Source organism: Corvus hawaiiensis, chromosome 19, assembly GCF_020740725.1.
Source record: "Corvus hawaiiensis isolate bCorHaw1 chromosome 19, bCorHaw1.pri.cur, whole genome shotgun sequence".
NCBI lineage: Eukaryota > Metazoa > Chordata > Aves > Passeriformes > Corvidae > Corvus > Corvus hawaiiensis.
Window position 1 is genome coordinate 6329449 of NC_063231.1, and position 234012 is coordinate 6563460.

At 43.7% G+C, this 234012-nt stretch overlaps 7 protein-coding genes and 3 long non-coding RNA genes across 32 annotated transcripts; 4 read left to right on the forward strand and 6 right to left on the reverse strand.

The window, feature by feature from the left end:
- Positions 1-4339: 4339 nt before the first annotated feature.
- On the reverse strand, positions 4340-13052 carry UTP18 (UTP18 small subunit processome component). Its single transcript, XM_048323793.1, has 14 exons — positions 12738-13052; positions 12467-12594; positions 12268-12363; positions 11468-11547; positions 11151-11236; positions 10452-10577; positions 9444-9618; positions 9022-9122; positions 8170-8260; positions 7729-7852; positions 6658-6832; positions 5782-5924; positions 5119-5178; positions 4340-4502 (listed from the first exon to the last, which is right to left on the reverse strand). Exons 1-13 carry the CDS (start codon positions 12981-12983, stop codon positions 5154-5156), a joined length of 1596 nt encoding a protein of 531 aa, XP_048179750.1. The 5' UTR covers positions 12984-13052; the 3' UTR covers positions 4340-4502; positions 5119-5153.
- A 469-nt stretch (positions 13053-13521) lies between these two features.
- Positions 13522-48730, forward strand: MBTD1 (mbt domain containing 1). Of its 13 annotated transcripts, XM_048324186.1 has the most exons (18): positions 13523-13706; positions 15104-15174; positions 15460-15648; positions 21191-21392; positions 22526-22665; positions 23240-23354; positions 23444-23529; positions 28772-28889; positions 29518-29652; positions 30126-30214; positions 31491-31725; positions 32901-32956; positions 33215-33319; positions 34129-34282; positions 36727-36809; positions 37122-37356; positions 37962-38039; positions 44815-48730. In XM_048324186.1, exons 4-18 carry the CDS (start codon positions 21239-21241, stop codon positions 44931-44933), a joined length of 1902 nt encoding a protein of 633 aa, XP_048180143.1. In that variant the 5' UTR covers positions 13523-13706; positions 15104-15174; positions 15460-15648; positions 21191-21238; the 3' UTR covers positions 44934-48730. The 13 variants fall into 13 exon arrangements, with proteins under 13 accessions (XP_048180130.1, XP_048180132.1, XP_048180134.1 ...); XM_048324184.1 differs by having other exon boundaries at positions 15104-15648; XM_048324182.1 differs by lacking the exon at positions 15104-15174.
- A 466-nt stretch (positions 48731-49196) lies between these two features.
- On the reverse strand, positions 49197-52357 carry LOC125336044 (nucleoside diphosphate kinase). The gene is made up of 6 exons (XM_048324151.1): positions 52345-52357; positions 51660-51936; positions 51328-51460; positions 50693-50794; positions 49876-49988; positions 49197-49433 (listed from the first exon to the last, which is right to left on the reverse strand). Exons 1-6 carry the CDS (start codon positions 52355-52357, stop codon positions 49316-49318), a joined length of 756 nt encoding a protein of 251 aa, XP_048180108.1. The 3' UTR covers positions 49197-49315.
- Positions 52358-52821: 464 nt separating this feature from the next.
- Positions 52822-56712, reverse strand: LOC125336066 (nucleoside diphosphate kinase-like). Its single transcript, XM_048324187.1, has 5 exons — positions 56550-56712; positions 55895-56027; positions 55264-55365; positions 54500-54612; positions 52822-54166 (listed from the first exon to the last, which is right to left on the reverse strand). Exons 2-5 carry the CDS (start codon positions 56021-56023, stop codon positions 54049-54051), a joined length of 462 nt encoding a protein of 153 aa, XP_048180144.1. The 5' UTR covers positions 56024-56027; positions 56550-56712; the 3' UTR covers positions 52822-54048.
- Positions 56713-63672: 6960 nt separating this feature from the next.
- On the forward strand, positions 63673-125501 carry SPAG9 (sperm associated antigen 9). 11 transcript variants are annotated; one of them, XM_048323383.1, is made up of 32 exons: positions 63673-64047; positions 70197-70317; positions 81214-81284; positions 82606-82638; positions 89397-89491; positions 94061-94214; positions 98352-98562; positions 99056-99155; positions 99726-99847; positions 101322-101333; positions 102895-102952; positions 103492-103644; positions 103734-103785; positions 104208-104338; positions 105472-105528; positions 106397-106570; positions 107247-107376; positions 107633-107725; positions 108009-108176; positions 108867-109038; positions 110144-110371; positions 111069-111264; positions 111689-111811; positions 112356-112436; positions 112898-112965; positions 114180-114328; positions 115447-115618; positions 116603-116716; positions 118430-118468; positions 119336-119512; positions 119887-120024; positions 121845-125501. In XM_048323383.1, exons 1-32 carry the CDS (start codon positions 63742-63744, stop codon positions 121958-121960), a joined length of 4014 nt encoding a protein of 1337 aa, XP_048179340.1. In that variant the 5' UTR covers positions 63673-63741; the 3' UTR covers positions 121961-125501. The 11 variants fall into 11 exon arrangements, with proteins under 11 accessions (XP_048179340.1, XP_048179344.1, XP_048179342.1 ...); XM_048323387.1 differs by lacking the exon at positions 118430-118468; XM_048323385.1 differs by lacking the exon at positions 101322-101333.
- An 11878-nt stretch (positions 125502-137379) lies between these two features.
- Positions 137380-165284, reverse strand: LOC125335888. Its single transcript, XR_007207581.1, has 4 exons — positions 164833-165284; positions 148589-148750; positions 139725-147688; positions 137380-138692 (listed from the first exon to the last, which is right to left on the reverse strand). It is a non-coding gene; the product is annotated as an uncharacterized LOC125335888 (long non-coding RNA).
- Positions 165285-165392: 108 nt separating this feature from the next.
- LOC125335886 lies at positions 165393-182815 on the forward strand. The gene is made up of 3 exons (XR_007207579.1): positions 165393-165580; positions 171712-172016; positions 181965-182815. It is a non-coding gene; the product is annotated as an uncharacterized LOC125335886 (long non-coding RNA).
- Positions 182816-186106: 3291 nt separating this feature from the next.
- LOC125335887 lies at positions 186107-190455 on the reverse strand. The gene is made up of 2 exons (XR_007207580.1): positions 189024-190455; positions 186107-186303 (listed from the first exon to the last, which is right to left on the reverse strand). It is a non-coding gene; the product is annotated as an uncharacterized LOC125335887 (long non-coding RNA).
- A 224-nt stretch (positions 190456-190679) lies between these two features.
- On the forward strand, positions 190680-195122 carry TOB1 (transducer of ERBB2, 1). The gene is made up of 2 exons (XM_048323937.1): positions 190680-190931; positions 193180-195122. Exon 2 carries the CDS (start codon positions 193320-193322, stop codon positions 194295-194297), a length of 978 nt encoding a protein of 325 aa, XP_048179894.1. The 5' UTR covers positions 190680-190931; positions 193180-193319; the 3' UTR covers positions 194298-195122.
- A 19064-nt stretch (positions 195123-214186) lies between these two features.
- WFIKKN2 (WAP, follistatin/kazal, immunoglobulin, kunitz and netrin domain containing 2) lies at positions 214187-220488 on the reverse strand. Its single transcript, XM_048324011.1, has 2 exons — positions 219848-220488; positions 214187-217697 (listed from the first exon to the last, which is right to left on the reverse strand). The coding sequence occupies exons 1-2, from the start codon at positions 220046-220048 to the stop codon at positions 216186-216188; spliced, it is 1713 nt and encodes a 570-aa protein (XP_048179968.1). The 5' UTR covers positions 220049-220488; the 3' UTR covers positions 214187-216185.
- Between the last annotated feature and the right edge of the window lie 13524 nt (positions 220489-234012).

The following is a 234012-nucleotide window of genomic DNA, read 5'->3' on the forward strand; positions in this document are numbered from 1 at the left end:
GCTGGGTTTCTCCAGAATTTGATCCCTGTGTGCAGAAAAAGGCAGTTTGTGTGGTATCCCAGCCTGCTGGAGCACACATAGGCATGGCTGTGACTGCTGTCATGTGGAACACGTTTGTATAAATGAAGGACAACATTCTCCAAGGAAGGAAAATGTAGCCACAGAGTACAGTTAGAGTCAGAACAAGCTCTTGCTGCTGCAATGTATTCATTAGAGAAGCTACAGGGGAAAAAACTCCAAAGCATGGCATAATTAATTAATTCTTAATGCAATTCCTCCCAGTATAGCAGGGATAATAGTTTTTCAGCAAGTAACTGAAACAATCTCATGAACAGCAGGTTTCCAAGTTTTGAGTGACTACACAAGTTTTTGAAAAATTTTTTTGAATTGTAAATACTCAAAACACCTTATCTCTTCCATAACTTTGAAATATGCATTAAAAACTTAAAACAAAGATTATAAAGGAATAAAAAGCCTTTGTGTTTAAACATGGGGTACAGACCCTTAAACACTACACTGCATCAGGATTTGCAGACAAGTAACTCAGCCTTCATAAAATGGATGTATCTTCAAAGATCCTCAGCTGAAGTTCCACTCCCCCCCAGTCTCCAGCCATGTACATCTGTAAAAAACATCTCACTGCGCTGAATTCTTAAGTCAGTCCCAATTCGGTGAAAACTGACTGAAAACACAACAGAATTCCAACAAAATCCATTACAAATACAGATCCCTGACCTTCTGGCAAGGCAGGAGGAGATCAACAGAGAGGAACTAAAGCCAAGGCTCCTGCATCACCTTTCCCACCTCCCCTCTGCTTCAACTCTTCCTCCAAGCTGTTTAAGCATTAGAAGACATTCAATACTGCACAGACAAAATGAGGTCTCCCATGGCAGGAAATCTTACGTGCAAAATACAACACTCTGAAGACTCAGATCTCCGGCACAATTTCAATCTCTGTTATGAAAACCATATTGCAGCCACTTCCAAGTGCCTGATCAGCTTATAAGATTTCATTCAGGTTAAGGGGTCTCAAAGCAATTTAATCAGATGTATAACTTGCATGGTTTTAATAACAGGAAGAAAATACACAGGAGCAGCTGCCTCGGTTAGTGCTCTAGAATAGGTATTGCCATCTCACTGTGACACAACAGGGGACAAAAATGTCCAAGTACCCAAGAGATGCTTTATTCCAGAAAAAAACAATTTTAGTTCCATAGTTTCAACAGAAGAAATCGAAGCAAACACAGCAATGTGTCAGTAAGTGCTGCTGCTGTTTGTCCAAAGGAAATGCAGCACAAACACACCAGGATTCAGTGGGAGAATCAGTGCAGGTGTTTGGGCATCTGAGAGACCCCCAGAGGGATTGGACAGACTGATTTCAGACACCCTCCAGAAGAATTCTGCATCCTCCCAGTAGATATAACAAATTAGAGCACAAAAGGGAATTTAGAGGGTCACCAAAGGCCTTGCAATACTTTGAGAAGATCTCTTGGCAGGAAACTAACTCCTTTCCAAGGTGTGCCATGACTGTCACAGCCCATGGATAGGTTCAGCATATCCACAGAGAGAACCTAATTTGCTGTCTGATCAGCAAGCAGTTGGAAAAATCATGTAGCAGTTGAAACAGTTCCACATGGAAGAGATTTACAGAACCACAACTTCCCCAATAATTTTGAGAGCAGCAATCTTGGATATTGAATGAGACATGAGAGAAAAAAAAAGCATTCAGTCCTTCAAGAATTTGCTAAACCTGCACCACAAACACAGCTCGTGGACAGGTGCAGGGTCAAATAGCAAATTCAAGGCAGACAGAGCTGCAAACCCAATAATTTTCTAAATACCCAGTGTTACTCTAACATCTAGACAGGTTTTTTTTCTTGGAGGTTTCCTTTTCTAAGCACCAACCAGCCTAATTCTCTTTAGCTTGCAAAATCAGACAAGATCACAGCCTGGAGGGGAAAGGCTGCCGTGATAAATATTTCATGGGCTACATCAATAAAATTTATTTTGGCAAGGAGAATGGAAGGAGAGGAAAAGCAGAGAAATAATTCATTAAAAGAACTTGAGCTTAGCAGTGCTGGGGGAAAAAGCCATGCTAGGAAAAAAGGAATTAAACACAGAGGTTTTAAATAGGTCAGAAGCTTAAGTACTCTTAACACATGGCAAACTGACAAAGAGCTGATCTTTTCAGAATGAGAGTACTGCAAAGCGTATGCTTAACAGTAATTCGCCCCTTTCCAAATAAATATCCCCAGACACACAAGTAGCAGTTTCAGCTTGTTCCTATCATCCAACTTTTAAGACCTGCTCAGTACATGAAAGTGTCATTGCTCAAAACCTATTACAGAATGCAACTGGTACCTTGAGGTCTCCTTTATTTCTCAGAGCAAAAGTCTTCCCTGTTTGATATTGGATGGGGCAATAAGCTGTGTTTTCCAGAAGACAAAAATGCAGCAGCAAGAATTAAGTTCTTTTGTTCAAAGCTTAAACTTTCCTGCAGTGCAGTAACTCAGCAGCCTAAAATTTGCAACTTGCATCATATATTTTGCAAAAAATGTTTAACTTTTTCTTTCTTTCTGCCACTATTTGAAGCCATTTCCAGTGATACAAAAGTAAACAGAACCTCAGTTTTATGACACCTTTTCCATTTACTCCCCTGCTCCATCCAATCTGGACCTCTTACAAACAGAGGTCAGCAAGATGAGCAAGGAAAACCAGCAGAAATTCGTTGTGTTTAGGCAAAGTAAACAAGTCCAGGACCTAGTAATTCCCAAATTCTAACCCCAAACCTGCCAGTGACTTGCTGTATAGCTTTGACTCACTGGATTTGGGCATTTTGTTTTCAAATGGGTAAATTGGAGAAGCACATACTGTGCAAATAGTGGAACAGTCTCAGGACATGTAGATTAAATAGCATTAAAACCCTTCACAGCCACTTCAGTGAGATTTGGTAACAGGCAAAATTTACCTCTTTAGAAATCTTTCATTTGAAATTATTAAACAATTTTATGGGATGATGAAAAAAGAGAATTGCTTGCTAACCACAAGCAAACCATCTCCCATCAGCAGAGCTGTCTCAGGACAATCTGGTCAATACCATCCAACAGCCAAATGTTCTGTAAGTGATGCTGAGCTGCCCTCTAGTGAAGTCAGAAACCACTTCCAGCAGCTGGATTTCTGAAATTCAGGACTCAGTCCCAAATAGATTTTAGCCAGATTTGTTTATAACACAAGAAACCTACAGCAAGCATCTTAATACAGTGTGCTTATGATTTAATTTTACTCTTCCATCCTAGGGTCTTTAGTTTAGGTTTAGATTAAAGAGTGTACTCAATTTAACCCCTCCAGAGCATACCCTGCTTTTTCCAAGATTTGTGAATTTAAATTCTCATTTTACAATGAATCACTGGCAAAACCATTTCAAAGACTTATTATATCTAAACATATGATAGTTTATTTTTTAAACAGCATGACAAGAATTCATCAATATGCTCCTATAGTCAAAATTTTTGACATGGTTATAGAATTACATTTTTCTCATGCTCAGAGTACATTTTCTGGGATGCCACTTTCACTGAAAGTGAAATGACCTCAGTGCTGGTTACTGGAGCACCTTGACTGGTGCTGTTACTGCCCAAAAAGCTCCATTGTGGGAAGGGGTCAGACATGACTCACAATTTATTCTCAAAGCAGGGTTTCACTGTAGCAGGTTCCTAATCAACCTTTTTTCTCATGAATTTAAGCAGAATGAGGTAGCCACATCAGGAAGAGAGAAGAGGTGCAGGATTTGGCAGCAGATGAAGCAGCAGCAGCAGCTGTACCCCAGTCCCTGCTGGGGGACCCTGATGGCATTACAGTTTCACCACTGATTTAAAAATCATGTGAGACTCAAGATTCTTTGCTTTCACAGAAAGATAAGACTGGGGTCTTCCTTAAGAATTAAACCCATGTTAGATGCAGTTGTTTGGGTGACACAGGAGGCAGGAAAGCGTAAATGGGGGTGGGGTTTTTTCACTTCTTGCTTTAGGGCACCTTGAAGCTCCAGCTGGGAAGTTGGGCTGAGCTGCAACACCAACATCAACAGGGTCTCAGGGGAATGGGCTCCTCCAGGCAGCAAAATGCTGTTTCCAACCCAGCCTCAAGTGAAGCAGGCTGATGGAAAAGCTCCTGCTAATAAATGCATGGAGCAGAGGTCAGTTTACACAAAATTTCTGTTTCAGCACTGGAATATTTCTCATGCTTATAATAATTAAGACATTTAAGCACTTCTGGAAGACACCAGCTTGAGTGCCAAGCAATAAAATCTTACTTGTGAGCTTACACAAAGCATTGGAATAAATTGAAACAAGTTTCCTGGAAACTTACCAGGTATATTTATTTTAAAAAACAAACAAAATTTTAAAATACATACGTTCTATTACTATTTTGTAGCTTCCATTTACAATAAAAATAAAAAAAAGTTTTGATTTTGTCAGCATCCTTGTATCTGCAGGTTACAACACCTGGGGAAAGACCAGTAGAGAGAATTTTGTTAGTATTTTCCAAACACTGAGCCATTACAAAATTCTATGCAAGCTTAACATGCAGCAGTCAGAGCTGCTTCCAGTCTGAACAAGTTCAGCCTCCCCTCATTAACACAGCTTTTGTCAATCTACTGTATTACTATCAAGGCTACAGGTTTTTCCAGTTTCCCAAGAAGACATTTAAGTGCACAATAAAATCCTATCTACACACAAACTATGCTTCAAACTTCAGTAATTCATGTAATGGTAATTTGAAATGATGCAGACTTGTGTAGGCTCACAAGACACCAGAACAGGATCAAGCCAAGGACCTGCCAGCCTGCAGCTGCTTATCAACATTGCTGAGTTTGATTTAAATATAATCAGCTCAGTCATGCTGACAGCAGTTTTTAGTTGAACTATCAACTTGCTGCATTATCAGAAAAGCTGAGAATGACAAGGCCAGTCCTACTCCAGCCCACAAGTGACCCAGGCAGGACAGATCACACAGGGCTAAGAAATTCTTCCTGCCATCTGTAAAGAAGTGGAGGCAGCAACATGAAAATTTTGAGGCTCCTCAAGCCAATATTGTGAACAGCTCTAGTGCTATTTTCACCTCAGTTACTGGTTCATTTTCTCCTGTATCTTCTTTTAGAAGGATGAATAATGTTTCAGCCTAAAGAAAAAAGAAATTGAGAGATTTAAAACTTCTCAGTAACCTGTTGAGAGGGCAACACAAAAAAACAACAGCTCTTCAGCAGTGTCACTGAGTATCCTTAGCTAATCTGAAACATGGAGCTTTGAAACAAAGATAGCAAACATCCACCTGCTAGAATTACTTAAGTGCCATTATAATATGCAGTTCAAGTTCACATAAAGGACAAATCACAAGATTTATTCACATTTAGGAATATTTCTAGAAATTTTCCCTGTCAGTCTTGGTAAATCATTAAAATCTCATCTTAAAAATAAGCAGTTTTTCAAGCATCATGAAGTTATGAGTTGAAATAAAATAAATATTCCTGCTTAGATTAGCACTACTCCTCACCCCTGACCACACCAGCAGGGGAGGAAAATAAAAAAGTATGGAAACAGGGTGTATTTCATAATCAGACAATAAACAAGGGTTGTTCTCCAGCAGGGAAAGCCAACTCCACACTCCAATAACTCATCAGGTGAAATTCAGATCAGGAAGTTAAACCTTATCACTTACAGTCAGGGCCCCATCTTACAGAACACAGATGTTATCTGGGATTAATGGACCTAATTTAGTACGTACCTAAATAACAAAGCTTTGCCTTTGTTATTTGCTACAGAGAAATATCCACTTCTGGGAGAGAAGTCCATAGATTGAGTAAGATAAATCTGTTTTCTCCTGAACACTGGGAAGTTTGAGAATACAGTGTATGAAGGAAGGTGCACCTATTGAGAAATAGGTCAGAATTTAAAATTAGAAAAAAAACACTAAAAATGAAATTAAATTACGAATCTGTAATTGAAGGTCAATGTTAAGTTCAAATGTTCAGTTATATTCCTACCCTACATGACTCCATATATAGAATTCTACTGGAGAAAAGGAGCAGGGAACACACCATGGAACCAATTATTGCAATTCTTGGGCCTACAAATCCTCAGAATAATTCAACAGTTCCACTGTTGGCAAGAATTCTGATAAGGCTGGCAAGAAAAAAAAAACCCTAGTAAGATGGTTACAGTTACCAGCTGCTGAAAACTCACATTTGTTGCTGAGTTATATTTACAGCACTGAAATAGAACCACAGACTGGTTGGGTTAGAAGGAACCTTAAAGTTTTCATCCAGTTCCAAACCCCTGCCATGGTCAGGGACACCTTCCACTAGACCAGGTTGCTCCAAGCTCTGTCCAATCTGGCCTTGAACACTTCCAGACATTTTAGAAGGCACTTTAAAAAGGTAAAAAGGTTAACTAAACTACAAAATGTTATTTTCAGAGCAACTTTACTAAAGAAAATACAATTATATTCTTGTAAATGCAGAGTGTCTTGGCCATGTCCAGATCTGGTTGGTCCAGCACCTTATACAGTACCTGTATCTGCTTCATATCAGCTTTATTACATCACCAGCAGTATTTTTATCAAGATATAAAAGAAATATTGCAATAAAGAAGCTGAACCTACCAATTTGACAGCCTCATCAGTGTCACGGGAAGCCACTGCCAAAATCTCAGTGGTGGGATTGAAGGTCACACAGGTGGCAGAAGTAACAAGGTTCATTATGGCTTTAACTGGTTTAGGACGGTTTTCTTTGAGGCAAGTATCAGTAGTGTATAAATTTACAACTCCAGAAGATGAACTAAAGAATAAAATGAACAAAGATTATACCAAAAAGTGACATTTCAGTACATATTGCCTTGTTATCTATAGCCACTACTCACCAGAAGATGCCATTTCCAATTAGTTAATGGAGTTTGTAATAATATTTTGTTTGGAGCTTGATTTTCCTTTGGAATTTATAACAGTATTTAGTGGAGGGGTTTAGGTTTTTGCTGATTTGGGTTTTCTTTTTACTTATATATTAAGAGACTCAACTCTGATGAGCCCATCTCTTACCACATGAATTCAAAGCAAGGAGAGTTTGGTATCAAAATGTTCTGAAATAACTTCAAGTTTTTTATTGTGGGGGGTTTTTTATAACTGTAGCATAAGCTCACTTAAAAATCCTCTTCTGCAGTGAGCTAGGAAAATACTCCTGTATTTATTTGCGATTCTCATTTAAAAGAATCCAGACACTGGCTGAAACTGCATCTCAATAAATGTATTTGGAGAAACAGTTTCAGCCTGTGGCTTTGAGTTGAAGCCCCTTCTGAAAGGCTAACATGTTGCCTTTCAGGAAACAAATTCAGAGTACAGGGAAGAGAATTAGAAAATGGAGAAGACCCTGAATCAACATTCCTATTACAGAATTTGTAATTTCTGTCAGTGTGATTTCAAAATTAACTGCTGGACCCATACATGGCAATACCAACACCAGTATGACTCCTATTGTTTTAAGTGTACTATGGTATTTTATATTTACACAGAAAAAAAAGTAAATTATTATCATAAAATAGGGAATATTCATCTATTTATGTCTATTCTAAGCTTATTAGAACCAAACCATGTTCCTACACTCTCACCAGACACCCATGAGTTCACTGAAGAGCTTCAAAATGAGAGCACGAGAAGCTGCCAAAGCTGTCAGTCACTTACCCACATGCCACATACTGGTTATTTTTTGAAACAGCAATGCACTTTCCTTCCAAAGAACCTTCATCTTCAAATTTGTGTAGACATTTTCTGCTTCTCACATCCCAAATGAAAACTTCACCTTCCTCTGATTACAGAATGAAGGATATTAGAGAAACCACATATACACATCACTTCGCTGGTCTATTTTGCTAAAATAAATATAATTAGATGACAACTAGAAGCTCATTTACAACTATCAAATATAGGATATTTTTAAAAAACCCCAACAATTAAAGGCATACTAAAATAGTTAACTCCATTCTTTAATGATTGATCACTTAGTTGTGTTTTTAGGTGAGATACTGGCATAATTTTTTAAATTATTTTTCTAAAACGGTAAGTGACTTCTAAGAACTCATGCAATTTAAATGGAATTATGATTGGAGCTGTTGGAATACTCACTTGAATAGCTGTATATTTTACTGCTGTCTGGGGTGAAAGCAGAGGCAGTGCACCTTCCATTCACCTTCATAGTGCTGATCAGTTCTTTTGTCTGTAGGATGGAGAACAATGGTGACAGAGATTCTACCAAAAATCTATAGGAAAGTTGTTTCCTGTCCCACAAAAATCTTAAGTTAGCTGGCATTCAGAGAACAGCACCAACGTTTTCAGTGCCTGCAGAGCAGAGCACAAGCTCCTGAGTCCAGCTACAGCTGGATCAACAAACACTTGTTTGCTCCCTCACTGAAGGGCCTGAGTTATACAACAGAACTGAACTTTCTCCTTTAAAAGCATTTTTCCCTGTGAAAGTTTAAAACAAATCCAGCTGCCATCATATGGCATTTTAAAATTCAGCTGAAAGATTGCTCTATGCATTATGAATCAGTATTTGGCATGATTCATGAACAGGGTACAACAGCATGCACTAGCATGACTCCCAAAAAAGCAGTCCTATATTCTATCCCCAGGTGCCTGTTCCCATGCTGTTTCCATTCCTTTTGCCAGCACAGTGCTCATGCAAGCAGCTGAAATACAACACTGACATATGACATCTTACAGCTGAAAACCCCATGGAACTGCCCTGAGCTCCACCAGCCCCACGGAGCTGCAGAACAAAGTCTCAGAGAGCCCAAAATAATTCCCTAAAGCTGCAGTGGGTTGATTCAGCAGCACATTTTTGAGGGCTGTCACAGTATGTGTCATACCTTGGCTTCAGCTGAAAGTTAGATTGCCTTGCAGATGAGACAAAAGCAGATTCAAAAGGGAAAAGGTGCCAAGGAAAATGAAGCTACATGAACCACGCAGAGAAAGTACCTTCATGGACAGCAAGTGAAGGTAACCTGAAGTTCCAATTAGCAGCATAAATGATCCATCTGGAGAGAGCTCGAAGTTTCTGAGAAATTTTTCCTCCACACCTTTAAAAAGAGATTTGAAAATTGAAATTGGTGTAATTTATTCTCTGACCTCAACATTTAGAGGTAGGATGACTAAGACCTGACTTCACTTCAGCTTTTCATTTCTGCAATATGCTGTCACAGTGAAGCTGAATTCAACCCTGCTCCTGTGTGATAATTAATATCCCAGACAAATTAACCCTCAAGGTACTTTAGTTCTTTGAAGACAGGTTAAAAATACAACCTCCAACTCCCTGCACTTCCTTTTAAAGCAAATTCATGTGCCATCTTTATTTGGGACAGCTTGAACTGTGCCCGGACACTCAGAGCTGCAAAACATACCTCGTACTTTTGGGATAGGGATGATACTCCCAGCCATCATGTCATACACAAAGAACATACTGTGGTGAGTGCCAGTGGCTATAACTTGTTCTCCATCCATACTGAAACGAGCCTTATAAATTGGAAAACTCTCTAAATAGATGCTCTGTATTTTTGGGTTCCTTATACCGTCCACCTTCAAAAAAGAAAGTAACAAACCAGGTTGTCATATTGAGGAATATATCAAATACTTTTACAGAGAAAAATCGTATCAACTACCCAGCTGAGACTTAAGTAGTAAGACCACTGTGAAGCAGTGAACTCTTCCTCTCTCCTACAAATGACGTGGTTCTTAGCTCCTCACCTCATGTAAGAGGCACTCCCTGCCTTTCTGATACACCTCACACCTCGTGCCCTTCCTCATCTTGCCCATGCTTTGTTCAAATCATCACTTCTGTTGTGCTTTTTCTAAACAGAAACATCTGCTTTGATTTGGGGTTTCTTGCAGCCCTGTGGGAATATCACGTTCCACTTGTGTCTGACCATTTCACTGATACTGGGCCATGCTAAAAGTTCCTAAATAACATTAGGATCTTTAATTTTCAGAGGAGCAGGGCAGTGTCTCAGGATGAGCACCTTCCTGCTGCAGCACAGCAATTTTACAGTCTTAAAGCAAAGTGGGCAGCTTGCCCCACTACAGGTTCTCCAAACAACTTAGGAACAAAAAACCTCCTTAGTCCTCATCACTGCAAACCTTCAAACCAAATGTTTTTAAACACAAATCTTCAGCTAAAAGCTCTGGTACAACTATGTTTGCCAGTACTCTGCATGTGCTCGGTGTGAAGTCACAGATGATAGAAATTCCTTCTGAGATGCCTTTAACCAAGGAATTTCAATTGTAACCACAGACATTACACCCAGTGTGCAGAGGAAGAGAAAAAACAAGGTCTACCACTCCAGGCTATTTCATGTACACTCAAAAAAAAGGTTCTGTGTAACATTTGCAGAGTACAGACTGAAGTTCTTCACCTGGAAGAGGGACACAGAGCGATCATGCCCAGCTGTCATCACCACTTGAGCTGAAGGATGAAACTGCACTGTCACCAGTTTTCCATTGGCAAAACGTTCCTGGTTTGCAGGAAGGCAGGTGCTCATCTACAACACAGATCAGACAGTTAAAACAATCCCAACAATCACTTGTGCTGAATAAAAAACCAATTACTCTTTATGCTACAAGACCTCAAGCCTGGTGATGAACTTTTGTGCAGCATGAGGTGAGCAGAGCACACACAGCCAGTTCAGGGAGCTGCTCCAATGCAAACACAGGCTGAACTCACCAGCCTTTCTACTGGCTTTAAAACTGGGTGTAAAACCAGCTGCATTCTGATTCATCTGAGATAGCTGTAGGAGATAGTGTGAGAAATACTCGTTTAAGGCTGTCTTCTTAAAGACCATTTCACTAGCTTCAAAGTTGTGGGAGAATTCCATCCTTCTCTGCAGAAATTAAAATCCTATTACAAGATGCTGTTTAGAGTGCAGAAAATTCTTATGTCAAACAATCCACCTCAGTTTATTGTTTCATGCTTTCACATGAACTATTCAATTTTTATATCCTCTAGAGCTTCTACTTGCAGAAACAAATTCACAGAATCACTAATTTTATACACAACCAGAGTCAAAGTGTGCACCTAAGTCCAACTGAAGTGGAAAAATAAGGTTTGTCTTTACCTTTAAAATCCCTCTTGGCAGAGACTCCGAGCTCGTGATGTAATTGCCAGTCCTGCATAGCAGATCATCATCTTCATCACTGTCACCTCATTAAACCAAAGCACATGGAAACAGCTAATTGCACAAACATCCACAGCAAAATCAACACATTCCTCACTGAAACAAATTAAATTAAAGCACACTGAAGGAGTAAAGCTGACTTATCCAGCATATTGTCACACTACTGAAACTAAGAAGACATCAAAAGTAATTCTTTTCTAGCAAGCTGAACAAGGAATCACAGAAACACTTATCAGAATAGTATTGGACATATTTACTATCACTCAAAGTCCTTTTGGATTTCTTCCTGTTTTCTAGATCAGCCCAGGCAGGAACTCCTCCCATGGCTTGCTGAAACCTTGCAAGAAAAAGGGGAAAGAGAAAAAACACATAACTGTTGTGAAACAGTAATTTCCTTCTATAAGTTAAGTACTTAGAAGAAGCAGTCAGAATTTTGCAGGATTACTTGCACTTAGAACACAATGCAAGCATTTAATTAAAAAAAAAAAATTAAGATGTCACTGTTTCTTGTATAACTCCCTAGAAGACAGATTAGTTTGTGCACTTTGACTAATACAAGTATTAAACAAACTAGTCTAGACAATGCTAATGCACATTTTATTTAAAAACACTGCAAATACTGCAGGAAGCACTGGCTTTAAAGAAGCCACATGAGCACAGTGGCTAGAGAAAAGTGACTTTGAATAGCACATAAATGTTATTTTAGCTCACAAAATCGTTGGGTTGGAAGGGAGATCAACCCTCTGGAGTCTGGAGATCACCCAGGCCAACCCCCCCACCACAAAGCAGGGTCATCTGGAGCAGGTGACACAGGAACATGTCCAGGTGTGTTTGGAATGTCTCCAGAGAGAGACTCCACACCCTCCCTGGGCAGCTGTTCCAGTGCTGTGTCACCCTCCATGGAAAGAAACATTTTGTGTTTTAGTTTATGGTCACAGCCCCTCATCCTGTGCTGGGCACCACTGAAAAGAGTCTGACACCATCCTCCTGGCACCCACCAGGAGGTCAATGATCCCACCTCAATAAAGTCAGCCACAAAAACATTAATGAAACTCACTGTTCCTCAAGTCTTTTCTTTAGCTTTTTCTTAGTAAGTGTTGTCTCGGCATCACTTTTCATGAAATCTTTCCTGTACTTATGGGTCATATCAACACTAGAGGAGAAGAACACACAGAACACAAAGATCGTTCAAACCAAGGCCACTTCAGTCACTCCCAAGCGTAAGATGTCATTCCCACCACCCAGTCTGAACTTACTTTTCCTCGGCTTCATCATCCTCATCCACCCAGGCTGGCTTTTTGGGCAGTAAGTCACCTTTCGCTTCATTTTCCACCTCCGAATCGCTGGACTCTTCCTGGAGGCCTTTACCCTCTGCAGCAGTAACCTGAAAACAACCGAACGGGCCGTGTGAGCGGGGACACGGCCCGGAGCCGGGGGGGCAGCGGGGGAGCCGCAGCGAGCACCGAGCCCCGCCCGGGGCCGCCGCCGCTGCTGGGTGGGGCAGGGCCGGAGGGTGATGTGCCGTACCCGCCGGGGCCCGGCCAGGCGCCGCAGCAGCTCGTCCTCCTCCACGTTGAGGCTGTCACCGAATACCAGCTCCTCCAGCTCCCGCTCGGCGCCCGACACGCAGCTCAGCGCCTTCAGGTGGCGGGCGCGCCGCGCCGCCTCGGCCGCTGCCTGATCCGCCACAGCCGGGCGCCGCTTCACCATCCGCTTCGGTTTCGTCATTTTGGCCGCTTTGGGCAATTTCGCCGCTTTCTTCGCCGCCTTCATTCCGGGCGCTTTCGCCGCGCCCGGAGCCCGCACCAGACCCGGAACCGGAACACGTGTGCCCGGTCACGTGACCCCCGCCCGGCCCCGGCCCCGCCCGCGATAGGCTCGCGCCTCCGCCCCGCCCCCGCCCCTGTGACCAAGCCCCGCCCCCGGCGGCGAGGCGCGGTCACGTGACTCCTTTCTTTGCCTCCCTTTGCCCCCACCCCCCGCCCACCCGGAGTTCCACGTGACGCGGCCACGTCTGGGCCACTCCATTGCGAGCCCGCGGGGGGGGATGCCCCCGTGAGGAAACACGCGTCTCTCACCGGCTGCTCATCGGCCCCTCACCGGGACATCCCGCGCGCACCGGCACTCGCTGGCGGACATGGCTGTTCTTATCCCCGCAGTCCCCGCCTGGGCGCGGGGCGCTCCCCCCCGGTAACGAGTGTTTTCGCCCGGAGTGGGGGGGACATGGCGGAGGGGCCGCCCCGCGCAGCCTGGGCCCGGCGGGGGCGTGTCCGCGCCTGCGCAGCCGCGCGCTCGTGTTGTTGATGTCCCGGCGGCCGCGGTCGGTCCCGGTCGGTCTCCGGCGCTCGGAGCGGCTGAACCGCCCGGGCCGCCCCTGCCCCGCCGGGTCCGGCCCCGACCGCGGGCACCTGCAGCGCCTGAGCCCCCGGGGCGAGCGCGCAGAGGCAGCGGGCGTCTCCTGCCCATGAGGGCCTGATGGAAAACACAAAGGAGCTGGTGAGTACCGGAGCCCGCGGGAGGCGCGGCCGCGGCGGCCCCGCGAGACCCCCAGCGCCTGAGGCGGGGAGCGGCGCGGGCTCAGCCGGGGCCGGGAGCTGAGCGAGCCCCGGTGCCCGTGCGGGGGGAGGCGGCCCCGCAGCGCGTGGGAGGGAGCCGGGGACACCCCCGGGTGTTGCGGGGGCGGCCCCGCGGGGTGCGGGGGTTTGTGCCCGCCCGGGGCGGGGGCTCCCGGGGCCGGGCCGGCGCTCCCTGGGGCGCTGCTGCTCGCGGAGGGTCCCGGGGAGCGGCGGGGGAATCTGGCCGAGGCACGTGGGGGCGGCACGGCGGGACCCCTTTGTTGCGGCCCGGCTGTGCAGGGGCGGGTTTTGTCCTTCCCCCTCCTTTCTCCTGCCTCGGAAAAAAGTTTCAGCTTCTCCAGGGTGCGCTTGGATCCGCTTCTCCCCCTGCTCCGCTGTAGTGCCGGTTTTCAGCAACTTCCTCCTGTAGTTCCAGCCTTTAAAGTTCAGTTGTCCAGCGTGCTCATGTTAAGCGCTGGGGAGTTTTCTTTAATAACAGCACCTCAAAAGTTTTGGATTCTTTGCGGCCACTTCCCCCCTTCCCGTGCAATTTTTATGACTTCTGGTATTGTTACTTTGTTCTCTTTGTAAGGAACAGTAAACTCGTGAAACCAGTTTCACTTTCAGGTTGTTGCTGGAAATATTTGAAAGTGTAGCAATTTCTGCCCGGCGTGGCTTTAAAAATTAAAAGTCCTACTTCAAAGCGTATGATGACTACGGTAAAAACTTTTGTGTGCGAAAAAGCAATTTATTTTAAAATGTGGCTGGCAACTGCTGTGATTTTTCACATCTAGACCAAGTCAAAACTGAAAGCTGCAGGGCAATCTCCTGCATTTTAAATCAAAATTATTTGGCAGGTTTGAGGAGCCACATTTACCTATTTATTGTATTCAACATCTTGATTTTGACTTAAAAGGAGTGGACTAAGGCTATGAGAGTCTAATCTGGAGCATTTAATGAGAACTAAAACAATATGTTCCCTTAAAAAGGCAGTAAAACTTGGCAGGTCAATTGTCTTTACTCATTCCTTCATCGTTTTGTGGAAGTGTGTAACGTAGGCTGTAGGGAACTATGCAGAGGGATCTTGTCTCCCAGGAATAGTTTAGGTGTTGTTCTTGAGAGCATGTGGGCTTGTGCATGTGCAGAAGGATTGCAAACTGGAAGTAAGAATTCTCTTAATTGTTCCCCAAAGAGCGAGGTGCCTCTGGCAGCAGTGATAACATGCACAAAAGTTCCCTCTCATTGGCTTTGATTTCTCTTACCTTCTAAAATTTGATTTAATTTTGCAAGGCTTTTGATATCTTCTGCAAACTACTACTGCATTCCTTCCTTTCTCAGGTAAGTTGGTACACTCTGGGCATGTGGGATCATTTGCTGAACCTGGCTCTGAGCATGTGGAATGAATTCAGGTGCTGAAGACTTTGATTTTGGGTTGGTGGTGGTTTTGGGGTGTTTTACATTTAAATTTATTATTTTATTTGGGTTTGGGTGTTTTTTTGTTAGTTTTCTTAATGGTAACACAGTGTTTAAAGTGAAATATTTGCCTCTTCGAGATACTCCTGTAAGGGCTTTGTAGAAACATAATGGAGTTTGTAACGGATTTTTAGTTTTCTCAAAATTCAGATATTTCACATATTAATCATCACACCCTCCTCCAAAATTTCCTGCTAATGTGATATATTTTTTTATGAAAGAGTCTTCCCTCTTGTGTGAAACCCCCTGGGGAAGAGGCTATGGACAAAACCATTGGCAAACAGCAGAAACTGGCTTCAGACAAAATGCTGTCATACATAGCAAATGAAGAGACAGGAAAAAACATTTCTGTAATTTTCCAGCAGAGATTTTACTTATAATAAGAGTGGAAGGCACATTTCCAGATAGAGGTGAGTTGTTTATATAAAAAAAGTAAGTTTGGTTGGTTCTGATTTCCAGGAATCCCAAGATGTTTAGCTTTGGGGGATTTTGTTTGTTTGTTTTGAATTAAAGCTGAAAGTATGTTTTCTTTAAATTGGTACCATGTTTGAATTTTCTTTTTTGATCATGTTCTGAGGCACAATTAGGCTTCAGTTCCACAGGGACAAGCTACTGTTCTAGTGTAAATTCAGAAGAATTGTAATAAATTAGTTCTATTGTAGTGTTTCCTAAACATCCAGAGATGAAACTAAGTTTGTAGCAGAAAGCATCAATGAACTTTTGAAAACAAAACCTCTGCGTCAAATTTAAGTCTAACTTGGAAATACCCTTAGATGCATTAAGGATATGTGATTAAAGTAAATCTGTCTTACAACAGCCCCTTGGCTTGAAGGTTGTGGTGACCTCATTGTTGACGTTGGCCTCAGATCCCATCTCTCCATGGTTCTGTCCTGTTTGGGGGGTTGGAGCTGAATATAGGAAGCAATGCCTCTGTTCAGGTGCTGCTGGGCCTTTGCTGAGCTACAGCTCTTGTACTCCAAGCTCCAAATTGCTGCCATCCTGAAATCAAGCCCCAGATTGAATTCAGTAGTAACAACAACAATTTGGAGTGGTTTGAAACCTTTCTGTGGCTGTTTTGGATCCTCCTCCTGTGGCTAGATGCACTTACCTGGGTGCAAGAGGTTTGGTTACGTAATAATAGGGTGTCTTTCTTTCAAGTTTTTACCTTCAAAACCTTTTGCATAAATTTTGCCATTGCTTGAGCGTGGTTTTCATCAAGCCACTAAAGCCATTTCCTGAGTAAGTGTTTGATGTCTAATTAACATGAAATGGTTTTTGTTTTGGCCTTGGATTGCTCACCCTTTGTGCCCAATTTTTTGTTGTAAGAATAGTTATTACACTCAAAGAATGTATGCTATAATGTGTTGATCAACTTCAATGTGTGTGTATATATATATATATATAAAAATGTATGTTAAGAGTGAGAAACTGGTTATTTTCTTATTTGTTTAGAGTTGCCTTCCTGCTCTCAGGGAAACCTATTTCCTTAACTATATTCTTTTATCATACCATTTGCCTTATGTAATGCTTAATTAAAAGTATTTCTTAAAAATACTCTGTTGCCAAGTACTCACAGGGAGGAGGGGAAGAACAGGAAAATGGGAAGTTGGGCAGAATAAGAACGCAGTTCTTAAGAGTTCCTTTCTCCACCCATCCCTCCTATAAAGAAAAGTATGCAAGAAACCCCCCGAGCAAATAGTATGGGGTAATTTGCCAATGCTGCTCACCCTACCCTTCACAGTGCTCTGACTAAAAGCCTCTGTTGAGGAACCAGTAATCTTATTAGGAAAATAAGCCTTAGCCAGAATGCCCAAAAGTTTGTCTTGTTCTTTTGTTTGTGCATTGCTTCTGCTTAATGTACAGATAGACTCTATTAGTGGAGTAGTTACTCAAGCTGCTCTTTTGGCATTAACCAGCTGCAAGGTTCTGTTTTATAGCAAGCCAGGCTCCTGCTCCAAGCAGTTTCTGTGGATAGGCAGGAGGTTGTTCCCTGGTTTGTTAGAAGGTGAACACTGGTTGTGTTTTGAGGAAAAGACAACCTCCTCAGCATGATTTTTAGTGCTAAGTCCAGCTTTGAAGAGTAGGAAACTGGCTTGATGTTGATTTGAGGGTTTGTTGTTGTTGGTTTTTTGCACACCTGTTTTTGAACCCAAGGCCCTGCAGCTGCTTGGGGAGGTGCTGCTTCAAGAGAGACGAAGTGTTGCTGTTGGCTGTGGAGCCTAAAAGGACTCGGCAAGAATTGCGTGTCCTTCACATGCCTAGAAATTACTTCCAACATTGCTTGTTCCATCACCTCACAAGGAGTAAGATGAGGTGCTTTGACCTGTCATTTCCTGGGTCCTCCTTTTGCCTTTTTCGAAGATGGGAAGCATAACAACAAAGGGACAGAGAATGTGTGCATAAGGTAGATGGTTCCAAGTTCCTGGCATCTCTGATGAAGCTCACTGTAGTGTATTAGAGGCCACCAACACTTCAGGAAGTGTTGGTGAAATGGTTGAGAGCTTCTGGAAAAAGGTTGAGGCCCTAGAAAATCAGGAATGGGCAAATTTTGTACTTAATTTTCAAAAGAAAAAAATGCAACCAGTCAGCAAGAACTCAGCAGGAATTGCAGGCTGCTGCTGTACCAGAGCAGCTGCTTTATCTTGTTTATAGTTCTGTTTGAGACATACATTGTCCTTTTTGTAAGGATGTCTTTAACCTTTGAATTCAGAGCAATGCCCTAACTTTTTTCACTTTCAGATGTTAGAGCTCCTATTCTTTTGTGTATCCAAATTCTGCAGGAAGCGTTATCAAAGCTTCCTTATATTCACTTATTTCTATAAATGCTGTGTTTCAATATGGGTTAAAAAGAATCTTTGTGGTGTTTATTATCAAAATAGAAGTGTTTTGATCTGCTCTAAGAAAATTCCATCATAGTTATTTGTATATCATCTTCCCTAACTTTCACCTACTTTTGTGTACAAAGTATTTTGGTTTGTTTTTTTTTTCCTGCAGTCTCTGCCTTTTTGAAATCTCACAAAAAATTTTGAGTAGTTTCCCCAGTTGCAATCCAGGTAATAACTGTAAATTAACATTAAGCATGTCCTGCATAAATTATCTGGCAAATATGGTTGTCTTCTGGCAAAAGCTGGGATACAAATGTTTTATGAAAACTACAGTGTTATTTTAAAATGGTAAGCAAAGATGCTGATTTGAATTGCAAATTTGATGTTCAAAAATTCTGAATTGGAACCATTTGGCTGAATATTAAGTAAATGGAAAGGTGATACATGAGATTTGTTTTGACAGTGTAGTTAAGCTCAAAAACTTGATGATTGCTACTTTTGAAATTGTATAATGCTGAAGAATGATTTTTCCTAATTGAGCATCCAACTTTCCATTTACAAAGAGAAACTATTTTCCTTCTCATCTGTGGATATTTTGGCAAAGAAAACTTACCAGTAATATTGAGGTTCTAAATGGAAGTTATGCAAAAGAACAACAAAAAGAGCCAGGTGCACTCCTGTGGTGGTCACCTTACCCCATGCTCCAGCCTCTGGTCCTTCACCTTACCCCCAGCTGCCTGGTTCTTCTTCCACCTTCCCTGGCAGTGGGAGCAGAGCTGGCATGGGGAGCTGGAGGGACTGGGAATGGGCTGCTCTTCAATTCTTTCTGAGCTGTGACAGCATTTCAGACTTCTGCCAGCAGAGCACTGAGCAGAGCTGCTGCCCTGTAGGTCCAGGGATCTCCAGTCTGGAGTGGGAAGGGGGTACCCTGAGAATGGCTTGTACTGCAGCTTCCATAAGAGGGCTGAAGCCATAGAATCACACCTTGGTGTGGGATGAGGGCCTAATTTAGTGAAATCAGACCGGCTGACTTAGGGAGGATGAGGGCATGAAGCGGGAGATCCTTCCCTGGGCGCTGAAACACCACGAGTGTCTGTCCTTAAAACCTTCTAAGCATCACAGTGCTCTGGTAGTACTGCTGGGAATGGTTCCTATGGAATCACACTTCATATCTTAGCAGAGACTGTGGTCAAGAGAACTTAAACGGTGGGAGATGTTAAGGAGCTCCTGAAATCTTGAGGAAGATTACTAGTTTTCATCTTCTGCTCTGAAAATTCCTGGCAGTGTTGGCAGGATACTGTATCCATGGCAACGTTGTGCTCAACTTCTGCCTTAAGCTGCACACACGTGCATGCACAAACAAGTCACTGGTGGTGCGTGGTGGTGGCAGATGGGACAGGTGACACTGCTGCCAGCATGGGTCAGGGCTGGGCTTTGTCTGCTCAGTGTTTCCTCTGACAATCCCACAGGCACCCTGATTGCCGGTGTCAGCGCCTTCAGGAAGTTGTCAGGTTATGCCCTATCCTAAATTTGATTTGGTTTAATGCAACTCTAATTTTTTTTTTTTTTTCTGAGAATATTCGTAATTAACATTACACTGACTTTTTTTGTTGTTTTGTTTCAGAGCTACTGTAAGTGTGTTAAATGTGTTTGCATTATTGCATAACCTTTTGTGCTTACTGGGTTTTTTGAGGATTTTTTTTTTTAATAATTACACGCTAGGATTGGGTCAGTGTGGAAATCAGTTTTTCCTTGTAGCTATTAGGAAATTCTTTCATAATAGGATTTATTCAGATTGAAAAGGAGAATATAATAAAGGGATAGCATGGCAGAAAAAGGCTTGAATGAGATCTAACAATAAAGATGTTCAGGCATGCACTCTAGGAAAGAGATTTGGGGAATTGTGATGAGATCTTGAGGCTATGAATCCAAATGCAATTTAAGAAGGAAAAGCCCAATCACATTATTTTTCTGTCTACTCTGACTTTTAAATAAAATTAGCTCTTGGAAAAGGAAGTTGAGGGAAAGGCTTTCTTAATTTTTCTTCTGTTTCCTTGTCTGTACTTCATTCCCCTAACTTGTGCTTCTATTGTAGAATGTCTTTGTTTTCTCTTTAGTTATTTCCTCTCAAACTTAGTAAATACTGTTTAAGATTTTGGAAATAATTTGAAACTTTTTTCCCCTTAATGAGGGCAGCTCACATAGGAGTAGCCTTGTTTCAATAGAGCTGTGTAAGATACCAATAAAGTAAAAACTGTCACTGTATCAAAATGCATGTGGTGGATGTGCCTCAGAAAAAGTACATCAGTTAATCTCTTGCTTCTTTAATGTCGATGCTGGAAATTGCTTAGCTGTCATGCCTTCTTCAAAATTGTGTGGTTTTATCCTACTTCAGATTTTTTGATTATAGCAAAACTATTATGTAACAAGTTTTTTGTATATGACAGTGTCAAATTAGTCACCTTTCTATCTTTCAGCATTTGTACAGACCCTATTGCCATAGTAACTGAGCTCTTCGTAATGGTTAATGTATTAATCCTCAGAACAGCCCTGTGAGCTGAAGAGGTATTCCTGCTTCACACGGGAGTCATGGACTCATAGGGGAGCTGAGTGATTTATGGATAACCCCACAAGCCAATGAGAGCAGAGAGCCTCTCATTCCTGTTCCTGTGGTATAAGTGACCTCTTGGTTGAACTGTCTTTTCTCTGCCCAGCTTTCTCAAATGAATGAATTTTAGTAGAATTGGCTGCAGCCATCTGGAATGTGCTGATTTGCATATAAGATCCCTGTGGCTGTCAGTGTTCAGCGCATCAGGCTTCATGCACTCTGAAGATACCAAGGAAATTAAATGTGTGGACGGCTCCTGTGTATTCTCAGTGGATCATGAGATAGATGTTTTTTTCTTCCTGTATATCACAATACCAAAAATTGGCCAGTTTTGATTATACCAATGCTCATGTAATTGGCAATACATGGCTCATGTCTGTGCTGATACATCAGTGCCTTAGAATATCTGCTATTGAAGACTGACCTGTGAAACTTTGTAAGCTTGACTTTGAAATCTTTGCATTCGGAACATTCTGATATTCTTTGGTTTTTTTGTTTTTGGTTATTTTTAATTTTTAGACAGAACATAGTTCCCAAGTGGAAAGGAAACGCCGAGACTCGTTCGGGATGTTTGACGGTTATGATAGTTGTAGTGAGGACACCAGCAGCAGCTCCAGTTCAGATGAGAGTGAGGAGGAGGTTGCTCCTTTGCCATCCAGTCTCCCAATTATCAAGAACAATGGGCAAGTTTATACTTATCCAGATGGCAAATCTGGCATGGGTAAGTATGTGCTGTGTGAGTGCAAGGAGTTGGATATTGATGGGATTTAGCCTGTGCTGGGTTGTGAGGGTCCAATCCTGAATGTTGGTCCCAACTGAAAAGGGACCAGAGCAGCTGAAGGGTTTGGGTTGGTTGGTTTTGGGAGGGGGAACTGCTAAACTGAAGTAAGAGAGGGTTTGAATCCTGCTGACAGGGAAGAAATAGTATGGGAACATCTGCCCTCCTCTCAAATGTGTTGTGTGTATCTGCACATGCATGTGTGTGTTCTCATGTGCATTGGTTTTATTCTTGGAGCTTTGAGGACAACGTCAGCGTGTTCTCTGTGCCAGGCATGCCTTCTCTCTGCCCTTTATTACATACACAGTATGTTTAAATATATTTCTTCCTATTCTAGGAAAACTTAATTACTGCTACTGTGTAAAACCTGTTAGTGTATACCTGTTCACTCCTCACTAGCTGTGAGCTGGAGGATACTAGGAAAATAAATCTAAATTTCTTTTGTTATCAGGGAAAAACATTCTTTGTGAAATCCTAGTGGTTAGTGTAGAGCTCTCTCTGGGCAGAATTTTGGTATTGTCTCACTGGCATTAGTTGGTCTCTAAGTCTTACTCATCATGGAAAACACCGTGGGTGATGCTGTCCACCTCTGAAACATGATTCCAGCCAGAAGAAAACTTTGGTGGGCTGGGATACTTGGGATATACTAATTTATGAATCAAACAAGAGATCTGGTTTTATTTCAGGTTGGAAGTGTTAAATATTTAGAGGAAATCAGGATTGGCAGGCCCAGATTCAAAGCAGATGTTTCCTTGAGAACAGTGAAAAACCAGAAATCGGCTTGAGCTGCTTTAGCTGGATCATTCATTTGCACCAGGGGTGAAATTAATAGGGAGCAGAAAGAGGCACTGTTTCACCGGTGAACTTGAGGTTCCTGGCATTTCACTGACATCAGTGGTGGTGTTCTAAATTTTAAATTATTCTCCTGTGCAATTCTCTTTGGGGTCAAACCCTCAGATACCATTTGATGGTGCCACATCCAGTACCTTAATTCTGTCTTCATCATTCTGAATTCTTACTGTGATTTTTAACTACGCTCTTAACATTTTGGGGATTTTTTTCTCTCCTCTGATTAGCTACATGTGAGATGTGTGGGATGGTTGGCGTCCGGGACGCTTTTTACTCTAAAACCAAGCGCTTCTGCAGCGTGTCGTGCTCCAGAAGCTACTCCTCCAACTCCAAGAAGGCCAGCATTCTGGCCAGGCTTCAGGTAGCGGTACAGACACCGTTTTTTTTACATCCTTTCTGTCGTCTGCGTGCTGAAATTGGGCTTTTGTACAGATGGCTGCATGTTTTAAGATAAGTTTCTTGGGTTTGAGGGTTTTCTTTATAGAGCTGCAAAATAGTGGTATGTCCGTTCACTTAAAATATTAATTGAATGATCACTCAGGCATTTTTGCAGTGTTCAAGAAAAGATAGAGAATTGTCAAGAAATATCATTATACCCTGTCTCAAATTCATTGCAATAAATGCCAAGAGATTGCATTGCTATAAGTTAGATTAAAAGTTCTTCCTTTTGACTTGCTTTTAAGAGATATCTTTTTTTCAGGTAAACAACAGTGAACCTATAATGCTGTTCAAGTTGGAATAGTAGTACAAACCCCATCTTTTGGACATTCCTTACTACTGGTTTTTAAATTTATTTTGTAACACATGTAGTTGTGTGATACTTAGTCTCTGTGTACTTCTAATTTTAGTTTAAATCTGCCAAAGATAGCTACAGACCTGTGGAAATTTCCTGATGAGAGTTTGAAAATATGTTATTTACTTGGGTTGTTGGGTTTTTTTAGGGTAAACCTCCGACAAAGAAGGCTAAAGTTCTACAAAAACAGCCCTTAGTGGCTAAATTAGCAGCATATGCCCAGTACCAAGCAACTTTACAAAACCAGGCAAAGACAAAAGCAGGTAACAACATATAACCAGAGCTGAGAAAAAAAATAGTGAAAGATTTGTGCCTCATTAGCAGCTTCCTAACTAAAATAACTTTTCCTTAGCAGCTGTCCCTGTGGAAGGTTTCAGCTGGGGTAACTACATCAATAGTAATAGCTTTACAGCAGCTCCTGTTACCTGCTTTAAACATGTGAGTATTTCTCAGTTTGTGCTTTCTGTCTATGTGTGTATGAGTGACTCCATGGGAGTTCTTGAATTCATTTTTCCAAAACATTCATATCCAAGTATCTTTCATGATCTATGAAATATAACTGTTAGTATGTATCTGTCCTTTAAAACCATTCTGGATGCCATCAGTTACTTTCATCATATATATACTCTCATAAACAAAAATCTGAAATTTAAAAAGTTAGTTTTCTTTGTATTAGTTTAAAAAGTTTCAAACAAAAAGACATTCTTTAATGACTGAGGAAATTGGAGGATGGGGAAAATATTTAGGACCATCTGTCTTTAATGTGTTTGTAAAATTCCAATAATTAGGCATTGTTTAAAATATTGTCAGTACTTTCTGTCTCTTAAGAAAAAGCTTGGACAGAAGGTGTTTTCTCATCATATTTTTTAATTTGAGCAACTGAAGTGTTCTGTGTTACAAAATTTTTGTTTTGCTCAAAATTATGTGCTGAAAGTTACAATCAAAACAAACATTTTGCTTCATGGAAGTTGTCCATGAGGGAGAAGAGACATATTTTCTCTCCAGCTCAGGAATTCCTGCTGAGCCCTGTCAGCTCATAAACCAGTGGGAGTTGAGGGCTCCTGGCAGTTGGCACTTTGTGAATAGTACCCTTTATGCTCAGAGGCCTCAGCTACTTCCCAGAACAGAGCCTTGCGTTAGGAGAACTTGGGGAATTTGTATCAAATTCCGCGTGCTCGAGTCAGCATGTTTGCACTTTGCTTTCACAGCTACGTACATGTAATAAGTGATTCCGTAAGTCCATATCAAAAAGTGGCATTTGATAACAGGGGCTGTGCTATTGTACCAACAAATGCCTCAGGATGGGTGGCATCCTCAATTAGAGACAGCTGCAATTGTCAGGTCACTTGTAAATTATGCTCCAACATTCCATTTTATTAAAAGGCGTTGTATGGTCCCTTCTCACTGCTTCATTTGTTCAGCTGCACAGTGCCCCAGTAATGTGAACCAAGACCACACTCATGGGTACGTTGTACCTTGAAAATTTTCACAAGATAATGGCAACAGTGCTACCAAGTAGCCTGAAAGTTGTTGCTTTTCTGTCCTCATTTTCCTTTTTCGTACAAGTGAAATGCAAATCCTACAGTTTTCTTTGGAGATTTCTACTTCTTTGGTGGATATGAGTTAGTGTCATAAGGGTATGATTTGCTTTTAACTTTACAGTAATTATTTCTTTGAAAAGTACATTATTTAAACCAGTCAGAGTCTGAAAAACACATCAGTGCTCTCGTTAGATCCTTCTTTGTCCCACTCTCCACTGATAATTAAACAATATTCTTTTTTTCTTTCTGGAAAGATTATTGCTGTTTTCTGTGTACTGTATTGCTTTGATTTGTAAAAGTTTTTATTAGTTGATGTTTGTTTATCATCTAGATTATGGATTTCGTACACCTGTACGTATGTGATGGAAGATATAAAGCTTATTCTGGTCAAGACCAAAGTTTTGAATTGACAGTAAAATCATGGCCTATCTACCCTTGAGTTCATTATTCAATAAAATACATCGAATTTACTGGTTATACTGGGTGTACCTGTATGGATATTTGATAGGGAACATTGGCATCAATATTAAAGAAAATTTAAGGGAATTATGACATGTGAGATTTGGCTTATTAATTATTTTTTTAATAACCTGGCATACTTTAGTATCTCAGGTCTGATGTAGATTTCCCACATCAGGTTTTCTGTTGTTTTGGTTTTTTTTTTTTTTCCCCTGGGGATTTATTTCTTCTTCAGTTTAAAATAGTTACATTTTAGAATTAAAGTATCTAAATCTTGAAAGTTCTCTCTCTTTATGAATAATTAATTTCATAGTATTTTGATGTGCTTTTTGTGCTTCCGTGTTACCTTTATTCCAGACTTGAGTAACACTAATGAAATTCAGTATCAATAATATGGCCATGCCCATGACTTCAGAGTTCAGTAAACAGAAGTAGGGAACTGCTTTGTTTTATGCTTTCCTACAGGAAGCCCATGACAATGCCAGAATTCCCATTTGTGCACCTTGCAGCCTCTTTTTTTTTTTTCCTTTTTTTTTTTTTTTGGTCAAATTGCATTAATCAGGCACACAGCAGTAGCTGCTGCAAGGAGGAAAAACTCAGTTTAATGTTTTTAATATTGAGTTACAGCTTAGTCACATACGGTGAGCTCATTGCTGACCTGAATTCTGCTTTTTCTCATCTAAACACTTTTTATTCTTTTCTACAGTTGCTCTTATTAGTTCAAACTGTTCCTACAACTGAAAGCAAGTTACAGTGGTTTGAGTTGTTTTTCAATACTACTTATTGGACAATTTCATGCACAATTAAGAGTAATTATTTATGTTCACTCTGTTGCTAGTGAGAGGCACATTTCCTGAAGTTCTTTATTCCAGCTGAATTTTATTCTGAGCCAAAATATTTTCATTCTCTTGGTTTCTTGTGTTTTTGAACTATATCCAGTGTGATTTAAGGGAGCATTTCCAGGATGCTACACTGGGTGGCAGTGCTCTGCTTTGAAGGTTTTTGTTTAAACCCTTTTGCACATTGACTCCTCTGGCATTACCTGTTCTTGGGGCACTGCTCACACACGAAGTTTCAGCATTCCATACAATCCAGGATTTGGTAGCATCACCATCAGGATTTGCCATTAAAATCCTGATTTAATTTAAAGTCTGGAATCATGGCAGTGTTGATGCCATCCAAAACTTTTAGAAGCCACTTATTTAAGCCATGTGAGCTCTTTGTCCAGCTGTGTATGTGGGGATACTTGGCCTTTAGGTGCTCCTGTCAAACAGGCCCTTCCTGACTGCACCTTACCTTGCAGAGAAGGCCCTTGGTGCTCAGAGATAGACCCTCCCAGGTCATGTCCTGAAGCAGGAAGCCAGGAACCAGCTCTTCCTTGTTTGAGAGTGATGTGAAGTGGATCTCTTCGTCATGAGTCTGAAAGGTAAATTTGTTCTTACCTGTAAATGATGGTTCTGCTAGTTCACACTATGCCAATCCAGACTGCAGTCACCTTCCAGCCAGCAGATAAATAAGACTTAACACTTCTCTAGTGCTTTCTGAGTTTTTAAAAGCACTCTTCAAACATTGATTGATTAAACAGATGAGACAGAGGAGAGATGAAGAGAGATGGCTGTCACAGCCCTGGTTTATCCAGGTCTTTCTGCCTTAACAATATCCCTAATGAGTGAAGGAGACCAAGATGGTGCAGTGTAGGTGGTGTGCTGTAAACCATCCCTCAGGACAGTACCATTGTCTGGCATTTCAGCAGTGATGCTGCACAGGATGGCTTCCTTCTTGAAGGGGTGAGCCATATGGATTGGTGTAGGAGAACTAGCAGAACCAATGTTTTCACAGACAAGGACAAATTTAACTTTCTGCTATTTCCCTCTATACCAATCCACATTCTAGAAATGAAAGTTCCATTGTAGGTTGATGTCAGAAGAAGTGTTTTGATATACTTTTCTCTCTGAATCAACTGAATAGATGAGCAGGCAGTAAAACTTATTTCAGTTGAGTGCAGCTGGATTATGAAATTATTCAGCACTGCTATTTTTGATTGTTTGGCCTCATCTGTATCTCTGTACAAGGCAACAAGATTTGCTAAAATAAGCAGATTGAAAAGTTTATTTCCCCAGTTCAATTCAAAAACCTACACATGTCAATTTAGAGAGGGTAGTGAATATGGGATGGGACTTAAGTTGTATCTACATATTTTGTGTGTGAAAATAAGCCATCATCTTTTCAGTTGGATTTTTCTCTGGCTGCCAGTTGGCAGAAGAGAGCTCTGTGGTCTAGACTGGTGTAGATGGGTATAGCAGAACATGAAGAGACCAGGCTTCAAGAATAAAAGCTGGCATACCTACATTTCCTTTAGGAGTTAAAACTGGTTTTAAGTTTTGTATAGTCTCAAATACTTCAACTAGTGAAGGGTTTCCCTTTGTAAAATAAGTTCAGCTTTTAGTGCTGCTAGTGGCAATTGCTGATTGCCAGCAAAATTCCAATATTGTCATTTCCAATCATTCAAGATTTATCCAGATTTCTTCACTTGTAGCTCTCAGCAAAAATTCTGTGCAGTTGGAGGCTATTCCCACTGAGTGGTTCAGTTCTCTGGGTTTGCAAAGAGCTTTGTAAATGAGACATGGTGCAGAGCCAGAGATCCCTCCTTCAGTTCTCCCTGTGATAGCTGGGTAATCTCTGAACTGATAAGAATTTATTTTTCCCAAATTAATGTGACTGTTTTTCTAAAACCCAAAATACGAATCTCTCTCTTCTGGGTAGTCTCAAGTTTAGTGCAGACTGAATAATTTGCTAGCTTGTTACCAATATAACTTCATTTGAGTTACTGTTAAAAATTTAGGTTCTTCAGCACTGTGCATTTCTGGTATCTACAATACCATCTTGGACTGACATTTCATGATGCTCTGTTCCACAAAATGTTCTTCTGAAGATAGCAAACTTAATGTAATTTCTATCACCATCTTCTGCAAACCCTTACGAGTTCATCAGGCATGTATTCCTTCTTGTTCCTAACATATTCCTCATACAGGGCAGTGTGAGGGATCTTGCTGTGCCTTTCCTTCTGGTGTTCATTAAAAAGGTGCCACTCAGAGCCTTCTGTTCTTTTTGCCTGCTCCATGGAGGGATCACTTGCAGGTGATGTGAAAGCCTGTTCCTTTGAGAGGATGCGAACCAGTGGATGATAAACCCCACCATAATAAATCATCAGAATAGATTCAAGAAATAATTTTTAGGCATTCTTCCAGCAGCATGCCTGACTTGCAGAATTTAAAGGTTTTGATGTCTGTGCTACAGGTACCATAGTTTTCTTGCAAGTAGAATTGCATAGGAATTCCACCATTCTCACTAACATCTGTAGTTTGTTCCTAATTGAAACATCATAGATAAAACTGACCTGTGAGAATGTACAATTTGTGCTTAACTGATATTCAAACTTGGAATGCTATAGGTTTTTTCAGTAAATACACAGGAATAATTGGATACAATTACAGTGTTATGCATAAGCATCAAATCAAAACCAAAGTAGGTCCTCATAGAAACAGTGGTTTCTAACCATATGTTTGTTATGTGTATATTGAATATTTTATCTTTTTAAGTTGCTTGTAGAACACTGAGATAACAAAAAATGAATATTTTCACATGGTGAACTGGTGACTTTTTAACCCCAACCTTGACAGGCACCCATGGGGACTTGCTGGGGTGATATTGCAGAAGGAGTGCGAGTGGAGGTTCCAAACACTGACTGCAGCCTACCTACCAAAGTCTTCTGGATAGCTGGAATTGTAAAATTAGCAGGTAAATGTGTTTTAGTTGAAATTAAAATAATCAAAGAACTGTGTGAAGGGATCTAATAATTTAGTCAGTGATCACCTGGTGAGTGTAATGCTGGCACTGGTCAGGTTGGCAGAGCTGTGTCTGTAGGTTACAGACACACACTGTAGTGTTGTCACTGTTCTACACAGCTGTAGTGTTGTCACTGTTCTACAGTGGCTTCAGTGATGCTTGAGAATGTCTATCCTTGGTTTTTTTTTTTTAATATTGCCTCAGAGTGCAGTAAGAGCAGTGCAGAGCAGATGGACTGTATAAGAGCTGGCAAGAAGCCTCATTATACAAATCACTTGTCTTGCTAAAAAGTTAGAAATTCAAGGTGGCAGATCTAAGATATGAAAAAGCAGATACTGTACGTAATTAATTTTGTCCTCTTACATACAACTCCTAAAGGTTTATAGTTCAAGAATTTTAATTAAATTGACTTACATGATAATACATGCACATTTATCAAAGTAATCTATTCTGTGCATTAATAGCATCCTGAAATGTGCCATAAAAACAACTTGCTATAAAAAAATTGGACAAGAAATATTAATACATATTTTATAGTCTTGTTTAATTCTTGTGGGTTTTTTTAAATGCTTTCTTTCAGGCTACAATGCTCTGCTGAGATATGAAGGCTTTGAAAATGATTCAAGTCTTGACTTCTGGTGCAACGTTTGTGGGTCTGACATCCACCCAGTTGGCTGGTGTGCAACCAGTGGGAAGCCCTTAGTTCCTCCTCGAAGTATGTAAATAGTCGCCTTACTGACTCATGTCAGAGTCTCTTTATTAGACTGAATTTGCTCATGGTCCAGATATCAAGTATTCTTTTGCCATAACAACTCTTTCAACAGTTATGAATTAATAATTTTGACTTTTGGAAAAATAAGGGCTTGACTGATGCTGAAGTGTTTCTTGGAATAGCCCATCTGATGCGACTCAAAGCTTTTAAGATCAGGGTGGCAGCAGTTAGCTAATCAGTGATGGGAACATACACTGATTTAATTTATACTTTGTTATTAAATTCTTTACCCTGACCCATAAACCTAATTTTGGGTAGCATTCATTCTCTAAAGAGGCTTTTTGTCATTACTGTCATGTAGGTGTTTTAATAAGTCATCTGGGATTTCTTCTTCACATATTCCAGACTCTAATATTGTCTCTAATGGACAAAATTAAATATCAGTGGCTTATTTTTTTCCCCTTCGTTTGCAACAGCTATCCAACACAAATACACAAACTGGAAAGCTTTTCTAGTGAAACGACTTACTGGTGCCAAAACACTTCCTCCTGACTTTTCTCAGAAGGTAAGGCTGATGCAGTATCAATGATGTTCTGTAAAGAAAATTGCACCAGTGTGAAGAACTGAAATATTTTACAGTGGCACATTACCTTCTCTTGAAGGTGATACAGTAGTTTCTTCCCTTAGATACAGTTTTCCTTGGAATCCCTTCTCCAGTTATGTCCCCACTTGTCAGTATGTATTTGGAAAACTGCTCCAGAAAAAATAGCTTTCTTTAAAAACTAGTTAGTCTATTTTAATTTTAAAATACCCCATTTAAAAAATCCACAGAAAACCCAGAAGTGCTCATGAGTTACCCTATGATATGTAAGAAAAATGAAAAGTGATTTTTCTAATTCAGGAATGATTTTTATCATGCACTATTTCAAGAAACTGAACAGAATATGTTAATATAGCATGGATCTAGAAGGAATGAAGATCATACTTTTACATCTTAGTATTTTTCACCTGCTCTGGACTATTTTTTTTCTCTTAGTCATGTCTTCAGGTGTGGCAGCTGCTGTATAGTGTGCTGTAAGTTTACTTACCAATATTGTGAGATGATGTTGCATATAGTTCTTAGTAGAAATATGAGACTTGACTTGTTGTTTTACACTGTATCTAATGTTTAAAAAACAACCAAAAAGCCTTTCTGCAGTTGTTAATTTTTATTTAAAAATTGGCTCAGTTAGAAGCCAAATTAAGTTGTCAAGATCTCAGTCCTTTGGGGGAGGTGGTAATGAAAAGGGCAAATGACAGATACTGATTTTTAAACACAATCAATTTTCACAAAGCAGATTAACATCTATTTCCATTCTCTTCCTTTCTTTTGGAAATACTTTTGTCAATGGCCAGCTTTAATTATGTTGAAGGTTTGTTTTCCATGCCTTATAATGAAGTATTTTAATCCTGTTTTTAAAATGCTGTATTTTGAGTGGATGACAAAACAAGAACAAAAAGTCTTGAGATTTTTCTTGTTAAAATTGTTTCTCAAGGTAACTTCACCCATTGTTAACAACTGAACAAACTTTCATTATGTCAGTGGAAAATTCCTTGAACTTGTGAGGGAATTGTATCTCATCTTAAGGGATGACCTTGAAACAATTGAAGTACTGTAGGATCTATTCTTAGTTTTCTGAAACATTTTGTTACAATGAAGTAGAAGAGGAATAATTTGTGTCATTTCTTCAGGTTGATTCAAGTACTTGAATTAAATTACAAGTGCATCAATACTGTGCTTTAACAGACAGGAGGATATAAAGCAGAGGATATTCTTACAGAATGTGTTGTGTTGCTTCAAGGTGTCTGAGAGTATGCAGTACCCTTTCAAAACTTCCATGAGGGTGGAAGTGGTGGACAAGACGCATCTCTGCCGGACAAGGGTGGCGGTGGTGGAAAGTGTCATTGGGGGCCGCCTGAGGTTGGTGTATGAAGAGAGTGAGGACAAAACTGATGACTTCTGGTGCCATATGTACAGCCCACTCATTCATCATATTGGCTGGTCTCGAAGTATAGGACACAGGTTCAAAAGATCTGGTAAGTTTGGTTTGGGTTAGAGGTGTTTTGTGGGCACTGTTGGCTGGGAGGAGTCTGGCTTAAGCAGTTCTGTTGCTTTGTACAATTAATCAAACTATTTTGAATAATGACATTTTAAAACATGTAATGCGGCCCAGGGGTTTTATCCATTATATTACACTCAGGAATTTCAGTTAAAATTATAATTAACTGTATTATACACCAGTGGAAAAGCCACAATAACCTTGAGGTTGATTTGTAGTATGTTGATATTTAGAAGATTCAATGATAAACAAAGGTCAACAAAATGTAGGCAGAAAAACCTCAAGCATGGTAAACGTCACTTTTCATGCTGATACCTGGAATTACAGCCCTGCTCCACAAACTCCTAGTTTCTTCACATCTAACTCCTTTTTTTGTACAACGTGACATGGACAAGTATCCTAGTAGATACAGAATTTCTATTTACTTGCAAGTTTAAGGACTGTCTAATATTTTATATTGCAGTATTTACATGATTTAGAGGGCGTTAGGAGATGGGCAGGGAAAGTGAAGTGACAGCCTAATAGAAGGGACACAATTAAGGCCCATGCTACCTAAAATACAAAAGTAATTGTAATTTGAAATAGTTAAGGTTTCTAAACAAAAAAAAGTCTGGGTTTTTTATTATTTGTTTCTTGTCAGAAACAGAATTTCTGTAAGGCATTTCACAAGGCTTCCCTTCAGGGAAAGGCCTTCAGTTTTCCTAATGATTCAACTTTCACTGAAAACATTTATAAACAGATAGATATAGATAGATATATTTCAAGTGATTGTGTAATTATATAAAAATATATAGAGAAATGTAATTTTCTGTCATAGCATAGTGCAAAGTAGTTTACCTGCCAATTTTTTGCAAAAGCTTTTATGTAATACTTTCATCAATTTTGCAACATAATCAAACGGTCTTGTAAATACTGGATATTGGGTTTTTTTCCAAAAATTATGTTTGTGTTATAGAGGTAGCTCAGATTGAAGTCAGCAAGGAAAATGGATGGATTATGTCCTCCTGATTTTTGTGGGAGTGTTGCTAGAAACTGTGGGCCTTCCACACCACTGATTGTATGGTACTGGTTAATATATTCAGAAAAACATATTGTTTGCTCTGTGAACAGAACTTCTGAACAATATTATGATACTATTATTATTCCCTGTAGATATTACAAAGAAACAGGATGGACATTTTGATGCACCCCCACACTTATTTATGAAGGTGAGTTCAGTAGCTAGAACACTCTTTGCAGAGTTGATTGAGGACTTTTAGTTCCTGTTGTGTGTAAACCAGACCTGAAACTATTTACATCCTGGCCCAGTACAAGCATTTCTGCTTTTATTACCCAATCTGACCTCCTTGATATAAGCAGAGGTGGTAGAACAGGTATTTCAGTCTGTTGTTTTGGCAGTGTGGGGGTGTGTTTTGTTCCAGGCTCATTAAATTCTTTGTTTCTGCTGCTGTTCTGTGATTCTTCAGGTAAAAGAGGTTGATGCAGCTGGAGAGTGGTTTAAAGAAGGAATGAAGCTGGAAGCTATAGACCCCCTAAACCTTTCAGCAATATGTGTGGCAACTATCAGAAAGGTAAAAAAGCAAATGTGCATTTTTGGGAGGCAGAGAGGAATCCTTTTTCACTAACCTTTATTCGGGCTTGAAACAAAAAGCATGAAACCAAAACCAGTGCAGTTCATTCACACAGTGAATGGGGTATGTCTGTTAATTGTTTATATACAACTGCTATGAAAACATGCTCATGTAAATTTGACTTTAGTCTCTGGAAATTCAGCCTTACCTTTACTTAGAATGTATGTGTGAGATGAATTTGCAGGAAAATCTTCTGCTAATTATACCAGTTTTGCAACTGTTCAAAACCAAACCTCATCTTGCTGACTTGCAGAAGTCTATGAAGATATTTTAAGGCTGTCCTTCTTTCTTAGCTTGATTGAAAGGGAGCCAATCCATGTGAAATCTGCTTTAAAAGAGAAAATGTAAAAAGCAGCTTAGCTGAATTGTTTAACCTTTCCAGTGAGGAGGAGTATGGTTATGGTTTTGAGTAATGGTATACCGAATATCCTTGCAAGATGAAGAATAGACTGAGTTATAAAGCTTTAGAAATAGAGCTGATGTTCGCAAGAAAAACAAACTGGAGATCAGAAAAAGGAAATGTTGATCTCATAACTTTGCAGTTATCAGAGGTACATGTGACAGTGGTATTCACAATCCTGGAGACAGGTATGATTTGGAGGGATTTTTGTTATAATTGAATGTCCTTCTAAGTGTGCTTCCATTATTATTGAGTTACTTTCACTCTTTTGAAACATGGCATGCTTTCTTTCTAGCCTTCTCACCCAGCTGAAGGTATTTAATGTGGAATTTTGTTTCTCTTTACCAAGGTGTTAGCAGATGGCTATCTTATGATTGGGATTGATGGCTCAGAAGCAGCAGATGGGTCTGATTGGTTTTGTTACCATGCCACTTCCCCTTCTATTTTCCCTGTTGGTTTCTGTGAAATTAACATGATTGAACTAACTCCACCCAGAGGTACAGGTAGCATTCTGACACCTTTTATTGTGAATATTGCTCAGTGATATTGTATGTGCCATATGCTTTGTTTCTTAACTCAGCCTACAAAATTCAGGTCACTTTTTAGAACTTCCTTAAGTCTGAAACAAATACAACAGCTTTACTTTGAAGTGATCTGAACCAGAGGTAGCCAACTCTTCATTTAGAAAAAGTTTGATTATTGGCTGAAATAATTTGCATTTGCTGTCAGAAATTCAGGATTCCACTAAGTCAGTGGGAAGTGTAGGAATCACTAAAAAGGCTATTCCAAAAGTGTAACTGGTTGAGAAGTCCTAGCCACCAAAACAATTAATGAACATTGTAAAGAATCTTATGCTAATTCACAATACCAGTCAATTTTTGGAAGGCTATACATAAACTTGAGTTTTAGGGATGTACACTGAATAAACCCCTCTGTGAGGAAAAGCTCTCTGTCCACAAGCACATGTGCCTACAGAAGACTTTGCCTCCCTTTTCCCATTTTTTGCCTTGGTCTGGCACTTTTTAAGAGGATTATAGCTGTATAACAGCAGATGACGATAATTTTCTATGGCTTTTTCCCTCCATTCTCATTCTTGCAGGCTTCTACTTGTATTTAATGAATTATTTCTCTAGGTAATAACTACAGTGTAATGCAGCATGCAGAAAGTAATTTCATATCATTTTTGTTGTACAGTAACAACTCTGTCTCCTTAGAGTGTGTGGAAAGTGCAGTTATACAGATACAGTTTTATTTTTCAGTCAGCTCATTTAGTGAATTTATTGCCTAGAAATTCATGGGCACAAGCATCCCTCAAAAATCTGAGGTGCAGAGACTCTTGCAATAGAGATACTTTCATAAGAGGAAATGCTTGTATATCAATACATATCAATCATTTTAGAAACACATATATGAAACTGATGAGACAGAATAGGAGAAAAACCTGCCTTTGGTGATGAGACTTTACCTCTTCACTCTTCAAACACTGCTTTCAGAATGTGGGTTTTGTTGTTAGCACATTTATGATAATCAGTGTTTTTCTTGTATCACGGCAACCTAATTCTTTACCTCCATGTACATTTTCCCTTTTACTGCAGTTTTTCCTAAGTCCTGTGTCATCAGTGAGAGGTGATTAGAAGTCACACGTGCAATAGTCTAATAGTCATTTGGAAGAGGAATTACCAGCAGTAAAATACAGAGCATCATGCACATTAGCATTTTTAATAGGATCAAAGTGATCAAAGCTCCTTAACTCTAATGAGGAGGGTATTCTGCTTTCCAAATTACAGGCTGGAAAATGGACAGTTTCTTAATTCTGCCTGGTCTGACAAGGCCCACGTGCACATTTCTTGTGTGTGATGAACTTGAGTACAAGTATCTTGGTGTAGCAGAGGAATGTTACATTGAGAAGAAAAGCATTAATATGCAGAACTGATATAGTATTGCCCTTACTAATTAACTCTCCAGCTGCATCTGTTCATGGAGATATTCCATAGCCAGTATGAGCACTCTTATCCACATTGCATTTAGCACTGTGGAAACCTCAGTTGCTGTGAAATCACTGGACTTTGCAAAGCTCATTCCTCCCAAACATCTTCATCCCAAGCTGAAATCAGTAGAAGATGAAGGCTTAGGCACTTTGAGGGATGGGATTGAATTTTGGGCTGTGAGTACTGAGTGTGGCAGCCCTGAGCTGCAGCCCTCTGCCCCCACAGAGGTGAGATCCAGCCCTGTGCTGTAGTTCCCATGCCATGCCCACTGCACTGCAGATTTTCAGCATGTCCATCACTGCACACTGCTGCAGAGAAACCCTCCAAGCTGTTGTTGCCCCAGCTAGAATTAAAAAATTATTAGTTTAAGCAGTTGTTGAAGTTGCCCAATGGAAAAGATATTCCTATGTTTTATGCATATTCAGTAGCAGATACATATATTTTTGAGAGATTATTTTCTTCCCTTTATAATAGCTTTTAGAAAATCCTCTTATTTTCCATATTACTGCTATTTCTACCCTTATTAAACTTTTAAAATGTCCATGTTTATCCTTACCATTCTGTTCCTGACAATTCAAGTGTTTCAATAGTGAAGCTATTTCCCCACAGGGAAGAAACTGGATGTGCTTAATTCCATTATCTGTTCTGGGTCATTTGTGTAGGGCATTTGTAGAGATCAAGAATCTGCATGGACAAAAAACTTTCAGTTTAAATGATTAATCTTAAATGATCCCTTTTATGCTACCCAGTGCTTCATTCTTCCTGTTTGTTGCAAATGGGCAATGTCCAGGTGACTGTCCCTTAGACCAAAGCTCACAGAGTGGAAGTTTCCGTTATTAATGTTTGACTTCTTTGTTGTCTTTTTAGCTGTAACACACTCCCAATGTGCAATTTTTTGCTGTTTTTCTTACACCTGAAGTTTGCAGTTGGTGTATGAAAATGTTGTTTAAAATTCACAGGTTATGCAAAACTCCCTTTTAAGTGGTTTGACTACCTCAGGGAAACTGACTCAATAGCAGCACCAGTGAAGCTCTTCAATAAGGTAATAAAAATTGTACATGCTTGTACCGGAGTTAGTATTTTCTTTCTATTTTTGCATAGTGCATGGGATGGACCCATTTCATTAAATACAGTTTTGAAAAACTGAGACTAGAGATAAGAACCATTTGAGTAAACAAAAGTTGGTATCTCTGAAATGTTAGACAGATGCAGAGGTGCAGGAAACTTCATCAGTGATACTTAGTTTTTTTCTATATTAAGTTGATTGAAGCTCCTGTTTCAGCACTGTGCTTAAGCTATCTTAACATGTCTTAATGAACATCTTTACTGATGTTTGCCTTGTTTGCTTCCCCAGGAAGTTCCAAATCATGGGTTTCATGTTGGCATGAAACTGGAGGCTGTAGATCTGATGGAGCCCCGTCTGGTGTGTGTGGCCACAGTGACACGCATTATCCACCGGCTTCTGAGGATACACTTTGATGGGTGGGAAGATGAATATGATCAGTGGGTGGATTGTGAGTCCCCAGACCTGTATCCTGTGGGATGGTGTCAGCTGACTGGGTACCAGCTGCAGCCTCCAGCACCGCAGTGTGAGTCCTGCTTTGTCAATAGTAGAGATGAATTTCGTGGGGGCTCAGTCTCCTAACCTTTTCCAGTTAGCTCCCCAGGCATAACAAAAATAGAACAAATCCTTGCTAATGCCTGAAAGTGCTAATTCACAGTTCTAATCTCTCCCACTTTGATTTTTAAAGTACTTCTGAGGTTTTTTTTACTATTTTTCAATGCCAGAAGATGCTGGTTTGATGCAGGGAAAAAGCCTCTTACTTGTCAGTTCTGGAGGAGATCGCTGAGAATTTATATTGCTTTAAGACTGCCAGTGTATCTGTTTCACCTCCTGAATTTTGTAGAACTCAGCCTGTGCAGAAGCTGTATCTAATTTATTACATCACAACTTGTCCTGTCAGATCAAGTGATAATAACTGCTAACTGGGTCTCAAGAGCTGTTGTTTAATGAGAGGGTAATGAGAGAGTTCATGTTAAGTAGTTTAGTGCAAGTTCGTTTTCCACAATAAATTTCTGTCTTTGTTCTGTCACTAAGGAGAAATTCTGTAACTGTGTAGCAGTTTTGATGCATTCTGAAGTGTTTATTTTTTTAAATAATAAGCAGAAATTTTGAATTCTTCTTTTTTTGCAGCATCAAGAGATAGCCAGTCAAGTTCATCCAAACAGAAGAAAAAAGCTAAATCGCAACAGTACAAAGGACATAAGAAAAGTGGGTGACAAAGCAGTGTTTGCACCTTTCCTGTTGTTTTAAAGTTTGTGGTCTCTGCCTAAGTCCCTGCTCTATTTGGAAATGTTTGTGTCTAAACAGGTGTTATGCTTAAAGGTGCAGTATGCCATAAAAGGAGCTTTTTCATTGAGAATAACCATTTTTTATAACTTGTGATAGGGCAGATGTTGCTCATAATAATAATCTATGAATTGTAGATGGACAATGGTTAAAATATTTTTGTATTCTGACATAATTTCAGTTAAATAATATATTGCCTGTGTAGTTGTACTGCCTTGTACAAAATACTCAGGTATCAACACAGTTTTCCCTCTGCTCTCTGTAACACAGGTGGAGGAATAAGAACCAAGTTACTGGGATCAGAAAGAATGAGGTGTAGAAAATTTGAATCATCATCTAACTGGCTCCTCTTTAAGACAAAAAAGCCACTTATTTGCCAAAATTTTTGCCTTAGGCATCTGCGTAAATTAGGCTTTTATATTATTACTTTCAGAAACAAGCAGCCCTGCTGTATGTGGCTGTTCTTGTCACAGTAAAACACACTAAGGACATTATTAAGAATCTGAAGTGTTCAGGTTCTTTGCACAGTAGTTGATTCCCTTGGAATCAAATTGTCAAAATATCAAATTAGCTTGATTAATTTAGACTTGTTTCCAGAGTGTTTTGTTGTTGTGTAGAACTACTGTGAGGAATTAAAGCCTTGCCTTCCTGGTAAATTTGTGAATGGATCTATTAAAGCCAATTGGAACCTTCTTCCCCAGTCATTGAGAATACAACCTTTGCTGTGTTGATCTTTGGGCATGAAAAAAGTTAGCTGGTGAGTTTCACAGATAAACCAGGTGTCTGGGAAGTTCTTAGAACCTCTTGCTAAGTGCCTCAAACATTGCACTGGTTTTTCTTTTTGCTATTGGAGGAAATAAACAGTAAAACAAACAGTAAAATCCAGATCCTTTTCAGAAACTTGCAGCAGTATTTTTTAAAATAGAATTCAGGTACTAGAAAACTCCTCATTTGAGAATATCCAGGGAATGTGAGTGCTGTTGCCTTAAGCTAGGGAAATATGGCCCTATGGTTAATTACCTTTGTGTAGGACCTGTTTTTGGATAATTCTGCACTGTCTGAGCAGATTTTGTTTATAAAGCTGTGCTAGACCATTGTACTCCTTGCCTTATCCCTTTCCTAATACCTCTGCTAGTTTCTTGCTACCCCTCTTACAGTTAGTGTGACCCGAAGCTGGAAGATTAATTCCTCTTACTTAGTGCCATAGGAAGCTTTAGTCTAGCTTTAGAAAACTTAGTCTAGGGAAATTACTCACTAACCTGAGGTAAATGTTGGCTGTGGAAGCAAGGAAAACTTCTGACTGTGTTCTGGGCTGTTTGCTCAATACTAAGAAATCCTCTTGATCACCAGAAGATGAGAGAACAAGGTCATGAAGAGTTAGAGCTGGTTGCCTCCTACATGGGTTTTTTCTAAATAGGTTATGGCAGTGGAAGTGCTGAGTCACAGGAACACAGGAAATAGCACTAAAAATGTCTTCTGAAGCTTTTTCTTGTTCAGCACTTGTAAATGAAATAGAAGGTTATTTTGTAAAGGATTTCAGTCACAAAACCATATAATGCAGCAGTGATGTTTTTATGGTACCATGTAAAGTCACCACAGATGATTGATGAGAAATTCTGTGTATGTTGTAAATTAGATTAGTTTTAGCAGGGCAGGGTTATTTCCACACATTTTTCTCAAGTGTTCACAACACAGCCCAGGATGTCGTTGAGTCATTCTGCTGTGTGTAATGATGCAGATTTCTGCTGCAGTGTCCCCTCCTTCCTGGGAGCACTGGGAGTGCACATATTCTTTGGGAAGCAGAACTGATGGCATCGTAAACACTTTGGGAATGCTGCTGGGGATATGTGAGAATCTCCCCCAATTCCCTTTCCAGTAGTGTTTGTTTCAGTGAGTGGGGTTTTGTACTGTGTGCCTGCTGCTCAGATGGCTGTGCAGGTGAATTCTTGAAGGGTAACTTGCCAGCATGCCTGGACAATTAATTAATCATGAAGGACGCAATATCTGCTGGTATTGTCTGCTTCCTCTTGGGTATATGTATCAGAATAAGGTTACTGAAATCATAATCTGACCTCCATATTTTCAAGGCTGGGATTCTGTAGACACCATTCTGCCTCATTAATCTCTCTAAAAGGCTCATCCTGAAGTTGTCTTATAAGAAGAATATTTGAGCATATACCTTTAGCATATGCATAATCAGTTACCTTTTCAGGACTGAGCTTTTGTTTGTCTATCCGACAGTGCTGATAGGACTGAAGCATCAGCAGCCACAGTTTTGATGTAGCTGAAGACACTGATTTGTGTTACAGATCTTGTACCCTCAATACCACAGAGAACATGCCTTGGGCACAGAATGGGAGCATCTTAGTGGTAAAGGAGAAACATGGTAATTTGTATGGGAAATGTTTTAATAACATTTTTTCATGAATGCAGTGTTTAATAATTTGAGGGCATTTTAGAAGTTTTTTTCTACACACTGAAATGGTTATTTCTGTTACAGTAAGGCACTGTAAAAATGGGGAATACCATTCTAAGGGAATTAAGAGTATATATTTTTAGAGGTGCTAAACTTTGTCTGGAGAGAATTATTTCCCCAGAAGCATCCTTCTGTCTCTTAGGCACACACACTGAAACAACTGCAGCCTCACAGAGCCAAGATGTCTTGGGTGTCCAGGCAGAGGAATGTGTGTGACTGTGCAGTGTAGCTGCAGCAGAAGTAATTCACAGCACTTGTATTTCATTGATAGAGCATGAAATAAGTAGGTCATGGTATTAAGCAAGGGCCTTGAAACCCTACCAGCACCCTCTAGAATTCAGGGACTACAATGTGGTTGTTGAGAACAATTTTCCCAGTAATAACTGAATAGTGCCATTGTATGTGCCCTGGTTTTCCAGAATGGGTGAATATCAACCAGAGCCATTTCTCAGTGAACAGAGTTGCCTGATGCACTTTAACTCGAGCGTTTATTTTAGTTTGACTTGATGTTTAGAGAGGAAGATACCAGTTGGGAAGAAACCTGTCAGTTTGTCCAGCCCACCCATGGCAGGTGAGGTGCGGAGGAGCTTCTCTGGGGATGACGAGTTGGTTCCTCCTCCATACCGAGCCCTTCCAGCACAGACAGCCCCCGAGGCCTTCCAGCCTCCCAGGAATAGCCAGGAGTTCAGTCCCAGCCTCCAAACAGGTAACTGGTCACAGCAGTGTGTCACTGCAGAGTGGGGAGCTATGGTCCAGGGTGTCATGTGCTGACTCATCCAATCTTTCTTTTTTCCTTTTTTTTTTTTTTTTTTTTTTGCTTTGAATTTTAGTTGTTTTGGTTTTTTTTCTGTTAGAGAGCTTTTCATTCTCGCTGATGCACCACGTCACTGAATTAATCATAGCAGAGGGTTGCAGCTGCTTTAGAACTTCAGAGGAGGGAGGCTTTGGTGTGGGTTACTGAGAATCCCAGAGGGGCTCTGCAGAGTGTTAAAATACAAAAATGCACTCTGGTAATGTGGATCTGGGAATATTGGATGTAAGTAGGTCATTAGTGTGGATTATCCTTTGCAGAGAAAATAACGATACGCGATAAATAAACATTTTTGTCTTTGTATTGGAAAAAAGCAGTTATCTGGGAAAAATATCTTTGGAATGTGTTATTTGAAATTTTGTGGATTACTAAGAAAATATATTTGAAACAGTGTAGTTGTGCATCTGTATGACTGAGCAGAGAGAAACTCTTAAAAATTAATCAGTAGTATTAAGGAAGGCGATTAAAATTTTGAACTTATTTAAGTATAGTTTGCATAATGTAAGCAATCTTCAATTATACAAGTTCACTTCAAGGATCTGGTAGTTTTTTCTATTCCTTTCTCCTAATATCTGTGGCAACATAATGCAGCAAATTATTGCTAACAAATATGTTGTGGCAATAAGCTGTCAGACGGGCTGGATGATGCTCTCCCTGCAGGACAGTTGCCAGGTTGATAGATTTAGCTTCAGATTTGCTTGATTACTCCCTTAAGCTTGCCTTAGTCTGCACTTAAGCTTGCCCTGTCAGCACTCTCTGCTGACTCTGGAATACATCCAGAACAGTTTCTCTTGTCCATGTGTTATCCATTAACAGACTGGGGGAGAAAGAACCCACATGCCACCTTTAGACCCTGAGGAAAACCTTTACTCTCTTCTGCACACCTCTTAACACTTCTCAAGGACCCCTTTAGTGTCACTTCATGTTGCTACTGGTGTGTACATGCTGTGTTTAACAGAGCCTTTGATGCCAAAGGGAAGGCTTGCTTAGGGGAGAGTGTTCTGGAGCATCTATTTCTGCCCAGTTGTTCTTTTATTCCAAATCTACACCTGCATTGCATTTCTATAGTGCAAAGACATACACAGTCTGAATTTCTGTGTCATTAGATCTCACAGTTCCTATGAAACACCTGTGTTCCTTGGTTTCTGATACTCAATGCTTTCTGTGATCAGTTGAGGGGAACTTTTCAACCCTGAGTTTTGGTAAGGCTGGACAAAATTCATTTTGTTTGTGGTGTAGCCATGTCATTGTCCAAAGGTGTTTGTGTTTATATTGAAACCAGCAAGACCACACCTTTTCAGTCTCTAGGAAGGAGGCATAACCTTGATACCATCTAATCAGTTTAGAACACGCTTGAGATTGGCCAGAACTCATTAATTACATACATATTCCTCAGCATCATTCATTGCCTGATGTTGCAGTAGCTGTAGGACAGATGCAGGGGATGTTTGCAGGGCTTTGAATGGAGTTAGTGTAAGGTTAGTAACAAAGCAGCATCTGCTCTGAAATGTCCTGTCCGTGGGAGATCTCAGTAAGGTTCAAACCCAATTCTTTCCCTGTTTGTATTGTCATGAGGACAGGAGAAAGGTTCAGCACTTCTTCACCTTGTTTGTATGGAGTGGTTTTGCTCTCTAGCAAGTTCCTGATGCTGCTTTAGGGTGCATGAGTACTTCACATCTTTCAGTCATCTGAAATGATCTCTTTAAGCACTGAAATTCACCTGTTGGACTGTTTCACTTTTAAAAAGAACCTACAGCCAACCTGGCAGAGGAGGAGATTGTTCCCAGAGATTCTCCCAACTCTGGAGCATATTGCTCCATTCATATTGGTTTTGAGAGGTTTGAATGTCATAGCACCAGACACAGTCTGTGTCCTGGCAAATCACTGAGACAACGTAGAAAGGGAGTACCTGGCTCATCTGCATCCCTTTTCCTTTAGTTGGATGACTTCCACTAGCTTTCCTTTTTCTTCTTTCAAGTAATTCAGTGTGTAGCTGTAACTAAGCTTTTCTGATGGAGGATTGTAGTTAAAAGCTGTATAATAGAAACAAACTGAATGTCAGGACTTTGGTTTAAATGAGCCAAAGACAATCCAAATCATGGCAACTGCTGTTACTCCTGTACCTGCAGGAGCTTCCTGCTGGGGGGAGAGAAGGGAAACAATGTGCATGGTGGGTTGGTTTGTATCCCTGACCTCTGTGTAGCCTTTGCTTAAGGTATTGCAGCATAGCCAAGTAGCCAATTGTGTGTCTTAGCATTTAGACAGCACTTTGTTGTACCCCAAAGATCAGGAATCTTGGTCAGAGATGGGCATGATGCAGGGAAAAGTACTTGAGAGAAAAAAATAAGGAAGGGATTGTGGGCTGTGTAGATGGGAGGAAGAATCTACTAAAGATGAGGAGAGCTTGCATTATGCTGCAACTTTTGACATCTTCTACTATCTTAATTTTCAAATTTTATTTTTATTTAGCTCAAGAACTTGTTTCAACATAGAAGATGACATAGAATATTTGTAAAAGAATAATCAAACAGCTTGTAAGTTACTGAAGGGCTATCAGTAGCAGCAGGTTATGGGGTTGGGTTTTTTTTCTTTCACTGCATATTCCTGCATTTCAAGACACATTGACAATGTATATAAACTTTATACTCAATAATTATAAACTTTGATACTTTTCTCATTCATTTGGTCATAGAGAATCATTTATTTTTGTATAATCAACCCTTTAATGTGGGTACTGCACCTTTAATGAATGCTTACATGTTTTGTTTTCAGTGTTCTTTTCATTGTGCTCATATTTTGATAATCATCTCTATTCATTAATGAAACAGGAAGAGTAAGTGTGACATTATTGCTATTCATAACATCTTTGTCTTAGATCTCATTTCTATTTAATTTTGACAAAAGAAGAGAGAAGATTGAAACTACAAAAAATGTTTTGCTTGAATGAAACTGTCTGGGAACTTAAAATTTTAATGATGTATTGAGAAATCTTTGTCAATAATTTTGTTGTCTCACATAGACTGCGGTAACTGGGCTAAGTAATTTGAATTATAGGTTAACTGTTGGCCATTTCCAATCTCATTTTTACTTGCATAAAGACTAAATAGGAAGCAAAGTGGTTTAAAAGTTTAAGTGGTTTAAAATACTCAGATCTTGAAAAAACCTTGTAGAGAATATATTATTGTAAGTAATTTGAAGTCTGTTAATATTGGAGCATAACTGGAGGTTCCATCTGCACTCACAAAGTGTCTGCTCTCTGTGGGATCCTGAGTGTTAAAGCATTGCTAAAATGCAGACTATAAGAAAATGGGGAATCTGGGGTGCTCCCAATAGCAATATTATTAAGTAAATTGAAGGAAAAGTTGCACTTTAAATTGTATAGATGTTTAACATGAATTTTTGATTTGTAGTGACTTCATTGCAGCTGAAGGAGGAGTTGCTGGATGGAGAGGAGTACAGCTTCCTGCAGGGAGCATCTGACCAGGAGAGCAACGGCTCCGCCAGCTACTACATCAAACAGGAGCCCTGAGGCAGCTCCCAGGAGTGTGGGGCACAGCATTGGTGATAGGAAAAGAACCTTTCTCCAAGACTGACTGATTCTGTTCCCACTTGGATGGTGCAGTTCGGGTGACTGTGCCTGGGGCACTTTGCTAACTGTAGGTGAATTAGACTCAGTTCAGAATTTTTTGGAAGGGCGGGGAAACTATTTTAGTGAAAAAGATTTTTCAATTTATTAAAAACAAAAAAAATGGACACTTTTGTGTTGTATTTGAAGCTTTTGAAAGAATTTTGTAATATTTTCAAGTTCAGATTTATTGTGCATTGTTAACAAGAACTGAAATTCTAATTTTTTGGTAAGATTAAAGTTTAATTAGCATGGTTGTGGGAAGCAGTTGGAGGAAGATATAGTTGCAAATACAAATGAACTGTCATAACAAATGAACCTTTTTGGTACAAGTTGGGAGACTTTTAGACTCTTGTGAACTGCACTGGTCACGCCTCTGTTTTTTTAATTGTGAAAATAAGGCTTTTAAGCCCTGATTTAGAGGCATAAATTGTATGTGGAAGATAGTGCTGTAAAGCTCTACTCAGTGAGTAGGCCCAAGTGCAACGGAGCGGAGCCATGGCCTGAGGAAGATTTTAACTTTTCAAGGTGTTTTTATTTAGTTTAAAATACCTTTTTCTATATAAAATTTTGGTTTTTAATGTTCCTTAGGGTCTGATTCAGTGCCCATTAGTATCAGTAGCCTTGTCTCCATCGACTGCAGTGGGCATTGGATTGGATCTAGAAAGCCCTTGTCTGTACATGAATGTCTGTAGTCTTGGAATGCTTCAGCAGATGTTTACAGAGCCCTATGCCAAACTGGAACTTCAGAAAATTCCCTCATTGGAAGATTAGTTTTAGCTCTGAATTTTGACTGAAGAAGCAGCTTAGATGGACAGTCACTAAGGACTCCCTTGGTTATTGGGAAGGAACTTGTGAGTATTCTTGTGATTTTTTTTTTTCTTTCTTTTTAAATTTTTTTCCATTCAGGAAGCCCTAAATGTTTCCTTACCATCTTAAATATTTATCTGTGACCATTCAGAACTGATGTGCCACGTGGTTTCAGGTGAGCTGAAAGGAGCCCTACACTGTGGATTAAAAATTAGTTCAGTCCTGCATAGCCTGCAATATTCATGTCTTGCTGCAATAGTGTAACATAGGAGTTGTGACTTGAGAACAGTATAAAAATTACATGGTTTTAGTCTATAATTCATAAACTGGATTTGCCTATTGCCTGGAATTCTTGTCTCATGTCAAGTATCCCATTAGCCCCACCTGGTCAACTTCTAGAATTTTACAAGGCAAAAGTCACATAAAAGGGTGAAAATGACAACCACTTAAACACAAAATTTTTGCAGGAGCTCTTAGTAATTTGGATTTTATCTTTCCATATTTTTAACCTTTGTACATTTTTGTAAATGGAGTTGATGAGTGAGGTGGTTGATCAGCCCTGCAGAGCTGTGACTGGAAAAATGTGCATCAAGAGCTTTAGCTTTTACCAGTAAGGTTCATTAACTAAACTCTCAGGAATTATCTCATAAGTTCTGCAAGTGCTTCTGGGTCTTCACAGGTCCCCTTCGGAGCAGTACAATGACTCTTGACCATAAATTAGGGCTTAAAAAAAAAATCGATCAAAAATTATTAACATCTGTATTCCTACAGCCTAAGAAATGCTTTAAGGATATCAACCCACACAGCCCCAGGAGACCATTTTTGTATATTGTTGTTTGAGCTTAAAAAAAAAAAGTGCATAGAAAGTTGAAAACCAGCAATTTGATTATTTTCTAAAAAATTGCTCTAACTTTGGGTACATAGTATTGGTGATATGCACAGGTTTACCTCATTCTATGCAAGAGGGGTTAATTACGTAAAGTTTTGTATTTACTACTGGAAGTAAAACATGTCCTGTATAGTGTAGGAATGTCTGGAATCCTTTTCTCCCTTACTGGTAACATTTCTTAAATAACGACCCATTTTTAACAACAGCTTCTTCTATTGACAGAATCTGTTAATCAGATTACAGGAATCTGTAACTTCAGGTGGTAAAGACATTTTAGCTCTCTATAACAGCCATGAAAAGGACTTTGTTGGACCTGGTAGACTTCAAATACCTTATCTCAGATTCTGACCCACCCATGAAGTTTATTTTGAACAGCCTAGATTGGAGAAGTAGGATTAGAGACCATTGTAGTGACACTTTGAGCCTTGAGTGTTTGTTTTCCTATGTTCTCAATTTAACCTGCTGTAAAATCCAGCTCTGCAAGCATTGATTTGGTTTGGTAAGTATAGTACTGTTGATTTATTTATTTTTTTTTTAATGCAACAACTTGCAGGTTGTCCCAGTCAGCTGGAACAAGGTTCTCACAATCTTGCTTTCTTCTCTCATCAGCAGCTTCTGACTTGAGTAGAAAAACTGTTGCATTAATTAGTGTTTCCTAAGGTAGAAGGTCGGGCTAGTTAATGAGTGAGGTGCATTGCCAGGTCACTAAACTTGGGCTCCTGAGTATTGCCCAGGCTCATCCCTGATTTCAGAGTTGGTCTTCAAATGTCAAGAGGGAAAATTAGTCCTTAACACACTTCCTGTGCTGGAAAATGTAAGAATCTGTTCTGTCAGTCGTTATAGTATTCTTTTATTCATCAAACACTAAAGTCTTGTGAGGTGATGTATGTTCTCGGGTACCTGTGTGACTTCAGCAGTTGGTGAAATGTCTTTTGTGTCTCTGAGTTCATAATATGCCTCAGTTGTGTAATTGTCGAGTACAGTGACATCTGTGCTAAGCAAACCATGGAAGGAGCTGCTGGAAGTCACTTGCTGAGGAGAAGCTCAGGAAAACCTGAGCAAGGTGCTACCAGGGATGTGATCTCCAGAGAGCCTGTGGCGTGTCCCTGTGGCAGCTCCCTGGCTTTGCAAAGCATTCCCGTGGCTCTGGGATGTTTCTCTTGGCTTCAAGCTGTGGTACCTGGCTGAGAGAGCAGCAGATGTTGGACACCTGAAACCTTCAATGGGGTCAGACTAATTCTGGCATTTGGCACAGCAGGTTTTTCTGACCATGAGGCAGCCCAAGCCCTGTTCCTGCCCTGGCTGCTGCCCCTTTCCTTGCTCCAAATCTCTGCTGATCTTTGATTGTTATGTTATTTTCAGTAGAACTCTAACCTGTTCCTTGCTATGTCTAAGGAAAGCTACAGCAGTTATTGATTCCTTGTTCTACGGATACTAACACGGGTTTCAGTGTTTGTTTTGGTTTTTTATTGTTGTTTTCTGTGATGTGAATACCCTCCCTCAATCTTTGTACGATGGTGCTAATATATTTGGTAACAATCCTTTATTGGGAAGGGATTTTAAAAAACTGTGATTTCAGCTGAATTTTTCTTCCTTTTGATTTTTTTTCATATTTAAAATGAAAAGTCACAGCCATTTATACAAAAAAAGGCATCAGCTTTGGCCCCCGGGAAAATGTTGGGGCGGGAATCAAGATTAAACAAATGGGGTTTTTACATAATTTCTGTATGTATTTGATATATAGATCAATATCTGTACAAATTTATCTTTTATTTTCTTGGTAATTTGTGTGGTCAGTGAGAAAGTATTTAAAGCTTTCTCATGCAATGTACATAACTCAGTGAAAAAATGCTTTTGGAGAAATTAATGTTACTTTCATTTTTACGAGACTGCAGATTTTCAGCATGGATGTGAAAAGCATTAAAATTATAACTTTGTGTACAAGATGAAAATAATTCACTAAATTTGCCTTTTTTACACAAAATAAAAATTATAAAAAGTCTTTTTCTGAGTAGGGATTGTTTTGTTTAAAAGACACTCTTAGCCCTAAATGCATTTCAGCTTATTTCTCTCAAGATAATGCACATTAATACCCACAATCTGTAAAACCATGAGTATTTTAAGTAACTGGGTATATTGGTCTGACAGCAAATCCTGTGAGGCCCTGAGCACAAGGTAATGGGTTTGATAGGAGAAGGTGAATTAGATAATCATTTCAGAGAGCAAGCTTTGCACTTGGCTCTCATTTCATTTAGTATTAGTATTAATATTTGTATAAGGAGGGAAATTTTGTGGTATCCCGTTTTTCTTCTAGCTCCTGCCTCCCTTCAGCTCTCCCTCTGCAAATTTGCCACTTCTTGAGTTCAGCAGCTGTGCCAGGACCACGTGTCAGTGGCTCCTGAATGACTAAAATGACTTCCATGAGTATTTGAACAGGGGTCTGTTGTAAGTGAACGCACCACAAGGAATTAGTTCACACCCATTTATTTGACAGTCACTTTCAGCACTAAGATAACGGTGGTTGCTCCCAGGGCAGCAGCTGGAATGAGATGAGGTGTTGGAAGGCACAAATCACTGTGGGAACCCATCACTCATAGATCCAGTCATGTGCACAGGGCTTGAAGTCGATGAGCTCTGCCGGTTTGAACCACAGGTTGATCTCCTTCTGTGCACTCTCCACGGAGTCACTGCCATGGATGATGTTCCTGTGGAAGGAGACAAACATTGTTCCCTATAAAAATACACTTTCAGCAACCTTGTTCTCAATTTGCAAAAAACTTGCATGAGGCATCTAGAGCAGGGAGACCATTGCTGTTATTTCTGGTAGTGTTCCAACACCCCCACCCCCCCAAGAGCTAATTATTTTTCTCAGGGTTGCTCTAGAGCTACTGTTCTACACCAGACCCTGCCTGAGCTTACGTGCTGCTCTGGGGAGGAGCTGGACTGCAAACAAAGTCAGCTTTGTACCACTTTCCTAAGCAGCAGCTATGCACTGTGACCTGCAAATGAAATACCATCAGACTAAGGTATCTACCACCAATTCTGGCTTTGTAGAATAGGAGACTACCAACAGTTTTTGTGTTGGCAGTGAAACAGTGAGTAGGAGTTGTTGAGTTTTGAGTATCAATTAAGAGACTGAGCACAAACCTTCCCACTTGAATGCAGAAGTCACCACGGATGGTGCCAGGCTTGGAGTCTGCAGGGTTGGTTTCCCCCAGCATTACTCTCCCAGTTTTAACCACGTTGAGTCCTTCCCATACCTTAAAGTAAAAAAACAAAAAATTCTGTTACGCCATGCTTATACAAAATATTGACAACTCATCTTTGCTCTACCATACTTTGCAAAGAAACAAAGGCTCTACCACTAAAGAAATTAACCCTGCCTAGATTCTCTCTTAGGCCTGTAAAGGTGACAAGGGAAAAAGCATATGAGCTGGAAGTACTTGTAAAAAGGACCATCACCATTGTTACTGCAGTGAAGGAGATCCTTCACCAAGCCTCAGAGTTAATGTACAAGGCCAACTCCCAGCCCTTTGTGTTGTGGTGGGATAGGGACACCCTGCTGAGTGTTCTCTCCTAGCTCATAACCACAGCAGGAGATGCTATTAGAGCAAGTGCCTTGTTTTGCGAGGAATGTAAGAATGAATGACACAGAAGATGGGTTTCTGTGTCTGAAAGTCTGACCTTGCCCAAAGCAGATTTTTGGTGCAGAAGACTCGCTTTCGGGAATTTTGCTTTATGCATTTATATATTACGCGTTTTAATACCCATTTTATATGTGCACTTTTCTTCTTATTATAGCAACTTCACTGTCTTAATTTTAACTTTTTCTTTTGCCACTATCAGAACTAGGTAGTTTGAAAAAAATGTATCTGCAACAATATCTCTGAATATTCTTAATAATTTATAGAGCAAGACAAATATACTCAAGAAAGTAATCTTAAACTAAAATCAAGCCACTTACCATGGCCACAATAGGTCCAGAGTTCATGTATTTAACCAAACCAGGGAAGAAGGGGCGGTCTTTCAGGTCAATGTAATGTTGTTTGAGAAGGTCTTCAGAGGCCTTTAAAAGGGCAGATGTAACTTTAAATATCATTTTCTGAGTATCACTGAACAGAAGGTGTTACAGGTGTAAGACTATGAGTGATTAGATTCACTAATAATTAATGTTACCAACAATGCTGCAGTGCTATTGTGGGTATCAACGTGAGCTCCTGCTGTAACATTAAGGGAGTTCTTTGTGGCAGTGCTGGGAATTGGCAATATGATTTCTTTGCACTGCAGTGACCCTCAGCGATAAGGAGAGTACGGGATTCCTGGGTGATGTTACCCAACACAGCCTTTCAGCCAAGGCCATTCCAGCTCTCAATCGGGCTGCATTAAACCACTGGAGCAAAATTCGCTTTTTCTGGAAAGGGGAGAAGCCGCGTGCTGGGCAGGAAGCCGGGCCCGAGGCGTGCCCCAGCACAGCCGCATCAGATCCCCGCTCTGCCGTAGAAGCAGCCGCAAGGGGAGACTCTCTGTGCGTGGGTGTGGTGAGCCCCTCTCGGGCACGGCAGGCACGGGGATGGGGGGTATAAAGACGCGGGCACTCACGTGCACGAACTTCATGGCCACGAGCCGGAACCCTTTCTGCTCGAACCGCTTGATGATCTCCCCGACCAGCCCGCGCTGGACGCCGTCGGGCTTGATGGCGATGAAGGTGCGCTCGCCGTTCCCCGCCATGGCGCTGCGGGCGGGAGCGCGGCGTGAGGGGACGCGCGGCCTCAAGGTCGGCGGCGGCCATGGCGGCACCGCCCCGCCACGCGGCACCGCCACCGAACGTCCCCCCGGCCCCGCCGAGCCCGGCCCGGCCCCGCCGAACCCCGCGGGGCCCCTCCGCCCGCACCCCCCGTGCCCCTGGAGCGCGGGGCCCGGCCCGGCCTCACCTTTCCGGAGCTGCTGCCGCCGCCGCTGCCGCCCGCGCCGCTGCCGCCGGAGGAAGAGGCGGAGGAGAAGGCGGGCGGGCCGCGGATCCCCCGCCCCGCGCAGAGGAGGAGCCGCCGGGCCGGCGGCGCTTCGGGGGCGGGATCGCCAGCACCGAGCGGGACCGGGCCGGGCCGGGATGAGACGGGACCGGACCGAACCAGGCAGCGGGCGCTGCCGGGCCCCGCGGCCGGGGGGCGGCTCTTGGCCAGGCCCGGCCGCACCTGTCGCCTCCGCCGCCTCGAGGGTTATTGATTTACAGGCGCAGCAACTGTGGCTTAAGCCTTTAAGGCACTGAAGCGACGGCGGATGTTTAACACAACTAAATTATTTTTTACTCATTGGTGCTGGCTTGGCTGTTTTCAGGTATCCCCGCGGTCTGAGGGTTGGTCCTGCCAACCCGGCTGCACCGCACAGCACGGCTACAGCTCCTCGAAAGCGTATTTATCCCAGAAAAGTGATGTGGGATCCGTAACCCAGGAACGTTATTGGTAACTTTATTGAGAAGATGAAGCTGCCAGCTGTCAAAACCTCACAGTCCCTGAACCCATGTCACAACATGAAGCAGGGAGTGTGTTGTTACTTTTTATGATGTTCACTACTTGGCCCTTTACTAGTTGATGAAACACCCTTTCCTGAGCAAGTTACAATCGCACACCATCACTGCAAGTGGGATATCGATGAAATAGCCTCTGTAGTCCTTGCGTTGTCTCTTACTGAGGGGCCAGTGAGTGGCTTCACAGGGTCAATTAGTGGTTTCACACTGGACCTGCCCAGGCACCTCAGCCGTGCAGGAGTGCTGGCCTCCACGTTTTCCCAATCTCATCACATTAGAAACACTAATCAGCAGCCTCCTGACAACCCCCACATCTCCGGATAACCCATATTTCTCTGTTTTGTGGAATCAGGAAATCTTAAGTGACCTTTCAAGCAAAGATTAAACTGGAGACCATTCATCCCGTACCCAGGTTTGTCACATATTCCCTTTCTTCCAACTACTTTTAATTTAATTGTTTTTCTTGTATAACACTGAATATTTTCAGAAGAGAATCTCACAGCCTCACCTACAGCTTCATAGTTAGAGATCTTGTTCCCTCTCCTTATACTCATTAATTAAAGACAAAATATTTAAAATTTCTTTTTATTTCACTTAAGAAATACTTCACTTAAGCAAATATTGTTTTATTTTGTACCATCTCTTTTTAGGAGTTTGATATCACCATAAGGTATCCTAAGTTTTCAATATTTGCTGCATAGTTCAGTATTCAGACACAAGAACTCACTGTGGGGGGAAAAAATCATGGAGTTTGAACAACTGATTCCATGGAATTCTTGCTCTTAGTGAATAAAATATTGCAGGGACATAAATACATAGTATCAATCCCAACTACCTCATCCAGTACAACTTTTGCTCTTGAAACTGAAACACCTTCTGCATTATGATGACTGTACTTCTTTACATCATTAAATAAATACAAAATGATAGCGCTGAAGTCACTTCTGAAACAACTTATCCAAGGATTGTTTGCTTTGTAGTTCCAACTACTAAGGAAAGGACACAAATGATAACAAAGCTAAACTATCAGCTGTTCAGCTGGCAAAGCAAGCACCACTTATTGCTCTGTGCAATATCAGACAGCTGCTGCACTGAAGTGGCTGAAGGTAGAATCTCCCTCATCCATCCTCACATTAATCTTCTTTTCACATAAAAGGACATTTCATGAAGCCTGGCCGGTTAATCTTTCCTCAAAATGCTAAATAAATCCCACGTGGAAGGGAAAAAAAGCAAGCTGAAATAGTGTCATTGTGGAGGCCAGTTGTCATTTTAGCCAGAGCTGAGCTCTCTTTGGGCACATCATGTTCTGGGGAGAGAAATGGGCTTTTTCTGCAGCTGTTTTAGGAATGGGGACACATTTGATATTAAGTAAATCCTCAACATCTGGGCATATTAGCAATGCATTTACACCACTATCAGTTGTCCTCTAATGTTTTAGCAAAGTTAACCTCTGACTCCAAGTCATTTGCACATTTATTTACCAAATAAATTGTTTACCCATTTTTTTCTGTTTACCAAAATACCCTCTATAAGTACTTCAGAAAAATATATGTTATCTGCTCCGTGTTTTCACCTCATATCTCTCAACCCCAGAAGCAGCTTTTAAAAAGTGCAATCCCATTTGTAACCTGACAGCTTTTAAATCAAAGGAGCAGCAAGCACTGACTCTATTTTAAACATCCACAACAGAGCAATCTCAGTGTTTTCTGAGGTTTCTACCAGGGAATTCTTTGGAATAGCTAGAGACTGGCAGCTGCTCACAGACAGTGGGGATATCAGAAGATCCAGGCTGGGTGTTAATCATAGATCCACTCATGAGCACAGCTTCTGTAATCAACCAGTTCTTCAGGAGTGAACCATAAATTGATCTCTGTCTCAGCACTTTCCACAGAATCACTGCCATGAATGATGTTCCTAGGAAAAGAAAAGGTGAATATAAGAGTAAGAGAATTCTTAAAGTAAAGCAAGCTTCTTGTTTTGAAGTGGTTCCCATTATGGACAGGAGCTTTAAGTAACAGTAAAGTAGGAAAAGATACAGCATAGGCAGTGCCAGCTTTGCTCCTCATTGTTGTCTCTGGGGACAACCACAACTTGATTTCCATCCTTAGATCCTAACATGACATGGGCACAGGGAATGGCAGCTCCATGTGTAAGACAGAGAAGGATGGAGCACAGTTCCTGCAGATATCATGACATAACACTTGGCATTTAGTGCCTTTGGATGATACCAGAAGTTTTAAAATTTACCTTCCAACTTGGACACAGAAGTCCCCACGAATAGTGCCAGGCTTGGAATCAAATGGATTGGTTTCTCCCAGCATCACCCTTCCAGTCTTAATCACATTAAGACCTTCCCACACCTTAAAGAAAAAAAATTTCCACTGAGATTATTAAATTTTAGCAGCAGTTAAATTATACCATCCACAAGAACACCGGGCTGTCCATCATGGCACAAATCACCATCTGAATATTTGTCATAGTGAGACATATTTTATCTCCAATTCTTCTGTCAGATTCTTGAAGCATCTGCTCACATGGTCCTTTCTGTACAACCCTCCTCCTCACCCAGTGTGGGGAGAGAATGATTTTCCATCTCAGTATGTCAAACAGCCTCACAGAGCTGTCTGCTCATGGGAGAGCTGGACCTCAACTATTTTAGAAATACATTATCAAGGAGAAAAAGGGAAATAGAGTAAAAATATTCCACCATCCTTTTTCAGTTTGCTTACTACATGGCATGTCAGTGGGGCTTTTGTGCAGGTTTACTGTTTCTCAAGGTCCTGGTTTTGATTCCCTTTTGTCCTGTCCTCTTCCTCAACAAAATGACTCAAAGGAGAAAAAGATTATGAGAAAAGATTAAAGAAAAAGGAGTTAACAGCACATCTTCCTAATTATAGTATTTGAATCCAGATTTTTAAATCCTTTTTGAAATAAACTAGAATCCAACAGGTGACACAATCTCATTGCAGGGAAGACCATCAAGCAGTGTGGTTTTCTTGCTAGGAACTCACCATGGCTACGACAGGTCCTGAGTGCATGTATTGCACCAGGCCATCGTAGAACGGCCGGTCCTTGAGGTCGATGTAGTGTTCCCTCAGAAGGTCCTCAGAGGCCTGGGTTAAAAACCATCCAGACAGAGAAAAAAGCTTACAGTAAGAACTTAAGACCGTAGTGAAATCACAGAGATTAACCACAGAGCACTGGTAATCCTGAAACTTGCACGCACTTCAAAATTCTGCATTTCTAGCATCTTTCTAGGAGCACTTTTGGTCGATATAAATTTGAACTGTTTGCTTTAACCCCAGCTCAATTTAGAAAAGTTTCTGCTGCCAATACAGGCAATTTATGTGACCTGTGATTTGTGAAAGATACTCAAAGATATTTATTAGGCATAGGATGCACCTGAAAGAATATTCTCTTCAGACTAAGGACATCAGGATACTAAAATTAGCGTGCTTAGCGCGTCTAAAGCATTTAGCCAGAGCTGGGAATTGGAACTTTTCCAAAAACATCCCAAGTACGACTTCTCAAAATTTCAGTTTTAAATGTTACAGAGGCCACATTTGTTGTTATAGCATGCTGCTCTATTTGAAGGCTGCAGCTGATATATAAAAGCAGACACAGCAATTAAGGAGAGCTTACATGTACTAATTTCATGGCCACCAGTTTGAACCCTTTCAGCTCAAAGCGTTTGATGATCTCCCCCACCAGCCCCCTCTGGACCCCATCAGGCTTGATGGCGATGAAGGTGCGCTCATCGATGGCAGCCATGGTCCTGAGGAGGGAGAGAATAAAAGTTGTTATTCCAGGATTGTGCAAAATTGTGTAAAATCCCATCCTTTCTGCTATCAGTGTAATTAGATTGGCTGCATCTGAGGGTCAGTAATCCACTGTCTGCAACGTTTGGACAAACCAGTGACCGCACACGGGTTTCCCCAAGTGCTGCAGGAGTGAGTTTGAAGCAGTGGAAGGGTGCCAAGTGTAGGAACAATCAGCGAATACTGAAATCAGAAACGCTCTGAACGGAAAGGATCACACGGATCCATCTTCCAGCGCCGTGCAATAAATTAATAGATTAACGCACAATTTCACCTGGAAACCAGCAGGACCGGAGGGGCTCCGAGCCCCGCGCCGCTGCAGGGGCGTGTCCGCGCACACCTGAGCGGGCAGGGGAGGGACGCGAGGGGCTGCGGGGAGGCTCCGCGGGAATGCGGTGACGCTGTCCGGGGACAGAAGGTCCCTTCCCGCTGCACCGCAACCCGGTTTACCCGCTGGTGGCCCGGTGGCTCTAGCAAACCTTGAAACCTCGTCCCCCGCTGGTGGGCCGGTGGCCGTGGCAAACGGTGTCCCCCGCTGGTGGCCTCTGTGAGTCTCGCAGCCCGTGTCCCCCGCTGTTTCCCGGTGGCCCTGGCAGCCCGTGTCCCGCCCTGGTGGCTCTCTCCAGCCGTGTCAGCGCGGGTCCCCGCCCGGCTTAGCCGTGCCCCGCCGCACCGCGGTTGCCGTGGCGACAGCGCAGCCTCCCGCCCGCACAGAGCGCCGTTCCCGCGGGGGCGATTGGGGATCGATCCCTGTCCCCGATCCCCCGCCCGGGTCACACCAGCACCCACCCAGGGCCTCATCCCCTTAGAGCGGGGGTGCTGGGCTCACCCCTTCCAGCATTTCAGTCTTGCCTGCTGGATCCCGGTTTTTATTTAACAAAAGCCACGTAACGTTATTTTAATAAAAATCTCATTATCGTGCTGTTCTGCTTGTGTTTCCTCTTTAAAGAAGGTAATTAATTTTGTTTGGTTTTTTTCCGGTTATACTGTATTAGCTCTTTGAGTCAAAAGACCCCTCAACCATTTACCACTGAGCTGCTTTGCCTTGAGCATTTTATTGCCTTTGAGAGAATTGAGGATAAAGCAACCGGATGGAAATCCGTGCTTGTCCTGGTTTTGTTTCCCCAACTGGGATGAACTTCCTGGGCTCCACTCCCTGGCTGTTCTTGAAAGCAAAACAATGAAGATTTCACTTCCCTCAGGGCAGGACTTTACTGCTTGACAGGGATAAGGTCAGCTTTTTGATAACATGGATTTCCTTTCTTGGGATCCCTTCTCTTCCCCACAATTCATCACACATCCATGTGGTCCTTTGTGTTCTGGTGGGAGACTCCAGATCTGACCTAAGCATCTATTCAACCAACCTGTTTCGTTATATTCAGGGTCTTTTGTCATCATACTTTCCAAGATCTCTGATTTAATAAATGGTATTTAAAAAAAAAAAAGCATCATACATTCTAGCAAGACCTCCTTGAGGTTATTTAGGAATTAGAGTTTCTGAGTATTCTCCTGACAGTGCCAATCCAATTTACTCTCTTGCTTCAATACACATTTATTTAAGATGTTTCATACTACTTAAACAAACTCTGATGCTGTAATCTTCACTATGGAAAAATAATATATAAAAATAGAAGAAAGGTCTCTAGAAACAGGATGTTTAGAAAAATACTAAGTTTAAAGCAGCAATAAGGCATTTATTTACAGCCCTGTTAAATCTACATAATTTAATGATTAAAGCTTAGGACTTGCCCTAAGGTGGGCAAGCACAACTTCCAGTTTTACCATAGGTCTGCTCTGTGATCTTCACCAAGTCTTTTAACCTCATTAAATAAGGGTCAACTCTGTCACTTTTGAGATTAATCCATGATTAGCAGAGCAAGTTGGACATCACATGGTGCATGAAACACCACAGAAGAAGGCTTCATGTTATTGTTACTGTACAAAGGAACTTTTGCTGATTGCAAATTTTACCAAGATCACTTATTGGAAATGACATGTTTATCTAAAATGTGAAGAAGTAGAGAGTCTAGACAAATAATTTCCAAAAAATGGGCTGATCATGGGAGAGAAGTAAACACCTTCAAAGTTCTCCGTGAGTGAACTAAGTGTAATTGCTGAGCTCAAACCATTTCCACATTACTTAAAACCAGTAGAGATTTTTAAAACTGGCCTGAGGCAAAGGACTGACTGTGAATGTCTCCAGACTTCAGGAGAACTTAGCACAGCTCCAGCTTTGCTGCTTTGGCCCCAGCTTTACACTGGTCTCAGCTCACAGCCTCTGTCTGTACCACCCAGAATATTTGGGGTTCCCATAAAAAATCATATTTTGTGCTGTGGCCCTCTTGCTCCTTGTAACCAGAGTCCTCACTCTGACATTTTTTGTTGCTCCAGGATATCCTACTCTTCATTTAGCTGAGTGAGTTATCATTCATCAGTCTTTACCTTGATTTCTGTTGTGCTTTAAGGTACAAAGCACTATAAAACTAAGCTTTTACAAAAATTCCTTCCCCTGGGTAAAGTCCCAACTAAACTCTTCTAACCCCAGAGTGATCTGAGGGCTGATTTTCTTCCCTGGTAATTTGCAAATCAATTCACTTTCTAATTAATTGTTATTTCTATGGATAGATTTTTCTTATTACCCAGAAAACTGATTTTTTTTGTCAATCAGTTCTTTCCGCAAGAATGTGCTGGCATTGTACTCCACTAATTACTAAAAAGAGCCACTACTTTCAAGTTACAAAGTCAGTACTATCAGGTTTGTTTGTGCTGTTTCATATGCTTGACTAGTGTGCTAAATTGACAGCTCATCCTTAAGGTCCCTTAATCTCCTGGCAAGAAAGTGGAATATCATTCCATACCTCCTTCTGTTTTTAATCCACCCCTGAGTTTCTGACCTCACACTGACTGCAAGGTGCATATAAAATGTGATCACTCTGGTAAGACTGTCAATAAGACACATTTTTACACCACTTAGACTTGTCTCCCAGGTAATTTTTTAGTTTGGCATCTTTTAAAATACTTCATTTATCCAGGTGAAAGAACCCCCAGATGGCCGGAAATAAAACACAAGCACAAATAATGGCCCTTTTACCTGTACTTGTCAGTTTGACTGCAAGTCTAGTGGCAGCAGCCAGCCTGTTCAGGGATGCTCCTGCTCTGTCTGGGAAGGAAAGCCACATCTCCCCATTTTGCTGACAGAAACAGGATAAAAATAGCATATCCTCAGAGCCACCTTTGCCACAGGCTGCCAGCAGACACCTTGACCCATTTCTGCCATCTCACATCTTTGAGCTGATGTGTTTGTGCCTTTTGCCAAGTAGGGTGGCAGTGACTGCAAATCCTGCACAGAGAACAGGATCTCTGGAAGATTCAAGGGGATTGGCACTTTTATCCTCACAACAATCTGGGATCTTCAGAGCTGTCGTCACATCATAGAGAGTTATGCATGAACGTGGTGAGGTCCAGGTTAAAAATCCATGGCAAGGAGATAGGTCCTGCCAGCCTTGTCCCAGGAGCAGCACGGAGGTACCTTCCCACTGGAGCTGTTCCCAGCCTTCCTGCAAGGTCTGTTCAGGCTCAGAAAAGAAAAAAACATCCACGAATAACCCCCTACCCCAAAGGCTCTCAGTGCCTTCCACAACACAAAACACTGAGGTGAATGGGGAGCTATGTACGACCTAAAGGGAGAGAGAAGTCCAGACACACAGATTCCCTCAGCACTCCTGCTTCAGGGAAAGGCTCTAATCTGTGGCAGACAGCAGGCAAAACATGGAGGAGTTGCAGTTTTTCTCAGTGTATGTCTTGGGGATGGTTTTTTATCCCATATCCATTTTTGGTTTTATTTTTGTTATGTGTCCGGGGTGGTCGCTGCCCCCCCCTTCCCCAGCTCCGAGTGTATCGCAAAGGGTGAGAGCCAGCCTGGGATGTGCTGCAAGAGCTCGGGGCGAGGAATGGTTCCCTCCCTCCAGTGGGGCGATTCCGTCACAGCGGCCACGCCGCGCGGCGCCTTTGAATAGAGGTACTGTTGCCATGTGGATTTTGCCCATTTCTTTTTTTTCCTTTCCCTTCGGCCCTGTGACTGGGCCTTGCTGGCTCGCTCCTCTGCTCCTTTGCTTGCCTGGGAGCCCAGAGCCAGTGCGTGCTGCGCCGGGAGCACGCTGTCCCCTGCCAGGGCCGCCCCCTCTGCACAGCCTGACCCCAAGACCAGACATCGCTGGTGAGCTTCCCAGGGGAGCGATTCCCTGCCCAGCCCCGCTTGCTCTGCCGCTGCCTCAGGGATTCCTGCTACCTTTTAACCCGATGCCCGGACACCCCGTGGCTTTCTGCTAGGGCTGCGGAGTTTCTGCTGTATTTGTTTGCTACCCCTGGTGTGCCCACCTCCGCCATTTCAACCACTTCTCCGAGGTTTCCTGCTACAGCTCATTCCGCCATCCGGAGGGGCACGGGGACCGGCTGCCCCGGGGGTTTGCAAAGGAAGCTCCTTTTCTCTCTCTCCGGCCGTCCAGCCGCCATCGCCGTGTGGAGAGGCGGCCGAGCTGGCGGCACAGCGCCCCCTGCAGGCGCGGGGAATCGCCGCACCCGCCCTGCCCGGCCGGGAGCCAGCAGCGCCCCTGGCGGCCGCGAGCGGAGCTGCAGCGAGGGGAAGGTGCTGCGGCCGGGAGAGGCTGCTGCCGGGTTTCTGCTTCTGGTGGTTGGTGCTGGCGTTGCTGCTGTTTGTTTGCCTTGTTATACACACATACACATAGATATACATGTAAAGAACTGCTATTCCTTTTCCCAGGTCTTTGCCTGAAAGCCCGCTAATTTCAGTTCTATTAATTTAGAGGGAAGGGGGTCCCATTTTCCATTCCAAGGCAGGTTTCCGCCTTCTTTGGCACCCGTCTTTCAAACCAGGATAGTGTACAACTGCTAAAGAGAAACAGGGAAAGAATAATCCCTTCATAGCAATCATTTCCAATAATTTAAATGAAAATTTCATTTGAAGAGATGTATAAGGGTACACGCCATGTCTTTTAAAAATTAGTTTTTAGCTGGAATTATGTCATTTTTGGGTCATAATTAAAAGGCAAACAGCTTTTCTTTTGCAATGTTTATAAATAAATTTGTACTTCAACAGCCTGTGCCCTGGCCACACCATGTTAAATATTAGTTTGGGAGGATAATGATGTGTAAACAGGACTCACAATAAATCAAATATACAGGGCTGGAGTATTTTCTTCTTTGTCATTCCCACGCAGACTCACTGGCTCAGTACATGAAGAGACAAGGCAGCACATGCATTTAAAGCACAGTTCCTGCCTTAGAACCAGTCCAAATGAGAGAAAATTAAGTGCAAGGCTCTGCTGCTCTCCAGTGGAGCTGAATGCAATCACTACAGTTAAAATTCCACCCCTTCTGAAGCTTTCTGCTTTTTCTTAAGCACTCATTTCTTTGTTCCTGGACTGCTGCTGGGCCACCGAGTTACTCAGCTGTACATGTGATATTACATAATGAAAAATACTGATTTCCCCAAGTTCGAGTTGAATGATAGAAATTGCACCAGAGGAGGTTTAGAGAGGATATTAGGAAAAATTGCTTCACTGAAAGCACTGTCAAGCCCTGGCAGAGGCTGCCCAGGGCAATGATGAAGTTACCATCCCTGGAGGCATCTGAAAAATCTGCACATGTGGCACCTGGGGACACGGTTTAGTGGCGGCCTTAGCAGTGCTGGGTTAATGGATGGACTTGATGGTCTTCAAGGGCTTTTCCAACCTAAATAACTCCATTATAAAAATGAGGGATATGAAGCAACTCAGAAAATTTTCAGTCTCAGTAGGTATTTTCAAGTTTACCCTAAATGTCTGTAACAGCTCCCATTATTCCCATGACAGAACACATGATCCAGAATGGAACTCCCTGTTCCAAATCCTAGGAAAATCAGTCTCTCTCGGCAAGTGCAAGATGCCTTCTAAGCTGTATTAGTGCTTAAGAAAACAGGATTTCTGGTATTATCTGGAGACCTTATTAGAAAGGAAAGGCCTTTTTGCTGCCAGACACAAGTCAACACAGAGTCCCAGGCACAGTTTGGGAGCTGCGGAGTCCCAGAATCCAGGAGCTAAAATCCTAACTCCTCCAGTCATCCCTCAGTGAATCACTGGGTCTATTTGTGCCTCCGTGGGTGTGATAAACAGATACCCTGGGAGCTGTCAGACTGCATTGCCTCACATCTGCCATGCACAGAGGGAGCTGCCCAAGGGGCACCCCCACCCCACAACCCAACTGGAGCTCCCTGTCCTGCTCCCACACTAAGGGACTAAAGGGACTAAACTTACTCCTGCTGTCAGGAGCCCCCAGAGCCTCCACCCACAGTGCCAGGGCTTCAGTGTTCACTCTGGTGACCTGGAATATCTTGGCCTGTATCAGGAATAGTGTGGGCAACAGCACCAGGGAAGTGATCATCCTGCCATTCCTGACACTGCTGCGTTCAGTTTTGGGCCCCTCACTTTAAAAAGGACATTGAGGGGCCGGAGCGTGTCCAGAGAAGGGGAACAAGGCTTGTAAAGGGACTAGAAAACATGTCTTACGAGGCTGGGTTTGTTTAGTCTCAAAAAGAGGAGGCTCAGGGGTGACCTCACAGCTCTCTAGAACTACTGACAGGAGCGTGTTGTGAGGTGGGGATGTGACTCTTCTGCCTTGCCTGCAGAAAGAAAATGGCCTTAGGTTGAGATAGGGGAGATTCAGATTCAATATTAGAAAAATTTATTTTTACTGTTGGTGTGGTCAGGGGTTGGAAGGGGTTGCCCAGAGGGTTGGTGGAATCACACACTGGGTGATGTGGTTTAGCGGTTTAGGGGCTGCAGTGGCAGTGCCAGGTGCATGGTCAGACTGGCTGACAGAACCACAGGATGAACTAGGTTGGAAAAGACCTTTGAGATCATCCAGTCCAACCTATGACCCAACACCACCTCATCAACCAGAGCATAGCACTGACTGCCACATCCAGTCTTTTCTTAAACACCTCCAGGGACAATGACACCTCCCTGGGCAGATGATTCCAATGTTCAATCACTCATTCTGTGAAGAATTTCTTCCTAATGTCCAACCTAAACCTCCCCTGGCGCACGAGGGCTGTGTACTCGTGTCCTGTCCCTTGTTCCCTGGGAGCAGAGACTGATCCTCACCTGGCTGCACCCTCCTGTCAGGGAGTTGGAGAGAGGGATAAGGTCTCCCCTGAGCCTTCTGTTCTCCAGGCTGAGCCCCCCCAGCTCCCTCAGCCGCTCCTCACAGGAATTGTGCTCCAGAGCCTTCCCCAGCCTTGCTGCCCTTTTAAAGGTCTCTTCCACCCGTGACGATTCGGTGATTCTGTGACTCCTGGCACGCCTCCCACAGCCCAGCCCAGCCCTCCCCGTCCCCCCGGCGCCGCCTGCGCCCGCAGCCACCCCGTGACGTCACAGCCCGCCTCCCGATGACATCACCGCGCAGACCCCGCCCCCGCGCTGACCTCACGGCCGTGGCCCCGCCCAGCGCCCCGTCCCGGCAGGCCCCGCCCGGCGCGGCGGGTGAGGTCAGAGGCGCGCGCCGCTCCCCGCCCGGCCCCGTCGAGGCTCCGCCGCCGCCGCCGCCGCCGCAGGAGCCGCTCCGAGCAGGACCCGCCGGGCCCCGCCAGGCCCCGCACACCCCCCCGCCGCCGCCATGGAGCTGGCGGACGGCGTGGTGTACCAGGAGGACCCCGGCGGGCCCGGCCCCGCCATGATGTCGGAGCGGGTGTCGGGGCTGGCGGGCTCCATCTACCGCGAGTTCGAGCGGCTCATCGGGCGCTACGACGAGGAGGTGGTGGCCGAGCTGATGCCGCTGGTGGTGGCCGTGCTGGAGAACCTGGACTCGGTGTGCGCGCACAGCCAGGAGACCAGCGTGGAGCTGGAGCTGCTGCGGGACGACAACGAGCAGCTGCTCACGCAGTACGAGCGGGAGAAGGCGCTGCGCAAACAGGCCGAGGAGGTGAGCGCGGCGCCGGGCCGGGGCCGGGGCGGCTCCGCGGGGGCGGCCGCACCTTCCGCGCTGGGCCCGCCCGGGGCAGTGCGGGCGGCGCCGGGAGCCCCTGCCGGGGAGCGAGAACCGGGGCTGCCCCGTCCGGGCGCGGGGCCGGAGCCGCCGGTGACGAGTTGGGGTCGCGATGCGGCTCGGGAGGAGGATGAGGAGGACGGGGAGTCCCTCCCGGTCCGTGCGGCTCGGCCGCAGCGGGACCCGTCCGTGCGGCTCCGTGTGCCCGCGGTGCGCTGAGCCGCTCGTCCCGGAGGGATCCCCGGTAGCCGCTGCGGAGCGCTGCGCTGCCGGTAGGGCCGCGGGAGGGGAGCGGAGCAAACATGGAACCGTGCGCCGGCTGCGCTGTCGCGGCCCCGCGGGATGCTCCCCGCGGAAGGAGGCGGGCTGTCCATTTTTGCAAAAATAGTGACAACGCATTGCAAAAACCGTCAAATACACAGTGTCTAGGCTGAAGCTCTTCAGAGTTGGCACGTAAAGCTGCAGGCAGCAACAGGTGGTGTGGACTCTCCAGTGACATCGACTGTGACTTGGGATGTTAGGTGGTTTTATTTCAGTTTTTGTACCAAGAATAACTTCAACATAAATAAGCTTGCGTTATCTTCTGTGACATTATAAAGCAATACAATAGGAAGCAGCTGTGTAGGATAACTTCCTCTAGCTCATTGTCTTGTCAAACTCCTGAAGGAAATTGGATTGGCAGCATTATCTGTAATAGAACAAACCATCTTACAAGTCTATTTCCAGACTCCTTGTCCTGCGCTTATCTCTCTGGTTGTGCTTGCCTTCTAAATTTTCCAAAAATCAGAAGAACAACTGCACTGAGGGTAAACACAATATTGACAGTGAAAGCTTAATTTAAAAACCATTAGCCCTGTACAAATATTTGTTTGTTTCTGTTATAAGTGAGTGCAAAATGTTGTCTGCAGGTTATTCCAGGACTCAGTTTCTTATGAAGTGCTGTGATATGAATGGTGTCCCCCCAACTCTTGGACTGATAGATTGTTCATCCTCCTTGTCAAACATGTGGTTTTATGATGCCTTATGGACTCCAGTCAGGGGACTGGAGTTGCCACACTATTTCTGACACAAGCTGATGTAAAAGGCTCTTCTAGAAAATATGTTTTTATTGAGAATAATAGGAAGAGACTGACAAATACTTTCTGAACTAATTAATGAGAAAATCTATCAGGCTTGAAGCACAAGCAGCATTTGCCAGATTGAAAAAAGCAGGCCTTGGGCAGCAGGACAGAAACCATACCAATACGATGAAACAGAACATGGGGTTAATTGTGTTGTTGTGGCTCTTCAGGAGCTGTATGTGCCTGTATTGGTAGTGTCCTTCTCTGCCATCTCCATTTCTGTGTGTCATGATAAATTAACGTGAGAGGACAGGCTTTATGCAGTCAAAGAACCAGTGCTCATGCTGCAAGACAGCTGACTGATGCTTTCCAAAGTACAGTTAGACCAAAGACCTTATTTTCATGGTAAGCATAAAGGTCATTTTTGTGATGTGCTGAGGTCATTGTGCTGTACAGGTGTGGAAGTGTCAGGTACAGCCTGGTGTGTTCAGGAGAGGCATGTGTGTTAGTCAGGCATGGTTGTTGAATTATGTTTTTTGATGCTGAGATGACCTGATGGGTGCAGTATGGTTGAAATAAAAGGAGGGAACAGAAATGTAACGCTATTTTCCTTGGGCAAAAAGTTGCTGGCTTAGCACATTTCTTTCATTGTGGAGTTTGGTTGTATCATCTGGTGGCAAAAAGGAGAATTTTGAGCTGCTAAGTTCAATATTTATCATCTGTTCATAGAAATCACACAATGATTTGGGTTGGAAGGGACCTTAAAGTTCATGTCACTCCAATCCCTGCCATGGGCAGGGACACCTTCCACTAGACTAGGTTGCTCCAAGCCCTGTCCAACCTGCCCTTGAGCAGGGATGGGGCAGCCACAGCTTCTCTGGGCAATTAACACAGCCTCTTTTGCTTTCTGTTATAGGAAATCTTATTTGCAGCAGTATCTTAATGAATGTTAAATAGTTTACTCTTGGAGTAGGGGTCTCCTTACCCCATTTTTGTAATTTGCCTTCTTTATTTCCTGTGCTTAAAAAGTGTTACTAAAGAAACATCTTGGAAGTTGTTGCCTGTGGATTTCTGAAATAATGTTTTTTAAAAATCACCTTGACAGAAGTTCTGGGCCTACTTCTCACCCCTCTGGGTAACAGTCTTGATCTTTGCAGTTCTGCAAAGTCACGTGTCTGAGTTCTAATGTTTTAGGTTTTTTGATTCCTTTGCTGAAGGAACGGAGGAACCAGCTGCTCTGCTGTTCTGCTTCCAGTTCTTACCTTCCCACTTGGTGACTGTGAGGCAACAATTCATGCCCCAAAGAAGTGGGAGAGGAACCAGCATTTGTACTTCTCCTATTTTATACCCTGATAAGAGTTACTTCTGCAGCAATGTTCTGTTCCAGACCTGCACTTGTGGCTGGCAGGTGTTTTGTGTGCACTTGAAAACACGATAAAATCTACTCCTTTTAGCCATGCCAAATTAGGATATCTTTTAGCTTTTCTGCTGTTGGTGGGATTAAGCTGTTTTTGAAATCTTTTGCAACCATGAAAAAGGATTTACCACCAGTAAAATTGGTTTAAGTCATAGCATGAACTTGATGTCTGTTTTTTCTTCCCAGAGGTAACTTTCTTCCTTAGGATTGTATGTTGAGTAAACACTGCGCAGTAAGAGTTCAAGTTTAATTTTTCATTTGAGAGAACAAAGCTGAGATGCATTTTACAGAGGACTTTCATTCCATTTTACAGCTCTCAGGTTGTTTTCATTGTCATGTGTTCTGCTGTGCCCAAGTCCATCTGAGCTGGCTTTTTAGGTGATTTTTTTTTCTCCCTGCTCCAGGAAGAACTTGCCATTGGCTGGGAATCTGGCATTGTTGCAATACACATTGCTGAAGGACATGTCATGGAGTAATAAAGATTGCCAAGTGGGTGGGATCCTGACATCAGATATGCTCAGCATTGCACCTGGCTCCTGTGACAGGAAAACAAGTCCAGATATAAAGAGACAGAAGACGACATAAATATAGGAAGAAATATTTCATTTGGCTAATAATGTGCTACTGAGTGCTTCAATGGTTGTGTGCAGGACACAGGGTTCCAAGCGTGCTGGGCTGTTGTGTAGTCTGAGTTCACATTTATTGCAAAGATCTCTGCAAACTTTCAAGTAGGTTTAAAATTGATTGCATAAAGATTTTTGAGTTTAGTTTGTCAGGGACTTTTTCACACTTTTTATATGAGGTCTTTAAGAACAGGTTGGACAAAGGTCTGAAATGACACACTTGATCCTGCTGGGAGAAAAAGGGAAGGATTAAATGGGAGTTGCCAAACATGGCTGATGAAGGTATCACAGGTTGGGTTTCAGTAGCAGACACATGCAGGAGGAGCTATGCATCACATCCTGTGTTACACCTCATCATAGCCTACTCAAAATTAGGATCCACGCATCCAACACTGAGCATCAGAACCTGGAAACAAGATGACCTTTTAAGGATCATTCCAGCTGTATTTTCTGTAATCTTATATAATTTGGTCTGGTTGTTTTAAAAGATAGGTTGGTGTCCTTCAGCTTGCTCTTAAGAAAAAAAAAAAAAAAAGTAGCAAAAATCTCACTTCTCTTTAGAGTTGTAAGATACATCTTTGTTGCCCAAACAGGACATCACTTAAAATGAGGAAAACTAGATTTTTGTCTGAGTGTTTTGTATAACCAGTAGCTGGAGTTGAAATGACAGGATGGCTATTGAGTGCCTAACATGTTCCTACATATCCTGCTTTATTTACATTAAACAGTACAGGAGATATGCAGTATTTGAGTGTATTGTCAATGTAGATGAAAAAAAAATCTTTTAATAAGGGTGCTCAGCCTGTCCTTGGCTGCTGTGGTGGTTTATCTGACTAGTTCTTCTGTCATACTTGTGCAGGCTTAGTCAAGATGTGGTGATCAATCTGCTGGGTCTGTGTCTATGATTATACTATCACCAGAAGGAAAAATGAAACCAAATAAAAATATTAAAAGTCCAAAGTTCTCAATCCCAAGATTTGATCAGGTATAGTTTACAGCAGGGGAGGGAAGAATACTCAGCTGTAATTACAGAAATGCTTTAAAGCATAGTAATGTAGATTTGAACTTCAACAAAATGAAGGTAAACTAGTGGAAGGTAACAAAACTGTTCAAGGCAAAACCAGTTTTACCACTTGCAGTTGAAGAACTTGAGAGGAAATACAAAATTATATCTATCTTTAGTTTCATGAGTAATGATGACATTAGTGGCTCTGAATGGCTGTTAGTTATTCATGAGTGTAATTGTCCCTGGCCTTTTGCAAGCTATGAGACATTTTTGGGAAATCATCAGAGAAACAACTAAACAAAGATGTTACAGTTTTATATTTATTCTTTCATGTTTTCCCATGTTTAATGTAACAAACTGTGTTGGTCTTTAGCCCCAGTGCCAAATTTGCATCAAACTTTGAAGCCCTTTTTGAAAAGGGAGTTCGCCAAGAATAGGCCAGACATGACTTGAATGTAAAGAGGGCAAAAGTCTTGAATCAGTTACTACAAAGAAGCCATGAAACAAGCTTAAACATTGAGGTTTTCAGCATTACATTGAGTAACTAATATTCCCAAACTTTGTGTGGAGGGGGTGGAAAGATTTCTGCACATCTGTGTTTGAAGAGGGATTTTTGATGGCAGCACCCAAAGCAGAGCTACCAGGGCTGTTTCTCAATTTTGTCATGGTTTAACTTCAAGCACAGTCATATGAACGCCGTGCCCAGTCCTGTGATAGCTGTGCAGAGCTTGTCTGAAAGGAACTCTTGTTACACTTCATAGATTTTGCTGCATTTCTACATCTGAAGTACTTTTTAGTCAGAACTTCTTCTGATGACCCTGCTAAACTGAAGCGCTTTTCATAAGGTTATGAATTTCTGCTTTTGTAAAAGCTCTAAAACGCACTGGCTAAAATGTAGTAGTAGTTTATTAACAGTTGATATGTGATCATTTGAAATATTTTTCCCACTAAATTCTCCTGACAATACATAGGAAAAAAATACTCCAGTCAGATGACTGTTTTCAAGTTGCTGCCTTCACTGTCTCTTTTCTTCCGTGTGGTCCTCAGGTGCCTTTGCCTCTTTAACTGTCTTGGGTGTTTGGGGTTTTTTCCTGCAGAGGTTTCTGGTCTGCTTTTTCTCCCTGTTCTGTGAGCCTTCTGCATAACTTTTGTTGGTGGCCTTGTCTTCTTGCAATGCAGAGCACAGAATACTGCATGACCTAAAACATCTCTGGCTATTAGAAGCATTCTTTGTGCCAGTAATACATGCTGAATTTCTTAAATTTTGGTAAGATAAATAGCAAAAAAAATGTGCTATTAAAGCTGCTATAATGGTGTGTTGGTAATTTTATGTTAGGGGATGTAAACACTGATACATTCATCAGTGGACTCCATAATATGGGGAGTCACAAAGTTTGTAAACCAAGGTAACAGAAAGTGACAGTGATCAGCACAGAGCTTTCTGTGCAGTTGACAGATAGTAGATGGTTATTAAGGATTTGATGAAGACTATGAGAATTTATGGCAGAATTGGGTGGGAATGGAAAAGATATCATATAATTTTGGTTGGCACTACTGCTGGTGTGTCCCTGTTGCAGTGTCTGTACCTTTGTGACTTACGGGTGAAAATAACTTCACTGATGATCGTTCAAACTACGGATACCAAGACTCCCTGTGTTCATGTGCACTGATGGCAGTTGTTGTACATTAAGTTAGACAATAATGAAATAATTCATATTTATGTTAATCCCAGCAGGTTCTCTGGAGTAGCTGGCACTCAGTTGATAGTTATTACACAGTATAACCTAGGCTGGGTGCTTGACTGATGGACCAGGACTGAAATAGTTCTTTGTGTTTAAATCTATTTGTGGATCTATTCAGTTGTGTTGGAAACCACCTTGCACCTTCTTGGCTGTGAAGGGCTGCTGTGTTGGTTCCTACCTACTATAAAACCTGTAATTAGTTGTTTAGTCTAACTTGACTATTTTGTCGTTGTTTAGAAATTCATTGAATTTGAAGATTCTCAAGAACAAGAGAAAAAGGACTTACAGACCAGAGTGGAAGCATTAGAGTCACAAACTCGGCAACTTGAACTAAAAGCAAAAAACTATGCTGATCAAAGTAAGTAAGATATGGTGCACTCCCTGTAAGTGATATTAGTGCATTTTAAGTTTTGTTCTGTAAAGTGGTAATACATACACTAAATATCTGTGCCCTCTGATTCCTGTACTTGGACAGATAACTGGGTTTAACTCTTGTGCAAGTCTGTTTTCTTTAGAATTAAGGCAAACAAATCAGATACGAGCTTGTGACTTGTAATCTGATTCTTCTGGTATCCTGCTTGTATTGTTTGCCTTTTAGACTGTGCTGTTTTCACATTTAGCAACTTCTTCAGGAGATGCTTAGATTACTTCCTTGTTAGTGATGATAAAATAAACTATTTTCTTTCTACTGAACAGTTGTCTGTGCTAAAATAAAGGTAATCTTTGGGTTTAGAAGCACAGCTGGGATGAGAAGAGCATTGATGGTGATTTTCATTAACTTTTATATAATTTTTGCTGAATTATTTATTTCTATGAGGCATTTAGTTTTTATAGAAAAAGAGTTTAGGAGGAACACTTCCCTTTTTAGAGATGTTCTATGTAATTTAAAAAAAAAACAACTTACGGAAGCTTTGGAAAAAGACGAGAGTGATCAGTTGTCTTGAAACACTTGAAGTTACATATATTGTAGTGTAGACATTCTGCTGGGCTGCTTCTTATCCAGCCACAGAGTCATTGAATGAAACTCCATCATCAGTTTTTCTGCTTTTCTACTTGGAGCTTCTAAGCCACCTTCTGTTGATGTGAGACTGGTGTGTTTATCAGTTAATGTATAGCTTTTATTGCTGGGCCCTGCAGGAATGTAAAGTGAGACTGTGACAAGGCTGAGATAAGATCAGTTTCTAAAAGCAGTGCCAGTCGTCAAGATAGCCCCTTTCCACTATTCTTTCTTCCTTTATTTCTGCTCAGCCACATTTCCTGCCCCTAACACAGCATGTTACAGCTCTTTTCCAGCTGCAGCTCTAACACTGTTGGTGTAAAGTTTAATTTTCAGTGGCATGACTGAGTCTATAGCAGGGTAGGAGTGTCTGAGAGTGTTAAGATGAATGTAGGTGGCATCTACGGCAGAATTTTACTTAAATTTGGACAGTTTAGAATGGTGTTGGCAAGTCTTAGAGGCATCACCTGCTTCATATCCACTGTTCAAATATTCCCAGATTCTGTACAGGCAGGGATGAAGGAACACTTCAAGCAATCTTTCCTAGCAAAGACCAGGGTGATTATTTCCTAGGATTGTCTCTTTGTAGATGAAGTCAGGCTAAAATGGATAATTGTGAAGCAGGTAGTAGAGACTTGTACCAGAAACGCTGTGATTCTTGGGAATGGGGGTGGGTGTGTGTTTAAGGGCGGCACAAGAAGGGAAAAGAAAACATTGTAGCAGGAGTTAAGTGGTCTGTTTTGGTAACAAAGACACTGTTTCCAGAAGGCCTGTGCTCTAAACCCGCAGCCCAAACAACTCGTTCATGGGAGACCCTGGTCTCTGACAACAAGATTATGGATCAAGATTGCATTGTATCCTATAGGCCATGGCTTTATTCTGTTAATGCAATCCAAAGGACAAAGTGGTTGCACAAAAAGGAAAAATTCAGTTGGATTTCTGGCAATATATGTGGCAGCATACCTGGAGTTTCTCTAATAGAAGTTACATTTACCGTGTGTTGATAGCAACATTTTCTATTCCTCTCTGAGTCTGTTGGTGTGAAATTCTCTTTTTGCTTTGAAGCCTTCAAATATATGTATGATTTTAAAGTTTTAATTATATATTGTGTGTATGTGTATATATGATAATAATGAAAGTATTTGCCCAAGAAACTCAATTGTTCCAGTAGAAGCACTGAGGGGTGCTAGAACTACTTTTTTTGTAAGAAGTAATGTTGCTAAAAACAGTTATCATAACTACGTAAAGCTCTGGTGATAGAACAATGGCTTTTAGACATTTCCAAAATCTATTTGTTGGAGAAAAAAGTCTTTTTATTGGAGAAAAATTTTCTGTGTTGGCAAAATTGTATCTTTGGAGAAACAATTGGGCTGGGTTGAACACAGAGTTTGCTTATGCTTGGCATTGATAAGCTGTCTGGGACAACATGAAAGGCTGCTGGGAAGATTTGACATGCTGCTGATGCAGAGCAAGATCAAAGGGGACATAACCACATTTGCTGAACATCTAATGAATATTATGCAAGTGAACTGGTTTTTTTAGTGCTCTGTATTTCTAAGGTATGAAAACCATACAAGTGTCTATATTCTTGAAGCAGCTTAACCTTACTGCATTACCAGGCACCTGGCATGTTGTATGATCCCAATCACCGATGTGTCACTTTAATTCAGCTCCAAGTCTTTTAGCTATATTTCTTTTTCTCTTCTACTTCCTATAGTACTGCCCGTGCATCTAAATTAGGCTCTGGTATTGCCAACTGTGTTACCGCGTCGACACTGAAAACAGTGGCAGTGTTATCACTGGTAATGGGAGTTGCAAATGCCTGGCACAGAGCAAGTAAGCAAATAAAACCTGGCTTTGGAGTGCAGAGTCTGAGATCACAGCATCAGTTCATGACACGATTAATAGATTAGAATGAAAAACAGGTAAAACGTGGTTCCGTGTCGTACTTCAGCTGCAAGACTTCTTGCTTCTTGTGGCTGCCTGTGCTCTGTGGTTTTCCTCAAATAAGCAAAGCCTGTGAGAACAAGTTTTGTCCGATAAAAAGTTTTGAATCATTCTCTTGAACACTGTCAGTGCTGAGCATTTAGTGAAGACTTGTCAGCTGGGGCATCTCTTAAGTTACATGGTTGAGTTCAGCTTGATTATATGTGCTTAAACCTGTGTGCCAGTAAAAATTGCTCAAGAAGTTATGGTTGTTATGCCCTGAATTGTAAGGGCTTGTTTGTGCAGTCTAAGTGATTGTCACACTAAATCAAAAGAAAAAAAGAGTATTTCTTAGCACTTAAATTGACCCTGTGGTATTGCATCCATAGCCATGTATTCAACCAGTTAGGTTGGAATAAAGCTGCCGTTTGAAATTACAGAAGTGAAATCAGGAGGTTATTTTCTGTCAACCGGTTGCTAAGTTCCTGTGGTTCACTGACTTCTTTTCTCTGCATCAGAAGTGGAGACAGTTGCTGCCAGATGAGTGAACTACCTTGAAGTGCTCTGTTCTTTTTTAGGAGGAAGTGGAAAGAGGGGGAGATGACAGCATGACGCTGCTGGGAGGACTGTGAGCCTAGCTGATGATGAAATCCCAAGTGGTGGGAGCAGATGCACTGGAGTCACCACTCCTGCCTGATGTGTAGCATGCAGTCCTGGTAGTTGACGGGCTAAGTTGGGTAGTTGATGGGTGGTTGCCTAAGTCAAGTTTGCTGCCAAAAAATGGTGCAATATGTGGCGTCCGGGGGTAATTTCTTAAACTTTACAACTGCTTAAAGGAGAGCAGAGGTGTAAGGATCTGTGCCTTCTATTTGAGCACAGGAATGTGCAGCACTGGTGAAGCTCCTTGGCTTGTGATCCAGCTTTTCATCTTGTTTTGCATTGCTGCTCTTGGCTGTAACTTTTTTGGGTTGCCCCTGTCCCTCATGTGCTCTGGCTCTCAGCTGTATATGGACAGAGAAGGGGGGAAAGGCAGTGCCTGTGCTCTTGAGGTCTGTGCCATGTGGAAGGTCAAGCAAGTTAAATAACACAAAGGTCCTGGGGATTTGTTTAGGAATGACGTTGATACAGGCAGAGTTTTTAGAAGTTCTTGCTGTGGGTCTATAGTAAAGCTTTTACTGAGTGTCGGCAAACGTCTGTTTTTGGGTTTATGACTTATCTAGAATTCGTGTAATTTTTTTCTTCTTCTCAGCAGCAGAGGGCACCTGTGAACATGACAATGCCAGGTGTTCAATAAATAACATGCTTCTGTTCTGCAGGGGTGTGTATCTGAGGCCAATGCTAGTCTTTGATATAGCCTTAAACATTTCTTACAAGAGCTTGAAAATACCTGACTTCCACATTATTTAAAGTCTTTGCTGTTGTGACACCCCCTAGTTCTACTTGTAATTTGTTTGCAGCATTAAAATGTTTGAAATGTCAACCTTGGACCTGGAAAATAGAGGGCTGTTAAAAACTTGTAACAGCAATACGCAGCTCGTTTGTCCAGCAGTGCTCTGTGAAGGCACATGATACTGGTGGGATAGTGCTCAGTCTCCAGTTACAGGAAGGGATAAGATCTTCTCAGAGCTCACGTGATGTTCCACTGAGTTTGGGGTGGGGGGGCCTACAGAGGTTTATTTTAGTTTGCTTACTTGCCTCTTTTTCTGGGAATGTCAGTTTTCTTTATGTATTTCAAGCTATAAGTTAATTAAATTTTTGGGAGTAAAAGATGACTGTAGTGTATTTTGACTTACTACAGGAATGGAACAGCTTTGGCATAAGCTTTCTGGAGGAATCATTCTTGGAGTAACTTATTTATTAGAGAATCTGAAAAACACAGTGTCTGCATGACTGAAGTGCTTTCTGATGGAGGTGGTAGGCTGTGGGAGTTGAAAGATTTGGCTCCTTTTCTGGATCTGCCTAGTGCTAAAGTACAACCAAGATAACAAACTGCATTTGACAAGGCAACAGATATATCCACATACCTCAGTTTATCAAACCTGAGTTTTGTGCTCAAGATAGATTATATTTGGGGAAAATGACATTTTTAAAAGAAACCCAACAAAACAAACAACCAAACCCCAAACAAGTATAATCCCAAGAAACAACTCTTGGGTTTTGGAGCTGTAAATGTTGTGACACAGCTGTTGGGAGGGATGATGGTATTTCCCCTGTCAGGTGACACTGAGCAGCTATTGCTCGCTGAAGGTTTTATTTGGGATATGAGACAAACGCTTTGGCAGCTGACCTAAAAACATTTGTTATCCTCAGAAGCTAAACAGAATTATTGCTTCCATTGGCTTCAAGAGAAAATGCAAGACCAGGTTTTGTTGTGAATGTTCTGCAGATGTTATCTGATATTTGATTTTCCTCTGAGCTCTCAGGACACCAGCATTGCTGTAATGTACACCCAGGCAGTCAGCCTCTCATGGATAATCTGAAGGCATCCAATATCTGAGATATCCCTGTACATGGGATATCATGCAGTTCATGTGGATCTGTAGTTTAACAGGGAGACTCTGATGTGAAATTTCAGCTGTGAAGTTTAATAGAAACAGAAACTTCCCAGAAAATTGTTTTGAGATTTGATTTGTGTATCTGCACAGATGGTGATGTGAATAACTAAACACCTCTGTCAGTAAATGCTGTTTCTAGGGATGGCTCAACTGGTGTTTGTCTCAAGGAATACAAGGAATCTTTTCAATAGATCCTGGAAAGAAGTTGAAAAGTTCAGGTTTGTTCAGTTTGGGGGTTTGGATTGTTCCTACTTCATTTTCACAGACTGACAACAGGAGAACTAATCTGATTTCCAGCAAAGGAGGAACAGAATGGCTTAAGTTCTTGTGTTTCTTGATTAGCAGATGTGGAACTGAACTGTTTGCCAGTGTGTTCTCAGTGTGGACGTTCCTCGTCTCTGATGATGTCCACCATCATCACAGGTTTGTTTAGCAGGCAGATTCCCCCTGCCCTTTGCTACACTGTGCCCCAGGTATCAGTCACTACACCTGGAAAATCCTTCTGTAAGGAGAATTGTGAGTATCAGGGTATGCTGGAAAGGGAGGTTTTCCTCCTGACTGTGCATTTCCCAGTGCCTTTCCTGGCTGCCTGATGCTGTTCCCAAACACCTGCTGTCTGTGTGGTTTTGGGAGCCAGCAGCCCACTAGATGGAGCAGGGGGTACAGCTGGCTCCAGAGCCCTGCACCAAGCTGAGCTACAGGACTCAAGGCTAAAATAAAATGGAGCAGGAAATTAGAGCAGTGATTGGTCTGCTTTAAACTTGGCTATTAATATACCTGTGCAAAAGTGGTGAGAGTAGCTTGAAATCCACTGGTGTATAATTAAGTGCTCATGTGTGTTTTTAAATTAAGGGAGTATTGTAGTTTATGTGCTGGAGTTTGGTCGTTATACTGATTCTGTTGCTAAAAATATTGCAGTAAGTAAGAAAATGACTTTAAATGTCTCTTAGAATCTTACATTCCTGAGTTTTCACTGGCTTTAAAAACAAATCCAGTCTGCTAAAGCTTCTGTGTCCACACTGACTTCATGTGGATTTTCTCAGACAGGGACTTGCTTCAATAGCCAAACATAAATGGAGCATCCCACTGTTTGCAAAGCAGTCAATCAAAAGTTTTCTTAGTGAAACGCTTCTTTGTGCAGAGACTGGGCAAGGAGTTGGGTTTTTGACTTGATTTTGTATAGAAGTTTCTTGTATATATTCTTGATTGAGTTTCAACCTATGTGAAGAATGTCCTGGCATGTGGTTGTCTTCATATTAAATGTTGTAGCAGAATGTTTAAAGAGGTTTTTTTTTTTTTTTTTGAGTTTTTTGTTGGGTTTTTGGTAACAAATTGCAGGGATTTTGTGTGCCTGAGACATAGTGCAAACTTGAACAGTCCAGAAGTGTCAGGGATAAGACCATTGCTGCTGCATATGTTGATATTTCCTATCAACAGAGCATTCTTGACAGCTAAATTATCTTCATAATTTCGAGTGCCCTACTTATTAAACTGAGATCTAGACCTGTAGTTCACAGTGTAAGAGCGACTTGAAGATGTTGGTCTTGCCAAGGGGTTGAATTTTTCACTTGTTTTACAAATCAGTTTTCTGTGCTGGTTTGATTTGCAGGTCTTACCACTTCCAGGTTAAATACTTGTTTGATAGCTCAGTCCTCTTTTCAGTCCATGAGTGATGTGTGTGCTCTTTGGCAACTACTTAGGAGGTCATAAGGTCCTTCTGGATCTGCATCTTAACTTTGGTGTGGGACCTGCATTAAAGAATGGAGCTGGATGAAAGCTGTCCAAGGAGAGTCTTCAAACAGTCCTGGTGCCAGGAAAGGCTCCTTAACGAGCTGGATCTTTGTCCTGGCTTGTGTAGGAGGAACTTTTAATTCCTCTTGAAGGCATCACACTGGTTGGATTTGCCATTCTAGCAGGTCTGTTTCTCTTTCTCCCCCTCAGGCTTATCAGGAGTTTGAGGCAGAGGACAACATACAGATGAAGGGTGTTCCAAACTTGGTAAAAGCCATCAGACTTGGGAGGTAAGCTCTGACTTTCAAACAGGCAGGGTGGGCAGCTTAGCTGCCTAATTCCTCATAATGCTGTCAGGAGACAGAAACTCCAGTTTCTCTAGTTTACTATTATATTAAATCTCCCATTTTTAGGCTTAATTGGTTTTCTTTGAGAGAACTTTGATCGAGATTGGTACCTCATGTCATTAAAGGTGTTACAACATTGACAGTGCTGGAGAAGTTTGCAAGGAGGCCTTGGGTTTGAGTTGGTGGTGATGTTCCAGGGGGATACTTCCTCATCTGCCTAAAAGCACTAGAATATTTGCATTTTATGCTCATACTTATGATGCTTGAAGACCTTTATATTTTTTTCCACATAAGCTTCTAAGAGCGAGTAGTGCAACTTTTTTGTTGCATGTTATATTTAGCACATGTATTATCTTAAACAGTGTAATCTTGGAATGTGAGATCTTCCTTGATGTAACAAGGCTTTGTAATGGCTTTGTGAAGACACATTGCAACAGAGACAATGGATACTTTTGCTTTTAGGATGTATATTATCAAACTAATTTTATCATCCACCCATAAGAATTTGACATCTTAGTGGAAAAAAGTCTGAGACTGAAATATCAGAGGAACTTTTTGTATTGTTACCTAAGTCAAGCTGATAGGAACTATGTCTGGTTGGCACTTGGCAGGCCCAGCATGTGGCAGGCACTGCCAGCACACAGCTCCATTCCTCTTGGGGTGTTATCAGTGCCAGACATCCACTCCTTTGTATGTTGGTGTATTAAAATGGAACTGGCAACAATTCAGTTTAAAATATGCTTCTGGGTGCCAGTGAAAGGCATTTTTTCCCTCCTATATAGTTTCCTGTTACTGCTGATAGGAATGTTCCTTTAATAGTGACTTAAGTTTCTCCACATTTTTGGGGCAAGAATCTGGTGGTCTTCCTCAAAATTCTTCTGACTCTGTGTTCAAGTCAGTGGTGATTTCTGATCCTCAGGGAATATCTGATCTCTTGCAGTGTTTAATTGGAAAAACAAAGTGTATTCTGTTGGTTATTTTGGCAAGATCTTATCTTGATGGGAGGCATATTTTGGGTAGAATAGATTTCCAGTGCTGTGTCTCATTCTGCTGGTATTGGAAAAACCAGTTCTGAGGACTGTTACTGTGGTGTCTGTTGAGGGTATGTGACTTAGTGTACATCCTCTTCTGGCTGAAACTTCCAGCTCTAGGAAGGTAATGTGTTGCACAGCTGGAAATGACTTCCAGAAGAAAGTGCTTAATGTCAGTTATATCATCTTCTGGGCCCTTAATGGTTTTAACCTTTGTACCTAATGAAAACAGTGGTCAGATCTAATGGAGATATCCCCCTTGACTGTACAGCATCACTAGCTGTGTACATTTGTCTTCAATGACTTGATTCAAGGAGCTATTTATTATAACTGGGACATTAAAATTTTAAAACATTTTAAAGCATTTCTTTCTTCACAGAGGGAGGAAGTGGTGTGCTCCTTTACGGCACCTCAAGGCCTGTGCAAGCGTGTGCTCTATCTGTAACAGTGGGAAATGCTTCTGTGGATTTCCTGGAGGCTGGTTATGGGCAGCTGCAAAGAAGGGTGTTGGTAACACCTGATGTGGTGTTAATCTTCATTAAATGCACTGTTGAGTACTTTCCCAGAATCCACTTGCAGAATTCATCCCTGGAGTTGGCTGCGCTGTCTAGACACGAGCTCACTGAATAGTATTGGGTCCATCACCCTGGTTTGTGTGGGAGCTCCTGGCAAGGCCAAATTGAGCCGTGACTTCACCACCCAGCGTGAAGCAGCAGGGAGGCTCCTTGGACACTGTTGGTAGGAGAGGGAGATGGTTTCAGCAAACATGAGGCCCATCAGTTGTGCAGTTTGCACTTTCTGATTTCCTATTTTCCCAAAGCAAGTTTAGCACAGTGGAAAGGTTGCCAGAGTGATCCTCTGGGAGCTGTGGCACACAGCCTGGGCACAGTGTGCTCATGTGGCAGCTGCTGAGTATCTCTGCTGGGCAGCTGTTTAACATCTCACAACTCATGACTAGGATGTCAGGCAAAGATAGTGGATAAAAGATGGTCTGTCACATCATAACTTTGATAACTGTAAGTTCTGACTCTTGTTTCTGTAGTCTCTTACCAAAGGCTTCCATAAAACTGCACTTCAAGTGTACAAGGAGACTTAAAACAACTTGTGTCTCAAAACAACGAACTGAACTCTTCCATTCAGTAGTGTTCTACATCACATAAATATGTATTTTTTAGATGCACGCATTGTGCTGTAAAATACATTTTTCTATATGTTGTGTTACAGATACTTGTGCCTCACTTGCTGCTATTTGATCCAAAGACCTTTTGTTCCGTTCTATATGAGGGCAGAAATGGAAGCATTCGATCTGGCAATGTTATAAATAATATTTGATGTAATATTTTGGTCAGATATTTATAGGTGGACTGCAAAAGGTTGTGTGAAGGAACTTAATATTCTTGTAAGAGCAAGATTAGATTGGGAGTTCAGAATGTTTACACAGATTTGAGTGAGTAGACAGTTATGTATTTTGGTTCCAGCATTTGACTCGGGCAAAGACTTTTTTCCATTGAAACATACTTATGATAAAATACTGGGCCAAAATATAGATATATGGATGAAAAAGAAATGGTATATCAAGAACTAATTTTCAGAAGACCCAGTTGGCAACATGAAAATACACAAGTGGCAGAGAAGATCTTGGCATTTGTCTTCAGATAATGTGCGTCTGGCAATGACTCTCTGGAAACATGGAACTATAGATTTGAACTTTCCCAGGGGTATTTAAACATGGCAAGTAGAATAAGCTCAGTTACACAATTTGATACACATGCTTATGTCACATAAATATTGTGTTAAAAAATACCTGAATAAAAAGATGGAATTCACATCTAAGCAGCAAAAATGCTTTGTGTTTGAGTGACAGGATAAGTTGTGTGTAGATGGTTCAGAATGCTGTTAATTTTTCTGCAAATTAATTGCTTTGGGATATCACAGTTTGTTTCAGCTCAGTTTCATCTGAGCTGAAGCACAGCACAGATGAGCTGGGCTGCTTGGTTTGTTCCGTCTCTTTCTAATAAGAACTTGCTGTCTAAAGTTCTCCTAAATCTGCTAGGTGTATTTTTAATTTCTTAGAATACCTACAGAAGTATTTAGATGTTTTCTTCCTTTAAATCTATTGCCTTAATGCTCAGTGAAGTGTGAGTGAATGCCAGTGGAAACCCTAATTTCTGTACTGCATAGGGCTTGAACCTGTTTTAACAAATACCTTGGCTATGTTTGTCCTGGTTAAACACAGTCTGGAAACTGTGTGGATGTGTTTTAGGGAACTGATGCAGGACCTTAGCTGGAGCCCATAGCTTCATCTGGGATTGAGTGATGTGGTCTCTGCCTCTTGCTGTGGTTTCCATGTGAAACCATCTGGATTGGGGTGAGCAGTAAGCTGGCCTTGAACAGAAAAATCCCCTCTCACTGGCCTAGCAATCAGCAGGGGAAAATAGAACTTGGCTTTTTAGGGGAATGCAAATTGCAAGATTGTGCTGCTATTGATGGACTTAGGAAACTCAGTGATAAGAGCTTAAAAAACAAAACCACTGACATACTTTTTATCCTGCTTTGTGTTATTTACTACTAGGAATACTCTAATCTGCTTGCTTAGTCCCAGGCAAGTCAATCTCACTAGAACTCTGAATTTAGTTTTAATTCTTCTATTTTTTTTTCTTTTTCCAGTTAGCAGACTTGAGGAGCGTGAAGCAGAACTCAAGAAGGAATACAATGCACTTCATTCAAGACATACAGAGGTAGGTTGTTACACCAAGATGATTTTGGGGTATCTGTAAAAATGTGGATCTGTGGAAAACCTTGCATTGTGAGCAATTGGGAAAATTGTTGAATGTTTTGGTTTGTACACTGAATTGTAACCGGGCTTCATTTGGTGATGTAGTTTTCCTCATTCACATCTAAGTGTCTATTTCTCAATGCTTGATGACACATTTGTCATTTTTATAGCTTTGTCAGATATTGAGAAGTTTTAAAAAGGAATCTGTTCTTCCATATTTCAAAGGCAGTTCGTCAAAGCACACTAATAAGCTTCAAAGAAATAGAAATGAAATTACATTTTCATACTCTTTCCATCAATTTTCTGTGTTGGTTTTATTTGTACCATTGAAGGAACAAATACTTTCAAAACCTGGCCTACTGGGATTTGTGATTAAAAGAGTTCCCTGCCATACTTTATTGAATGCTATTGAAAATGGGATTTGCTGATGAAGATGGAACAAGTTTGAATTTGTTATTTTAAATAAATAAGAGCCACACTGTTTAGGTTAGGTCCAAAGCATAAAAACAGGACTTGCAGTGCTTTTTCAGTAGCAGGTTGTCTTTCCCATGCAGGGATGTTTTACTGCCTAAGTCATATACATGTTTTAGTGAGGAAGTCACTAGGTGCTTTGAAGTATTCTGATTAATCTGGAGTCCCACTAGTGAGCACAGTTCTTCTCCTTACTCTCCTTGCTTTGCCTGTGGAAGGTCAGAGAGCTGTTTTTAGATCCTTGCTACCTACCAAAGAGGGCAGTGCCATACTGACTGCTCCCAGTCCAAAAGACCCATGTGAGGAAAGGGGAAGCAGATGCAGATGTCACATTTGGTTATCCTAAATACTTTCAGTGATCTCAGGTGCTCTATACTGACAGCAGCTGAAAAGTGACTTGGAACCACAACCAGTCTGTAGCGCTCAAGTATTGTGTGACCAGACTTCTAAAGCTTATAAAAATATCCATATATTTACTGAAATCATAGCATTTTTAAAATCACATTTGTTACTAGATGATTGCTTTAGAAGGGAACATCTGTTGAAAACTGGAAATCTAAGTAAAATGAGAAGTGACAAATCTTAATGCTGCCAGCTGAGGTTTGGCATCCTTTTGAACTGGAAGTACTTCCGTGTATTGGGTGCTTGCAGAGTTTTGGTTATTGTAATTAGAGCCTGTGGGATCTGTCACAATAGAACTGGCAGGTTTTTATTGAATCCTGTTTCACAGAGTTCAAGCTTAAACTAAATGTATTGGGCACCATTAATTCAATGAAATGCTAATGACATGTTCTGAATATCTTTTTACATAGGTTTTGCTCCAAAGTGGACAACAGCCTCTGCTGGTTTGATTCCAATTTATTAAATGCTTTTACATCTTAAATTCACTCTCTTTGGTGTAGGGAGAGGTGTTTCCTTGGGCTTTACTATTACTGGGGTGACTGTCCTTTCTTCATAAAGATATAATTTGTAGTGCATCATGGTATATCCATACCTCTGTTCTCCTAAAATCGGATCTCCTGTTTTCTGTACTCCTCCCTTTCAGTATGACTGCTTCCTTCTTTCTTTGTTTTCCAGACCATTTTGAGTCGTGCAAAGATGCACCTCCTTTAAGGATAGAGCATCTCAGCATTTTAATGCTGTATCTGGTGCATGTTTGAGGCTCAGGGACTGAAATAGCTGGGAACTGGAAAGGACTGGCTGATAATAATGCCCATCTCCCCATTCCCTTTGTGATTCCCTGCTTCCCTTTCTCCCAGCTAATTCTAACACTTTAGGTCTGTGTAGTAACTTTTTTCTTTTAATGCAAGGTATTTTGGCAGGTATCCAACTTCCTTTCAGCATTTAGGTTTATCAGGTTTATTGGATCAAATATTTCTATCAAATACTTGTTTCTGAAACTTTTTTCTTCCCTGTTTTACTAGGAAGGGATACTTCTTTCCTTCTGAGTCTGCTTCACTGTTGTTTTTACAAGTGATCCACTTGGTACTTACTGAAATGGCAATTGATTGTCTTTCAATTGACCAAATAATGAACAGAGCATTAGAAAGATCATTTTTTTTAAATTTAGCTCTAAGGTGTTGGCAGTGCTTACTTTGACAGATGTCATGTTAAAGATGCAATGTGACTGCATTTTGTGCAATCTTAATTTCTAGCAATTTTTCTCTCTTCAGTCTTCAGTATTTGTTTCCTTCCACCTCCCACTCCCCCTTATTCTTTATTTCACAGATGAGTATTTCAGAGTTGGATGTCTTTCTCTTGCAGCTCCTGACCTGAGTAAGGTTCTGTATCCATGTCCTTCATGATACCCACCTTTCAGCCCTCCCTACCTGCCTTTGCTGGAGTTCACTGCCCAGAGGTGCTGGCTCAGCAGCCCAGGGAATGTCACCTATTTTCAGTCCCAATGGACCAAGACATACTGAAACTAAGTCACCTTGGGGAGTTCCACTAGGGTTGTGAAGCAGAGAGCTGAATCAATCCCTCTCCACAGTGTGTGTGTTGTGGTGAGAGCTGGGAGTTCTCCTTGGAGCTCAGCCTGCCAGAGACAGGGCTCTGCATTGCAGCTCCAGCACCAGCCTGCCCAGCAATGAGGTGTCTGCAGCTGCAGAGACAGCAGGGCTGCCCTGGCTGGGGAGGGCTCTGGGGACAGGCTTTATCCTCCATCACCCTTCTGTTAAATCAGCCCCTGTCTTGCTGCTCTCTGGAGAGGGAGGTGGGCTGGCTGGTGTGAGTACAGGACATCCCATTAAGCCTCCTTCCCACTAAGACTGTACTTGGGCTAACTGGCTTGATTTTAAATGGATTAGGGTGTGAGAACCTGGACAGTTGAGATGGCAGCTTGGAAGGTGGGGTGTAGCAGGTAGTGAAGAGGATAAAATGTTCAGTCAGAGCAGAATGGATGGAACAGCCTGAGCATGTTCTGACATCTGTGCTCTGATTCATTGTCTTTCCTGTGCTTGCAGTGGGTTTTGATCTTGTGCTGATCATACTCTGCTCTAACAACCTGGATGAGTGACAAAGCGGTGTGCTGGAGTTCCTGAGGTGGAACTTCTGGAACCTAACTATGCAAAGTCTTGTTTCCATTTTTCTGTGACTGTAAAGGACCAGATGCAGGAAGCAATCATACAGCCAAGGGCAGTGCGCTGGAAAGCAGAATGGTTGACAGTGGTCTAACACAAAAATCTTCAGATCTTTGCTCTCTAGACTTAGAAAGGAATTCTGTCAGTTGCCTCTTGTATCTCAAATACTGTTCTGTTTAATAGGATCTGGCTTGTTTTAGTGCCTGGATAAAAGCAGGCCTGTCTGCTCTGTGTACCTGTGGGGGCTTTTTTGCCTTTGCTGCTGAGATGATGCGCTGCTGCTGGTACGTCTTTCAGAGCAAACCATTCAGGGTGGTTTTGCCTGCTGAGTAGGAGGTAAAGGATCTTTCTTTTTTCTGCAGAGTTAAAGGGCATAACTTCATAACTATGGCACTGGCTTTTTAAAGGCTTGGCTAAGGCTTTTATGTTTATTACTCATTTGGGAAACTGAGGCAAAGCAATACTTGAGCATCTTCTGGAGAATTGAGTAATACCTGTGGCCTCTCTCTGCACAGGTTTCCAAAATAAACCTCTTCTTTCTCTATTTAAGGAAGTTATTATTTTTCTCCCTTTGGAAACACCAGGCTGAGGTAGTTCGGTATCTTTCCCTGACACACAGAATATGGGCTTAGTTTAATGAAGCATAATTGGGCCATGGAAGTTTCTCATTGTTCTGCACTGATACAGCATGACAGAACAGTGAGCCTGACTCTGGCAGTGGGAATGGACTTGGTCAGGTTCATTAGGATAAACATATCCCCAGCAAGTCCCTAGGCAGGGGACAGTAAGAGAAGGCTAGTGGAGGTGTCTGCTTACAGTTACAGCTAAGCATGGACAGCTGTCACATTGTCTGTGAGATTAGACTTTGGATATCTGTTCAAGTAAATACTTTTTCTAAAGCCTTATGCTGAGTGTTAACAGCTTGATCTATAAAACTTGGGTTTAACATATTCACATATTACTGTATCTGCCAGCAACACCATCTTGTGTGTGGATAAAGATGCATCAAGCTCTCCAGTGGAAATTGTGCTTTTACTTAGGTGAGAAACAAACCACAAACCCTGCAAGGAAAAAAGGTACATGGAAGTATGTTTAGGACTTTGATACTGAATCAAGGAGATTCTAGAAATATCTGTTACATCAGTAAATCTAGATTATATGGGACAGAGAAAGATCTATATACACGCAGTTGGGTGCACATTCCCAAAGGGAGGAGCTGCTTGTGCCCAGCCTGATTGGATGTGCAGGATAAGCAGTGAGGGCTGTAGCACTGAGCCTGGTGTGACAGCCAAAGAATTACTAAAACCTGCCTGGGGGGAGCTAAAGCAGTGACACAAAAAGGAAGGAGGAGCGAAAGAGCAAGGAAGGTATAAAGGAGATGCTCTCAACCTGGTTAAGGCAAAGGTACAGGTAACAATATCCCCAACATGGCATATCCACATTTGTTTGTGACAAGGAAAGTGCTAGGCTTGTGTACACTGGGAGTGGTTATATTTGTAAGAGTAGAAATTGAAATGAGTGCCAGGATGTTCATTGTCTGTTACTGAGTGCTTAAGATGTAGAAAAACCTTATAATATTTCTGCAGTTGTAAAACTTGTCACGTGCCATGTGAGGAAACCAATCTGAGTATTTTTTTGAGATGGAAAGACATTGCATTCAAAGGGAATGGATTTCATGTTCATGCTGTAATGTGTTTAAAAGCTTGTTGTAGTCAGTTTGCACATGTGCCCTAAAATCATTAACACCTGAACTGTGAAATGCTGTTAATTAAGGTAATTCTTCCAAGTTCTGAGTTTATCTTTAATCCCCTCAGCTAATGGTAATTGAGCAATGTGTTTAATTACAACAATGCTGAAGTGCTCTGTGTTTGTGATGTGTGTTTCTTGGAACAACTGGTTGTATTCAAAATACTTGTGGACTTCATGGGCAGCAGAGCGAGCTGTCAGTAGTGAAAGGATGATTAAATATTGACTGCAGTTTGTATTGAAGAGAAAGGGGGTAGACATAGTCAATTATTTATCATCTGTTCTCTAGCATAACTTCAGTAAAATCTTGTACTGAGAGGAGAGCAATTCAATCCATTTAAGTCTATTTTTAAAATGTCAGTAGTATTAAAACCTTTTTATTTCGACAGCTGAATAATCTCAAAACAGCAGAACTTCTAATCAGATTTTGAGCACTCAGAATTCTAGTGCATTAATTCATTACACGTTTTTGGATCAGAATGGCACTTCATGGATATGCCAAGGCTTGAGGGTCATTTAGATTGAAAAGATTTTTGGATGTCATCTGGTTCAAATCCCAGTGGTTTTGGAGCGAGTCTTCAAAATTTTATTGCAGATAAGCAGTCAGTGGGCTTACTTCCCAAGCTGCAGTATTTAATTTATTACTTTAACCTTCAAATTAAGTTTATGAAAGTTGGGAATTCACACACCATATCTTATGACTACAGCACCAGCTGTGAAGCTCCCCATCCCATGGGGAGGGAGGGAGGGTGAGGAACTCTTTTCCTTGTGGACACTATTCCAGTATTGTCAACTTTTATCCTTGGGACCCTGGGTTGAGGCAGAGAGTGGGCTTTACATGGTGGTACCACTGTTCTGTTTTTTTGGACACCACAGGCACATACAGCCTGGATCTGTGGAGAAATTGCCATGGAGTGCTGCATGTGCACATAGAGTCTTATGATTCTATGAATCTTAAGTTACCATGCAGCACTGCACATTTTGTTTATAATTTTATTTTTGGGTTCCTATAGCTTACGTGCATTGTGCTGAAGTATGTGATCTACAGATTTGCTTATTTTATTATCAGCATCATTTTCAGCTGCAGAACAATATAAACTGAACAGTCCTTTCAATTGACCTACCCTCCAGTCTCTGTGGGTAGTAAATGTGATGAGACATTTCAGAAAACAAAAGAACATACTGAGAGGGGGGAAGAGAGTAGGTTAAAACCATGTCCTTTGCAAAACATGAAAGTTCTATGGGTTTTACTGACCCTATTCTTTTTTCCCATGTGTTAGTAGTTCCCTGGAGAGGTACTGGTCACTCATCTTCTGTTCACTGGCTGAAAACACAATTGTTCTGTTTAAAATTTTACTTTGAGAAACCAATCAGTGTGCTGCAAATGGGAGTGTTTGCAGGCAGGTCAGCAATATCTTCCTCCTGTGATGAGGGAGTACATGAACAAGATACAGAATGGTCTAATGTGCATTTCAAAGTTATGCATTCTTGGGGCTTATCCCCCCTGGAATTTCTAAATTAATTTGCTTTATAATAAATCTGTGTAAAACTATGCAAAGGAACAATTGGAACACCTAGTTTTGCCTGCTTGGTTAAAATGGAAAAAACCAAATGTGGGTAGTTGAAGGTGGAGCTTTCAATCCTTTTGTTTGCCTTTGTGTGTGAGCAAGCATTAAAAATCAGAAAACAAATGGGATGGTCTGGTGAAACGCTGCATTTTGTTGGAGGATAAATATTGTAAGCTTTTGACAGCAGTTCAAGCATATTATATAATGTTTCTCTAAAAATAGCATGGGTTTTTTTCTGAATTATTTTTATTAGTTCAGGTGAATGCTGGGAAACCAACATCTGTATGTAACCAGTAGTTAACATAAGTTACTGATTTGTAGAATATCTGTCAGTCAGGATATCTTAACCCAGTTTGTTTGATCAAAGAAATCTGAAACTAAGAATATATGTTCCTATGTAGCTAATGGTGGCAAGCAGGATTTGAGGAGAAGCTGGCGCTGAGGTTGGTGGCATCTGAAGGTCAAACTTGGATACATCAAATCTGATTTGAGAGTAATATGTAGATGTAGGTTTCCAGGTCCTGCTGAGTTCAGTCCTCATGTGTGCAGCTGCCCCCAAAACAAAAGGTTATATAACACTGGTTGTACAAATGCCTGGTAATATCACTATTCTGAAGTGTTTGTATACCCTTTGTAGAATAGCAGAAGAAATTGCAGTTCTAAAGAATAGGTTTTTTTATTTCTAGAGGAAGCTGTTAAGATGTGACCTGAATATGTCTCAGGAAAAAAAACTACACTAAATTCCTCTGCAGTACACCTGTGATTTCTTTCTTCCTTTATTGTTCCTAGAGCCCTATTCATTTGTGAATGTGAGTGTTGAAAGTGCTAAAAATACCAAATTGCATGTAGGCTTTCCTCAGGCTTTCCCAGTTTTAAACTCAGAGATGTGTGTCCAGATGAAGTCCTTGGAGTGATGCAGTAATACCTGCTCCCCATGCATGTCCTGGATCAGTTACATGCTGAGAGCAGCATCCTTTGGCCACGGGAGTCAGAGCTCATTAAATAAGTTATGTCTGCAGGAGTCACCGTGTTGGCCTGCGCTTGTCTCTTGTGAGAAAGAGAGCAAGCAGAGCTCATCTTGAGTGCTAAAAATCCACAGCCACTGTCCTTCTAATGAGATGTCAGCCTAGTTAATTTAAAACCAAACTTCCCTTGTAGAAAATACAGAAAGCTTAAGTTTATTTGTATTTTAGAAGAAAAAAGGAGAAGAAATGGGTACTTAATATTTCTGCCTACAGAAATAATCTGATTATTAGCCCGTGGATCCAGAGTGTTTAGTATGTGAGGGGCATATTGTCTGACCTTCACAGTACTTTGCAATTAGGCCTATAGTGCCTACTATGTATCATGTAAAAACTGCTAATATCTGCTGGACATAGAGGTCTCAGACTCAAAAATGTATTTGAGCATGGTACTTCTTTTCCAAACTCATGTTTGAAATATTGCATGCACTTTATTTACCCTTAGGATGTTTCCTGTGCATGAATGCACAAGGAAGTTCTCTAATATTTTTAATTTAGTATGGACTTCTCTTCTGGTTTGTGGGTTTACACACTGTATAATTTTGCTGCTTCCTTTATTTCTTTAATGTCTCTAAATACTTTTACTATTTAGCACTACAGGGGGAGAATATATTGGTCAAGAACTTAGCAGTTGTAGTACAAGTAAATGTTACTAAATATTTCTTGCTGTTTTTGTCCTTGTAAACAGATGATTCACAATTATATGGAGCACTTGGAAAGAACCAAACTTCATCAGCTAACAGGGGGTGATCAGCTAGAATCCACAACACACAGTAGAATTAGGTAAGCTATTTATTGCTCTCTCACCCTGAAATGAGAGAAAAAAAATCCATTCATTTGTGTTTGCAAGACTTTGTTCTTTAATCCTACAACAACGGTTCGGCTGAATCGGAAAGATTCGTTGTATGATTGGAATGCGGTAAGAGAACAGCGTAGAAATCCGTAGAAAGAGGCTTTTGCTGTTGTGCTGCTAAGCGTTGAGATATACTTTGTACATTAATTAGCCTTAAACAATTTCAGCTTTTTGGCGTGTTTGCGTTGGGGCAGGCAGGGAAAATGTCAGCGGCTGTCCCGGCACGGCCGCGTCTGGCCGCGGCTTTGTGTGCAGGGCGGTGGGGGTGCGTGCGTGGTACCCGCTCGTCCTCAGGGCTCGCTGGGAATAGATTATGCAGATTTGGGAGCTTTGGAGCCGATGAACCTTGCGTGGAAGGAGGGAGAAGCGCTCCCGGGCTGGCCGTGCCTCTGCGCTGCTGCATCGATGCTGCGAGGAGCGGCGAGGGGGAGGAGGGCGGTGATGTCATTGCTCTGGAGCTGCTGCAGGAGAGCGGAACGCCGCTGCTGCTGCTGATGGCATTGTTTTTGTGGCGGCGGCTGAATGACAGACTTTGCCTACAAAGATCCCCCCTCGGCCCCTGCGTAGCCTTCTCGGAGCCGGCGTTCCACCATGCCAGCGCAGCGCCATGAATCCGGGCTGCATGCTGCTGTTTGTGTTTGGCTTCGTTGGCGGGGCGGTGGTCATTAACTCGGCCATCCTGGTGTCGCTCTCTGTTCTGCTGCTCGTGCACTTTTCCATTTCCACGGGGGTGCCGGCTCTGACGCAGAACCTCCCGAGGATCCTCAGGTACTCTGACCCACTGAACCCCGGCTTCGTGTGTCTCGCTGCTCCCCTGCTTTCTGTTCTCCTCCCTTTTCAAACAGGGACAAATCAGAGATGTAAATTACATGTAAATGTCAGGTTTTGTTGTAAATGTGTCTACGTACAGAGATACCGTCTGGTTTTTTCATTGCCTTTTATTTGAGGTCAGTTTGTTTCTTTTCTCTGTGCAAAGCTCTTAACATCAGTTTATTGTAACCTGCTGCAAAAGCTGCAATGTTAATGTCAGGGATAACACGTTCAGTGTATTGTCAGGTACTTGGCTGATCTTGTATAGCATAAATGTATGCAGTCCAAGGCTTTGTACTATTAAACTGCACCTGTTTTAATCAAAAGGCTTATGTAAGATAAGTTAATTGATGTTAACACCACAGTAATTAGTTGATCACGTTACTTTCAAAAAATCTGATTATTGGTTGGTGGAGGGAAAAAAATCTTTGATTATTTAAGCATTGGAGTTCTTAAAGCCTATTCACTATTGTTCAGCCAAATGTTACCCTCTCCTCTGTTTCTGTACTTGTATGGCAAGTTGCCAGCTGTCTGTCCCCCCCCCCCCCCCCCCCTCAGGTTATGTTCTGTTTGTCCTACGTGCCTGGAGCAGTAGCAGACAGAGATGCATTAGAATATTGTGGCCAGAAGTAGTCTTGACATGTTTTAATGCTATAATTACGGATGGAAAACAGCTGGAAAAGTTTTAAAATGCAGCTTTCTGGCCTGAAAACTTGACATATTTTACCTGTGGTTGTAAATTCAATAGCAAATTTTATTTTAAATGGAAAAAAATGCTGGAGATTATTGATCTCTGGAACAGCTATGTGACTTTTTCCTCCTTAATACTAGGTGCATGTAGACTTTGTATGGTAGTATGCTTTTAACTTGGGTCTCTGAGCACAGACGGGTTGTTCCAAAGGTTTAAAGGCTCTCAGTAGATGAAAGAGATACCAATCTATACCAGTAGCTGATAAAAAACTTGAATGAATATTTAAATATGAAGAAATAAAATAAATTTCAAATGAAACTCTATAGATTGATCTAGTTAGTAAGTCTATGTTTGTTTAAAAGGGGGGAAACCAAAACCCAGAACAAATATTTCCCAATTCTAAAACCAAACAAAACCAAAACAGACCTTCATATCCATTAACTTATAAGATGTTTTTTTAATTTTAAATAGTCAGATGGTTTAAGAAATAGATTTTTTTTTTTTTTTGTAATGTGCTTTTGCTCCCCTGGAGTATTTAATAGGTTTGAGGGGTTTGGGGAAGCTATGCTTTTTCCTGCCCCTAGTAATTTGCATTAGGAATTACAGGAATTAGAATTCACTTCCCTAGTCTTTATTCATTTTAAAAAAGAGATAAAAATATAGGATGAAGGAATCTAATTGTAGAAGAATTGTTTCTATTTTTTAACACTAGTCAGATTTTAGAACTGAGCATCTGGTTGCTTATCCTAAAGGTTCCTGTAAATGCTTCAGTGCATCACTTCAAAATACTAGTTTAGGCTTTTAAAATACATGTTTCCATTCTGCTCGCTGTGGCATTTTCAGGTATTTTTTGGGCCCTGGGGAAGCAAAAGAGGTTCTTTGCTTTCTGCTCAACAAGCAGTGAAATAAATTTAAATTGCTTCAGTCTAATCAGTTCATTTCTTTTAATGCAGCTACATGATAACCTTCATTTCCAAAATTAGCCTCTTCTGCAAACTTCATTTACTGTACAGCCTTGTGATTCACCTGACCTCTGTTCTAACACATCAAAATATGTTTATTATAAAATTTCTTTCAAACTAATCTGGACAAAAAAGCAATGTCAGGTGTGAACCATTTTGGTACCCATTTAATATCCTCTCTTTTGAGGATTGCAAAGCAGATCAGTTTTGTGGCATGTCCTGCAATGAGGAAATGCCTAAGGGCAGGCCCCTCCAATGCAGCTCTATCAGCCCCTGAAGGGCAGCTTTTCTTCTTCCTTTTTGTTCCTGCACTTCTTATCCAATGAAATGGTCTCAGCCCCTCTTTTGACATAATCTCAGCTTCAGTGGCATGTCTTTTGTTCCCCACATGCCTGAGAGTTGTGGGAAATCTAAAGCAAAGCAGGACCTGTTACAATAGTGGGAATCTTTGGAATCCACTGTGGGGTTTCTCATTCCAGCAGTTGCAGATGCTGGAGCATTATCTGGTGTTTTGAATTTTGTAACCCAGACTGATTTTGCTTTACTCACTTTGCTGCCTGCTTTGTTGTGCTAAACTACTTCACAATTAATGACTTAATTTGGAATAATATTTCTGAAAAGCCAAGATAGCTCCAATGTGAGAACTAGGTGCAAAGGTTTTTCTGACAAGAAGCATCTTTGTACACCTGGACTGGAAAGGTTCATGCCAATTAGAATTGTTTGCTGTTTGAACATTGTGGTTTTGACAATGTAAAATTTACCAAAGGGAGTTTACTGATTAATGGGTAAATAAAATCCCTTCTTCACTAACTTTTCTTCAAAGCAAGTAAACAAAAACATGTCCAAAAATGCTTAGCTTTTGCTTTTTAGCACTCCCTGCCATATTTTTGCATGTATTTTATATGCAGATACTAATTCTGCCTAGGTTATGTTTAATTTGTGAAGGACCTTGTGAAAGAAAACACATGTGGTTGTGACTTTTTACAATGCTGAAATGTGAAAACTATGCCATCACTTGTGCACACTTTTATCTTCTGCCTCTACTATACTTAGAGCTGTGCTAGTTGATTACAGTCTTTTTTTTCTGCATTACATTGTTCTGCCTGAACAAACACTTTGCTTATCTCAGTTCTAGGCCTGGCTGATATTTTTCCTTTTCAGGGCTGGCTACAGCATCCTATGAATGGCATTGCACAGAATGGTTTTGTCTCTTGCTAGCAGGAAGAACGACTCCTTTTGTTCACTGAGCACACTACTGACCTAGGGATTTTTTGTTTCTTTTGAGGGTTAATACATAAACCTTTGGAGTTTCCAAATGCTATTTTCCATAGGGAAGTGAAAAGAGTGAAGAAGTGAAAAGTTGGGATGAAGTAATTTGCTTTGCTGGCACAAGCTTTTGTGCAGCTTTAGGGTGAAGCAGAGGGTTGAACTGATCTTGGGTAAAACTACACAGTTTTTGGCTGAGCCAGTGTAGCACTGGTAATTCCCTGACCCAGTTCTTTTCTCTTACACAAATCCATGTAATTTCTGTGATCTTCAGGAATAAAATACCCAATGATTTGAGAGTAGTTACTTGAAGCTTACTGTTTACAGTTTGGCAAATGCTTCCGTTGATGATTTAGCTGTTTGCTGTTGTAGAATTTATGTGGTTATATCTTGGAGAACATGGTGCAAAATGGTATTTTTAATAGTGGCTGCTGAAAACTGTAATTCAATCTGAAATAAGGAAGCACTTTTGTCTTATACTTCTGTTGGTGTTTCATTTCTGTAAAACTTTTGTTTGCTACAGAGTAGCTGCAGTGTAAATCAATAAGTGCTATTTAAAGCCATGGAATTGACCGTTGGCAATCATGTGAAATGAGGAATTATTGGGTGCTGTGGCACAGTCTGGGTGTGCTGCACTGTGTTTAATGGAGCAGTGTCTGCATGTTTGAACCTGGAATTTCACCACTTCCCTGCTCATTTCTGAGGCCTACAAGAAAATAAACTGTGTGACATCTGAGATGGCTGATGAACCCTGCCTGTCTTTCCAACAGGAAGGAGCGTCCCGTATCCCTGGGCATCTTCCCCTTACCTGCAGGAGATGCTCTCCTCACACCCGAGGCTCAGAGGGATGCGGCGGAAACGCCCGCGGCGGAGCACTGGAAATTCCACGAGCTGAGCCAGCCACGGTCCCACACCAGCCTCAAGGTGAGCACAGCCTGGCTGCCTCGTGTGGCAGGAGAAACTCCCATAACAGATCCTTGGGAGAAGGAAAAAAAAAAAAAAAAAAAAGAAAACAAAACCAAATTGAAAGAGAGGAGGGAAAGCTCTAAAACATCTCTGTATAAGCCAAGTGCATTGCTTACTCCAGTGAGCTTGAGGGAACTTTCTTACTGCAAGAAACAAAGTTTTGGGGGCATTTTCCAAATGAGTGATAATACAGGTTAGTTCTCTTATTCTCAGCAGTGGGTCTTTTCTTTCTGACTAAGGACCCTTTCCAAATGTTCCAACTTGTTTTTCCACACTAGATATGTATCTAGGTAGTGGGAACAGTCTAATTAGCTTTATTAATGCTGCTTTAGAAGGAAAGCTTAGGTTACTCCATGGGCAGTGCTCTTCATGCAGCCTCTGCCTACTACCAGGTGTATAGTGTAGGTAGACCACAGAGCTGAGAATTACCTAACTTTCCTGAATTAGCCTGTGATCATGATTTCCCTTACTTGTAGCTTGGCTATAATTCCTGAAATTGTTCCATGTTCCAACAGTGAGAGGGTGGAATAGAACAATCTGCAGGAGTGCAGGAATGGGGGAGTGGTGTTGGAGTGTGATGAGTCTGGCAGTCTAGGATGCACTCGCAGCACAGCAGGAGGAGGATCTGCAAGGTGAAGAACTCCAGAATGTGTAAATCCTCCCAGTATATACTTCTTGATGAGGTTTTTTTTGAAGACTATGGATGTGCTGTTATTTCTGGAAAGGTATACAGCTGAGAGGAGTTTCCTCTTAAGCAAACTTAATACCTGCCTAGTAGTGAAATATTAACTGATCAGAACTACAAAAACTCTTTGGAGGTAATAGGAATCCATTTATTTATCCTGGAGGTCATAAGGAGATAATGGAAAGAGTAAGTAGTGGTTAATTATAGGCATATCAAAGTGACAATGTGAGTTTGCTTCTAAAAATTTGTCACTTAAAAATGGTGCTAGTCAGGAGGTTGGATCTTGAATTCATCCAATTCCCTTTGTATTATGCTAATTAACATCAGTAAATTGGCAGATTTTAGAAAAGCTGATTGACGTATAACTTATGTACAGTAAATACAAGTTATGATGAAGAGTAGGTGGAGATGAGGTGGAAAGGGAAGCTTCTGATTCCATCCTTTCCCCTCAGAAAATTGGCTAATCCATATTGTGAAAATAGGCTTCTTGGTATAATTCTTCCAAAAATAATGCAGTGCTAAAATGAGAATTCACAAAATAGCATGAACTGTAGTTATTCAAATCTACAAGTTATTCAGAATAAGTTCCTTGAGTCCAAAGCAACATCTCTACTTTGTAGCTGTGAGTGTAAAGTACTTCTTAAGTTAACTTGTTGAATAACATGATATATTGAAGTCAAAACCAGCATATGAAACTTTTTTCTCTAATACTTTTCTTCTAAATACTTTTAACATCCAGTACAAGGCACAAACAAGATTCTGTTGCTTTCTAGCATCTATTTTCCATTCATGCCTGCACATTTCATTAATGGTCAGTGTTTCCTCCAAAAGTGTCACAAAGAGGAGGTGGCAGAGATGAAAAATCTGGGTATTCTGTAGCTTGTGCAGTAGTGACATTGCTGGATATCATTTGAAGATGACACAATTATATACCACTCATTCTTTTCTACTTGTTTCTGCACAGCATTGCAGCAGATGAGTTACTCCTTCAGATTTATTTATTGAATTTTTAAACTGTTTTTTCTTTTTTTTTGGGAAAAATCTTTTGGCAGCATGACCAAAGAAATATATTTTGCTAAGTCAACACAGCACTGACTTTCAAATGTTTAAGCTTTGAGATATTCCCATTAATTGAGTGTCACTTAGTGAAATTGCTTTTCATTTTCTTTAGTTCTGGAACAAACATTGGTAATAGTTTAATCTGTGTAGTTTCCAAGAGTAAGGTAGAACAATACCGTAGATAATAAAGTCAGAAATATAAAATAGATGGGGTGATTTGAAATTCCCTTAGGGAAAGGACCATTCTATTCACTGGTTCTTGTTGTGCTATCAAGCTATTTTTCCTTGAGCTTTGTGTGTGAAAGTCAGTGATCAGTTTGTGCTGCATCAGTTAGTGGATGCTCTTGGAATACAAAGATGTAGAAATGTTTGAACAGAGCCAACAGCTCTGCTGAGGTTTTATTCCTCGTTTGTGTGAGCTCTGGATGCCCTTGGTAAGGGGCACCACTTCCTCCCTTCTGTATGTGCTCACTCAAGTATGAACCATTAGCCAGTGCCTCAACTTCACCCCTTTAAAAGGCAATTGGGTAAATTGCAGAGAGGTTTTTTCTTTTCTTTTATTCCTCTAGAGGTGTCTGTATTTCTGAATAGTTTTGACAGAAAATTAAATATTAATAATTGGCTATTCTGCAATTTACTGCAAAACAATGAGAACTGTCAGTAATTGATAGGCAATTAGTGCTGGATTTTTGTTTCTAGGGCTTGCAGATTCAATGTGGGGATGTTACTATAGGATGCAAGCTTTACATTTATGCTGATATACATAAATGTGTGTTTTACTCCCTGTCCCTACACAAATAAAAATCTTACTGTAGTAAGTTCCAAAAGGAGAAATCTGTAAGTTACAATTCATAGTAATCTTATGCTAAGTACAAATGAGAGAGTGTGTATCTACATGCAGGTGTCTTCTGTGGTTTTTTTTTTTAAATAACCTTAAAATTCAGTTTCATTTCCTCCACAAAAAGGCATGCTGGCAATACAGTGAATTTGTGCTTTGCAAAATCTAAACCTGGTTCGTTCCTGACAAGTTCCAGGTTTCCTGAGATAAGTCACATTCTCTTTAAATGTCACAGACTTGTCCAGGAGCTTTGCTTTCACCTCTGATTCCCAAACAAACCCTGCAGGAACTTTTTATCAAAAGTTACTGTCCTGCCTTCATTTTGCACACAGCAGCTTCAAGTTTCATCTTTATTTTCTCCATCAAGATTCCTCTAATGGTGTGTGCTAGAAACTATTGGCCCAAACAGGCAGACTTGTTTTCCTCTCTGCAGTGAGCTGTTGTTCACTGTCATGTGCTGCTTAAGTCATAGATCAGACATCTGGTGTGGGTCTGGGCATGAATGAGGGGTAAAATGTGAATGAAGAAGATGAGAGGAAGGCCAAAAAAGGGCTGTTGGTATATTCAGGTAGTGGCCTCTGGTTGTGTCACAGGCAGTCCACTCTGCCCTCCCACCCAGTACCTAATGCAGCTCTGTCTGAGTAATGGTCCTAATCTGGAGTCCAGCAGCTGGATTAATTCCATAATTAATGCCATACTTGTGGGTCTTGACACAGTGTCACTGTAAATTGTTGCCAGGAGGCAGCGTCTGAGGAGGAGCTGTTTACTGATGTTCCATGGTTGATCTGAAATCTAACTGGACAAGTAATGACTGTAGTTCCATGTCTCATTCCCAGGGTCAGCCAGCACTCACAGTTCATGCTGGAAAGCACATAAAACCTGCAGTTTTTGCAAATATGCCTGGAAATGTTCAAGGCCAGGTTGGACTGGGCTTGGAGCAACCTGGCCTAGTGGAAAGCGTCCCTGCCCACAGCAGGGGGTTGGAACAAAATGATCTTTAAGGTTCCTCCCAACCCAAACCATTCTGTGATTATGATTCTAGGAATTACTACACTTTAATATCAGTTAAATCCATGTTTGCATCAGTGCTTCGGTGTCTGCTTTTTAAGGTACCATGTACATTCTGAACCATTACTTTTATAACAGCTTTGGGAAGATTAAGCAGATCATTGTGCAGCTAGAAGGACTCTTAGAATGAGAAGGCTGCTTGTTGTCTGGAAGACTTCACAGAAAAGCACCCTGAAGTTGTAACTAAAATTATCAGCTAAGATCAAACATTACTATTAAAAATAAAGGCATTTTAATGTAGCTATAACTGCCTTAACAAGAGTGAAACATCCATAGGCTAAAGATGACTGTACTGGCTTAAAATATTCTTTTTATTCCTCTTTCTTTGCATTTGCATAATTTTCAGTAAAATACAGTGATTTTGGTGTCTATTCCTTAGTTTATATGCCCAACACTTCTAATAACACTTTGTGTTCATTTTTTACTGGTAATTGTGCAATTCTAGGATGAGCTCTCTGATGTTAGCCAAGCAGGCTCCAAATGTACTACTCCAGCATCCACAGCTGCTTCAGATGTTCCTGTGCTGCCTGCTGAAACACCTCAAAAGGATAATGTTGAAGGGCTTGCCAAGGACACAGAGATGTCAAATGAGAAGCTGGATTTAAGCAAGAATATTGAAGTACAGGTAGCTCAAGAGACAAGAAATGTGTGCACAGGTGAGCTGCTTTAACTTCTTAATGTAGGGTTACTATGGACCTCATATTGGGTCACTTATTAATTGTCTTTTGTTATGCCACAACTGGGAATGGGGTTTTTTACTCAATATTTTAAGGAGTACAGAATATTGGTCAGAGATAAGTCTGTTGTTTATTGGTAACTCTAGTCCTTTTTTCTCCAGAATTAGAATTATTTATGACATTTCATTGACAGTAGAAAAGGCACAAAGAGTCATGAAGTGTTGGACGTCTTGGTTTCAGTTGCAGAAATAGTAGGAAGTAACATAAGATGACTTGTATTAAATTCAGGAGAGACCTAGAAATTCCAGTGTCTGCACTAGAGTATCAAAATCTGTGGGTCTTTTCATTTAATTACCCTGATAAGTCTTTGAACAGAAGTATCCTAAGTTGGTAATTGCTTAAGAACTACTACATGTAGTTAATATGTCATGATGATTTTGTTTATGGACATGTACCACTTGCTTTGCCCTAGGGGGAAATGAAAATGAAGAAAAATCTGAAGTTCAGGCAATCATTGAGTCAACTCCAGAGTTGGATATGGACAAAGATCTCAGTGGATATAAGGGTTCCAGGTAAGTTGTGTGTTGTGATTTGAGGAAGAAGACAAATTTTAGAAGGTTATTTAAAGATGCTGTGTACAGGAATTTTCCTTTGTCCTGTCTTTGTTTCATTCTCGGGATGAGATGGATAAAATTACCCTGTATGATGAATCTTAAGGGTGTAAGAGCTTTGTGAGAAAGGAGCTCCTTCTCTGAGCACAGGAATATTTTGACCTTTTACTATTCAGTTCTCTTGCATTCTTGCTATATTAAATGACTTCCAGTTTAGCTGAGCTGTCTGTTCTTCAGGCATTTGGGCTGACTAAGTCCTGACACAACTGAATTTCTATAGGCCAAAACTTGATATGCTTTAATTTATTAAAATACTGTCCAGCTCAATATCAGCAACTGCTTTAAGTTTGGGATCTTGGTGGCAAAGCAGTATTTGAAAATAGAATCTAGAACTTGTAAGCCAGCTGAAAGCTTGTGGGGTTTGTTTGGGAGAACAAATGAACTACTGGTAAAAAATATAGAGAAAACTTTTCTTCATTGTGGGAATGTTTTCTCCCTGCTTTTTCATGTCTTGTTTAATTCTCTGCCCAGCACTCCCACCAAAGGCATCGAGAACAAAGCGTTTGACCGTAACACAGAGTCACTCTTTGAAGAGCTGTCATCTGCTGGTTCTGGCCTAATTGGAGATGTGGATGAAGGTGCAGATTTACTGGGTAAGAAAGGTTATTTAAAGATGCTGTATACAGCAACTTTCCTTTTTAGGAAGTGCTTAATTATTCTTGCTGGATTTAGTGTTAGGCTTCATTTGCATTAAAATTGTTTGAGTAGCATCCTAAGGTAGTCATTGGAATGCAAAATCAGAAGTGTTTGTTCTTTCTCTCTGTATAACGATGTCTTAATCTTCTGGGGCACTTCCTACACTATTCTCTATTTCATTTCTCCCTGTATGTTCTCTTACATAAGGATTTTTATCTCAAGGGAGGATTCTTGTCTTGAACTAGTTTTAGATAGTTTTATTCAGGTCGTGCCTGATCTGTAGTGGCCTGGCTTTATCACCTCTTTAGGGATTTTAACTTAAAAGAGAATTGCAGCAAATGAAATGGTGGTAATTTGAGAATCAAACTGTTAATTGATAGGGGAGGGGAAACCCACATTTCTCCTTCCCCTAAGCAGCTTTCTGTTACTTCTATGCTGACTGAAAAAGTGTGAGTTTTGAGTTTGAGTTGACCAAGATCAAAAAGGTCATCAGAAGAATAATCTTTCTATAAACAATATAGCAAGATATTTTTGGCTATATAATTGTTCAGGCCTCATTTTGAAATAATGAAAGCTGATAGTATGGAATGTGTGAAATGCCACTCTCAGGTGCTTTAGAAATGGATTGTGTGCAGTCAGTCAACAGCTTGTTTGCTTCTGTCCTCTGACCCAGCAAAAATACAGATTGTTAGGACTCTTAAAACTCCTGTGTGCAATCTGGATTTCTGGTTGTTCATAGTTCCCCCAGAAACTTACTTTACATCAAGCAGGTGACATTTCTGCAGGTATTACTCTCTAGGAGTAATGGGCCTATCTCCAGTCTGAGATGGTTTTTCTTTTTTTGTCACTTTGAGCAGTGAGGCTCTCCACATCCTTACTGCAACATACTTCATCCAAAACTCTTGGATGTCACTTCATTGTTACAGGGACAACTAATCACACATTCTGCATGCAAAACTACAGATACTGGAGAAGTACTAACATGGAGCAACATCCATCCCTTAGCTGTGATAAATTGATTAAAGAAATCAAATTATTGTCAGGATGTCCTGATTCTAATGCTTTCTTTTCCATGGGCAAAAAATAATATACTTTTTAGTATAATTTATTAAAATTTTTTTTCAGTGAGTTTATTACCATTTTCTGTAAATCTATTGCTGGAAACACCAGTGTGTGCAGACTAAGCCTAGGGTTATTACCTGCGTTTGTGATGCAGAATGTGTTGTTCTGAAAGTTTTATTTTAGAATTGTCATTTCACTTTGAGGACAACCATAGTACAAAACCTGAAAAGCCACACCTGCATCCAGGATAGTCTGTGTGTTTCAAGCATTTGGATTTGTACTAAGTGAACATTAAACTTCAGTATGGAGTTGTGTAAATATAGTTAATTGGGATTCTCTAATCTGTTTTCTCTTGGGCTGCATACCCAGGGGAATATTCTGGTGTGTATGCTTCTTTTTTCAAAAAATCTTTGAAATCTGTTGCTTCTCCAGTTAGGCATTCTTGGCTGCTGCTCTCATGAAATACATTCTCTGCATTTTTTTTCCCTGCTTGGTAACTTTTTTTTTGCCGTTGCACTCTGGCTTTCTAGTTTTTGTTCTTGCATTATAAAAGATCCTGAAACCTGTTGGATGTGATCCTATGTACTTTTATCTGTGAATACTGAAAATGTTTAAAAAGCAATAGCAACTTGAATAAAATCTCTTGATGGCAGTAGTATAGGGGATTTCTCCAGATATTGATAAACTAACCATGGCTGATCTAAGTTACTTCATTTACTTTTAATCCAAAACCCAGAGAGGGAAATGTCAAAAGCGGGAACTTTGACTTGCATGTCTATTTATAGATACCTTTTTTCTTTGTTACCCAAATATCTTTTAAGTCTTCTGCTGCCAAAGTTGCTTAGAAGATTGTGATCCTAAAGTATTTTAAAAGGCCTCCACCATTAAGATACCTTTTTCATTCATTATGTTAATCTTGAATTAACATAATTTCTACTGTTATCTGTGTGGTAATTATTTTGCTGTGCCAGATGCAAAATAATTATTCTCTCCTGAAATTATCTTTTTTTAAATTCTGGAAATTATATTAGGTATGCAAAAAATAGGGCGAGAAATTAATTTACAGAAATTGGTAACATTAGTTACATGAAAAGTTATGTTCACTTTTTTCCATAATAGCATATTAATTGGAAACTTCTGAATGGCTTAGCATTTTTTCCAAGGACTGTGCTTCTAAATTGTTTCACAGAGAGACTTTTATTAAGTTAGTGATTTTTATAAGAGGTTTAACCAATGGAAATGGTTGTGACAAACTTAAATTCTTCAACATCTGTCTTCTGTGTAAATCCTGCTTCTAATCACATCACATCCCATCCCACTTCAGATTTTTGGTGGTGGCTTTGTTTTAATTCACTCTTACTTTCCTAAGTCTAAACCTTTTATCGCTCCTCGCTCATACTACACCTCACATGAAATGTTTCTTGTTCTTGTTTTTGCTCTACATGGAATGCATGGGCTTTAAAGACCCTAATTTCTTTGGTAAGGTATCATTTGCTCTGGGGAAATCTGCAGGGCTTTCACAATCTGAGTTTTATTCAGCATGTTTTGTGTCTATAACTGATATGCTTTGGTATCTAACATGGTGTAAAAGACAGTTGAGCATTTTAAACTTAACTTTTTGTGGTCTAATACTTCTGCAGCATATGCTGTGTTTGGTTTCTGTCTTAGTACAGTAGCATCTTCTAAATATACAGAGTAGCAACACTGGCCTGTGCTTAGCCAGGGATGTCTTTGGGCCTTAATTGAAGTCAGATTGGGAGAAGGTGGAGGGGAAAGCTAATTGTAGAAGGTAGGTTGGACCTGAAACTTCAGATAGCTCACAGTTCTTCTGACAAGTTTGTCATACTTTAAATTCAGTTGACTTTAGACAATGGCAAAACCTAAGTTTTGTAAAAACATCAGTTGTATTTGCTAATTTCATGTGTTTGTTTCCTTTGGAAAGGAATGGGGCGTGAGGTTGAAAACCTTATTTTGGAAAACACTCAGCTACTGGAGACAAAGTGAGTGAGAATGTTTATGTAAAAAATACTGACTTTGTTATTTCATTATATCATCAATATCCTGATACAGAATTGAAACTGTACAAATGTGCTTTGAGTTCTAAGAGTAGTGGGGGTGTGAGTATTTTGAATTTGTAGGTATATTTGGCTGAGTTGGTCTTCTTCTAGAAATTAAGGACCTAAGAAGCAAAATCTGTTTTGATCCTTGTAAGGCTCCAAGAAATGGAGTGCTATGTCCTGATGAGATCAACTCCCTCTCAGAAACACAGCTGTAAGTGCAGAGGCAAATCCGCTGGAGCACTGTTGAGGAAGTTATTCTAAGCAAACTGATTTACTAGTACTTTTTTCTAATAGAGAGAATGTGAATGTCTTTAAATGTAGGAGATTTGGTGAAGAGATTATTTGACCTCTAAGAAAGCTGTATCTTTTTACAGCATCTCAGTAAGAAATGTGTAGGTCTTCAAAAATAAAACCAGGCTGAAACTGAACTGTGAGACCATGGTCATCCTTGTAACCATGTGTTTTCAATGTTTGTGTAGAAATGCACTGAATGTAGTGAAGAATGATTTAATAGCAAAGGTGGATGAATTGACCTGTGAGAAGGATGTACTACAAGGTGAATTAGAGGCTGTAAAACAAGCGAAACAAAAGCTTGAAGAGAAAAATAAAGAACTGGAAGAAGAGCTGAGAAAGTAAGTTTAATCCTGTGGTTGTAAAAAAGAAAAAGAAGAAAAAACCCTACTGTGGTATTTAATGCAGCTGGTTTTTATGTTGTATTTAGGGCTCGGGCAGAAGCAGAGGAAGCAAGACAGAAGGCTAAAGAGGATGATGATGTAGGTGTATATGTGTGTGTGGTTTTGTGTGTGTAATTCAATGGGACATTAGAAGTCCACGTGTTTAGTGAGTGCCACTAAAATTTACTGCCTAATAAGTAGTGGTAAAGTTCCTCCCTGTATGGGAAAGACAGAAGATCTAAAGAGCACAAGGGAAATTAAGCTGACAGTGATTAGTTTGCTTTCTTTCCTCTCTGACCACTATTATCACACTCCTTTTTTGAAGAGCTGTTTTCATTCAAATTATGTTGCATACAAAAGCTGGGAGGAGAGGAAGGTAGAACTCCAATTTCCAAAGCCCCAAATTATTTGAAATCTGGAATTGTGCCCTAGCCTGGCCGTTACCAGGAGGCTGAGGGTGGCTCTGCAGGGCCCTGTGGTGCTCCTTTGTCCCTGCCATGGTTGTTTCCCTGTGTGCCCAGAGCGACGTCCCCACGGCGCAGCGGAAACGCTTCACACGTGTGGAGATGGCCCGAGTGCTGATGGAGAGGAACCAGTACAAGGAGAGGCTGATGGAGCTGCAGGAGGCTGTCCGATGGACTGAGATGATCAGGTGAAAAGGCTCTTTTAGAATCTTGCACAGAGCTTCTTGTGATTTTTAGCTGCAGAGTGATCAGGTCAGCAGGTTCATTGCCTTCTGCTTGTTTTCCTCATTTCCATGAGGAGCTTTGTTTTTAAATTATGGGCAGATAATCTGTCAGAATTGTTCTTGGTGAGACCTCAGTGAAGATGTGTTACTTTGTATGATGTGAAATACACGCATTTTTTCAAGGGATGCTTATTTTGGAACAGTTACAAAAGTTGATAATTGTAAATAATATTAATCTGTTGGGCAGTAAAAATTACTCTGTGTACACATACCTTGTGATGTCAAAATAGGGATAGTGTAGTCTTCAGACTGAGCATAATTCCTTTGGAAGAACTTGGGTTGTTCAGGATAAAACAGTTTAAAGCTGTGCAAAGTGTGTTAAATATAAGCAATAAAGGTGGTGATCTGGTCTCATTTGCATCCTGAATATTCAGTTGTTTGGAAGGTATGGTTTAAAAATGTAAGTCTCCTGCCTCAGACCTCAGCCCAGCTCATCCTTGTCCCTGACCACAGGTACCAGAGGCTGTGGTGCTGCCTGCTGGCCATGGACAGCCGTGACATGTAATTGTTCCCATTGTCCTCATGCCTGTGAGCCTTTGGGAGGAAAAATGCACATTCCCACAGCCATGGCTTGTTTTTCTGTAGCTATTGTCTGCTGTAGAAATTCTCTCCTATCCCTTATCTGTGGCTATGGGAACACTCACTTTATCAATTATTTACTGATGTGTTGAAGATTAATAGGCTTTAAAACAAAAAGCAATGGTTAAAATATTAAATAAGGGGCAGAATAATTTAAAATGGCTTGCTGCTTTCTTTGAGCTGTTTTCATTACAAAATTATGCAGACTTGTCTCTACTGTCTGAAAAAGACTTGCCAGTTGTTTGGGATGCAAAGAAATGTGGATGAAGTTTATTATTCCCTCTAGTGGGAATTTCAGTATTGTGCTCTGATCAGTAAAGAAGTAGCATGTGAAAAAACAGGCTTTGTTATTTTCAAGATTTAATCCTTTTTTTAAAAATAAGAGTTACACACTGTTCCATTCCTTTTCCTTTTTAAATTATTGCTTACCCAGTAAACTTGGAATTCATTTCTTGTAGAGCATCAAGAGAAAATCCAGCCATGCAAGAGAAGAAGAGATCAAGCATTTGGCAGTTGTAAGTATAGAAACACAAATCACTGGCAGAAGTAAATAAAGACCCTAAGCAATTAGCTGGCACATTTGTGTATGTTAGCTAATTATTTTTTGGCAGATGAAGTTGTCTTAACCTTTCTCCTCTTGTTGCCCAGCATGCCAACTCGGTAAGACTGGTCTGGAAGACTAAATGTATTGTAAGCTGCAGCATGTAGTGAGTGGCTGTGCACTTTATGAAGTTAAATGCCAAAGTGCTGGAATTTTTTTTCTAGCTGAATATGCACCAGGATTCTTGTTTTGAACATTTTTTCTGGATTCATTTTTATGATGAAAAGTAGGAACCTGAATAGCACGCGTGGATTGCATTTATTTCAACTTCCTTTCCCTCTGTGAAGTACAGCTTACTGATTGTTACATTGTCCTTGCTGACTTCAAGCTCTTTAAATCTAAACCAGTGTTTTTCACAACAAGATATTTGTCAAATAATCCTTTGGATGTTGTGATTTGCTGATAATTGTTCTACCTTTTTGCCTAGAAAATAGTGGGGTTTTTAAAATGCTCTCTGCATGAACTAATGTCCTTCATGGAACTGTCTTCCAGGTGTGATGTTCACATCCTAATTTTGTTGGGTCCCTGTGGATGTTAATTTGAGATGAAGTTCCCATTGAATTTGATAAACAAATAGGATAATAATCCTTTAAGAATTTTTCTTACTGACATGACTTTTTGTGCTTTGAGAGTGTTACTGAGTGTGTGGTGGCTGCTACTATGTTGGGCTCCAGTTTCTTATTTTAACTGTCTTGAGCAGGCTGGCATATGCTGTGTTTTGCCTGCATAATCAAATTTGGATATATCTGACAAATCTTGACTCTTGTCTTTTTCTCTTCTAGTTTTAGCAGGCTCTTCAGTTCATCCAGCAATACAGCAAAGAAACCAGAACCTCCTGTCAATGTTAAATATAATGCTCCAACCTCGCACATTACTCCGTCAGTCAAGAAAAGAAGCAGCACCTTATCTCAATTACCCAGTGACAAATCTAAAGCCTTTGAATTCCTCAGTGAAGAGTAAGACATTTTGGTTTTATACCACTAGATATGCTCTATGAAGTGTTTACTCTTTTAGTCCTCTGAGATTATTAGCATGCTGCTAAGTGAAGTATAATGTTCTCCTGAAGTGTATGTTGATTCATAAGGACTCAAGATAGTGCAGAGTGAAATGTGCAGCAGTGGGTGAATACTCTGAGCACCTGGCTGAAATATTCTGCTTGCTAAATACCATTGTCTTTCAAAAAAAGTGCATTTAGGCATAGGAGGCAGCACTTGGTACACTTTTATATGCAAATGCTGTAGCTGGGCAGCAACTGTACAGGTACTTAAGGTACACGTAAGAGTCAGGCTAACAAGTATCTGAAATTATTTTTTTTTTCTCCTGTGCTTTGTTTTGGCAATATATCCTTTTGATTTACAACTTTTTGACCTCTGAGTAGAAGTACACAACCCAAGTTAATTTCCATTGAGGATGCTGGCAATAGACTTTCTGGTTTTGCCTGGTTTTCATCAGTCCCTTAAAAATAGCCAACAGGAAACCTGATGTTTTGATAGGTGAAAAAAACTAGGGATACCCTTGGTAACCCAGTGCTTCCACAGAAGTCTTGATTATTGAGTTTAACAGCAATTCCCATTGCACAAGAGATTCTAAAGAGCATAAATAAGAGGTTCCTCAATCCTGATTCTTGCCCAGAACTGAAGCCAGTTTAGCCTCGCGCCGGGAGCAGAAGAGGGAGCAGTACCGCCAGGTGAAGGCTCATGTCCAGAAGGAGGATGGCAGAGTGCAGGCTTTTGGCTGGAGTCTACCTCAGAAGTACAAACAGGTATGATGTTTTCAGATGTAATGGTAACAGCTTCATGTTTTGTCACATTTGAGTAGGGTATGATTTCACAGCTTGTGTTTGAGTGATTCCAGCTTTTTTTTGTTGAACTTTGCGGTAAAGAATCTTTCTAAGAGAAACAACAATTAAAAACTCTTAACTGTGTTTAATAAAGTCTGAGAAACTGATTCCAAAGATTGTAAACCTCTTTTAAAGGGAAAGCTTTTCCATTTTGTTTGTTTGTTTGTTTTTTACCTAGGTGGCAAATGGTGGACAGGGTGAAAATAAGATGAAGAACTTGCCTGTACCTGTTTACCTGAGACCTTTGGATGAGAAGGATACTTCTATGAAGGTAGGATATTTCCAGTGATGATAGAGAGACTTGGGCAAACTGTAGCTCGAATATTTTTATTTTGGACTCAATTACATTCTTTTTCAAATTAAGGTGTTTCTTTTTAAAACATAGTAAAGAAGAATTTGTGTCTCAGTAAAATGTACATTACTTTAATTGCAATTAATAATTTAAAATGGACTAGGGATGTATAATAATGTTGATATCACTTAGTGTATTTAACAATGCTTGTGTCTCTCTTTTTAGTTTGAGATTCAAGGGAAACATTTCTTTTTCTCCCAAGCTGTGGTGTGCTGTAGGGGTGAACCTGTCAGGAGGGAAGACACGAGATGGAGGGTCTGTGGTTGGTGCCAGTGTGTTCTATAATGATGTGACTGGTGTGGATGCAGATGGCAATAAGCAGCAGACAGGATCCCAGAGTAGCTTAGATAAACTAGACCAGGAGCTCAAGGTAAGGTCACTGCAAGGCACATTTAATAAATTACGTAGTTATATGTCTTTACTGTGTAACTGTAGAGTAATAAAGTATTTTCTAATCAGGTTCATTGGTAACAAATAGATTTTTCTTGGGTAGTCATTAGCTCAGGATATTTGGGTTATTGAATCCGACTACAAAAATTCTTTGATTCTTCCCTTGCTGGCGAATCTCAGGAGCAAATCAATTTTACATCAAAATGACATACTGCTTATACCAGTGCTGCCTCCTTTAAAAACCATTTGTGACAGAACTGTTTATGTTCTAACTGCCATAAATGGAATTCATATTAAGGGCATAAAAACAAAGGCTTAATTCTGAAGTGCTCTGGGGATATCACATTGACCTGTGGTGATACTGAGTATGGCAGTTGGCATGACAATAATGTTCTTATTTTATACTGCTCTAACTGTATAATTATGCAGTACAATTATAATATTTTCTATATTTTTAAGAGAAGTATGAAATACGAGGGAGCTTTATACTTCAGATACATAGAGATCAAGTAACTACATGTAATTTTACAGTGGCATTGAAGATATCTAACTTCCCATATATTTATGTATATTTCTGTAGGTGAAAATGTAAGACCATAAAAGATCAAAGGTAGTAATTCTATTCTTATCCCCCTTTCTGTTGTTCGTTTCTGCCTTTATGCTCCTTCAGGATCAGCAGAAGGAACTGAAACATCAGGAAGAATTATCCAGTCTAGTTTGGATCTGTACTAGCACACATTCTGCTACAAAAGTTATCATTATTGATGCAAATCAACCAGGAAATATTCTGGACAGTTTCATTGTTTGTAATTCTCATGTGCTTTGTATTGCCAGTGTGCCAGGTAAACACTTGGGCTGGTTCAGCTCCTGCTTTTTTAACTGTTTCTTATTCAGCTTTTCTTATGCAATGAAAACCCACACATTTGTTACTTAGTGTGATAAAATGTTACTGTAACACAGCAATAAGAAAGTGTTTAGTTGTACAGAAAACTATTGCATTTCTACCCTACTGTTCCGCTCTTGGCTGGCTCTTGACCTAAATTAACCAAAACTCTGAGAGATGTCAGCAGCCAAGGGGAACTATTTTGTTTGATGTACTATAAACTGTGCAATAATGTCAATATTTCATGGAATTGTGAACATCACAAAAAAGAACAGTATGTTGGCTGCTTTTTTGACCTCTTCAGCTTCTTGAAGATAAGCAGCAAGTCTTGGAGCTTCCTGCAGAGGGAATCCTTGTTGCATTTGAGTGTATTTTAAGTCTTGAAAGTATAAGAGGGTTGAACATGAGAAAAACAGTTTTTCTTCCAGAACAAAGGACCTATTGCACCTAAATTCTTCATAAAGATGTAGATAGGTGTCCTTGCATATGTGCACTGTTATGTAATCTAATTTTAGAGGAAGATATAATTAAAATAGCAGTAAGCTATTTGGAAAACTGCAGATTGAAATACAGTGAATGACATTTTAGTGCAGCATATGTTGATCTTGCTTTTGTTTTGTGAGCTTTGTGACAGCATCTTCCATGTTTGCTGATAATGTTAAAATAACCTTGTAGATAGGGGTTGTCTGCATGTTTAATCTCAGTTGCTGGAGAGCTCACTCAGTTTGAAGCTTAATTATTAGATGGAGAAGTGATTCAGTTTCATCCCCATGAAAAACACCCAGTGACAGGACCTAAGGAAATGGCCTGAAGTTGTGTCAGGGGAGGTTTAGGCTGGATATCAGGAAAAGATTCTTCCCCAGAGGGTGGTGGGGCACTGAAAAGGCTCCCCAGGCCAGTGGTCATGGCAGCAAGGCTGCCAGAGCTCCAGGAGCATTTGGACAATGCTCTGAGACAAAGGGTGGGATTGTTGGGTGTCTGTGCAGGGCCAGGAGTTGGACTGGATCCTTGTGGGTCCCTTCCAGCTCAGGATATTCTGTGATTCAGAGTTTAATCTCTTTCAGGGGCAAGGGAAACAGACTACCCTGCAGGAGAAGAAGGGTCCCAGGAAGCAGATTCCAGCCAAGTGGACAAATCCTCCCTGTGTGGCAGCATGACCAGCAACAGCTCTGCTGAGACCGACAGCCTGCTGGGGGGCATCACTGTGGTGGGCTGCACTGCTGAGGGCCTCACGGGGGCTCCGGGCACCCATGACACCAATGGGGCCTCACCTGTGGCAGAGAAACAGTCAGGTATGTGATAAACATTGCAGGTGTGTCAGGGCTGCCCAAACACCTTGAGGTGCAGCTGGAAATGAGTGGTGCAGCTACTGGGGTTAACAGCGTGTAAGCCGCGATGACATGAGCTCTCTGTAAGTCTGTAGATTGTAGCTGAAAACTTGGTGGAGGTGACATGAAATGGGAATTGGCAGCTGCTTCTTGCAGGTACTTTTGAGGGAATTCTTGTGCCTGCTCTAGAGAGAGATTTTAATGTAATATTTGAAATGCAGATCTTGCCAAAGAGTGACTAAAATAAATGCCTTGGATTTTGTAAAGTCTTAATAGAGATTTAAGTGAAACTCTCTATAAAATAATCATTTTTACTATTTTCTGTCATGTGCCCTGCAGAACTGTGGGGTTCTATGATTGTCAGTGGATATTTGGTGGTTGGCCTTGTTCACTGCTGTCCTAGTTAATAATTTAATGGCCAATCTGAGCCATCAGTCACTGGGTTGATACTTAAAGTGCATTTGACATTTGTTTATACAGTGCAACCTGCTAAAATTTGGGCATTTCTGATGTGACTTTTTTTGATTCTGATGTGGAAATTGTAATTGTCTGGCTATAACAGCTATTCACTTCAGTTTTAAATATCAAGTTCTGGCTGTTTTAAACAATAGCAAATTCTATCGCAGTTGTTCAAAGTTTTTCAAATTTGTTTGTTTTATAGATATTGCAACTGAAAATAATTCAGTAGATGAAAACATTCCAACAGCAGAGGAGGCAACAGAAGCAACAGAAGTCAATGCAGGGACAGGAGAAGACACAGCTGATATTGCACAAACTGGAGTCTACACAGAGCATGTCTTTACAGATCCCTTGGGAGTGCAACATACAACAGAGGCATCTCCAGTGTATCAGCCTAAGTACATAGCCTCAGTCTTCATCCTCTTACAATGTGTTTAAAAAGAGAAAATGTTTGTAGGAACACAGCATGGAGACAAAATGACTACTTTTTTATTCTTGTTAAGTGTGTTGAGGTTTATATAAGTAGTCTTGGTACAAGACTAATTTGTGACTCTCTTCTGCCATTCCCCAGAGATAACAATACTGACAGGCTTGAATGGAACCTAGTTTTCCTTGTAAAAGTAAATGTCCACTTGAAGAAATTCATTGTTATTGAGGTTTCATCTGTATTGTACTTTCATGTGTGGTTACTGTGTTTTTAAACACCTCATGTACTTCAAAAGCCAGTGTAGGAGCTCTCAGTAGTGAAGTAAACCACCTGGATTATAGCCTGAGTAATCTGTGCACTCCATTAAATGTATTTTAACTGGTGTTTTTTTCTAGTACTGAGTCAGAGTTATATAAGGATGTTGCAGTTCTGCCCAGTGAGCAAGATCTAGTGAGAGAAGAAGCACAGAAAATGAGTAGCCTTTTACCAACCATGTGGCTTGGAGCACAGAATGGATGGTAAGGAAGTGCTAATCGTGTTACATTTATTTATAATAATTACTTTAAGCTTGCTTCTTGTGCCGACAGACCTGATAACTGTCTCGAGTCAAGATTAAGTGCAGGAAGATCTCAAGAGAGCCAAAACCTTGAATGCTTTGCTGCATTTTTAGACATTATAGAATTCAAAGGAAGCATTGTAGGTGATTAGCAAGCCCTTTTTTGTTAGATAATGCTTCATCTGCAGAAAAGTTCCGGGGTTTTTTTTGTAGTCAAAGAAATTGTTATGGTCTGTTAATTCCATAACTTTCAGTATATTAGTATGCTAGAAAAATATATTGTACTTTTTACTGCAGATGGGTCTGCAAGGGAGTTTGTAATGCTTTAGGCCTCTGAAAAAGCCATTCTGCTGCTCATGTAGTTCTTGCTTTCAGTCTATACATAGTTTCCAGTGGAAGATGAAAGCTTATTTTCCCTTTGATTGTGGATTTCAGTTTATAAGGGTTTTGCTTGTGGTTGTTTTTGTCTGGTAGTGCTTTTAATCCCTCCTGATTTGTCTTTGCAGCCTGTATGTTCATTCGTCAGTGGCCCAGTGGAGGAAATGTGTTCATGCCATTAAACTTAAAGATTCTATTCTCAGTATTGTGTAAGTCCTGAAAGAATGTCATGTAAATCATAAAGAATTTATGTTAAAATACTTTCCAAGGTAGTTTTATATTTCCTTCTCAGATACTGGGAATGTCAGTTGCCATGACTGCCTGCATGTTCTTTGAGGGACAGTGGAAAAAAATTTGGGAAGTTAGGAAAATAAAAGGAGTCTTGTACCTCTTGGAAATACATAGCCCAAGTGATGAGCTGTAGCTATGCAAAACAGTTACAGGTTGCTATCTTTGCTGTTTTCTTCAGGCATTGTAGCCAGCTATTCATTAATTTCAAGCTCTCTGAACTGAATTTTGACCCCTTGTTACATCCCTTCTCTTGAGCTATATTGTAGAAATCAAAACACCAGGGCTAATGTGACTGTAACAAATATGCTGTAACATTTAAACCTGCCTTCTGAGCAGAGCAGTCTGACAGAGAGTGGTGTTGTGCCTCCTTTTTCCCCAGACACGTCAAAGGAATAGTCTTGGTTGCACTGGCAGATGGGACGCTCGCCATCTTTCACCGGGGAGTTGGTAAGGATTCTGTTACACCTGGAAACCAGGGAATTTTTAACAGTAGTCAGGGAAGAAATGTGCCATCTACAAGTAATGTTTTGATAATGTATTCCCATTTGGCCTTTTTTTGGGTTGTCACAAGAAATATTTGTTGTTATTTCAATTGCAGATTCAAGTACCATTTTTGCACTGTTCTGGTGCATTCATGGAATATTTTCTTACTCTGAAATGGAGAATGGGATAGATCTGAGCTAAATAGGAAAAAGCTATGTGAAAGTCCACTCTGATCATCATCTCTCTTGCTTTTTCATCATACTCAATAGTCATGCCTTCTGTTTTGTTAGTGTTAAAAATTATCTCTGGGCAAGTCCTTCAGTGAGAATTTTGTAAGCATCCCTTCAGAATTTCTGCCCAAACTGCTCCTGAACCAGCTCCATTCTTCAGCCTCCAGAAATAGGACCTGGAGGGGAAGGTCTTACTATGAGCAACTGGAACTTATCTGTTAGCTTGTTTTTCCACAGCCTCTCTATTAATTTCATCTTTCCCTTGTGATGTTTAAATCCCTGTGCTCAGCATTTAAAAGGATTAAAAAGGTTTCACAACACTAATGCCGATACTGGAAAAGATGCATCTGGGATGAATTTGTTTTTAGTGGTTTTGTTTTGTTGGTTTTTCTTAAAACTCACTGTAGCGGCTTACAATCCCTAAGCCTCTCTAGTGAATGTCGTTGATGATCTGTGGCCTTAGCTCAGTCTAGAGAAGAATTTTACTTGGTGTTGAATAACCAAATTTAGTATGCTTTTAGTAGATTTTGGGTGCCTTTTTTAAGATCTTGCAGCATATTTTAAAAAAATCTGCGCTGGCCAACACTTGATGTTCAGCCAAGCAGCAGGTGCCTGGTGCTCTGTGGGAAGCTGTTTGTTTTCACAGGTACTGGTCCTAGTCAAGCAGACATGTAGCACTGGGTAACCTGCTGATTTAAAGATATTTTGCTGGGTATTTAACCTGAATCATCATACAACTTTATTTTTTTTAAAAAGTAGCATTTGGGATGTCAGTTGCTGGTTTTTTAATGAGGAGCCTAGCCATAAACTTGTATTGACTTACCCAGATTATTTCAATGCTTTAAAAAAATTAGACATTTAAGATAGTTACTTGTACTTGTAAATTTTCCTTAAACTAAATACAGGTTCCTATGAGTTTTGCTTTTTGTTTTCCTCCTGTTTTTGCAGATGGTCAGTGGGATTTGACAAACTATCACCTCTTGGACCTGGGCCGGCCGCACCACTCGATCCGGTGCATGACAGTGGTACATGACAAGGTCTGGTGTGGCTACAGGAACAAAATCTATGTTGTTCAACCAAAAGCCATGAAAATAGAGGTAAGTTCAAATGGTGATTAAAATAGTTAAATGTTATGTTTTAATGCTGCAGCTCAGACTCCAGAGTAACTCCAGAAACATCTGTTTTCATCAGTACGGAAACAGGCAACCAAGAAAATTTGTTTTAAGAAATAGTATTACATTTTTTTAAGGTGTTTTCATTGTTTTGGAAGACTTAAAAGCCATGAGACAGTTCTCACTTATTGAAACCAGTTTTTGGGAGGTTTAGTTCTCCACTTTTAGCTGGCCAGAAACTGGAAAGTGTTCTTGTGCAAAGCTTGTAAGGCCAGCTCCCAGCTTATTGTGTGTGTGCCTCATTTTGTTCTCCACCCGCCTGTAAACTTCTCTGTAATCTGTCTTTGCACACTTCAGCGGTTTGTAAGTGTTAATTTGGAATGTACTCTCCCTCCAGTTAGAGAAGAGTTTATGCAAGGTGTGTGAGCTGGTGTTTCATCTGCAGTGTTTAATCTGTCATCTCAAGGGCAGAAAGTGGCTGAGGTTTCTGCAAGCCTTGAGCAATATTAGTGTTTCAGCTCCTGCTAATTGGCCTGAGACATGGGCCAGGCCTTTGAGGGTGACTGCTCAGCTCTTCTGAAAATATCACCCAATAATAACCTGTTTTTGTGAAGAAGTCTATAAATATATGGGAAAACTGAAATGAAGTTCGTATAAAAGTGAAATGGATTGTTTTGCTGATGGATAATGTGTATTTTGCACAGGTGGGTTTGTTTGTGAGAGTTGGTCATGACAGAACAAGGAAGAAAGACACCTTTTGGGCACAGGTACCTTGTGCTGTGGCAGCAGGATCTCAGACCAAAAAGGCTCCAGCTTCTCCCTTCTGTCAAGGGAGACAGAAGCTGGAGCAGGCTGGGATGAGATGTGTAAATGAAGACAGAGTAAGAAGTTACAGTGTTGAGATCACACTTAGGGAAGGGAATCAGCAATTTTAGAGCATCACGTGGTATTTGAAACGGAGCTAAACGCTGTCTGTGATCTTGCAGATCAGAGGGTTGTGCTTGACCTAAAATTGCCAGTCCCAACTGTGTGAGAGTAACAGAGAAACCTTTCTTTCTTTTCCCTTTGTTTCACCTTCTGATTTGAACCCCAATGTTTCATAGAAGTCCTTTGATGCCCACCCAAGGAGGGAGAGCCAAGTGAGGCAGCTGGCGTGGGTGGGGGACGGGGTGTGGGTGTCCATCCGCCTGGACTCCACCCTGCGCCTCTACCACGCGCACACCTACCAGCACCTGCAGGACGTGGACATTGAGCCCTATGTAAGCAAAATGCTCGGTAAGTTCCCAGGGAGAGCTGGTGTGTTCTTGCTGTCTGCAGCTTCCTTTTCCTGCTGGGGATCAGGCAGTTCTCACTGCACGTTTGGGGCAAGGGTGGGTGGAAAGGCCGGTTAAAATCAGTTTGTGCAGACTGGAATCTGGAAGTAGAAGCCTAAGTCAGTCTGTCAAGCATGATGAGGATGATGGGTCATCTGTTACAGTCATCTGTTACAGTCTGCTGACCTTACCTGATGTGTAAAGTGTCCTTAAAAACTCAGAACTAATGAGGAAAATGATGGTTGGTTTGGGCAGGCACCAATAGAGACACTACAATCTTTCTCGTTTTCTATACTGATACATTTTTTTATAGCTAAAAATGGGAGGAATCCATTACCTGCCTGGAAAAATTGCCTCTTTTTTCAACCTCCCTTCTCCCCCCCCCCACAAATTTTTATTGCTATTGAATCTAATAAGCTTTCTGATTTTTTTCATTAGTATCTGTATAAGAGCAGTTTGACTACCTACATTGCACAACAAATACAGGCAATTAGGCCCTGGGAAATCCTTCACAAGTCACTGCTGTGCATTGCACATGGCTTGTCAGCCTTCTGCTCCCCTCATCATGCTAATGGATGAGAAATTAATTTTAATGGATGTCAGACCAAACCACTGTCTTAGATCTGTAAACTCACTTTTTTTGTTTGTTTTAAAAGCTGATAAGCCCCGAAAGATTTTACTGTGCTGCATTGAGGAGCTGTTACGCCTTTTTTGCTTTCTCATAGCTAATGTTAGATGCTTGCAGTAAGGTTCTCAATTTGCTTACAGTGTTGTAGCCTTCTAGGTTATCTTTACAACTTAAATGTGCTCCTCTACTTTGTTTCTGCCTGAAGTGGGAGGGAATTACTTGTCTGTGTGATTTGGGAGTTGTATTTAAGAGTCTCTGTTGTAGAACTAAAATTGTTCTTGCTCATAATTTTTGATGAAAAGCATCTTTTGTTTTTAGGTACTGGTAAACTGGGATTCTCATTTGTGAGAATCACAGCACTTATGGTGTCTTGTAATCGTTTATGGGTAGGAACAGGAAATGGTGTCATCATCTCCATTCCATTAACAGAAAGTAAGTAAAATATCAATGAATAGCACTGTGCAATATGCTGTAGACACACAAAAAAAAGTGTTAAACACCATTTAGATGCTTGCTAATGGATGGAAAGCTTCACTGCCAGGTCTGACTCTTTCAGGTTTGTAACAGATCAGGCCTGTGTGATGTTTAGCACCTAAATCTGTGCATGTGGTTACAATTCCTCTGAGAAAATAACACGTCTCCAGAATCTCCTGTACTGCAGTTTGAGTAGAGTTGGCTTGAATCAAAGGGACGCTTTGAAGCCTTAGAGGTGTTCTGAGCATTAGCAGCATTGACAGATGTTTATTGCTTAGAAGAGACATCATTACTTTTCTAATTAATGTTATTTTTGATTGCCATATGATCACAAAGTAGATTTTTCTTTGATTTGAGCAAGTTGGTGTTGTTGCTAATACAATTTGATTGGCTTTAGTTCTTGAGAATTCATACAGTGTGGGTATAAAGGACTGGATCAGGAGTAGCACGGACTGCTTTAAAGGACACATTCAGAGTTACAGAAGCTGTAAACACATTCTTCAAACAGGGCACTAACATCTAGGTCAAATTCCAGTCATGTAAATCCAGGTATTTGCTTAATAACAGATCCCAGACTCTTGTCATAGGCTGAAACTACTTAAGGGCAGTTGAATCTCAGGAGAAAAGAACAGCTCAAGGGCAAACCAAATCTTAAATAGGTAAAGCTTGGGAAGAATCTCTGTGTAAATTGATTGCATTTAAAGAACAAAAAGAAGCCTCAACACTTGTGCCTGAGACTAATGTTATAACAGGTGGCCAGAAATTTCAGAAAATAAAATGCTGACCTTTGATAGTCCTAGTTGTACTGTTGCTACCTAGAAAATAGTGCAGTCTGATAGGTGAAGTTTTAGGGTGATGTAATAGTGAAAACTCTTCACGTATTACCTGCTTTGTTGAACAGCACACACATGCGTTGTTTCTCATATTGTTCCATTGCATTGTCCATCCATTCAGTAAATGTCTTTTTTTTTTTACCTTGCATGAATGTACTAAGGAAGGACAGACTTCCTGTCATGGATTTTGAAACACTTTAAATCATGCTTTCAAAAATTATAGCTCTTAATTTGTGTCAAGCTTAATTTAATGTTTCCAGAGGAGTTTGTTTTAAACCAGGAGTGAACATGAAGAAATCCCTATTAAAGCTGTTTGGTTTCATTTCAGTTCTGTTGACTGGTTGTGGGTCAGAGCAGCCTTTTGGGGGTAGCCTGATAGCAGGGTTGAGAATCCTGGTGGGGAATATTAATGAATTTAAAAGCAGTCACATCCTTGCATGAGCAGTGGCATCTCTCAGTCCCCTGGGTCTCAGTAGCAGGGCAGCAGATGATGTTCCAAAAGGGTACTTTAAAACATGAGTTGTTCTATATTTTTCTGGAGCCTCCTGCCAAGGAAAGAGAGAAAGGGGAAACGTTGCTAATCAATATTAAACTTTAAAAACACGTGACAGTGGCAGTGCTTTTGTGGTCCAGTTTGTTCTGAAACTTCTATAACAAGATGCTGTTCTTTGTGACTTTTGATTGAATCTTCTGTAATTAAATATCTATTGGGTTTTTTTAGGAGCTAAAATTTTAAGCTCTACCTTATCAAAAACCAAAATATGAGTGGTGGGTTCTCATTAATCCTTCTCCTCTACTGTCATACCTATCCATTTCCCCTTTCCTCCTTTCTCACTAGCTGTAATCCTCCACCAGGGACGTTTACTGGGGCTGCGGGGTAAGTGCAGATCCTGAACCAAAACCTATTTTCAGGCTTCTAATAGCCACTTTGAGGCTGTTTCCCACTCCTTATAGATTTACCCTTTGTATGTTCCTAAATGTTTTTCCACTTGCAGTTACTGCATTGCAGCAGTTTTATGTTTGCTAAATGGCCACCAATCTGCTCAGCAGTTTAGCATATCATCCTGTGTTGCAGCTGAACTCTCATACAGACTTTGTTTTTCTTCCAGCCAATGTGATACCACATCTTGTAACTTTGTCATTAATCCACATCATTTGCTGTCTTGTTACAAATCACTGTTTCTTTCACTACTTTGATAGTCTTTGGAATGGAGATGGCTTGTATGTCTAGCATGAGTACTTCTCTGGTTTAATGTATTTTAAAACTTCTCAGTAAAATCTAGATGTAGAATGATAATAGGGTAGCTCCTTCATGCCCACAGGTGGCTATTTCTAGAGAATTTTTGCTGGCAAGGGGATACCTTATGATTAGTTGGAATGAAACTGTCTTTAATTACATGTTTAAGTACATGGAATTTGCTCATACTGAAACACATTAGAGGTACTTATTTTCTATGAAAGATACAGTCCTGTCACAAATTATTTTTTCCCAAAAGTAGGATATTGAAATCTGGTGTTTATGCTAGACTAATAAGAATCCTGCTCCATTTTCTGATGTACTTAAAATAACGAAGCATGCAATCTTTTTCTTTCCAGCTCTGTCTTGAATTGGCATTGCTGCCTTCCTGTTTCATTTTTATCTAAGTTGGCTTTAGCTTTTAGATGGTACCATAAGGTTTCTTAACAAATAACCACTTCAGCAATTTGTATTTTGAAGCAGAAAACAACTCCTCTTCTTTTACAGCCAATAAAGCAGCAGCAGGCTCTGGAAACCGTCCGGGGAGTGTGATCCGTGTCTATGGAGATGAGAACAGTGACAAAGTGACTCCAGGGACATTCATTCCCTACTGTTCCATGGCACACGCACAGCTCTGCTTCCACGGCCACCGGGATGCTGTGAAATTCTTTGTTGCAGTACCAGGTGAGGTTTTGTTACCATCTTCAAAAGGGGTTATTTGGTTTGGTTTGGTTGTGGTGTGTTTTTTCCTGCACTCGCTTAGTTAAACACAGTGTTTTTAGGCAAAGATAGCAAGGGTATGAATTCATACTTTCAGAAACAATGTATTGTATTTTAATTACAAGACTTGTCTGATTGCTAAGTGCAGCCCTGTTTAATGGGAGGAAAAGGGCTTGGTCACAAACAAGGACTTTGCTTCCTTCTGTGAAAAAGGTGCTGTGCTAAGTGAGCACTTGCCTGTTAAGAAGGCACTCAACTGCTTTAGGCAATGCAGGGACCAAGCGCAGGTGGTTTTACTCTGAGATAAGGCATAAAAATGTGTTCTGTTTTTCACCCAGGTCAGGTTGTTTGCCCTCAGAGTAGTGGTGGAACAGAGCTAACAGCTGATAAACAAGCCCAAGAGTCCTTCAACCAGAGTCCCTTAAAATCAATGTTGGTGATAAGCGGTGGAGAAGGATACATTGACTTCAGAATGGGTAAGAAATCTGAGCTTTAAATGAGTCATACTTCATACTGAAAGGTTATTAACCACATCATAACTGCTGCTGTAATTGCAATGAGTGCATTTGTGTGGTCAGTATATACAGTCTTTACTATACACTGCAGGGATAGAAGTATTTTTATTCTGACACACACCTTCAGCTTCTCCTCCTCCTCCCAATAAACCGTGACCTTTAGGGTGACTGTAAGGAGGTTTATTTGAAACTCTGCTTTGGAGTCATGTGCCACCTTCCTGTTTATGCTTTCAGTCTTTCTTTGGCAGGTTAATCTTCTGTCTCAAACTGCTGGAAAACATGTCCTTAGTTACTTAAATATGCAGACTGACTGGAAAACAAGTCGTGTTAAGTGAAGAATGCTCAGTGTAAAATTTACTCAAGGAAGGGATAAAGTAGATCTCTTATCTCTGCATGCCCATCTTATTTATTCATTGCTTTTCTTGGATAGCACTTTTGCATGATCTAGCCCACAAAAGAGTTCTTGTATAAACATTCTTTTTTTTTAAATTGAACTCTTTGGGGAAATAAAGTGAAAGCTGTTGTGATTCTGTGCTTAGAATCTGCAGCTGGAGGCCTTGACAAAAAGTGCATAAAAAGGTGTCTGCACTTGACAAAAAGCACATAAAAAGGTGTCACAACTCTTAGGCCTGCTTTTGACCTTTTGCCTGAATCTGTCTGCAGTCTTTCAACACCAACCAAACAGCAAAACAACCCACAAAAACCACTACAAAGGAAAACCCAGGAGGGCCATCCCAAATCCTGTCATCCCACTAATCGGTGCCAAGCAGGTTCCTGGGGTGCCCCTGTTGGATTTCTGTGGGAGGCAGGGCTTGAGGCAGTTCTGTGCCACCCTGCAGTGAGGGCTCAAGTGCTGAGCTCCAGGGCAGCTGGAGCAGCCACATTGCAAATGCTCATTTTGCTGTCCCTGTGGCATGATGCAAAGCTAGGAGCTGAGTGTCAGTGCTGCATTAGCCCAGCCAATGCCACATGAGCCCAGCAAACTGGTCAAGAGCAGTTTGGGGCTACTCTGTTTAGACTGCTCAGCCCTCCAAAGGAGTCTAACCAGAACACCAGCCAAAATTTGATTTGGCGCCTTCCTGAAGGTGTAGGTCAGTTCCTGTTTCCTCTGATTAAAGTGACCTTCTCCTTGGATTGATGGTTCTGGCTGTCCATGTGCAGTTCAGTGTCACCTTTGGTCCCAGTCAGCTCCTGTCATCCAGAGTTCAGGTGCAGCTACAAAACTGCTCTTCTTTTTGAAGAGCAGTAATGGAGAATATGTTCAAGGTTGTCTTTGCCACTGTGGGCAGAGTTGTGGGAAGCTGGAATAACTGGAACAGGAGGAAAGAGTGGGAAAGGTTGATCATAGACATGAATGTTGTGTTGTCTCACTTGTGCTTAATTACAGCTCTTGCTCCAGAGCATTTATATGTTTGTGTTTGTCCCAGAACACTTTCTAGTGGCAAAACCATCTCTGTGTCTGCCTGGTAGTTTGCAGATTTAGGAGGTCTCTCTACCTTAAAGAGTTAAAAGTAATGAAACATGTAGAACATGGATACTTATGAAACTACCATTATTTTTCGGTCTAGAACTGAAGAACATGGCCAGCAGAACGCTGGGCTCTGAGATAATTATGCAACACACTCTGTTTACATTCACAGACTTTAATATGTTTTTATATCAGCATATGGCAACTTCTGCCTTTTTAGTGTTTTGCTTGTCTTGCTGCATGTGGTGTTGACGCTGTGGTGTTGACGCTCTTCTGATTATTGGCTGCCTCATTCAAAGCTGGTTTTTTCCAGGTGATGAAGGAGGAGAATCTGAACTCCTGGGAGAAGCTCTACCACTTGAACCTTCTGTAGCCAAAGCTGAGAGGAGTCACTTGATAGTGTGGCAAGTCATGTGTGGCAGTGAGTGAGCCTGCAGGATGCAGTTGGAGACCTTAAAAACAGGGAAAAAAAAAAAAGCTTCTGCATGTTTTTTTATTTTGTGAACCTGTTTCACTACATGATGTTGAAGCATTTCTTTGCTGTTTAACTTTATATTGCAAACCTGTCATACCTTTACCTATACAGGAATTAGCTTGTGCTGTTTTACTGCACCCGTGTTACATGGAACAGTGTGAGGAAATCAGATGTTTCTCCAGCTGGTGTGCGCACCACAGTGAGCAGCTGAGACAGTTTTACTGTACCACAGCAATCTAATGTGTTCACTTCTTTGGTAGTCTCACTTGAGTTCAGCTTTGTTCCAACTGAGCTTCATTTCACCGTATAATGCATTGGGTAAAACAGCAAAGTTATTCCCAGAGTATGAAAAAAATGGACAAATTAGGAGATGGATTATTAAGACTCATCCAAATACTCAGTGAGGGCTAAAGCAAACTGTATTTCAGCTTTTGTTTTCAAACCTAGAAGATCTTGCTCATATAGTGTACACAGTTTAATTTGTTACATTCATCAGAATTTGGGGGGGGGGGAAAGGAGGCTGTATAGGAATTAAAATGAAAATATTTAAATAAAATCGTATTTTCACTGTTGAACCTTAAAGTTTGAGAACTGCTGCCCTCAGTAATGAGCAGTTTTGAGCATAATGTTTTTCCATCTCCCTGATACAGAACAACTGTTTCCAAAGGGTATTCTTAGGTTGATTTAAATTGGAAAATAACTGTAAAATTCTCAAACAGGGGATATGTTTTGTTCTTTTCTTGTCTTAACTCCTTATGTCCTAAGCACTAGAATGATCTTCTCTGCCTAGTTGGTCAAACTCATGAGGCACTACATGTGTGAAGGTTGGAGACCTGAGTTAGAGCATGAGAAAAGACTGAGGGTGTACAGAAAAAACCCCACATTCTGCCCAAGTGCGATCGTAAGGAGCTGTAGTGCCAGATCATTAGGTACCAAATGTATTGTTTTGTAGCTCCATACCCCAATTTAGTAAAAAAAGTAAATAATTTAGCAGCAATATTATCAGGTAACACAAAGATTGAGAAAATTACTGAAAGTCAGGAGACTCTAATATTAGGCTGACATTCTGTCTACTCACCATCTATTTTTTTAACCATAAATGTGAGTTCAAGACTGTCTTCCTTTTAAATTGAAATTTCTGCATTAGTATCAGACCTAAGTTAAACATTTCATGATTTCTGTACTTCAGAAGGTTTAAAAACCCAGATTTGTTTTTTCATTTAGTCTCTGGAAAGTAAAAGTTTTGAGGGGTTTTAATAAACATCCAGCATTTACCCCCAAAAGGCTGGAGCTGTTCAGATTAGTAGAGAAATATAGTAACTTGATTATGTGAGAGAACTGAACAGTTTCAGAGGAATAAATATAGAAACACTTTTTTAAAACTGCCTAAACATTTTTATGCAATAGGAGCAGTTCTGGTCTATCAGGCAAACATGTGTTTATATATTTTCTTAATTTTTTAAATGAACACATTTAGCTGAGGTCTATTGTGTAAATATATATTTAGGCAGCTTTTTCAAATGCATATCATAGCTGATAAACCAGAAAATCTCCATTCAGGTCTACTGGTTAGATTTATATGTATAAATACTTTTTAAGCGACATATTTTGTACACAGCTGTTCCTCTCGTAAATATGTATTTAGGACATGAACTATGTAGTAAAAATCCTTATTAAAGATGTCTAATATCTTGGTAGTATTTTTCTCTTCAGAATGCCAAAAGCGATGAGAGCATGTTCATAATTTGCTTTCCAAATTCATCTTGAATGTCACTCTTAAAGTACTTTGGCTTAAATACAAAGTCTGGAAGCTTATTAAAAATTATACAAATACCAATTATACAAAAGTAACCTGAGTCAACACTCTTAGACCTATTTTAAACTTACAGGCATGTATGCTGAACATGAAGCACATCTGAATTAACTTATGGGATTGGATGTCTTAAGAAAAATGCTGTCTAAACTTTTACTGTTGTGCAGAATCTTCACTGTGAGTGGTGCAGTTTCATTGCTTTTCCTGCCATTTTCTTGATTTTTTTTTTTATTTTTCTCTTTGAAAAACACAATCTCCGAAGTTTTTGACTTGCTGGTTGATTGTCACATTCTCATGTCCTCAGAAAAAAAAGCGCACAATTCTGTTCCTTGGTTCTTGTAGGATTTTGTTTTTAGAGACGAGCTGTTTTCTCTGAGCAGCGTTACTGCTCCAGCTGGAGCACTGCAACCTGGCAAGTGTGTACCTGGTCTTTTGCCAAATGGAGCTGGCCCACTGTGCCATTTTAGTCACCTCAGTGGGCCACCCTTGCAAATCCTTCAGAGAATGATTGATTGTTTCTGTCCAAAAGTGGAAGGGTTTTAAAGCAGACAGTAGTTGAACTGTGTTACCACTATGGGTGTAGATAAAGGCATGTGCACTTCTCTGTATTTCTCATTTAAAAACTGTATCCCCTGTCCTAAGGTACAGTAGATTAACTGGGTCCCTGTTGTCATCACAGTGTGCTGGGCTGTATAAACTCCCCTTAAGGTCACTTGGAAGGGTGAATAAAGCACGCAAACCCCAGGCACTGGGATGACAATACATCCTCAACTCCGTCTCAAGAATGTGTTTATGCATTACACTCGTGATTAAAGCATCATATAAATAGGAGCTAATCTCTTGATAGCTACAGCTTGTTAATAGTTTGGAAACATTTCGAGCACAAAATATGCAGCACATGACTTGCCTGGGTAGGGGTGCTTGCATGGTGAGGGTGAGGCTGCATTGTCCATTCCTTGGGAAGGTCTTCCTGCGCCGGATGGGATCGAGCTGATGGAGCGTAGACACTTTATCATAGGCTGCCTTAGTAACAAACAAATGTTAAATCTGTTTTATTATACTAACTGTTCTAAAGAACGTGTGTCTTTAAAAAATGCTGTGTAACTGAATATTTATTTCCATGTGAGTATTATAAAAGTTACCAAAGGATTAAACCTGACTTAGCACTCAGTAAGTGGCCCTGTTGAGCTGGGGTGTTGTGAAGGCCCTGCTCTGTAAAATGAGACACGGTAAACTCAAATACAGTTCTTCTTTAGGGAAATTAAATGTTCTTTTCTAACAGGGTTATGCCATATTGTAACAACCTATGTTGCACCTCAAAGCATTTTTCTATACACTAAATGTCTCTCCCACCCTCTAACAAGATTAAGTTTCCTTTATTAATTTTGTTGATGCACATTTCTCAATCTTTTAAACATATATTTTAAACATTTTATGGTCTGTAATTTTTGAAAGTTTTGTCTGTTGGACACTTTACGCTGAATTTTACTTGCCTCTGTAATCTGAGATGGATTCTACAGCGTTAAACTTGCTGTCTGTTAAAACTTGAGGCTTCTTTTCTGTGAGCGGAAGAGCTCATATAGCAGTGTAGTTATTTCAGTATTTATTTCTATTATTGAATCCATGGGGTTCAGAATGTAACTTTGTACATGAAATATATATAAATATGTATATGAAACATGCATATGTTGCAGTGTGTTCTTTGTAGTCTCATTAATTTTGCAGAGTTTTGGTGCTATCAGAAGGCACAATATTGGGGATTTTACACTAACACCAAATATTGCCATTATCAATGATGTATTTGAGTCTGTCCAGGACTAGTGTTATCCTGCTCTCTCATACTGGGCCCAAACAAAAGCTGTGAAGAAAAGCTGTGATGTCTGTGCCTCTCTTATGATACAGATCTGGAGGAGATCTGCTTAAAGTAGCTTGGATGAAATAGATGCTGACACTGAGATTTATTTTTGAAATTGTTTTAGCACAGATTCATCAAATGCTCGCTGGTTACTCCTGCTCAGCAAAGGAGATGATGTGTTTTTAAGGCAGAAGAATGAGGATGTGGCGACTGCAGAAACAGAACACTTGGCCAGGGCCAGGGTTTCGTGTTTTCCCAGCTCACCTGCCCCTTCCTAAGCACATTTGTCCCAGCGAGTGTCCTGATCAGTGTTTCAGGAGTGCCCTAAGAACCCCTGGCTATTCCCAGGGGTTGGGGGAGCCCCTCTTGGTGCACAGAGACCCTTCCCAGCTGTGCTGGGGATGCAAAGCCCCCCTGCCCTCCCTGTGAGTGTCACTGCAGGTGTTACTGCTGCACTTGGGCACTGGTGAAGGGCCCACATGAAGTTGTTTAAAACCTCCAGAACAAAAAAATTCTTTAGACTTGCATGTGCAAACACTGGAATCATCCATGGATGAGAACCACCAAATGTCCTGTTACCACTGTTGTACCAACTTGAAACTTTATTAACCTGGTGCTTAACAAACGCACCATAATTTTTGCTTGGTCAGTGGAGTTTTCCTGCAAGATTTTTGCCTGTCCAAAGCAGATGTCCTGATGCATTTCCCTCTCCTCACAGTGATGGTTCTGGGGCTGTGTCCATTCCCAGGCATGTCACACACTGCACTGTGCTAAAGCAGAGTGTGTCTGTATTAAAAGGGAAGAAACATAAATCTTCACTCTGGAAGTTTCAGCTCTTCCAGCAGCCCTGGAGCCCCTCAGGTCTGTGCATAAGTAATTGAACTTTTCAGATCTGGTGTTGAGAGAGATGTGAGAATAGAGCTGTGAACTGAGCTAAGGTGTTCCAAACGGTGTTTGAAGCCATTGGAAATAACAAACTTGTCTGCACTGGGCGTGGGATCATGGGAAAAGCACTCACTGTGAGGCAGATTTTTCAGAAGTTCTCTCAGTTGTATAAGTGTCCTACACAAATAGGTTCAGGGCAGAATACACACATAGTTAATAAACTTGTTCAATGCGAATGCTTTTATTGAAAAATACTTTTTTTTGCTTGAAATAAACCTCACACTTACTGATGGAGACTATTCCCCTTTTTCAACTATGGAATAAATAGTAACCCAAAATCTGGAATTCTTTTTGCCTTCAACTCCCATTTTCAGCATCGTGTCTGAGCAATAAGGTCTGGAGCTGGTACTGAACATCCTGGTGACCTCTGATGCACAAATGCCCCTTAATTCTACTGTAGAACAAGCTGTGAGGGGCCTCTGGCCAGGGACCACACCAGCTCCTGGCAGGGCCTGCAGGACTCACTGTGATTTTGTGTAGTTACACTTTTTTAAAAACACCTATTTTGAGTGCAAATTGTTTCCTACTTTTTAAAGCACTTTAGGATGACGGTGGGAGGGGAGCTGGTGGGAAGAGATGTGGATTGGTGCTTGGTACACTCTGCTTGAGCTTCTGGCCAGGAGCAGGAGCAGTCCGAGTTGTGACACAAGATGGTGCTCTTACCCTTCAAACGCAGCGTGGAACCCGAGAGAAAACTCATTCTGCTGGAGCACTCCCTTCTGCCGGCCTTCCTGCAGCAGCCAAGGCTCACGTTCCCTGGAACAGCTCTCCCAGGTGAAGCTGTTGTGTCCCAGGAAGGACGGAGGAACCCAAGCACTTGGCCACTCAGGGGTTCAGGAGATGCTCCCCTGCCCTCACCCCTGTGGATGCTCCAGTTGGGATTTGCCTCTGTCTGCTCCAGAGCTGGGACCTTCAGCACAATTCACCTAACACTTGGGAAAGGGAAAGCTTTTCCTTCATTACATAAAGGTCCTGCTGGGCACTGGGATGGAGCCAGGCAGGGTGGGGGAGATGGGGCTTCTTGGCACTGCAAGGGCTGAGCAGCTGCTCCCCAGCACTCCCCTTCCTGCTTCTTCTCCATCCTTAGGAAGTTCTGTTGCAGTTTGCAGGTGGGATGTTAAGGGCCCCCTTCACTCCTTCCCTGCCTGACAACAGCAGTTCTGAATCCATGAGCCAGCAGCAGGTGTGGCTGCCAGGGCTGATGCTCCTTACATCTACCCCGGACCTTGCCCTGCCCACCTCCAATGCCCAGGGATTTGGGATATGTTGGGGAGTGCTGCCATCTCCTGCTCCTGAATGTTGCTGTGTCCAGGGACCTTTTAGGCTGTCACAGATTTGGAGCTTAAATGAGGAGGAAAAGGGAAAAAAAAAACCAAAAAACCGTGTTGGAAACCTTCCCAGACATCATATCTGCTTTTCACTTCCACCTTTCAGTGCATGGGGCTGAGATGGAATCAGCATCCTGGTGTCCCTGAGGCCCTGCCCTGGCTCAGGGCTGGCAGGGATGGAGCTGCCACCATCCAGGCCCTTTATGGTAGTGACAGCAGAGCTTCCTCCCAGTGTCATCCTTAGACTTTCCCAAAGCTAGGTCTGCAGACACAGATCTCAGGGTCTCCTTTAAAAATTAAATTAGGCTGATGTTTGCTTTGAGTTCAAGGAAAAAAGAGAGCTGATGGTACTGCCCTGGGTCAGAGCACACACCCTGCTGTCCTGGCTGGTGGTGGCTGAAAGCAACACCTGAAGGAGGGAGCAGGAGTGTGGGGAGGTGTCCCACAGGTCACCCTCGATCCTGCTGTGTCTCCAGGCTGGAAGAATCAGTTTCTACCTTCTGGAAGAAACTGGACTGATGGAAAATGCTGCAGCTGTCTGTACCCCAGCAGGAATAAATTCAGGACATCAGACAGCTCACTGGTTTGCAAAGGCAGCTGGAATACCTCTGGAATACTCTGGATGAGAATGATAGGAAATTTTACACTTCTTCTGCCACTGCACGGGTGCTCCTGGCAGGTGCTGTTGCAGGGATGCAGGTGCAACACATGGGTCTGTCCCTGCTTGGGGCATTTGGATTCTGTTCCTGGGATGGCACAGAGATATCTGTGAGATGAGCAGCACATGGATCAGGTGTGAAGAGTTTCAGTCTTTCAGGCCGGACCTGGTTTGCGGTGGGTAACGGCACAAGGAAATGTTGTCAAAGGCTGATGGGGGAGGCTGAATCTGGGGGGAGGAAAGGTGCTGAGGACTTTTTTGGCTGCTAATTGATGTGTTCAATGAGAGAACAGCAGGATGTGTGTGTAGGTGGGGAAAATTGAATCCTTGTCAAAATTGCCCAAAAGGTAATGAAAATTCCCAAGATAAGAGAGAGGTGAATTGTGCAGCATCCACAAACCCATTAGAGTCTGGTTGAGTCACTTGCAAATAAACACAGTGTGGGTGCTTGGGAGCTAAAAAAGCTCTTCTGCCCTTTGCAGATGTGCCTGTGTCTCATTCCCCCTGAGAAGGAAGGAAGGGAGAGAGGAAGGATGGATTCTCAGCCAGGCCCAAGCTCAGAGGTTTGGGGGTAGCAGGACCAGCCCCCCACCTTGGCATTGCAAACTCAGCACTAGACACAAGGTACCCATCCTTGCCTTGCTCAGGGCTGTGCAGATTTCCACATGTGGAAAGAGAAAATGAGGAAGGACATTTCCAGAGGGAAGGAAGGCACCAGAAACGTCCCAGCACAGTCTGACTGGCAGTACCAGCACTAGAGAACACCAGGAGAGAATAAAGGTTTCATGCAAAGGGGATGAGGACACAGCTTTGCTGCTTTCTGGGTGATGACCTGCCATCAGCTGGGCACAGCAAGTCAATGACTTTGCAAGTATTCTAAATCGTTCTCTGAACTTTCCAGGGTGCTCGGGAGGTCATTTCACCATAGCAACCTGCATCTGCAATAAAGCCCCAAATGTCACCTCTGGGCCAAAGCTGTGGCTGAACTGCAGCAAGCTGGGAGCAGAGAGGAGGGTGTGCAGCTCTGGGCACAGGGCGAGGCGGAGTTTACACCATGATCCCTGTGGGGCTGCTCATCCTGGGAAGTTACAGCTCTTCACACCCTTCCCATCCAGGCTCTGCTGCTGTCCTGGCTTGCAGGAAGCTCAGGGCTCTGCTGGTCAGAATCTCTTTGAAATGCCTGCAAAATGGCCTGGTCTGTCAGAAGGGCTAGAGGCACAGGAGCCCGTCTCAGCTGACAGCAGATGAAGGGGAAGGAAAGGGGGTTCATCACTTCACTCAGCCTGGAAATCACACAAATGGGTCAGAAACCTTCAAAAAGAAGCATGGAGGAAACTTTTTGGAGGAACGAAGAGACTTTAACAAAGCTCTGCTGAGCCACCAGAGTGTTCTGGGCTGACAGCAGCAGCACTTGGGTGTTGAAGTGTTCTTGTTTTGTGAGCTGGGCTTTGCAAGCAGTGTGACATGTGATCTGAAATCAGACATAGGAAGGTGAAGGAAATGTGAATAGGTCCTCAGGAGAGTTTTCAGAAGGAGGCAGCACTGGCAGAGCTTTATCTGCTGATGAAGTGGCAGTTTCCATGCTCCTCTTATGGTTCAAGCAGGCTTTTCTGGGCTCTCAAAGCTCAAGCAGCTGGGTTGCATGATCCCAAGCTGGACTGTGCTTCTTACTGCTCAGCGTTGCTTTGGGCTGGTGTCTAAACATGATAAAATGTAGGTCTGTTCTCAGGCTGATCCCCAAAAGACAAAATCAGAGCAAAAAAGCCAGCTGAGATAGTCATGGTCAGACTGCAGATCAGACTGGCACAAGTCTGGAGGTTCTTCAGGGCTGGTTGTGTTTGGTCCTCCAGCTACTCTAGACCCAAATACTGGCCTCAGGGCACAGTGTCCAACACACCTTCCTCCAGGGAAGCTTTGGTGTTTGGACAAGAGACATGGGAGCTTTGCTCCACAGCTGCTGTAATTTCCTTTCTTGTTTGTATAGATTCAGTTTTTTAGGTATATCTCACACCCTGCTCGGGCAGCTCTCATCACTTCTCACCACAAACTAAATAAATCACTGATGCTGCAGATCTTTCCTTCCCCTCCAGACATGGATCACCCAGAGATGTTCTCAAGGGTATGAAGCTACTCCAGGGCAGTGGTCACAGCCCCAAGGCTGCCAGAGCTCCAGAAGCATTTGGACAACTCTCTCAGGCACAAGAGTGGGATTGCTGGGGTGTCCTGTGCACGACCAGGAGCTGATCTTTGATGATCCTTGTGGGTACCTTCCAACTCAGCATATTCCATGATTCTAAATTGCTCCTTCTTGGAAGAATGTGTTGGATGATGAGTGAATCTTCAGGGAAGCCTCCAAGGTTGTGATGGCATCAGAGTGGGTTGTGGTGGAGAGATGCTCCAGAGCTCTGGCATCGCAGCAGAAACACTGCCAAGCCCTGGGGCAGATCCTTCTTCAAGTCAAGACTTGGATATGACCCCTCTATTCAATTTATCTCTTCAAAGATTTTGACTTGCTGTCACCTAAAGAGATTGAGAGGGCTGAGAAAGGAGCAGTCTCACCAGCAAACACCTTCTGTCCAGGGCAAACACCAAGGGCCAAGATTGGGGTGGGGTTTTCCCACTTGACACAGCCACAGTCCTCATGAGAAACTGAAGGCTGGCACTTCCTGGCTCTCCTGTGCCATGGGGCAAGTGCCCAGGCGCCCTCCAAGCTCCCATATCTGACTATCTGACTGCCCAACTGTGCTTTAAAAGAGCCCAAATCAGGAAATGCTCCAAAAAGAGCTCACTGGGGTGCTGGAATTGGAGCCCTCTTTAGTAGTAAATTACATAAGTCTGTAGGTCATAGCTCAAGCTAAACCTTTTATAGGCCATAAATCCACATTTCCTGGATTTTTATAGCTTCTGGTTAAAAAGATAAAAATTTTTTGTGATTGGAATAAGCCAGTTGATCACCTCTTGACATAAATTCTGTGCTGGGGAGAGCTCCCATCGCATCAGCAGGGGGATGTACCCTGCAGGAAGCCAGGGGATGTCCCCAGGGGAAAGATGGGCATAAACAAAAAACAAGGCATTGCCAGGTGTGTGAGTACTGTAATCAAGGGTCTTGGCCAGTGCCACGTCACCATATGGTGACACAACATCGTGCCCTCCCTTTAAACCGTGTCAATATCCAGCATCTTTATTCTTGCAGGTTTTATGGCTGTGGATGGTGCAAGATCTTAAGCAAGGCCTTTAAGCTTGGAGTTTGTTTATTTGCTGGCTATCTCCCTCTCTCTCCTCACAGCCTGTGGTTTGGGATCATTCCCATTCTGCTCTGGATTTTGCCTCCTTGGTTCAGCCTGGGCAGTGCTGAGCAGGTGTGTCTGAGGTGTGACTGTCCCCATGAAGTTTCCTTAACCATGTGGCACCAGGGACCCCTCTGAGCCTGCAGTACTCCCTTGCTACCCAGTCTTTTCCTGAGGATCTTCTGCCTACCTGACTGTTATTTTTCACTGAGGGGTTTTTTTCCTGCATTTGTGCTAACTTTCAGCTCAAACTGCGCTTTGACTCATTTTAATATTGTTACTATCTCAAACCTACTCCTTGTCACATATCTGGGGAGTAGGCAGGAGACATCCAAGAATCTGAAGCCAAAAATAGGGAGAATGAGAGAAAATAAAATGATGACTTTCCAGCTCTTCTGACTCAAACCCAGTCTAGCTGTGCGGCCGCAGGTGCCTGGGGCACCCTCAGGGGAGGCACCCTCAGCCATGGCCACACAGTGGACATCAGTCTCCTCTTCTCAGTCCCAGTGCTGTGCTCCTGCTGGTCAAGACTGTGCCATGAAGTTCTCCTAAGTCTCAGCCCATTCACACACCCCATACACACCGAGCAGGAGCACCACCAGGGTTGTAGCTGCTTTAACTTCTTTTAAAATAATGTTTGATTAACTCATGTGTTTGTTTTCAAAATCCTCACCCTCTTCATGCTGGTTTTAACTACGACTCATTCTTAGAGCTGAACTGGTTTTAAATTTCCTTATTCCAGTCTGAGCTTTCCTGGTCCCAGAAGAGAAAACGGATTAGCCAAGGGCTGTTGTGGTATTGAATTTCTCCTGTATCGCAATGTTGTAACGCTTGAGTCAAAGGTTTCCAGGGAATAGCAGCTCAGTTAAATAATCCTGCTCCTGGAGGAGTCAAAGAAGAAATTTTCCACTCGATCTCATGCGCAATATTCTATGCAGAAAGTGAAAAGCAGTATAAATTGACTTGAGACGCACCTTTTAGCTGACCATGGTATCACTGGCGTGGGCACTCGACCAGACACCAGGCCCACGGGTGTTGGGGTGGGCACAGCAGCAGGGCTGGGAACCAAACCTGACGGGGCCCTCTTGCTCATCCCCTGGTGAAGTTCACTGGCCTACAAACACCTTTTCCTGGGGAAATGGGGCACCACAGTCCCTGCTGGCTAGGGGGACTCTGCCATGCTCTGCAGGCGTGGGTGTATTGGGAGCGGTGAAGCTGGGGCTTCATCGGTGAGGAAAGAGCACATCCAGGTGTCTTGCCTAGATAATTTCAGTCACTTGAGCACCAACTAGGGTTTGGATAAAAGCTTGGATTGCAACCAAACCAACCTCTTGGGGGCTGGGAACTCCCCACGGAAGATGCAGCTGCTGGGGATGGAGCAGCCCAGCAAGCATCGATCGTCTCCAGACTGGAAGATGGCTCAGAACTGTGGCTTCTCCTTTCCAAACCACCATGAAGGAGATGCTGGTATGTCTGAGCCTCACACAGGCTCCCTGCAAGCTGCTCCTGCATCTTGTCAGTGTATCCATGTGCCAGGAACTCCTGAGAGCCACTGGGGATACAGCAGTGGGCTTGTGCCCCACGGGCTGACTGTGCCTTCCCGCTCCTTCCTGCGCTTTACTCTCCCTGCAGGAGCGGGTGTTTCATCCCCTGGAAAACTGCACAGCTCCATGGCTGGGGGTGAAAGGAGTGTGGTGGAGCCCAACGAAGAGCAGAGGGGCAGTGCCCCAGCTGTGCTGGGGATCAGCCCCCTCAGAGCACTGGCTACACAGCCTCTATTTTCGGCAGTGTCCGGCCGGGAGCCCAGGACACGCCGTCTCTCCTGTTAAACCCCTGTGTGTTTCCCGTTGCTGGAGAGGCACTTGCTTGATGCCCAAAGACACTCAAGTGCTTAATTATGACCTATAGCTCTGATGGATTGTATCACCACTATTTTTAGCACTCTCACTTCTGGTATGAGCCCTGTATCTCTCTCTTTTCAGCCTTTTATTTTCAGTTTCTTGTTGCTGTTTCCTAAGCTCGTCTCCAGCACCAGGTGGGCAGCAGCTGGGGAAGTATTTTTGTCTGCAGGCAGCACAATGAGATGCCCCGAGGGGACAGGACCTGCCGGTGTGGGGGGACAGGCACAGTTTTGCTTGTCCAGCAGCTGACACCCGGCCAGGGATGCAGCCAGCATGTGGCAGCTGAGCCCCAAATCAGAGCCCCATCCCAGGGCAGCACCTGCACTCTAGGCATGGCTACTCCTGCTGGAAACCCAGCCCACGGTGGGTCTGTCTCAGCTGTTTCCAAACACGGCTGAGGATACAGAAATGGGGGTGTTGTGCTGCTTTGGGGGCCTTGTTTTGTGGTTTGCAGCACTGAGGTGTGAGCTGGTGAGGTCCCAGCAAGGGAAGACACATCCCTGCTGCACATCCCACACCAACGTGGTCCTCCCAGCATGGTGGGATCATCCAGAGGGGGGGAGAAGCAGGGTGACAAGGGCACAAGTCAGATAACTCTGAGTCCATCCCCTGTCCCTCTCAGCTCCATAAGGGAGATGGGAGTTGTGTCACCCCTGCCTTGGCACCAGGGCCTCTGGCAGGGACCCAGCGAGCTGGATGGGACAGAGGGAGGAAACCTGGCCCTGGGGGCAACAGCAGGGCTGGGAGAGGAACATCCCGGGGCTCCTGGCTGCTGACAGGGGGACAGAAATAGCCCTGCCCAGTTCCCTGGAGAGCGGGCACACAGCACGGGCATCCATAGGGAAATCCTCCCCTGGGGCAACGACCCTGACAGTGTCTGGCTTCCTCCCATCAGTGCTGCTTCTCCCAGCTGCTTCCCGCTGGTTTACCAGCATCACTCCATCCCCTCTGTGCAATCCCTTCCCTCTCTGCAGGCCAGGAGTTCACCTGAAGGCCATCAGAGGGATTTAAGCTTTTAGCAGAGAAGCAAAGGGGTTTTGAAGAGAACTAAACCAGCCCTGCTCCTCTGTGTGAACTGCTGGGCCGTGAGTCTGGTCCCTGACTGACAGGCTGGGGTGTTCTGTCCTGTTATTTTATGGAATAACAAGGCATGTCCTGTAAAGCAACAGTCTGGAAATGCCATTGTCATGGGGTCTTGGTGGATGTCTGTGTTGTAGGCACTCAGCTAATCCTGACTTAGTGTGTGCAGCTCCTGTGCCTGCATTGCCCCAGTACAGGTGTCACTGCCACCACCACGTCTCCCAGCCAGCATCCAGAAGTGACAGCACTGGCTCACAACCTGGATTTGGTGTAGGAACATGTAAACACACTCATCTGACCATACTAAACCAAGCCTGCAGCCCTGAAGCGTAACAAAGGGAAGTCACATCTTAGTCCTGTGTACAGGCAATCAGGATGTGAGCAGGTGAAGAGCACCAGGAACTGAGTCCTCTCCCAATCCATTGCAGCGTTCCAAGAGCCTTTGCAGGATGTGTTCCTGGAGAGGATGCTTTCCTATGTCAGCCTGAGTCCTGTCTGGTCTGCAGTCAAGCAGGGGCTTCCAGACCTCTGCCATCAGTGCTGCCACTTTCCCTCTGCTAATTGAGGTGTGGGAAACACATCCAAGGTGGTGCAAGACAGCTGGTTACCTCAAAGTGAATCGTCTGAACTTAATTATATTTCTCCTCCAGCAACATATGCTGAGGTGGAGCTGGGGATGGGGTGATGATGGATGGAACAGGCAGATGCAACAACAACAGGGGTGGGCAGGGGCAGGGGGAAGCAGCATCTCGGATCTTGCTGGCATTTGTGGAGTGTACAACTGACAGGAACATTTTAGGGCTATGAATACAAGCTGACGTGTGCTGGTGTGTGCAAGCCATAATCCTGCTAGGACAGGACATGTGACAGCCTTCAGGAAAGGGAATTTTAGGCAGTCTCTTCCAGACCAATCCCCTTCATGTCAGTGTCTGGAATTTGGTTTTGCCATGCATTTTTTCTTTTTTATTGTCGCAGGTTTTTATGGCTTCTTGTATCAACCTTGGTGCTAAGATTGGGGTTATTTAGTGCTGTTTTTCTGCTGTAGCTCCCCTGCTGCTGGTTTCTGCTGCAGCCAGGGCTGAGCCCAAGCCCAGGGCTTTGGTGTGAGGTGTTACCAACTGGATGCTTCCACAGGCATTTATGGACTCAGATTTTAGTAGCAGTCAGCGGGTGGCTGCAGTCCTGGGATGAATATCAGGCAGGACCATGGAATTCTCCCTGACTGACAGGCTGATCAAATGTAATAGCAGGGTATTTCTGCTAATTAGCTGGAACTCGTGGGCTGGTGGTGTGTAGCGCACACGCACGTATCTGCCTGTGGATAGTGGGGGCTCTGAGCACACAGGGTGCCCGTGTGAGAGATTCACTTCACACCAGACAGTGTGGGAGGCCCAGCTGCTCAGCAAAGGGATGGGCCCCAAATTTAAGCTTTTAGAAAGCTCCTTCTTCTCCACCTTTCCTTTTTTCTTTCCCTTACATGAACAGGACAATTAATTAATGGGGCAATCAATCCCTTGGACTGCTAAGTATTCTTTAATACACACACTGCCTTCCCCCCTCACTAATTTGGGTGGCAGTAGCAAGGTCTTCCTGTGTGCATTCAGCCAGTATGAGGAGGTTCACCAGGCCCTCTGGGCAGGGTGCTTTGAGGATTGCCAGTAACAATGTCCCTGTGCTTCTGAACGTGCAACCTCTGTAAGAAAACCTGGCTCAAACGGGTGGGTGAGATGATCTGGAGCTCTGCTGCAGAGAGCACTGTCTCCACGTTGCTCCTCTAGGCTGGAAACACAGCTTCAACTTGGGCTCATGGGCTGGGAAAAAAATGAGGAGGAAAGGGTTATGTTCATGATGGGCCTTGCCTGAGCTGTGGCTGGAAGCAGCAGCAAGTTTCTCCTGGATTATTCCCTCCATAACACTTCTTTCCCTAAAACTTCTCAGACTTGGGCTGGTCTCCAGCCCTTTGAGACAGAACCAAAGCCCACCTGACCCCGCGCTGATGAAGCAGATGTGAAAATAAAGCAGGTTGGCTATTTTTGAGCCATGAGTAAGATCAAGATGCTCATGTCCTGACAGACAGCAGGCACTGCTGCACAAGCCTGTCACCCGGGATGGGGTGAGTGACTGAGGGCACCCACTGCGTGCCCCAACTCCAGAAAAACAGCAGCCAAACCCCAAACAGCCAGCAGAGCACACGGCACGCTTGGTGCCTCACTAGGCACAGGGTATTTGGATAAGGACATTGCTTTTACTCCCTTTTTCATGTGCCACCTCTTTTTTTTAATGTGTGGCTAAAACAGACCATGGAGTAAAATTCCTAAATACTGAAGAAGAGGGATAAGAGCCTGGACTTCCTGATTCTCCAGCCCAGTAAGCCTAGTGATCATTCTGGTCCTAAGAAAGAACGCAGCAAATTCGGAAACTGAGGGTGATGTTTTGGCAAGGGCAGGTAAAACCAACACCAGCAGGAACTGGCTTGCTTATATTTTTATTTTCAAAGGTGTTATGAAGGATCTGTTCCATAAGGATCCCCAGTGCTGTCAGCTCCAGTAGCTGCCAGGTATTTAGCTGAGGGGTACTTAGGGAGGCAGAGGTTCAGAAGAGCATTCATGCATGTGACCACTGGAATGGCATCCAAAACCATGGCTCTGAAACTTGCTTTCATTTGGGAAATACCCCAGCTCAGGAGGTACATTTTACTGGAGAAGAGACTTTCAGAGCTGAAGAGTAGGATGGAGTTTTCTGCTCTGTAATTTTACCTGTGCGAGGGCTTGCAGTCACTTTTCTATATCTGCCTCCTTCCATTTGTGAGTAAAAATCTGGGGGTTGGCTTTTATTTTTTCTTTCATAGTTTCTTACCATTACTGCAACGAAAACAGTCCTCAACCATTACCATTAAAAGGCAAAGGCAGGGAAGCACTTGTACTTCAGCAGCCTTCAGGCTTCAAAAAATACCGGGGATCTTGAATTCCCAGCGCTGGAACGGTCAGGATGAGGTCGACAGAGACAAGAAATCTGGTTGCCCTTTTCCTTCAGCTGCAAAGGGCAGTTTGTGTTTGTGTCGAGCCGCGAGATGAGGGATCAGGGAGAGGATTTGGTTTGGGAGGGGGATCAGCTGTGCTGTCACTGCGGGAGCATCCCGCCGAGGCGCCGGGTCACCTCCTGCATCCGAGCGCCTTTCCCTGCCCTTTACAGCCCGCCGAGCGATCCTGCCGGGGCTTGCCGGTGCCTCGGCTGGGATTCCTGGGATCAAATGGCACGAACGAGCCGCCCGCATCCCTCCCGCCTCTCTGGGCGCCCCGGGCAGCTGCGCTGTTTGTCCCCTCGAGCAGGGGCCCGAGCCCTCCGGGCCGTGTCACAGCTCGGGAAACGCTCGCAGCTTTCCAAGGAGCCAGGAATGGTGCTGGCTGCCTCCCCGTGGGAACAGCCCCTCGGCAAACCCAGGGCGCAAATCCAGAGGGTGCAGCGCAGCAATTCAGATGTCACCACTCAGGTGAAGCTTTCTTCACCACAGCAGGTCTTACATCGTGTATTTATTGAGTGTGAGTAACAGCAATGTATTTTTACCCAAGCCCTTCTGGTGCTCCAGAATTGATTTTGCAGCTCAGGCCATGGGCTTCGGTGAAGATAAGCTGGAAGCAGCCCAGTTCCTGGCCACGGACACTGCGAGTGGTTCAGATCTGGGTTTACTCAGCTTTGCTTGGTTTTCTTTATCATCAGCCAAACCAAAACCTTGGATCCAGCTCCCCATGAATGGTGGTAAACTTTGGATCTGAGCTCCTGTAATAAGCAGTTGTTTGCCCTGGCTGGAGGGTTATGACTCTGCAGGAAAAGATATTTCTAGGTATTATTCCTAAACAGAGAACGACAGTTGAAAGAAGAACCTTGTCCAGCCATCTCATGTGTCCAACTCTTTGGGTTTCTAGGGGAAATGAGTAACTAGAATGAGATGATGAATGAGATAAATAACATTTAACTGGTGCTATAATGAACCTCAGCAACCTGCCTCTGTGGACAACCTGCAAATTCATCTCCATTGCTGTTCTGTGAGAGAGCCTTAAAAAAGGCTGCGAGTTACTTGCCAAATCCTCTGAAACACAATTGGAATTGAGCAACCAATTCCCAGTGGTGTCATTTGAAAAATCCCAGCCCTATCCCTACAGGGAGACAGAGCTGCTGGTTAAATACGTCCTGGAGAGGCCTGGGTTTCTCTGTGTGGGATGGCAGTGGGGAGAGGGAGGATGGTTGTGTCCCGTGTCATTGAGCCCCTGGAGACACCAGATTTGGTTACCAGTTCCTGGATAGCTGGAAGGTTAATTCAGCCATGAGGGCAGAGGGGGATTTTGAAATGAGCTCTGTGTTCTCTGGCTGCTGCTACAAGTGTTGACAACAGGCCAGAATGGGTGGAAAAAAGAAGGTAGAGTAAGACCTGGCAAAGGATTCTAGTGGTCCTTGGGAGGGAAACTGGGGATATGCACACCACTGGGCCCCAAGTTTGTGCCCAAACTCCCAAATAGCTTCAAACCAGTGGATTCAGGCTTTTGTCCTGGCGTGGCCAACCCCAGCACCTGGACAGGGTCTGTGGCCAGGTCTGAGCTTGGCCTCCTTGTTGGAGCCCTCTTGGCAAGAGGGAGCTGCCTGCCTTGCAAAAGGCTCAGCCTTGTTCCTGGGGTTGAAACACAAACCACAGCAAAGAGCCAAGAGCTTTTCCAAAATGACTTTTGGGTTCACTGTTGGGGAATTTGGCTTAGGTAAAGCTTATGAAGAAATTCCCTTTGTCTTGGTCTCTGGGAAACTTTCTGATTGCTCAAAACTTTAGAAGAAGAAATGGGGGAGGCATCTGGAGCCACCTACCTTAATTTGGGTATAAAATACCAGGGAGGTCAATCTTCTGGCTGTACATGTTCTCAGAGTGTAGCCAAGAGTGCAGCAAAGGAGTGAAAGTGGGGATCACCCTTCTCTGGGCAGCAGCACCTCTGCACACACTCGCTCTTGAGTCTGTTCAGCTTCCAGGCAGTAAAAAAAGCAGAAGAAGCTCCATCTCTTCTCCAGATGTGCATGCCCAGATGTGCACAGGCAACTGAAACAGAAACTAGGCCACAGCAAAGGATGAGCAGAAGGCACATGACACTGATTCTGTGTTTGTTTTTAAGATCATCTCTTTATCCTTTTTTCATTAAAAACCAAATGGCATTTTACATCTCATAAGCTCTCCCTTTGCAGTTCTCTAGCAACTCTCTGTGTGTTAATTGGATCATCCTCACGGTGTCTTTATGGAGAGGGGAAGCTCTACAATCCCCATTTTTTAGGCAGATCAACTCTATCAAAGAAAACCACCTCACGCACATGTCCCACTTGCCAGGAGCACATGAGGGTGAGCCCCATCATCCTACAGGGACAGGGCTCCAGAGGGATGGCTCACCTGGAAAGGCAGCACACACCCAGCCCCCGCATCTGCTCTGATAATTTACACCTCAGTGGATGAGCCCGGGTGGGATCAGCTGGGGGGCAAATCAGACGATTTCCTTACAGGTGAGGTTTCTCCTTTTTCAGAGGAAAGTGGGAAGGGAGGGGCTGATTGACAGCATCCCTCTACTGACATCCTAATCCCATCCCAGCCCAGATTCCTTCATCTGTTTTGAGGTGGGCTGGAAGGAGGAGGGAGAATGAAAGCATCGATGCAGAGTGGAGGGAACATTTCCATGACTTGTAAATCTACCTTCAAGCTTGGAAAGGACAGACTGAAACATGTTTGCAAATATTTGGCATTTGTCAGCAAACTGTGATTGCTTACTCATTCAGAAGGGGCGAAAAAAGAGCCATAAAAGTAATAGACACAGCCAAAACCCGAGCAGGTCTACAAAGAGGATTCCCTAGATTTAAGCTCTGTCAGTGGGGCCACTTTCCCTGTATGAAGAATAACAAAATTTCCCCCTGCTATGTCACATTCAGATGTTGCATGCCCGGGGTTTTGTGAAGATTAATTATGTTTATGCTATACAGTAGAGTTTAACAGTTATCTGTGAATTTCCAGGAAGAGAGGTTATTTGCTAAGGCATCGTGTAGGGCTCAGCTCAGTCCAGTAAACAAGCTGATGACTCCCTTGGCTCTGCTCCTTGGGCATTTCTTTAAGTGCAACCTTGGAGCACACTGTTCTTAAATCAAAGCATAAAAATAACCAAACCAGTATCAAGCGAATTGTAGCAGCTGGAGGAATGGAGGTAATAAACAAAGATAAAACAGCCTGATAACAATATCCTCTTACCAAAGAAGAATAAGCACTACTCTGTAATGGTGAAATACAAAACCTTTCTTGTGTGAAGGCATTGATGTTCCCAAAAAGGAAGGGGAGAACAACCCAGAGACGTAATACAGCATGTGTGGGAACTGAGAGGGTTTAACGATGACAGCACTGAGCAAGTATCTCATCTCCAAAAGTTTGGGCTGCCTGACCTTTAGCAGTGCTCAGGATTGTGTGTCTGTTTAGGATGTCATTAAACAAGGCAGGCTTCCTCCAGCAGAGCAGTGCGTGGAAGTCATTGGAGCAGGTTTGGAGAGCGAGATTCCAGAGCAGCTACTCAACGGACTCGGAAAAGCCGCATGCCAGAAATAAACCCAACACAAGAAACTGGTTTTGGATAATAGCTCTTTACCCCTTGGTAAAGTTGGTAACCTGGTTTCCATGGCATGCCCAGTGCAAATCCCAGTGCTTGGTGTGCTGGAGAGCCGAGGGTGGGATTGGAACATCTTAAAGGCAAATTTAGATTGACTGGAGTAGTCCTTGGGATCACGGTAGTCGGGAGAGTGGATTCTGTGTGATCACTGACAGCTTTGTGTGAGAGGGAGGGCAGGATGGGAGGGAACTGCTGGTGCTCAGCCCGAAGTTTAGTGCTCTAAAGCCAGGGGTGGTGCTAGGAGCACATCTCTCACAGCTGGGTAAGCTCTGGGTGGCATTTGAAAGCCATTCTATAGAATAGAATAATGAGTGTGAAGAATTGTAAGGTAGCTTGAAGACTGACATTAATTACCCACTAATTTTCTAGCTGTGATCCATGAAACACTTGTTGCTGATCCCCAGACAGATGGCTAGTCACATAGGACGGGCTTCTCCTCTTTATTTCCATCTGCTATATTTCATTAAGACAGCTAAAAATAAAAATATCCCTAATTGTTATTTTTCCATGCAAGTTACTGCTACAGTGATTTGATGCGACTGTGAATAGAAGAGTTTCCAAGAGACAAGATTTTCTTAATTAATTTGTGATCTGTGTCATGAAAAGTGACTGCAAATCCCTACATGAGATTCATCATGAGCACTACACTTACTTCTAAGTGCTATTTATCTAGAAGAGTCAGTTCAAAACATTTTTTTTTTCTGATATAAGAAGAGAAAAGAGGCTGCTGTCTCTTCTGAGCAGAAGAAATTTCCATTTTTAGGTTCTAACTAGTTGTAGATGGTGCCTACGAAATGGAGATGTAATCAAGGAGATCCTTCAGGCGTGAAATCTTCTTTCCCTTGGTGTAGTAGGAATATCTCCAGAAACAGCTTTTCTGCACAGCTCCGAGCCTCTTGTCAGCCAGCATGGTGCCCAAAACCCCCCTTAGCGGGGAATGCATTTTTGGGAGGTTGGTTGGTTCTGTCTTTCACAGATTTTTTGGCCTTAGCTGAAGTGTCTTTGTGAGTGGGGAAGATAGGTTCTTGCACTAGCAGTTTCAGAGCGTAGTTCCTGATGTATTGAAGTGTTTTCCTCGGAAGTTGTGGTCCCCTCTACTCAGATTGCAATTTACTTATTTTCCAAAAGAGACAAAAGCTGGTATAATTTCTTTCTAATCCTTCCATGCCTTTTCCACAAATTCTTTCAGAAGGACAGAAGCTCTCCCCTATTTCATGGTGAAAAAGTTTCAGTACTTTTTTAAAACGAGGAACTGTGAGGTGGCCCAAAAGCCCCAAAGGAAGCACAAAGAGAGAGAACAGGCAGTCCAGCAGCAGCAGCTTGGTGTGATGAGGAGCTCCAGGGACTCAGCTAACACTTGGTCTCCAGAACTTTGGATAAAATCTGGGGCTGGTATCTTAGACCTGGGTTATTTTTATCCTCGACTACACAAGCCATTGCTCTAGACCTCCTGAATGGTTACCACAGATATTTATGGGAGAAGAGGTCTATAACTTTAACCTTTCAGAGTTTTCAAGGTCTGAAGCCAGTGTGCTATTTTGGAGCCCACAACCCAAATCACCACTCCTGCTGTGTCTCAGTAACACCACCCACAGCACAGAACCTTTGTTCTCACCCCTCCTTCATTAGTTGCTTCAGCTCAGAAAAGCAAGCGATTTCCTCACCCTCCTGGCAACATTCCCACAAGGAAATTCCTCCTCCCAAGCCATAGCCACACAGCCAGTCACACAGTCCTTCCTCCTCTTGCATCAGGCCATTTCCCCATTTGCTCGGGCTCTTGCTGCTCACCCCAGCCCATCACCCCAGGAGAACCTTTGGCTCCGTTCATGTGCCTGTTCTTCCTCCTCCAAGAGCAGCTATTTGAGTTCCACCCTAAGAGCACACTGACTTAGGCCCCAGTTTAGCAAAGAATTTTATCACATGCTCAAGTGTAGTCGACTTAGACCTTCAATCTGTTTTTAGCTTATCAGAGCAGGGGTGGGTAGAGCCCTTGTCCTCTTACGCACGCCCGGGCCCCGGGGAGCTCAGCCGTGGATGAGCAAAGAGCAACATGCCTGAAACTGAGCAGGAGCTCAGATAAGCAGGACTGCTGAGCTGGCCTCCATCCAGCCATGGTGCCATGTCTTTTAGGGCCTAATTATCTCCACACCACACTGCCGAGGTGTCGGCCCCATGGCGGTGACACCCCACGGGTTATTGGGCGCTTCCCCCCCAACTCACCACCTCTGCCTGGTAATTAAACTCTGGGTAAATTAAATTTGAGCCTGTGCCTGGCTCAAACTTTGCCTTGGATATTGGGAATCCTGAATAAGGACTTCAGGGTTAATACTTAGTAGCTTCAGAGCAGAGACTGTGGCTAAAGTAGGCAAAACCTCAGTAGTACTCAGACTACAGTCTGTATTTTATTCTGCTTAAACCACAGTGAAGCTGTACACAGCAGCACCTCGTTTTCCTGTAGGGCCTCATCAGAACAGAATGAGGCTTAATGACAATAGCTAAAGAAACAGACACCATGGATATCACTGAGCCACTTAGGACATTTACCTTCAAAGTCTGGCATATTTAATTCAGCTCATATAAAAATTCCAGTGGTGAAGGGTGGAGAAAATTGAATGCTGAATGAAGACTTTTGTTTTCCTGAACAGAGCTGAAATGAAGAAGAAGCTGGGTGGTGACGATCGGATTTCTCCTATAGGTCAGAAGTTCAATGTATCATCAGATTTCATGTCATGGGGCTGCTCTGTTCCTAATTGCATCCAGCCAGGACTCTGCACATCACTGAGCTTTTACTCTGGGCCCCCTCCATAAGGTATATACTATAGTCAGAGTAGTAACTACATCATTTAAAATGTATTTTTAAGGGTGAATCATTACATTTCAATCCTACAACACAGCAGAAAATGAAATTAGTTGCTGGCTTGCATTCATATAAAATCTAAAAACCAGTACTTAACTGGATTGTCACTACAAATTATTTTGTACAAATTTAATAGAAATATTAAGCTACAAGCCTCTGGTAGCTGTGATCTTGGATTCAAAGGTATCTGGGACCTTGCAGTGACAGAGGAACCAAAACCCTGTGAAATGTGGCCTGAGGGCTCAAGGCCTGACCTGGGTGGAGGGTAGATGAAGGATGGGAGCTGAGCTAGGTTTGTTCAGTAGGTGAGAGGGGGATCTGAGCCAGCAGCACTCTTTACACAGGTCCTGAGTGATCCCACTTCATAACTGCATTAATTATTTATGCATCTTGGGGAGAGAAGCTACAGCCACATCTCAAGCTGAAATGAAAATTAAAAAAAAGAACACAAAAAAGCCCCAACAGCTTAGCTCTTAGCTGATGACCAACTTTTTGAATAATTTAAGTTCAACAGGGACATCCATGGTGGACTAGCATGACCTCCTATGGACATCTGTTCATCTGCAGAATTAAATGAGACCGAGGGAGCATGTGAGCTTTCTGGCTGGCCAAATCACAATATTAAATTATGGCAGAGGAACAAAAGCTCTTACAATTATGTTGTGGGGCAGTGGCTGAGAATCAGGTTGGGGATCTCACCTTCATCCAGCAGCTAATGAAGGTTAAACCACCAGACCTAACCCAACTTTACATGGTGCATGTCTCCTGCAGAGCACCTTCCAGCACACCTCTGCTTTGAGAAACCTCTGTCTCATGTGGGCATTAACTCTCAAGAAGGTTTACGCTTCCTACACCCAGGGCAGACCATTTGTGACCTGCAGTGCATTCTCTCCTTACTAATCCGTCTCCCAAACAATTTCATACTGAAAATAAGGCTTTCAGAGGTTTCAGCACATTCTGGTTTCCCATGTGAGGAAGAAGGAGGCTTTTGCTGGTGCTGCACGACAGCTTTGAGATGCAGTTTGGGAGAGCAGTGCCAGCCAAGAGGAGCAGGGCTGCACAGAAGACACGTCTGTGTTCCTCGGATGCTACGAACTTCTCTGAAAGCCAAGAATCCTGAAACTGCAGTGGCAACTCAGACTTCCTCCCGCGATGGAGTCGAGGCAGGCTAATTTTAGTCACCATGCACTATGCAAATGATCATTCTGGAGCTGAGTTTATTTTTTAAAGTGCTGACTGCCAAACTTGCTGCAGGGCATACACTCTTCATACGGGTCTTAAAGAGGTTTGAAACCAGCTCTTCAGTCGGTGGTGCTGCATTTCAGATGGGGTGGCTCAAAGGGGCCCTGTGAGAAAGCAAACTTCCAGTAGGAAAGGTCTAGGTGACTAGTTTAGATGATATACTGATTTTTAGCTCACCAGAATCAGCTGTTGGTTGGGTTTTCTGAATATAATTTTGATTCTATGTAGAGTTTTTCTTAATTGCCCTCATGAGCTCACACCGTGGGCCTGCAGGAGATGCTGGGAGTGCTGGTATCTGGATCATGCCCAGGATCTGCAGATAAAGGAAGCAGCCCACTCCTGGGTTTGAGATTTATGCTCTAAATATTTGGCACATTCACAGAGTTCACTTTTAAGTGGGATTGATCTGACTTCCTAGGAAAGAAGTAGTTCTTTGTAACATTGCTATTAGACTGTGATTCACGGCACTCATTTGAAAGGCAGAGGCAGACATGGGGAACACGAAGCAGCAGCAAGGCAGGGTACCCTTCCAGGAAGCCCAGGCTTCATCATGGACAATATATTGTTACATTTCTCTTCAATAACTAAAAAGATTTAGCATGCAGACATTCATCTGATAACTTCCACAATGTCTCAATCACGAGTCATGCTGTGGCTGAATTGTTCTTTGTGTTTAAATGAAACAATTCTCCATTATTTCTTATCAACTTATCATGGAGACCTTCAGGAATTTTCCTTTCTCAGCTTTGAGAATAACCACTTCCAGGTTTGAGGTCTTACCCATAACCTTGAAGGCATTCATCCATCCACATGGGTTTGCATGGACCTGGGTGCAGAAAGGGGCTTTGAATCCTGAACTCAAAATTACGTGGGAGAGTAAAAGCAGGAGCTTGTTTTCAACTGTGAAACTATTTTAAAAGGAGCTTCTGTTTTCTGCAGCTGATCTTGGATCTTCAGCCTAAGTGCTTTGGATGTGGGGCTCAAGCCCTAGTGAGTGGTCAGAATTTCTCCTTGGAATTTGCTCTGGGTTTTAGGCAGGACTCAGAGAAAAAAAATGTGCATGGAAAAATCTAATTTAGATACAGAGGTTGTGAAACACCCAGTTGCATTTAGGGCATGGGAAGGGACTACACTGAATTCCTCTGAATGCAGGGAGCTGCAGCATTGTGCATTTATTTCCATTTAGGTGCTGATTTTGTAGGAGTCCAGCAATGCTCAAAGACACTGCCAAGATTAAAATAAGTAACTACAGGACTGTGTATACAACACGTGGCAGCTCCCCAGCCATTGGAAGGGTAGGACTGAGGAAAAATATATTTTCCATCATAAAAGCCTGGAACAATCCAATTCCTTTGGGGGGACCCAGGGAGCTGGCGGGTGCTGGATGTCAGTGGCTCTGTGCAGCCACCACAGGGGGCTGAAGGCCATGCAGATGGAAATGATTCACCTGCCTAATTCACATATTCCCCAAAATGTATCTTCCATGACAGTGGAGCCAAGTCCCAAATCAAAGACCAGGGAGCAATGAAGAGCCTGTGTGGGGATGAATGGGGTGTCTGTGGTGCTGGCTGTCCCACGGGGACCAGCAGACCCCACGCTTCCCTCCCAGCGTGGCTACTCTCTATTTTTGTACATTTTCTGTGTCATTTCATCGCCCCTCAGCTTCATATTAAATCTGACCTTTCCACTGCACTTGACTGGGGAAAGGTAATCACCTGCTTTGCTTTCTTCAGGGTTATACATCATTGTTTGTGACAGGTAGATAAGTGCACCTGGAAAATATGGTTGCATGTGAGACTAGGCAGGAAAAAATATCTACGAGTAGGTCAGGATCCACTTGAAGACCTGCCAGACCTGCCTGAGTGCAAATACATTTTTCAAGCCAGATGTTTAACTCCCACTGGCTCCGTGAAAACTCAACAATTGCAGAAAATCTTCTTTTGCTTTGAACAGTGGAGAGAGACTCCAGTCCCCACTTGCATGGCCCTGAGCAAGCACAGGGAGGGAGGCTTCTGTGACTGATGATGTTGCAAAGAGTTGGGAAGCTAGGAAGGAAGAAAAGGAATGTTTTAGGTTCCATGCAGTGGCTAGAGATGGATCTAAATATACCATTGTGCAGGTCATGGTCTGGAACTGGGGCTGGGACTTGCAAAAAATAAACATCGCCCCAAAGAAGTTTAATACCTAAGTGCGTCCTCAAGCATCAGGGGAATTTTCCCTGGGAATAACAATAACCTCACACAAACAGCTCTGTTAGAGCATTCTCACAGAAATTCAGAGACCTCTTCTAATTAATGCAACTATAAAATATATTCATCTAGTGTGGATTTGATTTGTTGTATACTGTGGATGTTAATTGCTGGAACATGGTGACAATTCTGAAATGATGGCAAAGCTAATCCAGCAAGAAATGTGAAGGAACATAGTGTGGCTGCTGTTTGGGTCAAGCAATGCACATTTTTCTAAAATAGTGTCTATTACACACATCCAGGAGCAGAGTGAAAGGGTCTGTCCTGGGATCAGTGTTGCTACAACTGCTTATTCTTACTGATCTTTATAGTATCTTGATCTAGTGCCATTCAGAGAGCCTGAATACTCAAGTTATCACCTCTAACAAGGGGCAGATGGGACAAGGTCAGCTGCAGCAAATGCAAGAGCAGGGCTCGCACAAGGTGGGGTTTGAAAGCCCTTAATTAAGGTGAAGAAAATACCTTGGTGTCAAAGCTTGTTCCATTGGCTTTTCTCAGGTAGAAGCTCTACTTAATGTAGAAGTGATTAAAGAATAAGCTAAGTCGATACAGAAGCATCATCCAACGAAAACAAAGGCAGTTTAGCTAAAATTGGTCTGAAGATGCTCATTAATTAAGCTAAGGTAAATTTGCATATACGTGGGCTTGCTAACATTCTTCCCCCCCCCCCCCCCCCCCCCCCCCCCCGGTTCCTACCTAAATGGGAGTAATTATTTCTCTAATTATGAGGTAATTGTGTGGCCCTGGAATCACTGATTACAGATGCACTCCTCGTCTCGCTGTTTTGCCCGAATCCAAGCAGAAGAGAGGGATGCTCCTCTGGGATGTGCTGCTATTGCTTTTGGCTGCAGCCTTGACCTTAAAAAAGAGGAACAGAAAAAAGTGAGTAAGCTGAGCTATTTATAGCTGAACTAATTATTTTGATGTGCTATGACAGCAGTGGAATCTGTTTTCTCTTCACTCAATTATGGCAATGGAAGAAGCTTTCAATACCCTTTAACAGTGTTTGTTGGCTGCAGTACAAACCTTTGCTTAATGTCTTAAGATGCAGGATTTTGAAACACAGGAACGGGGAGCACAAGGTGTGTTGTGTTTCTGGCTGACACGAGTAGCACTGAGGAGCTGAAAGGGGGGTGCTGCTGTGAAAGAAAAAATCCAGAGTTGGGAGGGAAGGTGGCAGACAGCAAATCTGTGCAAACCTCTGTGTGAAATTCTACAGGTCAAAGCTCAGGTGGCTTCTCATAAGGTGCTTGGTGGACACCACAGAGTTTGAAATACAAAACTTTACTATTCCCAGGGGGGGAAACTGAGGTAGAGTGCTTAACTTGGCAAAGGTTGCAAAGCAAGTTAATGGCCAGGGAGTGACAATCTTGGCCCATGGTCTCTGATCCATTCAGAGAAAGTGGATTCACACTGTGTTTTTTCCTGTCCCTTTCCTGCCACAGTGCTGTTCCCATGCACAAGTTCTGTGAGGAGTGACCTGCTGGGCTGTAAATAAACTGGGAAAGGTGGAGAGGACAGAGGGGGATGTCTTGGCTGAATTTTTTTCTTGCCCATTACTGACAATTTCTGCAACAAAAAACTCCCCCTGAGCACTGTGATGTGTTTTCTAGGTCTCTGAGGAAGCTGTTAATAAAAGCTATTCCTGCTCTCTGTTTTTGGAGCTGGACAAGATAGACTTTTTCTTATTTTAAGTTTTTGAATTAAAAAAAATACATGGAGTGGATCATTATATTTAACCAAGACAGAATTGGAAGTCCTAAGTTTTTGTGAGTTATTTCTGGTAGAAAAGCACTGTTGAAGCTCAGGTCCTCCTCCAAGGTTTATAAAATAGCTTTTCTTCCTTGTTCCTCACCACACTTGGGGTGTTGCACAGCTTGTCCCTCTCCACGACCACAAAACTCCTGCCAGAGGATTTGCTGTGTATTCCAAGGCTTGCTTTACTGTGGCAAGAGAGGAGGAAAAATATCTGCCCTCTCCTCCTTTAACAGCTTTGATCGGGTCCCTGAAATCTGTGCACTTCTCAGATTGCTTTTGGTGACCTTTCAGGCTCTCAGAAAGCAGGTGCTGTTTGTGAAGCCTTTCTGTGACTGCTGCTTTGTTTCCCTTTGATTTATCCTTTTTAAACCCCCGGGTCAGGCAGTTGCAGGTACAGTGCAATATTCATGAGAGGCTGATTTATGCAGGCACAAGGCTGTGCAGCAGGATTACAGGGTACTGAATGTTATATGCAGCTTTAATTTCTTTTTATGACCAAAGGATACAGTCAGAGTTTCTCAAATGTGGAATTTATGAGAGCCTCATTCATACAGGGTTTAAAGGGCCCCTGTCTCTGTGCCCTGCTCAGATGGGGCGATGGGGTGAGCAGTCTGTGCAGTCTCTGCCAGTGAACAAAACTATATAAAAACACATCCAGGGCAGTCAGTTGGACACTGAAATGGCCTCTGCACACAGAGCTCAGGCACTGCTGAAGGATCTATGCAGTCCGAGCCCCTCTCTGAGTTACAGAAAAACAAATTCCGTGAAGTATTTGAGTCAAAAATCTTCCAAGCAGGCATCTTCTGTGCAGTGCAGTGCCAGAGGTTAACTTCAGGGCTTCTGAAAGCGATGACAGTGCAAACCAAGTAACAGAGGGTATTTGTGGTAAGTCCAGACATTTGTGGTTAGTCCTCCTAACCTCCTGTCCTGTGCACCCATAGGCACAGTTTGCTCCTCTTCTGGCTTAATTTTGCACTTTGTGTCTTACCTGCAAGTCCTTTCTCCTGAGAAGGAGCCTGTCTGCTCACAGGAGGAGCAGGGTTTGTATGTGTCCAGTAGCTCACCAGGCATTATTCACCTGGAATTTGCATTGGAGATTATCAAACAGCCTGGCATAAAATTCAAGATATTAAATGCAATAACATGGCTGGGAACAGAATGTGCATGTCTGATGCGGTGAATTACCCAGCCCTCCCTTGCTTGGAGTGTTACACATCACATTACATGTACTTGCATCCCACAGGGCTATTTTGGGGAGAGAGATGGTTCTTTGGAAAGTCACTAAAGTTTTTGTAGTGGAACTGGAACTGTTGGTATATTCAGAAACCTGGCAGCGGGTTCCTGATGGGAGATGCCTCTGGCAGCCTGTGACCGTCTCCAGCTCCAGAGTCCCTGGGGGAGGAGGAAGGGGACCTGTTCCAGCCTCCATAAGCACATTTCCAAGTCTGGTGTCTCACAACAAGGCACTTGCTGTTTGCGGTGCTCCAGGATGGTCAGTGCGTGGTGCTGGCAGGGAGCTCCCGGTCCTCATCTCATGGATGCTGCAACCACCTCTGAGCCCAGCCTGGACAACTGGAAAAAGCCTTACCCGTCTTCAGCTTCTATTTCTGCAGAAGGGGAGCTTTTCTTTCCATCTTCCCTGCCTGCCATGCCATCCAGGAAAACAAAAAGGCACTGCTAACATCTGCTCTTTTCTCCTCCTACGCACAGGCTCTTTCTCGGCTCCCTATTAAACCCCTTCCCACGCAGCGGCGTAGGCAGCTCCTGCGTGTACATCTTGGAGTACAATTTTTTACCCCCCCTCCCCATCCCCTGGGAGCAGTATTTGCAAGAAATGACTGGTGAGGGTTTATTTTTGTTCTTTGCTAAGACTTCTTGGTTAGCGGGCTCCTTGTTCTCCAAGCGCGGCTCCTCCTCCGGCGCTCAGCCTGTACTCGGTGCGCGGCGGGGCAAACACGGATGCTCCTGGAGACACCCCGTGGGGGTGGCAAGGGATGCAGCAATGGATGGAGAACATTCCCATTGCTAAGCTACGCTCAGGTGCATTTACTTCTACCAGGAGGGGTTACTAAGGAAACGAGGAGACAAATCTCTGGGAAAAACACAGACACTCCTAATGAGCAACAAGCGCTATACTTGTCCTTCAGCTTGGATGTTTGGGGTCTGTTCTTTGGTCCCCTGTAATTGGAAAGTGTCTGATTTTTGAATCTGCCCGCACTCTCTTGTCCCAGGCTTGTCCCTGGGGCAGTGGCAGGGTGCTGAGCCTCCACCATGAAACACACGAGCTCTGAGTCACTCCTGCTTCTGGCAAAGGGAACGGGAAAATCCATCTGGGCTCATTCCATCCTGAAAAACTTGCCATGTTTTGCAATTTGAGCTTGTTTTTGGTTTTTTTCTCCTCCAGTGGGAGCGGGCTGGCTTCTCCTGAACCCAGCATGGCTTTTTGTTGCAACAGGTAGAAAACCCCATCAAAACAAATTTTGCTGGGAAGTTTAATCTGGGAGGTTCAAAGCTGAACAAAGGTGCTGCTGTGCAGGGAGCTCTGCAGAAGATGCCCAGCTGTTTCCCACAGCCCCGCTCAAGGCCCATTGCCAATTATCAGGTTCTGTGTACCTTGCATTGTTCCTGAGGCTTTTATGGAGGAAAAAGTTCTGTAGGAAATTGCCTGAAGGGTACAAACGAAAGGCAGAGGCACTGGAAGAGGTTGGACTCGCTCTTCTGGTCCCCTCCTGCACAGCTCAGGGGATGTGAGGCCGGTCTTGTGGTGCTGGGGCTTGGACTGTGCAGGCAGGACCAGAGAGCAGAGACCTGCAACACCCCCAAGATTTCCCAGTCAATGGAAACGAGTGATTTACTGTAGCAGAAATAGCAATTATCCTTGGAAATGCAACAAGGTGATTAATTGCACCACGAGCTGCAATCTCAAGAGCACATACTTCATAACATCAGAACAGAAAGGGTTTTAGATATAGTGTAACTCTAGAAGAGGAAAAATACAGTTTTCAAGTCAAGTAATCAGATCCAAACACTGAAAACAATTCAGAAAGTGCTGTAAAAGGAACATGAATAGGAGCGACATCATTAAAAAGGAACCTTTCAAAAGGATTTATAATCCCCAAATGAAGCTTTCCAGTACTGAGGCAAAGAAGAATTATTTGGTTTTTAATTTTAATTGTGTTTTCTGAATAGTGTGTTTAGTTTGGGAGGATGTGACACAATTGTGTATTTTCCCACCATTCAGAAAGTATAATTCAAGTTATCACAAGAAACACTTTCTCATTAACAAAAAATAATCTAAGCTGGCAAACCTGATGGGTTTTGCAGTGCGATTAACTTGGGGGCTTCCAGAGCATTTAACTCAGACAAAGGGGAAGTTCAAAGAGAATGGTTCCATATATCTCAGCATATAATTTTTTTTTTCCTGTGAACACAGAAAATTACAAGTGATAGTTTATGTGGGTTTTGATAGATTTGCAATGCCATTAGATTGCACCAAGGCCATACTGAAGACATACTTCTTTTAGGCTTTGCTATAAAGAAATTTAAAATGCCAATTAATTGGAAATTAATTCCAGAAGAAAGGAAGGGAAAAGATTGGTGTTCTTATTCTTGCTTACCCTTGTGTGCAAATGGCAGTGGGCACGGGGAGAAAGTGGAGAGGCTTGTAGCAACATATTTATTTTGCAGCAGGGATGGGCAGTGTGGAATTTTTTTTATCTGCATGGGAGGGTCTGTATTGTAACCAGTGGCAAATATCTCTTGTCCAGCTCTGATGGTTTCTAGTGATAGAAAAGGTGTGTATGAAGCAGATCAGGTTCTTCTAGAGGGATCAGTGCTTTTCCTATGGGAAATAACAGGTTTTCCCCAGGCACTGAAGTGCTGCTCCATCCAACCAGATCCACAGGGCTGATCCAGAGCTGAAACCCATGAAAAGTCCCCAGAGCAGCTGCAGCTTTGCTTACTCTTGAGAGGAATAAACTGCTTTACACAACTGTATTTACCCAAGGGGTTGTGCTACCTTAGGTGTCTGTTTCAAACAGAATTCCCAACACAGGTACCTGGGGGATGTGATGATGTTACCCCTCCTGGGAAATGCAGAGGTGCCCATGGCACATTGACACCTGAGTTGGTCCTCACTGTGGTTTTGGGACAATGCTGATACCGAAGACAAAAGGGCAAACAAAGGAATTTTTTTGATGGGAAGTTTCATAGCTTGTTTCAGTATCCTATATACTGACTTTGGAAGCATTTTTAAATTACCTGAAATTCAGTTGCACACTATTCCCACTCTGACCTGGGTTATCACTATTTTGCACTTTCTAATAATGATGCAAAATCCCTGAAGTGAGGGTTACGCTGAATAGTGACTTGGATTCAATTCTTTTTTGTCTGTTTTTTGTAATATTGTGAATATTATGGTGCTGTTTTAAAACCAGAACTGTTGAGCCAGCAAGCATGGTCACAGCTTTGAATTTAGTAGATCTTTCATTATCTGCCTGGGAAGGGGGGAAAAAGGGACAATATTGTCCTAAACACCCCTGCCTGATACCCGATCTCTGGGCAGGTATCGTCAAGCTGAGCTTGATCTTCTTTGGCACCAGCACAAACCCCTCTGGACTACCAGATCTCATGGGTTCACAGGGTGGTCAGGAAGAGCCAATGATGGAAATATTTTTGGGATGAGCTGGGATTCCCTCTGAGATCCCAAACAGCACAGGCAGTGTCATTATTTAAAACTAATTTGACATTGCAGAGCACAAACCCATTCGGCCCCCCCGGCTGTTCCTTATCCAGCTGCAGCTCAGCGCTATCAGGATCAAGGGTTTTGTCAATTATAAGGAAATTCAGGGCCCCACAAAGAGGAGTTTGAGTTTAAAATCATTCTGGAGTTTGCCCAGATCCATTTGGTGTTCCTTGCACAGCAAAACCACAGCACAGCTTCAGCCCTACTCTGATGGAGACAAATTGCAAAATTCCCGTTTTTGAAACCTACTTCTCCAAATAAATAGTGAGTAACCCAGGCTTCATCCAAATGCTCTGGTTTCTTAAACAGGCCCAGCCCTAAAATTCTGGCTGTGAGCAAACAGCCCCTGAAAAGTTTGGTGTGCTTAGAGCATTCCATTAAAAATAAAAAATTGAATTAAAAACTGGCATAAAATAAAAAAAAATGTGCATGAGGGAAGAGAATTTCTGCCCTAACTTTTAAAATTTATTTATATATTTATTTAAATTAAAAACATCCCTGGGTATTGCCAGTGCTGAAGGAAGCATTTTAAAACCAAAGCAAAGCTGTTAAGCCTTCAAGAGCTGCTGACAGGGAGAAAATACTGGCATCTGCTCTTCCGCCAGTCTTTAGTGTGAGGGTTTAACTTCAGTCCCCCTGAAGGATGTGTGGATACCCTCCTTGCCCAGCTGGCTTCACCCCTGCTCCTGGATCAGCCCCATGCCACACACCTGATCCTGGTGTGCCTGACAGTCTGGGTCTGGAGGTACAAGCCCAAAGCTCCATCAGCTTCTCAGGCCATTTTTTGGCTATTTCACTTCTCCAGGTACTCAGAAGGTTGTTACCCAGCAGATTTTTATTTTTTATTTGGATGCTGAAGGGCTGATGGCCAATGGGTTTACCAGAGACCTGACATTTAAGCCCATGCCCTGTAGGGAAAGGGTCACTGAAGCATGGGTCTGTTATCCCAAAATAAGCAGGGTTTCTTCATCCAGCACATTTCTCAAAAGGTTTTCCATGAGGCACCACTGAGACTTCAAAACGGGGTTTTCCTGCAGTGGGAAATGTGAAAATGCACTTGAGAATTTGCTCTGCTGCTCATAGAGACAACCAGTCCCAGCAGGGAGGGATCACCATCCCAGAGTGTTTTGGGAAGGGGCAGCACAGGGTTCCCTCTCACGTGCCTTCTACAAAACCTTGTGCTGCTGGCAGTTTTAAGGCTGACGCTGGGAATGCTGGCATCAAGCAAATCCTAAAAATTTACATTTCCCCAAGCACCTGTGCAAAAAAACCCTACAGAAAACAGATTATGCCCCTTCAGCAACAGGGCAGCAGGGCACTGTGAGCTTCAGCAATATCAGTGGTGACTCTGATGTTTTATTTTTTTTAAGCCTTTTAAATATTTATACCAAATCACTCAGGAAGGAATTCTTTCACTGCTGATAAAATTTCAAAATGAAACTTGAGGAAAGCACCTGGTTTTAGACACTTTACGGCAAGGAAAAAGCCCAGATCAGCTGTGCAAACACCTGAGGTTTATTTGGGCCACTAGAGTTAATAGGAAATGCAACTCTCCTAAAGAAATGACATTTTATTTTTGAGCCGTTGAGGAATGCTGCATGAGCCATGAATGACAAGAAGGCTGTGTGTGTTCAGGAGGGTATTTGGTTGCAGGGCTGGGTTTTGGGATGCCCTGGGTGCATATTCAGGGTGAGTTTAGTTGGAAGCTCCATGGCCAAGTGAGTAGCTTTAGGTTGGGACCAAGGCAGGAACAGCCACGTTTCCTCCTGTTTCAGGTCACTGAGTTTATGTACCCAAGCTCCAAAGCACCCAAGTTGACTTGAAATGCTGCCAATATGGCCTAAGATTTGCAAGTCTAAGTTTAACCAGGAAATCTCCTCTTGATGAAAGTCTGGGGAGGGAGAGAGGACAGGATCTCTGTGTTATATGAGTGCCAACAATTCTATGTGCAGTGAGTTTAGCGTTCCAAAGGCACATTTAAAAAAAGGTAAAGGTTTACAAAGCACAGCTCCATTTCATTTCTACCTAAATTTCTACCTACCATTCCATTTCTATCCAAACTTTGCTGGTTTGTATTAAGACATCTGAGAATGTGCAAACCCCTTTATCAAACTTTTTCCATGAAACCCCTCCTTTTTCCATGAAAAATCTCCTGGCAAACCACCCCGAAGGCACTGACACCAAATCCAGTTGAGCTGTGGTCATCTGGGAACAACTCTGCCATGTTGTCATTTGGGGGGTGGAGGGGGCTGGTTCCCTATGGGGGGGGACATCACCATCCCCCCGAGCTGGGATGGGGGCCCAAAACCCCCAGGGACACCTGTCTGGGACAGAGGTGTGGCTGTGGTAAGTTTGGATTTGCACAGAACTGGTTTGGCAGGGCTGAGACACGAAGGTCAGGGAGAAAGGGAATGTGGGGTTATTTATACGTGGGGTGCTCGTGGCTGGGAGCAGCAAGGTTTGATTGGGGACCTCTGGGATGGAACCCTCGGCACCCAGGGACACACTCACAGCCTGGCCCACAGGGTGTGTGTTGCCAGCAGGTTTCCTCCCACCCTGCTCCCCAAAATAACCCCCTTAGGGGCTGAGCTGAAGGGCAGTTGTGTGAGGCTGAACCTGCCTGGCCTGGTAGCAGCATTGGTGGCATGAGCTGGGGGGAAAATCCAACACAATTCAGGTCCATGTAGCTGAAGCATCTCTCATCTATGTGCAAATGCTGAACTGGCACAAGGCAAAGTTTCTTTTTTTAAAGGCCAGTGCTGGTTTGTGCAGTTTAATGATTTCCTCAGGTATCTTTTTAGTTATTTATTTCCACTCTCTAAAGGCTACTGGCTCTTTAACATTTTTTTAATGGTATTTTCTGAGCGTGTTCTCAAAATTAAATGTTGCTAAAAGCTGCCTTGCTTAAGAGGATGGGGGTTTGCAGAGCACTCGGGCCTGATTCAGCAAAAGCACTTGATTATTTTCAGTTTAATTTTACAAAGTAGTTAAGCACATGCCTACAGCAAGGCATGTCCTTAAGTCCACCTCTGCTCAGTGAAGCGTTTAAACACGTGCTTTGATTTAACCAGAGAAAACGGAGTTTGAGCATATGCTTAAATATTCGTCAAACATGGAACCTGAGCAGCTCTGGCAGATTATTACCCTCCTGCCTTTCCAGAACTGGTGGATCTGTCACCAGTCACACTGTTAAAAACATTTTAAGAGAGAAAACACCTTATAATATGCTATTTCTGGTAAAAGCAAGAGCAGCTCCTCCCCAGTTTGGGGCTGGAGGGACTTTTGCCAGGGCAGGGAAGGGAGTGATGCTCTGGAGTGAGTGAAGCTTTGTGGCTGTGCTGTCGTCTTGCTCTATATTTGGATGTTGTTGTCCAGGCACAGTGCAGGTCACTGCCCGAAGCCTGTGGGTGTTGCTGAAATACAGATAATGAATGCCTCGTGTGATTTGACAGAAGCCACTTTGCTGAGTACATCCAAGGCCTGTTGCCTTTCCTGGATGTGCTGACTGTGATGGGGGTTCTCCAACACCCTTTCTGCTCTAAGGCTTCAAGTGTGTTGGTGTACTTAAGACTGGACCTCGCTGAAGGGAAAACTCAGCCTGGAGATGTTCAGGGTAGGGCTTGGCACTTTGTCAAAATAGTCAGCAGAGATGGTCTGATGCTGGGTTCAGAAAAATCAGGCAGGTTGGGATCAGCAGGGCTTCCCCCAGGATCACCTGTTTGGTTCCTGTGCTGAGTTTCTCTGAAACCTGGGAGATTGACAGCCCTTGGATCTCAAATCAAATTATCCTGGAAAGCAGAAAGGTGCCAAGCCTTGGCTGAGCCAGAACACAGTATTTTCTGGGACTCAGCAACTGCCTTAAATCACAGCTTCCCTCATCCAAATTTGGAAAAAGTGCCACTCGGATTTTTGATCCAGAGCTGCAGTGCCGTGCCGTCATCCTGTAGCTGCCACAGACGCGGGACCAGTGGCCAGAAGGGGTGACCTCATCCTGTGTGTTGCTGCCTGCTCCATGTGAGCAGGCACCCATCAGCTGTGGGTAAACAAAGACCTTCCTTCTGTATTTAAAATATAAAAATCTCTTTAAGAACAGTGAGCCCAACACCAATGGTCCCAAGTATTCTCTCCGCTGCTCTCTCTGGTGCCAAAGTGTCGCAGTGATCGGGATCCAGGTGAGCACTGGGTGTGATGTCCCCCATCCTGCACTCGGAAACCAAAGGGATGATGAAACACAATGGTTACAGCAGCACTTTGGGTTCATTTGATGGTGATTTGAGCAAAATTTTCATTTTCCAACTTAAGGAACATCCTTGTTCCCACTAATAAAACCAGCTGCTGATCACAAAGTTCCAGCACCAGGGGAAGGAGAGCAAATGGTTAAAAAAAATTGGTGTCAATTTTCAAATGGTGATGATCTAAGTATGATAGGAAAGATCAGATCTATTCCCAGCTGTCCAGATGAAGCTCATCCTTTTCATGGGACAAAGCAAAAGTCTGGATCCAGAGAGCTCTTGAGGTTTTTTGGATTCAGGAATCCTCCCTGGTTGAAGATGTAGCTCCCTCCTCGCCTGTCTGGTCCCCCTCTGTTTGCCTTGCAAAGCTCTATCAGTATGGACTCCCTGCTTGTTTTCACCACGGCACAGGGGACATGTAACAAATCCCTTTACTTTTTCAGAATATATTCCTTCCCTGCAAAGCTCTTGACTATTCCTATCTTCTTAAAAAGTTGTAAAAAAAAAAAAAAAAAAGTTGTTTGTGGTGCTAACAGTATGGAATGAGCTAAAGCTTTATGCCATTTTTAGCCCTCTTGGAACAGAGAGAATTGGAGGAACTGAAAATATATGCTTAATCGCCCCCAGGAAAGACTGCCATAATATTTTGGGTTGCATAAGCAAACTAAATTGGAAATCTGGAATCTATTCAAGACCTTTTGATCAGGGAGCTTTGCAAGTGCAGAAAAGTAAAAACACAGACAGATGGGGATTAGAGTTGAGCATCAGGAGAATAATTTCCTCTTTTAATTTCAGTTCCGCCAACATATAAAAAGCATTAACAATCCAGTTACGTAACGTGCGTCAGAGCCTGGCTGGACGGGGTAGGAATTCTCGCTGTAATTAAGCCATTACCCAGCCCATGTTTGCTGCATGGAGGTGGGAGTCTCTCTGCACCAGGGAGAGACTCCCCCTTCCTTCAAAGATCTGGGCAAATGTCCTGGCCAAAATTAGAAGCAGTTATCGAGGCTAATAGGAGCTGCAGGGGGTTCAGGGAAAATTGAAGCCTGCTCTGAGATACTGCTGGGCTCACAAAATCCAATTGACAAGCACTTGCAAACCCCAATCCACCCTATTTCTTTCTATTTTTGTCACTAAATCAGCTTCTGTGGGAGAAGGGAGATCAGACTGAGGAGCAAGAGGAGATATTTTTGCTGATTGTTTGATGCTGGGAACAATAGTACATAATATATTTTGTGTTGTTCTAATAGTGGGATCTTTGAGAGAAGGCACTACAACATCCAAAGGCTGGCAAGAGTCCCGCAAATTTGAGGCTGCAAAGGCTGGCAGATGGGATTGGGTTTCTGTTCTTGCCTGTTTCGCTCTGCTCTGGGCATATTTTTGTGCACAGTGGTTGATGCAGAGCGATGCAAAAAAGCACTAAAAGGATGGTCTAAATAGGACCACTTACATTTCAGGATCAACTCACTGGACACGGCTTCTGGACAGGTTTTGAAGAGTGTCTGATACCCCAGAACATCCTTATAAAGAACTACTTGCCTACTGGGATCAGCTCCCTGGACTGCTGATGTCTGCAGCCTTTAGATAAAAGCTACTCCTTCCAGGTAGCTGATTTTGGGGGTTTTTTGGAGATGTTTTTGAGAATTTCTCCATGCAGATTTAACTGCAGTTACTTTTGTTCACCTTTCACTCTTGTTACATGAACATAGATGGGAGTAGGAGTGAGATTTCATGGACTGGGTCTGCTTTTCTTCATTTCAATTAATATGGCATATAGGAAGAGATCTGTATTTTTGGCATTGCTTTATGATACTCTGCATGAGCTCAGAGGAGACTCCAGGCAGTCTCTGCAATAGGAGTAGAACTGTCCTGGGAGCTTTCCTCCCACCCTGAGAAATCCCAAACTGGCCAAGACAAATCCCTGGAGCTCTCCTTCTAAGGTCCTCACCCCAGCCCCTTGGGGAGAGGTATGGTGTGGAAATCCTGGCCTCCTGGAAAATCTGAAACAGGGTCTGAGAGCAGCCCATAACCTCTGGGTTAGAGATGCTTGAAGAGAGCTGCTGTGAGGAGGACTTAGGGTGCTGGTGGATTAGAGGCTGGGCATGACCCTAAATGTGCAGTGGCAGCCCCAAAAGCCAACCACGTCTTGGGTGCCTCAAAAGAAGCTTCACCAGCAGGTCGAGGAAGGTGATTCTGTTGAATCACCCACCCAAAACACTTTGTCCCTGGGGTCCCCACCATAAGGAGGATGTGGACCTGCTGGAGCAGATCCAGAGGAGGCCACAGAGATGACCAGGGCTAGAGCCCCTCTGTTCTGGAGCCAGGCTGGGAGAGCTGGGGTGTTCAGACTGGAAAAGAGAAGGCTCTGGGGAGACCTTAGAGCCTCTTCCATGCCAGAGAGCTGGAGAGGGACAATAGGCAAGGGCCTGGAGTGGCAGGACAAGGGGGAATGACTTCAAACTGACACAGGACAGGTTTAGTTAAGATATCAGCAAGACATTTGTCCCTGTGAGGGTGCTGAGGCCCTGGCACACCTTGCCCAGGGAAGCTGTGGCTGCCCCATCCCTGGAAGTGTTCCAGCCCAGGTTGGATGTGGCTCTGAGCAACCTGGTCTAGTGAAAGGTGTCCCTACCCATGGCAGAGGGGTGGAACTGGAAGGTCTTCAAGGTCCCTTCCAGTCCAAACCCTTCTGTGATTCTAGGAAGGCTTGGGTGCTGCTCTGGGGTGTGTGGATACACCATCACTTTTTACACTGAATTGCTGAGCAAGTGTGAGTCCAACCATTAGTTGAGCCTGGGGACTGTGGTTATTTCTAGACCACAAGAAGACCACAACAAGAAGAGTTAGTCATGTGTGAGCAGTACTCTGCAGGCTGCTGTGCCACAATAAATAAATAAAAATAAGAGAGAAGCATTAAAAAATTAGTTGTACACGAGTGGCACATCATTTCCATTCAAATGGGTTATACCGTAGGTGCAGATGAGATCATAGGCTGCTATTTAAGGAGGAAACCTCTACTTACATAAATGTCTGATTATGCAACTGTCATGGAAACCAGAGATGACAAAGATGTATTAGATTAGCTTGTCCATTCCCTCGGAGTGCAGGATTGTTCCTTGCGGTTTATTTTTCACTCAAGATTTTGACAACTGATTGGTGGCTGCTGGGTGCTGAGCTTGAGAAGAAATTATTTATAGTATGAGCTGAGCTGTCACTTTTCTAAAGGTGATTTTCTTTGGAAACTCAGGAATAGAAGTGCTTAAAGTCACTGATTGCATCCAGTGACCCTCACACCAGTGTCTAGTTCATCCCTGTACTTGGGTGCTTGGAGTATCGTGGCTTTCATTCCCTAAAATACAGGCCAGAGTCTTAGAGACTTTACCATTCTGCCTGATCTTTCTTTAGTTTTCATCCCCTGACTCTGTTGTCTTTCCAAATAATACTCCATTTTCTCTGGTTTTCACTCTGCCAGTGTGTCCCTCGTGGTTGTTGCTTAGCCAAGCTATACAAATTTAGCTGCTCTTAATCTTTTCTCATAGGTCAGTCTTTTGAGCCACGCTCATTTTTGCTGCTGCACAGGGAAATCAGCACAGATTAGTATTTTAATCTTCTTTCCCTGTTTAAAGAAACCCCAGGACACACATTGAATGGTTTTCCTGCGACTTGAAATTAAAATGTTTAAAAGGTAGTGTGTTTATATCTCTTTTTCTCAACTTTCACCTCTAGTTCCTCTCAGTCATTGATGTGGCTGATCTTCTGCCTTAGAAATGGTGCTTTTTTCGAACAAAGTGAACTTCAGTTTGGTTCCTTATCATGAACAGAGTGACGTTGTTATGTCATGAGCTATATGGTTTAGTCTCACCCATGTTCATTCTGCAGAATTGACCTGAACTGGTTTTAAATCAAACCCTCTGGGTTGTCCAGTCCCACCAGACATGAGATTCAGGAAGATGCATAGCAAGACAAAGACAAAAACATTAATGCTAAATACCAGTGATACTTAGCCTCTTTTTTGTCAGCTGGTTCCTCCTTGTGTTTTCTGCTCGTTCACAATGTATTTGGTTGCTGTTACTTTCCTTGAAGGTGGTCTCCTTGTTCTCTCTTAATCCCAATGGTCGCCGAACTCAACTTCTGCTCCCTCATGTCCAATTCAGATAATGATAAACAATTATAATAGGTATTTCTTGTTCTTAAAACCTATTGAGGGCCATGCTGAAAGAGTTTTAAGCAGTAAATGCTTTTTATGTGTAGCTGGACTTTAGCCAGGATTGCAGGGTAAATTAAGTTCAGGCTCTGTTAGACCCCAGGAAAGAAACAGGCTGGAGAGTTGGCCTTGTCCTCTGACAGGGGGTCTCAGAGCCAACCCATGCCTGACCATTAATGATGGATGTCAACGATGAAGCTGCTGCTGCATAACACAGGGAGAAGCCGATACCTGGAGAACATGAATCCAAAATACAAAAGGGCTTCTCTCTGAACTGTTGCATCAGGCTTGCGAGCTAATTCTGGTCTTGCTGAAGTAATTTGAAAAGCTCTCTTAGTGTGGGCACAGTTGTCACTGCCAGCCCTGCCAAGCACCTCAGCAGTGACCTACAACACCTTCCCTATCTTGCTCCGGGGCTATTTTAGCCAGGGCTGTCAGTGGAGCTGAATTGTTCCATTATGTGGTGGCTTTGCAATGTGGAAAAGTGTTCAGGAGGGACCACTCTCTAAATGAGAGTGACTCAGTCTTCAGGGCCAATTCAGTCATTATTTATTTATTATTTTGTTTTATTTTTTCCTGAGGCAGCTGATACAGGGAGCAATTACAGTGGTAATTTTTCTGTGCTGTGGATCTCAATTGACTGTGCCATGGAGGGACCTGTGCTTATTTCACATCAAACCCCACTGCACAGCAGTGCTTTCCAGGCACTACTGAACCGAGACAGATTTGACCCTAGAGATGAAAATTTGAATTGTAATGTCTCACCCTGGATATCCTTCCATCAGAGACAAGACAATGAAGCACAGTGCTTGTGGGATGATTTAGAAGACAAAAGCACTCCAACTACTAATTTTAAATCACAGCAATTGGACTACGTGCAGCCAAACTGACTGGTTTTGGAGCAGGTCAGATGAGTTCCAACTTCCTCTTCAAGTATTTAAGGGAAGCCCTTAACAACAAGAACCTGCTTTGTTGCACTTCTTAAAAGAACAAGTTACTCCAAGGAGAACTTGCTGGGTCCCCTCCCTATTTCTCTGCAGCAGATGCCCAAGTTGCTGCTGTCCCCGGTTCCACAAATAGACATATTTCCACAGGAATGATCCCTGAATTTCATCTAAGAGCCTCTGAGAGCCTTCTAAATAATTTCAGCATGAGCTATCCTTAGGAAGTTAAAATCAAAGGCACAAGGACCAGCATATTTAATAAGATGGAAATGGCAAAATGAGAACCACATTGAAGGATTTGGGAGTTTTCTCCCTGTATGGATTCCGAAAGGGGTTATGGGTTTGCAGTGCTCTGGCAAGCACAGAGATGCTGGGCATTCAGCATAGGCAGTAATTACATCTCCTCTTTCTAAATTATGTTATCAGGAAACATCTATATTGTTTGCATGGGTCTAGATTATGCTCTGAGAATAGAATGTTCCCTGCATAAAGAGCACGGCTGGAGTAAATCAATGAGGATGCACTCAGAAACATCAATTAAAGGTAATACAAGTCTTTAGCGTGGTATCAGGGAGCGAGCAGAGTTTGAAATTCTGATCTGCCCAACCCATGCCTTCCTCCCTAGGAAAGCGACAAAGCAGAACTACTCAGAAATTCATAAGGTTTAAAAATAAAATACTTGTCTCCTCTCATCCTCATCTTTACTCAGGTTTTTACTCAGTGCTGGTTCCCAGCATAGTAGATGAGTGTAATGTTTTTCTGCAGATCTCAGAGTTCTGCTGGGTTAAGGAGTTGTCTTTCTGCAAGTATCACAAGCTGAGTACCTTGGGTTTGAGGTACATGCTTTGGGACACCTGAAATCTGATTGCCTGAGGTGCCAAGAGCCCACCAGTGATCCAGTGGAAGTCAAGAAAATCAGGTTCTGGGCTCCTTCAGAGCAGCACCTAGGAATTCAGATTTTCAAAGTTGATAGTGGTGTCTGAATACAAAATAACAGCAAATCTGTGATAGAGGTTGGAACAAAATTTAGACCCTTTTACCTGTCTAGTATGCAATACCTGGAGCTCATCTGCAGAGGGGTGAGTAATCTGGCCACCTTTGGACATCATTAGTAAGGGACGTGTAAGTAAACGTCATCACCACATTGTCCGCTGGTCCCAGAGATTTCCTGTTATTGAAGCAAATGAGAAATTAATGTGAATCGTCCTTCAGCCTATTAATTCTGCATCCCCTTTGCAGACATTAATTCAAATGCAAAATCTGAGCCTGGGTTTGAGCCTCCTCTGTTCTCCACACAGTTCATGCACAGGACTCCTGCTCAGGCACATTTGTTACCTACGTGACACACATCCATCATCGTGACTGTAATTGTGAGAGGTGGAAAATTTTCTCCTCGCTACTCGGAAGGAAAAAGGACCTTGCGAAGAATTTATAAGCTTCTTCAGCTGAGCTAATTATTCAGGAAAGGGTATTTTTCACTGCAAGGAACACAGGGGAGCAGATTCCATTCATAGTTCAAATGCCAAACAGCTTTAGCACCTTCGGTTTTAGTGGCTTATTTTATTAATATTAAGGTGGGGGGGGGGGGGGTTAGTGTTTTGGGTCTTTTTTTTTTCTTAATGCTTTTTCCCTTTGGGCAGAAAGCTGCTCCCTTTTCGTCACAGCCTGGATAATGAATTGCAGTGTACAAAGCCGGTCATACAATACGCAGCAGCGGCAGCGCGGAGCGAGAATCTTTGGGAAGAGTTTCCATAGAAACATTGACGTCCTGCTGGCGAACAGGACACCGAGTTCCTTCAATGGGAGGTATGGGGTTTTAAAGGAGCAGCGAGGTGGCGGGAAGCCAAGCCAGCAGAGCTATGACTCTGCATCTCCCAGCAGAATAGGGGGCTGGAGCTGGTGGGAGGGGAAGAAAAAAAAAAATAACCCAATTACCCTCGCATTATCAAAACGTCAGATTTGATGGTTGCTGCTTGAACGGCGCTGTACAGAGCCCGGTAAATAATTAAACTGCTGACCGTAACGTGTGCGAGAGCTGGCAGCCAAAAATCATAAATACTCAGAGCTGTGAACTAGCAGCTTCTAAAAAATCTTGTCAGATTTTGCCACAGATTTCATCCCCAGAAGCCTTAAATTCAGCACAAATCGGTGTGATGCAGGCACAAACCTCCCAGGGATGAGCAAGGTTGCACCCGGCGATGAGCACTCTCCCCTTCCCTGCTTGTCTTGGAATGAGACAAGTGTTTTGCCAGTGTTCCAGCTCTGTGTTTTAAATAGCCCCGTGTCTACCCAGCTAAATAGTGGCAGAGCAGCCCTGTCTGGAAGAAGGCTGTTTCTAGAAGGAAAACAGTCAGAGGAAATGTCTTTTGCCAAAAACGTTGGAAATCATACAAAACAAAAAGGCAGCATGCAAAAGAATTCGCTGCTGAGCGCTCCCCAGTGTTTTTGTTCGGGTTCACAAAATGCTTTGTTTCAGAGCAATTCCCACACAAGACTAATGAAGGTGACAGAGTCCCTTCCCCGAAAACATGTGACCCACCCCAAGGCCCATCTGACGACAGGGATGTCGAGCAGATCCTCCCCCTGGCTGTGGGGGCTCTGGCTCCTGAGCGAGCACATCTCAGCCTGAGAAAGTGAGCAGCCATCTGACCCAACAGGGTCAGCCTTCATGGCTTGCTCCAGCTCTGACTCTGAGCTGGATATCTCTAGCACAATTCAGATGGTTCTCTGGGGTACCTGAATGTATTTCAGCATCTTATGTGTGTCACTCTCCCAAAGAGACTCACAAAATGGCTTGGTCTGGGAGGGACCTTAAAACTCCTCCAGTTCCAACCCCCTGCCATGGGTAGAGATGCCTTATACCAGACCAGGTTGCTCCAAGCCCCATCCAACCTGACTTGGAATACTTCCAGGGATGGGGCAGCCACAGCTCCTCTGGGCAATCCATGCCAGGGCCTCACCACCCTCACCAGGAAGAATTTCCTCTTTGTACCTAATCTAAACCTGCCCTCTGTCAGCTTTAAAAATACCCAGTACCCAAACATTGTCTTGGGGTGAGTCACATGAGATGAGGAGCACCCATTGCAGCTCTTCCTCTATTTCTCTCCAGTGCTGATATCTCAGGGGTGACTCGTTGTTTATCCAGCAAACCTCTGTGGTGTGGGGTTTCCTTTGAGCAGGTGAGCTGGTGGGAAGCTGTGCTCCACTGGGACAACATGGAACAAGGAGGGAACTTTGCTCCATGCAGGAGCAGGTGCCGTGGTCTTGAACCAGCCTCATCCTCTGTGCAAGAGAGCTTCTGTTATTCAAAAGTATCTTGCAGGTTTCCACACATCTGTTTCTTGATCAAATCCTTCCAGAGTGATTATCAGGAAGCACAAGGCATCTGCAACCTCATCACAACTGAATGGGAGCCCCGGGTGCCCTGCACCTTCCACAGTCTGCTCCAGACGGTCTTCAAAGGCAAACCACTGCAGTGTGGCTGCTGACCTTAATCCCTGTCCTTTGCAATGCTCAGAGACTGTGGCTATTTATACTGCTCTTATTGCAGTGCTGAAAACTCTTTGCTGAAAGCTAAACTATTTTAAATCTATATGGGTATGATGCCACATGAAGTTCTGGTTTATAATTTTATAGTAAAGACATCCATTTATTCAGTGGGCTCCAGGCAGGACGTTTGATACAGGATATGGCATTGATCTATTTGCAGAATGTTTGCAAGAAGATCATTTTGGTTCAACCTGTTCAGCAAGATTCACTGTAGACACAGGGAAACAGAAAAGTTGGTGAGTCAGAAGATCTCAAAGAAGTGTCTTGAATTCCAGGGACTTATGTAGATTGTTTCACAGGATGATGGCAGGAATCGCTTTGAAGGGAATAAGAAGAGAGGGTAAAACAGATGTCCATCTTCCTGAGGAGTACTTAGCTTTTTTCGTCCATTTGTCTCAGTGTTTACTTTACCCTGTTTTGTGGATGTCAAAGACTTAGAAATAAGGACCCATTTAGAATGAGAGATGTTTTACTTGAGCACTTTGTCCTCACTTACAACTTAGGGGAATTTGAAGGCTCATTATTCTTTCTTGATTAACATCCCTTTATAAGGTGTTCAGCTAGCATGACAATGAACTTGATTTAAATATCCAGGTAAGCTGGATTTGCATGTGCCAGGAAAAGACTGAAGGCAAACCAGACCCCACACCCACCATGACAAAACAGCTGGGTCAAGGTGGGGCTGGGGACAACTCCTGGAGCTGATCCAGAGGGGCAGGGGCTGTGCCCAGCCTCTGGCTGACAAACACGCAGCACATGGGACTCACGTGCTGGCGTGGATCTACTTGTGCCTACACAGAAAGAGAGTGCTCAGTTCTACTGAATTAGGAAGAAATCCAGGTAGAGCAGGGGGATGCTCTGGTCTGACTGCAGCTGGGCCCTCTGAGCACCTCGGCATGGTACTTCTGGAAGAGTGAGCAATAAGTGAAATTATCTACTTGACTGGTATTAAACCGGTGCACTGCAGCTGGCCTGAATTTCTCTGAATCAAATCTTATCACAGCACGTCCTTTGCCGGAGGTGCTCTCTCTTCTCTTCCAGATGATCCACAGAGCTCAGTGCTGTGCTGGGGGATGATTTTAGGTGAGGCATAGGCAGTGCCCCAACTGAGCTGCTCTTGCTCCAGCTGAACAAACCCTCTTCAGAGACACTTAATGAAGTTGCACTTAAAAAACCTGGTGGCCCCTGATCACCCCTTTGGTGCAGTGCTGAACTGGGGGCAAACTCCTCATTGAAAATGAAGTAATTCCCATTAAGGGCAGATTTATGTGCTGCTGGCAGCACCATGCACCGTGCCCGAGGGGCTGCAGCGATGCCTTGGTGATTCCGTACTGGCTCATGCTTGGTGGAGAATTCCTACAAATATCTCTGCATGCTGCTAAAAACTTGTGTTTGGCTTAAAAAAGGAGACAGGCAGTTCCCTTTTCATATCTTGTAGTGAAGAGCTGTCAAAGACATGTAGATGTCTATATTCAGGCCTTTCTGTTCAGAGGAAGCATTGGTGCCCTGCTCGCTGGCTGAATGGAGAAGGTCTTCTTCTGTACCTGAGCCTATGTGGTTATTCCTTTGGGTGGATCTTCTGGAAAACTGCAGCCACGAGGAACCACAGCCAGCAAACACTTTGCAAATCCACTATCCAGACCCACTGCTGCTCCTGGACTAGAGCCCGTGCAAATAGCAAGGAAATTGTATTCCCTGTGATACATCGTTTGAGCTTTCTTTCCAGCAGATCCTTCTTCTTTTTCACATCAGCTCCTCTGCTGAATCTAGGACGTGGGAGATGCTCAATCCTGCCTCCTGGGCTCTCCTTCATCAGATTTACAATGTTTTTGTGCTCCAACAGCAATCACAAGCTGCTTGCATTAAATGCCACGTTACTGGAAAGTCTTTCCGAAAGGCTCTGAGTCCTTGATCGTTCCTTGTAATAGTAAAAAAAAAAGTATTTCTTTCAATAATGAAAAATTAATTCCCACTTTATCTTTCAAAATGGTGGTGGATTTCTGTGCCTTAGATGTGATACAAGCCTATTGCAGTGGCCATTTTGAACACCTAAATTTCCTATAAACAGCTGAAATTTCCAAGGTGACGATTCCATCGTTTCAAACATTGCCTTGGAGAGTGAGCGCGGGTGCTGAAGAATAACAAAAAGGAAGAGCAGGTTTTTTTAAAGATGGGAATTTGATACCAAAAATTAAGCACAGCCATAACAATTACAGCCATCTAGTGGGCAAAATTTTTTTAAAAAGAAAAATAATATTGACATTCAATTTCAGCAGTAAAGTACTTGTAAATGAAAGATGTCTAGCATATAAACTGGGGAGCAGCTTTCACTGTTTTGTTGGTTTGGTTTTTTTTACCTATTCTTCAGGAATACATAAAATCTCAATTATTTTCCTTCTTGCACTGTAGTCTACAAATATTAGGAAAATTAGATCTCATCTGGTGCTACTGTTTTAACGAGGGACTTGCCGAGAGTATCCAATGAAGTGTGTTATTGCTCACACTGCAGCTGAAGGGACACGACTGAATTTTTTAAGAGAGATTTCCTTTCTCCAACTGGTTCATTAAATTTTAAAGTTAGATATATGACAACACAAGCTTTAAGTTAAGTAGTTGGCAACAAATCAACAGGCTTCACAGAGTGATTAAGGATCTCTTTCTGCAGACGCTTTGTACGTGTTCTTTTGGCTCTTGATGTCATCCATCATTTCAGGAGCCCCTCGGGCTTCACAAGGTATTTCATGTTGATAGGATCTCTAGTGAATTTCTACTGAAAAAGCAAATTGGAAAGGAAGCATTTCATCTGAATCTTTGCATATCAAAAGGAAGAAAAAGTACATCCTTTCCTTTATCTTACTTTTATATGGAGCATATGGGCTGAAACGCTGAACTTCAGATCTGAAGTCCAAAAACTCCAAAGCATTTTGATTTAGCCCATAATAAAATCTGCACTGGGATTTCATAACAATGCTTTTTTAATCCACCTCCAAGGAGGGATAAGATTCTCTGTGAGAGGGTTTGCTCTCTTAGAAGTTTTTGGGTTTTTTCTTCAAACTTAGTCATCTGTATTCAAGATTTTAAATACAAATTTACAGAACAAACAAACCTCTCAGAATAACCTCTGCAGGCTTTTGATCGTATGCCTCGGAGTGGAAGAACAGGCTATAGGATCTCTTAACTCTGTGACAAGAAATAACTAGCTGTGAATTTTGGAAATCCTCTCTGGCATGTGTTCAAGCCGGTATTAACGCAAACCACCCCATGCCAATCTCCTGACTCACCGCAAATGGCAGCTCCTGACACTCATCCCATCGCTGGCCTTCCCTAGGAAGAAAACAAAGCAGCTCCTCCCTTCCTTCCTGAAACCTCACGTGCCCCAACTGCTTCTGGATGGGGGCATCTTCTGTTTTTCCAAGTGTTTAACTTGGGGAGTGAGGCCGTGCCGGTGGATCTTGAAGGGGTGTTTGCAGCAGTAAAATTGGTCTCAGCTCCCCAGTCCCTGGGCACAGAGTGTCCTTCAGCCAGTCCTGGTGGTTTCACATTCATGGCATGAAAATCTCTCTGCAGCAAGTATGTAAAATTCTCTCTGGTGCAAATCTCTTTGAAGACAGATATATGTCAATTATAGCATTACGTTGCTTCTAAATTCTATATATATTTATAGGACTTGATGGTCTTTTCCAACTCAAGATACTCTATGATTCTATGGCATTTGTGTATTTATATATAATTTACATAGTGTATAAATATCCAAGTAACCATTATCTAGATACAGGCAACATTTGCAAAGGAAAAAGCTGTTAAAATACCACAGTCCTGCAGAATCTTGTGTGTTGGAGGAAATCTCGTCCCACACTTGTTTGTGCCAGTTCCAGGAGGTTTTTTATTCCTTGTCCTGCAGGTGAGATGTGAGGAGTGAAGGGCAGAGGTTATGCTGCTCCAACCATTAATTTCTTGACCTCTGACAGTTTTGGTTTTTTTTAATCACAGCCTTTTCTAAGAACAGACTGTGCAGTATAACTTGCCATATAAAATCCTGGATAGATATGGAGCTGGATTTGTGATGCAGTTACTGGTATTTCATTAACCTTTATCTTGACAAGTGGAAATAACACGCAGTGATTCAGGGGAAATTTTTCACTTGCAGAGAAAAATGGTGCCAAAAGAAAGCAAGTGGGCTACAAATTAATAAATACAAATCTCAATAGCGGTAATCAACTTCCAGCTGGACTTGGCCGCTTGTCTGTGTTTTGGATGCATCAGGGTTGTTGTGATGATGCTCTGTGGGGCACAACAGAGCCATGGCTCAGGAGCCCATGGGTGACCTCAGCCAGCCTAGGGCCAGGGTGGCCCCCCTCCAGGCTCCCTTCTCTGTTTTTTCCCCCCAGGTGAAGACGTGGCCCTCAAGGATTGTCCATCCCACCATGGGCTGTGGCCTCTCCATGCTGTGTCATTTCTTCAGCCTTGTGGTTCCACTGGGCTTAGCTGCTAAAAGGCTTTTGCTCTGCAAAAAGGCTGCCTATAGTCCTGGTCCTGTTGATGTGGATATGCAACCACCAATCCTCCAAAACCTCAGGGAGAACCTTTTGTAGGAGGACCTGAGCAAAATACAGCCTCCCTGTATTTTGCTCAACTCCTCAACTGCAGCCTCAATGGTGGCCAGCAGAGTCCCCCGGAGGAGACAACAGAGCTGGTGAGTAATAAGGATAACTGATGTTTTTCCGAGTGAAAACCAGCCTGACTCACCACTATTTTGTTTCTTTTATTGTTATTTGTATTGCTCTGATGCCAGACAGCAGATCTCAGTTATTGAGCCCAGGGTTTTATCACCATATAACAGGAGAAAGTGCTGCTGAAATGCCTCCAGACTAAATCAGTAGGAGGCAAAAAAGAAAAGGCAAAGCCACTTGCTCACTGCTGCCCCGTAATTCAGGGCTGAAAACCCACAATGCCCTACTCCTCACTAAGCACCTTCACTCACCCACGGTGGCGTTTTTTCCTGCTGGCCTTGCCTTGCTCTAAGCTGAGGTTTATGAATAGTCAATATCTTTTGTTTTCCAAATAAAAGTTCTGCTGGGCGCACGCGTTCCGGGACCCCTTGTGCTCCAGGGGGAGCACTTGCTGCCGGCAGGGGCTGCTCAGATCCAAAGCTTTTTATCGAGATACTGATCTGAGGCATCAGGAGAGCAAAACATGCCATCAGAAAATGAGCAGGAGCAGGTAGAACACCACAGGTATGGCAGTAGTCACCCCATGCCATTTGCTCTGGCCATGCCATCCTCCAGTGAGCAGCATAGATTTGTACAATCAGCTCCTCTGTTAGATGAAGTCAAGATCTATTCCTGGGCAGGAATGCCATGGAAAATGTCTCCTGGAACTGGTATCTGCCAGGGATAATGTCTCTCAAGCCAATGTCTAGCAGAGGATAAGTTTCCTACTGCTTGAGATACACATCAGCTTCTCAAGGCCTTTGCAACACGCTGGGTGCTGCTGATGCAGGGAGCAGTCATACCCACCACTGCACCTGTCAAGCAGAAGAGATCCCACGGAGTTCAACAAAATATCAGGGCCTGGATCCATGCATCAACAGAACCAGAATAATTCCCAGATCCAGAGAGAAAAGCACAAACAAAGAGAACCTAGATGTCAAAGAGACAAAAGCTGGCTGGGAGATGAATGCAGAAAAGCTCTGCACAAGGTCTGGGGTTTAATGAGAGCTGAGTAGGATGGGACTTGGCATAGATAGAAGCTATTAGAAACAGCAGAGAAGAACAGAATATGCAGATAGCGAGGAGGAGAACAGCTGGAAGAGGAGGTTGGGAAGAAAGCAGGTAGAGGGGTGCATATTTTGGCTTTTGTGTACCAGTAATACAGCTACAACCCTGCAAGATGTGGCCTAGCATGGGAAAAGCTAGATGGTTCCAAAGGATCCCTGCAGGAAGCAAAGTTGCTCGGCTGCTCTACGGGGACAGAAGTGGTGGTGACGCTGAGAATGGCCACTCCAAGGCTTTGTCCTGGCCCAAGAGTTGGAGGCAGTTTCTCTGGCTTTGGTTTGGGGGTTTTGTCTGTTTGTTTTGATTTTTCTTTTTATTATTGTTGTTGTTTTGAGGAGGTTTTGGTGTTTTTTGTTGTTTCTTTTTGAGGCAGATTCCAGATGGGTTTTGCAGTGGCAGCTCTAACTCCTGTCCCAAGTTCCCCGGTCTCTCCAAGCACCCCAGCATTTGCTGAGAATGACCCTGTTGTGGTTTGACACTCGCCCAGCACCAGGCACCCACAAGAGCCACTCCCTCACCCTCTCCTGCCACAGCTGGGCAGAGGAGGGAGAAGGAAAAAAAGATTAACTAATGCTTCATGAGTGAGATAAGGACCCAGAGAAACGTTTCAAGGGCAAACCAAGCTTAACTTAAAGTTACAAAGTGAATTTATTACTAACAGAATCAGAGGAGGATAATGAGAAATAAAATAACCCCTCAAAAACACCTTTTCCCCCCAGCCCCTCCCTCCTTCCCCCCCGACAGCGCAGGGGGACAGGGCACGGGGGTTTGCTCAGTCCATCACCGAGATTTCCTTCGCTGCTCCGGGAGAGGAATCTTCCCCTGTGAGGCCGTGGGCTCCCTCCCACGGGAGACAGCTCTCCTGAACTTCCCCGGCGTGGGTCCGCTCTCAGGAGCAGCAGCCCCACCGCCCCCGCTGCAGCGTGAGCCCCTCCCTCGGGCACACAGCCCCCCAAAACTGCTGCGCCGGGCTCTGTCTGCCACAGGGTGCAGCGCTCCAAGGCCAGGCTGCTCCAGCCTGGGAGCAGGGCCCTCTCTGCACCGGGACTGCCCCTGGATCCCAGCGTCCTGCAGGCACCCACCCGCTCCGGCACGGGCACCTCCCGCAGGGCTGCGGGTGGATCTCTGCATCCCCCGGGGATCCCCAGGGGCTGCGGGTGGATCTCTGCATCCCCCGGGAATCCCCAGGGGGCTGCGGGTGGATCTCTGCATCCCCCTATGGATCCCCAGGGGCTGCGGGTGGATCTCTGCATCCCCCGGGAATCCCCAGGGGGCTGCGGGTGGATCTCTGCATCCCCCTATGGATCCCCAGGGGCTGCGGGTGGATCTCTGCATCCCCCTATGGATCCCCAGGGGCTGCGGGTGGATCTCTGCATCCCCCCATGGATCCCCAGGGGCTGCGGGTGGATCTCTGCATCCCCCTATGGATCCCCAGGGGCTGCGGGTGGATCTCTGCATCCCCCTATGGATCCCCAGGGGCTGCGGGTGGATCTCTGCATCCCCCTATAGATCCCCAGGGGCTGCAGGGGCACAGCTGCTCCACCCTGGTCTCACCACGGCCCGCAGAGGCATCTCAGCTCCGGCGCCTGGAGCACCTCCTCCCCCTTCTTCTTCACTGACCTTGGTGTCACCATGGTGTTTCCCTCACATGTTCTCACCTCCTCCTCTTCTCTGACTAGAATCCAAAATCTTGTGACTTTGTTTTGATTTTCTTCTTAAATATGTCATCACAGAGGTGTTACCAACCTCTCTCACTGGCCCAGGTTTGGCCAGCATCATGCCCATCTTCAGAGCCATCAGCTGGCTCTGCCGGACATGGTGGAATCTTCCAGCAGCTTCCTCACAAGAGCCACCTCTGTGGCCCCCCTGCTACCTAAAACCAGGCCATGCCAGACCAATACAGACCCTAAAACTGAACTAAGCCTGTGCCAAGTGCCACCTCTGTGACAGTGGCTCGAGCTCACCATGGCAGAGGTGTTGGTGAAGCTCTGCTGGTCTGACCCACCATGGTTGGGGTATCCCAGGCTGGCATCACCACCCAGGACCAGCCTTCACCACCCAATAGCAGCACAGCAGATGGGCAGAGGGTTGAGGGGTTTGTTTGAACTGATCTCAGCTCACATCTTGGCTTGGGAAGACATGCCTGGCATTCTGGTCAGCAATGACTGACTCTTAAAGTAAATCATCAGCCATTCGGGAGGGCTGTGCCTGTGCATTAGGACAATTATTGCTTTCTTCCAGCCTCGGCTGTGCAAAAATGCATTGCTTCTCTTTATGAGAAATTCTCATCTCCGTCTGTCAGTCATCTTGTCTCAGTGGGGAAAAAAATCCCCAAGCCCTGTCATATCAGAAAATGAGAAAATTATCAATATCTAGAGTGTATGTGAAAAATAGGAGCTCTTTCTCCATTTGGGAGAATAAATCTTGGTTGTAATGTCTTATAAATATTAGCAGCTTCTCAGACATTCAAAAATGTTAATGATCCTGAGGTACCAAAATAGCTTGCCTTGGAGTTCTCCATATTAAAAATACTGTCTCGCCCTCTGCAGCCATCTCCAAGTGTCTCAGAGCTGAGTGGTCCTATACATCACTTTATGCATTCAGGAAGCAGAGGCAGGATTAGTACATTCATGCAAACACAACAGGCTCTGATGATTGCCTGCATATCAGGAGTCAGGATCCAGCTCTGGTGCCTGCGATCAGCTCAATAAATACTATCAGCTTCTGCCAAGCATAGGAATAGAAGAAATCTGTCAATAGCTGTAGCTCTGAATAGGAATCCTTGAGTAAAGGAAATCTCTCTTCAGATTTCCACTGGCCTCTCTCGGGAAGAGAGAAGGGAGCACAGAGGTGACAGCCCCAAGTGCCACAGCTGGGTTTGAGGGGGTCCCATCAGCCCCAGGATGATACCCCACCCCTCCCCATCACAGGGGTGTCTGAGCCAGTCTGGGGTCCTTCTTCCCCTGAAGAGCAGCCACTGACTCCACCTGCTGCCCCTCCAGGGAAAGGTGAGTGTTCAGTTGACTGGGCTCAGCCTCCTGTCCTCCTCTCCTAGAGCCACACATGAATCCTTGTGCTGCCCAGGGTCTTGTCCTGTTGTTGCCTTCAAAAGAGTTGATTTTGGAGTCAGCTCCCCATGGGAAACCTGGGAGCCGCTCCTTATCCCTCAGGCTGACTCAGACTCCAGCAGAGCCCAGCTCCTGTGGCTGCACACAGCTCTGTCCCACTGCTTTGGGCCGTCACTCATGAACATGTTCCTTCGGATGCTTCAGGGCAGCCTGAAGCAGCCAAGGCTGCCACATGGCACCACATCCCCTGGCATGCAGAAGAGTGGTTTTCAGATCTAAGCCTTATTAAGGCTACCTGAAACCACAGGTTTGAGTCCTGGCTCCGCTGAAGCTGGCTGGGGGCTCGTGGAAGAGTGTGGCAGAACTCGCTACTTCTCCAGGCACTCCTGTGGTAGGACTCACATCTGAATCTGCTCTGCTATTTTCCTTTTCGAATATCTGTCCCTTTTGCTTTTATGAGTAATCAACTGTTTTATTTCCCTACCAGATTAGATTGTTCCTCTCACTGTAGTTTTGGGCTTTTGCAGCTGAATGGGACCCAGGAGACCCAAGCATAGAGCATCGGGACCGAAGACACAGTAGAACACAAAAGGGGCAGCTGGTGCCCAGCAGACACCACAAGTCACTTCAAAGGTCTTTTGTTTCTTAGCTATTGTTTGGTTCAATGTGATACCTGCAGCTTGAACAATAGGCAGAAGCAGGGTATTGCACTGATGGGCTGTTATGGTGTGCAAGGTGAGGCCTCAGTGCGGGAGGCCAGAGGCAGCACATTTGCCTAGAAAGCCCTGGTAATGCCCTTCCAGGCAGCCCATTTGCTGAGCTCCTGATGTTTATTGCATTTCTTTGAGCCCGCACTGGGGAAGTTTATTTAAACAATTTGGTGCAGGGAAAAGTGGATGTTGGCAGGGCTTTGGGTTCCAGCCACGAGTGGATGGAGCTGTGGGAGTGCTGCTCCTGGAGAGAGGTCCAGGCCACCCACACGGGCTCTTCCTCTTCCTGCACCAAGGTGGGCTGGGCCCTGAGGAGAGGCCTTCAAACCTTCTTTGAGTCAGGTGGGTTATTTCTGGGATGCTCAAGATGGATGCAAGTGTCTGCAGATGCCCAGCTCACAGATCAAAGTCCCCATAACCTACTGGGACCTGAGTTCCACCCCATCTGGGCGTTGTGTTGTGCCCCCTCTGCTCTTCAGAGGGCAGAGGACAAGAAACAGGGCACTTTCAGACACTTCAGCAACTGCTTTCTCAAAGCTTGTGATGATGCTCTAAAGGGAGTTACTCTCTGCATGCACCAGTCCAGAGCTTTTTGGATGCACCAAGTGAATGAAATGTGAATTCTTTCTCTTTTTTCCTCCATTAAGTTCCTCTGTTCTGAAGCTGAATTGAGTTTTCTGATCTAATTGTCCTTCCGTTTCCAAAGAAATGGAATGACTTTTTAAAACTGCCTGTACTTTTATACACCCAACATCTGGTTTTGGTAAAAATTCTGTAACTTTTTAAACGCTACTTGCAGTCTAGAGGAAAAGAGGGTGGTATTTAGTAGATGATCTTTGCCCTCATTTTTAAAGAAAAAGCCCCCATCCATTACTTCTGCTGCTGGCAATTGAGAAAGCAGTTGGGCTGAACTTTTAAGTGAACGAACACTTATGGATCTATTTATACCTACCCTGAAGCAGACTACCACAGGTGGAAACACTGTAATTATTTCCTCTCCCTGGTTTCCACTGTCCTATAAAGATCTCCTGGAGCAGCTTGTTAACAAGTTACTGCTGCACATGGTGAAATTAGAATCAAGACCTTATTAACAACCAAACCAAATTTACTAAAAATTACTAAAACTAGCAGTAGCAAAGGTGAGAGGAGCTGCTCTGAGTCAGCTTTTGCTGCTTAGCCCCCTCTATCTAAGAAGGCTGAGAATTACAAATGACAAATGTGGTTGGCAAGTTGAGGGGGGACAGGGACCTGAGAGGGAGTGGCGGGGAGATGCAACATCAGTTTTTCCTGTGTTCCTTTTTCCATCGCTGCATGTTTCCAAATTAATTCCTCTTCCTTAAGAGTCCCTCTCCTTTGTTATGATCCCACTCTTCTCCCACCCCCTTCTCCCTTAGTTCATTTCTCAGAGCAGATGATCTCCTCCGCTCACCATCCAGGTTAACTCTAGTTTCAGTATCAAAGATCATTTAGGCTGAAAATAGCTTTTACTGGGCCCATGTTACAGCCCAGGAGTGCCTGGTCACCAGATAGGATCTCCAGCTGCCCCTCAGTTGGGGTTATCCATGGGCCAGTACTCCCAGTTCCATGGCCTCAAGCCATTGTGCTTCATCACAACTCAGGAGGGTTGTGGACTCTGTTGCAGCTGATTATGAACCAACTGGGAGGAGCTGAAGAAACAGGAAAAAAAAATCATTAATATTCGTCCAGACAGCCTGTTCTTTAGAGATTTTTAGTTTTCATGGAGTGGTTTTTGGGTTTTTTGAAATGATATTAAATTGTTATAGCTTTATGTTAATTAGGAAATGGCCAGTGGTGATATTTACTGTTGCCTTCTGGGGTACAGAGTCCAAATGACTCAGCTATGAAAATCAGCCTTATACTGTTCAGATGTATGAAATGTGGCCCTTCAGCTCCAAGCATGAAGTAATGATGCCTCTGGAGCAAGAGGATGGATGTGCCACAAATACCAGTGCTGTGAACTTCTGCCTCCCCTGCAGGACAAGGGAACAGCACCCTAAGCTGTGAATGGGTAGAGGGTCTGGAATAGCCTGGATGGAGTCAGGTGTGCTCTGTGTCTTAGTGACCCCCTGAGTGCCCAAGAGCATCTTTACTTTGGGAAGATCTTTTTAAAAGCATCTTTACTTTGTGCAACCTGCTCTGGGTAAGCCAGCATTAGCACGGGGCTGGATCAGACATCTACAGAGGTCCCTTCCAACCCCAAACATTCTGTGATCCTGTGATGGTATTAGGAAAAAATTCTTCACCGAAAGGGCTGCCAATAATTGGAACAGGCTGCCCAGGGCAGTGGTGGAATCACCATCCCTGGAGATACCTAAAGGACTTGCAGATGTGGCACTTGGGGACATGGTTTAGTGGTGGGCTTGGCAGTGCAGGGTTATAGCTGGACTCGATCTTAGAGAGGTTTACCATCCTAAAGGATCCTGGGATAAGATTCTGCATCCATGGCAGACTGGTGGGGGCAGGGAACAGAGAACTAGCTGTGGGGAGGGCTACAATGAGTCCCTAAGGTGAGAGTCATAGTAGAGATTTCAAAATCCTCACTACATTAAAGGAGTAAATAATCTGTTTTGGTAGCAGGAGATGCAAAGCAGGTACCAATTCAGTGCTGCTGTACAGCAATATCCTTTGGAAGATTTGCCAGACGGCTGGCAGCAAGACTTTTAAACTGACTTTTTTTCCCAGCCAGCCATATCATCATCATCCATCAGACAGTCACTTTGGACTGACATTGCAGAGCGTGGCTGTCTCCTTTTTGCCTTGCTCCTGTTTATTTCTAGCAGATTTATTTATATATGGAACTGATATAAGTGGCACTATTTCTTTGTTTCATTAAAAGATTCCTTGATCTAAACTTTAAAAGATTTGTCTTTAGAGAGATCAAAGTCAACCCAATGTATGTCTGGCACTCCTACATTTTTCTGATATCCCAGTCTTCAGGTAAACCTGGAAAAGACATTTTGTGGCACAGTAGTAAACTGTGGTGACTAGGTTAAAGTGGAGCTGGCCATGAATTCTTGGGTACTAATACATGCCTTTCACCCAGGCTTCTAAATTATTATTTTCCAAGAGGTGAAACAATGTTGACAGAGCTTGCACTGTCAGATTCAAGTAAAGGTAAAACCCAGTGCCAACAGCAAGCATGGAAAATTACATCCCACTGCCCAGCAACTCACAGTCAAGCAAGTAAAATATGATTTGCACAGCTGAGCAGAGGCATTGTCAGGGTGCTAACCTAGGAGCCAAGCACTCCTAAATCCCATCTGTCATGACCTGTTGCTTACTCCTGGGAAAACTGCATGCAGACAGCTCCCTAAAAGAGGCTATTAATTCTGGGTACGTTATTTATTAATTTTGGGGTGTGAATCTTTATGTCCCATGATTTCTAAACAAACAGTGGCATGCTCTGACTAGGACAGAGCTGTCTCGTTCCTTCCTGTTGCTGTGGAAGGCATTTTTTCCCAGCTTAGCTCAATTATTCCAGGAATCAGCAGGTCCCAGTGCACACCCAAGCCTCTCTGCCTGTTACCTGCCAGTGCCATGGAAAGGATGGGGTGTTTGCGGGTGCTTTGAAGGAGAAAAGCTGAACAGAATTGCTGAGTGTTATTGTGGAGGGTTGGAGTATGTCCTGGATATGAATCATCTTGCTCTTTCTGACCTACTGTCCTAATTGAGAGTCATTTATTCCCCAGATGCTCGTCACTGCCCAGGTTGTACCTTTTCACAATGAAGCAGCAGCCTGGAGCTGCAGGTGTTTGCCCCACTCCTTCATTACATGACACATTACAGGAGATTTAGTAAACAGACTGCTGAATCATGGATCCTCCCCAAATGTGACCCCAAATCCCTGCCCCTTCGTTTTGCTGTTTTCTGCAGCAGGGTCAGGCCAGGACATGGCTTTCCTGTTGGCTATATGAATTTTACTGCTGTGCATGTTCCAGTAAAATCAAGGGCCTTAGAAAAGGGATTCTGTGGAAGCTTTTTTTGTCAGGGCCTTTACACTCATTAGTTATAGATTAGAGCACAAGCCGCAGGGCAGGACCAGCAGAGTTGCTCCTGTTTGAGAAGGTGTTGCTGCTTCTTCACGAACCTCCAGCGCTTTGTGGCTCAGGGATGACCGATGTCCCAGCCTCATTTTTCCAACACATTTAAGAAGCATGCTCTTCCCTGACCATCTTGTATCTCTGTCTATTAAAGGGAGGACTGATTGCCTGCTCCAAGACACCCATAGTGACGGTCTGCCCGGCCTCATCCCTTTGAAGAATTTCCATTCGAGGGTTTATCTTTGCTGCAGAATGAGCTGGGACTTTCAGCCAAGGGTGCTCTGCTTCCTTGCTCTGCCCACACTCCTCCTGGCAGGATAACAGTAAATGGCAGCTGAGTAACCCACCAGTTGCTGTAGATGAAGAGGTTAAATGTTGGAGTGGCTGCAGACATCAAATCCATCGCTCCCCTCGGCAAATCCCCTGGTGCCTCCCTTGAGTCTTTCCAGTGATGTTCTTCCTTGTCATCTAGGCACATCCCTGATTCAGCTGAATCGGGGACATTAACAATTAATTGTCCCCATTTGGATGTCACTTGGGCAGGCTGCTGTCAAACATTTAGCAAGAACAATCTGGATATGAATAATGGGCTTTCAAAGCACTCTTCTGGCAATATAAGTGAGAGAGAGCTGTCAAATGCAGCCTGGGCTGGGAGTAACAACCAACACCACCTGTCTGAGGAAGCCATGGATGTTTTTATGTACTTCATTCCTATCTTTGAAGGGTTCAGACAGCATTTTTTTAAATCTCAGAATGTGCTGCTTTCTTCACCATTAGAGATTCCTCTTTTTTTTCCCATTACATCTTTTAAATGTGCCTTTATTTTGCAAAGGTACAGCCTTTGTGCTGATCAACCAAAAAAGACCAGATCCTTAATTCCAGCTGGATTCTGACCCAGCTTTAGATCAGTTCTGAATTTTAGATTTATTCCCCCTTACTATATTTATGGTGATTTTTTAAAATCAGTTTTATTCTTAAGGGCTTGTCTCTGGAAACACATTTCAACTAAATTTCTTTTTATTCTACAGAAGGAAGCTCTTGGAGAAAATATGATCCAACTCAGAAGAAAACTTCCAGGGAGCAGATCTCCTGGTGTGAAGGAACAATTGCATTATTATCTCCCTGAAGCTGGAGATAAATGGGATTTATCCTCTTTGGGGCAAACAATTTACCAGACAACAAAAGTTAAAATTCCTGGTAAGGAACAAGGTTAGGCTGTGCAGCTGCAAGTGCTTCTGGAGAATCTAAGCCCGACGTGTGAATAAATACTCTTTATTTTCTGAAACGAAACCAGTCCCACATATAACGGACACAAATTTCAGCCTCTTCCTTACTCAGTTTTCAACAGCTGCTCATGCAATAGTTCAGCCAGCCAGAAAGGAGATGTTCATAGATAGCTGGAAACAAAATCAATTTCTGCCACTTTCATGACCGGTTTCACTCCCAGATCCTCCAGCTCAGGGCTGGCTTCTTTTGCAAATCCTTGTAGGTGGGATGGCTGGTTAATAATTGCTGTAATTCATTTAGGTCATAGCCTTTTTTCTGCTCTTTCTTTTCACTTTTTGAGGGAGAGTTGAAACAGAGATCACCCAAGGCATGAGCACTAGTTTGACTTATTGCCACAGTCAGCTAAATCTGAGCTCTCTGCCCAGTATCCATGGCTCAGTTCACCTCAGGTCTCTGGCACTGCTTCTTACAATTGCCCTTCTTCTACTTAAATTTCAAAAGCTGAGAATTGTTCTGGTTTTAAGGATAATCACACAGTTACACCTAATGGGTATGAGGCTATTTTCAAGATTAAAAATATTCCTTTTAAAATACTTGGGTCTGTATTTTCTTGCTCATGTATGCGGGTACTTTTATTAAAAGTCTGCTCTGAGCAGTGTCGTGTGTATGCAGCCTCGGATTAGACTAAAATGAAATTGTGGGAATTTATGGAAAAGCTTTTTGTGAGAAAACATCCTCAGCTATGTAGCCTTAGAAACTAGAGAGTTAGTGTTGGAGCTCGGAGAGTGACTATGAATATGGAGAGCCAGGAGTTGGAATAATCACAAGGGAGGCAACTGCACCAGCCAGGATGAAAGATGAGAATTTCAGCAGAAAATTGATCAAGATAACGAAGCAGGGGGAAGATGTCTTGTGACAGCAGCTGGATTTGTAGCATCTAGCCTCAAACAGGAGCATGAAACATAAGTTTGCTTGGAGGAGGAAAAAAATCAATCAGATTTTACATAGGATTGTGAGACTATAGAAAGCTCCAAGACACCCTGGAACGCTGCAGCATTTACCCTAATCGGGGGGTGAGTCAGCACTCAATTATGCTCAGGCAATTTTATATTCAGTTTTTTATGCGTTGGCAACAAAGCAATTTAGATAATATGGTCACACAGCAGAATCACCTTCTTTGCAAATCTGAGTTCCATTAGCTACAATAAAAAGTATGTCACTCCGAGTGCTCATTTGCCAGCGTGGAAGATAATCGTCATGTGGGATCAAAAAAAAATCTCTTCTTCCCATTGCCAAACTCAATGTAATTGTGTGACATGGCTGTTTTATCCCTGCTTCTGAAGATCTTAGTTACGGCTACTCTTGAGACTGCACAGATCCACTGCTGTGTGCAGGGGCCACCTGAAGTCTTCGCATTAATAATAGCACATGAGATAATGGCTCCTACTGGGTCGTGTGTTCTAGAGAAAACATTCTGTTCTAATGAAGTGGGTCATATATATGCAGGTACATGAGGGTGGCTCAATCTGTCCATCACAGGGTAAAGAGCTGTGACCTGTGAAACAGAAGAATCTCTGTGAAATTGTATTATTGGCAAGTCCCAAAAGCACTGTCCTGGGGGATTTCAAGGTGCAGCTTTATGCAGCATTTTGACATCAGTTTGGGAAAGCTGTTATGCTAATATGACCTTTTGCTTAATCTTTTAAGGCACTTATTATATTATTTTGGCAATTATACCTTTAGGAATCAGAAGTTGGAGAGGAAATGAGTGATTTACTATTTAAACCGAGTGATCATTTCAATGCCAGTGACAGATTGAGTCTCCTATGAACTACTCCTTACATGGACAGGATGCACAAACTGTGTAAAATCCACTTGGTATGTCTCAGGAGCAAACACAGCTTGAATCTTCATTCCCTTCCATTATTCCTGTCTCCATGACTCGATGGACTTTAATAGGATCTGAGGAAGGACCAGATCTGGAGCAGAGCAAGCTCAAAGAGAAATTCCCATTGGCTTTTTTCCCCCCCCATGGATAATACCCTTAAAGATTCAGGGTCAAACCTTCAGCTGTCGTATCCTGGCATCTTTCCACTCAACTAGCTCTTCGTGTCTGTACAAGTACTAGGTTCCTGTTCAGCTGAAAAGAAACACCCTTGTTGGTTTTTTTGGTTTGTTTTTAAATGAAGATAGTTTTCATGATCTTCTCATAGGAGGATTTTCAGATTGTATTTATCAAGACACAGACATTTGAACTCATTTACTTTGAAGTCAGCGTCACTCACACTGTCACAGCATGACAGCACAGCAGGTTAACTCAGCACTTCTCAAATCAGATTGCCTTCAGCCCCAGTATCAACACGTCTAACCTGTGCCTTTCCTAAAGGTGATATTCTGTCTGTTACCTGGTAGTCACTAATTAAACTCTCCAAGTCCTGGGCTCAAAATAAAACACTATTACTGATAGGAATAGTATGCAGAAAGGCATAAGAAACCCACAGCCACGTGCTCCAGAGAAAAGAGATTGCCTGAAAGCTTAAAATATGGATGGCTTCTTACTGAGCTGCACTGTTCCTGGATGTTTTAAATTTTTAGGCAAGAACCAAGGGAGATCTTCTGGGGATGTTAAAATTATATTTTGTTCTGGACTTTATTGCAAAAAATTGAGGCACCTTCCAATCTCAATAATTAACTAACAGTGCAGGGAAACATCCTTCCTCCCCTTCTCATTCAAGGTGAGTCTACATCACTTTCTTGAAGAACTAGAAAATAGTAAAGGCTTCACTGATCCTTCCTAAGTAAACAATTTCTGGGAGAGCCAAAGGCTGCAGATTTGGCTTAGAGGACATTGCAACTAGCCAGAAAAGGTGGTATTGGCTGGATCTTTGCCTAAATAAAGTTGAGTTTCCATTTATTTCAAAAAGACACCACTGGTAATTCTTAGATGATATTTTTTTTACCCTAGCTGATGATAATCAGAATGTCAAAAAAAAAAGCAGAATTTTTGTGTTTATTGGACCATTTTGGTAAACAGTCACCCCTCCATTGCTCCTTCTTCCAGTTTAAACCAACTGAATAAAAGCTATTTCTTTGTACTGAGTTTTTTTCCCCATTTATTATCTACTTTTTCACATTCAGTATCTCTCTTGAATAAGACTGAACAGTTTTCCTGGAATTCTCTTTTCAGGAAAAAAAAGATTTACTTGCTTCTTGGAAAATCCTAAGTACACAAAATTCTTAAGTAAATTCCTAGTGAGATGTTTCCAAGCTACCTTCATCTGTTCAGAAACTGAAAGGGCAAAAGACCAGCCCTTCACCTTCAGTGTTTATTTTTGATCCCCATGAAAGTACTGACAGTTTTAAAAGCAGCTTTCTGTCTCTTTAAAACTGTTTATGAATCATTGTTTGGAATGAGTGTAGTAAAGCACTTGAAGCTGATTAACTTAGAAGTTCCATGGCTATCAGCTAGGACAGTCCTCACCTCATAATTTTATCTATTAACAGATACTGCACAACTAACTGACATTAAACTGGCAGGATCCCAATGCAAAGGTGAATTCGAGGAAAAAATTATACTGGATTTTAATAAAACTTTCTTCAAAGGTCAACCTCTCTAAGGTATGAAATCAATCTTCCTCCTTCTTCAGCCCACTTATTCACAGTTATAGGAAATTCTGATGCTCATAAAATATTTCCCATTCCCTCCCCCTCTTATTACAGCGCCTATCCAACTGTGCACATTACTTTTCACAGCAGTTTTAGATTCCATACTCCTCATTTCATTCTTTTTAACAGGCCTTCTCAGAATCTGTACCCCATTCTGAATATGTGGCTTATCAGGCTCCTCTTCAAGAACAGGTCCTGCCTTATACCATCTTCAGGCAAAAAAACAACCCACATTTTTACTTGACGAAGGTGGATGAAACTTTGGGAAGAACAAAGCTTTGGTGCAAAATCTTTATTTCTCCTGGTTTTATTTCTCCTTCTTACCCAGCAGCTGCTTTCTGTGTCTTGCTCAGAACTCCATCAACTTTTTCCAGGTAAGCTATTATATAGATAGCATTCCACTTAGGAGAGTGATGTTCTTGTGAGCTCTGAGCTCTAATCTCCTGCAGATCAGTTCCTTTTACTGATGTTGGCCTGGCAAAATTATATATACAGAGAGAGAGAGAGATATTTTTTTTTTTTATTAAGAAGAGTCACTAGTATCTAAGAAAGTACCAACTTAGAAGGTTTTTTTCTATGTACTCGCTGCACAAAGCTGTAGATACCCAGATCTGGAACCTGCCTTTTAATCTGTGGCATTCAAGCTCCAGCTCTTGGTAGCCAACTTTCTAAAATCTTGGCATCACCAGAGCCGCTAACATCACACACTGTAACAGCAGAGCAAATCCTGTTGCTGGTGTTTGGATTTGCCTGCCCAGCTGAGCTGTGGGGCAGGCCAGACCCAGAGCATCCCATGGGAATTGAAAGCAAAACTTTCAGGGTTTCCAGGATGGGATGCTCAGTGCTGGGCTGTTCTCAGGGTCACAGCCCATCACTACTGCACTCTCTGCCCTTCACTCTCCCCCTTTTACTGCAGTATTTCCCTCCTTCCACTTCAAGGGTTGTTCCTCCCCCTCTGTCACAACCGTATCTCTGCCCAGACCAACAGACACTGCCAGGTCCTCCTGCCTCCATCCTTTTCCTGCATGTTCCCAGGGCACTACTGCCATTCCTCAGCCCCCTGAGCTGCAGAGGGCCAAGCCTGGGCACAGCCTGGGCTGTTTGCCCCGGGGGCAGGAGGTTGCACAGAGTCGTGGCACACATCCTGCCATGTGCACTTCCTTGGCAGCTTGAGCTGTGCCAGCCTCTGCCCGCCAGCTGCTCTCCATCGCTGGGAACCAACATGTGCCCCTTCACAGGATCAGAGACAAGCTTGGGGCTCTCCTAGAAGGTGACCTGGCTGTTTTGCCTGAATTCTGCCCCTGCTTGTTTTTTACTCCATCAAAACAACATCACTTACAAGGTGATTTTGTGGTTTCCCACCTCAAAAAACCTTTGTGGTCAGAGAGCTCCTGGTACTGGGCAACACCTGATAGGTCCAAACCCCCTCTCTAATCTGTATTTATGGAAAAATCACTGCTGGGAAAGTGAAATGTAAGAGAATCTACATTCCACTTCAAACTCAGTGCTAAGATATCTGCTGGAGAGCAGCCAGGCCTGGTTGCTCACACTGATAGATGGTGGGGAAAAGGAACACATGTTAAAATCAGCAAATGGATAAAACTGGGCTAGAGAGGGATGAATACAATGGGGAAAGCTTTCAATTTTTTTCCATTTTTTCATTTCAAGATCAAAGCCCAGGCTCCCACGCTAAAAGGAGAATTGTGCTCCGAAATAGGAAAATGTTAAAAAAGAGACTGCACTATATTCAGGAATGCATGATACAAAGCTTCGTGTCCACCATCAGGATAAATCTTATATATTCTGTACAGCAACATTCATTTAGCAGAGAAGAGGATTCTATGAAAAGGACAGAGATGGGTGGTGGAAATTCTGAGCCTTTCTTCCTACAGCTTTAAAATTCTTGTCCTCATTGACATAATTAGTAAAAATTTTCTTGGTTGTATATAATTCCTTTGAACAACTTTTAAGATCAACAAACTGTATTTTGGATTTGGACATTGTGTTGATCAATAAATAATACTAATTTATATTTTTAAAGAGTGCTAGTTATTATTTGAGGAACCAAATTTAGATTTCTTTAGCAGAAAAGAAGGTCCCTTTGTTGAGTGTGTGCAGTCTCTGCAAGCTTTTGTGGTAATGTAGCTGTTTTACAATGCAGAGATCTTGGATCTAGAGATTATTCTGCAGAGATCCAGACTGTGGAAGGTGTAGTTCAGTTGCTGATGGCTGTCTGCTGGCCAGCATTGCAGGATCTGGCTATGAACAGGGCATGAGATCAAACCCTTCTTGTTTAATATAGATTAAGAAAGTCTTCTTACTTCTAATCTCACTCCTGCCTCCTGCCCTGCTCTGAAATCGTGTTGATTTGCTCTGCTAGGGAAGACTTGTCAAGGTCTGTCAGGAGAGATGAGAATATATAGTTTTTCTTTTCTTTTAAGATTAATCTTCCAGCTGAATAGAACTGGCAACATGAGTGAAATTTTTCTGCTGGAGTTATTTTGTATTGATTTTTAAAGATTTTTCTAGCAGGGAGAGGCAGACTTTTTGTTATTGCTGTGTATTAATCAAAAGGGCTGAAAAACACTGCAGGCCCTACTCTGACCCTTGTGGATCAAAAAGCCAGTCGAGATTTTAAGAATACAAATGATCCCGGATTAAACTCTGGGTTTAAGTGTTAATAATTTAATACTGCTACAGTTTGGCCACCTACCTCTGACATGCCATATGTGGACCACACTATGATCACTGCAGTTTAAAAGCTATTTTTTCAGACAAACAAGGATAAATCGAAACTTTCACTGAAACACTAGAAGTGGGGTTGATCCTCAAAGAGGTTAGTCCTGGGCCAGTGACCCATCTTTAACATTTAGAAACATAGCATCGTTTGGGGTGGGAGGGACCTAAAAGATGGTCTAGTTGCATTTAACACCGGATTTTTCTACAGCACGGACTGCATGAGAAGCTTCCTTTCCATAAGCCCCAGAAAAGCACATCCCAATTTTTACAGCTTTAAAGGATCCCATGGCTGCCTTGATTACCAACGTCTTAGCTCTGTACATTTAATTCAGTTCCTAATGCTTCTCATGTAGCACTAAAACCATTTAAAAGAAAGTCTCTGCTTTTACAACCTGGCTTTTTTTAGCAGCTCAGCAGCAGTTACTGGGTTTGTAAAGCTCCTTATGAAATCTCACCTGAAAACACTGATCTGCAGCGCTGTGCAGTTGTTCCCACTTCAAAGGGAAATCTACTGCTGCCACCCCAGAACTGAGTGCAGCGAGAGCTGAACCACCACCGGTGGCTGATGTCACCTGCCAATGTGTGTTTGTTGTTCTACAGAGACTCCTGAGCTCTAATATCAAAACAAAAACAAAACAAAACAACCCCCTCTATTTGTCTTTTCACCTTCTCTGTTTAGGGAGTTGTTTCACTTTGACTCTTTCTGATCAAAACAAATACCCAGGGCTTTCTTTCAGATTCCCAGAGATGCTACAGCAGTTCCCAGTAGTCTCCCAGTTGCCAGTGCTTGTAATGTAATAATCTTCATATTTCATTTTCCCTTTGGGGTGCACAGAGACAAGTGACCCAGTTTTCATTGAAGGCATGTGCAACCCTCAAGATTTAAAAATGGGTGAGAAATACAGGGATAAATTGTAAATATTTTGAGTCTTAATCAAGATATTCAAGTTGTTTGCAATACTGCAATCCCCGTAGCATCAACATTGATACGTCTGAATAAAAACTATGTTTTACAGTGAATTAAGCCTTCCATCAGAAGTAAGCTGTGGATGGGAAAGCCTCTTCTTTCCCTTAATATTTCAGCTTTTGGGTACTGCCTCCCATTTTCAAATACATTCTCAGCTTCAAAGGGTTAAAGTCCCAGCATGTCCAAATCTCTCCCGGGGCCCACGTAGCGCTTATGCCAAAACGCTTTATTATTATACAAACAGAGCAAGAGGCGGAGAATTTAAAAAAAATACAAAAACAAACCCCTTCCCAACTTGTCCTCCAGAACCGGGTCCTGCTGGCGGCGTGAGAGAAACCGCCCCAGCGCCAACCCTGAACACCCCGAGGGGTGTTTAAAGAGCAAACCCGGGGATGTTTTAAGGAACGCCGGGATGGGCCGCATCCCAAACGGACCCACTCCATCCCATCCCATCCCATCCCATGTGTCCCTGGAGCCCCCACCTCGGGCCCCGCCGGCGCTGAGGGGAAACCGCCTCCCCCCCATGGGCCGCTCCCGTTCCCCCCAAAACCCGGCCTGGCTCCGCCCCCCGGCCCCGCTGGCCAATCAGCGGCGGCCGCCGGGGCGGGCAGCCAATCGCCCGGCGTTGCTACCTGTGGGGAGTATTTTTAGCCGCCGGGCGCGGAGAAAGGGGGGCCGGTGGTGTGAGGGGCCGCGCCTCGCCTCCCTCAGGAACGGGCCCGCGCGGGCCACCCTGGAGCCTGGGGCGCCCGCTGTGCAGGCGGCCCCTGCCAGCCCCGCCATCGCCGCTGCCGAGGCCCCCGCAGGCCACGGCGGTCATGGGAGATGTAGTTCGGTGCTTCCCCCCCCTTCCGCTCCCTTCCCCGCCGGGCTGAGGGGCGCGAGGGCAGGGTTTGACGTCGGCAGTGACGCAACGGGGCTGCGAGGCGAGCAGCGCGCTGACGTCAGAGCGGCCCCGCGCGCCGCGCCGGGGGGGAGGGGAGGCAGCGGCGGGCCCCGGGCGGGGCCGCTCGGGCGCCGTTCGGCGGGGGGCGGGGCTCGGGCGGCGCGGGGCGGGGCCGCGGGGGCGCGGCCGCGGGCGGGGCAAGGGAGGGTATAAGTAGGGGCGCGGCGGGCGGCGGGGCAGAAGCAGACGGAGTGCAGCTGCGGCGGCCTAGCGCGCCCGTTGTGCGGGTGTGAGCAGCGCTGCCCTCCCCCCCCTTCCCTCCCCCCCCTTTTTTTTTCCGACCCTTCCCCCTCCCTTTTTTTTTTTTTCTTCTCTTTCCTCTCCCCTCCCATCCTCGCCGAGGGAGCCGGCGCTCGGAGATGGGGGTCGGGTGCTAAGCCGCCCCCCCACCCACCCCCCCCGCCCTCACACCCCCGCCGGGACTGTTTGCACTACCCCCGCACACCCCGGGTGAGTACCGGCCGTGAGGCGCGGGGGCAGCGCGGGCGGGGGGCTGAGGCAGCGCCGCCCGGCCCCGGCCCCTAGGCGGGGTGCGACGGGGCGGTCACGACCCCGCGGTGCCGGGGGGGGGGGGGTGGGACCCGGTGGGTGCAGGGGCCCCTCGGGGAAGGGGCTGGGGGAGAGGGCACGGCCGGGCTGTGAGGGGTCGCTGCCCCCGGGGCCGCCCCGGCCGCGCTCGGGCGGGGAGGAGGGAGCGGCGCCGGCTGAGTAATCGGCGCTGGGCCGCTCCGGGAGCGCCGGCAGCACCCTGCGGGACCTGCCCGGCTGTGCGCCGGCAGACGGGCCCTGCAGCCCCCACCCGCCCTCCAGACATCCCCCTTCCTCTTCCTCCTTCGCTTTCTTACGGGCTCAGAAAATGCTCTTCCTCCTCCTCCTCCCGCTGCCGCCGGAGCTCCAGGGCTGTGAGCAGAAATTTAATGAGACCCGACTGCCTGGTTATGTAACTCCCACTGCTTAAGGCTCCTGCCAGGGCGCTGCTGCCGGGCCACGGGTGGGCTCGGATCTCCCAGAAATACTGCCGTCTTGCCATAAATAAATAAAAAGAACAAGTTCGAAATGATCAAGCCGATCTGTTTGATCAGCTGCTTTTGTACCGTGGATCAGTCTGGCGTAGAAAAATTTACAGCGTCAGCCCGGTGCACTCTGAAAAGGGAGCATTTCTTTCTTAAAGGACATGGGGGAAGGGAAACAGCACAGATGGATTAATAAATCATTTTTAAATGCCCCGTTTAACCACCCAATCAGCTTTTCTGTACTGATTGTGCCCCTTTTGTAAATATCTTCTGTTTGCCCTTGATCTTTTCCTTATCCCCACCCGGTGCTGATCCAGCAAACGTTTAAAGGTCGCCTTATCATACAGCCTTTCAAACTATTCCCATACCATGTTGGGGAGAACACGAGTGGCTTGGAAATAGGGTTCCAGACTTTAAAAGGAGATTATTTGGCACAAGAAATAAAAAAGCAGCGTAGTCACATTGTTAATATCAAAATCCTTTAACTTTGATTTCACTAATCTTTAGTGACAGCTATGCTAAATTTTGTTCCTAGTGATGCTCTGCAGAAAAGGCCACTGTTAAGTGAAATTTTCTTTGGGCTTTTAACTTGAGCCAAAAAAAATCCCCATATTTTGTTTCATTGGAACTTTTTGACAAAGGTGTGTGGTGTGTGTGCACATTTATACCAAGGTACTGCAGGATTTGTGTTAGCAGTACGTGTGCTAATACCTGATTCTTGTATCTTCTCTAACTTTAGACACCTAATTTCTCTTCTGTCCTTTGTGAAGGAGTGGCAACCATATCTTGCATTACATATAAAATGGAGTCATGGAGAAGGAGAAAGGCAATCGGGTTTGAGGCTGTCAAAAGCCCTGTTAGCCCTGGAACTTTTTGAAATCTGAACTACAGACAGTACGATACAATAATTGAGTATATAATTGCATCTTGCATCTGAAAATAGCGAATAATTTGTAGAAAGAGAAGAATTTGTGAATTAATTTATCGGTCCTGGCCACCCTTCTGGCAGAACATACGTGCAGCTATTCTGTATGTGCTGACTGCATTTCGGTGTGAACTGTTGGATATGCACAGCGGACATTTTCTCCTCAGTTTGCATCATTTCACCCATGCAAAGTTTAGTGAGAAGATTTGCTTGGACTTAAATGTTGCATCATTTTAGCTATTCATGTGAAACCTTCTAAAGCAATTGTTAACATTTTTCTAATTCTGCAGTCTGCAGTTTTAGTCAATATGCTTCCAAACTTTAAAGTGATAAATGGCCCTTGGACTAAGACCTTTCAGGTTAAACTAATGGTCTGGTACTAGATTTTTCAGCTGGGTACTATAAATCATCCAACTATGGGTTGGTAATTGAAACCTTGACAGGCTTGGCAGTTCTGTGATGTCTTAAAAATTATCCTTGCTGCTTTGTGAATAACTAAGTACCCAGATCATGTGATTTGGAAGTGCCCCATGTTGTATATGTAAACACAAGCCCATCCTCTGCAGTGTTGTTAGTAAGTCACGCTGAACAGAGCTGACATCCTCACCTTCGCAGGCAGGGACAGAAATAGTTTGATGTACATTTTTTCACTTAAAAAGTAACCTATTTTCTGCAGAAAGTGAAGCTAAAAGAATAGACCTCGGAGCTTGATCTTACACTGTTCTTATTTGGATGTATTTGCTTTTGTTTTTTCTTAAAGGAACAAGAGCACTCAAGCTGAAGGATAATAATAATCAACTCGAATCACCACTTTGAATGAAATTCTGTTTCCCTGTGGCATCTTGAACACTTTCTTCTTCGGGTTTTGAAACAGACTTATAACTCTGTGGCACAGCAGCTATGCAGCTTGAAATCCAAGTAGCACTCAATTTTATTATTTCTTATTTGTACAATAAGCTTCCCAGACGACGTGTCAACATTTTTGGTGAAGAGCTTGAAAGACTTCTGAAAAAGAAGTATGAAGGGCACTGGTATCCAGAAAAGCCATACAAAGGATCAGGGTTTAGATGTATTCATATAGGGGAGAAAGTGGACCCAGTCATAGAACAAGCATCCAAAGAGAGTGGTTTGGACATTGACGATGTTCGTGGCAACTTGCCTCAGGATCTTAGTGTTTGGATTGACCCGTTTGAGGTTTCATACCAAATCGGTGAAAAGGGACCAGTGAAAGTGCTTTATGTGGATGATAATGAAAATGGATGTGAGTTGGATAAGGAAATCAAGAACAGCTTTAACCCAGAGGCCCAGGTGTTCATGCCAATTAGTGACCCAGCATCTTCAGTGTCTAGTTCTCCTTCTCCTCCCTTTGGTCACTCAGCTGCTGTGAGCCCGACCTTCATGCCCCGCTCCACTCAGCCTTTAACCTTCACCACTGCCACATTTGCTGCCACCAAGTTTGGCTCAACCAAAATGAAGAATAGCGGCCGTGGCAACAAGGTCGCCCGCACCTCTCCCACCAACCTTGGCTTGAATGTCAATGACCTGTTGAAGCAGAAATCCCTCTCCTCCTCCATGCACTCTCTCTACGGGCTTGGCCTAGGCAGTCAGCAGCAGCAACAGCAACAGCAGAAGACTTCTGCCCTGTCTCCTAATGCAAAGGAGTTCATTTTCCCCAACATGCAGGGTCAAGGTAGTACCAGTAGCATCTTTCCTGGTGACAGCCCCCTTAACCTCAGTCCTCTCCAGTACAGTAATGCCTTTGATATGTTTGCAGCCTATGGAGGTCTAAATGAGAAGTCTTTTGTGGATGGCTTGAATTTTAGTTTAAACAACATGCAGTATTCTAACCAGCAATTCCAGCCAGTTATGGCTAACTAAAAATAAACCGAAAGTGAAATCCAAGTAAATACTATTGTACAAGTTAAAATGCACGTACCCAAGGGTGTATATTTTTTTCCACCTCTTGAGATTTTTTTTAAGGCTTGTAGTATGAATACATTCAGGCTTGGTTAGATAAATACAACATGCATCATTTTTTCATTTGCCAACCAAGCACAAAATTATTTTATACTGACTGTACATTACAAAAATATACTCTCAAAAATATGGCCTCTTACAGTATTTAAGATATAGCAAAGAAGTGGCTAATTTTTTCATGTGTATATATATATATATGTACTCAGACATATATGTATATATATTAAAAAATTGGCACTAATAGGTGGGTTTATTGGTCTTTTTCTAATTGTATAATTTAATTTAGTACAAAGTTTGTAAAATATCAGAGTATATATATTGTTTCTACAACATGGTATTGCATTTATATCTTTTTACTACAGTGATCTGTGACAGCTGCAGCAGCTTCATGTTGTATTTTTTTTACTGAAATTGTAAGATATCCATCTTAAAGACATCAATTCTAAAAAAAGTAAAAAAGTTGTGTACAGAATATTCCTTAGTGGTGGAATTAAAATGTACGAAATATTTGCTTTTTTCAAAAGAAACACAAATTGTATTTTCTGTTAAAAGTTTAAAGATTTTTGCTATATATTATGGAAGAAAATGTAATCGTAAATATTAATTTTGTACCTACATTGTGCAATACTTGAAAAAAGGTATAAAAGTATTTTGAGTCAGTGTCTTACATGTTAAGAGGGACTGAAATAGTTTATATTAAGTTTGTATTAAAATTCTTTAAAATTACCCGGCTGTGGTGGTGTGTGTGTTCTTCGTGTCCCGCTGACAATCCGAGTGCCATGTTCCTTGTGCTGGCACTGCCAGGGATGCCCCAGAGTCTGACTCAGGAGTAAAGGGAAGGGTGGCTCTGTGGCTGCACCTCGTGGGGGGTTGCTTCCCCAAAATACTCCTGACAAAGCACAGAACCCCATTAGGGACTTGCCTGCAATTATTTCAGCAAATTCCACTTGTTTTTTGTAACCGCAGCTCACTGAAGCCAAAAGGGAATTCTATTTTTTTTTTTTTCCTTGATAATTAAGACCCTTAAGCTCTGTGAACGTTGAGTTATGGGGCGATGGGATGTGTCTGGCAGGGACTCAGGTGATTCAGTAACATTTCCTTTCCATGTCATCGGGATTATTGGAACTATTCTCTCGGGAGGTCCTAGACCAGCAAATCAGCGTTCTGCCTCTGTATTAGGGATTAATAGCTCAGAACCAAAACTGAATAAAAGTGCTGATTTACAGCTTACTAAAACCATTGTAAACTCGCATTTTATATGCTCTATTAAAAAGAGAAATGTCATGCAACTATACTGTGACATTCTCAGGTATTTATTTTAGCAGATTTTACCAATTTTAACTGAATAGATTCTCAAAAATCAAATGGGAGTGGGAGGGGAAAGAATTCAGAGGCTGACAGAACAACTCAGTTTTTCCAGGGCTATTTTGAAGTTGCATCCCTTACTCTTTTCCATCTGCTCAGCAAACAGTGTTCCTTGCTAAAGTTCGTTGTCAAAGGGAAGAGAAACTGCTTTAATGTGTAAATCTGACAAAGGTCAGCTTACGTTGCATGGCAGCTCCAGCCGTACAGAGACCCAGCGCTAAGTGGATAGTCCTTGGCTCTTGGCAGTGAGTTGTGAGCTACAGACAGAGCACAGGATTAAAATGAGCTGAACTTCAGTGTTCTGACACTGGAATTTGAGACCCAAGGTCAGTCTTTTCCTGTTGGATGCACTTGATGTGACAAAAGGTGCAACTTCCACGCAGACCCCCCCTCTTTGGTGGGAGTGGAGCTGTGGTGGCAGCAGCCTGTGCTTTTCACACCAGGGTGAGCTCCCCGCTTTGGGCAGAGGCTGGGAAGAGCTGGCCGGGCAGAGGTGGGAGGCTGGCAGTGGTATCCATTTCCAGTGCCATGACAACCAGTTCAAAAGCAATAATGGAGAGAAGGGTTTTTTTTGGCGTTCATCTGTCTCTGTTTAACTGGCTCCCTTTTACTGAGTTTGCCATCTGGTTTATCTTTCCACTCACGGCACAGCCGCGGACAGCACCGGCCTTAAAAGCGCATCATTTGGTACCTCATTTTAAGTGGATGATTTTATTTTTAAGAGGAGTTAGAAAAATGCTGGATCAATTGTTGGAAAACAGAGAATGCCAGCTCTGTGTATTTCCTATTTGAATGCCGAGACTTTAGGATTTACTACTGTTTTACTATTTACAGCACGATACTAATACCTAAACTGCCCAAGAGGTTGAGCAACTCTGACAGTGGAGACTCTTCATGTGTTCTGTAATATTTCTATGCCCGTGATTTAAACTGATATCATTTGTTTTAAAGATCAGTGAGCTTATCCTCTTCCCAGGCTGATTTGTTCCCTTCCACTGTAACGAGCTCTGGGTCTGAAGGGCCATGCAAGGAAAAATCTTTTGGAGCACACATTTTTTGCAGCACCTTTCGATATAAAGATTTGACAAGCAGGGTTTGGTTCTGGTGCTTTGCAAGGAGACAAGTCAGAAAAAGAGCTTCAAGTTCTCTCAATGCAAGTGTGGAGATTTTTAATGTTTTAATGATTTTCAACGTTTAAGCGTGAATGATTTTTTAATCTTCTTAGAGGAATGAGAGATGCCTGCTTTGTGTTCAGTCTGCTTCACCCAGTTATTTATCTTCTGCTGAAGTTTGGTGCTGAATTTCTAAGATCAAACATTTACATTGCAACATTCTGTTCTCACCGAGTGCCAGGTCAATCGCTGGTGTCACTTGTGCACACCCAGTATTCAGCTGTCAGGTAAATGCACTTGCTTGGATAGAAAGGACATAAAAAGGAGGAAAAGGAAGTGTTTGCTTGGTGCAAGTTCTCTTGTATTTTCTCATGTGAACATGTAATTTGCTTCCTTAGAACTACCAGTGTGAGTTAAACCTTGGAAGGTGACTTTAATTTACAGTGAAGGAAAGGGTAGAAATATGTGACCACCTCAATGCTGCTTAGTGCCTCCTATCACCTCACCCCAGGTCCCCACTCAAGCACAGGTTCAAGGCACTTTGGTCTGTAGGGCTCACTTAATTCAGCACAAGTCAATAACTTCTCGAAGTTGCAGTCTAAGATCCCTGAAGCTGCTCAGAGGCTGCAGCGTGGCTGCACAGAGGGTTCAGGGGACAGCTACAGTCTGTGCTGTGTTCATTCTGTGGGTAGGGAGCAGACCTCCCTCTTGATCAGGAGTCTGGTAATGGCCACCAAAATTGAACTGGTTTAGTTATTTCTGCTGCGGGAAGCTGGATCACGGGTGGAGTTCACAGAGTAGTGCTCCTTTGCTGTGTCTTGTTCTCCAGGGTCCCTGGAGCTGAGTCCAGGGCCTGGCACTGCAGCTCTGTGAGTACAAGTTCTGCAGTTCTCAGCTTCAGCTCAGCTAATTCATACACTTTGAGGATGGGGCTCTGAGGCACCTGATTTAATTGAAGCTGTCTCTGCTCATTGCAGGGAGTTGGACTAGGTGAGCTATCACGGTCCCTTCCAACCCAAACAATTATATGGTTCTATAAGCCACGGAAAGATCATCCTTCCTTGATGAAAAATTAGAAAGCTGCTGAACATTGTTTGTACAATCTCCTGGTGCACAGCCAGGGCAGATGATCCCCCAGTGCTGCACCCTCTGCTCCCACCACATCCCAACCTGCAAAAGCCTGGTGGGAGCAAAAAGCCCAGCTGCATTCTGAACTATCAAGTAACCAAACAACGAGTTGTTAAATCAGCTCTTTGGACCGACATGGGATCAAAGCAGAGTTCATGTACTGATCTGATGCCCCAGACTGTTCTATTAACGTTTCAGGAATAAATACCTCAGGGTTTGTGTTGGTAGTTTCGGAGCAGATGAAGCAAACCGGTGGTTCAGCACTCTTTTTTATATCATCAGCAAGTTGATTTAAATTGAGTGTTCAGAGTTGGCTGCATTCCCCTCATGAGTTGCATAAAAAGTTTGCTAAATTGAACTGCCAGAGCTGTAAAATCCTGCTGAAGGGACTGTTTCCAAAGATCAGCGAGAGGAACGGTTCAACTGTTACCGTGGAAGTGCCTGTGTGACTTTTGTCCTCTTGGCTTTATTTTAGTGACAGTAGTAAGGAGTTTTGCCTTACAGAAGGGAAAAAGCATTAAGACTTGGGAACATAAACTGCATTCCCTTTGGTACTAAGAGTTCTCTACCTCATAGACAAAATATGATCAGTGTGTGGAACAAATGGCAGGTGTAAAATATTTTTAGAAAAACCTTGGCGTGCAGTGCAGACATCTCTCAACCCCCATCCTTTATTCTGTCAGCTTCGGTTTGTTAAAAACAACCTGTAGTATCGATGGCTGCAGTTTTGGTGGAACTTGCTGTAGTTTTCATTTGGTGATTTAGCACTTCAGAGGCCTGGAATCAGAGCTCCTCTGCGCTGAGTTTTGGGACACTCTTACATTTACGCAGTCTGTCATCCATGGAGCTCATTGTGCTGCATTCCCTTGTCCCCTTGGCTTCAGGATTACCAAGAGCATAAAACAAAAGAGGACTCTGGGAATGTAGAGCCTTAATTATTGTTTAGTGCCCCTGCAAGCTTCTCTGAGAATTTTTTATCAACTGGCTAATGCCTTTAAAACCAGGCCTGGAAATCCACCTTCTTTCCTTGGCAGAACGTGTTCATGCCCTGCTACACCCATAACCATGGCTTTTCTGCCTCCCACAGCACCCTCAGTAGGACTGAGTTCTGTGTTGCTCCCTTTGTTCACCACCTCTTGCTACTTGCTGTGCTGCTCCAGGCTTTCACGCTGCTCCTCTCTTCACCCAGACTCCACTTTTCAGAGTTCAGACCTCGGCTCTGGGGCTGAGGCTGCAGTGCCAGGGGAGACTCCGCACGCGAGGCTCCAGCCGGAGAGGTGCCCTCTCCCAGCGCCTCCTGGGCTCAGGCTTCCCTTGGCTTCACTTCAAAGACGCAGTGTAAAGAGCTCGGGAATGTCAGAACACAGGGAAGAGTTGCAGGAGGTGCTCTCAGTCCCAGGGAACAGGGTGAATTTGCTGCTTGGGCAGCCTCAGTGATGCAACAGCCCAGGAGTTTTCAGCCACGCTGATGGAAGCCAGAGGTGGCAGGTTAGAGAGGAGCACGGTGTCATAGGTGACAGCTCAGGCATCCCAGTCCAGAGCTGACTCTGGGCAAGCCGCTGCCCCTTTCTGTGTTGTTTCCACCTCTGTCTCCATTGAAATCCGCTGTTAGCAAGTGACAGACTTTCCGTGGCTGTTTGCTATAAGGAACTTCATCCAGTTTCTCTGTGCCACAGGAACATCCTCCGAGGTTCACCTACCATTCCCTCCTTTTATTGCCTTTAGTCTCTGTGGCCTTGGAGCGTCTCCGTTGTACAGTTCTCTTAACCTGGCTTAGGTGACCTTTGTGTTTTGAAACAAGGCATGCCTATAAAAGTGAGGCACTGGGTTCTCACTGTCCATGGTATGTGGAGTCTGATTCATCCCCCTGTCGGAGCAGAAGGCCTCTGGAGCAGTGAAATCTCACATACTGACTGTTGTGACTCTCTAAAAGAATGTCTGAGGATGTTTCTATAGATATGAAAGTATATATTCCTCCAGTACAAATCACGTGAAAATTTTGCAGCAGCCTACCCACTGAAGTTGCTGCTGGTCAAAATTAGATTTGCAGACAGATTTTATAAACTAAAACAAATTCCCCTTTGATTTTCATTAGACCCTGATGTTAAACTCCCACGTGCCAGCAGAGAGACAGGGCTGCTGGGCTCTGCCACAGCCATGCTATGAACTATGAATCTTCCACAGATCAACTGAGCAAGAATAGATTTGGTGATTTTAAGCCCGTGTTTGAGCCTTTAACTCCCTGTTGAGTCTCAGATGTTGTAGGTAACTGCAATGTGTTTTTGAAGCCCAGGAGTCTGTGTCTTTCAGGATTAACCAGGTACACACAGCACCTCTGCAAATGAGTGGAGGAGTGCAAAATTCCAATTACTGTTGAAAATATTAACACCCGGGGCAATTGCCTACTTTGCAGGTATATGAATACTACATATTGAATCTCATGTTGTATTTATTAACTGCTTTGAGACATAGCTCATATTTTACTTGAGAAAATTGCTATTTCATTTTTGAGTAACGGGTACGGATGTTCTGCTCTTGTGCCTTTAGACTGTTACAGTGCTGTCCTTAAAGATTCATTTCAGCATTGCTAAACCAAATCACTTGAGAAATTGTGATTCAGTCTTCCAAGAATATTTTAGAAATGGTGAGGTAATCATTAATAATAATCCATCTCACACCATATTAATTTATCTTCTGGGTGTAGAGATAAATAGATTTCAGAGGTTTTGAGCTTCTCTGCACAAGTCCACTAAGAACTTACATTTATGTGAAAATGTAGGTCCTTAAGAAATCACAGTTTCCCTGGAACTGTCACTGCACAGGAAACAGTATGGAAGGGATAGTGATGAGCTCAGAAGTGCTGGCAATTAACCCCAGCTGTTTAATGGAATCAGATTTCTAAATGACACAGGAGGACTGAGACCTGCTACCACCCTCCTGCCCATGTGCTTTGCATGACAGATTTGGCAGGCTGGTGGCAACAACTGCAGGTAACCATTTCAAATTAACTTGTACAAACTGATAAGGGACAGGAACAGTCAGTAAGAGATCAACCACTGCATCTCCAGCCTCTCACTCCAGACCTGCAAGGAAGGTCTCCAGAACTGCTTCAAAAGACAATGCAAGTACTAAAATTCCTGACTCCAGGGTAGAAAATCACATAGATATTGATTGCATATTACATTATGGTTTTTGCTACCACCAGACATCCCTAGGCAATAATTGTTCCTATCTCTCTTACTCTCTCTTTGTGCCATAAATGACATCATCAGCTGTCCTCTGGCTAGCATCCTCCCTTTGATCAACAGGAACCAATCACCCTTTCTCTCAAATTGCCTAATTCATTAATATAATGAAGTTTAATACGGAACAATTATTCTCAACCTGTATTTAGCTCTAAGGTTATTGCTTCTATTTCAGATCTGAAGCAGCCTGATGTGCCTGCAATCACGTGTAGTTTTTCTGAGTGTGCCCGCTGACCTAATAAACGTCCCTGCCCTTGCCTCACTTCCATCTCGCCCTGTCCTCACTCCAATGCCTCTGCTGCACCTCCGGGCTTGTTCCTGCTGGGCTGAGCCTGCCAAGGAAGGCACAGCCTCAAGGAGCTGCTATGGGAGGTGCTCTACTGGCCCAGTTCAAGGGGGAAGCACAGGCATCGTGTGCTGAAGCTGCTCTGTCTGCACCGCCCATCCCACCTCGTCTCCCAGTGCTGCCTGGCAGGGGCTGGTGGCAGGTAAGAGAAGCTGCTGGTGACACTGGAGAGGTGGGAGCAAGGCTGGCTGGCTCATCTCATTCGACAGCACTCATTTGGGGGCAGTTAACTTTCGGATGTCAGTAAAGTTGTCTTTCATTTTTGTTTGGTATCTCTATGGTTTTAAGGATTCAGTGTTTGGAGTCTCTGACCTGCCCAAAGTGAGATACCAGAAGATCTGATTAAATTCAGCATCTGGATCGCATCTTTATACATCAGTCCTTTTTTCAGTGTTCTGCTGTACAATCTCTCTCCTACCTTGTTTATTCCTTGAAATTCTCCCGCTCCTGATGTTCCTTTCTGTTTTCCTTCCAGGTCTCCCTTAAAACTTGGTTTTCTTAATTTCCTTCCCAAACCAAGCTGTTCTCCCCTCCTGCTTGTCTGAGGTCTGTGCCTCACCATGTATAATTTGCAGTGTATTATCTGATGGAGACTGTAATCTCTCCAGGGCAGGGCTGTGTCCTGCCCTGGACTCACAGTTGCCCGTTTTACTCTGTGAGGCTGAATAAGAAGGACAGAAATAGAAGAGTACACAGACACTCCCAAATAAACTCTGTTTTGTGATCTGTGTTCCAAAAACAAACCCAGGAACAATTGTTATTAGTAACGTGGTTTATGCTGTACCACTGAGGCTTGGGAAGAAGTAGATCCTTTAGGCAAAGAAACCTCCTTTACAAAACATTTGTGGAATGTATTTATCTAAAAATACAAGGGCTTATGTTAGAGAGCAATGTTCCTCTGCTGATTTACAGTTAACTGTCAATGACAACACAGGACTAAAACCTTTTAACCAGCCCTGCTGTAGCAATATCTTAACTTTATCCCTTTCCTTCTCTGCAGCATCCCTTTCAAGGCTGATTTTCTTGGCCTCTGCTGCTGCTGTTGGGAGAGTCCCACTCACTTGGCTCTCCCACTGTACGAGGACCAGAAAAGGAGGATGGATGAGGAGCAGGATGACCCTGCTCACAGAGGTAAAGGTTGGGGGTGAAACCTCAACCATGCAGGACAGACTTCTTCCTTTAGAAAACTGAAACTTCCACTGAAACTTCCCTCTGTGCATGTGCTAGGGGTAATGCATGGCTAATAATGCACCTTAAAATGCATTTTGGCCTGGGATCTTAGGTGACTTTGGCTTTTTGCTGCCTGCACAAATGGGCTCCGCACACAAACATCTCCCTAGTGGAATTAGAGAACTAGCGCCGTGTAAGCTGAGATGAGGATCAGCTGTGAGCCCAGCTTGGAGGTGCCTCCTTCCAAAAGCCAGAGTGGTTACAGAGATTGGATTTTGACTTTGCCTCTTTTCCAGAGAGATCTGGGGCTGTCTAGCCCAACCCTGCTGCCGGGGGCATTGCTGCGGGGTGGCAACTGGCCCGTTCCCTTTCCTGACATTTGCATTTGCTGGAACAAAAGGCTCATTCTGGCTGTGGCCGGGCTCTCGAGCTGACCGGCTCCCAGTTGCTTTTTGGAAAGAGCAGTGCTGGAGTGCCCGGTTTGAGCCCTCCTGTGGGGCACTGTCATCTTGGATATTTTGGTCTTTTGTCCTGTATAATAAGATATCTGTGTTATTTGCAAGCAGTTAGTCATCTGCTAGTCAGAATGGGTTTGTTTCCCTTGAGGACGTTTAGGATCACATAACTCTTACAGGCAGACCGGAGAATGTCTGAAGATGTTGGGATTAGTCATATAACTGCTGCAGTTATCTTCCTCCAGAACCTTTTCTTTCACTCCCTGTTAGAGCTCCTGAACTTGAGGGCTGTATCCAACCTCCAGCCTTTCCCAGAACGACATTTATCCGGACAGTCTGGAAGACAAAGAGGAGCCCAGGCTATACAACCTCTATCCAGTTATTTCTTTCTTTACTTGTTTTTCCTTTTTTTTTTTTTTTTTTCATAACCACTTGATAAATCGTGCCGTGGAGAGCTGGGAATGGGAACATATAACCTGTTCTCCTACTCCTGCCTTCCAGGAGCAGTTCTGATTTCTCTGGGCTCCCATTCCCTGTCAGAACAAGGTATAACCCCATTTCTGTGTCTTGCAGAGGAGCTCTGAGGTTTCCTTCTTGCCTGAGAGCTCTGGCTGACCTGGGCCTATGATACCACTGCTGTTGTAAAGCACCTCCTAATCACCCACAGGTTTTTATCCTCAGAAAATCCCACTGTGGCATCACTTTCCCCGGCATTGAGGTGGGGATGGAGCAGAGCCAGACATCCCCTGCTGAGGTGAACCCCGGACTTCTTTTCTCCTGTGAATGATCCCTCCCACAGCAGGGGAAAGGGAATGTATGATTTGCTTTCCATCCATTCAGTGTCCTGTGCTTGGTCGGGATGTGCTTAAACTGGGGACAGCTGATTATGGGGTGTTTTCAAGGGAGCTGATCTTGAGTGGGACTAAACAGCAGTGACTGGCACTGCAGGCAGGGGCACAAATCCTCTCTGATCACTCGGGCTGTGCCCACAGCAAGGATGTTAATGGGTGTTGTTCAAGGCTCAGTGACATCCCAGCAGTACAGGGACAAGCCAATGGACACAAAAATGAAGGAAAATTGGAAATTGGTCACTGTTATTTGTAACTCTTTGAGGTCCTTTTAGAAACAGACCCCAAAGGGCCACCAAACCCCAGTGGATTTACCCCGATGGTCCCTCTGTGGTGCTGTCAGGCTGGGGTGAGGGGTCTGTATGGCACTTAGCTGCTTTAAGTGTTGTTTGCATTCACAGAGGTCAGGTGCTGGAAGGCCACTTGCAGAGCAAGTGCTTTTGCTGTGCACCTTGTCCTCGTGAACTGGAAGAACCTGAAGGACGGGTGAAATGGGGACCTGCAGCCAGCTCCTGCCAGGATTCACTTGGGGATTGTTCTTTCCTCAGTCCTTCCAGAAATGAAGTAACATTTGCTGGGAGGTGCCTTCCACCGTGGCAATTGGCCCACGAGGTTGTGCTGAGGCACGGCTGGGACTAGGATGCACTAAAAATATAAGTGACAAGTGTAAACATTCCCTTTTGCCAGGGTGGGAGGGTGTCTGCAGAGAGCTGCCAGGGACGGCCAGAGCAGAGAGGGGCACATGCTCTCTTCCTCTGGGTTCTTTTGGGCTTTTTTAAAAAGCACTTACTTAAAATTCTAACAGCTCCACACGTTAAAATCGCAGTTTTCCTTCATCGTGCCGCGGTAGCCACGTTTCAACAGGTCGGGGAAGAGACTGCAAGGGGGAAAACGAGGAAATGAAGAAACAGGAAAAACCTACGGAAGGAGAAATGCCTCCACCTCCTCCCTGCCCTGCCGGGCTCTCCGGTTCGTTTTCTTTCGGAGCCCTAAAAGCGAATACAAGGACGAGGAAGGAGGTGGCCCCCGCCCCCTGCGGAAGGCACAGGGACAGGACAAGGTGACACGGGGTGCCACGTCAGCTCCTGCCCGTGGCTGCCAGGGAAGGTGGCCCCTGAGAGCCCCCGTGTGCCAGCGCTGGCGACTGCCGGGGCTCCGGCTCGGCGCAGGCAGCGGAAGAGCCACGCGAGCATCTCCTCTTTGTCCTCCTCCTCCTCCTCCTCCTCCTCCTCCTCCTCCTCTCCCGCACAGGCTCTCTGCGTGTCTGGGGAGCCGCCGGCTCTGGGGCCGTGTCGGAAATGGGCCCCCCCAGGTGAACGAGCAGCACCCACCCAAGCACCTTCAAAGCGAACAACAACGTGCTTTCCCCCACCTCACTGGGGTTTTTAAGGGAAAGCAGCTTTTTATTTCTGACTCCGGCCATCCCCCATGTGCAGGTCCAGCAGGATGGGATAAAATGATTGTGTTTCAAGGCACTTCTGCTCCAGAGTGAAAAGTTACTCAGCATTTACAGATCCAGGTCTTTAGAGATATTTTTATTCTGTGCTTACTCTGCTGTGCCTGAGAGCGATGTGTTGTGGATGCTTCCAGTTAACAGTGCCTGAATGTAAACAATGCTTTACTCCTATTTACAAATGAAAAGAGATTTCTTTTTTATTAGTTATGTTTGCAAAAACATATTCATGTTCTGATTTTCTTTATGCAGAAATGAAAGTACCTGAACTCCAGGGCAGGGAGGGCTTGGTGAGCAGAAGGTGTAGGAGCCTGGCTGTGCTGTGTTGTATAAACAAAGTGGTGGTTTTGAAAGCAGACCTAGAGGAGTTTGAAATGCATTTATTCAGGCAAGGAACCCACCTGCTCCTACCAGTAATGGATTCACAGAGCAATTGTGTGTTTGCTCAGCTCACAGGCCAGCAGGTTTTACATGTGTTACATGACTTGCACCAATCAATACAGAACGTGGACACGTGCTCACATCTGGAACATATGAGCCATGAAGGCAGGGATTGAATAGTGACCTTGTTAGCACCTGGCACTATCTGGATTTCAGGGTAAAATATATTTTTTGTTGTTTATTTTTAATGAGCTGTTAGATTTCTGAGGCACACAGTGGCAGTGCCCATTTCACTGCTCGACTTCTGCAGGATGCAGCTCTACCACAGGCTGGGAGCTGCCTCCCTCACGTGGCTGGCCAAGAAGGAAAACTCCAAATTCCATGTGAATGTAGCAAAGGACAAGGATCACAACACTGGATCAAGGATCTGCCCCTGCTCACAGCACTGCCAAGGACATGGCAATACATTTTAATTCCGGCTGTGGAAGTAGGGAAAAGAAAGCTTTATCCACAAAGAAAAAAACCTAGTTCTTTATATGGGAAATATGGAATGGAAGCAAACCCCAAGGCTGTACCTAGAAACACCTTTCTGAGCCCTTCAGGCTGCCCATAGCCCCTGTTTCTGGTTACCTATTCATCTCTCACAGCTCCCAGAGGCTCCAGAAACCCCCCATCTTTCCAGACACAGTTCTGGAAGCAGCACTTTTTCCATGGTGCTGGAGAGCCCTTGCAGAGCTCCATCTCCGAGGGCCGGGCCAGAGCATTTGCCCCAGAGCCTGGTTTAAAGCCCTGTGCTCACCCAGCAAAACCCAGGGGCTGATTTGGCAATACTCTCCCTTGAGCAGACTGGTAAGAAAAGTGGAGGCCAGGAACTTCAGCTGTATGACCTTGTAATGCCCAGAGGCTCCAACCCATGACAAAAATCTTGCTGGTCAAGGCAATTACTAAAAAAAAAAGGGAAAGGAAAAACAACCCAACCAACCAAGCCTGTTGTCTGTCCAGATTGCCAACTAAATAACCTGTAAACTGCAATAATTCTGCAAAAGATGCTCTCTGGAGTGTTTTTTATTGTGAAAGTGGTCATAAATAATAATAAAGAAATGCATCTGTGTGTACTTTACAAAGCAAGGGAAAAATTTCTTCCTCTTCAAGCCCGTGGTCTGTGAATAATTTGTGAACAAGAGGAGTAGCTCCATCTATCTTACACAGTGTTTGTTACAAATCATTTGCTCATGTGTAAATCTTCCTGTCAGGGCGGGAGCAGCAAATCCTCCTCCGTTTTTTGTCTGCCGAAAAACTTCTCTAGATAAACATGAAAAATTGGATTGATAAGTGACAGGTGTAGGGCTGCACCTTGGGGATAAATGTGCTCCTGGAGTCTGCGGTGGAGAGGCTGTGACAGCCTTTACGAGGCAGCTGGTGGAGGATTTCTGGCACTATGTGCTGAGCCACAAAGGCTAATACTTTTGTAGGAAAACAAAAGCCAAGCTAAAAAGACCATCTCCAAAAGCTGCTTCCCTCCCCGGACACCTACAGCGAGCAGGCAAACAGCCACGACCCGACGGAAACGCGTCAGAGCTTCCCACCTCGAAGAAAACTCCTTTAGAGTTCTCAGGAGTCCCTAGGTGGCAACACTGCTCCTCCAGACCCTCCTGGGAGCCTTGTCCTGGCTGAGGGAGCACCGAAAGCTCCAGCTTTAGAAGTTCTGTGGCCGAGGGGACCTTAAACTTTCATTCACAAAGAAAACTGAGGAAGGGAGTATTTGTTTAATGCTGGTGGTGGCAAAGTGTAAACCTGTGATTGCTGGAAGGCTCTGCCATCTGAAGGCAAACTATAAGAATGACCAAAAAACTCCAACAATTTATTTATTTATTTAAAAGAAATAACGGGATTTTAAAGCCAATTTTGTGACGGAGGGAGATGTGACTCATGATTCCTAAATGCTTTGGGTTGCCACACCTGGTATTTCAGGGGAAAAGCACCATCAGAGACCCAACAGATAAAGAGATTTTGGAGTAAATCCTGCTGATAACACCTGTTAGATTAGTAGATCTGAGAAAGCCATTAACTTTTTCCTTTTAATCTATGTTTATTTTCTGTTGACTCTCTGTGCCCACTGGCTGCTCTCTCACCAAAATCCAAACCTCCCAATAAAAGTAGCAATTCCATTATGTCAGAGATCAGATACTTTCACCCACCTCTTGATGAGGTGACCTTTGGAGCTGGCTAGCACAGTTAAAATTGAGGATTGCAGATATTATAACCAAATACACAATTTGAATTTCATCCCGGGTTAATTACCTGAGTCGTTCACATCTGTTAGTGACAATAAACTACAGCAGAAATGGAGAATTTGGTTGCAATGCTACTGCAATACTCACTTTTTGGATGATCTGCTGGTCAAGTATTATTCACTGAAGAGATTAATGAATAATTTTGAGTAACTGAACCAATATCTTTAGAAACTGTGCAATTTGCAAACAGGGAGAGAGAAAGTCTCAAATAAATTACACATTGTGGCTTTTCCCTGCAGCTCTGGAAATGGATTTAATTGCCTTATCACACTCCCTACCAGATAATTTTTTTCCCCTGATAAACCTAAAATCTCTCATCCTGTTTTGCTAACAAGACAAGGATGAAATCAGTGAAGCAGGACCCAGCTGCCCAGCTTGGCAGGGTGATGTTGCTTCCCACTTAGAGAAATTAACGATTTTATTAATGAATAATACAAATTACGCGGCCAGGTGTCTGTGAAGCAGTTGAGTGAAGCAGGCCGAGGCCAGCCCAGCCTCAGCGGGAGGATGCTCCTCGGGCAGCCGCAGGTGAGGAGGCTGCGAGCGGGTCCCCACGCGGTGCCCCCGCCGATGTCGCCGCCGATGTCGCCGCCGATGTCGCCGCCGATGTCGCCGCCGATGTCGCCGCCGATGTCGCGATGCCCGGCGCCACCTCGTGTCGGGCGCCGGGAGCGGCTGGAGCCTCCCGTCCCCATTTCCAGCCACCGCACGTCGTGGCAGTGCTGAGGGATACGGGCTTTTTCTAAAATTTGCCCTTCAATATTGCCAAAATAGGAAGCTGAGACCGTGTGAGGAAGACCTCGGGTCACGCTGGGGCCGTGGTGGGTGCCGTGACCGTGTCACACTGTTGGGTGCTGGTGCTGGCTGTGGCTCTGTCATTAAATTGTGCTTCGGGCAGTGCTGGATGGAGAACCTGCCCCTGCCTGTGCAGTGAGGGTGGAGAGGCCCTGGCACAGCCTGCCCAGGGACGTGGTGGATGCTCCAACCCTGGAAACATTCAAGATCAGGTTGGATGGGGCTTGGAGCAACCTGGGCTGGTGAAAGGTGTCCCTGTGCATGGCAGGGCATGGAAAGAGAAGCTCTTTAAAGGTCCCTTCCAACCCAAACCCTTTGATGATTGTACAGTTCTAGGATATGGTGAGTCCTGCTGAGGCTGGTGAGACCCCCTCTGCCCCACAGCTCCCCTGGAATATCCTGGTTGCACCTTGCTCTCTGTTCAGGGATGGAGAGATTCGGCCAAGGCCAGCCTTGGAGGCATTTCCAGAAGGAGCTTTGTGATTTCCAGCATCTTTTCCAAGCACCAGAGATGCAGGAATTGTGGGGATCTTCTGAACAGACTCAGGGCTCCAGAGCTGGGTTTGGGTCCATGCCTGTTGTCCATCCTGCAGCACGGGCTGCTTGTGGGGGCAGATGCTGGTGAGGTCCCTGTTTTAGCAAGATCTGATATTATGGGGCTGGGATGTGGCTGAGATTTATCTGGTGATCTCAGGAGCACGTTCCTAATAGCAAGGAGCATTCTCTTAGCAGGGCAGCAACCTGTCCAGCCTGAGCACGTGCCAGTGCTGCTGGGATTTTGAGAAGTCCACGGGCTTTTGTGCCTGTTAATGGGAATGTTGCAGGTCATCAAGCTGCTGGTGCTGTTTTGAGAGGTGTGATGTGGAGGATCTGCTCAGGGGGCTGCCTGCACACCAGAGCCAGGCTGGACTCCCCAGTCAGATCCATGTGTGGATCACCCAGGTCTGGAATGGGAGCAGCTTGCTTGAAGTTGTCATAGGAATGCACAGCCAGGACTCACTTTCCCCCCATGTATATTAATCGATATCACATTTCATCTGCTATTTTATCATCCTGTCACTCGGCATTACCGCAGCTCCTCACAGTCAGCTCGTGGTTTTGCAGCTCTGAATAATTTGATCTCAGTAACAACCTTCATATTCCACCTCTCCCATCCATCTCCCCGACCATCTCCACAGGTTCCCTGGGGCACTGCCGATGACTTTTCCTCACACTGAACACTGACCTTTTGGTCTCACCCTTTCCTTCTGATGTTGCAAACAGTTGTTGGCTCAGGAGGCTGTCACACCTCTCCCAGACACAGGACAGCTAAATGACTTTAAAAGCCTTGGGTGAGGAAGCTGGAGCTCTAAGGCCTTGACCCAAGTCAACTCCCTCAGCTGGACCATCCCTGTCCTTATGATTGCTTCAAAGTGTCACAGAGCATCACTTCCCTCTGTTGAAGTACACACACTCTTCCTTCTCACATCCTATTTACCACTCAGCTGTGAGTTTTAGCCTCTCTTACAGTTTATACCAGACTTGCTGAGTTTTCATACCCAGCCCTTGGGAACCCTTCTCTAAAATTAGCCCCATGTTTGCCACCTTCTGTGCTCTGGTCCTGCCATGGACTGACGCAAAGGTTATCTGCTGCAGTTAATGGTTAAGCAATGTTTTATGTAAGTACTTTTACCCTTGGGTGAAAACTATCTGATCCTGGAGATTTATTACTGTTGTTTTCCTGTTTATTTCAAACAGTAGAGGAAGCAATGTCCTTTACACGTGTTACAGTCCCCCGTTGGCTCAGGGGTGTGAGGAGCAGAGCAAAGGAGAAAGAGAAGGCACAAAGCCCTTTATGGGTAGTTCTTTTTATGCCAGGTAATCCAGTCCAACTGGATTGTTGTAAGAACAGTTTAAGGTGAAAAAAATGCCCACCCACCTCTCCCCCCAACCCCCCCCCCCAGAGGAATCTTTCCCTCTTTCTCTTGTCTCCAGCCTTTTCCTTCCCTCCTGCATGTCTGGGACACATGAGAGGGGTTAGGAATTGCCAGGTGGGACAAGCCCAGTGGCCCTTTCCAGCCTATGAGCACCAGTCTCCTGCCCCAGGGCACAGTACCAGGGGTCTGGGGGAGGCTTGACCCCATCCCGAAGTGTCCCTAATTCTGAAACACAGACATTCAGCTCTCATTGCCTTTGTCAGAGCAGGTCTGTGTCCACCAATGAGCCAGAGGTTTGGAGGAGACCCCCAACACCTTTTGGCAGGGACAGGCTGGCTGGGAAGAAAGGTGGATGTAGGGATGGGTACAGAGAAAAACACCAGAGTTGGAGAGTTTCCTCACTGAAACCTGACCCACCTATCAGCCCTTGGAAGACTTTCCATTTGCTTTTTAAACTCTGAGACCTAAATGTCATATCATTTTCCCAGCCATAAATAGCTGAGAATTAAACAGACTGTGCTGCTTTTTTGGCTAATAGATATGTCCTCTAGTGCTACAACCTTATCTTCAAATCCCACTGCTGTTTGTGTTGGAGATCAGGACCCCAAGCTGACTTTTTTTTCCAAGATTGAAAGTGCTGGCAGAACATTCACTCAGTTGTGCAACCTCCATTCAGAGCTTCTCAGGTCCTGGGCATGGGGCTCATTTTTTGCCCTTTGACAGCTGCTGTAAATCAATACAGCAGCTGGAGGTCACTTGTAGTCAATCAGTAAACAGTGCTGGAGGAGGGGAAAACACTAAATATTTGGTATTAAAACAGGCTTTAAACTGGATGTTCTTGCTCAGGCTGACATTTTCACAGCCATGCCTTTAAAATCTGGCTCCATCCAGCCTCAGTAGAGGTACCAGCCTGGCCATGATCTTTTCCTGGTAATTATCCACAGGGAGAATTTCCCAGCACATGCACATGCTCATGCACATGCACGAATTACAGCCAACTGGGGCACAAGGTGCTTCAGGTGGAGGAAGTGGGTCCTGTGGTGCAAGGTGCTCATTTGGTGCCAGCTCAATTAATCCTTCTTTTTGCAGGAAATCATTAGGTGTTGGCTAAAGTTGTGCATGACCTTCATCACAACCACCTCCCTCAGAAACTGAGACCCATAGCCAGAGGGGATTTCTTGCAGGGGTCCCTAATTTATTTTAAAACAAGTGGAAACTAAGCTCTTAAATACCTTTGCTGTCTGAATCATATTCCAGTAGCGTCATCACCGCTGTTTGCTCCTTCTTCTGGAGCTGGTTGCCCATTAAATCTTCTGCCTGACCTCATCTAGAGTCTCTGCAATGAGAACATGCTCAATTGCCTCTTTCCTTTGAGCTCAGCAGCTCTGGGCGCCGTGGCTGATGCAGGATCTGTCTCTGAGTAATCACCCAGCCAGCTCTCCGTGCGTGCAGCTCCCTGTACCCTCATGCCCTGCCAGCTGTGTGGCACCAGCCCTGTGTGGCACCAGCCCCACGTGCAATCTGTGTGCAGCAGCCACATGCCATCACTTGGCTGCTGCTGCTGCTGTTTGTCCCCTGTTAGCAGAGCAAGACACAACCACCTGTGACTCCTGTTAGGATCCAGGAGCTGGATGGTGTCCGTCCAGCTGCAGAGTTTGCAGATTCGGGGGTTGCACCTCTCATCCTCACTCCAGGTTGGGAGATGGGCACCTCACACTGGTTCAGGGCTGTCAAGTGTCCCCCAGATCCATCCCTGAGCCCTGGAGAATTCCTGCAGGTCTCAGACCCAGCTGATGTGTGTCTGTTCCCAGCTTCTCAGTTGGACTCAATGATCTTAGGAGGTATTTTCCAACCTTAATGATTCTATGATTCTGTGTTGCTTCCTGGGCCAGTGTCTGTGGGAAATGCTGTTTCCCTCCTGTCTGCATGTGGAGGAAATCTTTGACATCAGACACTGGCCACAGCCATGTGGCTTTGGAGGTGGCATCAATCCCCCAGCTGTTCCCTGGAGCCTCCCACAGGCACTGGTGCTCAAAGACTCAAGGAGGCTTTTCCCTTTCTCTCTCTCCTCTCATACATTTTATACAAACTTTAAATACTGGCATTTCCTTCCAGCTTTCTGACAGCCTGAGAGAAGGACCCCACAGAGCAGGATGGAACCTGAGCTCATGAGCAACACAAAAGGGATTTCCTGGTCAGGAGCCACATGCCTGTGCCCATTAGTCCTGAAAGGTGGAGCAACATCCTCCAGCACTGGCCCCATGCAGCAGCATCCCCGGGCTGCTGGACTGGTCAGGCTTGAATTTTAGGCTTCTTAAGGGTTTAATAAGAGGCTGAACTAAAATACTAGCTTTGAGTGGAGAGCTGAATTCTTCAAGGTCAGAAGGTGGAGAGGCTTGGGGTTGGGGTCAGTCCAGTGCCACGGGGAGGTGTGGTGCTCCCAGCACTGCCAGGAATGTTTTTTTTCCTGGTGAGCAGGCGAGGGATGCCTGTGGTGCTGCTCCTTCTGCCTCAGGGTACCTGTGATGGTTCTGTGCAGTGGGACACAGCCAGGGGCACCCCAAGGGGCTCAACAGGATCTGGTCATGTCTGCAGGTTTGGGCAGGAGCTACACAAGAGTGGCTGTGTTGCGTCAGGGAGCTGGGCTGGTCTGTTCAGTGTCCATCTCACCCCACCACACTGGAAAACTGACCCAGAATGTCCTCCGGGATCCCCTCGCAGGAAAACATTCACACACCAGGCCTGTGTGCCTGAAGGGGGCTGGCAGACACACCTTGTACAGCCCTGGCTCTCAGTGCCTCAGAGCACTTGCACACTGAATGTTTTAAGTGCCTGCTGCCTTCCCAGGGGATTCACCAGGAGGGAAAGCCAAGAAAGCACTTTAGACCCCAGGATCCAGCACTGCACTGTGCTGGCTGGAGCAGCAATGAATCCTCTGCTTTCTGCTCCCAGCTATGTTTGCATCCCAGCTCTTCTGGAACAACCAGCTCCATGTCTCTCGAGTCATTCCAACACTCCCGAGACACTTCAACACTCCCACACTTGCTAAATCCCTTAACTTTAGGGGAAAAGGAGCCATACAAATCCTGTCTTTATTAAACCTTCATCCTCCAAAACCTTCGTGTTAGTATGGCAAGAACATGCCACTTCCTACAGCTTGCTCAAAAAATGGCAGATGAGCCATGGGACAGTGGTGGCTGCCACAGCCGGGGATGATCCGGTGGAGATGCCGGCAGCAGGGTCAGCATCTCCCATCTGCAGAAAATTATCTCCACAAGAACATACACAAACATTATGGGCCTTTAATTGGAGTTTTTTCACATACACTTAGGAAAGGTACAACAAAAACCCAGCAGGTATTTTCTTGGTCAGCAAAACCTGGTCCAGACTCCTCTCTCTCCCTCCCACGCAGCTTCTTCTGAAGTTATCCAAATAACTGGAGATTTAGATCTGTTCCTGTTGCAGGAATATTTCAGAAATAACCCAAGCCCAAACCACTGGGAGAGGAGCCTAGTTCTCCATCCTGCAGTGGTCTCTACCCATGGCTTGGCTGCTGGTGCAGAGCATGGAATCAGGGGAGCCAGAGCTGGACTCACATCCAACTCTGTTTCCCTCGCTGTGAGTTTTCCTCCCCGCAACAACCAAACACCCAACATGCACAGGCTTTGGGGGGTGCAGATGTCCAACATCTGCCTGTTTAATCTCCTTCCCCAGCCCTTGCTGTACCCAGCCCCAACACAGGCCTGCAGCAGCACACGTGTGCCCGCTGCCAGCCTCGGCCGCCCCACAGCGAGCCCATGAGATGGCACCATGGGGCAGCACTGCCTGCACCTTCCTGCCTCCCTTCCTCCCTTCCTTCTTCTCACCCGGACGTGTCTTGACACTGCTCCAGCCCTGAACTGGCCCTTTATGCAGGGCAGCAAGCTCTGAGCTCTGCCACAGTCACTTGGCTGAGCCCACAGAATGAGGGGCAGGGACAAGGCTCACTATGCCATGCTTGCCCCTCCTCCCTGCAATCACAGTCATCAGCAAGGCAGGATGTTTCCAGGATCAGCCTTTTCTTTATTTAAGGATTTTGTATAGGCAAATGTTATGCTTTTTGGACACACAAATGTTAAAATGATTGATCCTATGTGTACTCACCTGCTCCCACCCACAGCCCGTGCTGGCTGTCTTAGGGAATTCATTCATACACCCATATACAGTGGCCTGGTGGAAAGTGTATTCTGAGTTTGAAAGACTCTAAAAAGGCTCTAAAAGGGTGACACTGATAAAAGTGTCCACTTTGTCTGCTTGTGTTTGTGCAGTTCAGATTCAGGAGCTTTGTGTCTGCCTAATGCAGTTTGCAGACTCTGTATTACAGTTTCCTAGGTTGAATTTCGTTCTGACTCCTCTTACTTTGCTCTCTCATCTATAAAAGCAGGATTGCTACTGAAAATAAGTAATAAATTGCTGTGTATGCTCAGGTGTAAAGGCTTTTCAAAAGCAAGAAGCTGGCAGCACACTGCTGTCCTTCTGGCTTGGAATTTTTGTGATATAAAATATATTGATTGAAACTCAACTCGGGAATGAGGGTGTTTGCTGACCTTGTTCTGGTGACAGAAAAGTCATTTCAGGGTAAGACTGTGCCTTGAGCTTTTACAGGGACCTGTTGTCCTGGGTATAGGATCAAGGGAGTTTCTCCTCCAGTAAGGACTGCAACACAGGTAGTAGTTGCCATTTAAAAATGAGGCTTTTAAAAGGAAAAAAAAAGGAAAATTGCAATTAAAAGAAGCAAACTCATAATGCATAAGTTGGTTAAATGAGCACAACTGTAAATACAGACAATAATTTACAGGCTTTTGTCTTGAAATATTAGTGCTGCTATAAGGAGCCAAGCATGTGACTTAAAATGATGAACCAGACTGAAAATGAGACAGATTAAATTGACATTATATATTTCTTAGCTGTGTACCAACTAGCCAAACAAATGCTATGAATTCCATCCTTTATGATGGAAGCTACATAAAAATTGTATAATTACTGCAGTGAGTCACCTAGTTAAATGGCACTCCTATATGGACAAATTGATTTCAATGCAAGATTAATGGCCTTTTACTGCTGGTTTACGTGCCTGCCAAAGACCAAACTACGGTGTTGCTAAGCATCATTAATGGATTACAATAGGGGTTCTGCATAATTCCTACAGTGTATCTTCAAACAGCGTGTTTAGTTTGGCACTAGCCTAGCACTTGTTAGCCCTACTAACACAGATCGGGGCGCCTCACACGCGTGAGGGAGGTTAATGCAATCCTAGGAACTCTTTCAAAAGCTCACAGGTTTTCTTGTGGATGACTTCGCGGAGCTTGCGCACACGCCGGATGCTGGAGGTGCCCACAAAGCTGTCTGGTTGTAGGACGGCCATGCCGTTGTGGACGTCCCCCATGATGATGAGCTGGCCATCCACTGTGGTCATGTTGGGACATGGGCAGCTCCAGTCCATGTTCAAAAGCGTGATTTCTAGTGGCTCCTTCCCCAGGAATTTTAATCCCATTTTTTCATCCTTGAGAATCTCCTCCACTGTCACCAGTGCGTGTCCTGAGTCTTGGTCTTCGGTCAGCTCCGTGATGCGCCCCAGGATGACGAAGTCGCTTTTGCAGAAGCTGGTCACCAGCTTTTGGCGGGGTTTGCAGGCCTTGCAGTGCATGTTCTTCGGGAAGGGGCACATCTCCTCGCAGGCCTCCCGGCTCTCAAAGTTGTTCTCGTTGCCTCCACACCCGCCATAGATGAAGGACTGGCACTGCTTTGTCAAGCTATTGTAGGCCCACCTGGGCTCATAGGCCTTGCAATGGCCTTGGAGGGCTGGCAGGTTGCAGATGTTAATGGGGCCGTTCATGCACGTTAGCATGCAGCTCTCGTAGGTCTCAAAGTGGTTGAGGTTGCTGTTGCAGTTCCCATAGATGAAAGTAAAGCAGTTGTTTTTCTTGGCATCATAGTACCACCTGGTCTGCTCTTCCCCGCAGTCTTCACTGTCCGGCTGCTTCAGGCACTCATCGGTTGGAAAATGTGTTTTGTTCTGGGAAGCTTCCTTGGATGTGGGCTCTCCTCTGATGACTGACAGAGGGAAATCCGCCCGGAGGAGGCCACCACTGTTCTGGGCGGTGCAGGTGTAGATTCCCGCGTCCTGCAGCTGCGTGTTGTAGATGACCAGCTGGGCGATGTTGGTGACCACAACATTCCCTCTGACATGGTTTGGCTTCATGATAACTTTGTCCTTGCCATCAACCTGCTTCTCCCATGTGATTTCTGGCTTGGGTCTGCCTGTGACATCGCAGAGGAAGCTGACGGTCTCTCCCACGTAGACGGACTGATGGACGGGGTTGTTCACCAAGGCGGGCGGCAGGATATCAACGACCGTTGTCTCGGAGTAGGCGGTGGTAGGGCGAGCTGTTGTTTCTGGGGGGATAGGGCTGGTGTTTGGCCAGGTGAGATGGTACCTACAGGTGACCACGTTCAGTGTGATGCCTTTGATGCAGGCCTCTGCATCCATGTAGCACTTGTTGTAGTAGGTGAGCCCGTCAGAGGCACAGGTGAAGCTCGGCTCCTTCTCACACCTGTCCTTGCACTTGCAGACAGGCTGCCCGTCCCAGATGTCGCACTCTGAGCCTTGCTGGATGCACATGAAGCGGTCACAGGTGGCCTCTTTGGGCATCCCCACAGGCCCCTTTTTCCCCTTGATGTCCATGTACCGAGCAGCCACACAGCTCTTGGTTCCACAGACATTGGGGCAGCACTTCTCAAAGGTCTCGCACTCCTGTGGGGAAGGAAAATAACCTGATCATTACTGGGAACTGAGTAAAGGTCTTTTTGGAGACTCAGCAAGCAGAGAGCCCAGAAACTCAGCTCTGCCACAGAAAGTCATGGTCTGAAACTCAGTGTCCCCACTGTCAGTGAGTAGAAACATTCCCTCAGCATCTCCCGGGGGGTTCTGAAGTGCTTCAGGAGAAGACTCTTGGGAAGGAAAATGTAATTCTATTTCTTAAACACAAACCTCATCATAAGTCTTTACCCCAGAGTCACATGGACTGCTTGACTACGAACCAACCACCCCCCTTCCATGCTCTCTGAAATGCCTGAGGACAAGCCCTGAGAAACAAGAGCAGATGGAAAGTCTTATCATATGGCTGTAGGCAGTAATCCTTCTTATTTTCCACAGAAGTATGTAAAGTATTATTTGAATTCCCTGAGACTAACAGCCTGCTCTTGGAGGTGAAACTGCCAAGGATTTGTAATTGTTCACATTGTAGAGGAAATAATAGAATATCTCAAAAGTAAGGTAATTTTTGCTCCAAAAATAATTTTTCTATGGTATTTAGAAAAACAAACCCCAAACAGCTCATTATGGCTTCTCTGTCCTATTTTAGTCTTATTTTCAAATGCAGCATCGCTCTTCTAGTGATTTATTACACCCCGCCTCGGCTACAGTCAGCTCTAAATTGTGGTTAATTTTAGCAGAATTTTCATCTTCTGGGCAGAAAAGGTATTTGATACGTGTGATCAGGGCTGCTGGGTGGTTATGGATTACTTCAAGGGACCAGGACCACTGCTACCATGTGCCCAACAGGGCACACTTCCACCGTGTGTTAAACCTCTACAAGCCCCCTAAAATCCATCAGCTTTCTCCACAAGTGAGAACAAAATGATTTTTAAGCTACCAAGCTAAAGAGCTTCCCCTGAGTCCAGTATCCTTTCCTTATTGGGAAAAAGATGACCTAATACCAAAGCTCTTTCCCCATTTCCAGCTACACATTACTAGGTTTCAGAAGCAAAGCTAGAAACCAGGATGGGGGAGGTTTTCAGCTGGGGTTAAGGAGTGTGGCTTGGCAGAGTCCTTGGCTGCCTGCAGTACGCTCACTCCATCCAAGGTCCTGGGACTCTGTGCTGCCACAAGGCAAAAGGGACTATTTGTAGCCAGTGGCTTCTGGCTTTCAGGTTTTGACCAGTAAATTATTAAAACATCATCATCTGCTGCTGCTGCTGCTGGGGTTTTGAAAGTGTTTTAGTGTTCATTGCTGCACCTGGTAGTTGGAACAGAGGTGGCTTATTTGGGAATGGCAAAAGTAAAAAGAGCACCTTCATTTCCTAACACATGGGATCCATCTGAGTAAATGTCTTTGTTTACTTACGGCCAGAAATTTTGTCTGTTTTTCCCCCCTTTTTAGCATTGCAGAAACAACCTGGCTACAGAGCACAAACCCAAACACTTTTTTCAGCACAGTAAATGCTCCTATGCTCCTGTCAGCCACGTTTGGGCTACAGAAGCTTTGTCATGGGACATGATGTAAGACGCAGGACAAACAGGTATTTTCAGATACCAGCTTGAGCTGGCAGTGCTGACAGGTTGAAAAATTAATTTTAGGGTTGTAAGCTAAACACATTTTGAGCTGGGAGCATCCCACAGAACATCTGCCTGGTCCTTTTAGCCATGCCCTGTTCTGCACCCCAAGCAAGCTTTGTGCTTCAAATGCAGCAAAGGCTGATGATTTACATACTAAATTAAACCATTTCATACAGGATTCCTCCCAGGAATATAAAACATTGATGATGGCCACCACCAACAAAGAGCATGATGACACTGTTAAAATACTATGGATTGGCCCCAGGGCATGCTGAGTTCTGGAGTATCAAATTCAGACGTTTCTTTTGACATGAAGACAAGGAAAAGGATCAAACAGAGCAAACAGAGCAAAAGTGACAGCTGGCACACACCTCCCCTCTTAACTGATAACTCATCAAACCTTTCTACGTTATATAGGTCACGGGTCAACTCAATACATCCGCTGTCTGCATGGAGTCCTGCCCGGTGCCAGCGCCCTTCCAGCTGGGACAGAAGGCTCCCACCAAGCCCCCCAACAGCCCCAGCAGAGTCCATGATGCAGAGACACAAAAATGTGCATCACTCACCAGGTCGGCGTCACACTCCCTCTTGCAAGTGCTCTGTGCGTCGACCCACAGGTTGGGGTTCATGTCATTGGGGCATATCCCAGCATGGGAGTACCGGATTGGAGGTAGGGCTCTCCCTTTCAGAGAGACCTCCAGAAGCAAGAGGACACTGCTCTTCCCCAGCAAGATCCACATCCACCGAGAGAACAGCACCAACAACATCTCAGAACTTCTCCAGGGCAGTAGCAGTGTCCGAGCTGGAAGTAGTTCTTGTTTGCTTGGGGTTGCTTTTTTTTTTTTTTTTTTGGGTAAGCCTTAAGTTGTTGAGGAACCCAGATGCACCTGACTTCGGTAAAAACTTCAGCAAGCTCCTCTGCTGCCTCTGTTGATAGTGCAGTTTGGTCTGGACCTCATTGGATTAAAGGTCCTAGGAAGTCACCCCCTTATTTTAAGAGAAACGCTACTTGTGCGAGCAGAGTTAGCTCTATTTATACCCTGCCTCTGTTAACAAGTCAGAAAAAGTAAACTTGATTTCTTTGACAGGCACACGCTTCCTATGTCCTGGTGGCAGTCAGACAGATTTGTTGCAAGAAAAAAAAGCTGGAAAGAGTTCAAAAGGCTGGAACTGGCATGGTGGGACCCCTGCATGTTTCTGAATGCAGGGAGGCCTTCTTAACCCCTTTAGACCTAAAGTACTTCCCTATGCTAAGAATGGCATTTACTTCTGAAAGGGGACTTGTCTAAGTAACACGGACCCGCAGTCAGGGGATTTCCCCACGGCAAGGGGCTACACAATCACTTGCTAAAAGGAACAAATAGTAGGATTGAAGCAATTAAAGCCAGAATATCGTATTTTAACAAAGGAAGTAGGGAAGAAATAACTTATTTAAATTTAGGATCAACAAAGCAGAATGTCTTCGTAACTTCTCTCAGGGCTCCTCCGGGCTTTTTTCTTCTCTTTGGTGGGGAGATTTCCATGATGCTGGGTTTAATGCTGCCCTCCAGTCCCACCAGGAAGATGTTAAAAGTGTCCCTGAATTCCTCCACATTTCCTGACAGCCAGATCCCATTGTACAGTGCATTGCTGATCCCTTTAACAGCAACAACAAAAAAATAGTAGAAGTTCAACTCTATGGAAACCTGCATAAAGGAATGTACAGCATTTTTGCATTGGGGGGTGGGAGGGAAACTCAGTCAAGCCGAGTTCCTCATTCCCTGATTATTACAGCAAGGGGCTGATCCTGCTCCTGCTGAACACATGCCAAAATCCAGAGATGAGTGGCAGAAGTCTGAGTTGCTCAGCACCTTCCAGGATTAGGGCCTCTGGGCTGACTTCTGGGCTAGCTTGGGTGAACCCTCCATGTTGCTAAGAGCCTCCTGGGAGGATCAGGTAAGTTTGCATCCCACATGGAGGTTCTGCAGGGCTGGACCAACAACGCTGTGCCTGGGCAGGAGGAAGGGTGTGCATCCACCCTGTGCCCAGCACTCAGAGCTGCAAAGCCAGGCAGAGTCAGCCCTTACTTTTTTCCATCGGGCTTAAAAATTCAGGGTTGTTTTTCATGGCTGAGTTTGGACCTAATTCTCCCCTGAGTGATGATGGCTGCCAACCAGTACAACCAGCAGTGAATTGGGTCACCATGGGGCTCCTGCTCGTCCCCTGGGGCCAGGCAGCAGAGCACAGTGACCTGCTGGTGTTTCCTGCGATCGCCTCCGGGAAAAAGGGAGGGCAACCTGGAGCCGACCTGCCCTGGGCTGTGGCATTTCTGTTGCAACCCAGGCTTATAAAAGGGGCTGTTGCAGCTCTGATTTGTGTGCCTGCATTAACCATATGCATAGTATTTGAATTTCATGGGATGTGCAAAGCGAAGTTGTCCAAATTAGCTATTTATAAGGAGCAAAGTCAACTGCCAGGCAGCAGTTTGCATTTGATTTATTCACTCTGAAACTTTAGAAACCTGCATGACACTTGTACAAAGTGCGGCTGTGTGCTAAATGTTTTATTCAGTACTTGTTTACAAAGACAAACGCAGCACCCTGTGATGCCTAAAAAAGCCAACCAAAAATGACACATTCCGAAGAAGTACTTAAAATTCTTACAGCTCTATTAACAGCAAAATTGCATGTATTAGTGGTTCTGTTGGCTAAACAAAGGCACTTTCTATTGTAAAACTGACTACAGATAAGCTTTGGAACCAGCTGTATGTGGGTCTTGAGGAGTGCAGGTATCCTGGGTGCTGGGGAAGCTGCCTTGATGACCTCAACAGCCACTGCACATGCAGGAGTTTTCCCTCAATCCATGGCATTGCCACAGAGTAGCCATGGATGTGATTTTCCCCTGCCAGCTTTAATCCTTTATGGCCATTTTACCCCCTTACCTGCTGGATCTTGCAGCCTCCATCTCCTCTCCTGCTGCCAGACAGCCACGTCCTTGCTAGCTTTGGAGAGTGAGAGACACACTCATGTGGGCCACCGTAGGTGGAACTCTGTTCCAAACAGGAAAAAAACCCCACTATCTTTTTTTTAACTGTCTCTGACCAGGGATCCCTTGCCCACGGGCACATTTCAGCTGTGGGGGAGCAGAGTGGGACTCTGAAAAATCAGACACTGGTTTGCATCAGACAGACAGAGCAGCCTTCTGCTTTGCTATGTCCTCCTCCATCCACAGAGATATTCTCCAGGGACAGGTAAGTCCCACTGCAGCTTTCTGCTTTCAGTTCTGAGGTATCATGTTCCTGGATCAGCCCCTGGGCCACTTGAGCTCAGCCAGGAGAGAGGAAAACATTGCCATAAATCTCCCTGTGAATGTGGGCAGGCAGCTCCAGAGGGCAAGGAGGCAGTGAGGGCTCCATACAGCCCTAGACAGCTGCCCTGTCCCTGCCAGGACATCCCAGAGATGCTGTTACCCAGCCTGAGGAGCACATCCAGGAGGGAACCCACTATAAAGGCTGCCCCAGGTTGGCTCGGGGACAGTGGGGACCCTGATTATCCCAGCACGGACAGCCAAGCTCTGACTAATGCACTCACCATCTCCTGGGTTTCATTGAGGGCTGTTTGCTTGCCTGGTTTAAGTTAATTTAACTCCACTGACTTCAGTGGATCTGACTGGACACTCCAGAACACCATCAGTTAATGCCAGTTGTGAACTGGGGTCTCTGTCAAGGTTCCCAGGCCCAGTTTTTCTGTTCCTCCTTGTGGATAAAGGACTGTGCATTTTTTCTTTAATATAAACAATAAAGTAATCCCCATTCTCCATTGCTATGAAAAAATCCATTATGAAAGCTGATTTTATGGCTTATCTTATCTCAGCCATGTCAGATACTGATGTGCTAAAGATCTTCCCAAAAGCGATCAAGTCTTAGAAGCAACCCTGCTACTACCCCACAATCCCACTTTCTGATGAAGATACTGGAATGAGTCTGTGGGATGGGGAACTGGGGTGAACTTCTCTGGATCTCAGATGGACAAACCTGAGCCTGGATGGCACAAAGCAACATCCTGGGTCTGCTCCCAGCAGTGGAGACATTGGTTTGTGACCAGCCCTAGTCCTGAAAAGGCCTCCTAGGATGCCCAAGGTCCTGATTAGGGTTGTTGATCTAGAACTGGCTTAACTGTTGTTGGGTTTTTTGTAAATTATAATTTCTTTGCCCTTTTTCCTGCCCTCCTCTTCTGTGCCAAGTGTTGACCCAGTGTGTGGTGTGACACCTTTTAACTGAGGAGAGAAATGGGATTCTCTGGTGTGCAGAAAAGTATAAATGAATTTGTGTATTTTTACTTAAGCCACTGTTAAAGGAGCAGCAAACTGTTGATCATATTTACTAGGCCAGCAGTCCTCATCTGGAGTTACTCAGCGGAGGGTGGATTGATTTGCTGGTTTTATTGTGGAAGGCTCTTGGCAGGAACCGTCACCCTGTGATGTTAAAACTCCAACTCCCATTGATCTCTTCCTCAGCACAGGGGCCCTTCCAGCCCCAGCCTCTCGTGCTCCCTGGGCCCGCTGCCAGTGGCAGCCGGGTTTGCCAACACAAACACGAGCCACCCCCTCTCCAGACAGGCTGTGACTCATCGCTGCTGTGGCACTCTGCTGCCTGAGGCATCGAGACCCTACCCAAGGGCTCCCGGCTGGAGCGGGGGTGCCATGGGTGCTCCCAGCACCTGCTGCAGATCAGTGGTGGGGTGAAGGTTGGATGCTCTGCCTCTGAGAGTAGCATAAATCAAAGACTCTGTCTGGTCCTTGAGGCCGCCTTCCTCCTCCTCTCGCAGGACAGCTGGTGATGGCAGGGCCTGGTGCCAACTCCCTGCAGTGCCCACAGCAGCAATCAGCCCCTTCTTCCAAACAGGATGCCCAAACCTGCCCGGCCCACAGGGACCCTCACGCAGGCAGCTCCAAGGACAAGCTCTTCTTCAGCCCCACCATCATCATGCCCCCTCTGTAGGTGGCTCCTTCTCCATGCACAGCTGAAAATGTGATGCCTGAACAGAAAAGTACTCTACAAAAACCTGTTTCATTTAGACAGTAACAACGTTCCAGGCTGTATGTAAAGCTTATTGCACTTAAAGCTGATAGCCAGACATTTGAGAGGGAACGTCACTGCCAGATCACTTTTGGAGCACAGCTGCCAACTGCTTGTCTCAAGCAGGACCATTGCTTCCATACTCACAGAGAAATACAGATAATGCTTTGGGACCTCAGCTTTATCTTACTTTGGACTGCAAAGAGTCAAACCTTCCCCTTTGAGCGATATCCTGAACCTCGGCAGGACCTGCTCAGGAGATGGCCGGGGATCCCAGCTCAGGAGATGGCCGGGGATCCCAGCTCAGATGCCTTTCCACAGCCCTCAGAGGACCACACATCTCCTGCTGGCTGGACGGTTGGCTGAGCAAGGAGGAATTTTGGCAGCGTGAGATGCACCTGAACATCAAAGCACAGGCAAAGGCTGCTGTGCTGGCCCCATGCTTTGGGAGCACATGTACACGGGCCAGGCAGATTTGGGCTGAAGGTGTACAATGGGAACAGCCTGCATGGGTCCTATTTTGGCTCTCTTCATGTGCATAATTAGCAGCAGAGGCATATTTCAGTTTTCCCCAAGTTAAGATAGAAATCTCCCTGTAAGCACCCAGAACTAACAAGTGCTGGTTTTGACTTCTGAAATAACATATGTGAGCAGATCCCAGAGTGCAGGGAAGGCTCAGGGGGCACATTTGGCATGGAGATTGCTCACTGAAAGGAGCTGCTGTTGATGTGCACGCTGCCTCACGTGCAGCTGCTCGGTAAGCAGGAGTTAATGTGGTTAGACAGAAGGGCTCAGTTTGGGGAGGAAAATCAATAATGTCAGGGAGTTTATTACAGGGTTATGGGCCACCTGCTAGAACCCAGCATTAGGTCTGCATTGCACTGTGTTTCGGGGAGAGCTGATGGCACTGCACTCAGACAGGGCTAGTGCCAGAATTATTATTTTATGCCTCGGCAGATGGCTTCTGCTCAGGGGTTTTATCTTTGAGTGCAGACATACGACTAATCATCATTTGCTTTCTCTTTCTCTGCTAACGTAAGCTGGGCAGGAAGCAATTGCCAGTTTGATGATGGTTCATTATTGTTTGGTTTATTCTGTTTGAAACAGCACAGCAAGAGGCACCAAGGGTACAAAGGAAGATAATCAACACGTTATCAGTGAGATATGGGGAAAAGCTGAGCTCAGAAGCTTGTCTTTCACCAGCCTATCTCTTTCTGTCTCTGTTTCAGAGACAAAGCCTAACATATCCCATAGATAATTCGGAGAGGCCATGTTGGTATCTTTGGATTGTCAAGATTGCGAAGATGAAATGTTGGGAATGGGTTCATCCTACCTTAGAGCAGGAGGATCTAAATTACTTCCTAAAGTCCCTTCCAGTTCTGTTCTCTGTCACTGTCAATGCTGAGCAAGACCTGCTCCATCAATTAAGCTTTGAGTTAGGGAGATCTGAGGTCTGTAATGCAACCTGGAATGCCAAGAAACAGAAATCACAGCCACGGTGGCATCAGTGCAGGGCCACTTTCTGTGTTAGACCCTCTCACCTACCTGGTGTACAGGCTGGGCCAGGTCCTGTCACCTGCTGAGCGTGGCAAATACAGACACCATGGACACACAGCTGCAGCACAGAGCCTGGAGCACCCTGTTTCGTTGCAGGTTTTAGGAATTCATAGTTTTACGACAAGCTTGAATAACAGCACTTTAGGGAACTGGTGCCAAACCTGTGGTGTGCAAATGGAGATGTTCCCATGGCTTCCAGCACTGCTGTGGCTGTGTGAGCCATAGCATAAAATCCTCAGGATTGAACTGGTATATTTATTGTTGTTTTTTATAACTTTCAGTTGTTCTGGTTGGTTCCAGCTCAGTCTGAATCAAAGCTTAGAATAAAAGTGAGGTACAGGCCTGGCACATGCTCAGGCTGAGTGCTCAGCACATCTTTCACCAGAGCCAGTGGAGTTTCTCCAGGAACGTAAGTTAATTTAGTTCCCTGTGTAGAACTAATAAATATTACTGAACCCATTGCACAGATTCACTTCAGTCTGAAAATGACCCTAATTTAACCTCCCTTATTTACTTTTAGGAATTTAAAGCTGGGAGGAAATCACTTGCTGAGTATCACACAGCAGCAGCCACAAAAGGTTGGAGTTCCAAGACCCTGCTTCCAACCCCATGGGCACCATTTCCTTCTAAAAAAGCAGGTTCGGTATAGAAAAGTCACATTGCTTTTGTTTGTGATGTGATTCAATTTATATAAACAGTAAGGTTTTAACCTGCTGTACTAATTTAACTTAACCCCAAGCCTTAATTCCCTGTGATTTCAGCATGAAGGAACCATCTCTCTGTCCCTTGGGACTGATCTTTTTTTAGAAAGGTTATGAACCTTTTAGTGGAGGAAAGTTTGTGAGGTGAGATTAAACTGCTGCAGATTTGCATGATTTTGTGCTCCACTGCGAGACTTTACCAAACCACTGAATCTGTGGAAGTTTGGAACCCTCATTGTGGCTGGGAGCCTCTCCAGGAGATGCAGAGCAGCTCCAAGCAACTGGGCTTTTCATCAGGCAACGAGTGTTGGCTTCTCCAGACAACCTGGAAGTTCCAGAGCTCCTCCGAGGGTTTGGTATCCACAACTTCACTATAAACAAGCTAATTTCCACAAAATGGAACTATTTCCATTTATGCAGATACCATGAAATCCTTTTAGCATCAATTCTGTCTTCCTGGAATTTAAATCTAAATTAGGACAAAACTCCTTTTTAACGGAAGAGTTATTGCCCTGGTTTGGCTTTGCTGGCTGCTAGCAGTCCTGGCTGTCACACAGCACATCCGCTGCCCGTGCCCAGAGGGTGAGCTCTGCCAGGAGCAGTCCTTGCCTTCTAAGTTGGGCACATTAAGAGTCTTTCCAAGAGGTGAACTATTTTGGTTGAGTTCTCCCTGTGTGCCACCAGATGCAAGGCATCACACACTCTGCACTGGTTGGGCCCAGACAGCGGCCAACAGGAGTTAGAGCAGCTCTTCGGGGCTACTGATGCCCTTCCTGGAAGTGCCCAAAGGAGCTGAAGTGCAGGTTTGGTCTGTAACGGTGCTCCTCTCCTGGCATTCATTCAGCAGCACATCTGAACACAGGCTGGAGGTGCAAGTGATGTCTGCAAACCAGTGATGACCCACTTCCATTGATCTTTTGAGCAGCTAGCCCATCCTTCCTGCCCTGGCAATGGGATGTTTGTCTGCATTTAACAGCTTTTTTTTCACTGTTGCTCTTTCTGATTCCAGCCAATTCAACACACATTCTTATTTTGATCTTTTTTTTTTTCCGCAGAGTCCACCTGCAGCCCACAGCATAGCAGGGTCTGCTGAGATGCAGCACTTTCCTTCCATGGCAGTTTTGGAGATAACGGGTCCGATCGTAGGTAACATTTAAGAGATTCACATGGTTTAATCGTTACAGTTTCCCTGTGCCTTTAGGGCAAACACGTTGGGCTCAGCGCTCTGTCTCACCAATTGCTGGGATTGTGTTTAATGACAGACACAGCAGACGGTCTTTGAGCTGGAGGGTACAAAGGAACCGGAGCATCATTAGCGGTGAGTGTTTCAAACGCTCTATAATGGCCTGATTTTTCTCCAGTTGAAGTCGATGTAAATATTCTGCTGACTTCAAAGGGGAGCGGGGTGAAGTTACGGCCAAGTACTCTTGGAAATCCCACCCAGTGCTTGATTTTTCTTGACCTGAACGTCAGTTCAGTCAGCTCTCCTTCCACAAAGGAGCTTTCAGGAGTCCTGGAAAAGCCGCCGGAGTGCTTTTAGTCTTGGGTTCACATGGTAGCAGCATGTGAATTGTGGCAAATCTAGAGAACGATTCAGCCCTCCCAAGTCCTGACTCCACTTCTGCAGATGTCTGGCTGGCATCGCTCTTGCTCTCTCCTCACTGACTGTGGGGGAGTTTAGGGCGATGGGATTCCCACGGAGGCACCTCAGTTTGGTGCGGTGAACTCCTGCAGTGGGGCAGCAGAATGTGGGGTACTCTCACAAGACCTTTGGCTTTGCTGTGCATCAGCCAGGAGAACAAGCTGGTCAAAATGCCTGAAAAATCTTTACATTGTGGCATGAGCTGTGGCTTTATCTCTTCCCAGCACATAGAAAATCGTCATGAATTATTTTTCTCTTTTTTTTCCCCCCGGGGGGGTGGGGTGTATGTGTGTGTTTTTTCTTTCATAATTTTACACGTTTTCTTTTGTGCTTCTGTAACACCATACTTTAAAAGCTCTATGAGAGTGGAAAATCAGACTTTTCTATACATTTCCAAATATTTCCATTAACTAATTTCCTTTTGAAGTCAATCAGATTTGTCAGTTTGGAACTGTTATCTCCACAGGAACCATTCCCATCTTTGCCACTGACTTTGTGAGCCCAGACCATTTGCTCTCTGCACCACAGCTTCCACCTCCCTGAAGGAGACTATAAAGCTCACAAGTGGGTCAAGTGACATCAGTTTATCTTTGAAATCCCAACTTCTTGCCATTCCCACAGAGCCGTGCGTGAGTGTGAGGTGTGATTTGCTGCAATCTCAAAACTGTTGGGAAAAAATGGTGAATGCAAAAATTTTATCTCCAGCCATTTGTTCACATCTCTTCAGCTGCAGTTTAAGCACAGCCCTTTCACTCACACACACACACACACACACGCACACACACACACACAGAGGCTTTTTTTAAAAAAACTTTGCCATGGCCAGAAAACTAATAGTGTAACCGTTTCAGGACATATATTTGTACTTTCTCAGCTCCTTTTTGATTTGTCTGAGGAATCTGGTGTACCCATGGCCACAAAAAAAAAACCAGGTTAGTGCACAGTAGAGGCTTTCATGGCCACTAATCTTGATGACAAAATTATTCGAACAAACACTTCTTGTGTCACCAATATATATTATGTAAAACCTTGTGACTTTGATTATGTGTCTATAATACAGATTAGTCTGTTTGGGTGTTTGGTGCTGACCTCCAATAAGCTCCTAAAGTATTAGCAAGAATTTGCAAGTGACAGGCAGGCAGAGGTGCTGTTCTGCCTAATCCCATTCTCAAAACTCTGGCTATATATGTCTGAACAGTTTCTGCTGCTTTCCCTGAGGCACCAACCAGGTTCTTTCTTCTCAGCCCCCTCCCAGCCACCTTTGTCCTTCTTTCCACTGCTGTAATGTGTCACAAATGTTGGAAGATTTCACTAACCTTGTGGACTAGAGCCAGGGAAACAGCGAGAACAAATTTAGAATAGGAGGCAGAGAATGTACCAGCTGGGAGGTGATGCTGTCAATCTCCATGGAGACCTCTTTAGTTACAGCTTTGCTAATTACTCTGATGAATTGTATAGAGGTTGAAAGCCTGGCCAAGTCAATAGAGAGTTCCAAATTGACTGGCCATGTCTTGGGCCCACGAGGGATACACAGGGCACAGCCCCTCGGGGTAACCAGTTATGATTTGCACTGGGGGCTTTCTCCTTGATGGCCAAAACACAGCCTAAGGAGAATCCAAACACCTTGCTCTGATCTTCTGCACAAGGCCAGGTTCTTCTAAAGAAAAGAGCTCTGGAGAAATAAATGTAGATCTCATCTTAGCAAAACAATTTTCTTCTCAGGCATGCAAGTGAACCATCTCTGTCATCCTGTGAACTTCCCACAAGAGTCAGCTCCTGCAGGAGATGAACTGGGACAAGATCCACAGAAGCCTTTTGACTCAAAATGCCTAGACAGGACATGCTGCTATGCAGGATTCAGGCAACTAGTTATATTTGCCCCTTATCCCCAGGATGAACATGTTTCATGGATTAGTACTACAGACACGGGCAGAGAGGAATGCAGCCAAAAGTCTGGAGAAAAAGCAAAGGCAGTCCCTTGTCTGCACAGTTTTCTGGGTTAAAATGTCTCTGAGCTCAGAGGGGGACTGGGCTGACACCTGGGGATCCTGCCACCACCCCAACATGAGCAACAACCATCCTCAGGGGGAGAAGTCTGGACCCACAGCACTGCAGCTCAGGGTTGTCATTACTTGAAGCCAAACTGGCTTTAGACACTAATCCACTGAACAATTTCCAGTTGTTATCAAAATCTATTGGACTTCTTAACCACGAGTCCCTGAGCTGATGTACCACATCCCTCAGGTTCCAGCTCCGTGATTTGTTTGTTCAGAAATTATTTATTTGTTCTACAAATAGAAACAATGTTAAATTAACAACAGGAAAAAAAATCAGCTGTACATCATGCCTGATTTCTAAAGGGATTTGGCTGCCTGAGCAGATCTTTCCCTCCCAGATCACCTTTCCCCCAAATATCAGTGCCATTTTCCAACCTCTTCCTGTCAAATTTCACTCCATGCTGCAGGCATGTGCAGCTGTGTGCATGAGTGTGTGCTCACACCTGCTAAAATGTCCCTCTTTAGATGCTCAGCTCCCCTTGATCCCCTGCAGGATGCTCAGCAGGGCTGAAAATCCATGAGATAGCTGGTTGCATTGTAATTCAGGGATGCTCCAGGGTGCTAAAACCTGTCTTGAATCCCAGTCCTCTGTACCACTATAAGCAGAGCAATTCCTGCCAGGTGATTTAGTGAAAAAGCTGTCATTTAATGGTCAAAAAATATTCTGGAGTTCACTGGAAGGATTTTTTTATCTCATTAAAAACAGAGGAACTTGAGTAGAGCCCTATCCACCCTGACTGAGGTGCTCATCTTGCCTGGCAGTAGGCAGCTGGAAATTTTTTGGTTCAAAGCTTGTTCCCTTTAGATCCTTTGGCAGAGAGTAGAACACAAGGGGCACCTCCAGAGGATGATTTGGCTGTGCTATTTTAGACCCTTGCCCTGGGAGGAGATGAATCTGCCTCTGTGCTGCATGTTTCCCCCCATGGACATGAAGTGACTCTTGGGTGACACAGGCCCAGACTTGGTAACATGGAGGTTTGAATTCAACTTAATTCACCTACAGACTCCCACAGGGAGCTTCCATGGGGTCAGCACAAAAACTGGTATAGCATAAACTGCTTCTCCCATGTGACTTTGACTTCCTCCTTTGAAATTGTCTCCTCTGCCTTCAAACTCTCATTGAAAGGCCCAAAGTGAGCAGCACAGATAAATTTAAATCTAAGTGAATATTGGGCTTGACTTTTAATTCCATCTTTATTCTCCACCAGCCCTTCCATTTCCCTGAGCCTTAATCCCATCACAGCTTTAAATTTGTGTGTGTGCATTAAGTATCATATTTAAGATTTGTGACTATCCCTAAATCTTATTTCTAACAAGTCCACAACTGCAGTATTGGTTTAAATTGCCAGAAACATTATTTTGGTGGGTTGGGTGGGGACTGAGTGTTTCAAATATGATTGTACAGCTGTCAGTATCACTGTGTAACTGGGAATTAAGCCTTTAAAAAGATGTTTAATCATAACTTTCAGTGACTGAGGAGTTGGTTTAATGGAGTTACTTGGGGAATGAAACCTGAAATGCAGAGGGAATAAAAAACTTCATAAGCCTTAAAAAAAACCAGGAGCAAATAGCAAACAGACAGACCATGGTTTCTCCAAAAAAGGAGAAAAGAACCAATCCAGAGGATCAGGCACAGTCAGAAGCTTGCATAAAGACATATTAACACTTAACCAACAAAATCTGGAAAACTTGCTGTGGGGACAAAGACTGGCCCAAGCCTCCCCTGTGGTTGCTCCAAAGCTGTGACAGTGAGGTGCTGGCTCTGCCAGCGATGCCATGGGCTCAGGGCTGTGCCCAGGGCTGGTGAACAGAGAGCACTGAGCACCTGTAAATCAAACAAAGAAAACAAAACATCACCGACCTGTGCTCCACACACACAGGCTCAGAACTCAGCGTGTTCCCACTGAAGGTCAAGGGCATTTAACATTTGGGAAGCAAAGTGGCTGCTCTAGCCATGAGCACCGTGTGCGATTCCCAGCAGCTTCCAAAGGCGACGGCCAGCGCTCAGCCGGCATCCAGATCCTGCAGGCCCTGCTGCTCTTGGCAGGGAGGCGTGTGCATGTGTGCCCTGCACAGGTACAGGCACAAACCCAGCTGCTGTGTGGGAAAGGAGCAGGGAAAGGACAAGTTCTTGGCTCTGCTGGGAGCTGGTGAGTGTGACACCAGTGCCAATAAAGGGGCAGGGGACACACGCGTGCGAGGGGGTCTGAGGCTCCACGCGGGGGCACGAGCAGGAGCGTCATGGCGGCGGTGTGGAGGTTTGAGCCAAGGGAAATTGCTGCTAATCCTCTTCCACACAGCCTTCCTTGCAGGAGGAGATCTCATGACTCCAGGGAGAAGTACATTGTGTAACTAAGCAATGGTGAACCCAAGCTCCATTTAACAGGGCTTGGCACAGGCGCAACAGAGTAGGATACTCATCCCAAGAGAGCGTGAGAGAGAGCATCTCAGTGCATCACCCGCCGGCTTCGAGTCCTTAAAAGCCCTGTGTGGCTTTGGGAGAGGAGCTCAAACAGAGGGGGGGGGGGAAATAAAAAAAAGCCCATAACCCCCCAGGCCGCAGCTTCCTGCACCAGCCTTCCCTGCGCTTGTGTGGAAATGTTGCATAATGTCCCTTTGCACCACACGAAGCTTGGAAATCTGCAGGATCAAAGCTGTATGGAGACACTACGGATGCGCCGAGACAAATTTCAAGGCATTTCACAATTATAACAAGAAGCACAAAGCCGCACTCCGGGCTCCTCTTGCTGTTCCACTGTGACATCTAGTGGCAGTGGCACTGGAGAACGAGGAATTGGTGTTCCGGGTTTTAGGCCTGCACTCACCTCCTGAGTAGCTTTTCCCCATCCCTCTGAGAGTTGTCTTGTATGATATTGGAAAAAGCTCTTTTGCCACTAATCCTATTGGATTTTTATAGATGTAAAAAATTGGGATTTAAAGATTTCACAGTGTGCAAGAGAGCATCCTGCTTCCTGGAATGTAGCACTAGGTCTCCACTTGTGTGTGCCTTGTCTTTGTTTTACAGCTTTATGGCACAGACACTGAAAATAGACAAAAGGGATCGTGGGTTAAAGAGTGATCATTTAGGATGCTTTTACTGAAAAAGCAAACGAGTTAAAATGAAAATATTCAGGTCACAGCAGTGTGCAGTTGAAGGCTGGTCTTCCAGGTCTCTGAGGTTTGAATTTGCAGTTGTCACCAGGTAAATCTTATTTGCAAACCATTTTCCAAATCCAGTTGTTTCTCATACAGTTTGTTGAGTCTTTTGGTAGCAGCTGGGCAAAATTTTTGTTCAATCTGTTGCATGGGATCAAAAGCATGTGATTTGGTGTGAAAAACTTGCCACTGAGTCACCGTGTAACCTTTGCCATAGTAGTTAAAAATGTCACTTCTTGCTTGTCCCTCCTGCCTTCATGCATGTGGTTTGCAGGGCTGCTTCTCTCTTAGAGAAACATCTGGCCTGTGGGCCTCTGCCTCTCCTGACCCGATTAAAAGGAAGATGAGCGTTTGTGCTTTGAAGCTTCATTGGTATGGAGAGATATTTAGGAACTGTTTGGATGGTAATGCTGCAGGCATCGTCTTTACCTAATTGCCACAACCGCCAGAGAAGGAACAGCAGAGCACAGCAACAGCAACCCAAGTCCTAAATTAAATGGTAGGTTAAAAATAATGTCACTAATAAGAAAACTAAGCCATAAAAGAGAGGCAATGAAATAAA

Coding starts and splice junctions, on each gene's coding strand:
- UTP18 (XM_048323793.1), bottom strand. CDS start 12,983: ATGAAGGCGGCGAAGAAAGCGGCGAAATTGCCCAAAGCGGCCAAAATG. Junction 7,853..8,169: donor TAAAATATACAGCTATTCAA/GTGAGTATTCCA, acceptor TTCTGTAATCAG/AGGAAGGTGAAGTTTTCATT. Junction 6,833..7,728: donor AACCAGTATGTGGCATGTGG/GTAAGTGACTGA, acceptor TTTATTCTTTAG/TTCATCTTCTGGAGTTGTAA.
- MBTD1 (XM_048324173.1), top strand. CDS start 13,686: ATGGAAAACACAAAGGAGCTG. Junction 22,666..23,239: donor TGGCCAGGCTTCAGGTAGCG/GTACAGACACCG, acceptor GGGTTTTTTTAG/GGTAAACCTCCGACAAAGAA. Junction 23,530..28,771: donor CTGTTACCTGCTTTAAACAT/GTGAGTATTTCT, acceptor CAACCTTGACAG/GCACCCATGGGGACTTGCTG.
- LOC125336044 (XM_048324151.1), bottom strand. Junction 50,795..51,327: donor TGGCCATGAAGTTCGTGCAC/GTGAGTGCCCGC, acceptor GCCCTTTTAAAG/GCCTCTGAAGACCTTCTCAA. Junction 49,434..49,875: donor TTCTGCATTCAAGTGGGAAG/GTTTGTGCTCAG, acceptor CTCCTTCCACAG/GAACATCATCCATGGCAGTG.
- LOC125336066 (XM_048324187.1), bottom strand. CDS start 56,023: ATGGCTGCCATCGATGAGCGCACCTTCATCGCCATCAAGCCTGATGGG. Junction 54,613..55,263: donor CAGGACCTGTCGTAGCCATG/GTGAGTTCCTAG, acceptor TTTTTCTTTAAG/GTGTGGGAAGGTCTTAATGT. Junction 54,167..54,499: donor TTCTGTGTCCAAGTTGGAAG/GTAAATTTTAAA, acceptor TTCTTTTCCTAG/GAACATCATTCATGGCAGTG.
- SPAG9 (XM_048323383.1), top strand. CDS start 63,742: ATGGAGCTGGCGGACGGCGTGGTGTACCAGGAGGACCCCGGCGGGCCC. Junction 99,156..99,725: donor AGTGGATATAAGGGTTCCAG/GTAAGTTGTGTG, acceptor TTCTCTGCCCAG/CACTCCCACCAAAGGCATCG. Junction 107,726..108,008: donor AGAAGGATACTTCTATGAAG/GTAGGATATTTC, acceptor TTTTCTCCCAAG/CTGTGGTGTGCTGTAGGGGT.
- TOB1 (XM_048323937.1), top strand. CDS start 193,320: ATGCAGCTTGAAATCCAAGTAGCACTCAATTTTATTATTTCTTATTTG.
- WFIKKN2 (XM_048324011.1), bottom strand. CDS start 220,048: ATGTTGTTGGTGCTGTTCTCTCGGTGGATGTGGATCTTGCTGGGGAAG. Junction 217,698..219,847: donor GGGAGTGTGACGCCGACCTG/GTGAGTGATGCA, acceptor CCTTCCCCACAG/GAGTGCGAGACCTTTGAGAA.